General features: G+C 39.0%; 1 protein-coding gene across 1 annotated transcript; it reads left to right on the top strand.

The window, feature by feature from the left end:
* Positions 1 to 86,258: 86,258 nt before the first annotated feature.
* Positions 86,259 to 260,022, top strand: POU2F1 (POU class 2 homeobox 1). Its single transcript, XM_060142215.1, has 16 exons — positions 86,259 to 86,305; positions 179,980 to 180,045; positions 212,695 to 212,795; positions 215,059 to 215,112; positions 217,005 to 217,124; positions 219,281 to 219,469; positions 220,909 to 221,035; positions 222,140 to 222,234; positions 227,578 to 227,754; positions 232,103 to 232,244; positions 233,793 to 233,938; positions 235,234 to 235,413; positions 236,859 to 236,964; positions 255,560 to 255,905; positions 256,674 to 256,762; positions 259,531 to 260,022. Exons 2-16 carry the CDS (start codon positions 179,988 to 179,990, stop codon positions 259,836 to 259,838), a joined length of 2,238 nt encoding a protein of 745 aa, XP_059998198.1. The 5' UTR covers positions 86,259 to 86,305; positions 179,980 to 179,987; the 3' UTR covers positions 259,839 to 260,022.
* Positions 260,023 to 274,503: the final 14,481 nt, after the last annotated feature.

Raw genomic sequence — 274,503 nt, 5'->3', positions numbered from 1 at the left:
CATTGTGTCAGTAAAGATCTCAGTAGATGATACCCAAAGTGGTAACTGACAAGAGTTCAATGGAGGAACTATTTACAGAGGCATGGGCAGGGTTAAGGGATCAAAAAGGAACAGCAAAGCACCCAGGTACTAGAATAGTGAGATATTGATACCACTCTAGGACTGAGGGGGCAAAGTGACGGAGCTGTTTGTAGAGCCCAGCAAGAGCCATAACCATGGGAGGAGGGCCACCTGGCAACCTGGCAGGGGAGTGAGGAGAATGAATACCACGACCTCTCTCTCCTCCTAAATATTGATCTCACGCTAGTAACTTTCATTGGCCAAACCTAACTGGAATCCAGCGGGTGGGAGAGCCCAGTAGTCTGGGGAACAAAAAGTGGATTGGGAGGGGCAAAGAGAGAATTACCAGCACAGAGGTTAATACATTTAAATGGAAAGGCCATCTCAGTAGAGCCTTTCCAATGATGTTTTAAATGACTGGGAACAATGTGCACTGAACACAAGATCCACTCTTAAGAATTAATTAACGACTGGAATGTGGTTTTAGCTATGCAAAACCAACTAATAGAGTCAGTGATTTTGTTTTACAGGAAAGAAAAAGAGGAGACAGATCTGAATCAATGGCCTTCATCTACCTCTGAGTTATATGAAAAGCTCACTAAGAGACTTCCATGATAGGGGCAGAATAGTGTACAGAAAGGGGCCCCACAAGAGTGGAAATCCTGCACAGGATGCGGAGGTAGGTAGTAAGAGAGAGAGAACACATTTTTTTTAACCTCCAAGGTGAGGCCCTAGAGGGGAAATGAAGTCATGGAGTCTGTGAAAAAAAATAAGGTGGATCCAAAGCACCCCCGCAGGAAGCAGGAGACACACCCAGAGTAGGTAATTCAGAAAGGAATCTCGTAAAGGAGCCATTTACAGAGGTGTGGGCAGGATGGAGAGGTATAGTGTGCACCCCAGGGTTAGGGGTTAGATCCCTGGGCCTAAAGAGGCAGGAGCTGTTACTAGACCCCTAGAGACAGAGGGGCCTGTGCAGAGGGGTCAGTCTCACAAAAGCTGAGACCTTTGGTCTAGGGAGCCAGGCTGACAGGACCCCATAGGAAAGGAGCCAGAGAACTTCAGCCTCCAGCCTCCTGCCGCCACCCGGCCGTCCCCAAAAACAACCCAGACGGAAGGGAGCTGGTGCCTGCAATCCATGTAGGTCACAGAGGAGGGTGGGGAAGGATGGACCATGGATCTGACATGGCAGACAGAAGATACACAATAACAGGGGCAACATTTCAAGCCAGGGCACCAGTTATCCTGTGGTATATTGTTGACACTGGGTTACAAAGACTCTGCTTTTAGTGATTGGAGTATTACCAGAAGAGGGCATATGAATTTCTCTGGACTCCCTGAAACCTTTATCCCTGGTGTTATTAACCAATGACAGTGAAATAACTTCTTGCCACAACCTGCCTAAAACATGCCAAACAGAGTTGCCTTTGTGAGAAGAATCTTGAATACACATTTCTACCTACTCTTAGGATCACCTACTCCTATGAGCTTTGGTTCAGGGCGCATGTTTTAAAGCACTATTTTCTGTGTCAGCTCCTGCCGCTATGCAGGATGCCTGCCATCTCTTTCAGGTGCCAACCAGAAATCAACTCCCCATCCCCGCCACACACACACTCACGAGGAAATTTCATGTAAAATCTGTATTTTAAGTCACACCATCCCGCCCAGACACCTGCCAACTTAGTATAAATACATCCATGTGCACGTGAAGGTAATCAGTTTTATTTTTATAGCTTCCAAACACCACCACTGTCATTTTTGGACATCGTGGCCCCGGCTAGCATCTGTGAGCATCTGTGTACGCAGATCAGCTGCTGCAGCAGCTGAGCCTCCCCACCGCCAGCCATTCAGTCACCTGGATCCTGGGTGGATGTGGCGTCTCAGAGCGGGTGGCAGATCCACTTGGTTCAGCTTCACGTGTCTCTAAGTTCCTGGAGGCAGAAGCTGGATTCAGCTTTGGTGGCAACTCTGACAAGTGGCCACAACCAATAATTCAATTCAATTTAGCTCAGTTTGATAAACATTTCTTGAATGCCAGTCTTGTACCAACACTGCCCCAGGGCACTATGCTATTGAGAGCATGCTACCTGAAGTAATGGAAGATAGAGACAATCTCAAGTAAGAGAGGTCCTAAGTCCCTCATGAGAAAGGATTTTTGAAAAATTGCCCAGGTTAGAGAACTATCAAGGCACCTGGGTCCAAGCTTAGTAGGCTGCCAGGTATATCGGAAGAACACCAACCACTGAATCTTGAAAGCTCACAGCCAGCTTTGACACCTCCTTTCCCTCATCCCTCACCTGAGCCAGGTGATTCTGCTTTTTGCATTTGCTTTCTTCATTCTGTTATCACCACCACCTTTCCAAACCGGGACTCTTATTCAGCACCTGGCGATTGCAGCCTCATTTCCTCTCCATCTAGTCTAGAACCCAATTAATCTTCAGGTTCACAGTTCTGGGTCTTTATATTCTTCTGCTTAAAAATTTTAATGGCTCCCTATTGCCTATGAAATGAAGCTAAAATTTCTTCCCTTGGTATTCAAGGGCCGCCTTCCCCTCCACTTCCAGCCCTATCCATCATTCCCTTCATGTACCACACCTTCCACCTCTGTGGGAAGAGCACTCCATTTCGTACATTCCTCTGTGCCCTTTCTCAGGCTTTCCCCTCTGCCTCGGCCTCCCCCACTGCCCTCTCCATGCTTAGACAACCCACCCTCGGAGGTTCTCCTCTATCAAACCTCTTTTAGCCACCCTGGACGCATGAGTTTCTTCCTCCTCTGTAATCACACAGCATTTTGTTTGCAACTGTCTTTGGCACTTACCACAGTCTGCCTTTTATTATAGGAATTTGGTACATAAGGTTAAGAATGTCAGGGCTTCCCCTGGTGGCGCAGTGGTTGAGAGTCCGCCTGCCGATGCAGGGGACACGGGCTCGTGCCCCGGTCCGGGAAGATCCTACATGCCGCGGAGTGGCTGGGCCCATGAGCCATGGCCGCTGAGCCTGCGCGTCCGGAGCCTGTGCTCCGCAACGGGAGAGGCTGCGTCAGTGAGAGGCCCGTGTACCACACCAAAAAAAAAAAAAAAAAAAAGAATGTCTACCTTTTAGGATTATTGTGGAGTTATAATTACATATTATTTTAATATGCCTAGGCAGTTCATGACATCCAGTAGAATTTAATAAGTAAATTGTAATTTGATATATGTAAGTCTACAATAACACGTTATTATTGTTATAGTTATTATTATAACAGACACAATGTGGTAAAATGCTTAAGAACACAGCTTTGGAATCTAATTGAAAAATAACCAACTTATTAAATTTTTACCATATTCCAGGCGCTATGCTAAGAGCTTCAGACATAGATTATCTACTTTATTTTCTTCAAATTTTTAACCTTATTTACTTCATTATTTTAAACATATGATGTGCTAAACACTATGCTAGCCACTGGGAATTCAGCAGAAGTCAAGACAGATGAGAATTTGCCCTCGAGGAGCTAATAATTTTATTGCGGGAGATAGATGGTAAAAAAAGGAATTTAGAATATTTAGAATATTACTTACATATTTATTTTGCTTATATGTCAGTCTCTCCCTACTAGAGTGTAAGCTCCATGGGGTAGTTGTTCCCTGTTGTGTCCCCAGCACTAGAAGCCAAGCCTAGGAGAAAGGGGACTCTCAACAAACATTTATTGTGGCTAAAAACAATAGTGCTCTGAAAGATGGAGGTGGGGAGCGGGGTGTTACTTCAGATGGGGTGATTAGGGAAACATCTTTCTGATGTTTCAAAGAAACTGTTAGGGACACTGAGGCTTAGAGAGGTGAAATAATAAATTAGCCAATGCCACATGGTTACTCTATGCTAAAGACAAAATTCAGATTAAGACAGTCTGATTTCAGAGCCCACACACCTTGAAGGGTGGGTGACATCTGCAAAGTACTCAGGACAGTGCCTAGTGCATAATAATTGCTCAATAAACATCTTTTACATCTTCTACTGGATTGTTAGTCTTGAAATCAATTTTGTTTTAAAAGCATGGAATTAGTGATTGGCTAGTGAATTAATGATTCAGCATGGATCATTTCTGGGACCCAGAGAGTCAGTTTGTTTCTGTTTACTGATACTTTTCCTTTTTCTTTCCTCTTTTTTTCCCCTCTAATGAGTGGGCAAGATGCTTAGCGGGTGATGGGAGAGAGAATGTCACGGGATACTGAGGGTTGGAGGGAATTCCAGGTGTCTGTGGGAAGCACAGCAGTTCAGCCAGCTGCTTGGGAGAGCAACCCCTCTTCACCAACATTGACTGCTGGACCGGAGTTGCTGGAAGCATTTCTCTCCAAGCCGCAGTAACTCTGCAGGTGCTTCAGCAGAGCCCAGTTTTGACAAATGTCCATGCTTTCCAAGGCAGAGCAGGGACTACTGGGGAGGAGGGGCTGGGAGGGGAAACGAAAGCCATCAGAGTAATAACTGCTCCTGGCCTCCGCTCTGTGCCAGCTGCCACCAGCCTGCTCTGTCCCCGTTCACGTGGGGCTGCTAAGAGCTGTTTGGAGAGAAGCAGGCATTCCTCAAAGGAACACAGAACAAGGAAGGCCCCTGTAACAGGCAAAAGGGCAGACAGCAGGCATGACTCACTGCCATTTGCTGGACGTTGAGACCCTGTGGCTTAAATGGATCATTGCCTTATTAGCATATCTCAAACTAGAAGACCGTGCAAACAAGCGCTCCAACAGGAAGCAACGCAATGGCTTCCTGCTCCCACTCCAGTGGTCCTGGAGAGCAGAGACCAAGAGAGGCCCCAGAGTTCTGTTGCTCTTCCTTACGGAATCCCATTTGGAAAGACTGCTGACCACCTCTCAGCCACATTCCATTTAGCCTGCTGGCAGATGTAACAATTCTGCAAAGCCAGTGTTAATATCCCCATTTTACAGATAGGAAAAGTCAGACTGAGAGGGATTAAGTGATGTGCTCAGAATCACAATGTAAGTAGCGAAGCAGGGATTTGAACCTAGATATGTCTGATCTTAAAGCTACTTTTTTCTACCACACCATTTTGCTTTTAAAAAGATCTATGCCCAGGGAGGGATTAAACCCGCAATTGCAGAGAAATCTGACTGCAGGCTGCTGACAGATTGGCCATCCAGAAGATGCAGTCCCTGAACAAAGCCCATGCTCAGGCTGGCCTTCCTCCATCCTGCGTGTTAGCTGTCTCACTAATAATCAGTCCAGTGCGAAAGAGTGCCAGGAAGATGACAAGCCCAGAACCCCCAGGGACCACTCTTAAATAGGAGCTTTACTTAAAGGATGGGATGTTCAAAGAGGCTGAGATTTCCACACGCACTCTCTTCCGACTCCTGGGAGAGAAGCTTTCATTCCAGGGAGTCACAATATCTGTGCGTCTTTCAGACAGCTTTCTCTTTTTAAAGCTGCACAGCACAGGCAGTTGTGGAGCTCTTGATTTATTACAAAGGCTGCTGGGGGAGATGACAGAGAGCTGGAGTGTGTGTGTGTGAGAGGGAGGCAGAGACAGAGGGAAAGAGAGACAGAGGCAGAGAAACAGAGACAGAGATATTAGGCAAATCACTCATCCTCACGGTCCCTCAAACAGAAGAAACATGCTCTCTCTTTGATAGCAGTGGAGTCAAGATGAATAAGGATTTCAGTTATTGAAACTGAGTTCCCCTAAAACCACGTTCCTCGGCTGAGTTTATGATTCCAACACCTGTTCCCCTCCAGATTGAAGATTACCAGAAAAGGGAGGATTGAAACTGAGCAGGACCCTGAGGATACAAAGCCTTTCCGTGTCCCCGGTTTCTTGTTTGTAGGAAAAAGTCTTCAGCCTCCTAGACCTTCTCTGAATTCCAAAGGGCAGATTCAGACAGTTACTAATTAGGAAAGGGAGGGAATGCAGAAACAAAGGAGCATTCAGGAAACAACAGTGCAGCACAGAGCAGGGTCCTGGTTCCTCCTGAAGGGGTATATGTAACAATATATCTCTGAGTTCTTCTACTGGAACTAAGGCTACCCACCCAGGTGGAGGATGGTAACTTCAGGCTGAGCACAAGTACTTGGACCCCCAGATTGGTTGGGGTCAGATGGCTGATGATTGAGATTTGACCCTGTTACCTCACCACCAACCAATCAGAGGAAGGTCACACACCCTGCAGTCTTTCTCCCCCAAATGTTGCCTATAAAAACTCTTCCCTGAAAACCATCAGGAATTTTGGGCTTTTTGAGCAGGGGCTGCCCATTCTTCTTGCTTGACCCTTGCAATAAATCTTTCTCTGCTCCAAACTCCGATGTTTCAGTTTGTTTGGCCTCACTGTGCGTGAGGCACCCAAACTTGGGATCAACAATATGACCAAAATTCAGCCAAAGAGGTTTAATACTAGACCTATTCAGTAGACAAACATTATATTTATTAATCAACAATAATTGGGACCTGCTATAAAAGATCTCCCTTGTTGGTTTCATTCATTCATTCCTTCTTTCATTCAACAAGCATATATGGAGTTCTTACTAGGGGACAAGAATTGTTCTGGGTGCTGGAAATGCAAAGATGCATGAAACACGATGTCTTTCTCTGAAGAGTTTGAATACAGTCTAGCAGATTGTTTAACAAAAGGCACTTAGAGCCCAGAGGCTACTTTGGCTTGAAATCCCAGCATTAGACTCTTTCCTTTGAATTAAAGCACCAGCTACAGTTAAAATGTCTGTGAATTAGGGGTAACTCAGTGGCATGGACTAGCTAGTGTCCCTTTGAAGTGAGACAGACACTAAGAAAGTTTTGATGGAGGAATATCAAAAGGTCCAGGAGCCTATAAATTGTGTCAGTAGAAAAACAAGGGCAACATGAGGCCTTTTGCAAATCAAGAAGAGGACCTCCTTTCTGCCTTTCTTCCCTGTTGTTTTACGCCTCTTAAGATACACACATCTCTGCACACGCTGCAGTGAATTACAAGATGGAGCACAGCTCACTTTCGACCTACTGGCACTCCACTACAAAAACATTTTCCTTTTTTTAAAAGTCTGTGTGTGTCAGCAGTTCAGTCAAGCCGATCAAGGCTTTTTATTTGATGATGAAAATTGTGGAATTTTAGGTCATAATGTTTCCTGGACACAAAAATATTTTTTCCAATATGATTGCAAACTGGATGATTTTTAAAATTGGGTTTACTATTATAAAATATTTTCACCGCCCTGTATCAGTAAACAATATAAACTAGGCACTGTAAACCTGGCCTTGTAGGCCTGACCCTCAATGAAATCTCAGCTTTTTTTTTTTTTTAAGAGTCTACAGTCTTTTTTTTATTGGGGTATATTTGATTTACAATGCTGTGTTAGTTTCAGGTGTACAGCAAAGTGAATCAGTTATACATATACATATATCCACTCTTTTTTTTTTTTTTAGATTCTTTTCCCATTTAGGCCATCATAGAGTATTGAGTAGAGTTCCCTGTGCTATACAGCAGGTTCTTACTAATTATCTTTTTTTTTTTTTTTTTTTTCGGTACGTGGGCCTCTCACTGTTGTGGCCTCTCCCATTGTGGAGCACAGGCTCCGGACGCGCAGGCTCAGCGGCCATGGCTCACGGGCCCAGCCACTCCACGGCATGTGGGATCTTCCCGGACCGGGGCATGAACCCGCGTCCCCTGCATCGGCAGGCGGACTCTCAACCACTGCACCACCAGGGAAGTCCTAATTATCTATTTTATATCTAGTAGTGTGTATATGTCAATCCCAATCTCCCAATTTATCCCTCCCCCCCTTATCCCTTGGTAATCATAGTTTGTTTTCTACATCTGTGACTCCACTTCTGTTTTGTAAATAAGTTCATTTGTACCCTTTTTCTTTTTAGATTCCACATATAAGCGATATCATATGATATTTGTATTTCTGTGTCTGACTTACTTCATTCAGTATGACAATCTCTAGGTCCATCCATGTTGCTGCAAATGGCATTATTTTGTTCTTTTTTATGGCTGAGTAATATTCCATAGTATATATGTACCATGTCCTCTTTATCCATTCCTCTGTTGATGGACATTTAGAGTGCTTCCATGTCCTGGCTATTGTAACTAGTGCTGCAGTGAACACTGTAGTACATGTATGTTTTCGAATTATGGTTTTCTCTGGATATATGCCCAGGAGTGGGATTGCTGGGTCATATGGTAGTTCTGTTTTTAGTTTTTTAAGGAACCTCCATACTGTTCTCCATAGTGGCTGTACCAATTTACATTCCCACCAATAGTGTAGGAGGGTTCGAAATCTCAGCTTTAAGACTGAGTTCTGTCCAACTTTCCTGTCACTTGAAACCAACACAACATTGTAAATTAACTATACAAAAAAAGCTGAGTTCTGTCCAGATGAATGCCATACAACTGTGACTGGGTTGGCCACCAGATTCCCACAATACCCCCAAGTGTGTCCAACATGCCTGGCAAAGCCAGCAGTTCTTACCATGGAAACATGTGAACAGATAAATTTAATTCCATGGAAACATTCAAAATATCCTTCCCTTCAGCCCAGAAAATGCCATTTCATTAACTTGTGCATCTATCTACATAAGATGACTGTCGTGCTGTGTTTATTTCATTATGATGAAGTTAAGAAACGATCAAGAAAATTTTAGAATAAAAATGGCATCAGACATTACACTTTTATCTTTTTTGTTGTTAAATAAACTTATGTTTCCCCAAGTCTGAAGTTTTAAGTCAATTTTCAGAAATTTCCTCCTAGACTTCCCCAAGGACTTAGCTGTATTGGTTGTACCCCAAACTCTCCCCCCATATTACCACAAAATCTCCCAACTCATCTTTGAGATGACTCCATCCAGGTTTTCAGGACTCACTGAGAACTTTATGTAAACTACAGCCAGTATATCTCAGCTTGTGTGACTCCACAGAAGCTCAGTGATGAAGCAACAGCCAAAGTTAGGCATTTTAATCACCATTTTACAGATGGAAAAACAGCTGTAGGAGTTAAATAAATCCCTCAAGGTCAGTCAACTAGGAAAGACAGAGTAGGGGACCTATCTTATAACCCTAACCCTGGATCCCATGGTTTCTCTCCTGTGCACCTTGATAGATTTTTGTTCTAGACCCAAAGCAAGATGTGAAGGCATTTCAAATTTTTGATAAAAAGTAATAATAAAATGTGTCTATTACAACATCATAGACTTTTTTTAATGTTAGGTGTCAGCAATATGACCTTCCACATTTTTTCACTTCCATACCAACTCTCTAGCCACTAGGAACTTTCTAGAAAATTATCAATTTCCTTGGGGTGATTTTTAAAATGTCCTCATTAAATGAAATTCTGGTTTTCCTCAAGAGTATCTTTAAAATTTCTAGACAATACATTTTTTTTCCCCAAGCCTTTTTCTGGGGTGGTGATATCTTTTGGCCACATTCTGAGTGTGTACTTTAATATGGAAGAGTTTAACTCAAGATTCCCATAAACAAGTAAATGTCCATTTGATTAGATATTGCTACAACACATGGTCACTCAGTGGGCTAGCCCCATGATTAGTCTTAAACTAAAGGGTTCTGTTATTTTCTCCAATAAAGAACTGGATGCCTCCTTAAAGCACTTGATCATTTCTGTTTATCGAAGTCTGTTTTGCTTCTCTATATGGTGTTGTACGTTGGTCTCAGAATGTTACCAATAATGTTCAGTGCCACCATTGGTGGAGTGTCTACAGGACCTATACCAGACATTTTTTATAAATTCTTTTACTCATATTCACATCAATCCTATGAGGTAGATAATCTACACCCATTTTACAGATGAAGTAGATTTAGAGAAATTCAGTTACTTGCTTAAGCTCACACATCTAGATTGCCAAAACTGGCCTTAAAACACATTTCTGCTTGACTCTTAAGCCAACACTGTCTCCCACACTTCACTTGACTTCCCAATTACAAAATGCTCTAACAGGTATGGCATAGGATTTTGGAAGCCCAACGGCTGTTCTGATTCTCCTAATTTATTTTATCTATCATTTCCAGACCTCCAAATCAAAGACGGATATCATAACAAACCCTGGGCAGATAATTTTTAATTGAATGGTCTATATATTGATGTTTCCTCAGTTGGATGTCCTGATCATGTCTGGAGTTATTTTCTATGTTTGTTCCTTTTTCCTCTGGGGAGATATATTTGATCTGAGAGCATCTGTTATTTTCTGGAACAATTTTCTCATTTGGCTTTGAGTTTGCTGTAGGTATCCGATGTGCTTCCTCAGATTTGTTGGTTCACACCACAAACATTATTAAGACCTACTGCTTGAGAATATTCGGGTAAAGTGAGAATGGCCTTTGTTAGTAATGCCACTATCAGCTTTCTTAATTAAGTTGCTGATACGTTATGTTCTAGATATTCTGAAAAAGACAGAAGAGAAATGGAGCCCCTGTTAATGCCGTTCTGAAGCAGAAATACCCTCTTCACAGTGCCAATAAAAGAGATCTGCATCTATTACAGACAATCAGTATTTCCACTATGGAATTATGGGGGGCTACAGGACATTGGTGAGTTTAGTGACTTTGGCAGACTTCTGCTGTCACTAGAGTAGAGGCACTGTTTAAAGGGGGGTTAATTGCTCTGGTCTGAAAGAAACATTGAGAATAATAGGAAACTCCTCCATGTCAAAAGTGTTTTCTGTAGGACATACAGTTTCCAGATTGGAAAAGACAAAACTATACTCATTGATCGATTAGAGAATAAATTAAAGCATTAAAAGAGTAGATAATGAAGCGTAAACTTGAGTGACACAGACCTTTATACTTTTTTCAACAACATTATTGAGGTTTTTTCCCTCCATAACCAAAAAAGGAAAAAATAGAAAAGAAAATTTCAGTGAAGCAAATCTGTAACATACAGAAAAACATACATAAAAAATTATACCACCTGGAGATAATCACTCTTTTGATATTTTTCTATACATGTATGAATATGTACTTTATATATTTGAGATCACATTATACAGACTACTTTTAAACTTAATTTTCACTTAATAGTTTTCCCATATAAGACATTTCTAATAACTTTATAGTATTTCTATCTTTGGTCTGGGACTCATTTTACCAATTTCTATCGTTGATTAGTTATGTTTTCTGGCTTTTCCTATTATAAACGACATTGAAATGAATCACCTTATACACACCTGGTTGTGTATCTATCTAGTTGTTTCTTTAGAATAAATTCCTATGAAGTTACTACCTCAATGCATACATACCTAAAAAGCAAAACCCAAAACCTCTTTGTAATATATGGCCAAGTTGCCTTCTAGAAAATTTGTATTAATTCAGTATTAGCAACAGTACCTAGCTCTCACACTCCCACCTATGCTTGGTATTATCAAATACACGCACTTTTGCCAATAAAATAATTTGAACGCTAATTATAGCTAACATTAACAAATGCTTCCTGCTGCCATGTGCTGGGCTAATGCCTTACTAAGAGCTCGTGTGAGTCTGCCATGTTTAGGTCCTCCATCAGCCCAACCAAGTGAGACCAACCTTCTAGTCCCAGGCTATGCTTTATCCACTGCTCTCAAAGAGACTGGAGGGGCTTCCCTGGTGGCGCTAGTGGTTGGGAGTCCGCTTGCCGACGCAGGGGACGCGGGTTCGTGCTCCGGTCCGCGAAGATCGCACATGCCGCGGAGCGGCTGGGCCCGTGAGCCATGGCCGCTGAGCCTGCGCGTCTGGAGCCTGCGCTCCGCAACGGGAGAGACCACAACAGTGAGAGGCCCGCGTACCGCAAAAAAAAAAAAAAAAAAAAAAAAAAAAAAGACTGGAAACTAAAACCCCAACACCTTCGATTCCCTCTTTCATCTGATAATGCTCACGAGTCAGCCACTCTGGCCACCGGTTCTCTGTGCATTATCTCCAGGAAGCTCTGTACTTCCTGGCTACACCTGCACACCCTCCTTTTGCAGGAACAGCTTACAGCTTACACGCCCTTACAGATCCACCCTCTTCTCTGGGTGCTGCCATCCTTGCCTAGCCTTAAAAGAAAGCTTCATTCAGGACACGGCCTCAGTGGCAGCCCTCTCAAGCAGTGACTATTTATTCGTTTACTCATCACATACCTCAGGGCCGCATGTCCTATTTGCTAGAAGAAACAGCTGAGGGTGGTTGCCCAGAGAAGGCAGAAATCCACAGTGAGGAGAGCAGAGGCAGGTGGCTGCTGATTTTTGTTATTATCTTCATTGTTTTATTTAACTTGAAAAATGACATACATGTAAAACAACACACATGCATTAGTCTGATAAAAAATAAAAATTAAATTTCAAAGAATAAAGTACAGAAAGTAGCAGTAACTTACCCAAAATCACATAATAAAATGTTATCTCATTGTTTTGCTTTATTTTTATTATTACTGCTGAATTTGACTTTTTTTCGGTATGTTTTTACCGACTGTTGGTATTGTCATAGTTTATAAATTGCATCACTCATCTTTTTATTTTGAGATGTTTATTTTTTGACTAATTTATATACACTCTTTAGTTATTATGCACTTTGACTCATATGTCTTGTAAATCATTTCCTTTGTTATAGTTTTATTAATGCTATTTTCCAGATATATAGAAGTTTTATGTTTTCATACAAATTTTTCAGTCTTTTTCTTTATAGTTTCTGCTTTGAAAAGTCTTTCTTATTCAATAGTTCATACATACCCGTTTATATTTATACATATAGTTTTTCATAGTATTCCCTCACAACCCTCTGTATTTTTGGAAGGTTGGTAATGATGTCCCCTTTTTCATTCTTGACTTTAGTAATTTCTGTCTTTTTTCTTTTTCTTTTTTTTTTGTCTTGCTCAGTCTAGCTAAAGATTTGTCACTTGTGATGGTTTTCTTCAAAGAACCAACTTTTTATTGATTTTCTCTATTGTTTTTCTATTTCATTTATTTATTTTTAAAATTTTTAAAATTTTATATTGGAGTATAGTTGAGTCACAATATTGTGTTAGTTTCAGGTGTACAGCAAAGTGATTTAGTTATACATATTCATATATTTCTTCTTTTTTAGATTCTTTTCCCACATAGGCTATTACAGAGCATTGAGCATAGTTCCCTGTGCTGTACAGCAGGTCGTTGTTGATTATCTGTTTTACATATACGTCAATCCCAACCTCCCAATTCATCCCTCCCTGCCACCTTTCCCCCTTGGCGTCTACAAGTCTGCCCTCTAAGCCTGCGAGTCAGTTTCTGTTCTGTAAATAAGTTCACTTGCAGCATTTTTTTAGATTCCACATATAAGTGATATCACATGATATTTGTCTTTCTCTGACTTACTTCACTTAGTATGATAACCTCTATGTCCATCCATGTTGCTGCAAATGGTATTATTTCATTCTTTTTTATTGCTGAGTAATATTCCATTGTATATATGTACCACGTCTTCTTTATCCGTTCTTCTGTCGATGGACATTTAGGTTGCTTCCATGTCTTGGCTATTGGAAATAGTGCTGCAATGAACATTGAGGTGCATGTATCTTTTCAAATTATGGTTTTCTTCAAATATATGCCCAGGAGTGGGATTGCTGGATCAAATGGTAGCTCTGTTTTTAGTTTTTTAAGGAACCTCCATACTCTTCTCCATAATGGCTGTACCAATTTACATTCCCACCAACAGTGTAGGAGGGTTCCCTTTTCTCCACACCCTCTCCTTTATTGTTTGTAGACTTTTTGATGATGGCCATCTGACCAGTGTAAGGTGATACCTCATTGTAGTTTTGATTTACATTTCTCTAATTGTTAGCGATGTTGAGAATCTTTTCATGTGCTTTTTGGCCATCTGTATGTCTTCTTTGGAGAAATGTCTATTTAGATCTTCTGCCCAGTTTTTTTTTTAAATTTATTCATTTTATTTATTTATTTTTTGGCTGTTTTGGGTCTTCGCTGCTGTACGCGGGCTTTCTCTAGTTGCAGCGAGTAGGGGCTACTCTTCGTTGCAGTGCGCAGGCTTCTCATTGTGGTGGCTTCTCATTGCGGAGCAGGGGCTCTAGGCGCGCAGGCTTCAGTAGTGGTGGCACGTGGGCTCAGTAGTTGTGGCTCACGGGCTCTAGAGCACAGATTCAGTAGTTGTGGCCCACGGGCTTAGTTATTCCGTGGCATGTGGGATCTTCCAGGACCAGGGATCAAATCCGTGTCCCCTGCATTGGCAGACGGATTCTCAATCACTGCACCACCAGGGAAGCCCCTTCTGCCCAGTTTTTAATTGGGTTTTTTTTTTTTATATTGAGCTGCATGAGCTGTTTGTATATTTTGGAGATTAATCCCTTGTCGGTCACATCATTTACAAGTATTTTCTCCCATTCGGTGGGTTGCCTTTTGGTTTTGTTTATGGTTTCCTTTGTTGTGCAAAAGGTTTTAAGTTTAATTACATCTCATTTGTTTATGTATTTCATTTATTTCTACTCTGATATTTATTTTTTCCTTTCTTCAACTTTTTAAATTTTTAGTTTCTTAAAGTGGAAGGTTAGGTTATTGATTTGAAGTTATTCTTTTTTAATATAGGTGTTTACAGTTATAAATTTTCCTCTAAGTACTACTTTAGCTGCATCCTATGTTTTGGCATGTTGTGTTTTCATTTTCATCCATCTTAAAGTGTTTTCTAATTTCCCTTGTGATTTCTTCTTTGACCTGTGGATTATTTTCTTAAGAATGTGTCATTTAATTTCTTCCTCTGTCCATCTGTTATTGATTTCCAATTCAATACCACTTTGGTCAGAGAGCATATTTTGTATGACTTTGATCTTTTTGAATTTACTGAGTCTTGTTTTATGACTTAGCGTGTGGTCTATCCAGGAGATATCCTATGTGCCCTTGAAAAGAATGTGTATTCTGCTTTTGTTCAGTATAGTGCTCTATAGCTGTCCATTAGTTCTAATGGGCTTATAGTGTTGTTCAAGTTTTCTGTTTCCTTGGTGATCTCCTGCCTACAGATAGTCTGTGTAGTATTGAAACTTCCATGAGTTTTGGCTTGTTACTTTTTACCTTTTTCTGAGGTAATTTTAATTGTTTCTATTTTCTTAGAAAATTATGTAATGCAAATTTTCAAGTTTATTGTATGAAGCATAATTTTGTAAATCTTAACATTTCTTCTATATTTGTGGCTAGGTTTTCTTTCTCATTCCTAATGTTTTATATTTGTTTATTTATTTTTCTTTTCAATTGGATAGTAGATTTTCTACTCTCTTGCATTTTGTCAAAAGTAACAACTGCATTTTTACCATTTGTTTTCTAATTAATAAATGTCTGCTTTTATCTTTATTAATTCCTACTTTCCTTGGGTTTGTTCTATTGTTCATTTGCTAACATCTTCAGGAGAACACTTAGTACATTTAGTTTATATTTCTATTTATTTCAGGATAAACTTCAAGTTCACAAACTTTACTCTGAGTATGGCTTTGGCTACCTCTCATAGGTTTTGCCATTTACTATTCTTACTACCATGATTTTCTAAATATTTTGCATTGTAATTTTGATTTCCTCTTTGACCCAGGAATTACTTAAGAGAGTATTTTAAAATTCCCAATTGTTTGGGTGTTCATTTTTTTTGTTAATTTTTTGTGGCTGAATATGTGGGAAAGTTTTTGTAAACAGTCAATGTCTATAGGTTAGAAGTAGGGATCAGCAAACTAGAGCCAAATCCTACCCACTACCTGTTTTGTAAATAAAATGTTATTGAAACATATCCATACCAAGCCCATTTATTCATTGTTTAGAGCTGCTTTCATGCTACAACTGCAGAGCTGACTAGTTTTGATACAGACTGAATGTCCTGTGAAGCCAAAAATGTTTTCTATTTGGCCCTTCACAGAAAAAGTTTGCCAGTCTCTACAGAGGAACTGAGTATGTATAGTATAAACACTAACAAGATAGCTTTTAACTAAAACATTTTTGTTTCTAAGTGAATATAAATTACAGCTATACGAAATAATTTAATAAATAAATAAAACACAATGAAAGCATCAACTAGCACAGAAGTGAGTATGTTGCTGCAAGAAATCTTGGGAAGCGTCTCAGTCCAATTCAGGCAACAATTATTCCATACTAAAACGTAACCAAAGAAAGCTCAGATTGGATCATGCATACCCTGGAAGTACACAAGTAATATGAAAAGTCACACTTGCCAACTTTCTGGAATATCAATATTACGCAATGATTATTAAGTTAAAAATATTAAATGTAAATACATGTTAAATGTAATAGTAAATGTAATAACATGTAATTAAATGTAAATGTAATAAAATATTAAATGTAAATGTAAATACAGTGATGCCGAGGATTAAAATGTAGAATTTGTACGCATTTCTAAGATAAAACAACTTTATCCTTGATTGTAGTAGTTTAATTAAGCTGCACCCTAGACCCCTAGGAGGATTCCTTTACTCACACTGCCTTGGCAAGTCGCTGCAGAATTGTGGTACAAAAGCAGGATGTTCTTTGTAATAATTATCAGTGTGTGTTTATGTGGATGTGTGAAGTACTCAATTCCTCTCTGTTCAATACCTAAGAGGTTGGCCCAGAAAGCATGAAACTTAAAACATTCTGCAGGTGAAGCAGAAATTGGCAATCTGGATAGAAGCCAAAGAAAATTCGATCTAATACTAAGTAAAAACTTCATGTCAAGGCAGAGTTCAGAGTACTGAAAGGGCAGGTAGAGAACCTCCACAGGACAGGCAGGAATGACAGGACCCCATCCTGGGTGCAGGGTCAAACTGCTGGGACCTATAGCTGTCAATTATATCACACCCACCTCAAGTGAAGGGACAAAAGCTCTGAGCATCTTCCCAATCTCCATCTCGAAGGACCACAGAGAGTGTTCCTTCTGTTAGCTGATCCCAGGAAGCCAGAATTCTCCAGCACCTTCCCTTCTTCTTGGTATTTTTTTCTTCCATTTTCTTCTGTCTCTGAGTTAAATGGTGTAGAGAGAAGAGAGAATAAAACTTCCTCAGAGAGTCACAAGCCTCTGATTTTTTCCTCCCCTTTCCTAGAATGAAATGATTAGCTAGAGAGGAAAAAATTCAACATTGTACTCATAATCATCATGAGTACTTCAGTGGAAATGTTTGAGCAGCAATGCCAGTGTAAGCTGACCAGTCCTACAGGAAGGGGACAGAGCACAACCTTTAAAAGAATGACAGCCTTTGAGGACACGACATAAACTGGTTAGAACCAACTAGGTCCAAGATGGTGGACCACTGACTTCCACTAGATCTTGAACCTCAGTGTATGCTCATTGTAATATATTAGCAAGCTAAATGACACAGCCACAGGAGCCATGACAGTTCTGAGGCTGACCACAAAAGACCAAAAAATGGGCAGTGACCCAATTCCTGGAAATCCCACCCCTCCCTAAAATAGTTGGAATAATCCTTGTATTCATTAGCCTATGAAATTACACACCCTTATAAAAACTGACAACCCCGTACCCTGGTGCCTCTTGCCTTCTGAGATGGCCCACACTCTTTCTATGGAGTGTGTATCTCCCTGAATAAACCTTCTTTCGCTTTACTACGGCTTGCTCTTGAATTCTTTCCTGCACAAAACCAAGAACCCACACTTGGCGGCCATCCCAGGGACTCACCAAGGCTCAGGTGAGTCCCTGGGACGTGACCATCCTCTTGTGCCCCACTTTCTTTCCTGCCACGCTACTGCAGTGTGGTCTGCATGGACAGTATGAGGAGAAGAATGTTATTAAGATTCTATCTGTGTTTATTCAATCCCACAAAAGGGAAATGAGCAGTGCATTCCAGGAACAAATAACCCTGGGTGGGGCTGGGATGCTCATGCACCTTTTCCATAGCCCAGATGAAATATCACTCGAAATTACCTAATTGGCTAATCTTTGATTCTGTAGCTGCTGTGATATAGTCCAATCTTGTTTCCTCAATAATGGCAGAGATTGCTAGCTGTCTGCCCAATATTCATTCTCTCCTCTTTTTCTTTATAACATAATTCTGATTTGGGGAGGAGGGGGAGTGATGAAATGCCCAGCCAAAAACCTGAATTTCCCAGCTTCTCTTACAGAGATTAAGTAACTCTATGACTAAGCTCTAGCTTCTAATACATTGGGCCTTTGGGAAAAGCCCCTTAAAAAGGACTGTTGAATCAGTCGGGAGTCCCCGTTGGCCTTCCCCTTCCTTTCCTTCCTGCCTGAACTGTGGATTCGATGGCTGGACATGCAATGTCCAACTTGTGGCCTTAAAGTGACCTGTGGATGGTAACCACACAACAAGTTTGGCTTCTAGGAGTCAGGAGCATTGATGACTAGACAGAGCCAGCAGATCATCCCAAACTTCATTTACATGAGAGAAAAATAAATTTCTATCTTTTTTAAGTCACTGCTATTCCAGAGCTCTGTTGCTAACAGTGGAACAATTCCTAACACCCTATGTGATAGGCGGGATGTCCCTGGTTAGGTGTATTTCCCTTTGCAAAGGAAAATTGGTGATACAGATTTATACACCAATCTCCTGTAAGTTTGGTTAGTAGGAAACAAACTCCCAGAGACCTCTCTGTTTCCAGTGAACTACAAAGTTGAATTTCTGGATCCCGTGGTGCATGGAATAAATATGAGACAATGTTACCTGAATACCAGGTTCTCCTCTCCGTGGGTGTTGAGCCAAAAGATACAACCAAGCCAAAGAGTGGGAGGAGGAAGGATTTATTACTTGCAGTAAGTAAGGAGAACATCGGGGATCTTTCCCAAAGCAGAGACTCTCCGAATAGCAAAATTGGGGAAGTTCTGAGCTAAGTGTACATGCATATTCATGAAGGGGCTTGGGAGGTCAACAGAGTTCAAGCTTTAGTTGTTTGAAGTTATGAGGGTCAGATAAGGTCGACATCATCATCCCTTAGGTTCCATGAATTCATTCATGGTCCCTAGTTTCAGGAGTTGGTAATGCAGCTGTAAGCAGATAAGGTAAGTGGTCCCTGGAGAGAGAGAAACAGGAATGGCTTGCTTGACAGGAGAGAAGCTATTTTGGCCTAAGCCATTTTGTGATCTAAGCCTGGCCACAATGCTTGCCCTTGGATGGGTCTCAGTAATTAATGATCTTAGGGGAAATGAGGGAGTGCTGGAAAAAAGGAAAAGCAGTCAAGAAATAATAGTTCAGCAATATAACGGAGCCCTAGTTCCTCCTCAAGGAATGTACATAACAATCTGATACTTTGAGTTCTGCAGGAACTAAGGACCCCCACCCAGGTGGAAGAGGGAATGATGCTGTCGACCCTCCAGACTTCAGTCAACTAAAGCTTGGATTCTGCCGACCTTTGCCCCAATTCTATGCTGAATTCTCCTCTGCCCAAGCCCTTTCATGAATATGCATGTATCCTTAGCTTAAAACTTCCCCAATTTTGCTGTTCAGTGGGACACTGCTTTGGGAAAGATTTCCAGTGTTTTCCTTACTTGCTGCAAGTAGTCATAAATCCTTCCTTCTCCTTATCTTTGATTTGGTTGTGTCTTCTTTTTTTTTTTTTTTTTTTGCGGTATGTGGGCCCCTCACTGTTGTGGCCTCTCCCGTTGTGGAGCACAGGCTCCTGACGCGCAGGCTCAGAGGCCATGGCTCACAGGCCCAGCCGCTCCGTGGCATGTGGGATCTTCCTGGACCGGGGCACGAACCCCTGTCCCCTGCATCGGCAGGCGGACTCTCAACCGCTGCGCCACCAGGGAAGCCCTTGGTTGTGTCTTTTGACTTGACATCAACCAAGAGGCAAACCCAGTTTTGGGGTAACACAGCCACCAATGACTTTCCCAATGGGAAGCAAGTTTCCTATCCTGCCACCCAAAACGAGCCTTTGTTGTGCCTAAGGTAACCCTGAGAGCCCACACTGGTCAGTTCTAGGACTTGACTGTTGTCTAGCATGCATAACCCATGCTTGGTAAATATTGGTTGATTAACGGAGGACAAAAAAAAGAATCACCAAAGTGAAAGTGGCTGGAATTTCCAAGCGTGGTTGAAAAGGTTGAGGAAATGTATTTTAAAATAAATGTAGGCAATTTATAGTTGGAATTTGTGTTGGTAGTTGATGGAAGGTAAGGGAAAATCCCATGTAAAGATATTCTGTTGCTCTGGCCCATGATATCATCACTTTGAAAGAAACAAGGAGGGAGGTGGGGTTGAAAGGGAAGTGAGAGCACACTGATGACCAATATCCCTGAGTCACAAGTTTGTCCAAGCCATGGTTTGACCACAGTTGTCATTTCTCTCCTGGATGACCCCTCTCCAGGCCAGCTTTCATTCTGTCCTGCTTTGCTTCTGCCCCCACCTCCTGGACTCTCTTAGTGTGGGTCTGGTCCCTCTTAATATGTTTATTCAGGTCAGCAGTGGACTTGACCAGGATGTCCATGGCACCAAATGCCTGTGGCTCCCTCACGTGGGAGAGTCAGACCCAAGGTGACCCAGGCAGTGACAGTCTCAGAGGCTCTACTCATGGCTGGTCCAGACCAACCCCAGAGAAGCCCACTCTTCCAAAGCATTGGTCACGATAGTTATTTTAGCTACTGAGTACCACAGTTCTCTGTGTGTGTTAGCTAATTAATACCCTGACCTACTCTATGAAGTCAGTTCTGCCATTGTGCCCATTTTGCATTTGAGGAAACAAACTTATACAGGTTAATTCATTTGCCCAGATCACAGTTCCTAAGTGAGCTCTGGAAGTCACACCCAGTGTGACTGAGGAGCCAGACTCCAGCCAGGGTACTATTATTCACTGTTTTCTATGAAATATAGAAACGGAAAAGGAAGAGACTCAAAATCGCCTGTGATTTTAGCCACACAGATAACTATTTGTTTTGCTTCCTACCTGCTACCCTTATTGTAAACCTCACCTTTATGTAGCAGTAATGTTGGCTTTCCAGGCATATTCCTGGGAAACGGTCTCTCTTCCTCCCTGTCAGTGGCATATCTTGAGACTAGCCTTTGAAAATCCCTTGGTAGAATCTGTGCCCTTGCCCTCTCCAGGGAACCCCTGTGAAATAGGAGGGAAGGGGGCAGGACACCACCTCTAAAAGAATGACATAGCTCTTGAGGTTACGACAAAGACTGGTTAGAACAAGTTAGGTCCAAGATGGCAGAAGATTCAACTTCCAGGGGACCTTGAGCCTCATTATACGTTCATTGTAATATATTAGCATATGCTAAGTGACACCCACAGGTGCTATGACAGTTCCAAGGCTGACCATAAAAGGCCAAAAAATGGGGGGTGGCCCATATCCTGGAAATCTCTGCCTCTTCTCCAAAATAGTTGGAATAATCCTCCACTCGTCAGCCTATGAAATTAACCAGCCTGTAAAAACTAACCACCCATATTTCAGGGCCTCTCACCTCTGCGAATGCCCATGCTCTGTCTATGGAATGTGTACTTCTCTCAATAAATCTACTTCTTACCTATCACTTTGTCTCTCACTGAATTCTTTCTGTGACAAGACATAAAGAACCTGAGCTTCATTAAGTCCTGAGACCAGGTGTGTGATTTCAAATAAAAGACAGTGGGTTCAAGTCCCAGTCTGAGTTTTGTCTGGGTTCAAGTCCCGGCCCATGGGTTCAAGTCCCATCTGAGGTGTGCAGTTTCACCTGCAGGGCCCATGCCAGCTACTAACCAGACCCGAGACCTGACCCTCTCTCCCTTCCCACACCAGGGTCCTGTTTCTGCAGAGACCTGCCCTCACTTGCATAATATCTGGCTAACCTAATCTCGGGTAATATGCACTGAAGCTATAGTAGGCTACTCCTGGCAGGTGACATGTTTCTAAGTGGACAGGAATTTTTGAGAGATGCTGTAGATTTTAGCTAAAAGTCCAAAGTAGAGTTACATTAACCTCGTGCAGGCTTTTGGTGTTCTCTTAAAGCATACCATTCCTACTTTGCTGTCTTGTCAGTGAGTGAGAAGTGTTTTCACAGTGGAACCTCTGGCCGCCAGGTTGTGATGGGGAGGTTTGGGGTGGGTGGAGGTAAGACGTTTCATGCTACAACACAGGAAGTCTCAGGAAGTTGATGACCTCAGAGCCCCTGAGGACTCTGTGAGGTCAATTCATCTTGAAGGCTGTTCTTTACTGCCTAAAAGCCAAGGCTGACTACAGAGTGTCTTCCACTCCCAGAGCACAATTAGAGAGACAGAAGGAAGAGCGCCAGGATCTGAAAATGGAGCAGGGCGGGGAGAAAGAAAGTCTCAGACAGCCCTCTCAGACACAGTACTTCCCTTTTATAAGAAATATTTAGTAATATCCCTTTACTGCCTAGAAATGAAAATTTTAGATAATATAACCAATTTACACATATAATTTTTAAAATCAATATAATGTCCTACCTATAATATAAAGAAAAAATAAAAAGAAAAGAATACATAATAAGGTAAAATAATTTAAATATGTGAATACTAATACACAGTTACACTAGAAGACATAGCAAAGAGCCAGATGCTTGCACCTTTACTTAAAATCATTGTGAATGCCACAGCTACAAATACAGATTAATATAGTTGGGGTTAAATTGGTGATTCAATATCATGTGAAGTATTGTTGTCAGAAACATGCGTTTCTGAAATTGTGAACAACTTTTGGTAAAAACAAAATACTATCTTCCCTTGATTCACACAGTTACACTCTAGGCTCAGATAATTATCTGTAGGATTTTCAACTACATAAAGGTTGAGTGTAACTTTCCAAAGTCATATGAGACCCCAAGACAGCTACTGTTATGGGGAATTACTTTGTGCATTTCAGCAAGTATAGCATCCCTAGTCAGCTGTACCTTCCAATCATTGTGACAAACAAAACTGACCCTATAATTTTCCAAAATACTTCCAATGGTATTACCCTCATTGAGAATCAATGTCTGGGGATACCCCCAGGAAATGACTTGCGGGACGATCACACACCCTAACTCTGTGTATGGCATGAATATTTCAGTAGCATAATAGAAAGTGAGAGCTAAATACTGATCAAAAACATGGACATAGGTTACTAACATGTTTTCCAAGAAGTCAAAAATATGCTTGCCTTCAGCGTAAACTATAAAATCAACACACTAGGGTTCAACTGGGGATTTACTAAATCATCTTAGTGAGCTGGGAATGCCTACAACCGGAGATTTAATGCTAAGCTAACTGATGGTGGTAATAGATCCAAAGAACTTTAGGTAAATTTGATGAAAATCAATTGGTCAAAGATGAATTTGCCAAAGGTCAGGTCCCTCACTGACCATTTCACCAAAAGCCAGTGTGTTGAAAATTAATTTGCTGAATGATTAATTCACCCAAAACTGCCAAGTCTGGTACCTTAAAACAGGTCTAGAACAGTTTACTGTCTGAATCCCACCACAAGCTGGTTTGTTATAGTCATGTTACTGAGGCTGGCTAGTTTCTAGGGTATTCGGCACTTTGGGTCTCTGTGATTAAGTAATGAGAGGACCTTGTGTATTTCAAATTTCACACATTGTGCGCAAATCCAGTGTCGAGGGTTTTATAAATAATAAGGTAGGTTTTTCTGTGCAAATACATTTAGCCCACTTCCTTTCCTACTACTCTTAATCACAGCTTCATGAATAAGTTCAATCAAATATTTTGTGCATGTTTCAGACTTCAGACTCCTTTCACTTTAATGTCATATACATGAAAGAATCGTTTGCCCTTTAAACACAATTTTATACCAATTTGCCCTTCCCTATTTTTGCTGACTTTATCAGTCTTTTGAACAAAGATTTTTACCTGCTTGTTAGTTTTACGTATCCACAACAAATGTGGAATCTGGCAAAATTATTCGCATGAAATGAGGTCTATGTATAAATTTAGGCATGTGGCCTATAAAATCCAAGTTAGGCATAAGGACTCAAAACTAGAGAAGGCAATAATCTGTTTGAAAGGTGAGCTCACCCATTAACGTATAAAATGTTGTACATTAGAGAAGTACAGGATCTAAAAGGTGAAAAACATAAAACAGGCATTCAACCGAGCTAGCCTGATAAATTCTCAGTGAAAGAGCTGTGGTGAAGCAGTTCCCATGAGTTGCACCAAACAAAACCAAAAATAAATCTTCAAAGAGTATTGAAGTTTCCACATATAAGCAATATCATATGAATATGTGGAATTTAAAAAAATGGTGCAGATGAACTTATTTACAAAGCAGAAATAGAGTCACAGATGTAGAAAACAAACTACGGTTACCAGGAGGGAAAGGAGGGAGGGATAAATTGGGAGATTGGGATTGACATATACACACTACAGTATATGAAATAGATAATTAACAAGGACCTACTGTATAGCACAGGGAACTCTACTCAATACTCTGTAATGACCTAAATGGGAAAAGAATCTAAAAAAGAGTGAATAAATATATATGTATAACTGATTCACTTTGCTGTACACCTGAAACTAACACAACATTGTAAATCAACTATACTCCAATAAAAAAATTTTTTTAAAGAATATTGAAGCAGTATCATACAATAAATCTGTTATAAGCTCCATAAGTAGTTAACAAAAGCAGCGCTTTGATGAAACAAGAATTTGGTCAGTTGGTAATTCGACATATTGATGACCTAGAACATTTCTTTTGAATAAACAGAAATATTGCCTTTTGGAAAGTTGGTTTGCTTCCCTCAAAACCTGATGTGATAGGCAGAAGGGGAGTTGGAAACAAAAGAGTGACAAAAGCAAGTGTGGGGAGGGCCCACTAATGATCACGTCCTATTCTCCATTCTGGCCTGCACATATATCCCCACTGTGGAGACAGACGCCTCAGGCTAGCTCAGCCTGCTGCCAGGATCCGCTGAATCACATAACCAATTCTTCCTGATTCCACACTCACCTGGAATGTTTCTGATTATAGATGAGCATCCACAGTAGTTTTTCTTCAGAGAGAGAATCTGTAGGCCAAGGGTCAGGAACACCTAGTCACCTTGGTGGATATAAATCTAAATGTGCATTAATAAATGGGCATCTTTGTTTTTACATTTGTATTTTATGAGCTTTGTAAGTGGGGGTCAACGCCACAGAGTCTGATCACTCCCAGGACCTTGGCAAGATTAATTTTTCACAATGTCTGTGAGTAATGGCCAGGTCTATTCTGAATTCATCCACTTGGCTCTGCAGGTTTATTTTATGTTTCTGTAATCTTTAAAACATAGTTCAGGAAGACTCTACATTTTAAGAGTAGACTTAAAATCATTGTAGACAGGAGAAAATATTTTTATTATATATTTTATATAAAAATGCTGAAGTGATAGCCTGTGTATCCAAAGTCCCATCAGCCTAGAGTCAAAGACAGGGTCAAGTTAACAGAAATAAACAGCATTTCTCTGGATCTAGCTTCAACCTACCACTGTGGGCCTTGCATCTCTCCATGCTTCACCCCCCGCACCTCCCACAGCCCCACCAGTTATTTAGGGGGGCTCCCAAGGGGTCCTTGTGTGCTGATGAAGAGGCCCTCTGAGCTATCTCTGCCATTGCCCCGCTCTGCTCTGCTCCGGTCAATTACATCTGCGGCCCCGGTACTTTCCCGTGATGCCCAGGGCCAGCGCCGGCCCTGAAAGGCAGCCTTCTGCTGCTGGGTCTCTTCCTTCTGCTTCCCCATCTGGAGCCAGGGCTGTGGGAATACTCCGGGTCCTCCCGGTGATGAAGCTGGCCTTAACTTGCTGCTATCCTCACCTTGACACCTTCTGCACTGAAGGGTGGGTGACGAGTATCTCTCTCTTCTCCTCTGTGTCACAGTGGACACAGGACCCTGCAGTCCTGCCTCTTGTTTCCAAAGAGTTGTCACAACAGTCCACAGAGATAAGGCCCAGATAAGTCCCATCCTAGGCCCACCTAGAAAAGGGAGTGACCATTGCTATGCAGAACTGGAATGTAAACAAACTCAGGTGCAGCAGAGAATCGGGAAGCGATGCAGAATCACCCAACCAAAGAAGGGGGGGGCGTGGAGTGTTGGCAACAGGGTAGAGATGGGGTCTGTCCTGCCCAATCTGGAGGGAGATGAAAGTAAGAATTACCATCAAAACCACATGGAAGAACATAGGTCACTTTTGTAATCATTTTTTTTTCTTGGTCGCACTGCACGGCTTGCGGGATCTTAGTTCCCAGACCAGGGATGGAGCCCGGGCCACAGCAGTCAAAGTGCAGAGTCCTGGGCTTCCCTGGTGGCGCAGTGGTTGGGAGTCTGCCAGCCCATGCAGGGGACACGGGTTCGTGCCCCGGTCCGGGAAGATCCCACATGCCGCGGAGCGGCTGGGCCCGTGAGCCATGGCCGCAGAGCCTGAGCGTCCGGTGCCTGTGCTCTGCAACGGGAGAGACCACAGCAGTGAGAGGCCCGTGTACCTCAAAAAAAAATAAAAACAAAAAAAAGTGCAGAGTCCTAACCACTGAACCGCCAGGGAATTCCCTATAATCATTTTTTTAAAAGATAACATTTCAAACCATGATTGCAATAAAATAATCCATTCGCTTCCTTAGTGTGATGATGACAGTCATGGATACAATTAAGTATCCATGACTTAAGTACAATTAAGTATCCATACTTAATCCACAGATTAAGTATCGGGACCGTCAGAGGTCCCGATAATGTGGGTACTGTCACTCTCAGTGAATCGTTTTGCTGTCTCTGTAAAGTCACAGGGGAACAAACCCTTCAGGTGGCGTAGAAAGACACCATATCTAACTGGACCCACCTAATTGTTGCATCCATTCCATCCAGGCCAGGTAAAGCTTCCCACATTCCTGTCCCTTTTCCCGCACCTTCAGAATGGGACCTCAGTGGGATTAGTCCTGCCCAGGACTGCCCAGGTTGTATTTCTGGGATCAATGATTTTTCAACCATTCCCTCCCTCATTATGTATTTACAAATGATCAGGTGCACATACACACAAGCATACACACGTACACACATTTTGCTCTCCATCCAGGTGATTTCCAAGGCTGCTGGTCAACCCTGGTGCTGATTTCCTGATTAAAAGTTGCTCACTCCAGGCTTCACCTTGTAAATTAAAGAATTTTCCCTGGTTCTGCTCTGCTGCAGCCTGGAATCTCAGCTTTCCACCATTATTTCCAGACAGGATTCACGGAGGACATCTGTGTCCTATGGGAAGTCTGAATTCTCATTCTGCAGGTACCTCTAATCTATTTCAGCATTCTGTTTTCCCTTTCGTGTGAAATCTTTCCTTTATTCCATGTGTCTTTCTCTCAGTCTCACCCTTCCTTCAAACCAAGTTAAGAGAGGGACTCTGCTATTTATGGTTGACCTTATCCTGTGTTTTGTAAGGTAATGCTAAGGGATTTTCTCCGCATCCTTGCCACTGGGTTTTAATATTAATTTAAAAAGGGAGCACAATTTCTGAGGCTGTCCTTCCTTGAAGGACATTTTTTTATTCCCTCTGCAAAATGTGCACTGGGGATTGTTTGGTCTACAGAAAAAAATTCTTTCAGGGCCTTTGTTTTGTTTTATTCCCTGGGTTGTTTGGGGGATAGGTGACCTGGCAACACAACTAAGCGAAGGGAGTTCTCACTCTCTGAGCTTAATTTACCACATAATCAGGGTGCACAGTGGATATTCTGAAATGCTAAGAACCATGGCTACAAAAAAATCCTTCTCCCTCAGGCCAGGCCTATTTACCTGGCTGGTTCCTCTAGCATCTTGCTCTCAACTGCAGTACTTGGTCCCCCAGTGATTAAAAAGAACACACACATACACACACACACACACACACACACACACACACACACACACACACACACTCTGGGAGAAGTGTGCCTTCTGAAAGTGTTCCTTTCATTGCTGCCCAAACCTGAACCTCTCCCTTGAGAAGAGAAAGACAAAAGTAGGGAGGGTATATAGTGATATGTGAACACACCTCTGAGTGGTACCTGTGTTTCCTCCACCTCTCTGGAGGGGGTCTGGAGTTGGATGGGAGAAGGAAGCAGTCAGAGGAGAGGAGACAGCTATGGAAACACCTGCTGTGGGAGAAGCACTTCACTCTCTCTCTACTCTGTAGAGAGCAGATGCTAAAATTCCTTAGAGAGGTAGGAAGAGGAAAAGAGAGTTCTGCTATTTCCAGGTTTCTGTTGGGGACATTTCCATGCTGAAACCAAAACATAGAATATAAGACCCTATGCTCTGGGTTCATTCTAAAGAAATGGTAGGACAATTTACTCCTGTTAATCTGACAGGGTTAAATGTGAATCATGTTGATGCTGGCTTGAGGTGCACACACTGGAGATGGGTGTGTGCCTGCTCTCTTGCTCTGTTTCCCTCACATCTGTCTCCCATTGTTATCTTCTTAATTTCACATTTGTCAGTCATGGTGGAGGTGGGGGAGAGGTGGGAAAGCAGTCGTTTCCAATCACTACCAACCATAAGCACACAAAACTGATCGCAGACCACGTCAGTCATGGAACACTGCTTCTACCCAACAATCTCGGGCCATTTCAGAATGGGGGTCAAGATACCCATCATTCAAAGTAACCCCCGGAAAGTCGCCACTGTAAATATATGTGAGTATATATGTGAGTGTCAACTATATTCTTTTATCTTTTTTTTTTAATTGAAGTATAGTTGATTTGCAATGTTGTGTTAGTTTCTGGTGTACAGCAAAGTGATTCAGTTATATATATATATATATATTCCATTACAAGATACTGAATATAGTTCCCTGTGCTATACAGTAGGACCTTGTTGTTTAACTATTTTATATATAGTAGTTTATATCTGCTAATCCTAAACTCCCCTTGACTGTATTTTTTAAAAACAAATGAACTTAAAATAAAACACTTCAGTTAGTTGGAATCCAACTAACTAGAACTCTTACTTAGTTAGGATTGTCAACTATAAAGAAAAGAAAGAAGCAAAATGATTTTTTTAAAAGAGTAAAATTATAGCTATTTATTGTGTCGCTTCCATGTGCCAGGAAGTTATTTTCTATAATATGTACACCAACCCTAGGGAAACCTAGGTATTAAAGAGGTTAAGTAGCCTAGCCAAGATCACACCACTGTTTTCAAGCGGCAGAATCAAAATTCAACCCCAGGTTCTATGATCTAATCGCTATGCTGTATTTATCTTGTTTTTTGTTGTTTTTTTCACCTTTGGGTTTTTTTTAAGTCCCAAATCATGTTGTACGTAAGAATTTTACACCTGCTAAGGGAGTCATTAGTGCTGTTCACCAAATATTTCCAGATCCCCACTTTTGGGACACAGAAAAGGAAAATACTTCCTGGGTGCTCCTGGTTCGGTGGGGCGCTGTGACTGACTCAGGCCAGTGAGTTGTGAGAGCGACTAATAGAAGCGATGTGTGTCACCTGTGGACGAGGGCATGTTAATCACTGACAGGAGACCCCACGGCTCTCTTCCCTTCCGTGAATGGCCACGCTCCAGCTCCATTAGCACAGGTCCTGATGTGAGGACCCAGCTGACCCAAGGTAGACGTGTTGTGTGCCTGAAATTTGGAGGCTATTTGATGCTGCAGCATAATCTAGCCTACCCTGACTGATACACTCACAACCTAGAGAGTACAAAATATAGCTTTATTTCCCTTTAACTGAACTTATCAAGCCCGCACTTCTACCAATGTAAAAAAAGTCTAGTCTTGCCCATTCAATCCACTTTTCAATTGAATGCTCAGCCATTTTTTTTTAAAGATTAATTTGTCGCTGTGGACCATTTTTAAAGTCTTTATTGAATTTGTTACAATATTGCTTTTGTTTTATGTTTTGGTTTGGTTTTTTTTTGGCCGCAAGACATGTGGGATCTTAGCTCCCCAACCAGTGATTGAACCTGCACCCCCTGCATTGGAAGGCAAAGTCTTAACTACTGGACCACCAGGGAAGTCCCTCAGCCACGTTTTAAGGAAGGAATACTTGGTCATCTCTAGGTCTGCCCCTTGTCTTCCTTGTCCAGTGGGGGCTGGAAGGAGTACATCTAAGTTTTGCGGAATGCAGAGAGTAAGAGGTGTAGTTAAGGGCCCTACAGCAAGAGGTACAGGATGGGACGTTTGTCCTAAGGCCCTCTTCTCCTCTGCAGGCGATCACGGCCATGTGACTTTCCTCTTGGCCTTTGCAGTAGATGTCCAGTATTGCCATGACCTCTGAACACCAGAGAGACCACTTTGCCCACTCATCCCAACCAAGGCCTCTGTGGTCTACTAGCCATCTCACAACATTTCTTCTCCCTCCACACAGATATTTGGACCTCAAGACCTTTAAGATGCTGTGAAGTAGTCCCCGAGTAATTCATTCATCTACAGTGACCATTGCTGGTACCATGCCACATTTTGGGGGTGGGAGGGTTCTCTCTTTAAGAGTCATGCCATTCCCCTAGGCTACACCTTGGGGAGCAAGGCATAAGGGCCTGCTTATCTCCGGCCCCATTCCCCCCTCAGCTATTTGAGGTTTCTGTCAATCTTGTCCTACACTCAGCTGCGGGAATTAAACCCAAGGAGAGGGGAGTAGGGGTAGTGGTCAGGGCTCTACATCTTCTCACAAGGGAGCTCAACAGTGTTGCCCTCTCTTGCTCTCCTTTCCCAATTCTCTCTTCCCTCCTCCTTCGGGATAGAAAACCATCTGTTTTGTCAGGGCTATTCAGAGTGCTGGTTTGCAACAAGAGAAGAACATTTTGCCAGCACATAAATCAACATGTTGCTTCCTTCATCAAGAAAGGCTGGCTACCCAAAACAAAAGTGCCAACTGAACGAAACAGTGTTCACAGTAATAAAGGTGATTTACATTCTGTTATGAGCTCCTTATCTCAGTAATAAACGGTTCTCAGGAGGTAGTTTATTTGGGTGCATTCCTCCCTATTCTGTGGTTTGTGGATAAATGTTATGCCCAGCTTCCTTCTGGAGTTGGCTTTTGATGTTCAAAGTCAGCTTCTGTAATTTAAAAAACCTTTCCATTTTCTGGTACCTAGTCTTTCAAGACGATTGTTTCAGCTATGAGTTTAAAATAACCCCATTCAACCATCCAATTGACCTCTTAATTCCATCCTGTATCTGCCCTCATCCTGAGAATAGTTTTTAAAAAATCATTGCTAAGAGACTACCGGGGAAAAGCTAGTCTTTCTAACTTGGGCTGTTGAGCTTTTCAACTGTATTTCCTGTTTTCTCCATTAGAACATTGCATGGTTTTTAAGGTAAAGACTTATTCTATAAATGAGAATTCATTCTCTAAGTATTCAGATTAATCAAAATTTGCCTAGCTTTTTGTGTAGGTGATTTTTTGTTAGTCATTTTTTAAAATTTTTATTGAAATATAGTGATTTATTCAGTACAACGTTGTGTTAGTTTCAGGTGTACAGCAAAGTGATTCCATTATACACACACACACACACACACACACACATATTCTTTTTTAGGTTCTTTTCCATTAGGTTATTACAAGATTTTGAGTATAGTTCCCTGTGCTATAGGTCGTTGTTGGTTACCTGTTTTATATACAGTGGTATGTATATTTTGATCCCAAAAACTCCTAAGGTATCCTTCCCCCCCGCCCGCTTCCCCTTTGGATTGTTAGTCATTTTGAATCTGTTCTCTTCTAACAACATACATAGGCAGAAAGTTGTCTGACCTACATGATGTTTATTAAGAACTTATAATGATATGAATAAATACTTCTGATGACATGAACTGAAAAAAGTGGGTTACAATATTGGGTTACAGTGTGAGAATAACTTCAAATATAACCCCAAAAAGGCTAGCTAAAAACAATAGAATAAATACATCTATTCATATTTTTGATTTATATAACATTCTTTAATGGAGAAGATAATTTTGCTTTATTTTTAAAAGGGAATGAATTTCCCAATTGACTTATAACTTGAGCAACACATTACTCTTCGTTATGTTTTTGCCTTACATTGTTCTTTAGGTGATGTATCTCCCCAGCTTCTTTTATAAGTATCTTTTCTGCAATATTTGAATAACTGCAGGAAGTCATCAAACCCTTCGATTTTGGTACATTATTATCATCATCAACCCATTTAAGACCCATCTCCTTATACCTGATCATCATTCCAGCCCAGCTTCCAGGTACCCATATTTGCCACATGTCCGGGAATGTGTATGTATGCCCACACACTGCATACACAGTGCTAATGCGTGTGTAACGTGCTTCCAATTTGCAAAGTGCTGTTCTATGCCATGCAGTCTCTTACTTTTCTCATCCAATGCAGTGTTTTATTTATTTTTTTAATGAAGTATTTAAAAATTTTATTTATTATTATTTTTGGCTGCATTGGGTCTTAGTTGTGGCTCACGGGCTTCTCTCTAGCTGTGGTGTGCAGGTTTTTCCTCTCTCTAGTTGTGGCACACGGGCTTAGTTGCCCCATGGTATGTGGGATCTTCGTTCCCCAAACAGGGATCGAACCCGTGTCCCTTGCATTGGACTCTTTACCACTGGACCACCAGGGAAGTCCTCCCAATGCAGTGTTTTAAAGATTTACCCCATTATTTATCCCATTATTAAACACTTTTTAAAAAAATTTTATTTTATTGAAGTATAGTTGATTTGCAATGTTGTTAGTTTCTGCTGTACAGCAAAATGATTCAGTTATACATGTATACATTCTTTTTTCATATTCTTTTCCATTGTGGTTTATCACAGAATATTGAATATAATTCCCTGTGCTATACAGTAGGACCTTGTTGTTTATCCATTCTATACATAATAGTTTGTATCTGCTAATCCCAAACTCCCAATCCTTCCCTCCCCTACCGCCTCTATTAAACACTTCCTGTTTCCTATCTCAGAGGACAGTTAGACATCTCAAATCACTTACATAGACTGTGAAAGGTCAGGAATTTAATTGTGAGGTGACCCAGACCCTGAGATCACACTCAGTTACCAGGGCTGTAAAAAAATTTTTATAGCTTTATTGAGGTATATTTCCCATAGTACAAAATTCACCTATTTAAAATGCACAGTTGGGCTTCCCTGGTGGCGCAGTGGTTGAGAGTCCACCTGCCGATGCCGGGGACACCGGTTCGTGCCCCGGTCCGGGAAGATCCCACATACCGCGGAGCGGCTGGGCCGGTGAGCCATGGCCGCTGAGCCTGCGCGTCCGGAACCTGTGCTCCGCAATGGGAGAGGCCACAACAGTGAGAGGCCCGCGCACCGCAAAAAAAAAAAAAAAAAAAAAAAAAAAAAAAAGCACAATTGAGTGGTTTTAGAATATTCACAAAGTTGTGCAACTATCACCTCTATCTAATCCCAGAACACCTTCATCACTCCAAAAAGAAACCTCAGACCTACTGTATAGCACAGGGAGCTCAATACTCTGTAATGGCCTATATGGGAAAAGAATCTATAAAAGAGTAGATATATGTATATGTATAACTGATTCACTTTTCTGTACACCTGAAACTAACACAACATTGTAAATCAACTATACGCCAATAAAAATTTCAATAAAAAGAAACCCCATATCCATTAGCAGTTATTCTGTATTCCCCTCTCCCCCCAGACCTTGGCAACCACTAATCTACTCTCTCTCTGTCTCTATGAATTTGCTTATTCTGGACATTTCATGTAAGTGAAATCATATAACGTGTTGTCATTTGTGACTGGCTTTTTTCACTTAGCATAATGTTTTCAAGGTTCACCCGTAATAAAGCATGTATCAGTATTTTATTCCTTTCACTGGCTGAATAATATTCCATTACATGGATATTCAGTATTTTATTTCTCCATTTGACCTCTAGAATTTAAAGTGCATCACTTCTAGTGCCTAAAATACAGTCAATTTGGACCTTGTTTTATTGAATACTTTCTGTCGAGTAATTAGAATAAATTGTCTGTTTTTTAAACAATTTAAGCATCTCAGCAAGAGGAAGGGGAAAAAGGAGGGAAAAGATTCGGGGAAAAATAGGAAATTTCTGTATTTTTCTACTTTTTCAGAAAAATGGAATTCTCTGTCAACCAGAAATGCTTTCCCCTTTTTTTCCTGTTGCTTACACTTCTCTATATACTTTCCTAAGCCCTGAAAGCTCAGAGCACATGGTGCTAAGCCAGCTGGGTGCTGAGCTCCCAGCCAGTGCCGAACAAAAGACGATGAATGAATGAATGCTATCCCCCTGCTCTTTCCCTCTGCTCGCTTGCCCCACTCCTACCTTAGCCATGCTGGTCTTCCTCTCTGCAGTGTAGGTGGCCGAGCAGGCAGCAGTGGGGAGAGCTGCAGAAGAGGCCAGCAGTGAAGCTTAATTACCAGTCAACACCATTTCTCTGGCACTGCTGCGGGAAGGGAGAGCAGATAAGATCAGTGAAAGTGCTTAGAAGGCAGCCCTTCGACAAATATAGGATTGGCTTTTCATTGTCGCTGCTGTTAGTAAAACAGATGTTCTCAAAGCATTCCTCCAACCAGTGACAGAACTTGGAAAATTGCTGTCGTATTATTGGTTGCTGAAACCAAATAAAAATCAAATTAAAGTTTAATTCACCTCATAATTTTCTTCATGGCAGCTCTGCTTGGCCAGCCTTGAGACAGACCCAAGTTCTTCCTCCTCCATGGTGTACATCACCTGTAGCCTGAAGCCACCAGAGGTCAGCTTCTCCTTTTCCCTCTCCCCCAGGCCCAGTGTAGGTGGTGTTTGCAGCTGGAGAAAGGGCCATGGCTCAGGTCAAGAAGAAAGAACATTGGAAGCTGCTGGATGATACTAGAGGGCACCTCCTTCCTCTTCTCTCTGGGGTCTCCATGGCAACTGGGGGAAGCTGCTAGGTATTCCAGCTATGACCTGGGCCATGCATTTCCCCAGGCTCCCCAGGAGTGCTAAACCATAAACACAATGAGGACTACAACCACATATACCATGTTCACTCTCGTATTTTTTATAGCTAGGACTGCCTGGAATAATGGGGGCTCAATTAATAGTTCACACATTTATTCAATAAATTTTCTTATTCAATACATGAATGAGTGAATGAATCAGTGAAGTCATTTTCCAGCTCTTTCCTTTCTAAACAGTCTCCATTCTTTTTTCATTTCTTCCTTCGTCCCTGTCTACCTTCCTCTCCGCACTCCTCCCCCCTTTTTTTCTATGATATACAAATAATCTACGACTCTCAGGGCATCATTCCAACTTGGGCAGATGATTCTGGCACATGCTGGGAGTTAACAGCTTGCCACTGACTACATACACTCAGAGTTGGGTTTTGCCATTTGAAATGCATCAAACCAGTGACCTCTTAATCTAAATCAGACAAAACACAAAGATGAGGACAGGATCATGATGTAGCCAGGAGGTGAATGAACATGAGCACCAAGTGTAGTCTTCAAGGTTCAGAAGAGTCTCAAGAAAAGCCGTTGCAATGGTTCCAATATCAATGTCAGAGTAAAACCCAGGCAGGGCTACAAATTCTCTTCAGAAATTAGCCCCCGCTCACTCACTTGCTCAGCCATTCATACGATATTCCTGGTGCTTGCAAAGTGGCCTGGACCATGCAGAGATGAATGAGACCAGAAGGCTGCCAGAGGGGGGTCTGCAGGCTCATAGAGGAGGCCATGTGGAAATGAACTGTCACCTTACAACGTGGCGAGAACTACAGCAGAGACATAAAGTGCAGATGGTACAGAGGAGGTAGTAGAGAGATTGTAAGCAAGAATGGCATGTGGGGTTTTTTACAATTTATTTTATTGGAGTATAGTTGATTTACAATGTTGTGTTAATTTCTGCTGTACAGCAAAGTGATTCAGTTATACACACACACACACACACACATATATATATATATACATCCTTTTTCATATTCTTTTCCATTGTGGTTTATCACAGGATATTGAATACAGTTCCCAGTGCTATACAGTAGGACCTTGTTGTTTATCCATTCTATATATAATAGTTTGCATCTGTTAATCCCAAACTCCCAATCCATCCTTCCCCTGCCACCATCCTTGGCAACCACAAGTCTGTTCTCTATGTCAGTGAGTCTGTTTCTGTTTTGTAGATAAGTTCACTTGTGTCATATTTTAGATTCCACATATAAGTGATATCATATGGTATCTGTTTTTCTCTGTCTCACTTACTTTGCTTAGTATGATAATCTCTAGGTCCATCTGTGTTGCTGCAAATGGCATTATTTCATTCTTTTTTATGGCTGAGTAGTATTCCATTGTATATATGTACCACATCTTTAATCCATTCGTTTGTTGATGGACATTTAGGTTGCTTCCATGTCTTGGCTATTGTAAATAGTGCAGTGAACATTGGGGTGCATGTGTCTTTTTGAATGACCATTTTCTCTGGATATAAGCCCAGGAGTGGGATTGCAGGATCATAGGGCAACTCTATTTTTAGTTTTTTGAGGCACTTCCATACTGTTTTCCATAGTGGCTGCACCAATTTACATTCCTCAGTGTAGGTTTTGTACAGTGGAGACGAGAGAGAGGAGAGGAACTTAGGAATATGAGAACAGAAAAGAGGACACAAATTAGAGAGAGACTGTTTCTCAATCCATCGTGAGTCTCTGTCTGAGGCAGACACTACCTGCACCAGGCAGTTCTCTCCTTAAGAGTCTTGAAAGACATCCTAAACTTCATATATGTGGCAATGTTGATCTTGGCACATATGAATGGGAATTTTCTTCAGAGGTCAAGAGATTTAGTCATTGCATATCTTTTGGTATAAGGTTAAAGAGAAGAGTTTGTGGAAATCATGTCATTGTTAAGAGAGATTTTTCACTTTGTTTTAAAAAACATAATGCATGTTCTGAAAATTTATACAAGCTGAACAGCTTCTATTTCCTCTATTGCAGAAGTGGCAGCCATGGCTCACGGGCCCAGCCGCTCTGCGGCATGTGGGATCTTCCCGGACTGGGGCACGAACCTGTATCCCCTGCATCGGCAGGCGGACTCTCAACCGCTGCGCCACCAGGGAAGCCCAGCATTCTGATTTTAATTCATGAAACAGGACATCTTTCCTGGCAAATCCTGGTGAGTTTTCAGTTTGGCTGCTGACAGATAGAGAAATGTGTTTTCTACAGTCCCTTCCTCTCCATCCCCTGTCCTGCTGTCCATATTCCTCAGAGCTGGCAGTAGAAACTGACAGAACGTCTTCACCCCAGGGTTTGAAGAGCTGAGGTTTGCTCCACAGGTGGCCCCGAACCAGTGAAGACCTTTCTCAGCAGTGTGCCCTGGTCACATGGCAGCTACATGTAGACTGAGTGTCACTCACTGAGACAGACTTTCTCTTTCTACCCTTCTCCCCCACTTTAAAAAAATAATTTAGCATTTTCTGGACAAGATTGGGCTTACTCCAAGGTAGTGCTAGATAAGGCTGTCAAGAGGGAGAAACTCAGGGACGGAAAGGAAGGAGGAAAAGTTGGAGGAGAGATTGGAGAAAGGGGAGGAGTAAGAGGAAATTGGAAAAGCAAAGAGTTAAAAAAAGGGATAACAATAGTACTGACTTTAAGGGTTGTTGTGAGAATTAAAGACTGCTCCTAAAGGTCTTTGTACTTGTTGCCTCTACCGAAAACTCTCTCCTCAGTGTTCTCACGTTCTCATTTCACTTCAAATGTCACCTTGCAGTGCTTCGTCCTTGATGTCCTTATGTAAAATCCCCTCCCTTACATCACTCTCTAATTGCTTAACCGGTTCTATTTTTCTTCACAGCAATTATTACCATCTGCCATATTATATATTTATCGGTTTGTTTTCCTTCCCTCAAAAGAACTGTAAACTTCACCAGCACAAGGACTTTTTCTTTTCTTCTTCTTTTTTTAAAAATTGCTATCAATTTTTAGTTCAACTTCAAAAAAAGGAAGCTTAAGCATTTCCAAAACTAATTACTGCAAAGTAAGAGCAACATCTTGTGAGAAACAACATTTTTCATAAGATTATTTCACTTAACTAATAGAAACATCTGAAACTCTTTGTCTTATTTTTTGTTAACTTGTCAGTGATTATCTCAGCTCTGTCTAGGGCATTCGTATAACATCTTGGAAATTATTAAAGTATACTGCCTGCTTTTTTTTTCTTGTGGTATAATTGACATACAACATTATATTAGTTTCACGTGTACAACATAATGATTCAATATTATATACATTGTGAAATGATCACCACAAAGTCTAGTTCACATCCCTTACCACACATAGTTACAAAAAATGTTTTTCTTGTGGTGAAACTTTTACTCTCTTAGCGACTTTCAAATATACTTGCTATAGTATTATTAACTATAGTCACCATGCTGTACATTACATTCTCATGACTTATTTATTTTATAACTGGAAGTTTGTACCTTTGACCCCCTTCATCCATTTTGCCCACCCCATTACACCCTGCCTCTGGCCACCACCAATCTATTCTCTGCAGCTCTGATGAGTTCAGTTTTTTTTTGTTGTTTTTTTTTTAAGATTCCACATGTAAGTGAGATCATACAGTATCTGTCTTTCTCTGTCTGACTGATTTCACTTAGCACAATGCCCTCAAGGTCCATCCATGTTGTTGCAAATGGCAAGGTTCTCTTCTTTTCACGGGCTGCATAACATTCTATTGTATATATATTCCACATCTTCTTTATCCATTCGTCCACCTATGGACACAGGTTTTTTCCATATCTTGGCTATTGTAAATAATGCTACAATAAACATGGGGATGCAGATTTTTTTTTTGAGTTAGTGTTTTTATTTTCTTTGGATAAATATCCAGAAGTAGAATTACTGGATTGAATGGTAGTTCTATTTTTTTTTTTTTTGGTGGTACATGGGCCTCTCACTGATGTGACCTCTCCCGTTGCGGAGCACAGGCTCCGGACGCGCAGGCTCAGCGGCCATGGCTCACGGGCCCAGCTGCTCCGCGGCATGTGGGATCCTCCCGGACCGGGGCACAAACCAGTGTCCCCTGCATCGGCAGGCGGACTCTCAACCACTGCGCCACCAGGGAAGCCCATGGTAGTTCTATTTTTAATTTTTTGAAGAACTTCCATACTGTTTTCCATAGTGGCTACACCAACTTACATTCCCACCAAGAGTGCACAAGGGTTCCCTTTTCTCCACGTCCCTGCCAACACTTGTTATTTTTTGTCTTTTTGATAATAGCCATTCTAACAGATGTGAGGTGATATCTCACTGTGGTTTTGATTTGCATTTCCCTGATAATTAGTGATGTTGAGGGCTTTTCATGTACCTGTTGACCGTCTGTATGTCTTCTTTGGAAAAATGTCCATTCAGATCTTCTGCCCATTTTTTAATTGGAGTGTTTGGGTTTTTTTGCTATTGACTTGTCTAAGTTCTTCCTATATTTTGGATATTAACCCCTTATCTGATTTGCAAATGTTTTCTCCCATTCAGTTGGTTGTCTTTTCACTTTGTTGAGATTTTCTTTGCTGTGCAGAAGCCTTTTAGTTTGTTGTAGTCCCACTTATTTATTTTTGCTTGTGGTGTCAGATTCAAAACATCATCGCCAAGATTGACGACATAGAGCTTAATGCCTATGTTTTCTTCTAGGTGTTTTATGCTTTCAGGTCTTACATTCAAGTTTTAATCCATTTTGAGTTAATTTTCATGTATAGTGTAAGATAGTGGTTCAGTTGCATTCTTTTGCATGTGGCTGTCCAGTTTTCTTAACACCATTTATTGAAGAGACTATTTGCATAGGGACTTTTTTCAGTTTCACTCCTTGCTATTGATATATTCCAAGCACCTAGAACAGTACCTGACACATAGTTGATGTTCAATAAATATTTGTTGAATGAATGAATGAGGTGGGGGCTATCTAGGGACTCCTTAAGAAAATTAAAAAATCTTCTTCACCCAATCTCAGTGTCCCTGAGAAGAATGAGAATTCTGATTTAAAATCTTTATCTCCTGGAGCGAAGTTGTTTTATTTGCTTAGAGTTTGATCCTTACCGTCCTTTTCATAATTTTTTCCTACCAGCACCCCAACCCCTATAAAAAGAGAGAGAGAGAGTGTGCCGTCAAGGAATCCTTCTTTCTTTCATGGCCACCCTTTTGGGACAAACCTTAAGTCTGCAAAGCAAGGACAATGATTATTTCCTTCCTACCTCCCCAAAGAGGATGAGGAAGAATCCAGTGACAAAGGGAAGAGCATGATGTGAGGCAGAGCTCACATCACAGAGATCCTAAGGGATGCTATTTCCTCTCTTCTTCCTCTGTAAAAACTCCAGATTTTTGTTTCGGAGTTGTGAGAGCTTTAAAGAATACAAAGTCTGAGATAATATGACTTCCACAGTATTTCACCTCTGGCTACTGGTATGAGACACAGCAGTGGAGCTCCCTGGGTTTACATTTGACTCGCAGCCTTGGGGAGTGGGGCAGTTAGAAAGGAGGGCTATCGGAGGTAATGGTGGTTCCAGTGGGTTTTGGGGCTTTGTACCACAACTTTAAGCAATTCAGACAGGAAAGGTTGAAGAAACTGATGAAAAGAAACTGCAGGAAAAAGAAGTGGAGAGAGATGCAAAACTGAGGAAGAGGGAGAAGAGAAATGAAGATAGCTCATACTATCCTCAGTACAGGCTAAGCTCACCTGCTACCCCATCTACAGGTGCTAAGGGATATCTTCAGCTTAGTTTTTGGTCAGTTTAGGCCAATGATCTTCAAGTCTACACTTGCAGCAACCTTTAATCACTTGATGGAATTTCTCCCCAGCATACCATATGTTGGTGTAAAGAATTCATTTTATAAAGGATTTGTCTGACTCTTTTCCCCAGGTTCCTGGCATGCAGCTTCTAACACACTTGGGATTTCCAGAGTGATAGAAGTGGCTTTGTTATTCATGAGCCCCTTGGATCACTGTGCTATCATTATGTTAATGAGGTGACTCATCGTGGCCCTTAGCTTCTGAATGGGAGCTGGTCACTGGAAAGACCAACTGTGTGACCATAGGGTTATGTCTTTGAGCCAACTTAACCTCCAGGGAGGCAAGGGGGACAGGAGATTGAGTTTAATCATGCAACCAGTGATTTAACCAACTATGCCTATATAATAGAACTCTGGACACCAAAGCTGAGGGGAGCTTCCTGGTCGGTGAACACTTTGATGTGCAGAAAGGGTGTTGTGCCCTCTTTCCATGAGGAGAGGACACGGGATCTTCCCAGACCTCGGCCTGTGTGTCTCTTCATTTGGCTGTTCCCGATCTGAATCCTTTACAGTAAAACTGTACTTGTAATACAGCACTTTCCTGAGTTCTGTCAGTTGTTCTAGCAAATTATGGAACCTGAAGGAGTCATGAGAACCGCTGCGTTTACAGCCAATCAGGTAGAAGTGCACATGGCCTGGGGACCCCTTAAATTTGTGACTGGTGTCTGAAGTACGGGCAGTCTTGTAAGTGACTGTGCCCCTAATTTGTGGGGTCTGTGCTAACTGCAGTGTAACTGAATTGCAGGACACCACTGGGTGTCAGAATACGCTACATATTCAACTTAGCAGAAATGTCAACTTTTTGGTGAAAACTTCCTTGACTTCCCTCCCCCAGGTTAGGTGCTCTGTCTCTGTCCTTTCAGGGCGATCTGCTGAGGCCTCTATCATGGCACACAACCTCCTTTTGCACACACGTAATTTTTCTGTTAAGAAGTCTGCTTCCCCCTCCCATCCAGGCGCCCGAGAGCAGGCCTGTGTGCTGCCCCTCTCTGTATCCCCACCACCTAGCATCATGCCTGGCACACAGAAGGCACTCAGTGAATGTTAGCACAGCAAATGGGTAATGAAAATTAATTTTTGAGAGCCCTCAGCCCAGAATGGATAACTAATGAGAGAGAGTGAATTTCCTGTAACTTCACTTTAAAACAAAAGTTACCCATACCAAGTAAATTTCTCGTTTCTGACCACTAGCCTCACAGCAAAAACATCTCTTCTCCAAAAAAGGGATTGTGCATGGCGGAGTACCCATCGGTGCATGGCATGAATGTAAAGTGGAGGTGTCAGTGCATTTGTTGAGAGAGACAGAAACGCCTCAGGGGCAGGTAGTGGCTATTTCAAATACCTCAGTGTGTATTTGGGTGCCGAGCCAGGTAAGGAGATACAGTGGACAATCCAAGGAAAATTATCCATGCCCTGTCCACAGGACAGTCAGAGCTACTCTTAGAAAATGGCAAATTTGTAGGGAAAATGGACAGACCTTTTTGTTAGTGTTTAATCACCAGCGCCGCAGCTCAGTGTGGTTGTACACAGTTTCACATCCAGCCCAAGCTTTCATAAATCCCTTTGCACATTCCATCCCATCTTAGCCCAGGGCCCTGCCCCATTCTCAGCAGGGCCTCCCACCAGCCGTCTTCTAATTCATCTACTTCCAAGCAGCAGCAGCCGCTAGCTTTCTGTGTCATTAACTGGCAAGGTGGAAGGTGTGACAAGGAGAAAGGTTATATTCTGGAAGCTTTTGCATCTTCAGGTTAAACTAGGATGACTGGTCTCTGGGAAGGGACAAGGTTCCAGAGAGGGTACAGATTGGAAATTTACGGGCAGAGGCTTTTTACAAATTGTGTTCCAGCCCCATGAAAGAGTAAGGGAGAGAGTGCTCAGGGGGTCGACCCCCCAGGGAGGGCTGGATTTGGGGATGACTAATGCAATTACCCACTTGGAAGTTAGCTTAGGAACTGAAAAGAAATAGACCAGAGGTGACAAGCTTAGACATTCTTTTGTCTGTTTCCAATCCCCCACCGTCCCCCAGCCCGGCCGGTCAAGAGTTGGGAAAGCAGCTGGGTGAGGGGAGTGCAGCGAGAGAAGAAGGAACGAGGTATAGAAAGAGATTCTTTTAAAAAGGGAGTATGGGAGGCGTTGAGTGTGGCTAATGTGGTTAACGCTGACCCAGGGGCAAGATGGGGTATTAATTTTGATGTCCCTAGATTTTTGACTGCCATGAAAATACATGATTGTGAGGCAGGGGCTGGATGGCAGGGGAGCACAGGAAGTCAGCTGCTTCTCTCCACTGAGAGTCGGCCAGGTAAGAGCAGGGTAGACCTCACCTGAGAGAATACGGTCCCTGGCGCAGGGAGCCCTCATGTAATGACTGGGAGAAGAAACCACCAGAAAACTGGGCTAATTAGACCACCAGCTAATAAGCAACTGCTGTGTGGGAACTCTAAGCTGTGCTGTGTCCCCCTCCTCCCTCACCCTGGCTTCCCTAACTCTCTCCAAGTGGTTGGACATCACGCTCTTCCACCAACAAGTTCTGTGGCTCTCCCTTAGTCCCCCAAGACTTCATCTGAAAATCCCTTCCAGGGAAAGTGCACCCAACAAGAGCCATGGTGGGGAAGATGACCTGAGCTACACAGTCGACCGGGTATTTTCCAGATCTAAAAAGACTGAGGAATGGCCATAGCCAAGAGGAGCCTGAGGACACATGAGGACTAAACGCAGGCGGAATCCTGGAACAGAAAAAGGACGTTTGAGGAAATCTGAATCAAGCGTGGACTTCAGTTAATAACAGTGTATCGCAATATTGGTTCGTTGATTGAGACAAATGTACCATACAACAAGTAAGATGTCAATAACAGGGGAAACTGGGTGTGCGGTATGTGGGAACTCTCTGGACTATCTTTGCAATTTTTCTGTAAATCTAAAACTATTCTAAAATTAAACAGTTAAAAAATGTGTGAATCACTGACAGTATTGACTCAAAGATGAGGACATTACCTTTGGAAGGATCACATTAAAGATACACGTTATTCTCTTTCTCTGGGTGTAAACATGAGTTTTCTATAATAAACATGATACTTTTGTAATGAAAAAGTCATTTAATACAAATTGCTTTGGAAGAAGAAAGAATGCAGAGTAACTACTTCTATGAACACGTTCACGAGTTCATTTATTTAGCGTTAAGCACGTGTATATTTGAACCAGGCATTCTACGGGAGAAACAAGATAAAGCTCCGTCTTCACAGGCGAGAAGAAGCTGGCGACCTAGTGGAGAGCTGATGCCCAAGCCCACAGCTATGAGACAGTGAGTGGGGTGAGCTGAGCCTGGTGTGAGTACGGTGACAACACAGAGGAGCGAACGTCCAGCTCTGCCAGGGGTTGTTCAAGGCTAATGGTGTGCTATGTCTTGACTTAAGGTTTAAGCTCTGGAGTTGGATAAGTCCCTCAAAACCTCATAAAGCTACTCTGAGAATTAAATTAATAAAGTGACAAGCACAGAATAAGCTGGCTCCTGATACATTGAAGGCTTATTATGTGGCACGGGCTCTTGTAGGTACTTTAAATCTGTTGAGCTCATCTAATCCTCAGATCAACCCATGAGGTAGGTTCAATCATGAGCCTCTGTGTTTGAGATGAGGAAGCTGACGCACTGAGGAGTTAACAATTTATCCCTGGATACCAGCTAGTCAGTGGTGGACCTGAGCAGTCAACTCCAAAGCCTGCACTGAATTGTCCGGCCAGGTGCCTCCTGCTATGACTAATGTAGTGGTTAAGACCAGTAGGCAGGCGAGGTGAGGAAAGCTATTATGGGTCTTACCACTTGACGGCCTAGACCTCAGGAGAGGTTTCACTGTGATGTAGGTTTGAGGTCTTCAGCACATGGTGGAAGGTGATGCCTTAGAGCTGATGAAATGGCCCAGGAAGAGCATCCCCGATTCGGCGCAGGACGTCACGGAGTTCTGACAGAGCGCAGTAGGAACTGTTCATGCTGCTATAGCAAATTACCAGAGACTTGGTGGTGTAAACAACAGACATTTATTTCTCACAGTCTGGAGGCTGGGAAGTCCAGGATCAAGGTGCTGGCAGACTCCGTGTCTGGTTTGCAGACAGCTGTCTTCTCTTGTATCCTCAGGTAACAGAGAGCAGAGAACAAGATCAAGCTTTCGCATAGCTCTTCTTATAGGGGCACTGATCCCATTCATGAGGGCTCCACCCTCCTAACCTAATCGCCTCCCAGAGGTCCTGCCTCCTAACACCACATTGCTGAGCAGCAGTCAATCACTGGTCTCCTACTGCTCTGCAGCTCACTGCTCAGGATTTCTCTTTCCCCACGGCTTGTGCTTCCTCCTAGCTTTCACAGCCTTGGGACACATATGCCTTCATGTTAGCGCCTATGATCGTTCCTTTGTGTCTTGTAACTTCTCCTCCCTACTGAATAATGACTTGCTCTCTGAATCTTTAGTTCAAACTTTGAGTGGGAGGTCTCAGCAATTCAGCTTATATCCACGTCTCTGAGAGGCAATGTCCTCCGTGGCTTGGCTGCCGGGGGGCCTCTGATCTAATCAGTTGTGGCCAAGGAGGCCAGGTCACATAGTACCAGCGGGGCACCCAGTTTAGAAGAACTGTTTTGGAGAAGGGCTGTGGGCATGGGAGGTTTTTTGAGGCTTAGCCTACACAGAAATTCTCAGTGAGGACTTCAAAGTTTCTAGCCTGGGTCACTACACTACAAGAGTGATGTGAGTGAAGAGAAATGAAGAACAAAAGATTAGGAGCAAGTTGGTTTGGTGGATGGAGAAGTTTGAGGTGTGTGTAAAAGAGACATTCACACAGAGGGAGAGATCCAGAGGCAGTTAGAAATTCAGGCCTGGAATTCAGGAGAGGTCAGCCGTGGGGAAGAGGATTTAGGGATGAGCACCAAATGGTCACGGAAGTCTCCAGAATGGGGTGCCCCGGATGGGGAAAGATAAAATGAGTCACCTCTGGGGATAGGAAGGCTAGGGAGGCACTGGCTGATTCTACATCCTTCTTTGTAGGACGCCAGAGAGCTCCTCCCACAATTTCCCAAGAAGTTATTATATCAGTGGGTGAATGGCTTCCCACTTCTCTCTCTCTGACCCTCAGAGCAATATTTTCTGGCCCTTTCTCAAGGTACCAGAACTTTGGGAGGCTGAACATGGCAATGCCAGTTGCACCTCACAAATCGGCTTGAGGCAAATACTGCAGTATGCTCACATATTACAGGTTCCCCTCTCCATGTCTGGTATCTCTTAATTAGGAAATTGACACACATATGGTGTTCTAGGCTAGCGTCTCAGGAGAATTCATAAGTAGTAAATCCTAAACTGGGAAACCTCGTACAACTTTGCAAATGAGTTTGAACTCTTTTCTCCCCCCTTCCTCTAGCTGGTTCCTTTCCTAAGAGGATATAATTATCACTGAAGTCAATAAAATCTGGATTTTTTGCAAACTCATCCATAAACTGTTACCCAACAATGCTGAATGGCTACTAGCACTTATTGAGCAATGCACACTCACAGTTAGGCAGGCACCTTCGTTTTCTCATCTCAGCAGCCCAGGAAGGATGACTGTTGGTAGCCAGTTATGGCCCTAGTTTAAAGGCAGAACCACTGGGCACAAGCCACCTACTCTCATGAGACCACTCAGGCAGCCATTCTCAGATACAGGGGCTTGCTGAAAGCGGGGACAGGGCTGGGATGCTCAGTGATTCTCAATCAGAGAGTCTGGGGCAGGTGTAGAGAGAGAGAGGACAGGACTATAGAATCTCTCTTTCTCTCTTCCCTGCACTTACTGTCCCAAATACACAGCATATCTCTCTTCTACCTCTAGGAAGCTTCCATTAATCTATATCTTTTTAAAAAAGCAGTTTGAATTTAACTTGGAATATGGACAATCTGTAGCTGTATCCGCCAGGTTAGGCTGGATTATGCTGTGATAATAAACAACTCTAAAACCTCAAGGGCTTATAACCACCAAGATTTATTTCTGGCTCGAGCATTAACACATCTATCTTGGATCAGCTGTGGTTGAGCTCTATGCTGCCTTTACTCTAGGATCCAAATTGATGAAGCAGCCTCTATCTGGAACACAGCTGGTGTCATGACAGAGAGAACTTGGCAACCACTAGCTGGCTCTTAATGTTTCCACACTGTGGGAGACAACCCACATTACTTACATTCATTGTATTAGCTACTTATTGCTGCATAACAAATCACTTCAAAACATATGCCTTAAAACAATAATCATTTATTTCCTCACCGTTTCTGTGGGTCAGGAATTCAGGCTGTATGGTTTTCTCAAGGTTTCTCATGAGACTGTAGCTGACACGGCATCATCTGAAGGCTTGTCTGGGGCTGGAGGATTCACTTCCAAGGTGACTCACTCACAAAGATGGCAAGTTGGTGCTGGCTGTTGTCTGGGCCTCAGTCTTCTCCACGTGCATCTCTTCGTGGACTGCTTTAGTGTCCTCACAGTATAGTGGATGACCTTTCACAGACCTAGTGATCCCTTAGAGGAAGGCAGAAGCAACCATGCCTTGTATAACCTAGCCTTTGAAATCATACATCATCGCTTCTGCTTATTCTATTGATCACAAAGGCTGGCCCTGACTCAGTGTAGAAGGGGATTACACAAGGGCATGGATACCAGGAGCGAGGATCACTAGGGGTCATTTGGCTACCTCACTCATATTTCTTTGGCCAAAGTAAGTCTTGTGGCCAAGCCTGATGATGCATAGCCCTCCTATGGGGAGGGAACTGAAATATTTAACAAGCTGAAATACCATCTACCATGGTGACTTGTAGACTGTCTCTCTCTCCCACTCTCTCCCTCCCTCCCTCTCTCTCTCTCTCTCTCTCTCTCTCTAACACATCACTAACTCAAGGAGCTTTTTCCTGCTGCTGATTCTCAAAGTTCTTGCCTCTACCAACAACACAGCCAAATCCTGCTCAATTTTCCTCAGTGGGCTTAGGGACCCCTTCCAGGAGACCCATGGATATGTAAAACAAAAAACTCCTCAGTGGAATGAAGAAGCCTAGAGATCACTGGCATGATGATTCTTAGGTCTCTTCCCGTAAGCCAAAGCTTTGGGAAGGTGTGCTAATGCTAGCTAGCTCTGTGTAGAACCATTGGGAAATGATAGTAGAGCCTCGAGTTAGAGCTTGGGGAGCTAGAAGCAGACCAAGTCAGACTCCCATACAATGTCTAGGAGCAGCAAGGCAGGGCTCTCAGGGTTCAGAGAAGGAAAAAGCAGCAAATCAAACACAAGGTAAACAGAAGAGTGGAACCAGCACTCATGGCCTTGAAGGCCATGGTAAGTGCAATTATCATGTGTCACATCAGGAAGTCAGGAGTCAAGGGGGCCAAGGACCAGATTCACAGCACCAAAGAGACCTTGGTTCAAGGTAACTTCCTGTCTCAGATCTTAGCATAGTATTGCCCTTGACCTTATCTTCTAGACATTCACATTCAGTATGGCCTAATCATATTTAACAAAACCAAGGCTGTGACTTCTACAGTTGTGATTACAATATTTATGTAACTGCTGTCACAATACAAAGCTCTGTCTATCATGGATGCTCCATAAATGCTTATTGACTGTTAACTATTGCCATCAATCTTCAAAACAAAATATATTGGAACATGTAACTGTTCAGCATTATCAGGGGTCTAGGTCCCCTCAGCAACCAATTTTAATGACCTCACCAATGAAAGGAAATTTGCGAGGCAGATTAGAGATGGCTGCAAACTTTTTTCACTCTTTCTGTTGAGAAACGGGGTTTATTTACTCTGCCGTTGGAATCAGGGAAGGCCTAGCTGCTTTGATCAACAGGTATGGTGGAAGGGACACTATGTCAGTTTTGCTCTGGCATAGGACTGACAGCTTCTGCAGTGGTCTTCGAGTGCCCTGAGCTGCCATGTCTGATTACCCTACTGGAGAGACCATGTGGAGAGGCCCGAGAGGACATGGAGAGGAAGAGAGGCCTAGCCGAATCCCCTCTTCCAACAGTCCCCACCAAGCTGCCAGGGGAGTGACAAAGCCGTCCTGGATCCTATAGAACAGCCTAGCTGATACCTGAATCCTACCAGGGGACCTCTTTTAATCACATGGAACAGAAACCCACCTGAGCCCTCCTAGAATTCTTGGCCTACAAAATCATGAGATATAATTAAATGGTGTTACTTATATTTTTTAAATGAAGCGAAACTCACATAACATGAAATCAAGCACTTTAAAGTGTATTATTCAGTGGCATTTATTACACTCACACTATTGTGCAACCATCATCTTTATCCAGTTCCAAAACGTTTTCATCACCCCAAAAGGAAACCCTATGTGTATTAAGCACATACGCCCCGCTCCTCCCTGCTCCCAGCCCCTTTTTATCACTCACCTGCTTTCTCTCTCTTTGGATTTACCTATTCTCGATATTTCATATAAATGGAATCATACGATATATGACCTTTTGTGTCTGGCTTCTTTCACTTAACATGTTTTTGAGGTTCCCCCCATGTTGTAGCATCTATCAGTACTTCAATAGATGTGTTTTTAGTTTTAACTTTGGGGGTTATTTTTAACACAGCAGTAGATTCCCAGAACACTTGGTTTGAGACTGAAAGCTACAGATCTTTTACCAAAGGTTTCCTGATTTGAAGCCCCAGAGCTGAGGCTCCTTATGAAACCTCCTATACATGAGTGCACTTAGCTTATATTTCCATTTCACTCTCTCCTTTCAAAAGTACTATAAAGCAGCAAGGAGAAATATGGGGGTGGGAGGTGGTCTTCCCTGCCTACATAATAATAGCTTCAAAGAAATAAACAGATCTGAAGAAAGAACCCTGCCTTGACTGAACTCATAGACTCCAAGTATGCTTATGAGAAAACACATGCTTATTTATGTACTGGAAATCTTATTAGCATATCAAGCTCTTACCATTTATGAAGCACTATGAGTGCTTTAAATGAGAGGTCTGCAATTACTAAGTATCCTTACTATTATTAGCCCCAAGATCTGAGGGTCCACCCACAGATCTGGCCACTTAGGTCCCCTTATGAAGAAGCTGCACAGAAGGCTGTTTCAGCAGTAATGTTCAACTACTTAGCCCTGTGTAATTGAAGGAAATTAGAGGAGCCAGTCACAGGCTGGGTGAGTGTAATTCCCACATGGGATTTAACCAAGAGGTTCCAGGAGCTCCTCCTCTCAACCTCCTCCCCACCTCAAGAGAGGATGAGAGAGCAAGGTGGAAAACTTTTGCACTATTACGTAAGATAACTTGGAAGCTGGCATCTCCTTGAAATCCTTTTTAAATAGCTAAGCAACTGCTGTCCACCCTGGCACTCTTTATCACTGATGAATTTAACAGAAGCTTAAGAAAAACTGTAGTTTATTATAAGGAAACAAGGGTGTCTTACAGAACCCAATCTTCAGAAGCAATGGACTGGAATAAAAAAAACTAGAAGACTGTCAGGATCCAGGGTATCTTTCTACCACATTTTTAAACTAAAATCTCTGTTTTTGTCATTACCACCCTATTTTCCCTGCCACTTGGCTATCTCCGCTTCTCCGGACACGTGGACTGAACATAGCAGCCTTGACCCCTGCTCTACCACACTTCTCTGTCCTCCTTTCCAACAGTCTGCTAGAACAGGCAGAGGTTGCCAGCTGGTGTTCTATAGCAGATATATTCTGCAAATGGGTGTGCTTTGGACAACACAATTTTTTTAATGCAAAATAATTTCAACTTTCTTAAATTGTGAGATTTCATATAAAAATCGGAATGTTGGACTCCTTCTGTAAACATCAGACAACCTAGCAAACTGGGTTTACATGTGGCAACAGTTGGCTGGAGTTGAATAATAACCATCCTTTTGTATGGAGCATGTGCTCTCCAACCTGTCCCAGTTCTCACCTCTCCCTATTGTATTTGTCTCCAGTAGTTGGAGCTGCTCTAACAAGAACACCATAGACTGGGTGGCTTCAACCACAAACACATTTCTCACAGTTGTAGAGGCTCGAAAGTCCAAGATCAGGGTGCCAGCATGGGTGAGTTCTGGTTAGTCCTCTTCCTGGTTTCCTAACATAAAGAAGAGAGAGAGAGAGAGAGAGAAAGAGAGAGAGAGAGAAAGGTTTCTCTTGTCTCTTCTTATAAGGCCACTAATCCCATTTTTAGGAGCTGCACCCCTGTGATCTAATTACCTCCCAAAGTTCCATCACCAAATGCCATCACATTAGGGATGAGGTTTTCAACATATAAAGTTTAGGGGGACACAAACATTCAATCCATAGCAAGATACCTGACCCCAACATTGTGGGACATGTGCTATCTACCATAGAAATTGTGCTGTTGGTTTCTTTACACCCGACCAGCATCGCTCATTATGTTACCTGCTTGGCCCTTACAGGCCTTTGCATTAGCAACCCCACTGAATTTTCTAAGTGTACATTCTAAGCTGTCAGAGGAAGAATTAGATTGACCCAGCTGTGATCACATATCTGCCCCTGGTCCAAGCAGCTTGGCTACAGCAGGAGTCATGTGGCTCCAAAGTCACTCAGCAGGACCTGTGGGAGCAGAAATTCTGAGAAGGGGTTAAGGGCAAGTTCTCCAAGACAGTATGAGGTGGGAGGAAATGATTGATGGCTCTTGTATGCAGGATTCATGCTCTTATCCTTCCATGTTTTATCTGGCTTCCCTTATGACCGGGGCACAGACACTTGCAAGAGGGTTGACAGAATTTATGTGTGCAGTCGGAGTTGGTAGACAGTGCAGAGGTCTGGGTGGGTTTGTTTTGTTTTAGTAAATGTTACAGTATAAGCTCCACAAGAACAGGGGTTTTGTCTGCTTGGTTTTCTGATTTATTCCAAGCACCTATTACAGTGCCTGACCCACACACGTTATCTGTACACATGTGTGCACACAGGGCTTAATGAGCTGAACCCTGTCACAGGCTGGAGAGCTACGATCCTCTGCTGGGATTGCCCTTGGAATTACTTGGAAAGCCTTTAAAAATATAGACTCCACATCTTAGACCTCCTGAAATGAACTTTCCAGAGATAGGCAGGGCCAAGGAATCTCCGTTTTTTGAAAAAGCATCCCAGTGGATTCTGATGAGCAGGGGGTTATTTAAGAAACCAACCAAAAAAAACCACAAAAAAACAAAAAAACCTTGTAAGATCTTTTCCAAGGTCTCAAATTCTTTTCTAAAATTCTCTAAGATAACTAAAGAAGGATAGGAGGGAGATAAGTGGAGGAGATAGGGATAAACAGAAAAAATGGAAAAAAAGGAAATAGAGAAATAATTTAAGGTTTTTCAAGCAAGCATTTCTATCTAACTCTGTTTAGTTAGCACAAGCTAAATTAGCACAAGTTGGATATTAAATATCTGAGAACAATTCCTACTATTTATATTGTGAAAAATCAAGCAGCCACTCTATAATTTGTAAAAACTCGACTTTCAAGTGAATGTTTTCTTCTAATAGTTGTCTAAGAATGTCTAGCTGGTCAACATTATGTATTGAGTTTTCCCTTGAACAAAATTTGTGTAGAGGGTATAAAACTTTAAATAAGTATGAATAGATATTAAGCTTAAAAATAAATCTGCCCTATGTCAGTCTTCTGAGGTTTGTACAGAAGCCTAGAAGGTTTGCACTGTGTCAGCGGCAGGGTGTTTTCAGATGCTGCTGCCGAATCCACAGTGAAGCACACGCTGATCATATGAGCCTCAGAGCATGACCACAAAAAGTTCACTGGCATTTTCAGGCTGTGATTAAAAAGCGAGTTCTACATTCTCAGCACAGCCCTGAAAGGTGGTCAGGTTTCCCTTCATTACAGCAAATACATAAGGGCAATGGGTGCTGAAAGTTTGGAGGACTTCGCCTCACTTGGGGTAAACTTCCACATCCCAAAATATTGGTGAGCTGGGGCGTGGACAGGAAGCTCAGGAGATACTGAGAACTGGAGTGTGGGTAGCAAGGCCTCCAAGTCAAACCTGGAGGTTTTGAGCAGGAACCTGCCAGCAGAAACAAGCTGGGGAGATGGCAGGGGAGACAGGACTTTCTAAGGGTCAAAAACAGTGATCCAGGACTTTAGGAATTTAACTTACTATCTTCCTTTTTTCTCACATTGTGTGTGTATGAGCTGGCTGGGACCTTATACCCAGAATTTGTGTAAAAAAGCATCAGCATGTGTATATGTACGTGTTTGCTTCCTATGCACAGAGAATCTCCAGAAACACATACAAGCAGATAATAACAGTAGCTTCTGGGCAAGAAAACTGGGCAGCTGGGAGATTTACTTTCCACGCTATCCCATTGCGACCCTGCCTGTTATATCGCACGATTAGTTTATCTATTTGACACATTTTGTGATAGTTTTGCACTGTACTCATGGGGAGAAGGTCCAGGATGTTGATTGGAACTTAAGGTTGGTGCCAAGCACTGAGGACGCTACGTTCTAAAGAAAGCTCCCAATACTGGGGGGCACACACCTTCCTCAGGCTCCCCAGACCGGCCCTAACCTAATGCCAGCATCCCGTTCCCCCAGGTATGGAAGTGGGGGAGAAGGAACGAGAGTCATTGGGAAGACAGGGCAGAGGTTGTCCTGTCCCTTTGGATGGTGTAACCTGGCTGGCTGGCCAACCTCCTGGGCCCAGCTCTGCAACAGGTAGTCTCATCCCCACCTCGACTCTGTTCCTCTCCTCTGGCTCCGCCCACAGGCCACACACTACGGCGGCCTGTGCCACCCCCTCCCCAGAAGGCAGAGACTCTGCCCTGTTCATCATTTGATCCCCGGGCCCCAGCGCACTGCTTAGCTCAAAGTGGGCCTAGGCCTAGGCACGATGTTTGTTGAATGAATGAACAAGTGAATAAATGAATGGATAAATGACATCAAGCTCTTTACTGTCCAAAGTTCCCAAAAGAGAGAGAGATGTTTTACTCCACCCTGACAAGTCTCCCAACACTATCCAGTGTTCGTAGACGGGACCTCACATCTTACCTAGCACCTCTGTGCAAATTAGGAAAACGTATTTTTCTGGGCAGATGCAACCCCACAGGGAACAGCTTGGTGGAGGGGGAGCCTTTGGAGGAAGACAGAGGTGCATCCGCTGGGGAAACACCTGGATTGTTGAGCTCGGATTTGATTTCAAGCCCCACTCACCCCTGGGCTGGCACCTCTGTGCAGCACCCAAATCACATAACCTGTGTGACTACGGAAGTCCTTCCTTTCCCCTACTTCTCTGTCATGTCACCCCAGGCCTCCATTCTCCTTCTCCCTGCTAGCCATTCACCTCCCCCGTCTCCTCCCATCTGCTTTACCCAAGGGGTCCCTGCCCGGCTCCCTCCACTTCATCTCTCCTTATTCACTTCTCAGTCTCTCTCCAAGATGTCTTCTTCCACACCTCTTGGCTACTCAGCCTCTCTTTTCCCAATACATACGATGCGCTAGACACACTTTTCTCATTCTGTCCTTGTGGCAGCCAATGGAGGAAGTTTGTTTACTCCCGTTTAACAGAAAACACACTGAGGCTCGAGCAGTGACTTGACTGACGTCACATGAGTCTTAAGGCATGAAGTCAGCAATTTAACCCAGATTTAGGGGACTTCAAACAAGAAGTTCTGTCTCAGCCTCTGGCTGAGATGGAGTAACAGAGACTGGATTTCATCCTCCTGTCTGAAACAACAACAACAAAAAAGACCAAATATACGAAACAAGAGTTTTAAGACACTGGAGACGAGGTAGCAAAGGACAGTGATTCTGCAACAGAACTGAGAGTCGGGGGAGACCGAAGCAGCCAGAGTGCAGAGGACAGAACATGAGAGAGGAGAGAGTTACCCAGAAAGAGCATCCCAGGGCTCTGCAGGGAGGGAGGATGCGGCTCTGAACACTGGTTACAGGGAAGGAGCCATAGGAAAGCCTCAGAGGGAGCAGTGCCTGCTGCTAACCCAAGACCAGGAATTGTGCCTGAAATGTATTTCTTCAGCCAGACTGAAAACGTCTATAATTCATGGCACATCGCGTAGAGTCCTCCGGAAGGTCTCGTCCCAGGAGTGGGTGCTATTTAGCACTAGACTGAACACGGCTCTGGACCCACCTTACAAATCATAAAAGCAAGACCCAAAAGGATCAAGCTAGTATTTGTAAGTAACTGCAACCCAGAACAAAGCTCAAGGTGATGTATAGTCATACACAAATATCTAACACCCCGCAATGTATAATTCATAACGCCTGGCACCTAGAGACTACTAGGCAGGGAAAGGGGCAGGAAAACGTGATCCAGACTGAGGAGAAGAATTAATCCGTTGAAGCTGACTGGCCCAATCCAGAATGGATACAGATGTTAGAATTAGAGAAGGACACAGAAAACATGCAGTGATAAGTGCTCAAGTGATGTCAGCTATCATTACTACTAATTTCATCCTCAAAAAGATTTACCTCAAGGAGGTATTGCATTTGCATTGACGGAAAGTAAAACTGAGGTTCAGAGAGGTGGAGTGGCATGACTAAGGTCCCAGAGGGAACTACCTGAAAAACAAGGGCTAGAATGAATTCCTTCATTTACATATTGCCTAGGACCAGCCTTGCAAGATGCAGTGCTGCACCCTACCTCACCCCAGCCTCACAAGATGCAGTCCTGCACCCTACTCCACCCCAGCCTCCCTTGTCTGGTAGTCAGAGTCTCTCCTTTCAACTCGGGCTGAACAGGGCAGGGTAAGTGGTACACCAGCTGCTCCAGTCCCCAAAAAGTCATCAGAGCTACCAGGGCACCTCTGGCTACTCCAGGTCAGGCTGTGCTGTGCTAAGATGGCTTCTGTTACCAGTGGTCTGCATCCACCCAGCCTCTGTAAGGGCTAGACACTGATTTTCCCCAGGGTAGAATGAATTTGACATTTAATTGAAGCTCTTACCCTGAAACTAGGTAGGCTGGGGGACTTCCCCGGTGATCTACTGGTTAAGACTCCGCCTTCCAATGCAGGGGCTACAGAGAACTAAGATCCCACATTTTGGGTGTGGCCAAAAATTTAAAAAAAAACGCAGGCTGATAGAGGCCTGCTAGTTTGGGTACCCACTGGCTTAACATAAATTTGTGGTAAAATCTGTAGGCAGGGGCAATTTGGCAACTCAGCACTGTTTCTGCCTCGCTCACCTATGTGTTTTGGTTAAAGGATCTTCACATACGTTGGCACTGCCAGCCTCCAGGGAGTTAGGGAGAAGCAACATCCAGACCTAGTTGCTATCTTAGGCTGGAGGAGACAAGCCAAGCAACCAACCACACAAATAAGCAGAAGAGAGAGAGTATTTAGACGAAAGTACAGATTTGTATGCTCTGTAGGGAGGGGGCGGGTGAGACTCAGTTGATATAACCCGTTACAATCAAACACACCACTGAAGGAATTGTACATAGAGAAGTACATACAGTCGTTAGTTTTAATTTATTTTGACTCTGTGTTTGTTTGGGAGAGTCAGGTATACGGGTAAAAATTCATGCCACTAACTCTTGTTGGGCCACTGGAAATATACTGGATGGATTACACCTTGGCCTTGAAGGTATTACTCCTGTTACTATATCTTGTTACCCTGATTATCTAAAAAAGAATATCTCTTTTCCAGCTTATGGCCCACTAAAACCACGAGGCCTTTTTCTTGGGCCATGTTTGCTTTTTATAAGGGAGAGCTTGCTTCTTTGATAAATAGATTTCCCTCCTTATTTTTAGAAGATAATATTGCCTTATATTGAAACTTTCACAAACAACCCTATTCAACTTATCCTCTGAAAAAATAATGAGCATACTAAAAATCCATCATCTAAATTTTTTTTTAATTTATTTATTTTATTTATTTTTGGCTGCGTTGGGTCTTTGTTGCTGTGCGTGGGCTTTCTGTAGTTGCGGCGAGCGGGGGCTACTCTTCCTTGCGGTGCGCAGGCTTCTCATTGCAGTGGCTTCTCTTGTTGTGGAGCATGGGCTCTAGGCACGCAGGCTTCAGTAGTTGCGGCACACGGGCTCAGTAGTTGTGGCTCACGAGCTCTAGAGTACAGGCTCAGTAGTTGTGGTGCACAGGCTTAGTTGCTCCGTGGCATATGGGATCTTCCCGGACTAGGGCTCGAACCCATGTCCCCTGCATTGGCAGGTGGATTCTCAACCACTGTGCCACCAGAGAAGCCCCCCATCAACTAAATTGTTGATGAAGATCTTAGATGCCTAGAATTAAGTTCTGTGGGACAGTCCTTAATTATATGCTTTCGTTGACAGCTTAAAACCAAATGGATACTGTCTAACACAGTCTCCCCAGTAATTCCAAACTAGTGTGCCATGAATTTTTTGTGTGTGGGGAGGGTACCTGGGCTAGGAGTTATACCTAGGTTTCTGTATATCTCTCATTATTTGTAGATTTTTGTATATAATGTTTCATGCATATGTGTATTTCTATTTTTAAAATGTGTCTTAAAGCTATTAGGAGTCATAAATCACAAATTCATCTAAAATTGTCATTAGATTCTTATGGATTTTGGCCATTATGTATTTTCTCAATCAATAGATAACTTAAATTACATTTGCTATTTTGTAGAAATCCTTGAGCAATAGTGTATATAGCAAAGGTATTCATTACAATTTTGTTCATAATATCCCCAGACTTGGAAATAACCTGGCTATAAGTCAGTTAAGTAAATTACAGTATATAATACAATGGTATAACCTTCAGCTATTAAAATAGTTGTACTTATTTACATGAAAAATGTGTAAAACATTTTTGGGTAGTGAAATATTGCCTTTTGTTTTACTTCTTTAATGTTTGTAGATTTTTTTAATACTTATTTTATGTATTTATTTATTTATTTATTTTGGCTGTGCTGGGTCTTAGTTGTGGCATGCAGGATCTTCCTTGTGGCATGCAGGATCTTTTAGTTGCGGCATGCAGCCTTCTTAGTTGTGGCATGTGGACCCTTAGTTGCAGCATGCAAGTGGGATCTAGTTCCCCCGATCAGGGATTGGACCCAGGCCCCCTGCATTGGGAGTGTGGAGTCTTACCCACTGGACCACCAGGGAAGTCCCTGTAGATGTTTTTTAAATATAAGAATATCATTTTTCAAAAGTAAGAAAACTTTTTATAGGTTTTTACATATTAAAATATTGAGTATGATTTGGATAGACCACATCTTCCTAGTCTGACTATAAGAAAAAAATAAAATTCCCATCGTTATTGTCCTTTGTCTCTATGACCCATCACTCAGTCATGGAAATAACTCAAATTCTTTGGCATAATTTGCTCATTATGACCCTATGTCGGGTGGCTTTCACACAGCTAATATACTATACATTCAGCCTTTCACATGTGGAATTCAAACTCTGTACTCTACTAACAGGAGGATGTTTTGAATTCTCACACAGTCGTGGTGACTGCCAATTTGTTCAGTTTCAAGAGCAGCATTTTCAGTTCTACAATTGTTTGGGTTGTGCAATTATTTAACTTTTTTGTTATTAAAAAATAGAATATTAGAGACTTCTTCTTAAACATGAGTGTTTGAACATCCCTTTCATCTCTGTTTCCTCCGACAACCCAACTAAAATAACAGTAAAGAAATTAAAAGTTATAAACAAAGAGAAAGAAAATGGAAGAGAAGGTAGTTTAGCAATATCAACAAACTTTAGGAAGAGGGACAACGAATGAATGAGTGGTTTCTGATTTAGCAGAGGAGAGAATCTATTTAAAAAGTATACGTATTCGGTGATAGAATTAAGGAATTCAAGACAACGGGTCATTCTAAAGGCTTACATGTGGGATAGAACTCTCGGCTAGAGTATTGATTAAAAGTTTCTGTTAAGAGCACTTAGATCCCCAGGTCTCTTCCTTCAGCCTAAGTAGCTGTGAGGCATCCCTCCCCAACTCCAACAGCAGAGAAGTGCCTACAGGTAGAAGCAGAGAGGCTCTGAACTTAGGGACACCTGGCACTGATAAACGTGGGAGGAAGGCACCAAATTGAAAACAGAGGGATTAATTGAAGGTCAGACTACTGAATGGTAAGAACCCCCATATTCTTTGCTTGAATTCCAGAGTGTTGTCAGCTAAACATACATCTTGGACCTACCCACCACTCCCAGAAGTTTAGAGGAATCTCCTCGGGGGAAACTGACCATCCCCAAAAAACAGACCTACAGACACTAACATTTGGATCTCCTGATGAATAGTAGTTTCCTATGGTTAACTCATTAATTAACAATCTCTGCCCAGGCACATAGAACTTTCAATCAGATTTTTAGTGCCTCATTTTAAATACCAATTGACTAACAGACAGTCAAGTAAATCCTATAACTTGAAAGACAAAAAAAAAAAAAAGGCAGAAAAAAACTAAGAAGAAAGACAATGCAGAGAGCAGAAGTAAATTTCAAAAAAAGTGTAAGTAATATGTTCCACCAAAGAAAAAGATATTGCACCTATTGGGCTTCCCTGGTGGCGCAGTGTTTGAGAGTGACCTGCCGATGCAGGGGACACGGGTTCGTGCCCCGGTCCGGGAAGATCCCACATGCCGCGGAGCGGCTGGGCCCCTGAGCCATGGCCGCTGAGCCTGTGCTCCGCAATGGGAGAGGCCACAACAGTGAGAGACCCGCATACCGCAAAAAAAAAAAAAAAAAAAAAAAAAAGATGTTGCACCTATTAAGGAAGAATATGATGTTATGGAAAAAGAACATTTAGAAAACGGGAAAGATCTCTTAATAATAAAACAGCTGATACATCAAAAATCAAAAGTCCTGTAGAAAGGTTGAAAGATCAAGTTGGGAAAATATTCAGGAAATGGAACAAAAGAGAGAAACAAATAGGAAATAGAAGAAAAAAAGACAAGAATTTAGATTAATCTGCAATGTACAAAAAAATCCAGAAAGAGAAAGAAGGAACAAAGGAGAGGAAATTATCAATAAAATAATAAAATAAAATTTCCTCTACTATAGGGAGAAAGAAAAGATTGAAAGATTTCCAGGGTGGGGGGGTGGGGAGTGAAAGATTCAAAGAATTAGGAATTGGACTTCTCAAAAGCAGTGATGAAAGCTAGAAGACATTGGAATATACCTTTAAAATTCTGAGAGAGCATTATTTCCAACCTGGCTTTCTATTCCCAGCTAAATATTTAATTAAGTTAGAGGGTGGAATTAAGACCGGTTGAGATCTCAAAAACATAAAATAAAAGTACTTCAAATGTACTCTTTCTCAGGAAGCTACTTTTTTGCTCCAAAAGATTGAGGGGATAAGCCAAGGAAGAAGAAAATGTGGTCTTAAGGAGGAAGGGGATACAACACAGGAGTGGAGTGAAGGGGATTCTTGGGCTGCAGGCAAAGACAAATTCAAGGATAAGTGGGCTTCAAGAGCACCCAGTGCAGGTCAGACAGGACGGTGAAAGCCCCGGAAGGATAGCTTCACAAAATTGATAAATTTCTTGATGTTGATCATACTGAGAAGAGTACCATATTCCTCTTAGAAAGTTTAGGGATGAATTAGAAATAATTACATGGACAACTAAGTACTATAAACAAAAAACAAAACAATTATTTACTTTAGGGGGCAAGAAAGTAGTGCCTGGTAATAAACATAATCAAAGTAGACTGAGTGGTTCAACTGTGACCTAAGTCTACCTAGCAACAAAAATATCAATTCTGTTTTTTATATTTTTTAGTATAATTTTGAATGTTGATTTAATAAAAATAATAGTGACATAGTTCTATTTGTAGACAGAACTTGAGGAAGTATGTGTATGGTGATGGTGGGGTGGTATAAGGAAATTAAATCCTCATCTTCTACCATTGGAAGTAAAAAAATAATATCCGAAATAGAAAATTTTGAAAAAATTAGCAGTATAACCATATTTAGAAAGAAAAAAAAGCAGAAGAAACAACTAAAAGGTTTTTTATATGGTTGCCACTAGAAACAGGCATTGGAATGGGAAGAGATGGAGCTAATGGTTATACTTTTAAATTCTAAAAGTTACAATACTATTGAGTATATATGCATGCATATTTTACTTTAATATACATAAAATGTTTTTTTAATTACTGGAGAACAGAATCAAAGTGCTATTATTGGTGATAGGAAGCAAAGTTCTCATTAATTTAATAGACTTGAGACAAGGATGAAAATCATTATGCTGAAATGGTCAGTCTTCGGCCTAAAACAGATGTCAGTTGGATTTATTTAATGTAGTCAAGGTAAATAAAAACGAATTCAATATATTGAATTATAAAGGAAAAGAAAAAAACAGCAAAATAAAATGCTTGAAATAGACCACTGAAGATTCTGTCTAAAAGGGAGGGTGAAATTATAGTCTTTAGGATGTTTTTAACACTGCAAATGTGTGTATAACTCTCATTATACACATAACTCCATTTATTCTCTAATACATGTCTATTTTTCAGGCAGATTTTTAGGAATACACTGTGTGGGAGTGGGAGAAAACATAGATTAAAGTCTAAGAAGTCTGTTTAAAATAACAAGATCATCCTAATTTTCCTCTTCAGTGAGAGACACTTCATTTTTTCTTTTCCAGTTCTCAAAGACTTTTTCCATGAAGGCACTATTTTGGTACATTTTTACTGCATAGAAGTCCTTATAATTATTAGTGACTTTGGGTTTGTACAGCAGAAGACTCTCCTTTTGGTCAGCAGGACTTGTTGCATGCTTCCAGCCTGGAAGAAACTGTCTTTCTCCAAATTTTCAGACTCTCCTTTGCATCTGAGAGCATGGCCAGGTAGTGGACTATTGGGCTATTGCAAACTCCAAATTGTGTTCTAATGACTCCCTCTCCCCCTGCCCCCAACAACACCACCATTAACGCTGTGGGCAGATTATTCTTTCCTTTTGAGAAAAAGTTTAAGAGCAAATAGCAGGTGCGTCAATTGTCTTCTAAGAGAAAACATGCTGTGTGATTTCACAAACTAGTGATTTCCAACCGACCAAGCTCTCCCTTTTAGGTTTGTCTTGACCCCACCAGCAGGTAGTTTTCAGCTCAGCTCAGAGGCCACTCATGGCATCCATTGTGTGGCATGAAAACGGACTATGTTTGGTTTGTGTTCAGGCTCTAAAAATATCCCAGCTAAGAGGTGCAGTGGAGAGAAGGGCAGCAGGGGGTGAAATGGGCTGAGAGGAGACTTGGGCCTCCAGAAGATGGAAGGGGAGGTAAAGGAAATGCGGCCAATCATTTGGCTATTCTTTCTTGAGTTCCTTGCAGCCAGCATTGCATTAGGGAAGCTTTTTAGGAGGCTTTCACAGCAAGGCAGGGATTCATCGTCCTCCTTACAGTGTAAATGAGCACCTGTCAGTGCTGGGTCTACCTTTCCCTCTCAATCATGTCAGTGGGAGTAGATCTGAGAGGCTTTTCAAGATCTTCCATGATCTCAAAAAAGCTGCCTACAAATGTTTCTCTTTTCATCTCGTGAACTCTGAAAGGTCTTCACCCCAAGTGCAGAGATCCAGATCATCTCCCCCAGGGGATCCCCCACTACTTTCTCCTAGATGAGAAGTTCCTCAAGGACAGAAAAAGTCACATACAATGGAGCATCTGACCCAATGCCCAAGTGTCTTGTCCATGGTGGGTGCCCGGTGTACGCATGCTACATGAATAACTGAAGATGCCTGAGAGAGGTCTTCTCCTTTGAATGGTTAAAAGTGATTATTGTCCAGGATACTGGTTTCTTTTGAGAATAAGAAAATAATGATCCTTCTTGTTCATTGCCAGCAAACAAATAACCAAGAAGTGGTTTTTACATAGTTTTAAAACAAACATAATATACCCAATAATAAATTTTCTTCCCAACCGATGCTAACTAGAGAACATTTTAAGCCAAAATTAAAATTCCAGAGATATTTCTGAAGTATGGTAAATATCATTAGGCTAATAGCTCTCTTTTAGGCTCTTGGTTCTGTTATCACTAAAGGATGATCCTAATTTCCTAAACAAGGATACATACAGATTATTCTTCTGCTTGGAATGCCAGGGCTTATCCCCTGAGATACCAGTGAACTCTTATTTATCCTTCAAAACCCAGCCAAAGAATCACCTCTTCTGGGAAGCCTCCCTGCCACTGTCCCACCTCCAGACTATGTTTCCTTGTGATTGGAATATTTTTTGATTGTTATACACAAATCACCAAATTGTAATTTACTGTTTTCTTTGTAAGATCCTTGAGGGCATGGATTATGTCTTATTAACCTCTAGTTCTCCTTGACCTAACTTAGGGACTGGCATAGCGTAGAGTAGTCGGTAAACATTGGTTGAATTGAATTGAATGGTAATAGAGTGTCTTTTCTTACTTGTGAATTTAACTGTATGAAGTCTTACAATTATATAAAATGTCTTTATATTTAGTTACATATTTAACAAATTGTCTTTATTAAAAAGATTAAAATTACATGAAATCAGTGTGTCCTGGAACATCCTAGACATATGGCCATATGGCTTCAAAGTCGCATAATACCAGCAGCTTGGATTTATCTAATTTGACAAAGTGAGGTGTTCACTAGCATTTGAAAGAAATGTCAGGCAAAACCATGGTGGGGGAATGGCGGGTGAATGGGAGTGGAGGAAGTTGTTTAAATTAATTTCAGTTGCCAAAGGGAAGTGATTCACTTCCGAGTGATTAGTTTTGGTTCTGGTATTAATTTCCTAGCATAAATCTGGTAGTTTATCTTCTAATAATTGGTTTAATACCTTTGGGTGTTATTTTGCCCTTTTTCAATGCAATGAACGACTCAGTTTTAAAATATAAGAAAACACTTGTTACAAGTACTTGCTAATTAAAGAACTAGATTCTTCTAGTCTTTAAATTAGATTCTCAGCGAAATTAGGAGGATGATTAGTATAGAATTACCTCAAAAGCAGTGAAAATTATAGGGGTTAAACCAATTTGGATTATGAAAGAATAGGGGATAGTAGTGGGAACTTAATCTTTCTATGCTGGAGAAATAGCACCTGCAGTATTAAAGCATTTCATTAATTCATTTTTTCATTCAACAAACTCATATTAAGGCTTACCAAAGACATTGTGGTGGCTATGGCATGCAGTAGGACCCCCAGAAAGTACTTGATAGGATGTCCCAGCAGGTTGAAAAATTAATGTCCTTCTTTAAGAACTCAGCTGGATGCCATAACTTATTTTGGTTGTTGGCATAAGACAAGTTATAAGTGAGGTCTTAGAAGAATGGTCAACATAAAACATAACTTGATCTCAGGTGAATCAGATTAACACTGATATTCTATCCCTAATTATATATATCACAGCAGAGAGAACTTAATCTACAAAGAAGCCTAGGTATTAACAAGATTTGTGTGTGCAGCATTCAAACCTGACTTACTGTTTATCTGTTTGTCTGTTAATGAGCTATAACCTTTAGTATGAGAAAAGTAGGAATGTAAGTGTCTAGAATCTGGCTCCTTCCAGGCTTCATCCTTTGTGTTCAAGAACCTCAGAAGGAGATAATTGACAGTGGGAGTTGATATGAACCAACAGGCTATCAGTATAAAACCATTAATTTTGTACCTATTAAGTCTTTAAGGCACTAAGGATGACAAAAAGTATAAGCTGTGGGGTCTCTGTCTTCACCGGGCTTATAGACTCTCAAAGGATGGGATGTGTATAAGAAGATAAATAACACTGGAGAAACATGCAAAATGCTAACTATGATATAGACTGTAAGTTCAGGGATGGATTGTCTGGTTGGGGAAATGGAGGAAGAACTTGACAAAGGCCTTGAAAGAGGGGAATGTAGGAGAGGGGTGAGAGAGGGGTGGGAGAATGGGAGGACACAGCTGGGGTAACAGCAGGGAGGAGGGAATAGGGTGGCGTTGAAGAGCAGTGAATAGACCAGTTGTGCCATGGTGCACGGTTAGCTTGGAACGGAATTTACAAACTGGAACCTGACGCCCAGTTTTGCACTATAGTATGTGCATTATTTGGCCTGAATTTAGTTTAAATATTGAAAAACTGGTAGAATCACATCAAAATCTAGATTTCTGATATACTCTTTTTTTAAAATTTTATTGAAGTATAGTTGATTTACAATGTTGTGTTTAATTTCTGCTGTACAGCGAAGTGACTCAGTTATACAGATGTATATTCTTTTTCATATTCTTTTCCATTATGGTTTATCACAGGATACTGAATACAATTCCTTGTGCTATACAGTAGGACCTTGTCGTTTATCCAACCTATATATAACAGTTTGCATCTGCTAATCCCAAACTCCCAATCCTTCCCTCCCCCACCCCCGATTCCTGATACACTCTTAAAAATTGGAAAGTCTGATAGGCCTGTGTTCCTGACAAGGCAATAATCACTTGAAGCTGAATCACTGCTATGCCCTTCAGACCCGAGTGAGCATTCCACTTTGATGCAGTCCCTAATGTGGTCCATTTGCTCGTTTACTTCTTCTGTTTCATGCTTACCGCTGTGTAATTAGTCAGCTTGTGTTAGGTTATGCTGTAGTAGCAAGCACTCCCCAAAATCTCAGTGGCTCACAAATACAAAATTTTATTTCCCACCCTTATTACACGTCGGCTATGGTTGGTTGTGGCAGTACTCTGTGTATCTCCTTCATTCTGGGATCTAGGCTGAAGTAGCAGCCCCTACCTGGGTACCTAATTACCATTCTCACAGCAGAAGGGAAAAAAGAGCAGTGGCAGAGCTATGAGATTGGTCTTAAAACTTTACTCAGACACAGCATATGTCACTTCCTCTGAGAGTACATTTGGCCAAAGAATGTCACTGGCCAAGCCTGTGTCAATGGTTTGGGAAAATGTCATCTCACAGGGAGGTTCAGGGACTAATCGGGAACATGTAATGCCAATCTTCAACAGTATTTGGATGTATTCCTCCCCTGCTAAGAAATTTGGGAATGAAGTAGGAGTGAGAATCAGAGGGCTTTGGATGCCAGCTGCAAGGCTTCATGTGTGACAGCAAAGTTCCACAGGCACTTAAAACAAACAAACACAACAACAACAACTGGGAAGGCCTGATTCTGGGCTTTCACATCCCCCTCATAAGAAGCGTGCTGCTGAACTTGACAGAAGCTAATAGAGGAGGAAGAATGGGTTGGATCCCTTTGCCCCTGTCTTTATTTACAGCAAAGGACAGAACACTTTGTCACCTTGGAAACAGCCAACAAAGGCAGTGTGTAAAGCTATAAGAAATCCCTGTCTGCTCTCTCAGAGCTGGCTGTGGCTAAGTAGCGGGGTGGGGTATTCTGCCACTCGACTGCCCTGGGTCTTGCGTATTGGGTAGTCAGGCAGGTTACTCCAGCTGGAAGGAAAAGCTGTTTGGCCTTTGATGGCCACAGCTGACTACATAATATGTACCTCCTTGTCTTCTGTATTCAGAGATAACACTGCTGACAGAGGAGAGTGCGGCCACAGTGTCCGAACCTGTGACCTACGCTAGGGACAATACACTCTCTCTGTTGTACAGCTGTTCTTTACAAGTCCCATTGCAGTCAATGGTTTCACAGCCTGTGCCACTTTTACTCTGAAAAAGCCACAACAACCTGGGGGATTTTGCTATCATTCCCAAGGGTCACCTATGTGTTCCTGCTTGCATATGTATAATTACTAATCTTCTCTTCCTTTTTTATGCTAAATTGTGTTTAACACTGCATTAGTAAAATTCTTCAAGAAGCTGGATGTGCTTTTGCCATAGGCCAGAGGGAGATGTTAAATTAACTAAAAGATCGGTCACACTTATTGCTGTGTCAGCTTGGAGACTTGGCGTGACATCCAAGGTCATATTGATGCCACTCTGGCACTACCAAAAGGTCCTTGGCCTTTGAAATAGGGTTTTGAGTTTCTTGGACCTTCCAGGTATTATCAGTTAGGTAACAGCACACAGCTGACAATAGCCCAGCACGTCTTTAGCCTCACCTGTGCAGTATGTACTTGCACGCCTGAGGCCACTCCTACATGACTATTCATAAGTGGCATCAATTTTTTTGTTGTATTCTGCTCGAGAAATCATTGATTTTGTTTTAGATTGAACATTACTGAGCTCAAAACTTTATAATAAATTCCAGTCCATTTGAATACTAAACTCCAGACTATTTACATGTCTTCACATACAATGTGGTATAATTGTAACGACGACAGATTGAAGGAAACCTGAGCTTTGGCTTCAGCTCAGCCACTTATTATGTGACCGTAAAGAAGTCATTTATTCCTTTGTAAAAAGACTGGACTAGGGCTTCCCTGGTGACACAGTGGTTGAGAGTCCGCCTGCCAGTGCAGGGGACACGGGTTCGTTCCCCGGTCCGGGAGGATCTCACATGCCACGGAGCGAGCCATGGCCGCTGAGCCCGTGCGCCCGGAGCCTGTGCTCCGCAGTGGGAGAGGCCACGGCAGTGAGAGGCCCACGTACCGCAAAAAAAAAAAAAAAAAAAAAAAAGACTGGACTAGATCAGACAAGAGACAGCAAACATATGACTAATGTGCCATTAATCTAACAGCTTAGACATGGCAGACGTGGCTAATCAATCGTGGCCCTGATTCCTACTGACCCTGGAATGGTCCTCAGGATCTTTTTCAGCACAAAATCCGAGGCAGCTGCTACCAGTCATTGGGATTGAAACTTAAGTTGAAATCTGTGTGAAAGTCTAGGTCTAGACCATCTACAATATACGGAGATAACGTGTGAAAGTGCTTTGCAAACTCTTCTATGTTGTACAAATTTAGGGTGCTATTATTGTTATTACTGTGCATTACTACTGTTACAGAAAATCTGTGCAGATTTTGTTCAGAATATATGAGGTGCTGACGGTGGTTTGTATCTTGCCAACACTGCCTACAGCTGTTATTCTAATAGCATACACTAAATGCTCCTGGAATTTTTAAGGTGAGCATAGACAATGAAATCAGTTTTAAGATGCAGAGCAAGTACCGCCTTGGACTGCCGGGGTTTGACTTGGGTTTGAAGCTTGGCTTCACCATTTGAGCTGTAAATAGTGGATTGCCACTGAAACTCTCTGAGCCTCAGTTTCCACATCTACAAAGTGGGCTCTATCATTTCCTCTCAGGGTTGTTGGAAAATTTAAATGAGTTAACATGTATAAAATAAAAAGCAAAAACCATGATTCATAAGCTGTGCTCTACAAACGTTAGTCCCTGAGGCTGGAAAACTGGTTTATAATGAGCACTCTAGGACTTTTGACTCACTTTCTATTTTAAAAAGAGTTTGGTAAGCTTTAAGAGTCAGAAAACACTTTCAGTCAGAAACAGTATTATTTTAGGGCAAGAGATAAACACCTGCATTTCCTTAGGTCACCATCTTCCTTCAAAATGAACGTAAGAGCTGGAGTACAAACCCTCCCTCTTCAAGATTTGCCTCCTTTACCAATGAGAAGTTGCCATTTCTTTTTATATAAAACAATTAGAAAATTTCAAGGGAATGATAACTCAAAAGCTGCTAATGCTGTGTGGATGACATTCAATAAGAGAAGAATGCTATGACTCAAAATAATATACTGCTAACTCTGTGCTAAGATTTGAAACTGTCATATTATGTATGCACAGTGCTTGATAGTGTAGGTGAGAATAATGCAAATCCCTCTGGGAATGTATATGTGACACTTTTCAGAGTGAACTGTGTCAGAGTTCCAAACACCTCAAAAAGAAGGCTTCTAATGCTCAAAATCTAGGAACTTCTGCTATTTCCACCACAAAGATTAGAATTTCTTTTGAAACTGTAACCTCAGCAGCTTTCTTCTGCCTCCACCACTATTCCTCTTCCTTCCACCTCCGCTCTGCCAAGTTCATTGTCAGTACATATTTTTCCTCACGTTTAGAATGCAAAGGCATTTAATTATCCTAGAAGGAAATCTTGAGGGTACAGGCTGTATACAGCAGGTTAAAATTAATAATATATAACTTAGTTAAAAATCTGTTTGGAGTAGCTCGATTCACAAATCTTGCTTTTGTGATAGCCCATTTTGGGAGCAAAACTTTTTATCTTCTCCAAAAGCAATGGTCTTCTGTGGATTAACATTGATGAAGAGTCTTAAGGTCCAGAAGTATCTGTTCAATCTGTGGGGTTTCCTAAGGATTAAGGGAAAATATTCTTGAGCACTTTCTTGAGTAAATGCATTTTTAAAAATGCAAATGGATATAATTAATCCCTGAGTTCTAAGTCTGTGGTAAGCAATCTTTTTATGGAAGAATCATTATAAAAACATAAAAAGTTCAGCCCCCACTTTCTTATTTCTTTCTACCTGAAAATGTCTTTTTTTCTCTCTCCTCATAAAAATGGCATAAATTCAGAAAAAAATTAGGGCTGTTTTTAGTCAATAAATATGAATATTTAGACCCATTAAAGAAGCAGCAAGCCAAGTGGGGACCTTTTTCAGTCTTTTATGAAATTAAATAAAAATGCAAGGCATGTAGCCATAAGCCACAAAGTGCTCATCACTTTTCTAAGAGTATGTAGTTTTTTCTTCTAATTGTTGCCTCTTCTAAATTATTGTTATGGGCAAATAACATGATTGTATACCTGAAAAACATAGGAGAATCACTTTTAAAATGACCATAACTGAATTCAATATGGAGAATAGTTTAAAAATATATTTAAATGTGTGTATATACACACATTGTATATATATATGTACATGTGTATATACATATATACACACCAATATAAACACATTGATCTATACGTATGTGTTGTGTAAATATGTATATAAAAAGCCATCTACCTCTGAGAGTTGGGATAATTCTAAAATAATTTTTATATATGGGGAAATAATTGACTCCAATTAGTCCCTTCTACTCAGAGAGACTTATGGAAACAGGAGTGGTAAAAGAAAGACAGAAATTTTAAATCCTCACTACTCTTTGTTGCTAAAATGTGAGACAGAATGGATGGCTTTTGTTTTATCAGAGTATCTAAATGTATCTTTGGATGTGTAAAGGTGGGCCAGAGATAGGCAGAGGGTACAGAGTGAGGTTACTCAAAATATATGATAAAGAAAGTGAGTAGGCAAAGGGGTTAACTTCTACCACGGGGCCCATGGATTGTTTACATGGTTGTGAAGAAGAGAAGAAGAGACCCTGGCAGTGGGGGTAAAAGTGAGATCCAGAGGTCAAAGAGAGAAGGGCTCAGTGTCAGAAGTGACCATGAGACCATAAGCTTCCAGGAATTTGCAATACTATAGTGAGGGAAGTAGAATGACAGGCATTGCAGTTAGCACCAAATGTGAGTTAGGAGTCTTAGGGTAATTATATTTATATCTCAAAGGGATAGATACCCATTATTTATATTTGTTTAAACATTGAATCGAGTCTGGAGAATACGTGCCAAACTATTCATAGTCATAACCACAATTCATTCCTAGAGATGCTAATTCATTAGGTTTGGAATGGGGGCCCCAAATGTGTTGATTTAAAACTTATTTAGGAAAGGTACCAAGCACTGATGAGAGAAATAAAGGACTTAAATATATACAGGTATATAATATTTTCACTAACTGAAATACTGAGTTTCGTGACGATGTCAAATCTCCTAAAAGTAATCTAGAGATTTAATGTAACGTCAGTCAAAATCCCAACACATATTTTTTTCAGGAAATCAACAGTCTGGTGCTCAATGTATATGAAAATGCAAAGGACCAAGAACAGCCAAACCAATCTTAATGAAAAAGAAGACAGTCAGAAGACCTTTATGCTATCATATACCATGACTTATCACCAAGCTAAATAAATTACTACAATAATGGCACAGAGAGAGAAAATAGATGAATGGAACACAATAAAGGGTCCAGAAACAAAGCCACACAACTGATTTATGACATGTGACTTACGACAAAGTTATCACTGCACAGCAATGGAGAATGGTGGGTCTTTTCCATAAATAGTGCTGGGTCGGTTGATATGCATCCATTGGGGAAAAAAAAATGAATGTTGACCTCTACCTCACACCACACACAAAAAGTCAATTCTAGATTGACATTGGGTTTAAATGTGAAAGATAAGACAATAAGGCTTCTGGAAGATAACATTAGAAAATATATTTGTGACCTGACAGGATCCCCCCCTCACCCCTCACCCCCCACCAAACAACACGAACCACCTAGCCTAGGGTGACCAACCATTCTGGTTTATCCTGGACTGTTCTTGTTTTAACGTTGACATCCCATGTCCCGGCAAACACTTTAGTTCCAGCCAAACTGGGATGGTTCATCACCCATAAGGGAAAAGATTGACAAAGTGAACTACATCAAAACTTAGAACGTCCCTTCATCAAAGACATCACTGAGAGCGTGAAAATGCCAACACCAGGATGGGAGGAGATATTTACAACACATCTAGCCAACAAAAGGTTCGTATACAATGCCTTCCTACAGATCAATAAGACAATACAGCAGTAAAATGAGCAAAAGTCTTGAAAAGGCATTTCACAAAATAGCCAACAAAGATACTAAAAGTTACTCGAACTTCTACGTCATGGGTTACGTGGTTACTTTTGATACATGCTTTCCAGGAGATCAAACATGGGTCTGTCAGACTATAAGGAGGATCCAGATAGAATCAGGATAAAGATTCTCCTTTCAGTCACATCATGAGGAGGTCCTGAAGAGTTAACAATAGAGTCATTTTATACTAATTCAACATTATTTTTAATCAGTATAAATAAATATGCAGAAGTTATTTAGAAAACTATCTAGAGTTTATGCCATGATGAGAGTTTTGTTACTCTCAATTAATCCATCTGGCTGTCTGCTTCAAGTCCTGATAACGAAAGAACTCAGTGTAGGGGTTTTTAGAGAGACATCCCTGCATAGGATGAATTCTCTAAATATAGAGACAGGATTTCCAGGCCCAGTGAGCCCATGGAGTGTGCAGTTTCCCTCACCAAATGATGTTCAGGCTCTGCGTTCCTGAGTTGCATGCACTCCTGAAGTAGCACGGAGTCCTGTTGGGTGGAGACAAAATTGGGATTGCCAATGATGTTGGGAAAGGTTGGGGGTCAAAGGCGTGCTCTTTTAAAGAATGTAACATTATTTCTAAATAGTGATTTAAAATATTTCTGTGAAATGATGGATAGTGAAATAGTGAAGAATGAATTGAGAATCCACTTGGTGAAGGGAATAATAATGGGGGAGGAGGCAAGGTCAGATTTTACGAAAGCAGGGCCCTCAGCCTGAATAGGCTACTGTGTGGCTTAAAGAAATATGGCAGCTCCCAGGAAAGGGGGAAAGGGGAGAAGGGAGTTGAGTTTCTGAGTAAGATTTGGTTTCAGGGAAAGTTTCAATGATTCAAAAAAATCTTACTGTTTCATTTATTGCCTTTTTAAAAAAAGAATTGAAAAATTTCAAACACATTATGGGGCATGAATCCCAAGGCCACCTTCCAGAGTGTGTCTGTTGAACCCATCAGCTGGCAGCCCCAGGAATCTGTGTTCATTACTATGTGTGTTAGGGAGAAGCATTGGAGGAGGTTTGGGGTAGATACTAGAGAAGACAGAGGAAAGTGAATTAAGAATGGTGCCTGTTCCCCAGCCAGACCTCAGAAGAGAGAAGGGATGATTCAAAGCCCAAGGAGCCGTTTTCTTAAGTCACTTGGTGTGACCTGGGGCCCAAGCAGGGATGCTTCTGGGCTGGTTGACAGATTTCAATACAGCAGTGCAGTGAGATGTCCTGTCTCCACATCAGCTGAACAACCAGCCTTCAAGGTCACAGGGGGGTGCAGAAGCTGTTCGGTGTGCCCATGGCCTTGGGGTTGTGACAGCCCTGGGAGGCTGCCTGCTCCTGCATGAATGGCAGGGGGACTCTGCACAGGGAGGAACGTGAAAGGCCAACTTCGAATGGCGTGTGCTGTTTCACAGTGATGGGGATTGGTGCTGTGAATAGGAATTTGGGGATTATTGTGGATTATTTGACCTCGTTTATACCCATAGGCCAGCTGGGTCTTGAGACATCTAGGGTATATGATATCAACGTGGTCTCTGTGGTTTATTTTTCTAAAACAAACAAAAGGGGATTCAATTATAATACATAATAAGATTGCTCACTTACTTCACATTACTAGGAAACATGATATGCCAAATAAGTCAATTTTCCAAATGATTGAAACAGCCCTTTAACATTTATAACCTTTTACTCTTTCTGATGGAAAGCCTGCCAAAATACACTGTATACTTTGCCACTTCCTTAAGCAGAAGCAAAGATGAGTCTAACCATTCCTTGATGTCTCCGAGTCATGATGAGCACTGATTACTTTTGTATATAGCATGGTAAGAACCTGACGTAGGCAGGGCTATACTGTCCTAAAATAAATTGTGCCTCGACTGCCATGCTTTCTGAATTCTTGTATCACTTTTGGTAGTTTGTCTCTCTTCCACTGATATTAGGCTGTCAATAGACACTTCTTGCTTCTCTCAGGGAGACAGTTTCTAGGAATCTTCTTTACCCCCATCATCATTTTAGTCTGATATTTAATCTGCTTTGGATCTAGAAGTTACCTGACTCTTGTGAAAATTCTGCCTAAAAAAAGCAAAAAGCAAATTGGGTTCTAACTTCTGACAGAGGGTCAGAAAGGTTTGCCTAGAAATGAAGTGCAAGTCTTTAAGAAGTTAGTTTGTTTATTTGGAGGCATTTTAAATGAACTTTGGGTCCTGGCTGTGTTCCCCCAAATTGAAGTTACTGGATGAAGAACTTCCAGAGAAGTGGGTTTTAGCGTACATGTAATTGAGATCCTGAGGAGAGGGGAAGGGATGATTGTAGCCCTCCATCTCACCCCGATCACCATTATTCTATTTATTTTATGGAAATTGTAGTTAATATTCTGAATTAATTAGATTGTACAATCAGTTTCAAAAGCATAATGCAGTGGTGTATAAAATTTAATAATGCATAAAACTTGTTATGGAAATTTAAAATTTTAGGGCCTAGATGAAATTCAAACATGAATTTTGTATGAAGAAATGAAACAAAATAGTTTTGTTCAAATAATTTGCTTTACTACAAGGGAGAACATCCACATCATCATTTAAATACTATACCATTCATCACATGCAATGCTTCCCAGCAAACTAATTTTAGATAGACTCCAGATGCGATAAATATCAAAGGGGTATATCATTGTCCCGCCTCTGCTTGTTTTCCTTTTGAAGGTCAGCAGGCTTAGTAAAAACAGATTTCCTAAAATAAGCATTATCATATGCAGAGAAGACTGGAAATTATAAATGATGTGAGCAACTTCCCTTGATTATGACAGGAAGCCTACATACGTAATCTTTGTAGCGAATAAACATCTTCAATTTCTAGTATTATATCATCCAATTCCAGGAAAACATTATCATAATATGAAATAGATGAGAAAGCAAATAGCAATCAGAACTATCTGGCAATGAGAAACGCTAGGTTTTCTCTCTCGAGTTGGGGAAGCCTGGCTTAGTGAGAAAAGCAGATGTAAGGTGGTCATGGGTTCAACTCTTTCTGCCTAGGTGACTTTGGGCAAGTTACTAAATTTCTCTGATGAAATGAAAATGTTGCTTCGTTCTCAAGGGTGGCATACTATTTAAATGAGATCATGTATATTTAGCACTTTCCTCCATCCTACATGCCCTCTGTTTGGAAACTGTAGTCCTCACCTCCAGCTCCAGCTCCCCTCTTGTGTGTCTTATCTTTTTTTTTTTTGCGGTACACGGGCCTCTCACTGTTGTGGCCTCTCCCATTGCGGAGCACAGGCTCCGGACGCGCAGGCTCAGCGGCCATGGCTCACGGGCCCAACTGCTCCGCGGCATGTAGGATCTTCTCGGACCGGGCCACGAACCCGTGTCCCCTGCATCGGCAGGCGGACTCTCAACCACTGCGTCACCAGGGAAGCCCTGTGTCTTGTCTTTATAGGGCCCTTCCAACCTCCCAGCCAGGAAGCTAGTGGTTGTCGAAGACTCCTCGCTTTCCTTCCTCCCACTGGCTCCTAATTCGCGTCTGAGTTAGGTGTCATATGCGTCAGTTAGGTGTCAGATGCGTCTACTTTGAGATCACCTGATCTATGTGGACTTCATACTGTGCACTTAACCCACACTGGTGAATGCTCAATAACCTAAAATTTTCTTGAGGAAAGGAATTGTACCTTTTATCTCTGGCAATAATATCTATGGACCTGAAGTGAAATAAAAGAGAAGAGCAGTAGCTCAATAAATCCCAGTTTGCTCTCTCCCTGTTCCTGCCTGTGCTCAAGATGCTGACTTGTGTTGCTGGCTCTTGCCCTGTCAACCCATGTAGGACTAGTCCCCGTGGGTATTTCTGGTGGGATTTTGTGGGTGTGTCCCATGATCCTCCCACCACCTGCAACAACAGGGAGCATGGAGAGAGCACTGTGATCCCCATTTCACAGAGGAGACCCTGAAGACAAGGCATTTACGTCTCCTACCTGAGGTTAAACGGTGAGTGACAGGCAGAATGGGATTGACCTCAGATCTAGCTGATGCCAGAAGTCACCTAAGCATCATATTCTATTCCCTCCTCAAACACATCTGATCAGTTACCCAAGGCATCCCCTATTTTATACCCTTTTGTTTACTTAAGCTTCCCTCTCCAAGCACTGCTTCTGCTTTCGGTTGGTGCTGCTGGTCCCTTTCCCAAAGCACTGCAGTCCTTGATTTGCTGAGTGGGGCAGAGTTCTCTCTCTGTTTTGTGCGTTAAACTCTGTCAGAGGAGTATCAAAGCTCCTTATGTCTCAATGTCCTAGAGAAAGTTGCATAAGATGGTCTTTATAGACAGAGCTGAAATTCATCAGGTAAGGCATGGGGCATAGCTGGCATCTACTCTGATGAGTTGGTCGTCTGTTCTAGTTGGTCAATGCTTGTACCATACTAGGTGTTAGATATTTTGAATATCACCTCTGCTTCCAGAGCTTCCTCTCCACAAGAATCCGTAGATGAGTGCTCATGGGAATCTGAGCCAGACATTTAACCTGAGTAATGGATACCATGTTCAAATCATAGTTGCTTATCCCCTTGAAAGACCAAGATGGATTCAGATATATGGTCAAGCTGAAAAGTGCCAGGATAATTTAGGATAGTTTTTTTCCCAGAAGTTTCTTTAGACCTTCGAGCAAACAGACATCGGCTGATCTATGTCACTCTACTAGGTATGTCCAGACACAGTTGAGCATTAATGATATACACAGTTTGGGCTCAGTCTGAGAGGTCTGACTTACTTGATTGTAATGAGAGGGGAATGAATGGGCATCATGATTAGTTTACATTTCTGGATAAGTAATAATAGGGACAGACTTCTGTATTAAAATTTTCTGTGCTTATGATTTTGCTAATCTTTCTTATAATTAAGTCAGTTTTCACTTTACACATGTCAAGGTATGTTTTTCTGATAATAATATTGCTAAGTATCTTTCTTGTAAAGGAATTCATTTATGTTTTCTTCTAGAACTTTTCTTTCTGTTTTTTACATTTAAATCTTTGAACCATTGAGATTTTTTTTTTTTTTTCTCAGCTCTCCTATCCAGGTCTCAATGGAAAGCACTCCTGCTCTCTTGCTTTTGGACCTTGCTATTCAAAAACCTCCCATCCCCATCACCATGGAGTTACATATATTAATATACATGGTGTTTATTTTCCTGTGACTTCTTTTTTTTTCATTCTACAGCCACGGAATGAGTCCCTTCAGAGGAAAAATAGTATTTGTGACCATAGAGCCATTTATTTACCCATGGCCCAGAGAGGGGACCTGGATGGAGAGGTGGAGGCTGTCCTTAAGGGGCAAACCATTGAGAAATGATCCTGGTCTAGGTTTGAGGTATAGACCCAATTTTAAAAATTGGATAAACTGCTTTAATATAAGTTAAATATAATTTTTAAATAAATTAATATAAATTTAATTAATTTAAAATTTTTAAAATATATGTGATATATATTAATACACACATATGTTTTGTTTTTGAAATATATTCAATATATATTTATATGCATACATACATATATACATATTGGTTTCGAAGTCTCTCTCTCTCTCTCTCCCTCTGTCTCTTTCTTTGGCTGTTTAATAGTTTTGTAGTTACCTCCACACCACCTCCCAAACTTCTAGACCATAACTAGGTCTTCTGATGGTGCTTAGAGGCTCCTGCAATGCTAGAACAATCCAGGGAGCAATTCTACTCACTTCCTGGTAGCAAGGCTGTGTCTTGGTCTTCCTACTTGGCTAACTCCTCAACTTCCTATAAAGCCTTAGTCCCAGGCAGTGGTCAAGCAGCAATTTTACTCGGCCTTCATCTATAAAAGTGTGTGGGAGTGTGAAATGCCACAGGTAGAAGGTTGCTTGTGAGTAACAGGAAATGTTTGTAAATAGCCTGCATTCAGCAAGAGAGAATTGGTTGAGTAAATCATGGTTTGTGCACACAATGAAGTACACACAGCCACGAAAAGATGAGCAAAATCTCCAAATCCTGTTTTTCTGAATATACAGTTAAGTGAAAAAAGCAAGGTACAGAACAGTATATAAGGTATCTATATTTTGTGTAAGAAAGGGAGAGAAACAAGAATTTATGTGGTTGCAAGAAGAGATGTTGGAAGGATAAGCAACAAATAAATAAAAATGGCTTCCTAAAGAGGAGGGGAAGTGGAGAATGGAGTAAACATGAGAGTTCCGTGTACCATAAAATGCTGTAGTTTTGATTTTTGATTTATGTCAGATCTATCTATGTAAGATGACTTACAGAAGATAAAATTATAACAAAAACCCACCAATTACAAAAGGGGTGTGTGTGTGTGTGTGTGTGTGTGTGTGTGTGTGTGTGTGTGTGTGCGTGCGCGCACGCACTGGGGGGCAGGGCAAAGATGTTTCAAGTCATGAGCCTAGTTCTGGTTCTTTCTCTTTGTGGCACTAAAATCCTAGGCACCACTGCCTTCTACCTAGCCTGCAGCCCACGAGGCCCCCAGCAGCAGAGCCACTTATGTACTCTTCCAGATTCATGGAAATGATAACTGATTTTGGGTCCACTTCTTTTTGGTTTTTTCTCCTTGTAGTTTATCTATCACTGCCGTATATTTAGAGTAGAGAAATGCTGGGATGTGTGAAACTTCTGTGACCTGGGAAGTCCCTTTCCTTTTGTTTTAACCCTTATTATTGAAAATTCTTTTAAAATACTTCTTTTCCTGCCTCAGGAAGTCTAGTATAGTCAGAATAATTAAATATTTCTTGGATGATTAAACATTAGAGTGAAGTTTCTAAACCTTAATTTTCTATATGAAGTATCATATTTCATAGATTTAATAAGCCATTGATTGTAAGGTGTACCATTATTTTATATACCATTAAAAATGCTGCCAATTAAACTACAATATAGCGCTTTGTTACCGTATCCTTTGTAAGATGCATCTTGATTTCAAAGACATTAAAATGTGAAAAAAAATGTGCATCTTAGAGTAGATAAAACATAGAGTTACAGAGTTAGACTTGGAAGATAAAAAAGTTGAATTAAATTTGTACTCACCCCAAGGTTTCCAAAAAACAAAAGGAAATGTTTTGCCTAGAGTAATGCCAAGTGCATGGTAGGTACTCGATGAATGCTTGGGAGAGGATAAAGGCTTCTTACATGTATTGGATGGCCACTAAAATATAGGGGGAAGTACGCAAAAAAAAATTGTTTTTTAAAAAATTGCTAAGCATATACTATATCTAGGCCTGTGCTGTAACATTAAGCATAAAGAGAAAAGAAAAAATAATGAGGACTATATAGCACAGCCCTTGCATACTTCATAGTCTAGTGAAAGAGACAAATGTTACAAACATAGTCTGACATTGGGGGTGAGGTCAGGACTGAAAGTGTAGATTTGGGGGTTGACTTCAGAGAGATAACAGAAATTGAAATTGTGGGGATAGATAATGACATCAAACAGGCTTGCAGCAGTGAGGGAGTGACAAGGGCAGATCCTTGGAGGGTACTTATACTAAAAGGGAGGAAGAAGGGGATCCAGTGAAGAATACCAAGACATGTTTAGAGAGATAAGAGGAAACACTGGAGAGCAATTTGTCATTGAAGCCTGAGTTAGAGAGATGGTTTTAAGAAGGAAGGAACCATCACTCTTGTCTAATTGCTGAGAGACGGGACAAGATGAGGACTGAAAGTGTTATCAGATTTGGCAGTTGGGTGGTCATCAGTGACTTCTAATAAGGTAATTTCAGGAAAATGATTGGAGCAGATGTCAGACTATAAGAAGTTGATGAGTAAATGCAGGAAGAGTTTATTTAGAAAAGGCTTACGAGGAAGGATGGGAAGAAGCAGGAAAAAACAGGAAGGGCAGAAATGGAATCAATGAATGCAGGGGAAAAAATAGACAACAACACATGGAAACAAAGCAAAGGGCTGAATGTCTAGTTACAGTAGGAGGCAGGTTGGGGAGGCAGATGGCAGCCAAGGCACAGAGCAGATCTGGGGTCCAGGAGAGGGTATGGGATCAGGCAGTCTTTGGTTCAACTCTTAGCTCTGTTCCTTGCTGTATGAACTTGGACAAGTTACTTCACCTCTGCCCTTCAGATACTAAGAAAGTATCCTCAGAAAGGAGACAGACCCTCCAAAAACATTCCTACAGTAAACATGATACATTTCTCAGTTTGTTTCCTCCTTATAAGTTTAATGTAGCCTGATGACATAAGTCCAAAGCATAATTCGAGGAAAGAATCTTACAAGAGGACAAAATGATGTATTTCAAGTGCACAGCACTCTGACAGTTTGGCTTTTAAGAGTATCTAGAGCTGGAATTAGAAGTGGATTTCATCCTGCACACCAACACTGATGAGATGGCAATGACTGCCTGAAGCACTGGTTGGAAAGAATCATGTTTGAACAACAGTCAAGGGTCAGCATAGCAAAGGGTTACAGATTAAAGAAGTTGGCCAGGGGCTTGGAAGGGACGGCTGTAAGAGTAGTGCCATGAATTTGCTAACCCTGAGCCAGAGGGAACAATGGGCTGTATATCCATCAGATAGTTCTCCATCAATGATACTGAGCTTTTTGATAAGCACTGAATTGTAAAGATTTCAGTGTACATTCTCTGAGAAGTACACATATGGTACATTGTACATTAACAGTAGAAACATAAATTGCAGCAGACAGCTACAGTAAGTAGGTTTGACATCCTTTTATGCAAGTTAAGATGTGATTGGGATATTTTCACTAATTTAATAGAGGTCGTCTCCACATGCTCATGGAGGAGGACCATGGAAATATCTGAGGCAAGGTCAAAATCTTCCTTGGAAAAAATTCTGGGTATGTTGTAAGAAATGGAGAAAAAGGAGATCAAGGTCCTAATGCTTCCTATACAATGGTCATGATCATTTTATCTTGAAAGCTTTTTAGAGTCACTGCTGCCAAGCTTGCTCCACTTCAAGGAAGTATTCATAGCATATGTACCTTTAAGCAATGAAACATATTGGTTGAATCTTCCAGGACAGTAAATTTCATATATATATATATATATATGTATATCTATATACATATATATATAATTTTTTTAAAGCAGTGATACCATGTTTTAAAATGAAATCTTACCTTAAATTCTGATATAGATAAAGCAGAGACACCCCAGCTAAAGAGGAGGTAGAGGGGTTGGTCTTCAGCCTAACTTAAGGCCAGCCCTAAGGGCTTGTGAAACATGGCTTGAAAGCCCTGCTATGAGATTAATTAGCTACGAAATACACCCCTAGGTCACTAAAGAAATTAATTTGCTATATTAGAATGATAATCTTTATGAAAAGCTAAAATGTTGGAGATGTCTATAAAAATATGATAATTTTTCATTTATTCACCCAAGGTAATTACAATCATTAAAATACATTTCCCAGAGCCTGGATTCCTCAGTCTTTAACAAAACTATGTAGCAGCACCAAGAGTTAACTTCAGTACAAGGAAGTCTGTACCAGGCCCAGTCCCAGTCCCAGGATTCCCTTCAGCTGTGGAGAAGATCTGATTTGCTTGTTTCTCCTAACACGGTCTGCTCTCTTGAGAACAATGGTACTCCATTGCCCAAGAAAGCTGCAGGAATTTCAGTCTTCACATCTGCATTCCAGGCAGCATGAAGGGAAAAAGGAAGAACAAAGGAACTGCTTCTTTTAGGAGCTCTCCAAGAAAGCCCACCCAACAATTCCTTAAAACTCAAAAGCCAAAATTTAGTCGCATGGCCACACCTGGCTGCAAAGGCTTATGTGTTACCCTTCAGCAGGTTAGATTGATATATTCACAGCCACACATTACCACAGTTACCTAAGGAACATCTAGTAACAGTAACTTCTAGGCAGGCTAGGCAGACTCATCATAACCTTGTATTACTTCTATACCTTGTGTATGTGTGATTTTATATATATATATATATGAAACCATATGCATACATTTGTGTTACCACCAGCACAGTTAGGGTACAGAAAAACTCCACTACCCACAAAAAGCCTCCCATATACCCTTATAGTTATGCCTTCTCCCACCATTACCTCCTGGCAAATACTGATCTATCACTACAGTTTTGTTATTTCAAGGATGTCACATGAATGGAATCATGCAATATGATTCCTTTTGAGATTTTTCTGCTTTCCCTCAGTGTAATGCCTTTGAGATTCACTGAAGTTGTTGCACCTGTCAATAATTCGATTTGTTTTCTTTTTTACAGCTGAATAGTATTACATGTTATGAACGTACCACAGTTTGTTTATCCATTCACTCGTTAAAGGACCTTTGAATTGTTTCTAGTTTTTGGTAATTATAATAGAGTTGCTATTTGTGTATATGTTTTTGTGTGAACATAAGTTTGCATCCATGTCTATATTTTTATTATAATGAGATTACATACAAGGACATTATGTGTTAATATGTTCTCCTCCCACATGAACTATATGCACCTCCAGGATTTTGCCTGATCCAAAGCAAGTGGCATAGTGTTATGAGAGTACAGCCCCTGACCTGTGTGTTTTTTTCTTAATCATGGAATTTTATTTTATTTATTTGTTTTAATTAATTAATTTATTTATTTATTTTTGGCTGTGTTGTGTCTTTGTTGCTGCACACCGGCTTTCTGTAGTTGCGGCGAGCGGGGGGCTACTCTTCATTGCGGTGCGTGGGCTTCTCATTGCGGTGGCTTCTCTTGTTGCGGAGCATGGGCTCTAGGCGTGCAGGCTTCAGTAGTTATGGTGCGTGGGCTCAGTACTTGTGGCTCGTGGGCTTAGTTGCTCCGTGGCATGTCGGATCTTCCTGGACCAGGGATCGAACCCATGTCCCCTGCATTGGCAGGCGGATTCTTAACCACCTGTGCCACCAGGGAAGTCCCCCTGACCTGTGTTTGATTCTCAGCTCTACTGTTTAATAGTGCTGTGACATTGGGCAAGTTACTTACCACCTTTATGCCTCACTTTTCCCCATCCTGGAAAATGGAAGCAGCTGCATAATCTGCACATTTGTTCCTTGACCTGTGGAATGAGGGCTATTACATGGGAGAGTCCAAGTGGAGGCCACTAGACCCACCTCTATCTAGGAAAATAGTAAACCAAAAGGAACACTGCATTACTGGAGAGATTGCACAGATTAGTACCACCATCAAGGATGTGGAAGATGTAGGGGTGGTTATTACCACCGCATCCCCACTTAACTCTCCCATTTGGCCTATACAGAAGACAGATGGATCTTGGAGAATGACAGTGGATTACTGTAAATTTAACTGGGTGGTGACTCCCCTTATAGCTGCTGTAGATGTGGTTTCAGTGCTTGAGCAAATTAACACATCCCCTGGAAACTTGAGATATAGCTATTAATCTGGCAAATGCCTTTTTCTCCATCCCTGTTAATGAGACCCACAAGAAGCAGTTTGCTTTCAGCAAATAAACTTTCACTGTCCCACCTCAGAGGTATGTCAACTCTCCAGCTGTGCATTATAATTTAGTTCCCTGGATCTTGCTCTCCTTTCCCTTCCACAAGCTATTACACTAGTCCATTACACTGATGACATCATGCTGGTTGGACCTAGCGAGCAAGAAGTAGCAACTACTTCAGACTTACTGGTAAGACATTTGCATGTCAGAGGGTGGGAAACAAGTCTGACACAAATTCAGGGGGCTTCTACCTCAGTGAAATTTCTAGGGGTCCACTGGTGTGGGGCACGTCAAGATATCCTACAACTGAAAAAGAGGCACAATGCCTAGTGAGCTTCTTTGGATTTTGGGTGCAACAAAGCCCTCCTTGGGGTGTGTTACTCCAACCTACTTACCAAGTGACTCAAAAAGCTGGTCGTTTTGAATGAGACCCAGAATAAGAGAAAGCTCTGCAGCAGGTCCAGACAGCTGTGCAAGCTGCTCTGCCACTTGGGCCATAGGATCCAGCAGATCCAAAGGTGCTTGAAGTGTCAGTGGTAGGTAGGGATGCTGCTAGGCCCCAACAGCTGAACTGCACCTCAGGCCATTAGAATTTTAGAGCAAAGCCCTGCCATCTTCTATAGATAACTACTCTCATTTGGGGAAATAGTTCTTGGCCTGCTACTGGACTTCAGTAGAGACTGAATGCTTAACCATGGGCCACCAAATTACCACGAGACCTGAGCTGCCCATCATGAACTGGGTATTATTTGATTTATGAGGGAGTGCACAGCACTTCAAAAGAACTCCTTGAGGGGCTTCCCTGGTGGCGCAGTGGTTGAGAATCTGCCTGCCAATGCAGGGGACACGGGTTTGAGCCCTGGTCTGGGAAGATCCCACATGCTGTGGGGCAACTAGGCCCGTGAGCGACAACTACTGAGCCTGCGCATCTGGAGCCTGTGCTCCGCAACAAGAGAGGCTGCGATGAAGAGGGGCGCCCGCTCGCCGCAACTGGAGAAAGCCCTCGCACAGAAACGAAGACCCAACACAGCCCAAAATAAATAAATAAATTAATTAAATTAAAAATAAGGACTCCTTGAGTCTTCTAATTTATACAGAAACAAATCTAGGGAACATGTATGGAAATGGATATTAGGGGATTAGGATAGTAGTAGAAAGAACATAAAGTTGAATCAGGCCTTTGGACTTAGACTGGAACTTACACCACTGGTTCTCAGGCCTTCAGACTGCAGATCTGGGGACTTCTCAGCCTCTGTAATTGTATGAGCCAATTCTTTATTAGAGATCTCTTTCATATATATAAAGTTATATATATCTCCTATTGGTTTTGTTTCTCTGGAGAACCCTAATACAAGCAAGTTATATAACGTCTATATGTCTTAATTTCCCCATCCTGGAAAATGGGGATAAACAGAGTTCCTACTTCCCAGAGTTGTGAGGATTAAAAACAGTTGATACACTGAGTTTGCTGAGGTCAAAGCAGTATCTTACATGTTTTCATATCCTTAGCACCTAGTGAAGTTTATGGCAGAATGCTGATGTTCATAAATATGGTTCAATAAATGACTTGATCAATTTTTAAAATAATCCTAACATATAAAACTGTATTATTCATTATTTTTTATTCAACAAATATTTATGAGTAACTACTATGCTCAGGTATTATGCTAGGCCCTGGGCACACATTTGGGAACATAAATATTATCATCAAGAGGAAAATGAATCATTGATACAGACTATGTAAGCTTTTTTTTTTCTCACAGAGCTATTATTCTTTACATAACAATTCATTCCATAAAAATTTCCTTTTATGGACATAAAATAATAAAAAATGAATAGCACATGCACTGGCTTCAATTACTTTCTGAAAGTCATATTAATTTACTTTTTGAAACAAAGAACAAAACAAAGTTTAAACAGAAGATAAGAATTTAAATAAGGGTATTTGACTTCGTTTCTTTTAGTTAAGATGATTTCAAATTTGTTGCCCGCAGACCAGGGCCATGTACTTAACTCTTGTTTCAAATAGGTTGATGATTCTGAGACTTTCCGTATAGTAATGCTGGTGAATATAACTCAGGCCATATTTACAGATTAATTGTAACATGATTAAATTTTGCATTTCCTTAACCGTGTGTTGGTTGGTGTAGTTTGAAATAATTAGATTATAGGGTAGCCCAATTATTTGGCTTAAACAGTCATGCATACACCCTAGGGCTTAATTGCCATGAATAAATCAATGCCACCTGAAATTCATTGGCTGTCATTGACAATAGCTTTAACTGTATGTACTTGCACAGTGTAAGAAATTCAATTAGCAGGCTAAGACCCATGATTAAAACTTTAGCCATTAAAATAACTGCTGGCTATCTCCTAGAGATCAGTTTTTTTCTCAGTGTAGAATCTGTAATCCTACCCAATTTAAACTTTACAGTCATTTTTCTCAAGACAGACTATCTAGTTTTTTTTTTTTTTTACTTTGGTTAACCATGAAATACAGTACACTTCTCTTTAAAAAACATGGGGAAATCATAGGGCTTAAAAATTCGTAAAATAATTAGACCAGGGTCTTGTCCAGGAAAATCTACCATTAAAGATAAAGAAATCTTAGAACATTATGACTAGTTACAAAAAAAGATATTTACAACGGAAAACGCCTCATATTTACTCTGAGAAGCAGCAAAGTAAAATTCATGATGAAGCTACCGCTGATTTCGACATTTTTATTTACTAGGTCGTCGGTTTCCAGTTTACTGTTAGGTTTTAAAAGATGTTCCTAAGCGAAAGGAAAGGGAGAATGCTTATCCATAGGCCGGGGGGTCGGCTATTTCTTACGATCCGGTGAGCGGCGAGCGAGGCGCGTGAAACAAGGGTAGGGGCGGGAATTAGCGACTTAATAAAACTCCCAGCTAGCGAGGAAGTTAGCTGGGTGTTAGACACAAATAGAGCAGAACAGATTTGGGGCTAATTAAAACCACCACAGGACACTCCCCCTTGCGTTAGCGGGGCCGGGTCTCCAGCATTCGCAGAGCTGGGGGCGGGGTCTAGTTCGGATTCAAATTTAAAGCGGGATGCCCGCGCGTGGCCCAGCAGGTGCCTCCAGCCCTGCTCCCCGCGGAAGGCGTTTCCGCCCCTACCTGCCCAGAGGGCCGGAAATTACCTAGAGGGGAACGGCCCCTCCTTTGTTGTCAGTGTTTCAACAGCACGGAAAGCCTTAAAAAGTGCGCAGCGTAGAAGACGCGCGCTGGTTCGCCCACCGATACTCCACGCTTCTCCACCCTCTTGGCCGCTGTGTCCCCTGCGCTTCTTTTAGAATGCCACTGGGGGAAACCGGAGTAAAACTGGGAGGGGAGTGAGGCGGTAGGAGTAGGGATGATAGTAACAAGGCACAAGTGCTCCCTGTACTACCCTTCACAGATTACGCAACGGGAGGCAGCCAAGGGGAAGTAGCGCATGCGCGGACTGCTTTTCAGGCGCGCGGAGAACGTCGCGCATGTGCAGAGCCCAGAAGGAAAAAAGAAGCGAAGGGGTGACTGGCAGGTTGAGGGCGCTTTAGCTACTGAAGAACCACAGCGGCCAGGGGGCGCGTGCGCAGAGCGCCCGAAGGGGTGGGGCTCTTCCAAGGGGACGGCCTCGCGCGCCCCCTGGCGCGCGCCCGGGGAGAGGAGGGAGCGGGAGGGGGCGGAGAGGAGGGAGGAGGCATGGAGGGCGGGAGGGGGGAGGGGAGCCGGAGCGAGGGAGGGTTTATCGACCGGGCGATTTTGGTTAAAATATTCAAAATGGCGGACGGAGGAGCAGCGAGTCAAGATGAGAGTTCAGCCGCGGCGGCAGCAGCAGCAGGTAATCATTACAGCATTTTACATATTCATATTCATACTCAACCCCGGCTCCCGCTGCCCCCCCCGCGACTTAGCATAATTTATTAGTACTCAGGATTATTATAATTAACGGCGGGGAGATGGGGGGCCGGGGAGCACGGAACCCCCGCCGGGCGCCGAACGGAGGGGGAAAGAGGCTCGGAGAGGCCAGGCGGAGGGGGAAGACAAGGGGCAAAGGGGGCTGCGATCCACCGCGCTCCTCCTGCCCCAGCCCACCCCGCTGCCGGCTCGCCCGCCCGCCGGCACCGGCCCTCCTTCTCAGCCGGCCGCCGCCGCCGCCGCCTCCTCGCCGCCGAGCCCGAACCCGAGCGGGTCCGCGGCGGGGCCGCGGGGCCGCGGGGGCCGGGGCAGAGGGAGAGGACAATAAAGACATTTTACATATTCATAGCTGCTGGGGCGGCGGGGCGCGGGCGGGCGACCCGGGCCGGGCGGGCGCGGGTTGGGGGGGGGCGTGGAGGGGGAATGGAGGTGGCGGTGAGCACAATGCCGGGGAGGCGGCGGGGCCGGAGCGGACCCCGGCGGCCGGACAGCCGCACGCGTCCTCCCCCCGGGAGCGGGCCGGGGCGGGGGGGCGCTTCCCACCGCGGGGGGCGGCCCGGAGGGCGGCCGGGGGTGCGCCTGTGGAGAGCGCTCTGCCGGCGCCCGAGCCCCGCCGCCGCACCGGGGTCCGAGCGGGGCTGAGCCCGGGGGTCACGGACTCGGGCACCTCGGCCGCGCCCCACTTATCTCCAGTGTAGCGGCCTGACCCGAGCCAGGCCTGCGCTGTAGGTGGGTAGGGGTGAGCGGTCGCGGGCGCTGCGAGGTGGCCTCGGGGCGGAGGGGGTGGGGAGCCCGCGCAGGGGTCCGCTTCTCCCCCTTGGGGGCGGACTGGGTTGAAAGCGGCCCTTGGGGAAAGTTGCCCTCCGAGGGGCAGGTCCTGCCGGGCCGCCCCATGTGCTCCGGGCCAGCGGTAAGGGGTCTCAGTGGGTCCTGGTAAAGCCCCCTGTCCCCGGGCGGCCGTGGATTCCCGAGGGAGTTGGGCTGAAGGTGCTTGGCGCGGTCTGATCTCTGTCTCCCCCTGCCCCTTCCCGGCCCCCCTCCGCCTCTGCGCTTGACCCGGACCGACGGGGTCCGGGGCCCTCGAGGGCCTCTCGCTCCCAGGCCCCAGAAGCGCCCGCAGGCCTTCCAGGAACTCGGATGTAAAGCGCTGCCCTCCTGCCCCTGACCCAGAGCCGGCTGGGCTGACAAGTTGATAATATTCTTGGTTTCCCCTCTCCGGCTGGGAGTTGGGTAGGGGCGGGGATCCCCCTCCCTGGTTCTGTACTCCTGTTTTCTTGCTGGGTGCCGGGTCCTCTCGATTCTCTGGTTAGCTGAACCTCTCTCATTTGAATAATGTCTAATTCGGGGAGGTTTATATTATTGAAATGGCCGCCTGGCTTTCCCCGCCTCTCATGTTTAGTAATTCAGACCTTTAATAACAGCCACTCACAGCCCAACGCCGTGTTTATATTTTACATTCGCCCCATGTGCTTTTGTGGTTCGATATGATTCTTTTTTTTTTTCCTTGGCAATCCACAGGGCTCTGAGATCAAACCCAGGCTGTGCTGGGAAGAGAAGGGGGAGAGCTAGGCCTTGGCTCCTCTAGCAGTGGCCTAGGCCTCATGATCTCTGCCGCTTGATTTATTTACTAATAACCAAAATGATTCGCCCCCCCCACCAACTTCCACACACATACCCCTACTCCGCGGGCAAAACAAACCCTCTTGGGGCCTTAGCAGCGTTCAGACAGCTCCGAGCTAAGCATCAGCTCTGTCGTGTTTTGTTTTCTCTTAAAAAGACTTTCTTAGAGTTTGCCGTAATATTGGGCCTAAGAAAAAAAAATCCATGACTTCTCATTTTCAGAGGCGAATGAAACCTATTTTGGTTTAATACAAATAAATCACTTTGTTTTGGGGCTAGTTCACCCCTGCCCCTTGGCTCCTACCCCCAAGTTAAACACTTTCAGGCTTTGTAAAGGTCTGCAGGATTTGTAGAAACCAGTAGTTTTTTCTAGGAGTTGTAGAATAGGTAGGTATTTTAGAAATTCCAATTAACAGCACTTTCAAAATTCCTCAGTGCTGCCTTCCCTTTTCAGCCTCTTCAGTCTAATTTAAAATGGGCTGATATTAATTTTGTGCCATCACTGTCATAGACTTGCTTATTTTAATTGTAGCACTCCTGAAAACAGAAATGGGGTTATGGTTTTTTTTGAGTGTTTGTGTCATGGTTAAATGAGTGAAAATAGAAGAATAAACACAGGCACTGTGTCTACCCTGATCTTGGAACCTACTCCCCTCCCAGCACACCGACCCTGCGTTCTTTAAGTTGCCAGGATTGATTTTATGTTTTATGTAGACTTAGGACATTTGGTCTGTGAAAGGCAGATAAACTTTTGCTATTTAAAGAAATAGTAATTTTGATTTGGTAGCTTTCCCTCGGTAAAGTTTTCTTTCTTTTTAATTTTGTATAGTTCTAATGTGTTTTTATTAAAAACATGGTGTTGCTTCTCATTGGTGGATTTTTAACCCCGGCTAGTAAAGTATCAGAGAAGTGTTGTTTTAACACCAATGTGTTTAATCTTTGAAATTATATTAAGGCAGTTGATGGTCATTTGCGAGATACATATTTTGTGGGACATTAATCTTCAGTTTAATTGACAACAAAATTCTAGATTTAATGGGCTAAAAGCAAGCCAATTTCAAATAACCAGTTCTTACTATTCTTTTACCTCCAGTATGCTGGCCCTGAATGCAGCAGGAAAAAAAAAATCTGTAGCTTTCCTGAGAATGTTCAGGTGAATAACTGCTTCAGAGACCTGAAGCATGAGGTTGGATAGACCAGAAAACAGTAATATGATTTCATGCCTTCAATAGCATATGTGTTTGCACCCGATTCCCAAGATGTGGTCAAACTGATGATGTCATTGAACAGAGGACAAGGTGCAGCTAATTTGATTTATTGTCCCGAGATGAAGTGTAGCAGTGAAACCTTCTCATAGGAAAACCATTTATCTCAGGACAGTTTCCTTTATAGCTGCAATTTAACCACTACCAAGGCTGTAGATATTTTATCCAAGATGATAAAATGTACGTTGCCTTTTACAAACAAAATTTTTTTCTTCAGTTTTTGTGATACAGGAAAGGATGACTATTGTTAACTGGCCTTATATTTTGGTTGGCTTTCCATGCTATTGTAAAAATTCATTTCCTCAAATTCTCATTTGGAGACTATGGTTTTAAATAAGTATAATCACAGAAGTGATCCATGAGCATGCTTTAGATAGGTTCTTTATAATCCCCCAAACTCCGGTAAAAAGCTGTGTTTCTTGATTTAATCAGAGCATAGCCTGGGATAAAGGAGAGATCATATTGGCCTTAGTAGCTATTTCAATGAGTAAAGTGAACTTGATGAGGATGAGGGCTGTATATTCTGTTACGTTGAAATTATAGTGTTTAAGATAAGGTAGAATACTTACAGTAAAGCGTGTGCTTTGCAAACAGATTTTTAAAAAAATAATTCAGAATTCTTTTTGGATTGTCTTAATTTAGTCTAGACAAGTTGTACATTTTATTTTGATTGATTAGTGATTTTTAAAATTGTTCCACTGTGAGATAGTGATTCCACATATGATTTTTGACCTATTAGATTTTCCTGTCAGACATTTTCCATCATATTTTTAACTAGTTTATCTTAAAGTGATGATTAAAATGTCCTGGGAATGTGGTAGAATTGCTGTGACTTATTCCTAACTCTAACTTGTGAGCCAAGCTTGATAGAGTATTTTAGGTTACTTTTGAGCCTTCATAAGTTTATAACCTGCCTGTCTCCTTTTGTATCTGTCAGGTGGCTTCCCACGAGTTTTCAGAAAACCCATTGTTACTTCTTTCTTAACTTGCCCCATCTAGTAATTATAATGGTACTTATGAATTTAGGTCTTGAAAATTTATGTGACAGCTGACCAAATATTTTTAATTTCTAAAAGGACCGTTCTTCCAAGCCATTACTGTTCAAGTAATTTTCAACCTCGGCCCCAAACTAATTTCTAATTCCTTTCATTTTGTCATTGTCAAAAATCCCAGTAGTCAAGGAAAAAACAAATAGCGACTATTATTCAGGTTTAAATGGTGTCGTATTCTGCCATATTTTAAATTCACTATTCTCTGCTTTGATAGGCAGTATAAAGAAGAAGGAATAAAATGTGTTTCATTGCTGCATAGGTTGAAGTAATTGTTAATCTGTTATTCATCTGGTCAGTGGATTTTGGAATAAGTTTAGGACTCAATGTTGAATTGCTCTTATAAAGCCACCAAAGATGTTTAAAGGAGCCTTGAATATCTTAAGCAGGTGGTTCTAAAATGACAGAACTGGAAATTTGAATGTTGCCTTTCATAAGTATTTTCCATTAAAAATGAAACATTTAAAATTTCTTGAATCTGTATTGCTTGATCTTGAGTTTAGGTGTGTGGGTTTGTATGTTTAAGTTGTGTTTTTAAAATTGGTCTCTCACTTTCATGAATGTCTGTTCCTTTGTGCTAGGAGGACTATAATATAATGTAGTAGTGATTGCCTTAATGTTATCAGTTATTTTTGTTTTGTTTTTAATGTTGAAAGCCCACAGCTTTAGTCTTCTTTCAAGCACTATTAAAATTAATTTTCTTTTAAAATGCTGGTGTATGACTGTCATTAATTTGCTTTTATACAGGTGTTGGTTCAGTTACAGTTTTTGTGATTAGTAAAGACTTACTATGAAGCCTAATTTTAAGCAGGAATGTGTTTTCCTAATGGAAATGATTGTATTTAGAACTATTTAAATAATTATTGTTTGCAGAACAAGTCACAGACAAAACATGTCTCTTTTTGGCCACCCATGTTCTTGTTTCTTTTGCCTCCTTTAATGTTAAATGCCTGAGCAAACATGTTTATTACTTATTTCTCAAGGAAATCTAATATTAGGTATTAGAGTGTGGATTTGATTGTTATACATCTGCCTTATTTGAGTTTCTGTATCCCTCCTAAATGAATCCTTTCGTCCTTTTCCTCTTTATAGGGAACTCTTTGGGCCAGAATTTTGCTTAATTCTTATCCTGATTGTGTTGCTTAAAAATATCTTTTTGAGTGAAATCAGGGTTGAAAGAGGTAATAATTATGGTTCACGGATTACTTATCCATCTTCTTTTGCTGAATGTTTTTGCACATTGTTGACATTTTGTAAATAAAGATAGTTGAATAACTTAATAGATTTATATTTCTTCTTAGGAATAAATTGGTTTTATTTTGTACTGAAATATTTTTGACTATGTTCTAAACTGGCAGTGAGCCCTTATAAACTCTTTCGGCGGTAATAGCAATGGAAATAAAAATAGCATGAGTGGAGCCAGTGCTTGACTTACTGATGCATGTACAGTATATTTAGAATTTGGAATATGAGAATTGTCTTGAGTTTCAGAACCTCTGATGTGAAGAAGCTCTGTTTATAGAGTTCTGTGTTTTTACCGCAGGATATTAATTTATTGAGCATTGATAAGATATTTGTACTCAGTGACTGATAAAACGCCTTTGTTTTTGTTTATTTTCCCAGTTAAGCAAATACTCAAGTTTTCAGTGTTGCCTAGATTTTGCAGATAGGCCTAGCAATGAGCAAAAGAAAAATCAGCAAGCCTCTAGATTTATCAGATTCTTTTTAAAAGTACTATCCAGGAAACTAGATATTCATCCAGAAGGGGATACATAATACTAATTTTTAAAATGACAGCGTGAAGCACCAAACTTAGCTCAGTGTGAATGTTGGTAGTAGATTTACTCAGCCTGTGATATTGAAAGTCCTTGCAAGTACAGTTTAATTTGTCACATGATTTATTTCATAATTCTCTGTGTAACTTTATTGGTTTTTTATGTTGGAGTCATAGCTCTAGTATATAAAGTTAAATCATTAAGTTGGTAAAGTAATAAAAATTATGGGTAGGCCTTTTTTTCTTTGGACTGGTGAGCTTTCTCATTGCAACAGAAGGTATAAACAGGAATGGCTAGGAAGTGAACATTTTGTTGTGTATGTTAAACAGCTCAATTGTTTTTGGGACTTCCCTGGCCATCCACTGGTTGAGACTCTGAGCTTCCAAGGCAGGGAGCGAGGGTTTGATCCCTGGTTAGGGAACTAAGATCCCACATGCCAAAAAACAAAACAAAACAGCTCAGTTGTTTTTAACACGTGGTCATCTCCTCCAGAAACGGAGTTGTACTGACTAGCTTTCCAATCTGCAGAGTGAATATATTTTTTAGAGAAAAGTGACTTAGCTATTTTCTTGTTTTAGTATACTTATTTTAATAGTCTGCTTAGTGAAAAAATGCTTTTTTTTTTGCTGATTCATACTGCAGTAGGCAAGTATATTTTAATCAACCTTTTAAAAATAATTATTTAAACATTTCTTAGCTTGCAAAAAAATATCTGCTGCTTTGTACGTGGTCCCTATGCCAGTTGTCTTTGGGGCTAACAAGGGAATATAAGACTTTGCTGTGGAAGACTGCTGTGGCATTTACTTAGCAGGGAAAAATTTTAAAGCAGTGTATATACAGTTGGCCCTCCACATTGGTGAGTTTGGTATCCGTGAATTCAACCAACTGCAGATCGAAAATATTGGAAAGAAATATTCCAGAAAGCTCCAAAAAGCAAAGCTTGAATTTGTTGTACCTGGCAACTATTTACTTAGCATTTACATTGTATTCAGTATTATAACTAATCTAGAGATGATTTAAAGTATGTAAGAGGATAGGCATAAGTTATATGCAAATATAACACCCTCTTATATAAGGAACTTGAGCATCCCTGGGTTTTGGTATCCTTGAAGATTCTGGAACCAATCACCTGTGGTTACCAAGGGATAATTGTAATTACATATTAAAATTTATAATAGATAATAATGATCAGAGTAGAAATCAAAGTGTGTCCAAGTGTGTAAGAACCAAAGCATCCTAGAACTGTTGTAGCTGGAAGGTAATTTAGATACAATCTATCCTAAAACCTTTACAGATGAGGAGGCATTATTCTCAGGCGGTTTAGTGACTTGCCCACAGTCTCTTCACTATTGAGTAATGGACGAGAACACAAGACTTTCTAGTCTCCTCCTCCCCATGCCCCCATCTCTCCCTCTACCACATTGCTGCTAGTCAGAGCAGACTTTTAGTAGAAGGTGAGATTTTTAAGCTGAATTTAAAAGGGTGAAAAGAATTTAGAGGAATGGGAAGACATTGCCAGGGAGGTTGTGTTCAAGATTGTGCTGTATACATAAAAACTGAGGTATTCTATGTGCAGGGAGGCCATTGGAGGTTTTTGAAGTAAGGAATCCTATGACAAAAGCGGTCAGTGTTCTAGGATTAATATGGTGGTGTGCAAGTTGATTTGAAATAGGAAGGGAGACATTGGATCCATGGAAACCAGTATATAAAAATTAAGGTATGTGGTTTGTTGACTAATTGCTTTAAGCTATAGAGATACAAACATAATAAGACAATTACTGGACCTGAAGAGGCTTTCACTCTAACAATGATGTAATGAAAATAGATAATCCATAGTAAGGATGTTGAGAATGTTGTCCAGTTACATCACACAGAATAAGGACCTTTGGGAGAAATTCTTGCCTAGTCCTTACAGTAAGAACTCCCTTATTTCTGACCAATGGTTTTGTTTTTAGTCTTCTGGACACTGAACTAATTGACTTTATTTCCTTTTCAAATCAAACTGCAGTGTTTAGACCAAATTATTAATCTGAAAGTTTAGATAGGCAATTATGGTATCCATAATTTTTCTTAGCCCCATTCCCAGTTCCATTTTAGGTCCTTAATGTTTTGTTTTGCATTTGTTTTATTGCTTCCATCTTTAAACTCCTGTTATTTTGTCTTTTATGTGGGCTACGTTATATCCTTTCTGGAGCAAGGCAGTATAAATACAATAAAATTACTGTAACCATGACATAATGATACTGTGTGTATTTTTATAGTCCCTTGAAATTTATAGCAGCACTCTCATTTTCATTAACTCATTTGCTCCTTTCAGGAAATATTATTATGCCCATTTTATTTTTGAGTAAAATGAAGCCCAGATTAAGTGACTTTCCCAAGGTTATGTGCTTAATGAGCACAGAATGTGTTTGGGGAATAGCAAGACTTCTAGGTTAGCTATTACTGAGGCTGCATATTGGAGAGTGGTGGAAGGCAGGTTGGGACTCTGTTCTGGAGAGCTCTGAATGCTGTGGGTTGGTGATGCAGGAGTTTGGATTTCATTTGCTTGGCAGTAAGGAATCACTGAAGTTTTTTGCTCTGGACCAAGGAGCCATAATCAAAGTCCTTAAAGTGTTTAGCAGCTAATTAGAGTCAAAGAGGATAGCAGGATTTTGAGCTTAGATTATCAAAAGCAGTGCCATGAACAGAAGTAGGGGAGTTGGAAGACGGAACCGTTTGGGGGAATAGGCGATGAATTCAATTGTAGACCTGTCGTTTGAGACATGATTGGGTGGCTCTTATGAGGTTGCAAGTTTATTGTGAAAATCAAGAAAGTTTTACTGGATTAAATGTGTGATAAACATACAAATAATAGGATTGAGATTTATGCTCATGCCACTTTGAGTGTGGACTGAGCATTGAGTCTGAACATTGTAAATTCTAGGCATCTCATTTTGGCTTTGACACTGGCTTCAATAGTTGTTTCAACAATAAGATGGTGATAATACCATTGTTACAGGGATGCTGTGGGGAATAACAAATTGATAGCAGAAGCATTTTTAAAGTACTGTAATAGTTTTTCTTACATGAGCAGAAGAGTAGAATCAGCAGTTTTATTACTTGTGCTGCTGTAGAGAGGGAGAAGCTTTAGCTTTTAGATTGATTCTGTGGGACACCATACTGCAGGTTGTACATTTCCATGTGCAGCCAGCACCTGGGGAGAGGGAGGTACACCCTAATACTCTTGAAAACTACACAATGGAGGTATTGCATTGTGGCAAACATAAACTTGTCCTTGATTTCAGGGCATTCTCTTATCTCACACCCATCCCTGCCTATGCATTCTTATCTTTTACTACTTCCTTAAATAGCATGACTCAACAATTCCACCAGGAAGTCCCCTTATAGGCCCACCACAAACAGTTTCTTTTATCAGGTTTTAAGTTTTTTAAAAATCGCCGTAAAACTTTGTGTTGAAGAGCTGTTCTGGGAGGGTGGCTATATTTATTCTGAAGCGTGGGCTCTCCTCTCCTCTCCCACTTCACAGTTCTGTCATATGACCTGAAAGTAAGCCCACTGTTTTGGTCAGTCTGGTGTTTGGGATGCTCTGTGAGAACCTTTGCTCACAGGCTCACACTGTCCCCTCCCTTGGAATGTCGTGGTATGTGGTGTGGTATAGTGAAAGTGGCACTTGGAGTTGGGAGACCTGGGTTCCCCCAGGTGACTGGGACAAATTACTTCACCACTGATTTTTTTCTTCTTCTTCTTTTACATTTGTAAATACGAGAGTTTTCAAACAAAAGGCCATTGGAGTTCTTTTCAAAATGAATTTTAGGCAGAAGCTTAATGTTAAAAGGTAAGAGTGGAGCTGTTCTGATTGAGATGGGCACAGGGGCAGTGAAAGCATCCTCCCTCTACTCTCCACAGTGGCCCTTAAGACCCTTCCACAGGATCCTTAGGACTCCTGCTGGGTGCACTGTTTGAAAACAGTTATCCTTATTTATCATACGGGACCTATCTGTCCTTTAGTCTATCTCCACAAATAGCTGATCTCTCAAGCCTGTGCTTCTGTCCTACTTTGTCTGAATTTAGCACTTAATTTGTGTTCATTTAGCTAATTCAGCACTTCATTATACACAGTCTTATTTTTTTCTCTAATTGAGTTATATAAGTAAATCTTGTCTCCTCCTAAGAGCCTTGAGAGCAGGAGCACACTGCCAGGGACAGAGTAGACATTTAGCAAATGATGCTTGATTGATTAAATTAGGGGTTCTCAATCTTTGCTGGGATAAGACTTGTCCATGGAACTTTTTCAGCATGCAGAGGCCCAGACCTTACCACCTGAGTTTCTAATAAAAGTAGAGGTGTGGTCATCCATAGTTTTAAAAAGTTTGTAAAAAATGATTCAGTAGCATTGAATGATTGCTTGTTGCATTTCAAAATTATTGCTTACAGTATCTTCAGCTTCTCAATGCACCGTAAAGGCTCCACAGTGGAAAGACAAACAGAGAACTAGGAAACTTGGATCCTTATTCTGTTTGTAGCATTATCTAGCTTTATGATGTTGAACAAATCACTTGACTTTTCTGGCCCATAGGATTCTAAATTGACAAATTATGTTTTATTTTCATACTTTGTTTTTCTTTTTAAGCTGTGGCGTTCTTCAAAACATGTTTTTGGGTGAAAACCAGTAAACACAACAGATACTTTGAGTAGCTTGGCTTCCATCTGAATACCATTTTAATAGACGTATTAAGAATACAGAACATGATAGGCTTGATCCTAACTCAGCAGCAGAGCTAAAACATATGGGGAGTCTGAAAGGTAGTATTTAGATTTTAAACTTGAAACATCTTACTAGAATGTGAATGAGCAAGAACAGTAAGCTAATCAGGAACTGTAATATGTGAGCATGAACTGGATTGTAATTAACCAACCTGACTGGTCCTTCTGCATTCATTTAATTCAATAAATATAGAGCTTTCTTCTATTCCTTGCCATGCACCCAGCACTGGAGAAAGAGTAGTGAATAAGACAGATACTGTCTCTGTCCTCTCAAAGCTTACAGCATTTGGGCAAGTCATACATTAAATAACGCTGTTCACAGTTAATTGAGTAAAATATGGGAGATTCAGAATACTCTGAATAAGATGAGGACATAAGCGTAAGATAGGGACACCTAATCTGGACAAAAGGATTTAGGATGGGCTTCTGAGGAAGCAGTGTTTTCACTGAGACATGAAGGGTGACTGAAAGTTAACAGTTCAAGTCTGGGAGTAGGAAGTGCGGTTGAAAATGTTGCAAAGGGAGCAACATATACATAATTCTTGAAACAGTGAAAATGCGGCACTTTCAAGGAACTGAAGTTCGGCCTGGCTGGTCCAGGAAGAGTAAGATTTAGCTGTAGAGCTGAAGATGATTTCCAAATTATGAGGCTATTTTCATGATCTTTGTCATTTTTTAGTGGCCAAATACACAGGCAAAATTTGTGGAAGAGATTCCATAACTTCTAACAAATGTATTAATTTCTAGTGATAACAGTAATAAATAATGTTTACCACGTCTTTGTGCCAGTTACTAAGCTTTACATGCGTTTTCATATTAATCTTCACAATGACCCCATGAAGTGTGTACAGGTGTCATCCTCTTCATCTTTCAGGTGAGAAAACTATACAGTGTAAAGAGGCTAAGTGGTACACCTAGGTCTCTGACCTATTTGGTATAGCTGTATGCAATTAAGAGCATTACTATGCTCTTAACCATTAACTTCTGCTTCCAGTCAAGTTGAATGATGAACTATTTAGCAACTATTTCTGAGTTTATCCTTAGTGCTCTTATGCAGTTCCCAGTTCCATATTGTGTGGTCTAGAATCAGTGGTGCACTCATCTCCATCTTGCAGTTTGGGGAGATGGACAATTGATTAGCAGATTTAATATTAACCTAGCTTTCAAGCATACCCAGTTGTTGATTATAAAAATATTTTGAAGCTGTTTGTATATAGATTGCTGATTCTGGTAATCCATAAATCCTGAACATTTTGGAATTATATTTTAAACTGAAGCTACTTGCCGATGTTAACATTCAGATAATTTTCATTTGGGGCATCATTTATTTTTTTTGTTGTTGGCTAGATAGGAAATTAGGACGTGTGTAAAATATTTTAATGTTTCTCAAATGAGTTGTGACTTAAAATTGATACGCTGGCAAGTACTGGGGATTTGTTTACTACTCCCCTTCCCCCCACCAAGCTGTAATTAAGCCAGCTTTCAGTTGAAGAAACATGACAGTTGATTATTGTTTCTGATAAGTTAGTCATTTAATGGTATTGGTATTCCCTATCATATACACCCTGCTTAATCCTTCCCCGTATCACCCTGTTTATTGTTACAGTGTTTGTGTCTGAAACATTTTTCTTTACACCACGGTGCAGAGGTACTTCCCTCTGAGTGCTTCTTCATGCAGTCAGCCAAGAAGTCTGTTTTGGCCGACTGTAATATATATTAACCCATATGCCAATCACAGTTAGGAAGGAATTGGTGAAAATCCTCTGATGTTATGAGAGACATTGTAAACATCACAGAAGCCTGAGAAGACAAGTTAACAATTTTATGAGTATTCCTGGAAGAAATCATGGTGTGATTTCAGAGGATTAGACTGTAGTGTCAGAGCCATTGCCAGTTCCATGATGCTGGAATCACATCTTAATAGTTCCATCCTGCTATAAGACCCAGTATGGTGCTGATTCAGTGATTGAACCCCTTTCCTGGAATGCTCCTGTTGGTGTGCAGACCTGTGTACCCTAATTAGATGCACAGTGCATTCACATCCATGCTCATACCCCAGGTGTGCCTGCCCCTCTCATGTATGTGTACATAATTTAAAAAGGAGGGACTTCCCTGGTGGTGCAGTGTTTAGAATCCCCCTGCCAATGCAGGGGACAGGGGTTTGAGCCCTGGCCCAGGAAAATCCCACCTGCCATGGGACAGCTAAGCCCATGCACCAGAACTCCGTGCTCTAGAGCCCACGAACCACAACTACTGAGCCCATGCACCACAACTACTGAAGCCCGCATGCCTAGAGCCCATGCTCTGCAGCAAGAGAAGCCACTGCAATGAGAAGCCTGCGCACTGCAACGAAGAGTAGCCCCCGCTCACCGCAACTAGAGAAAGCCCACGTGCAGCAATGAAGACCCAACACAGCCATAAATAAATTGATTAAAAAAGAAAAAAAAGGAGTCAGTGTACATCCTACTTTTTTTTTTTTTTTTAAACATGGTTCCCTATTCTTTAAGATTTACCCAGGTAAATAAACAGTCCTTTTTATTTGCTAGGCACAACCTCTGGGTAATTTCAAGGCTAATCTTTTTTTTTTTTTTTTAAGATCTTTTAACTTTATTTAGTTGAGTGACTTCTAGTGGCATAAATAACAAGCGATAGCATGATCGTTGAATTATTACTCACAGTGGCTGTAGCTGATCAAGGTTGAGTCGTCTTAGGTTAGTCAAAGAGGCCCAGTGAAGTAAGTCACTGGAGGGGCAGTTTTCACCTTGTCTTATAAAACTGGAAAATATTGACATGTCTGCAGGTTTCAGTTCTTCAAAAACTAACCTAACCTGCCTTTTTACCTAATAATTTTTCACAAATATCCTTCCACACCTTACCTTATCCTTTTTAATGGTTACACATTATTTTATTGTATTGATGGACCAACCTATTTACTTGTTCTTTTTTGGTGTATGTTAGATTTTTTCCATAGTTGTAGATACAGTGTTCTGTTTTGTTTTTTTAAAGATAAATCATTAGGAATAGAATTGTAGCATAAAAAAATTACACACTTAAAAATTTTGTACATGTCAGATTGCCCTTGAGAGAGGTACCATTCTATATTTTTACCTATACTACATATTTTATGTACAATAATTAATAGTATCATTTTCCCTGCAGTGTCTCTTTTAAATTTTTGATATGTTGATAGATGAAACATTGTTTTAATTTTCATAGTTTTGCTCTAAGTCGAACATCTTATTACATTTTTTTCTGTATATTTTTCAAATGTAATGTAAAACTGATTTACTTGTTTTTTATATTATAGGAAATTTTATTATGCATTATCGCTTTTTTTTTAAACATCTTTATTGGAGTATAATTGCTTTACAGTGGTGTGTTAGTTTCTGCTTTATAACAAAGTGAATCAGCTATACATATACATATATCCCCATATCTCCTCCCTCTTGCATCTCCCTGCCTCCCACCCTCCCTATCCCACCCCTCTAGGTGGTCACAAAGCACCGAGCTGATCTCCCTGTGCTATGCGGCTGCTTCCCACTAGCTATCTATTTTACATTTGGTAGTGTATATATGTCCATTCCACTCTCTCACTTCGTCTCAGCTTACCCTTCCCCCTCCCCGTGTCCTCAAGTCCATTCTCTACATCTGTGTCTTTATTCCTGTCCTGCCCCTAGGTTCTCCATAACCTTTTTTTTTAAGATTCCATATATATGTATTAGCATACGATATTTGTTTTTCTCTTTCTGACTTACTTCATTCACTCTGTATGACCGTCTCTTAAGTCCATCTACCTCACTACAAATAACTCAGTTTCGTTTCTTTTTATGGCTAATATTCCATTGTATATGTGTGCCACATATTCTTTATCCATTCATCTGTCGATGGACACTTAGGTTGCTTCCATGTCCTGGCTATTGTAATTAGAGCTGCAGTGAACATTGTGGTACATGACTCTTTCTGAATTATGGTTTTCTCAGGGTATATGCCCTGAGAAAGTAGTGGGATTGCTGGGTTGTATGGTAGTTCGATTTTTAGTTTTTTAAGGAACCTCCATACGGTTCTCCATAGTGGCTGTATCAATATACATTCCCACCAACAGTGCAGGAGGGTTCCCTTTTCTCCACACCCTCTCCAGCATCTGTTGTTTGTAGATTTTTTGATGATGGCCATTCTGACTGGTGTGAGGTGATACCTCATTGTAGTTTTGATTTGCATTTCTCTAATAATTAATGATAAAACAGTGATTTCTCTCACTTGTTGTATTACACTAGTTCTGGCCCTTTCATGAAAATGTATAACTTCTTAAATATTCTCTTTCCATGAGTAGCCCCCCCGTAATTAATTCCCATACCTCTTTTGAATAGCAGTTTAGGGACGAGAATATAGCTGGGGTCTACCCTGGGAACACTTAAACATTCCCTCAGCCTCCACCATGTCCTCCAAACATGCACAATCTGAGTTAGATACCTCTCCTCTGTTTCTGTAGATCCTATTCTGGCATCTAAGTTACTACTTTTAGTTATGGGTTAACTTGTTTCTCTTTTTTATAATAGCTTAATCTCTGTGCCTCAGGGACTACATTTCATCCCTGACATTTAACACATGCTTGCTATGTATTTGATACTCAACAAATATTTATTGAATGATGTTTTTGATTCTCAGATTTTTTTCTAGCAATATACCTTTAATACCAGAGGAGAATGAACTTGTATCCTGAGAGAACCTGGGAAAAACTGTGGTGGCCCATATAATTTAAAATTATTAGCTATGAATTCTTTATTCTTTTTCGTTATATATTGGTGATTGTTTTATATATCAAATATTTTAAATTAGCTTTTCAGTAAAATTTACTTTCCAGGAAGAGAAGCATGTTTATCCTATGGCTTCAAGTACTCTACCAGAGATCCTTGGCAAATCAGTCTCCTGATAGAGGAAGCACATATGAAGCGAAAAGAGCATCAGCTCTGGAAGCAGACAGACTTGGGTTTGAATGCTGGCTTTGCCGCCTACTGGCTGTGGGCCAGTGGGCTAGTTATTTAGCCTCTTTGTAGTACTTTACAGAATAATCTATTTCATTTAACAAGTTTATTCATAGTAGATATTTATTGAATGCCTACAATTTGCAAGGCATTGTGCTGTTTGTCAAGTTTGTGATTGTAACAGTCATACTGCTTGCCTTCATGGAGCATCCAGCGTGCCAAAGTTCTCTTCCATGTGACAATTGCATTTACCCTCCTTCCCCTGGATCTGTTGCTGATTTCCCATCCACTTATCAGTGCTTCAGCAACAACCAGATCTTACTTATCTGGAACCAGCTGGTTTGCAGACTAACCATAGTTTATAAGAAATAGTACATTTTTGAAAGAATGAGAAATGATCAGCAAAAACATCTACATATATTCTGTGTGATCTCTCATTGACCCCTGCCTGGTGCTAGATGTATGTACCCCCTTGATAGTCAGATGCTTTACTGGCAGCTGTCTATTAGCTGTTCGTTCATAGAGAGGGAATAGTTGCAGGTCATCTGTGGTGCTGTGGTCCTGGAGAGCAGAGCTATGCCTTGCCTTTGCACAAAAATGTTTCTTTTAACAGAAGGGAATTTTTTACTCTGCCTGCTCTTAAGACATTTTAATTTTTAATCAGATATTTGGGAGGACAGGGGTGAAGAAGGAATGGAAAGATAATGCAGATTGGGAAGTCTAGGAATTTATTCACTACCTACGAACGTGGAACTTAAAATCATTTCAGTGCTAGATTGAACTGGGGTCTAACCTCCCAGCAAGCTTGGAGTTTTCTGGGGTTTGAGGAACAGGGTATTTCAGGAGGCTGACAATGAGGAGGAAGGTAATTTAACTTCTGAGTGGAGATGGCTCAACAGTGTTATGTGTGAGCCCCAGTTGACATACAGCAGTGACATCATTGTAGAGTCCCTTGGTTGCTAGGAAAGATGACAGTGACCTTGAAGGAAAGAGGCTGTCTAGCAAAAACATGATCTTGGCATGTCGTGGAGTTTAAACACCTGCCTAGATTATGCTAGGTAATTGGAAAGCTGAGAGGTCAGTAGACTCAGATTGTTGCCATGCATAGGGTTTTTCCTAATATTTGGGGGTGGGGAGGAAGAGCTCAGATAAGAAACGGGTTATAACAACAGTCTGTTTGTTTTTCCAGGTGTACCCTTTTGGCCATTATCAAGTAATTTTAATGTTTTCTTTATCAATTTTGACTGTTTTATTTTTACTGTTTTGAGTGATACCTGTGGAATAATAAATATTTCTAAATATTGTATGTAACTTTAACCATACAATAAGTTCAAATTTACACAAAGTCATTTTTAACTACATTGATCTAATTTCTGTAAATAAAAAAATTATTTGGGATGTTCTCTGATCTTTCTTCTGTTTCCCTTCTTAATTTCCCTTTCCAGTTACCCCATGTTAATTGAGAGTTGACTGGTTTTTATTTTTTAAATCTGTGTATCATACTCTCGAAATCCTTTGTCTCCCTTGACTTCTCGTATGATTTTGTTTTCTGATCCATTAAATTTAAAAACATTTTCCTTATGATGCATTAATGCAAACTTTATCCATTTGTTACATTTTGTCCACCCCAAAATTTAATGTGGTTTGTAGAGATTCATAAACTATAGCAAGAAATGCAAAATATAAAATAAAATCAAAATTCTAATATAAAAATGTAATATTTGCTTTCAGTGGGGCACAAATACTTCTCTAAGCTTCATTGTAGATGGCGCAAAAAAAGAAACCCAGGTAATTTATGTTCATAACATTTGAAAGCAAACAAACCTTTGTTTTAAAAAAGCAGAACTCCTGACACTAAGATCAGAAGGAAATGGCTCCTCAGAGACCTTATAAACAGGACCCCATGTAATGGAGTGAACAGTGGCCTTACAGTAGTCCTACTATGCATGCACCAACAAACTTCATAAGGCCCTTCTGTAGGCCAGATGCATCATCATTAATAAAGACACTTAACGTGGTGGGGAGACGAGGAGGATTCAAAACAGAGTGTGGCTTAAAAGGGGAAGAGATTTTGGAATAATTAGAAGGATGGAGATGTTGCATATCCTTTAGGCAATCTTCCATAAATATTCTTTCAACTTTGTATAGATTATAAGCTCTGTGAGGACAGGAAGTTTATCCATTTTGTTCACATTAGTACGGAGTTAAGGGCACAATGTAGGTTATTAAGAAGTCTTTTCAGAATACATATGCACTGGGTTTGAAATTATATTTGTTGGTGCTTATCATTGAAGTTAGATGATCTTGTTCAGGGAGATGGCTACTCAGGCAGCACCTCAAAGGGTAATACCACATGGGCACGCTCATTGGCGGCCTGATTGTCAGTAACTTGATTTCGTTACCATACTTACAGGTAATTGAGTTCAATAGAACTGACTCTTGCTAACCAAATACAGAATAGACAGAAATAGAAACAATGCCTGTTTGTGTTAACCTATAAATCTGTTATGAGAAATATAATTGTGAAGTGGACCAGAATTTTTGGCCATTCAGCAGTACATTATCTCACTTTAAGAGAAGCCAAATTGTAATCAGAAGAGTTGCTTAATAACTCTTTTTTGGTCAAGGCCAAAGAAATTAATTAAATATGCTAATGGTTAGGACGTACCTTCTCTGCCGGTTAGGATGTATTTTGCCCTGAACAGTGCTGGGCACGTCCTGAAAAATTTTTGTTTTCTAGGCTTCCCATTTCTATTTTTAATTGTTTGCCACTGACAGAAAGAGAACACTAGGTTAAATAGACTACTTAAAAACTGTTTTTAAATAAGGGGGAAAGGTTGAAATTTGTATTGTTTGTGGATCTAAACTCCCTGTGGTGTTCTTTTTTTTTTTTTTTTTTTTTGCGGTATGCGGGCCTCTCACTGTTGTGGCCTCTCCCATTGCGGAGCACAGGCTCCGGACGCGCAGGCTCAGCGGCCATGGCTCACGGGCCCAGCCGCTCTGCGGCATGTGGGATCTTCCCGGACCCGGGCACGAACCCATGTCCCCTGCATCGGCAGGTGGACTCTCAACCACTGCGCCACCAGGCAAGCCCCCTGTGGTGTTCTTGTTTGCCATGCTGGTAAGGCATAGTTAACTCCCAGTTATAATAAATGATGCTTATCTTGTATAGTTTTCAAAACTTTGCCAGAGTAAAAGAGCCTATCTAAAAGTGCTGTCCATGGGAAACAATTCAGGTGGTGATTTTAGTGCATACTACAGGTGTACATACACAAAGAAAGCTGTGGTGACTTAACGGTTATATTTTGGCATTGTAGTCACAGTTGAGACTCTCATCCCCTGACCCCTTTTTTATTTTAATTCTAGCAGGTGCTGGGAATGCTCAAAGCAGAATACATAGCTCCTTGAACAACAGCAAGCTTTGAAAAGTGATCACTTTAATGCAGACATGAAAGTTTCCTGTCAGCATTAAACCAGAGTTTAGGAGCCTGGAGTGATGGAAATTGACATTAGGTAGGGCGACCAGGTGGTATTAGGACAGTTGGTTGTCTATTTGGAAAAAAAAAATGTGTGTCAGGGTCATACCTTATACTATACACAAAAATGAATTCTGGAGAGATTAAAGATTTGAATGTTCAAAGAAAAACTCAGAAAAGTACTAAGACAAAAAGTAGGAATTTTTATTTAGTTTTAGGCATGGAAAAGCTTTTTGACATGGCGTACAACTCAGATGCCATACAAGGGAAAGATTGATAGGTTTAACTATGTAAAGTATTTAAGGTTCTTCCTGCCAAAAGCCTCTACAAATATAATTAAGTTATATGGAGAAATATTAGTAGCCTATAAGAATGATAGAGTTAATTTTTCTTAATTTATTAAGTATCATTAGACATCAATAACAAATGACAGGCACCCCAATAGAAAAATGGTCAAAGTATATGAATAGGCTATTCACTGAGAATAAGAATATAAATATATGAACCCTGATTAAGAGCCTCAGCTATAAAGACAACCTCTTCAAGGCGGAAATATAAAAAACTAAAGGATGAATTGGAAAATGTGTGCTTTGGTAGGGTAGTGAGGAAATTAACGTTAGGGAAAAGGATAGAGTTGAATACTGGCCATGATTTAGAGGTAATTTAGGAGTGTTTATATATATACCTGTACACACACACACATATATGTAATATTTGGTAATTTTATTGCTTTAAAGGAGGAAGATATATTTAAAATCATGAAATAGTTAAGTAGAGAAGGGATTCCTGCCATTCCTGATTTAATATGTAGGACAGCAGATAAATGATTTTTGTTTATGCCTTGGGTAAGCTTGTGTATTAATTGTTAATTTGTTCCAAGATAAGTGTCTCATGGATAATTGAAAGTCAGCTATTAACTCACTTTTTCTTGTGCTTTTGTACAAACATCTTTAACGAATGTTCCCAGAGTCCTGATGAAGGTTCTTTTTTTGCAGTGGTTTAAAGTCCTTCCCCAGAGTTCTTCAACATTATGTTTATGGGAATATCCATTCTGATTCAGAACTCAACTTCTGGAACTCTTGCATTAGGGACTCCTTGTTTTGTAATGAAATTGTCACCCAGGAGATAGCAGTTAACCTCTCCTCCTTTCCTGTTTTACTCATCTGCCTCATTGGCCAGTGTAAAGCAATAACCTTAGCAGAATGATATCTTCCATTATAACTCATTTGTCTTCTTACAGGCATGTCTCCAAATGGTCTACAGAATCCTTCTTCTAGTGCCAGGTGAAATAACTAAATATTGTATTTAAAAAGAAGGAATCAGAAACCTCATTGCTTCTAGCTACTGCTGGGTAGTAAACATAGTGAGGTCAGCAAAAAGTTACTTGAGCACATGAAGTGATGCTGTTACAAGAATTTGAAAGCAAAATTTGCTGTGGATAAATAAGTTGACAGCAAGGTTAGTTGTGTGAGCTGAAAAATTAACAGACAACCTCAATTGGCAGTATTAGCTTAAGATAGAATGGTTCTGGGTAGTATAAAATAACAAGTTATCAAATTTGGTTTTGGCCCATGTGCCAGGCACTGTGCTGTGTTTTACATGAATTATCTAATTTAATCCTCACCTCAACTGTGATACTATGATATAGGTATTGTTGAATCTCTGTTTTGTAGATGTGGAAACTAAGGTACAAGAAAGTTACGTAATTTTCCAAAGTTAACATCACTAGAAAGTGGTGGACTTTGTTTAAAATAATTTAAGGGTATTGATTCCAGTTTTTAGCTAACATTAGTTGACTTCTCTGTTTGATTGGTTAAGGAAGGTATTTTTAGCAGAAATTCTTTGTTATTGTCAATCGCTTTTCTTCAAGTTTTTGGAAACAAAGTTACCTGTTGGGTGGCAAAATAATTTTAGAGATAATTATGTGTTTAAGTGTTTCTCGCTCCTTCGCACTTTTTTTTTTTGCTGTATGTGGGCCTCTCACTGTTGTGGCCTCTCCCGTTGCTGAGCACAGGCTCCGGACGTGCAGGCTCAGTGGCCATGGCTCACGGGCCCAGCCACTCCGCGGCATGTGGGATCTTCCTGGACTGGGGCACGAACCCGTGTCCCCTGCATCATCAGGCGGACTCTCAACCACTGCGCCACCAGGGAAGCCCTGCACTTTTATAAAGCATTGTGGACATTAATTTTGTATGAATTAAGAAGCACAGTTTTCATGCTCTTTGGTTTTGGAGTTGAGGTATCAATTCTGAGTTGTTCAGCCTATCTAGTGACAGTCAAAATAAATGCCATGAATGAAACTTTCAGCACTCTGAACAGTGATGTAAAAGTAAAATAGGACGTGGATACCTTTGGAAAGTGTGTGTGTGTGTGTGTGTGTGTACACCAGTTTTCTATTCTGGACCTCATGGAAGAGCTGCTTGCCCTTGTTATGTTGCTGAAAGACTTTTAAAGCTGGTATTTGAAAAATAGATGGAAAGCTGCTGGTGTAAGAACCCAAATCACAGAAGATTCCAAGACCAGCTTTCTCATAGTAAAGGGTACCCTTACTTAGCTACCCTTGATTTTACCCTTGTAAAATCAGCCCAGATCAGGAGCCACAACTTAATTTATATGGACCCAAGGTTTCATGTTTGGAATTGTTACTTGTTTTTACTAGCAAAGTAACAGAAAGTACAAAACCTTTACGAGTTTGTGCTAATTGTAATTGTTTTGTTGTGAAATGATACTTCAGATAAAGTAATATATTTATGATGGCTGCTTTTGCATAGGATAAATATTATATCTGTACAGTATAGACAAAATTCAAAATTAATATATTAATATGCAAACATGTGGGCATATTCTCTTTCTGTCTCTTAGTCCTTAGTCTCTCAAAATGAATTCTATCTTTATTTGACTGAGTCGAATTTTGAGGAGGTGTCACTTAGTTGAGACCAGATCTTTGTTCTTTAGTGCCACTGTGTAACAGATGTTCACCTGCATCTGTTTCCAGCTCTATTTTACATTTTAACTGGGGCTCTATCGCATGGTAGTTAAGAATAGTAGCCCAGGAATCTGACAAATTGGTTTGAATACATGACCAATAACTTTCTTCCTTCAGGAAATTTCATTGCTTACTATATACTAGGCATTATTTTAGGCACTGAAGAAAACCTGGTCTCTGAGAAATGATCTGTAAATATTCTTCCTCACATAGCTGTGTTTAGAATTAAATGAGATAATGTACATAGATTGCTGAGCACTTTGCCTGGAAAATGGAATCCACAATTTTTTTTCCTACCCTGGGATCTGTAAAAATTGTATATGTTATTTCTTATTACTTTTAAATCTTTTGATGACTTGGAACCCTCATAGTAGAAAAGCAAGTATGAACAAGTGCTAACATTTTTAATGTGTCATACAAATTTACAAACATAGCAAATGATTAGCCACATTTGCAAAGGCTCCTTTGATTTTTAAATACTGTCAGTAGATAAGCAGTAAATTTTGGAAGCCTAAATAATTTATTCATATCAAACAAAACAGCAAAATGAACACGATGTTTAATGTTACCTGTAATTTTTATTCTTTGCAAAGTAGATTTTGCTTAATTTTTCTCTTAAGTTCTCCATCTCAAGTAATCATTAGACTTTGGGGTCCTTGAGAGTTTTGAAGAAGCCAAGTTTTGTTGATTTTAGTACCTCATTTTAGCACAGTATTTAGCTCATAGAAGATATTAAGTAAATATTTATTAAACTATTTTCTTGAATTAAATTCATTTCAGGATTGGCAGTCTTCATTTTAACATGTCCCATGTATTATAATTAGCATCATGCTCACTACCACGAGCATACTGATAGGCCTAGTAAAAGATACAGATGTTAGCAGCTCTTAAATAGAACTATTTCTTCTTTTGCTCTCTTATCTGTATCTGCCCTTCATAACTGACCCAGAGTAGAGTCTTCCTGTGTCTTCCCATGTTCTTCTACTCATCCTGGCTCTGAGAATCCTGAGCACTGGACATCTGAGATAGCAAAAGGTCCTCCCTGTATAAGGCTTGCTAAATTGAAGGCTGGAACAATATGAGAATATAAGCTCTGGAGCTTTGAGATTGGGAATACACCTTAGGTTAGAGGGTAGCATGAAAAGGAAAAGGATGAGTTTTTGTGGGTCAGGAATTTGGGCATGTCTTAGCTGGGTCCTCTGCTTCATTCTCTCAAAAGGCCGTAGTCAAGGTGTTGGCCAGAACCATAATCTCATCTGAAGATTCAGCGGGGCAATGACCTGCTTCCCAGGTCACTCACATGGCTGTTGGCTAGGTTCAGTTCCTTACTGGCAGTTGGACTGAGGGCCTTGGCTCCTTCCGGGCAGTTGGCTGGAGGCTGCCCTCAGTTCCTTACCATGTGGGCTTCTCCAGCTTGCTTCATCAGAGCAAGCACACAAGAAGAGCTAGAGAGTGCTGGCAGGAAAAGAGTGTTAGAAATCACAGTAGCAATCGCATCCTTTTTGTAATATTCTATTTCTTACAAGCAGATCACTTGGTTCAGCCCACACTCAAGGGGAGAGGACTACACAGGGCACGAATACCAAGAGTTGGGGATTGTTTTGGGTCATCCTAAAAATTGGCATACCACAGGGCCTTCAATAATTTTTAAGAGTGTAAAAGGGCCCTGAGATTAAAAAAAAAGAAAATTAGAGAACTGCTAATCTAGATATACATTAAATTGGTGGAATATGTGTGGGAAGTAATACTGTCCTTAAAAAAGGTATTCTTTAGATCAATATCTTGGGCCTGGGAAGTGAAAACGAAATGAGGAAAAACCTCTCCTTTTCGTGGACCTCACTTTCTGAAGGGAGGGATCTTAATATTATTTATTACCTAGTTATTTTTTAGCAACATCTTTTAGGAAGTAACACAAACATGATAGGAAGAAATATCAAATGTTAGAAAAACTAAAAAGTCTCTGAAGCATATCATAGCTGTCATGAGAACACAAAGCACAGTTTTGTTCATAGTCATTGAAACTCCATGACATTAGTAGGAAGAAAGAATGCACTGACATCAGATACTTAGGGTACGTGATTGAGAGATGGAAGAGTAGCATCTAACTAATATTTGCATTATTCTGTACGATATAAGAAGCCAGAATGCTTGATTTCTTGTCCAAATTTTGAAGTTTCCACTACCGTTTTTGCCACTGTCTACTTCTGTGATGTTAATCTCTTTGGGCTAAAATTTCTACATCTGTAAAATGGAGCCATGGATTAGATGAAGAAGGTTCTATCTGTTTTCACAATTTTTTAAGGTGGCCTGGGTTGGGGTGGGAAGAAAATGAATGACCAAATCTGTGATAAGTGATGACTTCAGGCAGAATTTCAGAAATAAGTATATGAAGTTTCTTAATGTCATTTTTGCCATCCTTTACCTTTTCCTATTACATCTGTTTCCTTTCATATAGAACCCACTCATGTAAAGATAGTGACGTTATTAACTTTGCTACAATATTTATTTAAGCATTTTATAACATAGGATTATCCGATGTTGATCACAGGTCTTTGTGTCCAGTATTCTTTAGCTTTAATGTCTGTAGTTTAGAGAAATCTGGGAGAGAAGAATAGGAACATATTCTTTTTTTTTATTGGGGTGTAGTTGTTTTACAATATTGTGTTAATTTCTACTGTACAGCGAAGTGAAGTAGAGTTCCCTGTGCTATACAACAGGTTCTTATTAGTTATCTATTTTATACATGTTAATGTATATATGTCAGTCTCAATCTCCCAATTCACCCCCCCCCAACTCCCCACCCCCCGATTTCCCCCCTCGGTGTCCAAACATATTCTTGCAAAGCAAAAACAAAGCAAAACTTTTCTTTGGAGGATCTTTGTATATGTGTTACCCTTTAGGAAGCGCTAGAACTCTACTCTAAAAGTGATGGAGGGCTTCCCTGGTGGCGCAGTGGTTAAGAATCCGCCTGCCAGTGCAGGGGACACAGGTTCGAGCCATGGTCTGGGAAGATCCCACATGCCGCGGAGCAACTAAGCCCGTGCGCCACAGCTACTGAGCTTGAGCTCTAGAGACCGCGAGCCACAATTACTGAGCCCGCGTGCCACAACTACTGAAGCCCGCGTGCCTAGAGCCCGTGCTCCGCAACAGCAGAAGCCACTGCACGAGAAGCCCGCACACTGCAACGAAGAGTAGCCTCCTCTCGCTGCAACCAGAGAAAAGCCTGCGCGCAGCAGCGAAGACCCAATGCAGCCAAAAATAAAATAAATAAATTTAAAAAATAAAAGTGAAGGAATTTGGGGTAATGATTATTTCAAATGGTTGTTAAAATATTTCAGATAAATTCCAGTATGGCTAAAGGCCATTCAGTGACCCAAATATTTTCAAAAAAATGGGATAAGATTTTATTGTAAAATTGTTTATATCAAATCACTCAGTCTGAACTATATTTTTCATACCCATTTATGGCAAGATAATATTTTTTGAGAGTCTAAGTTTATTTCTTCTTGCAAGTATAAAAGCAAGCAAGGTGATTGAGAAGAACGTTGATGTCAGCTAAGCCATATTGTTAATATCCAAGATTCACATATAAAAATAAAGGAATTTGAGAAATTGTAAATAAGCTTGTCTCAATTTGATCAAGCCTTCAATGCTAGAGATTTGTCAAGATAAAAGTGGAAGATTAGAAGAAGCAGTAATTGCAGATAGCAGTATAGTAGTAATTTGGGAAATGACTGTAATACTTGTAATACTAAGTTTCATGTGCCAAAATTATGTTTAGTGAATAATTTTCTTGTATTTTTGAAATGTAAGGTAGAAATGCAATTGCAGCAAATGAGCCCTTCTGTCATTTATTGCTGTTGAGATTGTTGTCCTTAAGTCATTTTGTATCCTTTTTATGAAGATCCAGCTAAGAAATATCTTTTAGATCCTAAATACCCGAAAAAAGTTTTGCTTTTCTTGTGGAATTGAATGCTGCTGTCTCCCGACCTTGACCCTCCCACAGCAGAGTTCAGAACATTTTCTTCTTTGCTTTTAGCTGCTAGGAATTTTAGTGCCAAATTATACTTCAGTTTAATAACTTTACATATTTACATTCTAAATGTACACTTACTTTATTCTTCTGTCCATTCTTAATTTCCTTATTTCTATGTGTTTTATAATTTTTTCTTCTTTACTTATAAAAAACTTTTATTGAATGAGATTGTTCTTATAGCATTTTTAATAATAAACAGAATAAATTCTCAGCCTTACAGTTAATCAAAGAAATGCAAATTACAACAACATTTTAAATCAAATTATAAGAAATGAAAATATGATTTTTGGTGCTGATTGACATGAGTGCAGCGAATTGGGCACTATCATATCTATTGGTGGAAGTATACATCTATACAACCTTTCTTTACAGCCCTAAAACATCCATATCTTTTGACCTAGTGATGTAAGTTCTTGGTACATCCTAAGGAAATTCCCTACATTTGGAAAAAGCTTAATGCACAAAGATGTTTATATCCCCTTTACTTAAAAAAGGTAAAATTTAGAAACAACCCAAATGGGATTAAGTAAACTATTACGTATCTATCCACTTAATGGAAGGAGTAATAGCATTTTTTTTTAATGTCTTTTTGGCTGCGGCATGCAGAACTTCCCCGACCAGGGATCAAACCTGCGCCCCCTTGCAGTGGAAGCGCAGAGCCTTAACTGCTGGAGCACCAGGGAAGTCCAGGAGTAAAACCATTTTTAAAAACCTTCAAAATAAAACAATAATGTAGCTAGCTTTAATTGGCTATCTTACTGTGTGCCAGGACTGTTGTAAGCACTTTCTTTTTAATCTTCACAGCAACCTTATGAGGGTAGATATTTGTATTACCCCTGTTTTATAGACGAGGAAACAGGCTTGGGGAACTGAAATAACTTGCTGGAGATCATCCAGCTCCTAACTAAGTGGGGTTTGTACAAACCCTAGAGTGTTACTTCTGTAACCTGCACTTAGAGCCACTTCCTGTGCTATCTCCCTAAGGAGAAGAGGTGTGGGGGGAATGAAAATGTAAAATGTATTTGATGAAGAATGAAAGAATACATAGAAGGTAATTTCTGTGATTGTGAGATCTGGAAGGCATTTACAATCCTAAGACTCTCCTTCATTTAGAGAGGAGTTAAGTTACTTGACCCAAGGTCTTACAGTTGAAAGGAGATTCCAGATTTTAGATTTCAAGTAAAATGTGTTTGCTTTTGTATAGTGGCTTTTTAAAAATTGTGATTTAGTGATTTCTGTATCTCCTAGCACTATTTGGAAGACAGGAAGACAGTGTCTTTAATTTTTCCTTTGCTTTTATGTTGATAATTTCTTCTGCCAGAGTTTTGTCTGTTTCTCATAGGCTAATAAAAGTGAGGTGTTGTAGATTTAAATTGATCAGTTTATAACTTTAGTTGCCATAAAAATATAAGGAAGTTGATGACTGTGTGATCAGTCATCAGTTTAATGCTAAATGTAATTTATCATTAAATGCCATTCTAAATGTAATTTCGTAAGTAAATCAGGTTATAGACATTATTCAATTTGTATTTCCCCAAATTTTAAAATGAGTTTGGGTTAGTAAAGGACCCTTAAAAAAACAGTGCATATATTTTAATCTTTACCCAGATTTCCTTTTCTCTCCCCCAACTTTCTCTCTTCCAGATCTCTCTTCCTCTTTCTTTTTTGTTTCAAAATTTCTGAAAATTTTACATCCCCAATTGAATTTCATTTTGAGCTATATAGTACTTATTAGGCTTCTACCTTCTTAGCAGTTGGAACATTGAATTATTTATAAGTTCTTTTTTTCTGTCCATAATATAATGATCCATTATACATGCTGTACCACACTGTTAACATTTGGGTAGGAATTCTGTTGTTGGTCAATAATGTAAGTAAAACATATCTTTATGACTTAGAAGAGAAAAAAATAGCTTGGAATGATACATGTTTTACATACATATAATTGAAAAAACATGCTTCAGAAAGTTAGCTTAAACTAAAAGTACATGTAGAATAATCACCAGTGAGGGGGAAGTATCAATTTCTGGTAATCCAATGACCTGTGGTTTGTGAAAAGACATGTGTAGTTGGAAGTTATATATTTTGCTTTACAGAATATATAGCAAACAGTTTTACTTCTTTTAACCCATTATCAGGTTTATTTTGGAAAAAGTTGTGTGAGTAATGTGCATATATACTGAATTTAGAAAACATTGCAAGAAATTTGTGTGTGGTAATTTCTTGGTGTGTGGTAATTCCTCTGTGTGCAGTGCTTTTTAAGAACTCAGGGTAGTTACGTGTTTTAAGTGTTTAACTGCAGCATGTTTATAAATGATAGGCATTAAGTTAGTAGATGAACTTGTATAAAACAATCATCTAAGGCTAGAGTGACTGATTTATTCATTTATTTAACATTTATTGTCTAATACCCATCAGACACCATGTTATATTGATTTACATATATCACTTATTCTTAACCCCTGAACTTTAATCGGAAAGGATAGCCCCCATCCTGCAAGAACTCACAAATCAGTGGCAAGTTGGCGGGGAGGGGTGGGATGGGAACAGATGAGTCAACTGAAAGCTAATACTCTGTGCTAAATGCTGTGAAGGCTGTAAAGCTGGTATGCTATGGAAGAATAGAAGAGATTCACTTAACCCAGTTGTTTAGGGAGAGGGAAAGAGGCAGAGTCAGGGAAGACTTTTCGAAGAAGACCAGAGCTGAAAGATAGTAGGTATTAGGTTGGGTATATGGGGGCAAGGTGGGGGTGGGCAGGGGGAGTCCAGTACATTCTTTCTAGTACTAAGTGAACACAAGAGCATCTAAGTAGCATTTTAAGTTTTTAGCCAGAATAATAGCTAACATCTAATATGGTGCTTGTTATATGCCAGTCACTATTCAAAGCACTTTGTATGTTCTGTGTATTCCTTTAATTCTCACAACAACCCTGTTGTGTAGGTATTATGATTATCCCCATTTCACAGATGAGGCACAGAAAGATGAAATAACTTACTTAGGAAATAACATAACTAGGAAGTGGAAGAGCTGGGATTCAAATCCAGGCTATCTAACTTCAGAGTTTGGGTTTTTACTAATGCAAGAAGTTAAACTCTGGGTTGCTTTGGAGATAAACCCTTTTCATTGTTATTTGTATTACTGAAGCAAATATATTATTTTCATAAAATTTGAATCAATGGATCTTATCCATTTCTCTGCCTCTGTAGGAATGTTCAACATCCTTCATCTTCTCAACCCCTCCAAACTTTCCCTCCTTACCAGCCCTCTTAAACCTCAGCATGCTCTGACTTCTCCTTTGTTTCTGCTCCCTCTACATACCAGCCTTTTCTTTCCTCTTATCCTCAAGCTGCTTTGAACATAATGTAAAATGCTGAACTCCCTTCCTTTGCTACACACCTTTAATTCCCTCCTCAACCCATTGAAATCTGGGTTCTAAAGAGAGATTTATGAGGAAACTTCCTGGGTTGTGGAGGACCAGCCTGTAGGGCTGTGCCTCCTATTGTTTTTATTTTTCCAGTAGTGCTTAGCAGCCCAAGGTGTATGAGTGGAGAAGCCAGTCAGATGTATTTCTCCAGGACTGGGGGCTTTGTTGGGATGTACAGCAGAAGGACAAAGAAACAAGGGAGTGGAACGTATTGACAAGAAAGTCATTAATGGACCCTGTGGTCTCAGTGGAATTAAGAAAGAAGTGAAGACAGGAGCAAATTGATGGCCTAGGGGAAAACGGATGGACAGGAGGTCTGGATGAGTCGGAGAATAAGTCTTTAATGAGAGTAAGGGAATGAGCGATCCAGGAGGAGTGGGGTTGTATTGAGAGAATTTGAAGTATTAGAGGAGGAACAGTTCTGGGTGATGATGGGGTTCCAGATCTGACCATTGGTGTGAGTGATTGAAATAACAGTCATTAGTGTTGAGGAAGCTGATTCACCCAGGGTGAGGATGGACTGTGTGTGCAGTGGAGCGTTGTGATGAGCTGTGAAGGAGTGAAAGCATAATTTGCAAGGTGCTCTTTGTTATCATCTTTGCTCCTCACTTGTTGCCGAATACTCATTTTATTAACGGGGTGTGTTTACCTTTGTAGTTGACATCTTATTCTTGTTTGCATAGAATAATGCAAAGGCTTCAGTGAAAAGGAGCACTGTATGATCAGGTTCTTGTATATGTCCTGTTTTCGGTATAATTCCTAGCATAACTGCTTATGTTAGCAGTATTTTGACCTTATCTATCATTCTGGGCGATCTGTTCTGGCATTTTCTTTTGAGAAAATAAAAAAGAGAAAAGGATAGAAGATGAAGAACAAATGGACATACATTTAATCTTTAGTTAAGGGTGTTTGGATTGTGCCGATAGTTTTGGGAATTGTCCACCATGGATCAGATAGAAAGAAAGCAGTAATCATGGCTTGGGAAATATTGTCTTCTTTTTGTTGTTCCTGTTTGTTTTAATTGTGTATGGTTAGAATGTGTGTAGGTGCTTCTCAGAATTTAAATTATTGTTTAAATGTTAGGTAAGAAGGGAAAAGGATGCTTAATAGTATTTTTATTCTTGAGGATGTCACCATAGAAACATCAGGGAAAAAATGTAATGTAATATTATTTGAGAGAATTAGTTTTTTGTTAGCATTCCCCCAAGAGGATACTACTTTGAGGCTGAACATTGTTGCATATAAGTAACAAGGGTACAGTCTGTTGGTTTTCTATGAGTTTAGGCATAGCTATTCATTTAGTGGACTCTGGAAGCCTTCTTTGTATCAACAGAGTGGATCAAACTGACTCTAAAAAATGGTTTCCAGTAATCTCATCAAAAGGGGAAATCTAAGGGCCTAGAATATATTATAATACATACTTCAATATTCTGGTGTACTAGGGCATTATTTTAAAAGTATATCATAGGGCTTCCCTGGTGGCGCAGTGGTTGAGAGTCCGCCTGCCGCTGCAGGGGACACAGGTTCGTGCCCCGGTCCGGGAAGATCCCACATGCCGTGGAGCGGCTGGGCCCGTGAGCCATGGCCACTGAGCCTGCGCGTCCGGAGTCTGTGCTCCGCAACGGGAGAGGCCACAACAGTGAGAGGCCCGCGTACCGCGCACACACGCACAATATATATATATACCTCATAATATCCCCTTCTCTTCTTTATTGTAAGTTATTTTATTCCTTCAAATTTTCCTGATTATGTTCAGTTTAGGCTAGATTGAAAATGAATACACATATACAAACTTTATTTTGCTAGGGTTCTAAAGCAAATTAATACATTATTTTAGTAATTTCAGAATTGTGTTCCTCAGTAAATCAATAAAGATTTAAATAACAGCATTTCAGGTAATAATAGTGAGATCTGTGTGTGTGCATGTTTTAGAGGTATTACAAGAAAATCTCATGAGCAGACTATGAGGTTTTTAGCTTTAAAACTAATCATGAGTTCATTTGTACCTAAATAAATTAGAGCCAGTATTTATCACTGTTTTGCTAAGTATGGAGAGAAGAGTTTGGAGACATAGTTTTCAATATATTAGTGGAGAGTTTTCATTTTGATTTTCTTTCATGTTTTCTCTATATTGGGTACTAGGAAAATGACATTTTCCCACTAAAAGGTCATACCTCTTGGAAATTCTCCTGATTTGACGGCCAGGGTTTGTTGATCTGATCATAGGGTATGTTTCAGTAGGTTTTTTGCAAGGTGGGTGAAAACACTACATCATTTTTGTCATCAGCAAGTATATCAGTGTTGTAGGCTTCACAGTGGATAATGTAAACTAATTAAATTATCTGTATTTTATTAAGAATTATGAGAAAATAGATATGGTATAAGATAATATTAAATTTTTTCCTATCTCTTCTTTATATATTGGTTATTTGAATCAAATGTTTTTCTTTTCTAAAGGTTGGCAGTTTTCGCCGTGTTTTTTAATGTTTTCTTATCTTTTACCTCATAACATGATGCTTCTACAAATGAAGGCCAGGCTATTAGGATTATCTGAACATACCTCTGTAGAGAGTATATTTAGAACCAACAGTCCAGGTTTCACGTCCTGTGTCTTTGCAAATGAAGAGAAGCACAGATGTTTGCAATTTCTTTGTAGAATATACCTACAAAACAGCAGTCCCCACTAATTCCTCCTTGAGAGACTTGTTTGGGGGATTCAATTGTGCTTTTCCAAAGAGCTGTCCAAACTTATTCCTGCATAGTTTTACATGTTGAAGAAGCCCATGCAAGAATCGCTAATATGAAGTGTTTAAGGGGACCTAAGATTCCCAAGTCTGTTTTCAGTGTTAATTTTTCCTTGCTCTGAAGGGAAACCAGCACCATAATAAAATCCATTGTTGATAATTTGAGAACACAAACCAGATTATTATCTATATTCTGTAAAATTGTGTAATTAAGTTACAGCTTTTATTAAATGTGGATTTTTACTTTTTTGCAAACTCCAAACCAAAGGATGTTCATAACTGAGCCACAAGAGGGAAAATGAATTAAGGTATTTCTGGCTAATAAAAAAGCTTTAAAAAATTCTTTTAAAATGTAACTAAATTTGATACTTTTTTTGCTCATAGCAGAGTCAAGTTAACATGGATGACTAGTTTATGGCACTAGAGAAAAAGCGTGTATCCGTCTAGGATGTCATTTCTAATATTTCTTATGCCAAAGACTGTGCTGGCTGGCATTTTACCAGGATCTTTGGGTATTGACTGATTTATGTATACATTTAATTCACATTTACATAATCTAATTGGGCTTTTGGGGTTTTAAAAAATGGCCTTGTTTAATTGCAGTACAGTGTTCTTTGCAATGCATATTTTAAAATGGGATGGCCCAAGGTGCACGTTATGATGAATTTACTCACGAAGTACTTCTGAAACTTGGACAGACTTGATTATCAAGGGACAAGTTCAGTTAATGAGGCCAAAAGAGTTTTACTTCAAAGAAAAGCCTACAGTACTTTAAACAGTTTGAATTATTATTTTTCTATCTCTCGTCAGCCCAAGAGTTTGTACTTGAAGGTCAGAAGCAAAACTTCTAGCCTGTGTGAATTCTGTAATAACTTACTAACTCTCTTGTACAAGATGTCATTTTTTTTCCATTATCATGTTTCATCCTTTTTTTTTTCTAGTTTTTTTTGGGGAGGGGTGAAACTTGGAACTGTATTTAGTTAAGGATTTTTTTACTTTAAAGAAATAAAATTCTTCCTCTTAGATTTATTTTTCCTTTTTAACTTCATGGTAGGTTTGCCTGTCTCACTGAGGAAAAGAATAGAAAATGTTTGCTGAGGGAAAGTTTTTATGTCTTTGCTGTATTATTTAATTTTTTCCTGTTTGCTCCTTGCTTTTATAATACAACTAGAAAAAAGAAGTCAACTTCAGTAACACTCAGCCTCTAGCTGCATCTAGGAAGTTTTATCAGTTTGAATTTTGACGAGAATGTAGAACAGACTCTCTTCTTGCTTGGTCGGGTCCCTGTGGCAAAATATTTCAGGCTCCTGTATAATATGGTGAATTAAATTGCTTCAATGGGACTTGCAGTTTTTTTAAAAGCCTGTTCACACATTATTTAGGTTTTGAAGAGGAAATCTTTTTGATGATGCTGCTACAAACCAGGAAAACGCCTTAGTATTCTTTTTTAAAAGTTTTATAAGAGTATTAATCTGACTTAAAGGTTATGATGGTATACAAATAAAACATTTGGCAGTCTCAATTTTATTTAATGTGAATTTGAGCAACATTGATAATGTGCTTTAGGTGAGGGCAGCCACTGTGCCCCTTGCTCACCTTACTAGTACAAATAAACTAGCGTGTGGCCTTGAAGGGAGGCAGAAAATATTTATTAAATGGGATTTAATGTAGGGGTAATTCTGTTTCTTTGTATTGCCTAACTTTAATTCTTACCAGAGCTATGTTCCACATATATCTTGATTCTTGCTGCATAGAGAGCTATGCAGAAGGCAGTATTAGTTTTATTCATTGTTAAAAAGCAGCAAGTACTATTTAGAGTCTGACTCATAACCATAGAGTACCTTGAAGTTAAAATCAGAAACACTTATCGTTGGCTTCAGCAATTGAATGTATGGGATAATGTTCCATTCTTGATTATCAGAGAAGATGGTGGTTTGGGTAATTTCTTCCTCTGTCCCTTTCCCCATCCCCCCACCCAATGTATAAAAAAATCATTTAATTGGATTGCCCCAAAATGATATATTATGATTCATTTTCTTCCATTGGGTGATTTTTGGTGACTGATTCACAGCAAAGTGTAAGACTTACTTTCATTCCATAACATTTATTGTTTCCCTACTGCCAAGAACAATTTGAAGAGCTGGATATATTAGTAAGAATTGTTTTCCTTAAGCAGATTGTCATCTGTCAGTGGTTTTTTAACTAGAGAGATAGGGGCAGGTAACATTAATCACCTTGAAGCTTTTTCACAGTGTACATGGCTGGGCCCTAATTTTGGTTTGGTAGGTTCAGGCATCTGTATTTTTACAGAGCTTTTCAAATGATCCTAAGCCATGTTTGCTTTTAAAAACTATAGGAACGAGACAAGTCTGTAAATAGGTAAGTGCAATGAAGTGTTATAGGTGCTGTGAGAGAGAACTATATTGGGTATATTGAGGGCACAAACAAAGAAGTCCTAGTGGGTACCTTAGGAAAGGTTTCATACAAGTAGAAACAGCTGTATCTTGTTTACCCAGGTGTTTTAGAGTAGCGGAAACCCCTTGAATCCATAAAGTAGCACAGGAAAATTCCAGTCTAGAGAGCAATGTGAACAATAGAACAGATGAAAAACAGCTTACTGAATTTTGGAAATTGCAAGTAGTTGGCATGATTATGTGGTGAAGATGGTCAGCAATAAGATGGTTTTTATGCTGCAGGAAACAAGGGGACATTAAAAAGCATGAAGAAAGGAAAATATGATTAGACTTGAACTTTAGAAAGATCACAGGTGATAGTATGGAATATGGATTAGAGTGGTATGAGACTGGAGGCAGGGAGACCAGTTGCACGCAGCTGGCGAGGAAGAGGACTGGAAAAAAGAAACTAAGGAGGTGGAATCTTTGAGAATTGGTGACTGATTGGGTTTAGGAGATGAAGAAGAGAAAGTGATACCTCACTTGTATTAAGAGTTTGAATGATGTACCGAACATCAAGGTGAAGGTTTCAAGGAGATGATTTGCTTTTGGAAGAAGATAACGGGGGCAGAGGACATAGCTGATGGGGGAGGGAAATGGGAATGGGCCTCAATGGGGGGATTTGGCTTGGGTGAGGAGTAAAGAACATCTTTGTTTTTGCTTGGAGGGACTTACTCCTTACCCACTTACAGTCCATGCCTAATGGGTGGTACTAACTGCTCTGGCATTCCCCCAGTCAAGTGATTGGTTCAAGGTGGGCCAATCACAGCTTTTGCCTTTGCTTGAGCTATGGGAGGAAGCCTTCTGCCACTTTACTGTAGGCCAATGAAAGGCAAGAGTGGCTGCACTTCTCTGGCTAACATGCGAAGCCCAAGAATGAAGTCAGAATAATCATAGAGACAGAGAGAGAGAGAGAGAAATCAGGTCTTGAAGATTTTGGTTCAGTGTTTGTAATGTGTTCTACTTCTGGCTATTCCAGTTACTCAAGTCGATTAAACACCCCCCCCATTCTTTTAACTTATCTCAATTTGTGTTAGGTTTCTGTCCCTTGGAATTGATAGGGTCCTAACTGACAGAGAAATATTAATGATTTTTTTTTTTTTTTTTGCTGAGGCAGGAGAATAGATGGAGGTAACATGAATTTTTAGATGAAGAATTGGTGAGGATATTCACACCAAATAACTTTGAGTTCCTAAGTAAGTTGAAAACAACAGAAGTAAAGTGACTTGTTGAAGGTCAAGCATATGATAAGTGATAGCTGAGATTAAAATTCAGATCGTGGACTTCCAGCTCAGTGCTGTTAATACCATATTATCTCACTTATGCAAACAGAAGAGGTAAGAAATGATGGTCTTTGGTTGAGCTGCCTGTGGATAAAAAGACAGATGATTTTTTTCTATCTTTCTATATCTATCTGTCTATCTTTTCTTGTTGTATATGAAGAACTCTTTGGGATAGAGCAGTACAATGACTTTCCTGCTCTGAAGAGCCTCAGTGAATATCTACTGATATATTAGGGTCTGGGTACACTGGTTATAGCTACACAAATCTTTATTTTGAGTCAGTCATAATTTTGAGTTGCTTCAGGGAGAGACATGCTTATAAAGCAGTAAAATCCTGTTTGAATGTGGCAGTCCTTTTCACTGTCTGGATGTGCTTGTGGAAAATGTCTCCCTAGGACCTTTAATTTTGTTCCTAAATTTATAACAGAACTACTTCTCCATGCTGTCTTTTGCTCAAGGTACTTTTGGTGATAAGATTGTTATTAAGTTGGGAAGGTGAGCTGTAGACTGTGTCCTGCGGGGAACCATTTATTGTTTTGTACAAGAATAGGTGGTGCTGAGGAATCATGTCTCATTTTGGGCGTCAAATGGTCTCTTACTTTAAAATCTGACATTGGCACTACTTTTTTTTTGATTTAAACAGAAAACCAGCAAATGCTCATATTAGTATGAGGAAGATAGCTTTAAAACAACTTCTTTTGAGGCCTTGGCTCTATTTTACTCTTTGGAAAATAAAAACGAGGAAGAACGCTATAGTAACATTACATACCTATGTCCAAATGATGAGAAGTGGACTGTGTTTTGGCTTAATGTCAGTTACTGTAATTCTTTCCTCTAGAAAAATATCTTTCTTTTGAGCCCCAGTATTGATTTTCAGTTGAAAATGATGGAAATATACAGGGCTGAAGATATATAGTAGCTACAAATCTAAAGAAATTTGCTGGGAAGTGAAATAAAAGCTTTATTAAAACACTATTTGAGGCGGAAGAGGCAGAGAAAATGGAAAACATAGACTGTAAATGATTGGCCTTTTAGGAAACATTAAGGGATCTATTTAGACAAGACTTTGGCAACTCGTGTAATAATAATGGCCAACATTTATTGAGCACTGATGACGTGCCAGGCACTGTGATTAACTGTTATTAATACTCAGGAGTCTTAGGAGGCAGATGGTGTTTTTAACCCCTGTTTTACAAAAGAGGAATCTTGAGACTTAGGTTCTTAACTTGTCCAGTGTTTCATAGCTAAGCTGTGAGTGTCAGAGCTGAGATTTGAACATAGACAAGCTGATTCTCATGCCCTATTTTTAACCAATATGCTCTGCTGCCTCTAGTTGTACTGTGACTCCAGAAGTGACCACAGATACAACTTAACCTCATTTTCTGCTGTTTCTCATAGCCGAGTTCATCTCCATCTTTTCTGGAGGTGACTTAAGGGGACAAGAATCAGCAACTTCCCCCTTCATATTTCCTTCATATTTTGCTTTCTTTTCTGAATGTCCACACTGTGAGGGATTCTTGGGCACTTTTTGACAACTTGGTTATTATCTATCTCAATCTTTTATTTCCTTCATAGAACTTAGTATAAATTGCAAAGACTTGTATAATTGTATTAATTTCTTTGTTTACTTTTATATGGCATAGTAATTTTAATGTAACCTATGCACATCTTCCTGTATACTTTATTTTTTTATTTTTATTTCTTTTATATTTGGCCATGCCGCGCGGCACATGGGATCTTAGTTCCCCAATCAGGGATCAAACCCTCGCCCCCTGCAGTGGAAGCACAGTCTTAACCACTGGACTGCCAGGGAAGTCCCTTTTTGCTTACTTTTTTGTTTGTTTCTTTTCTTCCTCACTAATAATACTATCCAGTATTTATTGAGCTCTTCTTAATGACCAGGCACACGTGTATATATTACTTATATTATTTCTAACCCCAGCTCTTTCAGGTAGATGAGGAAACTAAAGCACAAAGAGTTTAAGAACTTGCCTAAATTTACACAGGATTTAACATCTAGAGCTGTTGCTCTTAATTAGAGAGGCTGGCAAACCTTTTCTGTAAAGGACCAGATGGTAAATATTTTAAGCTTCATAGGCCAAGAGGCAAAATCAAGGATATGATGTAGATACTTAGGTAACAAGAGAGAAAACAAAGTTCCATACATAAATTGATGAAATTCAAAATATAATAATAAATGGGCACTTTTTTTGTAATACAGGTCTACTAATGAGAAGAACAGAATTATTTTTTTGTGGGGGGGATAACATTTCACTTAATTGGCGTTCAAAGTTAAGTGTTCCTATCAAATCGATTGCACGTGTTCTTCGGTAACAATCATTCTTAGCTTGTGGACCATACAAAGACAGATAGCCGGCCAGATTTTGCCCTCAGGTTGTAGTTTGCCACCTCCTATTCTTAACTGCTACTATGCCACCTTCACTAAAGCAGTGATTATCAATCCAGGGTGTACATTACACTTACCTGGGGAGCTTTAAATCAGAATTTCTGCCAATCACTGTTCTAGAAGCTGGGCAGGCAGTGACAAACACAATACAAATTCCTGCTTTTATGGAATTAGCCGATGTTAAGTGCTAAGTAGAAGAATAAAGCAGGCAAGGTAATATAGGCAGGGTGTGCTGGGAGGGTACAATTTTAGATAGGGTGGCTAGGGAAAGTCTCACATAGGGAGCCCCTGTGTACCTCTCACCAGTGGCATTTTCCTCTCTCCAAACCGTGAGGTAACCACCATTCTCATATGTATGTAGTATATCTTAAACAATGCCATTTTTTTGAAACATCTTTATTGGAGTATTACTGCTTTACACCTGTGTGTTAGTTTCTGCTTTATAACAAAGTAAATCAGCTATATATATACATATATCCCCATATCTCCTCCCTCTTGCATCTCCCTCCCTCCCACCGTCCCTATCCCACCCCTCTAGGCGGTCACAAAGCACTGAGCTGATCTCCCTGTGCTATGCGGCTGCTTCCCACTAGCTATCTATTTTACATTTGGTAGTATATATTAGTCCATGCTACTCTCATGCCACTTCGTCCCAGCTTACCCTTCCCCCTCCGTGTCCTCAAGTCCATTCTCTACGTCTGTCTTTATTCCTGTCCTGTCCCTATGTTCTTCATAAACTTTTTAAATTTTATTTTTAGATTACATATATGTGTTAGCATATGGTATTTGTCTTTCTCTTTCTGACTTACTTCACTCTGTATGACAGACTCTAGGTCCATCCACCTCACTACAAATAACTCAATTTCGTTTCTTTTTATGGCTGAGTAATATTCCATTGTACATATGTGCCACATCTTTATCCATTCATCTGTCAATGGACACTTAGGTTGCTTCTGTGTACTGGCTATTGTAAATAGAGCTGCAATGAACATTGTGGTACATGACTCATGACTCTTTGAATTATGTAAACAATGCTTTTTTTTTTTTTTTTTTTGCGGTACGCGGGCCTCTCACTGTTGTGGCCTCTCCTGTTGCGGAGCACAGGCTCCGGATGCGCAGGCTCAGCGGCCATGGCTCATGGGCCCAGCCGCTCCGCGGCACATGGGATCTTCCCGGGCCGGGGCACGAACCCGTGTCCCCTGCATCAGCAGGTGGACTCTCAACCACTGCGCCACCAGGGAAGCCCCTAAACAATGCTTTTTAAACGTGATATATACAGTACAATAACATTTATATATTTTTGTGCAGCTTACTTTTTACACTCAAAATTATTTGTCAAATTTATTCATATTAATACGTACAGCTTCAAACCATACATGTATCAGTTATCTATTGCTTTGTAGCAAACCCCAAAACTTACTGACTTAAAATAACCACCTTTTATTATTGCTCATGAGACTGTGGGTCAGCTAGATGATTCCACTGATCTTGGCTAGACTTGCTCATGTATCTATGACCTGCTGCTGGGTTGGCTGAAGTTTGGGTAAGTTCAGATGATTGAGGGGAGAAGCTTGTTTCTGCTTCACATATTTCATCCTGCAGGAGGCTAGCCCAGTCTTGTTCACCAGGCTGCAGAGCAGGGTTGTAAGAGCAAGAGGAAGCATGCGAGGCCTCAACACTTAGAACTGGCACAACATTAATTTTCACTGCTTTCTATTGTCAAGGCCATCCCAGATTTGAGGGTTGCAGCTCTTGATGAGAGGAGCAGCAAAGTCACATTGTAAAGTGTCATGGATACAGGACAAAGAGTGATTGTGGACAGTGTAGCAGATAATCTACCACAGTTCATTTTCACTACTGTATAGTATTTTATTGAATGAATATGCCACAGTTGATTTATTCATTCTTCTATTGATGGACATTTCTACTGTTTCCCATTCTATCCATTTACATTCTTCCTGGTACTGTAGTTCTCACTGTTCCACATCTTTGCCAGGATATTTTGATTTTTGCCACTCCCAGTTGGTGTGAAATGGTATCTCATAAGGGTTTTAATTTGTATTTTCTTTATTGTTAATGAGACAAGCACCTTTTCACATGCTTATTGGCCGTTGTGTTTCTTCTGTGAATTGCCAGTTAATATATCTTGCCCATTTAAAAATTGGATTGTTTTGTCTTTTACTGATTTATCGGGATCTTTTGGATTCTAATCCTTTGTTAGTTATGTGTGTTCTAATATCCTTTCTCAATCTGTGCTTCGTCTTTGCATTTTTTACATGGACTCTTGATGGACAAACATTTTTAATTTCAATGCTGTTGGATTTATCAGGTCTTTCTTTTATGGTTTGTACTTTTTATGTCTTACTAAAGAAATCTTTCTCTTTTCCATGTTCACATTCTCTTGTATTTTCTCACAGTTTTAAGGTTTATCTTTTCATATTTGTCCATTAAACTCTCTGGAATCAATTTTTGTGTATGCTGTTAGGACATTTTTTTTTTTTTGGTGTGTGGATTTCTATCTCTCCCAGCACAGTTTGTTGAATTTTCCCCTTTCTTCTGCTTTCTTGCCATGCCAGCTCCATTGTACATTGAGTTTCCATGTGTATATACGTTCTGCATTTCCTTCAATGTTAATTTCATATATAGAAATGTCCAGTTTTCACTTTTGAAGCTGGTACCTTTTGTTTACTACTGTATTATTACCTAAGTAGTGCCCTTAGTTCCTTTGGATAATAATAATAGGTAGCAGTATTTTGGTTGCTTACTGTAGACTAGATTAGAATACTTAGTAATACATTAATTTATTTGGTCCTCATGACAATACTATGAGTTAGCTATTTTTGTTCTCATTTTAAAGATGAATAAACTGAGGCACAGAGGAAGACTGCTCACACTGGGTTATGAACCCAGGCCAGCTGGCTTCAGGGTCTAAACTTTATTTTAAACCATTATGATATACTGTTTCTCATTTAAATGAGTTTATAAGTGACTTTTTAAAAAAAATTGGGGTATAGTTGCTTTACAGTGTTGTGTTTCTGCTATACAACAAAGTGAATCAGCTATATGTATACATATATCCCCTACCTCTTGGACCTCCCTCCCACCCTTGTCCCCCCATCCCATTCATCTAGGTCACCACAGAGCACTGAACTGAGCTCTCTGCATTATACAATAGGTTCCCACTAGCTATGGGTTTTACACATGGCAGTGCACATATGTCAATCCCAATCTCCCAATTCATCTCTCCCTGCCCTCCGTGTCCACGTGTCTGTTCCCTACGTCTGTGTCTCTTCTGTTCCTGCCCTGCAAATAGGTTCTTCTGTACCATTTTTCTAGATTCCACATACATGCATTAATATATGATATTTGTTTTTCTGACTTACTTCACTCTGTATGACAGACTCTAGGTCCATCCACGTCTCTACAAATGACCCAATTTCGTTCCATTTTATGGCTGAGTAATATTCCATTGTATATATGTACCACATCTTCTTTATCCATTCATCTGTTGATGGGCATTTAGGTTGCTTCCATGTCCTGACGACTTTTCTAATTTGAAACATTTGAACAGGAGCAAGAGCAACTTCCAGTCAACTATTCTAAAATGTATCCAGTTGACAGAATGAGTTAGGAAGGGGCCATAAAGATTTATTGCAGTTTGTTTTTAGAATTTAATTTGGTTTTTTAAAATGGTCATCTTTGAGTTTCCCCCCAACTTCCCCCCAACATTGCATGTGAGGAAAATGTAGAAAATGAGTTTGTGTTTTGGAAAACGATGGTTTTGTTTTTGAATTTCTGGATGTTTCACATGGGCACTTGTGCCGAGAATGGAGCCATTGAGCTCACGCTCACATTTATGTGTTAGAGATATGTTTTTTTTTTTTTTAAAGACAAGATATAGGGATGGATATGGCTCTTGGAACAACCTGGGGGAACACATTGTTTTGGATAATCTTGTCTTTTCATGCCCTCTAGCCAAGCCTCTCAGAAGCATTCTTCATCAAGACTAGCCAACTTTGATCTCTCCATTCTAGACTTCCCATGGTACTTATTATCCATACCAGCTTTTTTGAAATTCATAGTTTAGAATTTGATGGTGTCTTATAGCACTTTTATTATTTTTCTAATTTCTTTGGAAATATGTCTTATGTTCCTAACAATACCATAAGCTTCTTAGGATAGGCATAGCATTTTATACTTATTTTTAATCATTCCCATGGTCTCTTAGCACAGTAGCTAACTACAGTACAGGTGCTTAATAAATGCTTCTGTCTTGTAATGTGGCCTCAATGAACAAGACCTGAGCAATAAGGACAAATTTTATATTCAACCTAAAATTTATGAGTATTTTATTCAACAAAATTGTTTAAGCACATACTTTGCTCAAAAAATTACAGGATACAAAAGATGAATCAGAAACAGTTCCTGCCCTCAAAAGGAATAGGCTCTTAGAATAGTTTACAAATTATAAATATAGTTGTCTGTTTTTATGTGCAAATATACCTGTCTTAGCTCCACAGAAGGAGGGGGCTGAAAGCAATTATACCCCAATAAAGATGTTAAAAAAAGAAGGAGGGGGCTGGAAGTTGTTTAAAATTTAAATGGGGCGATCAAACATATAAGGGAAAAGTCACTGAAGATAGAACGCAATGAGTTACAAAGCACTGGGGGTATGGGTGGCTGTAGAAGTGGAGGAAATCATTTTGTACTTGAGGTGGTCTGGAGAAAGAGACTGAGTGGCAGTTACGTGTGAGCTGGATCCTGAATAAGGAAGGTAGGGTGTGACAGGCGGATTAGGAGAGGAGGGTAGGATTGCATTTCAGAAAGACGAACAATGTGAACCAAAATCTGGTGGAGGCAGAAAAAGCTAACAGTGTTTGGAGCAAAAGTAGTTCAGTTTGCCTAGAATACAGAGGAGTAAAAGTAAGTAAGTTGGGACCAGTTTGTGTAGGGTCTTAAATATCAGGCTAAGGTGTTTGGACTTAATTCAGTAGACAGTGGGGAGCCACTAAAGTTTTTTGAGTAATATGATCTGGGCCATGCTTTTGGAAGATTAATCTGGTTGCATTGTGAGTAATGAATGAATGGGAAAATGAAAGTATTTTCCATTGTTGGATCACTTTTTTTTTTTTTTTGCTTTCTGTATAAACATAACTAAAACAAGCATAAGCTTAATTTAGTTATTAAATAATAATGCTAAGAATCTTCATTAATACATGTATTTGTGTTCTCATTAAACTACCTTTTAAAACTAATTGAGGCCCTGTTTACCTGTTGGAGTCTAATTAAATTTTTGCATTTAGACTCTTCTTCAGGTAGTTGTACACCACAGATAGATTAAACTTCCAAATACATGGTTCTGATTGTAGCATTCTCCACTTGGCTGCTGAAGAAAGTCTGAACTTCATAACCCAATAATCAAGGCCCTCCCTTACTTATCTGTCCCACTCCCACCACTCCCTGACTGTTTCAGAAAAAGTGTTCTTAAGACTCCTTGTGATTTCCTATTTCTTTGTCTCATTTACTCTAGTTTCTATGATCTTCTTAGAGTCATAAGATTAAAAAGGGGGAAAGGACGTTGAGGTCCTGAGAACTTAAGTGACTAGATCATATCTGGCAGAGCTGGGATGAAAGCTCTATCATTTGTTCAAAAAGTATTCTTTGTACTTGCCAGGTACCAGGTATTGTGCCATATCCTGAGGATATGATGATAAGTGGAACAGAAATGAGTCCCTGCTCTTTATAGCCTGCAGTCTCAAGAGACAAACATTAACCATTAGGTGTAATTAAACCAAGGTTATAATTACTAATTGGGGTGGTCCTATCAAGGAAAAGTACTTTGGGGTACTTTGAGAGAATATAATGAGGGAAGGCAGTGAAGCTAGTTCACTGCGGCATGTCAGGGAAGGTCTCTTTGAGGAAGTGAATTTTAAGCTGAGAACTGAAATGTGAGAGTGAGAGCGTAGAGTCAAGGCAAAGGGTGAGAAGGGCGTTCATTCCAAGCAGAGAACAGTGTGCACTAAGCCCGCCGCTGCGCCCCTGTCCCCCTGCCCTCCTGAGTGGAGAAGAGTTTGGGGTCGTAGAGGAACTGAAAGATCAGTGTGGCCAGGACATTTCGGTTACTGAGTAGTAAAATGAGGCTGGAGAGTCAGGCAGAGACCAGATTATATAGTGCCTTTTGGGCCATATTTAGGATTTTTCATTTTATGTACAGTACAATGGGAAGAAAGTGGTAATGGAAGGGCGTTTGAATTGAGGAATGACACAATCCAACTTAACGTTTTTACAAATCACTGTAATTAATAATATATCCTAAATCCAACCTCTTCTTTTCTCCACTTACCTGCTTTGGTCTAAATCTCATATGAATTAGCTGGTCTCTGCTTCCACCTTTGCAGTCCTACAGCCTATTCTTGACATAGTTGCCAGTCTTTTCCTTTAAAATGTTACAGCATGGCTCTCCTCTGCTCCAGATCTTCTAGTGGTTTCCTGTTTCATACAGAGTAAAGCGCAGAGGCATGCTCCTACCTGAGGACCTTTATACTTGTTGTTCTCTTTGCTTGGGCTACTTTTCCAGATATATCCGTGTGGTTCACTTCCTAACCTTCAGGTCTTTATACAACTGACAAATCCATCCCTGGCCACTGTATTTAATACTAGACCCCACCCTGCTTATCCTTCCCTGCTTTCTTTTTCTCCAAAGCACTTGACCATCTTCTGATGTGTTTTATACTAGAATTTAAGTTTCTCTAGGTAAAGGATTTTGTAAGAGAGTTTTGTGCATGGTACTCAATACTCTGTACATAGACTGCCTGGCAGATAGCACGTGTTCAGTAAATATATTAGTTGAAGGATGAAAGAATGGATGGAGAATGTATTGGAGGGGTCTAGAATAGAAGCTGAGAGAGCAGTTAAACGCTCTTTGGATGAGAGCTGATATTGGCTAAGACGAAGGTTGTGGAAGATGCAAAGAATGATGTATTCAAGATATATTTTGGAGGTAGAATCAACAGGATAGTTAGTACACGTGATTAAAATAAGTCAAGTTGTTACCTTACAAATTTAGTGTTCTTTCCATTAAGTCACCATGAAACATCATTGTTAGCTAGTAATATGTTAGTAGTTAGGTGAGTGGTTTTTTTTTTTTTTAAATTCTCTGTCTCCTGGTGCTGCCATATTCACAGATCGTTGCAGAGTGTCATGAAGAGTAATAAGAATTTGATGAGTATTTTACGTATTTAAAATATTAGTATTTAATAATTAGTATTCTAAATATTTTTATACTTGAAAATCAAACTGGTGGGACAGTGCACGCAGAAGTGACATATATGTGATAGTTCTTTTAGTTAGCCTAGGGTGGTGGTTCTCAACTGGGGGTGATTGTGCTCCCCAGGGAACGTTTGGCAGTGTCTGGAGACATTTTTGGTCGTCACAGCTTGTAGGATGGTGCTAATGGCACTAGTTATTAGAGGCCAGGTTTTGCTGCTAAACACTCTACAATGCACAGGTCAGCCCTCCTCCCCTAGCAGAATGTGGTTCAGAATGTCAGTTGTGCTGAGGTTGAGAAACCCTGCCTCAGGGATTAAAATTCAGATTTCATCTTATTTTAGTGCTAAACCTACAGTTATTCTGTAACATCCACAGACCTATACAACTTCTTGTCTATACAAGGTGTGACTAGAATGGTTGTGCTTACTTTTAAACAGATACACTATAAGCGACACATACACACGCTCATGTAGATAAATCCAGTTGAAAGCTCTATTTTCAAAGTAGTTCCCTTGAAAAGGTCATTCGTTTGTTTATGTGACCCTACCTTTTTTACAGTTGCCTTTGAGACCTGCAGCAAATTCTTTAAATCTTATTGGTACCACATTTTCTTCTGAGAGCGGATTAGGAAATATCCAGTGTTTTCTGAATGCATTGTGATGAGTAATGAGGTTGGGTAGTAATTCTGTTGTAAGATGAAATTGAGATATGACTTACAAAGTAATAATTGGCTCTGAAGATAGTTTAAAAGTAATGCTGCTTCTGCATATATTTTCATCGTAAATATTGGGAATAAATGTACTGTTTTCTCAATTTGAAGGAGCCTATTTATATGTGAAAGTTCTAAAATGACTTAAAGCAAAAGCAGTGTTTATCAGAGTGTCGAATATTAAAAAGATGGTTGTTGTCCAGGGTCGGGGTCAGGCAGTCTCACATAATTTTGGGAAGATAACTTGGCACAACTTTTGGAGAGCAATTTGGTAATATTAAAATTTTAAATGTTGGAAATTCTGCCTCTGCCCATTAATTTGCAGAAACATTTATACCAGTAAGCAAAGACACATATAAATTGTCTATTTCATAGTCTGTACACATATAAGCTGTTTCTTAAAGCTTTGTTTGTAAAGTGGAAAAAACAGAAACAATCCAAATACCTATCAACAGCATCTTAGTACATCTGTATGGTGGATTATTATACACCACCAAAAAAATTTGATATGTGGACTGACATGAAAGGAGGTATAAAGTATATTAAATGAGTGAGGAAGTTGTACAAAAAAGAAAACCCAAACAAGCACATATGGCATACTGTGGAAAATTATACATGTAAGAGCTGGAAGAAAAAAAATGAAACCTAAGGGGGAATAGGATAGCTTCCTAAATTTCAGACATGTTTGATTGTTTTATAATGAATGTATGTTTTACAATCAGGAAACAAAAAATATTTTAAAGCCATGGGACAGTCATCCTACTTTATAGCCAGGTCTTTTATTGTTTTGAAGCAGCCTTTTGTTTTAATACATAACTTTTAGCAGTTCTGTATTTATATTCATGAATACCTAAAATTGGCCAAAGGTTCCTAGGGTTTTGCTCTTCATCTGAAGTTATTCACTGCTTTTAAAAATTTTTTAAATTCTTGACGTGAAAGTGTCAAAGGTTAGTTGTGGAATGTTTTGTTTTAAAAAATCTTAGGCTTTGAAATATGTTGTAGAATTCTCATCTGTATTTATCCTGCAGGTGGCGCTGATGGTTTTGTGTTCTTTTGCACTGTTATCACTCAAGTATAATTCCCCTAAACTTCAAAATCATTTAATTACTGGTCCTGCTTGAGGAATGCTGTCTTTCATGTAATCGTTGAAAATCAGATGTTTTTTAAACTATTGTTTCAAGAAATACAGTGTAGCAGAAGAAATTTGTGATGAGTTCTTTGGACATAAGTCATTTTGTTCTTTATCTACTTTATCACTCATTACAATCTCTGGGAAAATTAAATTTATTTCAACACTGAATGATACTCTCTAACTCCTTTAAAGTTCCAAAACTTCATCAAAACTGGCAGTAGAACTAATTTTTTCAAATGAATTCTCTTTGAAGTCTTCCCTTTCCCCCTCTCTTTGTGTGTCTGACTCCCCCTCTCTTCTCCCTTTCTTTCTCTCAGTCTGTCAAGTTCAAGAGCAGCTCAGATGCCGTGAATTAAGTGAAGCACAAAAGGGGGAAAGGAGACCCTTTTGAAGAACAAAGGCCTCCCATTAGGCTGCCATGTTCTTTTTTGACAAAACGTGCACCCTACATGGTTTCTATTGTTGTCCACATGCCCTGCACATAAGGTAAATACAGTAGATCCTCATTACCTCACGTTTTCCTCCTCTTCCTCCTATGCCACACGCAACCAGTGAAGCTTTAGGTCTTTGATGTCTTTAAGCATTCTTATACAGTTGCTTTATCTCCTTTTAAAAAACTACATGGGTAGAAAAGGAAGTGGAGAGCAATGCACACCAAGTAAAACCCCACAAGGAGAGAAAATTAGCTGTTAGAGAAGCTGCAACTCAAGAATCCAGGGCAGGTGGAAGGAACCAAAGTCTTCACTGTTATTCTTCTACTCTGTGCCTTTTAATATCCTGCATTTTTAAAATAACTTTGATTTACACTCACTATAGATTGGTGAGTTAGTTTCTCCTCTCTTTGTCAAACATAATAAGACAGGCAAATGGGAATAAATTTAATTGCTGAGAACAGTTCTTGTAATAATGAGAAACTCTTACTAATCTGCTGCTACTTCTCCTTGGTTGTTTGCTTTTTGGTGTTGTGTACATGGCTTACCTCTAGGTTTGTTGTCTTATATTACTTTTCATTGGGATGGAACTGAGAAATGACAACAACAACAAACAGCTTAAAGTGGCAAATAAAAAAGGGAATTACCTATGTAGAAACAAAGTTAAATTTCAGAGAAAAGTTATTGAAATTTCAAATTTTACACACTTGAAATTTAGCTTGCTTATGGTAAAGTTGCTTTACCATTGCTGACAGTTCAGTTGCTTTTGCAGAGGAGTGTGTGATTGATTCAACATATTTGCCTACTGTTAATCATTGAGAAAAACATTATCAGGTTAGCAAGTCTACTGAAATAGCCAGAGACCTCCTTAGTTCACTGAAAAGATGAAATATCTGATGATTGGAGGTTTGGACTATGGTTTTATTTATTTTTATTTTTTCAAAGAAATTGGAAAGTCAGTAAGTGATTTGTGGAGGTGGCAAAAGAGATGGAAGAGGGGAGAGTGATGAAGGGGGGAGAAGGCATATTATTTCTTTTTCTAGTATTTTTAAATTAAAACTTTTAATATAGTGAAGAGTAAGATTTGAACTTCCGACAATATGTTTTCTTTTTATCTGATGTTGAACTAATGGTGGGCAGTTTGTGACTTAACATATAGAGTGGATCTGCCTTTTTACAGAAGTGATTACAGGATTACAGAAGTGATTCATTGGGGTTAAAAACATTTGTAAGAATCAAAGAAATAATTCCTTTGTAGGAGTAGTAGTAACATTTTATTTTGAAAATTCCATGCGAGATTCTGGGTATTTCTCTTTTTCTCCCATACAACATTCAAATAAAACTACATTGTATATTCAACTCACTTTTTTGGTCCTAAGGATTTCTTTTAATATTAAAACCTGGCTAGTGCACTTGAAGTTAAAAAAAAAAAATTAAATGGTTAACTACTTGAAGAAATGTTTTGACCTTTAATGGACCCTGGTTGTTGCTTTTTAGGAACCATATTGCTTGGTTTCTTGTTTTTTTGGGGTTCCAGTAGTTTGCAAGAAATCCTTTGGTTTATATACTTGGTAGCGGAATAAAAGGCAAAGAGCTTCTTGCTTTGTATTGTGTGGGAAATTACCATTTCTGTTGTCTGTGCAGGATGTTCTAAAGATGTAGCCAGGGAGTTTCAGCGGCGGGGTAGGGGTGAGACTTGCAGTTCTAATCTTTTCTTGCTTTTGCCTCTGGTCATACGTTGGATTGTTTTTCTGCTTTTGTTCCTTGGGGTGGCATCTGTCTTCGAGAGAAATCACTTCACAGTCAAACACAAATTGCTGAACTGTGGCATTTTTTGCTCTTACTGTTATGCTGAATTCACTGGGAAGAGTTTTAATATAGGTGCATTTAAACACTTGTTATTTATGGATGGGGAGAGTTGGAGAGTGAAATCTCATTGTTTATTGAATGCTTCATCTCCTGCCCGTCACCTTTCAAGAACACAATTCTGTCCCCACCACATGGCTTTTCACTAACTCCCGAATGATTCTCAATGCTAATCTGAAAGATCCCCGTACCAGAGATTACAGTTTTACACAGTTCCCACACATAGGGTCACTTAAATGAAATTAATGACTTCTTGACACTTTCCAGGCTTATGATTGTACCTTTCCATGTTAGTATTGATTTTAACATACTTCAGATATTACATTGTTAAGAGTTGAATGTATGCTTATATTGTTTTAATTATTTAAATAATTTAGCATTTTAGGACTTCGTGGTTTTAAATGTAAAGAGATTTAAATTTTGTTTTGTTTTGTTTTTTTGCGGTACGCGGGCCTCTCACTGTTGCAGCCTCTCCTGTTGCGGAGCACAGGCTCCGGATGCACAGGCTCAGCGGCCATGGCTCACGGGCCCAGCCGCTCCGCGGCATGTGGGATCTTCCCGGACCGAGGCACGAACCCGTGTCCCCTGCATCGGCAAGCGGACTCTCAACCACTGCGCCACCAGGGAAGCCCGAGATTTTTTTTAAAACATTTGAAACAATGTTCTTATGATATTATAACAATAATAATAGTAATTAGAAAAATAATAAAGTAAATGATAAAGCATTTAAAAAAAAATACCTAACTGGGAAAAGTGGAGAGAGAAACAATATAAAGTAATAGACCAGCTCTTTTCCTGAGTTTCCTTAGAAGCCATTTGAACAGTTACTGGCAAAATTTTAAACATTAAATGTATTTGTGACTAAAACCTGCCTTCTCAATAAGGCAGCCTAACAGCTGTGTGTGACCTCACAGGGACCTCATTGTATAGAATTAGACTTAAATGATGGCTGAAAGAGGAAAGGGTATAATAAGATTGACCAAACCTATATTTATTGAAAGATTGAGCATGAAAAGATTTGGAGCTTTACAGTAGTTCAAGGAAGTAGGATTTATAAAAAATTGCGATGGGTGGCTTTTTTTTTTTTTTCTGACATGGATAGATTTTGATTTAAAAACATCCAAGGGACTAGCAAGCTGTACCCTGGGGAGAGGGATGTGCAAGTAGGGAAGGAATCTGATGAAACGGTGACTTCAGAAAGTTTCTGTAGAAGGTTTGGAACTGGGGATGGAGAAAAGAAATGAATGAAATATCAGGAAAGTATTTTATGTACATTTGTTAATTTTTATTTCTACATTGATGTGATGGAAATAATTCAGAGATAGGCATACAGTTGTCCTCTGGCCAAATCCAGTGTGCTCTCGGTTTTTGTATGGCCCATGAACTAAGAAGAAATTTTATATTTTTAAATGGAAAAAAATGAAAAGCATAATATTTCATGACACATGAAAATTAAATGAAATGGGAATTTCTGTATCCATAAATAAAGTTTTATTGGGACACCACCACACCCATTTGTTTATATATTATCTGTGTAAAATCTGTGGCTACACTTGTGCTACAACAGTCAGTTGAATAGTTGTGACAGGACTGAATGGCTCATAAAAATGAAAATGTTTACCTTCTGGCACTTTATAGAACAGTTTGTTAGAATGAACACTGTAAAGTTTTTCTAAGACTAGGAATGTTTGCCATTAATAAGTTTGTTTTCTGTGTTCTTGTATTTGTTCATCAGGAATAAATGCTTTTTCCAGTTAACTGTTTCCTTTTCTTTTTTCTTTCTTCCTCCCTTTTCTTTCCTTCCTTCCTTCCTTCCTTTTCTTTTTGTCTTTCTTCTCCTGCTTCCTTTTTTTTTTGCTTGATAATGCTTCTTTTTTTGGGTGTGAGGGGGTGCTCATACTCTGGCTCCTTAAGTATATTTCCTACTCATTAAGATTTCAAAAAAAATCCAGCTATATTCAGAACTCAGTCTAACTTCCAAGTCTGCAGAGAGCTTTGTTGCTTTCTCTTCTTTAGATCATGGGAGACTATATTGCTTGAACATCAGGAGAGCTGTATACTCTTGTTTGGGAAAATTTACACACGCAAATTTTGCCCCATTTTAACCAAGCATATTGAAATGGGCAGTTAATCTTTCTTAAAAGCATTAGGCCTTCCAAAATTTGTAAATCAGGCATTTTAAGATGCATTAAGAGGATTGCATTTTAGACTTGTTCTTTAAAACATTGATTTTTCTTTCTCTTGGCCTCAGTGCTGGTAGCTTCTGTCCTTCCCCTATTACCTAGTAGAAGTGTGGCAGTTGTTGGGAAAGTAATTGGGAGCCCTCATAGGCTTCTGTAGGAAGAGCTAGGATGACCCATGTTATGATTTACTCATTTGCCTGGGTGGAGGGAGTAGTGTATAGATAAGAATTTGAACTTGTAGTCCATTTTCTTTGATTCTTCCTGCTTTCCTCTCTCCTATCAGTCACATGCTTAGAACAATAAAATTAGGGATTTAAAAATGTCATCATGAAATAGATTATTGGGTTTGACAAAGGTATAAAAGTCATAGTTAAAAATAAGTATTTAATTTGCTTGTCCTACTAAATTCTCTTAAATAACTGAGCCTGGACCAGAAGCACACTGTTCATGACTTATCTCTATATAAAATAACAAAGGTAGTAATCATAAATCAAACTCCTGATTTATTCTGAATGACCACCAGCTGCAAACTAAGAAAGATTTTTTTCCCCACCTAGGTTTTCTTGTTCCTAATCATAGCCAAGCAATGATAAAGTTGATATTTTCCTTTATTTCATTGTGTTCATTGTGGTTCACATGTTACTTTATGCAGGATTTTTTATATTTTGGGGGGAGCCACACTGTGTGGCTTGTGGGATCTTAGTTCCCCAACTAGACCAAGGATGGAACCTTGACCCCAGCAGTGAAAGCGCCAAGTCCTAACCACTGGACCACCAAGGAATTCCCTATGCAGGGTTTTTAAAATGTGCCTGGGTAGAGAATGAAGCTATCAAAAATCCATGTGGCTGTAGAAATAATGATAATACTCAGTTTGTTTATTTTAGGTAATTTTTTCCCCTAGTTTCTTTCCTTTCCTTCTAGATCTTTGAGTATTGCCTGAAATTTACCTTTTTTGGTAAATTTCTATAGGAGATATGGGAATATTGAAGAAGCAGTTTTGATTTTAAATAAGAAGTTACCTATTCCTATTATTTATTGGCCTTGCTTTTAGATGAGTTGCTATTTGGTGCTCTATACTCTGCCTTAGAAGCCAGATGTCTACCCACTACTTTGAATTTTAACGTAATTTAGTATGTTTGCTAATTAGTAGGCTTATTTCTCTGTAGACTCAACTGTGTTACCAAAATGGTTGGGGAATTAAAGTAGTTTGGTTCTTATTTATTTGTTCATAAGTTCAGTTGTCTGTCTAAACCATGAATTTGGTAAAATTATGCTTTCTTATAAATCCTTTTCTTTCAGGAATGCTTGTCACTTTCCATTAATGCGAACATCTTCATCTAAGAATATTGACAGTCTCGTCATTTTCCTTTACAATCCTTTCTTGTTTTCCATCTTTTTCCTTGTCTTTTAAAAGATACTGTTTTTCTGGAACATGCTGTTTTTAGTCCTGAGATTTGCAACTGATAAATTCCAGGGCTAACTTTAGTCAAATGAGTATAATAGCTATTGATGGTGGAAGAATTATATGATGAGATAAATAGTGTTTTCTTCCCTCCCCTCTTCTTTTTTCTTTTCTTTTGAAAGTACTTGCACATATTCTAAAAGGAAAGTAGTGTAGGTGGAGATAAGGAGCATTATCAATCTGCCTAACAGAGAGGTGAAAGTATTTTTGTAGAGAGCATAGAGGGGTGGTTTAATTTTAATTGCATTTTATTTTGTCATTCTCTCAATGATTGTCTTTCCCCCCACCACCACAAATTAGGGATTACATTTTACTGTTTAGTAACTTTCCTTGATATGTCTGTAATAATTGGACAGATTAAATCACACAAGAAACCCAGTCTCATGTTTAATAGCTTCATTTCCTCTTGTCTAAGTAATTCTTCTCCTTAGTATTTATTTTTATGTGTATTTAAAAACCATTATGGTTTTCCCCACTGGAATGTATGCTCCACAAGGGCACAGGTGTTGGCTTGTTCTCTTTTCTATACCCAGCACCTGAACAGTGAACAGAGCATATAGCAGGTGCTCAGAAAACTTGGTGAATACATGTAGCTGTGTATACACATCAGAAGCCATTGGGGTTAGTTGTGCCTTTGCCTGGGACCTCATTTCAGATAATCACAAAAATCTTCATCCAAAAATAAGTAGAATAGACCCATAAACTCGTTACTCTACTAAAGAATGGGTGTTTTCCGTTGACACACTCTTAACAACAGGTAGACATTATGAAAGAAGCAAAGGGATAGGATAGGATATCAGATAAATTGATTGGGATGAGGAATTATGGTAGAAAACATCATTAAATATTAGCCAGTAAAATCTGAATCTGTGAATGCTGATGCAGAGGGAACTGGCACATAAGGTGCATTAAGCTCAGGAAGGCTGGGATGGGACCCCTGAATGGTGTGTGGGTAGCAAGGAAAGGTCCCTGAAGAAGCTAGCATCACAGAGGGACAGACAGTGGCCTCAGAGTCAGGCCTGTGGGGGAGTTCTGGTCTTGGTACTTCCAGCCACATGACCTTAGTGTCCTAAACCCTCCGTTTGCCCCTGTGAGGACTGAATGAGATACGGGGGCGGGGGTGGGGGTGGGGGGTATTATTATTGTTTTTACCAGCAGCCCCCAGCAACCTCAGCTGAGGCTGTTCTCCCTGGCAAGCAGGGAGCAGCTTGATGAGGAGAGAGCATGCTCCCAACAGTAGTGTTTTCTTACACCAGACACTTATTTTGCAGCTTATTTTACAACTGTATTATAGCAGTAAATGTACATCATTCTGCAGTAATATTACAGTGGGCCACAGTGGCCATGAAATCTCTCTACTCATCCTTTCTAAAACTGGAAGACGGGGCTAGATACTGTTCTGATTCAGCCGTTCAGGTTTTCCATTCCATTTTTAAAAAGTGTTAGTATTTGCTTGAGCCTAACCATGCAGGCAGAGTTACAGAATCTTTACATTTGAAGACTGCCTGGAAGAGTCTAGGTTAAGAAACAAAGACATTTTAAAATATCAGCTTAGGGACTTCCCTGGTGGCGCAGTGGTTAAGAATCTGCCTGCCAATGCAGGGGACACAGGTTCGATCCCTGGTCCAGGAAGATTCCACATGCCGCGGAGCAACTAAGCCATCGTGCACCACGGCTACTGAGCCTGTACTCCAGAGCCCACGTGCCACAACTACTGAAGCCTGCACGCCTAGAGCCCATGCTTGTGCTCCACAACAAGAGAAGCCACCGCAGTGAGAAGCCCGCGCGCCCCAACGAAGAGTAGTCCCCGCTCGCCCAACTAGAGAAAGGCCGCGCAGCAATGAAAACCTAACACAGCCAAAAATAAATAAATTAATTAAAAAAATAAAATACCAGCTTATCAGCATTCTGTCCTAGTAAGGTGAATTTTAAATTCCATTTTTCTTCACCCCCCCATACGCCCCAAAAAAGGATGGCGTAAGTAATGAGGATTGATTAAACAACAAATGAAAAACCCTAATAATGACTGATTGATGGTTCTGTGAAACAGCACTTACGCCTTAACTACTTTCCATTCAGAGCTTCTGTGTAAGAATACCTTTGTGCCCTGGAAATGTTCAGGAGAAACCACTTTAGATGAATCCTACTTAATAATTTGCTTATCTTAAAATTTTTAACAGAGATGGTGGTTTGACTACATTACACCCCAAAATAAGTGATACAGGAGCAAAATATTTAACTTACACGAGAAGACTGTTCTTATATAGGAAGAGTTCCGTTTTTTCAGAAACCCTTTCCTATTGAAACCATTGATGTACCTTGTGAGAGAAATTGTTCTAAAGTTTATAAATAAAAGCAGCTAAGTTTTACCATCAGCCTCCTCACCCCTATGAGTCTGAATTGTGAAATGTTTTTAACAAAGGACAGAAAGACTAGAAAGTATTCAATTAAAAAATGAAATATTTTCAGTTCCATATTGTAATCAAATGAAGGAGGGAACACAGTAAAGTATAGAGAAATAAGAAATCAGTAGATGGAAGAAAAGATGAGAAGGAAAGTTATATTGATGGCAGGGGAGAGAGTGCAAAGCAAGAAAGGATGGTCAGAAATAAGGAAGGGAAAACAAGAGAGGTTTTATTACAGGGGTGAGCAGAATGTCTACTTGTTATGTTCTTCTGATATGAGCCATGGAATAATTCACCATTCTTTTTTTTTTTTTTTTTTTTTTTTTGCTGTACGTGGGCCTCTCACTGTTGTGGCCTCTCCCGTTGCGGAGCACAGGCTCCGGACGCTCAGGCTCAGCGGCCATGGCTCATGGGCCCAGACGTTCCGCGGCACGTGAGATCTTCCCGGACCGGGGCAGGAACCCGTGTCCCCTGCATCGGCAAGCGGACTCTCAACCACTGCGCCACCAGGGAAGCCCAATTCACCATTCTTTGAAATATTCTTATTTGATCATCAGTGATCTTTAGGTCATGAAATCCAGTGGGCATTTTTCCAGACCTTTTCTTAATCGAGCTCTCAACAGCATTTGACTTTCTTGTCCATTATCTCTCTCTTGAAACCTTACCCCTCCGGAAGCTGTGAAATTATGCTCTTTTGGTTTTCCTCTCATTTCTCTAGTAGCTTCTGCTTTGTTACCTTTGTTGTCCTTAGACATTGGAGTTCATGAAGGCTCAGTTCTGGATGCCTATATTCTTTTCACTCTACAACCTACCAAATGTATCCATCCCTATGTTTTCGGTTATCACTAACTGATGCTACATGTCATTCTCTAGTGTCCTGCATTTCAGTGAATAGCATCACCTTACTCATCTAGATGCCCAAGCCAGAGACTTAGGAGTCATTTCCAACACCCACCTTGGACTCACATCCCAAATCCTTACTACCAAGGCCTGTTTTATGTCCTTTAATAACTCCCAAGTCTGCCCATTTCTCAGTCCATATTCTTGGCTACCCTAGTCTTAATAGTCATCATCTCTGTCTTGCAGCATAATAGTAGTCTCCCATAACTTTCCTTTAATTTATTCTCTACACTGAAGCTAGGATGATCTTTTGAAAATAGAAATCCAATCATGTCATTCTGCTTAAAATTGTTTCCCACTGCTCTTAGAATAAAGACTAACATCCCACATGCCTACTTCTCCAGCCTCCCCTCTTTCCTCCCTCTCCTCACTTGAGCCACCCAGGCCCTTTGTTCAGATTCTCACAGGTGCCACGCTCTGACCTTCCACCACTCCCTTTGCCTGGTCAATTCCCACTTCATTCTTCAGACCTCAACACAAAGACAGTTTCCATAGAAAAACTGCTTCCTGATATATGGTCTAATTGTAGTTTGTTCTTTTCCTTTATAGCATTTATCATAATTTGTCATTATATATCTCTGTGATGAGACAGAAAACTCCCAGGAGGGATGGAACCTTGTCTGTTTTACTCACCGTTGAACCCCCAGAATCCCCAGCACCTGGCACATGGCAGGCAATTAATAAATAGTGATTAAATGACTGGAGTCTGTCTTTCCTATAGGCTCAAGGTATATACATCACTGGTCCATAAATATTACTTTCAAAAAATCTTAGGACACTACGTAATCTGTTTAGGACTCAAAGATGACGATAATATTATGTTTATCATTCAACACAGTATAGAAACTAAAGATAAAAATCAGCCATTTTCTAATCTGGAATTGAGTCTCTTCAGATTGTCTGGGAACTCCATTTGTACCTGTCCCTGACATGTTTCCCAAAAGGAGACATGCTGACTTAGGGATTTTGCTTTAGTTCAGCAAACGTTGTAGGGCATATATGCCAGACACTGTGTAGACTTTAATTGGCTACTCCCCCACCTTCATTTATCTTTCTGTGATAATGGAATTTAAAATAATTTTAAACATAGATTTGCTTTTCAAGACCTAGTTCACATGGGTACATATTTGTGTCTTTGAGTCCTACTTTAAACCAAGCACTTTATAAATGAAGTGTTCACTTGAAAGATATTTTTTCACTTGACTGTGATTAAACTCTTTAATTTTTACATAATTATGCATGTTAAGGGTATTCAAATGCCATTGGAACAAGATTTGTGTCCCTAAGTTCTTCTGTTTCTTCCTGACAATAACAGCAGAATACTTACCAGATATTTGGTGGAGGGCTGTGGTATGTAACAAATGTCATTCATGGATGAGACTTAGCAAATATGATTTTAAAAAAGAAATTCAGTCCTTTGTTGTACAAATATAATACAATTAATCTCTGCCCTAGGATGCAGACCAAGAGCTGTTATAGTTTTCAAATGTAGGTTTATGCTGAACCATTTTTTTTTTCCTTAGGGATGTCCTTCCCACCGTGATAGAATATATAACAGAGTTAAGGGAGTAACTTGCGACCTACCCTTGCAAACCAGATTAAATATAGAAATATTGGATTATTTAGTTATAAGAGCTTGAGGAATACTTAAAAGATGAGAAGAGATATGATTTAGAGTAGGGGAGAAATGCGGTTCTTGGTAGAGGTAACTACAGCATAAATGTTCCTAAGGAAACAAATGTTGATGGGAGTTGGATGATGAATGGGACTAAGTGGAAGACTTAGCAAGCAGGTTTACTTGTCTAGAGTGAGGAAAAGGTAGTGATTACTGGAAACTATATGTTTGGAAACAGGCTAAGAATTCTGACTTGATAAAATTTTAAAATATAGTATAAAAGTTTATAATCTAAGAAAAAGTAAAACTTTGTTGGTCTTATGAAAAAAAAGTGGATGCTATAGGTAGCAAAGATGATTGGCGTTTGAGCTTGATTTTTTTTTAAGTGACTTTATTCTGTTACTTGGGGCTGTTTTTAAGTTTTTATAACTAGTCTCTTCATTCAGAGAATGTGGAAAAATAACTGCACACTTCCCATTTAGCAAACATGTTGTTAGGCTCTCAACAAATCAGTTTCTCCTGTCAGTTGTTTTTGTGCCAGTGTCAGCCTAAATTACCTAAAGGTATGGACAGTACTATAGCAGTAACTTTAAAGTATCTTTAAACTTTTAAGTATCTTTAAAAACATAGTTCACATTAGGTTTTTACATGACCCTTACTGTTTTTTAAAGGTGAGGGTCAAGGTGGGTTAACAATTTTGCTTTTCTTTTCTTTGAAATTAATTTAGGCTTTTGTGAATGTTTTGACCGCCCTTCCCTTTTCATTGAAATACTTTCCGTTGCCTGTTCTTTCCAGTCTTAGGCTTTTATTTTTCCCAGTCCTAGCTAAGCATAAAAAGGAAGATCGTCCTTCTTTCTAACCCCTTCCCAGAAATTAATTGTGCTAAATTATCAGCTTCTTAGATTTCAAGCAGTCCTCATGCCAGAGGCATATATTAAGTGTCCATATGCACTTGCTACTATGCTAAGTGTTATAGCAATAAAGTAGGAGCACTTGGGACTGCCGACTATTAAGTGCTTTTAAAGTGCCAGGTAACACTAATGCAAATCATGTTATCAAAGGTATTTATATAAATAGTGTCCCCACCCCCATCCCACCATCCTAAATGCTTTAAGATTACATCCCCAGAGGAGGAGGGTGGAGTGTTTAGTCTTCATTTGGGTCTGGTTTAGATGAAGAAATATAAGTTCTCTAGAGATCCATTTATAGACTGGTCTTATTCAAAATGTACGTAAGGTATTTGGGAGTGTTGTTCCAGTAGCAAAATGCCTAAGACCGCAATTGTCTGAATAAGGAAAAATGGCAAAAGAGCTATAGTGTACAAGTTTAAAATAATGTACTGATATGTGTGGGGGGGAAAATATTCCAGTTTACACTTGTAGGATGGTGGTTTTCAAGCTATTACTAGGAGAGAGAATTTTAGAATTATTGTTGTTTATTATTTGAAGATAGCAGATTGATGTACTGCAGCCGAAAGACTAGTTCTGAATTTTAAGAGAAGGTTGTTAGAAACATAGAAAATATATTGTGCCAAAATAGCTCCATATATTGGATGTAGATTTGGACGCAGTGCTTCAGGAAAGAAGGAAGTTCCAGAAGAGGCATAATTAAAGATCAAAAAGACAAAATAATCAAAGCACTTCAATCTGGATTATTATACGAATTTAGGATGTTTTAGGCATCCATTCAACCAGGTAGTTACTGAAGAACCACTATGTTCTAGGCCATGTGCTGGGCTTACAGGATGCTCTTTGATGCTTCTGTCAGACAGGATACTACTGGTCAATGCAAACTGTACATCCCTCTAGTTTGTTTTTCTTAACACTCTAATAGGAAAAACAAAAGAACATGGAATAAAAAAACAAAACTTTGAGATTGTGTATGATCTGAGATCATAAAATCTTGAATAGGTAGAGTAGATGCAGAGTTCTTGATGAACATTTGGGAGGCAGGGTCGCCTAAGGGTTGACGATGGGGTTGTAGAGCCAGACTTAGAACAGTTATTGAGCCACAGTAAGGGCTCAAAAAATGATGGCTATTAAGTTGAAGAATACTAGAACTTTGTAAAGACTTAGAGAACTAGATATTGGACAAATGAAAAATATTAAAGCACCTCTACAATTAACCAGCATGTTGTTAGACAAATTCCTGGCAAACTGAAGATCAGATCCAGTGGAGAATGCCTTCTAGTAGCATGTAAATATTCATGCTTTTTAGAATTCTGGGACATAATTGTGGTGCTTGAGGCTTATAAAAAGGGGGTTTTAAGAGTTGTTTGAATAACAAAAGATTGGCCTGCTGAATGTGGAAGAGCATTCCAGGAATCAGGATTAGTTCCAGAGGAGAGTTCAGAACTGGAGAGGGAAGCACACAAAAAAAGGGTGTTAAGTAAATTTATGTGGGTCTAAAGCGGTGTTCTGAAATGAGGGCAGTTTTGCCTCTCAGGAGATATTTGACCGTGTCTGGGAGAAGGGTGCTACTGGCATCTTGTTAGAGGCCTGGGACACTGCCTCTAACATCCTTTACTGTGCAGGACAGTCTCCACAACAAATAATTACCCAACCCAAAATGTCAATAGTGCTGAGGTTAAGAAACAATGGTCTAGTACAAGGTGTAATAAAGGCCACTGGGTAATAGAAGCCTGCGATTATAATATCTCCACCCCAGCCCCCAGGAAACAAATATGAATACAAATTTAGCTCAAGTTAATTAGCTCACCATGATGCATACAAACATCTCCTTAAACTGACCGCACTGCTTGTGCAACGTTAACCTTTCACCATGCAATCAGGAACCTAAAATGACGCAATCCTTGCTGTAACCTCCACACTGTATGTCTTCCGTCCCCTATCCTGGAGGGAACAAAGTGTAATGCACATTTGCTTAGATTAGAAATTGCAATTAAAACTATTATCAAGAATCTTCTTTTCTAGGTGTCTTTTTTTGTGGTACTCCTGTCCCTGCGGGTGCTCTTTTGTACACCAGGCAAGGTGATAGGTTAACAAAGCAGCGAATAAGGAAGATTTAGTTTGCTGGTTGAATAAAGAAAAGTTGAAGCTTGAAGATCTAGAGATCCTTAGCATTTGTCTGTAGGACAGTTTTTGACATCACTATGGAGGTTTATAGAATTGTGATATGGTTAGGATGAGGGATAGAGGTGGCAGTTCATAAGTGACATGGAGGATTGCCTGGTGTGTGGAATCATTCTGGAGTGAGGCAGTGTGTTGAGGAATAGTTTGATCAGGAAGAAGTTAGGGGGGACTTCCCTGGTGGTAGTGGTTAAGAATCCACCTTCCAGTGTAGGGGACGCGACTTTGATCCCTGGTCAGGGAACTAGGATCCCACGTGCGGCGGGGCAACTAAGCCTGTGCACCACAACTACTGAGCTCGTGCACCTCAACGAGGGAGCCCGTGTGCCGCAAACTACAGAACGCACGTGCTCTGGAGCCTGTGCGCCACAACTAGAGAGAGAAACCCACACGCCACAGCTAGAGAGGAACCCGTGCGCCGCAACAGAAGAGCTCACACGCCTCAAAGAAGACCCTGTGTGCTGCAACTAAGACCCAACACAGCCAAAAATAAATTAAATAAATAAATAAATAATAAAATAAATCTTTTTTTTTTTTTTTTTTTAAAAAGGAAGAAGGGGCTTCCCTGGTGGCACAGTGGTTGGGAGTCCGCCTGCCGATGCAGGGGACGTGGGTTCGTGTCCCGGTCCGGGAGGATCCCACGTGCCGCGGGGCGGCTGGGCCTGTGGGCCATGGCCACTGGGCCTGCATGTCCGGAGCCTGTGCTCCGCTACGGGAGAGGCCACAGCAGTGAGAGGCCCGCGTACCGCAAAAAAAAAAAAAAAAACAAAGGAAGAAGATAGGGACCTTTCTTCTTCATTTCAGATCTATAAATTCAGCTACTTGCTGAACCTCTGAGAACCCATAGGCATATCAAATTAAACACATCCAAACTCATTCTTTTCCCCCTTCACTCCCACATTTTCCCTTCCTGTACTCATATTTTCCTCCTACTCAGCACCACCACCTACTCAGTCACTCGAGCCAGAGCTGGCAGTCATTCTGCTCATCTCCTTCACCCAACTGAGCATTTAAATTGGTAGCAAGGCTGTCTCCTTAATGCTGTTCATTCTGGTTTCTTCTCCGTTCTCGGACTACTGCCTTAGTTATAGCCCCCACTCTTGCCTTGGGTTCACATGATGGTTCAGTTTTCAGACTTACGCCCTGTTAACTTATAGTCATACAGCTACCAAGTAAACTACCAAAAAAAGTTTAAAAAACAATTATGTTACTCTTGCTTAAAACCCTTAAAGGTTTAAGGTCAAAATTTAAACTTTTAAGTATTTGAAGGTAAGTCGAAACTTAAATATGAGGGACTTGATGACATTGTCCTTGCTCACCTCTCTAACCTCACCTCCCAACACTTCCTCACCTCCTCACGTATACCATTTGCTGCTTCCTGGACTTGTGAATACGTATCACACCTCTTTCCCTTCCCATGTTTTACTTTTTCTGTACTTTTCCATCCCAGTACTCTTTGTTTCACTTGTTTCTGCTTCTCAGCGAACTGTACTCTGAATTTCTTGTCTGATTTAGATGTTATAGCTCTTCTCAGCCCCTTTAGCATCTTAGCTAAGAGTTTAAATACAGGACTTGCTCCAGAGACAGACTAGACAGGTTAAAACTTCAGCTCCACTCTTTGCTGGTTAGGTCTCCTTGGGCAGGTTACTAAATATCTCTGTATCGCTCAGTTTTCTCATACGTAAAATGGGAGTAATAGGAGAACTTACCTTATAGGCTTGTTCCTATGAAAGTAGATTAGTTAGTATATGTCAGATACTTAGAATAGTGCTTGGTACATGTTAACATGTATTGAACATTAACCTGTTATTATCTTACGTGTACCTCATTCATAGCACATGTTATGTGGTACTGAATCACTACTTTACTTGTTCCCTCTTCCACTGCATCGTGAGCTTTTTGAGGAAAGGAACTAAATCTTATTCAACTTAAATTTTATTCAGAAATATTTATTGGGCATCCACTGAATCATAAATATTTGGCCAAATCTAAACTGCTCTGTTTTTGTGAGACCTCTGAGCTATATGAATAGTTTTTACCTTCTTAAAGCGTTGTTTAAAAAAACAGAAGGAAAAAGAAGAGTTTGTGCTGGAAATCATGGGCCCACAGAGCCTAAAGTATTTACTACCTCTAATATTTACTTCACAGAAAACATTTGCTGATCCCTCAGCTAGATGTCAGAGATACACAGGATGGCTGGCATTCAGTGTTTGTTAGGATGAACAGATGATTGGATAGATAGATAAATGAGTAAGGTACAAAGATCAGAATTGTGGGTATTGGTGATTATTTGTAAGAAGAAATGGCAGCAGTATTGTGAAAATGTGAAAGTGGAGAGTCCAGAATAGTTGCTTTTTCTCATTTGGCAATCCGGGGCTAGACTGTTGTTTGTGTGAAGGGACATTTTAAGGTCTTTCATCTTTCTAATGTGTTTGAAAAATTGGACGCAAGAATGCCGTTTAAATGCCCAGGTATCAACATGTGGTAGAAGACAAGAATTTGCTAGCTTCTGTAGTTTGTTAGGATGAAAAGTTTCAAGTAGTCTTCTGTTTTCCATGAGGAAATATCCTTGGCATCCATGCTAGTTAACAAATAGTATATACTAACTTTTGAGTTTAACTAGCTAGCTTCATATTTTGCTTGCATAAATTTGTGAAAAGTGAGAGGTAGAAGCCCAGTGCTCTGGCTTCCACAGTTTTTGCTTTCTGTTAGACCACGTTGCATCTCTGGCTTTCTGTTGTTATTTGACAGAATGATAATGATCAGGACTTAAAATCCATTTCTTGTTTATTTTTCAGTTATTTGAAAATACCATACTATACTTACTTTGCCATTCCCACTGTAATAGTCCAAGAAACTTAAAAAAAAAAACTTTTTGGTGAAACTAAGATTTTATACATTTTAATGTAGGTGATCCTTACCTCTCCATGGTCTGATCTGGAGGCAAAAGTGGGAAACCCTGCTCCTATAGAACACTGCTTGCGAAGAGGAGCTTATGAAATATTAGGTTATATTTCTCTCTTAAAAGAGCCTTTTTAATGAAAAATGGGGCATAACTTGATGTTTCATCTTTAGTGTTAAGCTATAGAATCTTCTTCCATGCCACCGTGAACTCTAATACATACAATGATAGACTCTCTAATGTTATTCTTAGACTATTTCTTTCAGAATTTTGTTAACACCTTTCACAATAAATAAATGCTTGTCGAATTGAAGTGAACCTGCTGAGTAGGTGAGCTGTTTTGCTTTGCTGAAAAAATTTTTTGTTGTTGTAAGTATCAAAGAATAACTTGTTTTATTTATTGTCTCTACTGGATTCATTCATGTCTGTGATATTTTCAATGTATTTTTATTTATTTAAATGTGGAAATTAAATTATTTATTTAAATGTGGAAATTAAATTCTAAATTAAAATCTAAATTAAATGTTGGTTTAAGGGCAGTAGGCTTCAAGTTAAAGTTTGTACCTTTATTCTGCCACTCTTATAGCATTTGTATTAGGACAATCTGCCTGAATCTGCTTTTTCTTATCTGTAAAATAAAGAATAGGGGACTTCCCTGGTGGCGCAGTGGTTAAGAATCCGCCTGCCAATGCAGGGGACACGGGTTCGAGCCCTGGTCCAGGAGGATCCCACATGCCACGGAGTAGCTAAGCCCGTGCACCACAACTACTGAGCCTGCGCTCTAGAGCCCGTGTGCCACAACTACTGAAGGCCGTGTGCCACAACTACTGAAGCCCGTGCACCTAGAGCCCCTGCTCCACAACAAGAGAAGCCACCGCAATGAGAAGCCTGCGCACTGCAATGAAGAGTAGCCTGCCCTCGTTTAACGAAGACCCAACGTAGCCAAAATTAAAAAAAAAAAAAAAAAACACTGCTTAAAAAAAATTTTTTTTTTAAGTTAAAAAGAATAACTGCTTCAGAGAATTTTGTTAGGATTAAATGGGATCTCATTGAAGCCTACCTAATACAGTATCTGGTACAAGAAGACTGTTCAATAGATATTTAACATATTAAAAGCAAATAGTTCTTTAGGTACATCTTAAGACTGTTTGAATAGAGGTGTTATAGAATCATAAAATCTTAAAATTTAGAGGGGAAATCAGAGTTCAAGCTCAGCCTCCCTTCAAGGAATTTAATTTTTTCTCTAGCATCCCCATCAAGTATTCATTTCTCAGTGCCTTCAGAAAAGGCATTGTGGTAGATTTTCAGAAAGCTCCAGAGTTGAATAAGGCACAGAAACTCTTTTCAAGAAGGCTGTTTATGGCAGGCTGCATTGAGGAACTCGCATTGGAACTAGATCTTGAAGGATGGGTAGCATCTGAATACTTAGAGGGGTTTCTGACCGCAGGAACAAGTGGAACAAAGGAGAGAAAATACAGGACAGTCACAGAAAATTGTGAGCGTGAGTAACTCCATTTAACTGAAGTTTAGGGAAGGTAAAGGAATAGTGAAAGGTCAGGTTGGAAGAGAAGGTTATGGCCAGATAGTAGAAGTCCTGGATAATTGCTGCAGTTGACTTCCTGGTGCCCATCAAATGAAATACAATGAAAAAGTTTTAACTGTGAGTGGTATAATCAGAATCATTCCATTTTTTTTTTAGTAAATATGCTAATTTTTAAATAGTTCTCCCTTAATATTAATTTGAAATATGTCCCCTTGTTGTAACTTTCATCTCTTTGTTCTGGTTCATTTTCTGTAGCCTGAGTCAATCCCTTTCTCATCCCTCACATCAAATCAGACACCTGTCAGTTTTACCTCTAAAAAATGTGTAGAATATGTCCCTGTAGCTTCTGTCTCTGAGTTTAAGCTACCACCATCTAGATTACTGTGACACATGGCCCAGAATCAGCCGATAATTGTCCATTCCTGCTGTCCTGTTAAGAGCATTTTTCAAAACCTTTCTTTGGTAGATCTCCATTCTTAAAAAATTTAGAGAGCATCTTGTAAACCATGTCACTATGCTTGACCCTTATCACCAAAGTTATAGTATAGCTAAAGAAACAGTCTGCTGATTCTTATTTTCTTGTTGTAGCCAAGGCAGGAATCACTGAGGTAACGTCATTTTTGACATATTACCTTGGATTACTGAGCACTAGAAATGTCTTTTAAAATCAGGGCAGGGGAGGAGACCTTAAACCACAGTGACAAGAGTGGAGTAAAGGAAGAGCTGTGATAGAGGATACACTGTGCTATGGCAACACAGAGGAGCAAACAACACTTAGAGCTTGCTTTTGAAGATTGAAATTGTTTATTTTATACCTTATTCTCAGAGACCTCTGGCACTGTAATGGATTATTCAGAGAAATTCTACAAGACTCCTACAAATGCCTATAACATCCCTTTACATGTTTTTCGTGCAAGCTCAAGGATATGAGGGATTTCCACAGGGTCCATGAAGAGGAAAATGTATGGTCACCAAAAATTAACACTGGGGCTGCCCTAAGGGCCTTTGTTCAAACCACCCTCCAGAGCCTTGTGTTTTAATGTCTGTTCTAGACAGAAGACTAGACTTTTCAGGGTGGGGAAATGGAGCTGAGATCCCTGCATAAAGCTTGGAATTCTTAAAGACCTACACCCTTAGCTAAAGGGTAGGCCAGGAAAAAAAATCTACCATCAGAGTGCTGCAATGAAGGCTTGTCTCTTAACCTTACATCTATGTACAAGTCTTCCCTGAGAATCTGTAACCTTAGCTCTTTTTAAATACAGATTTGAAGTTTAAATTTATACTATCTGTGTGGTCTGGGAAACCCAAAGCCAAGAAATAAAAGTGATCCCAGGCTAGAAGTGCCCAGGTTGGGCAGAGGCAAATGTATGGCCTTTCTGAAGGAATGTATTTTCAACCTATGCTTCTCAGACTCCTCCAGATTAGTTTTCTAAATATGAGTCTATAACCCCAAATTACAGAACCTAGGAAGGAACAAGCCAACATCAGACTTGCAGCAAAACAACCAACAATAGAAGTAGACTCCCTGCTGCCTCCCACAGACTTTAGATTATTGGAATCAATAAGGTTTACTATTTAATTTTTAAATGTTTTAGTAATAAAAGGGGATTGAAAACATGAGCAAGAAACAAACTGTGAAAATGACTAAGTAGATTTGGCAAAGAGATACTCTCTAGAAAGGAAAAAATTAGTTAATGAAATTTAGAGACTCAGTGAACAAGTTAAAGAGTAGATTAGGTATACTTTTTGAAGAACGAGTTAATGACAGATGTGAGGGAAAGAAGCAGATGAATAGCAATAGTTATAGATGAAAGATATGAAAGAGAAGTTAAGAGGTATGGAGAATAGAATGAACAAGTTTAAACTGAATCTAATTGTAGCAGTAGTTCCAGAGATAATAGAGATGATCCTCAGCTATTAGCAATTCAAATACACACTGGCTAAGAATTTTCTAGAACTGATGAAAGGCATGAATTCTCAGTTTTAGGCAGCAGGATAAAAGCCCAGGCAGGGTAGATAAAAATTCTATACCTAGATATATTATAGTGAAACTGCAGAAAATCAGCTTTAAAGAGAATGTCTTAATAGAGGAAGAATAGATAATTGCCCATAAAAGTGCCACACTTTCACAGTACTCAGCAGCAACAAATGGAAGCCTGAAGACAATGAAAGTGTACAATGCCGAGGGAAAATGACTACCAACCTTAAAATTTTTACCCAGCTAAACTTTTATTCAAGAATGAAGATGAAATAACTTTTGTTGGACAAATAAAAACTGAGTTGGCTACTATCATACCTTCACTAAAGGGACTTTTAAAGGATGTACTTAAGAAGGAGGGACATTGAACTCAGAAGGAAAGACCGAGATGCAAGAGAGAATAGTGAGCGAAGAAATCAGTAACATGGGTAAATCTAAGTAAACTGCACACCTCTTTTAACACCTTGGTGCATAGTAAATGCTTGACTAACAGATAAATGATTCATCCGTTTTCCTGTAATAGTGTGCTTTCTTGTTCAGCCGTAGCAAATAGAGGGATTGACTTCTTATTCAGAATTTTTCAAAGAGAAGCTGGAATCTCAACAGGACTCCCAACATGATTAGTCTTATTTTGCAAAGTTAAAAGGCACAGTCTGTCTCCAAGATGTGATTTGGAATGGCTGAGTTTCTTGCAAGATTTGTGTCTATTTATAGGCTGCTGAGCAAATTTTAATTTAGGTATTAACTAGGCTTACCCCTGTTTACCAAGATCCTGAATGTCAGTCTTGATTTATAGTTTGAATCTGGAATTTCTACTAAGAATGTTCCCAGATTTCACGTTCATTAATTAGAAGACAGTTCTAAATTTATTGTTTCTGAGAACCCCTGCTAATCTAGGGGAAACATAGTAAATAAAATACAACTTGTTACTTTTTAAATGGCCAAGAACACAAACCAGAAGCTAGTCTTTTTCCCCTATGGCCCTGACTTTTAAAAAGAAGTATTTGCTAGACAGAATTTTTTTTAACTTTTGAATTTCAGATTTGCTGTCAGGAGTATACTTATAGTAGGGTTTTGCTAGGAGGGCTGCTCTTATTAAAGATCAGTAGATGAGTTCTCTGAGCACATAGTCCTGTCTTTTTTGGAAATAGTTTCTTTCAAGGAGTTTGTTTTATTGTGGACTTAAGCTGATATCCCTGATCTAATTCTTACTGACTTTATAGGCGCCATTCACTCAACAGATACTTTTGAGCACCTCTCGTGCTCTATCATGCACTAAGGTTGCCACTGTGAATAAGACTGACTAAAAAGATGCCTGCGCCCAGGAAGCCTGCCTTTTAGTGGAGTGAGTAAGTAAGTTTTAAAATTATGAGAACATAGAATAAAATGGGGTGACGTGATAGTGACAGGGCAGTGGGGGCCGGGGGATGTTCTTTACATTGCATGGTGGAAGCCTTCGCTGAGGAGATGACTTTCAGTCAGAGACTGGAATAACAAATAAAAAGAAGCCACCTGGGCAAAAGCATCCTAGACTGAAGGAACAGAAATTGCAAAGGCTGTAAGGCCCATGAGCTTGGTGTACATCCCTGTGGTGGTGTATGCATTTTATGCATTTTCTTTCTTTTTTTTGGCCACTCCGCCTTGTAGGATCTTAGTTCCCCGACTAGGGATCGAACCTGTGCCCTCGGCAGTGAAAGCGAGGAGTCCTAATCATTCAACCACCAGGCATTCCCGGTGTATTTATGTTGGTGGCCTAACATAGCCTAACGTTTTGTGGTAATTAATTTTAATTTTATGTGTAATTTTAGGTGTAAAAATCACACCAGATTGTCATAACTTAAATTCCTATCTTTTACTGACTCGGTTGTTGTAAATTACCCTGATTTTTACCCTATTCTGTATTCAACCAGTGGAACTAAACTTAGTTGAATTATAAATCTAGGTTTTTACGTAGGAGACAAGAGATAATGGCAAAGGATCATAGTGTCTTAGATATGAAACTTGAAAGGCAATATCCCAAACCCCAAATTATGTTACAGAATTTAAGTATTTAATCTACTTTTTTAAAAATAAACTTTATTCTGTAAATATCTAGTTACTTATAGGTTTTCAACATAAGTAAGGAATCCTTAAAATTTCATGAAAACTACATTTTCTCTTTTGTATTAAAATATGCATATGTTTGTTCCCTTTTAACAAAAAGTAAAAACATTTCTCAGCTTTTACTTACATTATAGATTTCTAATGTCTTGTTCTAGCTTTTCAGTCTGATTGCTTTCAGTCTGATAGCTGTTCATGTCTGATTGATCTTTCTGGCCCTGTGGAGCAGAGTACAGAGCCCTATACATAATAATTTCTTAAAGTTATTTGTTGAGTGAATGAATTAATGAATGAATATATAAACACTTATTATAAAGTGACCGTTAGAGAATAATGATCAGTAGTCAGTATACTTAAAAAGGTTGACATGACATTGATCACTTTTTAAAAAGTGACTTTATAAAATTGTTGGAAAATAGTTTTGCATTTCTAAAAGGGAGGTGGTCAATGTGAAGAGCACTTATATGGGCTAAAAATCAGAAAATGGATCTGAATTTCAGCTGTGCCGTCACTCACAGGGTGTTCCAAAATAAATCATGCAAACTTGCACACAATTTCTTAGTTGGTACAATGAAGGGATTGCATCGATTGTTGTTAACATTTCTCTCTGCTCTAAAACTCTAAGATTTTTATCCTTTGCTGTTTGTAAGAACTAGGAGAGATAAAGGTTACCTTTTATGTTAGATTTTATTCTAAATCTAGTGATAGAGGACAATGGTGCTTAAACTATTCTTGTTAAATGATAAGGGAAAACCTTGGAAAATGTCCATTGGTAGTATGCACAAGCTGATTATGTTATGATCAGTTGTGCCACTTTTATTTTCTTTAATGGCCTGTACTCTGCATCTTCCTGTCTAATTTTTCTCTAAGTATTGAGATTATCGTAGTACAAAGGAATGGTATATTTGTAAGAAGGGGCTCAGCCAGAATGGTGAGTTGTCTGGAAGATGATGGTCTCTCTAAGTAGAAGGAGATTGTTAGGGGTGGTCTACAATACAATACTTTTTTTTTTTTAAGGTTTTATTGATATTTTTTCAGGGTGGGAGGAAGTGCTAGGTGCTTCCCTCTTTCACACTAAGCATAACATTCTTCTATAGCATGTTAGCTTATTGTTGGGGAATTTTTCTAAAGTGAAAATAAAATCTGTTTAATAGCAAATTCAAGCTTAGAATAGGTAATTTTAATAGCCTTATTTTGTCTCCCAAATGGTCTGGGGTAGTAGAAGATTATCTGAGTGACATTACTATAGGGGCTCTTGTCCCTTCGTAGTAGGCAAAATGAAGTACGACTACCCTGTAGAAATGCTGCTGGCTTGGAGCTCCTGAGATCTGGCATGCCTGTTTCATTGTCCTACTGGCTTTCTCTGAAATTCACGTTAGAAAATTGTATGTGTGTATACACACATGTGCACACACGCACTCCCAAATATTTGGTTTGACTTGGCTCACAAGATTAAGAGATCAGAAGCTTCAAGCATGGTAGAACTGGGCTCTTTGTGTTTCTGTGCCCTCAGGTTCTTTTCCCTTATGGTTGCAAAACAACTTCCAGCAGCAGCCAGGAAAATATGCTTCCTTGTTCGTGTCCGAAGGAAGGAGAGTCCCTGCTTACTGTCTGTATTCAAAGTGAGAGTAAAAGTTCATGAGCTCTTTCCTGGATTTCATCAGCCAGAATTGAGTAAACTTCTGGGATACAGTTCATTCCTGAACGAGTCACTAACTAGGGGGACTTAAGCATTCAGGTCTTTCCCTTGAGCTGATTATCATTGCCCTTATCCACGTGGGAGAGTTGGAATGGCAACCAGCATGCACCACTAGTATGTAGCGCACAGTCAAACATCAAAGTCAATGAAATTGGCATTATTGGATCAGTTCTGGCCCACTAGTGGCACAAAGACAATACTTTGGCAGTCACTGGTGTAGTGAGCAGTGGACCAAGGGTGGGCCTGAAGGAACACCAATATTTAACAAAGAGAAAGAGGAGCCTGTGAATCAGTTTCCTACTTAAATTTATTCTGTATTGCTGCTCTGATGTAGAATTTTTTTTAATTATATGACAATAGTGATGATCTTAGGATTTGTTTTCTTTATATTTCTTTTTCCAAAAGAATAGAGACTGCTGGAAATACGTTAAGCTTAGAAATTGAGATTTGAATTTATCCCTTAAGTAAAAATGTTCCTTGAATATTTGAGTAAAAATGTTCCTATAATTCAAGTGTTTTCTAATTTAAGAAAAGAAAATAACAAGCAGGAGAAAACAAGTCAAATGTATGTTCATTTCTGCTTCCTGCCTTGTTCTTAAAGTTAAGAATCTGACCTTTGAGTAAGTTTCATCATACTTCTTATCACAAAAGAGATTACAGAATAATCCTGGGAGTAAGTACATAAACACTCTCCTTTGAATTTCCTGTGTTTTTGGGTTTTTTTTGTAAATTGTGACCGGTCTTCATTTTACTTAAAGTATGATTTTTAAAGTACATTCTGCAGGTATAATACTGAAGGTATTTAACAATTTAGTTTAAATTATGACCTTCAGAAAACTATTCAACTGGCTTGAATTCATTGATTCTAATGATATATGGAATATTTGATTTACCCAGTGGTTTTTCTCCATTATATATCTCTCTGATCACTTTAATGTCACTACCTGGGCTGGGTTTTTTTTTGAAGTGCTGCCCATTGTCTTAAAGGAAATAGGGAAGGAATTATAAATGGTTATACAGAAGTTAATAGAAAAATGAAAAGAGTATTTTGTAGTACATGAACTATCTAATATGTTAGATACTAAGGAAGAACTGCATCCATGTATGTTTCTTAAGAAATTTTTTTACAAGTACAGTCATCCCTTGGCACTGGGGGGATTGGTTTCAGGACCCTTGTGGATACCAAAACTCAAGGGTGCTCAAGTCCCTTGTATAAGATGACAAAGTATTTGCATATAGCCTACACACATCCTCTGATAATAGTACTTTAAATCATCTTTTGATTAACTATAATACCTAATACAATGTAAATGCTGCATAAATAGTTGTAAATATAATACAAATGCCCTGTCAGTAGTTGCCAGGTTTTGCTCTTTGGAGCTTTCTGAATTTTTTTTTTTTTTTTAATATTTTCGATCTACATTGGTTGGTTGAATCCGTGGATGCAGAACCCACAGATATGGAGGGCCAACTGTAGTGAGGAAGGTTAAAATTTATGACTCAAACTTCAGGCTCATCCCTACATACATGTTTGATATCTGAAAAAAAGATATCTCTCTTTTATTATAAAGTAATAAATGGTTAGGTTTGCTGCCCCGTGTCTGACGACCTCAGCGATTGGAAATGGGTTGTGATTGGTAATGGGCTGGGAATGGCAGTGGATTGAGTCTTACACGCAAGGATCCTCCTCTCCTTGAGTAATCAGGAACAGACACTTCTGATTTTCCTTTTGTGCTTGGCATGTGTAGGAAAGACAGACATGATGTACCACTGTTAATTTCTGCATATATTTTAGACAGTGAGATACTAGCAAAGAGATTTAATTCAGGAGGCCAGTGAGTTTTCCTTTACATTTGTTACTATGCCTTAGTTCCAAGGGGTCAGCATTGCATTTTCTATTTTATATTTCAGCCTCCTCTGAAATTTGGCACTGTAAATCAGTGGTTCTCAAACTTTAGCGTGTATCAGAATCTTCTAGAGGGTTTGTGAAAACACAGATTGCTAGACCTCCCATGCCCAGAGTTTCTGATTCAGTAGGTCTGGGGTAGGGGACTGAGAATTTACATTTCCAATAATTTTCCTGATGATGCTGATCTAGGTACTGCCCTTTGAGAATCACTGCTGTAAAAACCTTTATTTTTAGTAAAACCAGTGAAGAGTCATACTGAATTTATTTAAGGAAAAGATACACGGTATTTACTACTGTTTAGATTAGACTTTATATTGTTTCTCTCTGGATGTTGGTTATTACATTGAGTGACCTACAGGGAATACTCTCATAAAATATATTTCTTTGGTAAAAGATGGTTGCCATTGGTAATTGTAACTTTTCACAGACACATTAATAGCTGCTGCCAGGCTGAAAGCCACTTTTGGACTAGAAGAAAATACTTTCCATTATTTTGCTTAATGTTTCAAGCAAAGAGGGATTTTTGTTGTTGCTGTTGTTGTATTTGTTCTTTACTAAGATGCCATAATTGTTATTTCATTCAATGAGTATTGAAACTTTTTAAGCTAGTCTGAGGCCAGTACACAACCTCTTTGCCATTGCCAGCTGTGCATGTTTCTATGGCAGCTCAGTAGGGACTAGCAGGATTACTTTTGTAGGGACCACACCTGACTTATTTGCATCCAATTTAAGTTGGGCAAATTTCAAAAGAATAAGAGGTCTGTAGATGTGCCAGTGGACAGCCAGAAAGAGCTTGTCAGTTTGTAGCCATCACATTGGTCTAAAGGAGGAAGGGTAGGTGGGTTTTCCTTATTCATTATAGTTCCTGCTCTGGAGGAGTTTGGTGGATGTGCTGAAGTTTATATTTGTTTTGTGTATTTAGTTGTTCATGTGTTTCTGTTTTGTTTTGCTTTTTGTTTTAGGTATATCCTCTTACAACTTAACAATTTTAAAATTCTTTTAAAGAAGTTAAAGTACATATAGATCAGACTTCTTTTTCAAGAGAGAGAAAAAATTCAGTTTCTTTTCAGTTGTATAACATAATAAAATGTCTTAGTAAATTTTTGACCACTGTTGGGAGAATGGTGGCAGAATTTTAATGTTGATCTCTATTTTCAAGTATTATGAGCTACTATAAGCCCCTTCTCTCACAAAAATAACTCCTTTTTAAGAAGATAGTTTCAACTATTTACATATTTGATTTTGTTTGCACCATTGAACTTAACTAAGCTCTTGGTTCAAAGTTTCATGAAGTAGTTAGGAACATCACAGAATGTATAGAAAAAAATTATATGATCTAGTTAACATGAGTACTGAGTACAGTTATATAAAACTTACATGGTTTTCATTAATGTTATACTACTCGATCAGTTATGCTAATTTATACCAATTACTGATTAGTTGTACTAATTCAAACAAAGCTATGTAGTAGAGGTAGTTGGCAAATAAGAGTCAGTGCACGTACCATCTCCTCTTCATCTGTTAAGGCTGGCTGCTTGAACCTACTGTTAGGGTTCTGAGGCCTCATGGCAAAGAATGTGATGGTCAACCAGTGATGGTAAATTTACACACCTGTGTGTGCCAAGTATTGATCTTTCTCATTTTTCAAAGACAAAATGTAATCTTGCACCTTTTTCCAGAATACAGTGATAGCAATCTATATTCATTTATGTCTATCATCTATGTGTGTGGGTGTAGCCAGTTGAAATAGATACTTGTGAAGTTGGAGGGAGGTTAGTGTTGGATTTGGGGGTCTTTTGTTAAGTTAATGAAATATACCCTTTAAAGAAAATACTAAGTAGGCTTTTTTATCTAGCTTCATGAAAGACCACCCCCTTATAATACATGTTCCAAGAACTTTCTGATTTACCTCCACGTTTCTGAAGTAAGGGCAGGTGCTAGTAACTCCATTTTGTAGATGAGGAAGTAGGCACAAGAGAGCTGCCTGCCTCTAATCACTTTATGTTTAGGCAGCTAACCATACCTTGATGGGTAATCCAGCGTTCTCCACTGTTTGTAATTGTTCCCACTTAAAGTGTTAGATTATTTTATACGACTTACTCAGTCTTGCCTTTTTCTCTTTTTGTATTCATAGACTGGAAAAGTAAGAAGAGCTTTCCTGACTTTTTAATTACCAAACTACTCTCAGTTTTCAATGAATCAATTCAAAGAAAGAATGCAGTCTTTCTATACCTGGTAAATATTTTCTGCTAATAAAAGCTATTAATTTAGTGGCCTCTGATAAATCCAGGTGTTATGATGATTGCCTTTAATTTTGTGGAATGACTATAAAAATGACTTAAATATATATATTTCATTTTTAACTCTGAAATTTGTTTGATATTTATTGATATAATTGAGTTATGCTTAGAATGCCTGTGCCCTAGCCCTCAATGGAAAATAGTTTAGGATTGCCCTAATACTTAGATTAGGCTCTGGTTTCTTTTGAAAAAGTTGTGAAATTAATGCAAATAGGGTCAATGTTAAGTATCATCTTTATCGTGATAATATAACATTAGCAATAATCCCTATGTGGTAGTTTAATAGAAGTTCTTTGTAAATAATAGTTTTATAAAATTAATCTATAATCAAAATATTATAATCTACATTTTACCAATGATGAAGTAACTTGTTTAAGGAAGTTCAGTGCTTCCTTAGCCAGTGTAGAGCTGAGATCAGAATCTAGACTCCTAGTCTCATGCCTTTTAAAAATTCTCATTTTTTTAAGTACCTTAAATATAAATTAACATGCCTAAGGGAATAAACCACAGTGACATTTCATATGGATTTTCCTTTTGTGTAACTGAATATGTTACTGTAGCAACAGCAAAGAAGAAATGGTTTTATTTATTCTACGTAAAATATTTTATCTATTAACAATAATATTAACAATCACTAATTAACTACTGGGGCCATTGAAGCTTTTGGATACATTTTGTTCAAATCTGAGGAGAACCCTTGGGAGTATGGTTGCACCTGTTTTACAGATGAGGAAACTGAGGCTTAGGAAGGGTCATATAGTTTAGAATTTTAGAATTCTAGAACTGGAGTTTAAACACAGTTTTCTCTGATGTCAAAGCCTATTACTAAACTGTGAAGTCTGTTTATTTTTGGAATAAAAAGTTAATCGTAAATCCAGCCTACCCCTTGTTTACTGATACTAATTATGGAATTATTTCCTCTCTTAATTCACCCATTCAAAAATCTGAGCACTTTAGAGACATACTGAGGTAGTGTAGAGAAACCATAAAACCATGTCTTCCTCTGTAATGATTTTACCTATAGAAATCATATTAGCTATTTTATAATGTAATTTCAAGGTGTAAGTTTTATACCTCCTCGAAAAGTATATAATATTTGTATATTATAAATACATGTTTAAACTAAACTACTTTGAGCAAGTCCAGAGGTATATTTAATGAGACTGAACATTTGTCTCTCCAGTGTTTTTACTTATTATAGTTGATCATCAAACAATGATTATTTTCCTAAAATATTTTTAAAACAGACCTTTCAAAATTAGTTGACACCCTTAATGAAAAAATTTTGATGTTATAGCAAAGAGTATTAGTCAGAAATTAGGACATTTCAAGTGTCTGGTTGGCTTTGGGATAAACAAAAGCTGATTATCTTAAATGAAGATGTAATGATGGACGTATAAAGAAAATTCCTCTTCTTTAGTAAAATACCTTGAGTACGTGAGTTTGCCCAAACCAGGAGAATCTTTGCCAAAAACCTGATTTATCCCTTGAAATTCACCTTTCCCCAGGAATCTTTCATTAAATTACCACCACGACCTGCCTGGCCAAAAGAGGGTGGGGGTGCACAGAATGTAGACAGTGAGATATAAAAAAGTACATTTTGTAGTAGCCCATGTCACATAACTGTTTTATTCCTGGTAATGTGGAGATCTTATACCAAAGAATTGTAATTTATTTGCATTTTAATCTCTACTATTCAAAATGAGAAATAATGTAAAGTAGATTTTCTGGTACCTTTCTGTTCTAGATGGTCATGTGTTAGAGCTTTATAAAAGGTGAGATACATTGACAAATTTTATTATTTTTTTTAGTTAAATTCTAACTGGAGCTTGTGAAGGTGGTATGAAATTTATTGATACAGTGACATTATGATGAGATTACAAAGTTATTAACTACCCTAAGTATTACTTGAAACTACTCATCATCCTCTGAGTAGAAGGGAAGGAGGTGAAGTAGGGCTGGGGCAGCAAACATTAATTGAATTCCTACTCTGTTGGGCATATGCTATACACATCTATATGCATGCTTTCATTTTTAATATATGGAAAAGTACAGCGGTACAGGAAGTAGAGCAAAGAGAAGAAAGCATTATGCACAAATCTATGTCTTGCTTTTTGTTTGGATGGTCAACTTGTTAAACCCTTCATATTCTTTTGTCCTCCACTTTTGGCCATCCCAGTGCTGTTGATTGTTTCCAGTGCTCTGAATCACAACTGCTTGGGATTGCTGTATAGTGCTTATGTGGCCAGAGGGGCATTAGTGGGTTTTCTTTCTTGGGGCGGGGGGCGGGTAGTTAGATTTTAAGTTTTCAGAAGACTATAGTTAGCTAACAGTACTGTATTATATATTTTAAAACATGCTAAGAGGGTAGATCTTAGTTACTTGCTCTTGCCCCACACAAAAAAATTTTTAATTAAAAAACGGGGCGGGGGACACAAAGGAAACTTTTAAAGGTGATGAATAAGTTTATGGCTTTAGTTGTAGTTCACAGATGTATATTTATCTCCAAACTTATCTAGTTTGTATACATTAAATATGTATGGCTTTTTGTATGTCAATCATATCGCAAAAAAAAATGTTTTTAAAAAAGTTTTCAAAAAGTTTTCAAAAGAGAAAACTCATACTTCTTAAGAAATGTTATTTGAAGATTAAAACATGAGAAAAAAGAAGAAAAAGGAAACCAAATTCTACTTCAGCCATGTTCAGCTAATTCAGACATTAATAAAACTGTTCTTACCATGTACAGTAAAGATAATTTTCTGGCCTATGGATTAAAAGTCAGTTAAAAAACATGGAAATATTCAAAAGCATCACTTAAAATTTCTTGTTATAACAGGAGAAAAATCTTGAGTAGTATTTATTGAATATTTATCAAGATGTTAGAATAATACAGTTATCATTTTTATAATTCCTGATTATTTTCAAAATAACTAATATTCTCATTTTAATTTTAAGAACAGTCTTGGGAGACAGCATAATCATTCCTATTTTTCAAATGAGAGAATTAAGGTTCAAATGTTGTGTTAAGTTTCCTAGGGATACTAGGAAGTACCACAAACCAGGTGGCTTAAACAACAGCAATTTATTGTTTCATAGTTCTGGAGGCTAAAAATTCAAGATTAAGGTGTTGGCAATGTTGGTTCCTTCTAAAGGTTGTGAAGGAGAATCTGTACCATGCCTCTCTTCTTGTCTGCCCTCTGTATGTATCTGTCTCTGTGTTCAAATTTTCCTTTTTTGTAACGACAGCAATAGTATTGGACTGGGGCTCATCCTAATGACCTCATCTTAACTTGATCATCTCCAAAGACCCTATTTCCAAATAAGGTCACATTCACAGATCCTGGGTATTCGCCTTTAACATTTTGGGCGAGACACAGTTCAACCCATAACAGATGTGACGTCCTTTGCTCAGGGTCTCCTAAGTGGGAAGTTTAGACATAACACATTGTAGTGCCACTAAAATAGTAGTTTTAAAAGAACATGACAATATATCTATGACACCACATTTAAAATTCATTTTCTAATACTTTCTTATGCCTGGGTAGATTTTATTTAAAATTAACTGAGTTTCTAAAATATTTAATAGAGTTTTTGGTTGTAATGGATTTCAAGCTCTTTTTCTTTCTTTGGATAATAAATAAGTGATACGACACCAACTGTGGAAAGTTGTTCAATACTCAGTGCTTAGATCTGAGTATAAATTTTACTGAACTTCCATTAATTCAATGTAGAGCTTTAGAATGTAGACTCCTTCATATTTTGAGATGTCCATCAGAATACTGTTTAATTTGTTTCAAGTGCACTCTCATGCTAGGTTATCTATACGTTTCACAATTCTGTAAGAATTATAGTGTTGCCAGTGTTAATACGCATCTTGTGATCAGAAATTTCTGAGGAGTGGAGAGAGCAAGACTCCACTAGGATAATAAAACAGTGTATGGTAGTTTGTTGATCTCTTTTCGTTTTCCCTTTTTTCTTTGCTAAATCTTTCTTTTTCTTTTAAAATTATTTTAGACTTTTAGAAAAGTTGCAAAATAATACAAGTAACTTTTTCCCTGAACCTTTTGAGAGTATGTCTCAGACTTGATGGTCCATCATTTCCAAATACTTCAGTGTATAATTCCTACAAATAAGGACATTCTTCTACATAGTCATGATACAAACATAAACTCAAGAAATTTACAATAACACATGACTATCAACTAATCCATAGACCATATCCAAATTTTTCTAGTTGTCTCAGAAATGCCCTTCATAGCAAAAGAATCCAATCCAGGATCATGCATTGCATTTAGTTGTCATGTTGTCTCTTTAGGATTCTTCTATCTTAGTCTTTCCTTGATTTTCAGCACTGTGACACTTTGGAAGAATACATTTTGTGGAATGTGTTTGAATTGGGACTTATGTGATACTTCCTCAGGTATGTGTCTGTGGCAGGAATATCACAGAAGTGAAGTTGTGTTCTCATTTTTTGTGGGGGGGGGGTTGCACAATTTTGATTTATCCCCTGACTAGTGATATTAACTTTGATCACTCGATTAAGGTGGTGTTTACCAAGCTTATTTACTGCAAGTTACACTTCTTCCCTTTGTAATTAATATATATTTTGTGGGCAAACTGTAAATTTTTGTCATCAAATTTTTGCCCTCTAGATTTAGTATCGGTTGTTTCTTGACTGCACTTACTGCTATGATGGTTTCCAAATGTTAATTTTCTTGACATTCTACTGTAAGGTAGAACGTTCTCTTCTCCCTGTTTATTTATTTGTATCAGCATGGACTCATGAATTCCTATGAGTAATGGTTATAATTCATTATTATTTTTATTTACTTTGTTCAAATTGTCCAAAAGTCTGTCCATGGGAGACGTTTCAGGCTGGTTTCTGTTTCTTTTTCACATATTCCCATAATTTTTTAAAGCACTTCCACTAGTAATTTCTTCACCAAAACAGTAAGAGGAGAGAAATAAAAAATAAAATATAAAGTCTCAGTGAAAAAGCAGAAAGCCTTATTAAAGAAACAGAAAATATAAAGAACTAAACGGAGGGACTTCCTTGGTGGCACAGTGGTTAAGAATCTGCCTGCCAATGCAGGGGGACATAGGTTTGATCCCTGGTCTGGGAAGATCCCACATGCCACAGAGCAGCTAAGCCCGCACGCCACAACTACTGAGCCTGCGCTCTAGATCCCATGAGCCACAACTACTGAAGCCCATGCATCCTAGAGCCCGCAACAAGAGAAGCTGCCCAATGAGAAGCCCATGCACCACAAGGAAGAGTAGCCACTGCTCGCCTCAACCAGAGAAAGCCCGCGCACAGCAATCAAGACCCAACACAGCCAAAAAATAAATAAATAAATTTATATTTAAAAAAAAAGAACTAAATGGAAATTTTAGAATTGAAAACCATAGTAACTGAAATAAAAAACTCACTGGGTAGGCTTACAGCAGAATGGAGGGGACAGAGTGATCTGTAAGCTAGAACAGTAGAAATTACCCAATCTGAACGAGAAGGAGAAATAGAACAAATAAATGAACAGAGCCTCAAGTATCTATAGGATTATGACAAAAAAAAGACTACAACTAGAGTAAGAGAAGGAGAGGGGAAAGCAGGCAGGGCCAAGAAGTACTTGAAATAATGGATGAAAACTTGCCAAACTTGGCAGAAGACATAAACCTACACATCCAAGAAGCTGAGCAAATTCCAAACAAGATAAACCTGAAGAAATCTGTAAGACACATCATAAAACTTACGTAAACTTAAAGACAAAGGAAAAATCTTGAAAATAGTGAGAGAGAAATAACACCTTATATATGGGGAAAAAACATTCCAATGATAATGGATTTCTTATCAGAAACCATGGAGGCTGGGAGACAGCAGGGTAACATTTTTCAAGTACAGAAAGAGCTCAAAACCTCACATTCTATATCTGGGAAAAATATTCATCAGGAATGAAGGAGAAATCAAGACATTCTTAGATAGCGGAAAACAAAGAGAATTTGTTTCTAGCAGCCTTACCCTAAAAGAATGACTAAAAAAAAAATAATTTTAAATCCAGCAGAACATGTTCAGGACTTTTATGCTGAAAACTACAAAATGCTGATGGGAGAAATCAAGGAAGATATAGGGAAATGGAGAGATGTACTGTGTTTATGGATTAGGAGATTCAACATAGGAAAGATAAATTCTTCCCCAATTGATATACAGGTTTAATGCAGTTCCTCTCAAAATGCCCCTAAGATTCTTTTATTTTTGTTTTTTTGATTGAAATACTGATGTACAATGTTGTTAGTTTTGGGTGTACAGCAAAATGAGATACATATATATATGTATTCTTTTTTAGATTCTTTTCCATTATAGTTTATTACAAGATATTGTCCTTGTTCCTTATCTGTTTTATATATAGTAGCATCTATCTGTTAATTCTGTTAAGATTTTAATAGATAAGATTATTCTCAAATTAATACAGGAATGTAGGCGAATTAGAATAGCTAAGAAAACTTTGAAAAAGAAAAATAAAGTGGGAAGAATCAGTCTTTAATTTTAAGACGTTATATAGCTGTAGGAATCAAACCTCAGGGCTTGATCCGTAGAGGCATTGACACACTGATCAATGGAATAGAATAGAAAACCCAGAAATATCCACACAAGTACAGCCAGTAGATTTGTGACTAAAGTACAAAAGCAATTCAGTGGAGGAAGAATAGTCTTTTTGACAAATGATTTGGGGAGGGGTGGGGGAAGAACCTTTAACCTAAACCTCATACTAGGATAAAAACAGAAGAAAATTTTCAGGATGTAGGGCTTGGTGAAAAGTGCTTAATCATGACACCAGGAGCACAGTCCATAAAAGAAAAAAATTGATAAACTGGACTTTATCCAAATTAAAAAGTTTTTCTGTGTGCAAAACTCTGCTAAAAGGATGAAGAGTCAAGCTCCACAGTGAGGAAAAACATTTGCAAAGCACATATCTGATAAAAGATTATTATCTACAGTGTATGAAGAACTCTCAAAACTGAACCCCCAAAAAAGCAATCCATTAGAAAATAGAGATTTGGGGGGAATTCCCTGGCGGTCCAGTGGTTAGGACTCCATGCTCTCACTGCCGAGGGCCTGGGTTCAATTCCTGGTCTGGGAACTAAAATCCCACAAGCCGCGTGGTGCAGCCCAAAAAAAAAAAGAGAGATTTTTGCATTCTAAAAAAATTCAAGAAAGAATAGACATGTCACTGAAGAGGATATATGAATGGTAAATAAGCATATAAAAAGATGGTCCATAAGCCATTGAGGAAATGCAGATTAAGACCACCATGAGATATCACTGCATACCTATTAAAACAGCTAAAATAAAAGGTTATGACACTACCAAATGCTGGTGTAGATTTAGAAAAACTGGATTTCTCATACATTGTTTTGAGAATGTCAAATGGTACAGCCATTCTGGAAAATATTCGGAATTTTCTTTAAAACTAAATATATACTTGTCATATGACCAAGGAATCTTACTTCTGTGCATTTATCCCAGAGGAAAAAAAATTATGTCCACATAAAAATATGTACGTGAATGTGCTTTGTATATTATAGTTGAGAGTCAGATATGTCTTTTGCAAATACTTCCTCCCAGGGTAGAGCTTGTGATCCTATGTACATGCCGTGTATGAATGTTTATAGCAGGTTTATTTGTAATGACCCCAAACTGGAAGTCCATACCATGCACTACTCTGTTCAGCAATGAAAAGGAATAAACTGTTGATACACAGAATAACTTGGATGGGTCTTAAGGGCATTATGGTGAGTAAAACATGCCAACCTCAAATGGTCATATACTGTATGATTCCATTTGTATAATCCCAAAATGACAAAATTAGAAAAATGGATGGCAGATGAGTGATTGTCAAGGATTAGGAATAGCCAGAGGGAGAGGAGTGGATATGCCTATAGTGGGGTAGCAGCAGGGAATTCTTTGTGAAAAAATAGTTCTGTATTTTGATTGCAGTGGTGGTTACATGAATCTACACACGTGACAGTAAAATAACATAGAACTTTACATATGCTCTATACCAGTTTCCTGGATTTGTACTGTTGTACAGTACTGTTAGTTATATAAGATGTAACCAGTGGGGAAAACTGGATGAAGAGTACATGAGACCTGTCTCTATAAATTCCTGTGAATTTCTAACTATTTCAAAGTAGAAAGTTAAAAACAAAAGAGAGGGATATTATCATTGCTATATGATTTCAGGGAAACAAATAGTTACTTGACAGTGAGGGGAATGAAGATCTGTGGTCATAACTTTTGAGCCTGTCTTTATAGCATAGATAGACTTTTCACTAGTTGATATAGGGAGGGAACGGTATTTCAGACAGTTTGAGAGTTAGTAAATATTTATGGAATGACTGCTACTGTACTGTTAATGGTAAGAGATATTAATAACATCCGATTAGTCTGAAGAACATTTTAATTAGTTTAGTGAAGGAGTATATCTTTAGATTTTGTATCTCATGTAGAACTTTGGGATACTTGTTACCTGTATTTTCACACAAATTTATGAAACCTGGGAGTAAGAGAGAGATAGAAAGAGAGAAGACACAAATTACCAATATCAGAAGTGAAACAAAATAGTTCAAAGGATGAATGACAATAAACAAAGCAGCATGTGGTTTTAAATAAAACAAAGCCTGTTTTTCATGGATTTAGTAAATGGAATCAGAGAAAAAGTCACATTCCATTTCTTGAAGTTAGAGAACTCTAATAGTAGCCAAGTATGTCAAGACAAATAATAGGCCTGTGTTAAAGCCATGTTGTCACCTGATCTTCCATGGAATTTTCACACTTTGTAATTCTATATTTAGAGGATTGCTTAATATTTCTGTCTACTATTGAATTGTAAGCATTCTGTGGCTCAGCGTTGTAGACCCAATTCCTATCCTGGTGTCTGGCAGCACTTAGTAAAATACTTGTTGAATGTGTTCATACATGAAATAAATGACTTTGCAAAACTCTTTACATTAGAACAAATAAAAGACAGTTATAGAAGTAAAGAAACAGGATGATAAGATAGACTAGACAGAAAAATTTAGTGTAATGGTAAAACTTTAGTAAAGCTACACAAGATTTAAGCTTTTACAGCTAAGCAATTCAGGATTGGATTTTGTGATGTTGCTGTGTTTACTGAAAAGATGCCGGAGTGTTGGACTGAGCAGTAAACGAGCTATGGCATGGCTGTAGAAAAATAAGATAGCACAGATTACGGAAGACACCAGAGCATGAGCCACTTAATACTAGCTGCTTTCTAGTGTGGTAGCTTTCTTAACAAACCACCTCTTAAATGACTGATCCAATTAACTGATGCCCTGAGAATTCTTGCTTGAAACATACTGATGATTCCCCTACAGCATGCTGAATGCTTACCCCTTAGTATGTCTGTGCATATCTGCTGCTGCTGCTGAAGTTGTATGGGTATCAGGAGTCATTTACACGTTTGTGCTCTCAAGCCTTTTCATGCTGGTTTATACTTATTTTAATTACACAATTTAAATAATTATTATATAAATCAAAGAAAAGAGAAGTGATGTTTCTGTGAAAACTTAAGTTGAATGCTTTGAAAAGATCTGATAAAGGGTAATAAGTAAAAAAAAATACTGCTGAATTAGATGAGAACAAGGGAGCTGTAAAATATCAGGGATAAATTATTCTTTAAAAAAAAAAAGTAAGTAAGAAGGAAAAAGATTCTGTACTCAGATTGCTTCACGTGTCTTTTAAAGCAGTTTTTCAGTCCATGGGTCATGAAATCAACTTAGTAGGTTTAAATCAATTAAAAAAAAAGAAGAAATGTATTAGAACATATCAGAGTACATTACACCTAGGAAGGAGCATTGTTTCATGAAACTTTTCTTGAGTTTTTAATATTTATTTTATACACATACATAAAATGTGATAAGCTTGAAAAACAAAGCTAAAGAAATTGAAACTGGAAATATTAGAGTGTGTATTTAGGGCATGATTTATCCCAGAAAGAAGAGGAAATTCAAATTAGTGGATCCAAACTTAAAGCAAAGGCTTTAGTCCAACATCAAAAGGTTGGTGAATGAATGTATAGTTTTGTGCTTTGTGTTAAAATGAAATGTTTAAGGTATGTATAAATGTTTTTATATTTAAGTTGACCTTTTTAATTGACCAGCAACTACAGATCTCTGTGTCATGTGGTAAGAGTTTCAGCATATTTTATTGTACTTATTTTCCTCTCATACTTCCGTATTATATACCCCCCACCCCCACTTTCTCTGCTACTTAATAGCTGCGTCACCTAAGAGTCATTCTCTAGGCCTCAGTTTACTTTTTGTGAAATAAGATTATCCTTCAGATCTCTTGTTATTTGGCAGTGCTTAATAGCCAAATTGATAAAGTAAATTCTTTCTTGGTATTTGCCCATCTAAATTTTTAGTAAATGGTAGACATTCCATTTTGGGGTTGTTGTTGTTGTTGTTGTTTTAAGCACTGAAATCCCTGTATTGCAGCCTTAGGGGGCATCATTCACATGCCAGTCAAAATGGCCATCAGTATTAAGTCTACAAATAATAAATGCTGGAGGGGGTATGGAGAAAAAGGAACCCTCCTACACTGTTGGTGGGAGTGTAAATTGGTATAGCCATTATGGGGAAAAGTATGGAGATTCCTTTCAAAACTAAAAATAGGGTTACCGTATGATCCTGCAATCCCATTCCTGGGCATATATCCCAAGAAAACTCTTAACTCAAAAAGGTACATGCACCTCAATGTTCATAGCAGCACTGTTTACAGTAGCCAAGACCTGGAAGCAACCTAAGTGTCCATCAGCAGATGAATAGATAAAGAAGATGTGATATATATACACAGTGGACTATTACTCAGCCATTAAAAAGAATGAAATAATGCCATCTGTTGCAACATGGATGGACCTAGAGATTATCATATTAAGTAAAGTAAATCAGACAGAGAAAGACAAATATCATATATCATTTATATGTGGAAACTTAAAAAATTCTATAGATGAACTTATTTACAAAACAAAAATAGACTCACAGACATAGAAAACAAACTTATGGTTACCAAGGGAGATGGGGGAGGGAGATAAATTGGAAATTTGGGGTTGGCATATACACAGTACTATGTATAAAATAGGTAAAAATCAAGGATGTATATAGCACAGGGAACTATAATCAATATCTTGTAATAACCTTTAATGGGAAAGAATCTGAAAAAGATATATATATATATCTGAATTACTTTGCTGTACATCTGAAACACTGTAAATCAACCATACTTCAAAAAAAAGTAAATTTCTTTTTAAAAAAAGAGTTTATTGGCCTGTTTTCCAATGGAAACAACCATTACCTCACTAATCAACTCCTAAACTAGGTCTTAAAGGAAAGCAATTTAATTGGATTAATTCATGCTGAAGTGTGAATAACAATCCTACAAACTTCCCAGAAATGGTTTTCCTTTTTAAAAAGGGTATTCTTTTTAGGTTAAGTTTTAATCTGATATTTCAGACAGAGGACCAAATGAGGTGAACATTTGAGACTTTGTGGGAAAAGCTCTTTCCCTCTTTCAGATCAGCTGTTCCATGGTTAAGGGACTGTAGAGGAGAAATGGTGGCCATCCCTCTCCCAGTCCAACTGTAGAAGGCCTGGACAACCTTCTAGTATTTAAGCCTGACTTCTAGAATGCACAAAGTACCTAGATCAAGAGTGGCAGGAGGGGAGTTTTCTCACCCCCACCATTGTGACCGAGTCAGCTGCCTGGGTAAGGTGAGGCTTCCTGTCACTCTGGATAGCTGCATCTCAGTGCTGCCTCCTTCTTTTGCCCCTCTCCCTCTTCCTGCAGTGAAGATAGTGAGTTGTGCAGCAGAGGGGAAGGAGGTCCCACTTTGCATAGTAACCTGTGTGAGTTAGTGAGCTATAGGCCTGCTGTGCAGAGACCCTGTGGGACTCTTGGCCTGAGGGGGAGGAGGATTATTATACTACTGAAATCCTGCCCTGCAAGGTACCTTCCAGCAAATACTCCTTCGTTGGCTGTGATTGTCTGGCTGTCGCTATAAGTCATCCTTAACTAATGTATGAAAGACCTAATTGGCATGAGAAAGGTAGTTTAGAGGTTTTAACTGCATGCAGTACAAAAAGGTAGATGGTGAGATGCAGAGAGATTCTATGATAAATACAGGCAATAAATGTAAAATTTTATGAAGGCAAAAGAGGAAGGAAAGAAACATTTATTCACGTTCATCATTTCTTCTCATATTTTCCCACCAAGTAGAAGCTGTATAATCCAATACATTCTACCTTAAAAACTCTTTTGAATTTTGTATTCTGTTCCATAATATATTCTTGATTGTTTTACTAAAAAGTATTACGATTCATTATTGAATAAAATCAATGTTCTTAAAGGATGCACCATGTTTATCGTGTGTCTTGATGTCTTCCCTGGCACAACTACCTCATGCTCCAGTCCAGGGTCTAGTCTGAGAAGCACAAGCACATTTATCCTCACAGCAACCTCATGAAAAAGATAGTATCATTTTACAGATGAGAAAAGGAAGGTTCAAAGAGGGAAAGTCTCATGGGTACTACACGTCATTGTTAAATTTCTCCCCCAAACCCTCTCCTTTTATGGATTTTGTGGTTCTGTAAAACATAGAAAAACTAGCAGTATAAATAGAGTGCTGATCTAAAAGTTAAGAAAGGTTTTTGGTTCTGTTCCTAGCATAGTTATTGACTTGCAGGGAAATCTTTTGAAGGTCCCTTATAGAAATGTTGTCTTTCATTTCCTCATATGCATGTTGAATTTAATTTCATCCTTAATGTTGGGAAAAGGTACATACATATTTTTAAAAATCAGACACTTGGCATCCTTGAAGATTAGTTCTAAATATAAGCAGTTGTTAATGGAATAATACCCTTGAGAACTCTCCTCAAGTCTAGTGCACTCTTCTGTGTATCCATACACCCTTGACTTTTAAACACAAAATTGTTGTCACCAATTATTGGCTTCCTTACTACACTGAAAGTAAGCTATTTTAGTTTGCTGCTTGATTCAAGCCCCCCATGCCTACCAGTTCCTTAAATGTATAACTTGTCCATAGGTATAATAGTAGCCAAGAGCTCAAATTTTAATGTCAGCAAAATCTGGTTTTAAATCCTGACTCCAGATTATTAGTGTGACATTAGATAAACTACTTCAGCTCTCTGTGCCTCAGTTTCCTTATTTTAAAAGGGGGGTAATAATGCCTATTTCATGGGTTTTTACAAATCTCCTGAATTGTCTATGATGATAACATTGGAATGTTGTCATATGGTAATGCCTAAAAAATTTGGGGTTGATGTTTTACCTTGTAAATTCACTTTAAATAAATATATTCTTCTGTAAGTATTCTAAGTCTATAGATTCATATACATTAAGTGAAATTTACTTGAAAATACTAATTCTACAATTTACATGACCTATTTTTTGATGATTGATATTGTAAATAACAGACTGTCGTACACTTTAGATTGATTCTGATGGGGGAAGAATATTGTATGATATGTGGCATTCAACTAATCTATTTGGTTAATTTGGTAGTATAAAAGGATTTGTAGATAATGAATTTTCATACTCTGGAAGATAATTTTATAGATCCTACACTGCTTCCAGATTTATACTGGTGCCTCGTTTTAAAGTAGGACTTTCACCTGACAGTGTATGTTAATATTCGGAAAATTCTCTATCAGTAGGCTAGCACCATCTTGACAGCCCTATGTTCTGCTTCTACCTTGCTAATTGTTTCCTTGGGATTATTTGGATTGTGTAGAAAGCTTTTTGCAAATCCCCTTATTACTGAAGTCATTGTTGCCAGCAGGAATAAGATTAAAGGTGCTTAAGTCTGTAGAGTTGTTTCTAATTTGTACGTGTCATTTCAGTGGCATTTTAACAGAACTCTGTCTCCTGTCCCTCCCTTCTCCCCCGGTACTATCTCAAGTTAGGTCCAAGAAGCCAGGCCATTGGAAGAAATCTCATTTTATCCTCCTAATTATTATGCTGGCACTCAGGAGATAATTTTTCCCTTCATGCACTGCCAATTAATATGCAAATGGACTGATAAATATTTATGCAATGATTTAAATTATGCAGGGAGTGCTTTCAGTGTATTCTGTAAATGAATTGTTCGTGGACTTCAAAGTACTGGCTGCTGTGCTAACGAGGAGAGATTTGCATAAGGCCCTAATCACGCGCATACTGATAAAGCTTCATTATGGAAACTGCCAGCTGCAATCTTTGTTTCTATTTTATTACAAAAAGAGGAACTTTTCATGCTTCAGTTGCCTTGACAATGTCAGTCCTAGCTGGTAGGAGAGGCTAAAACTCCTGTGAGCAACTGAAGTTTCCTTATTCAGTTGAAGATTGCTATGGTGTAACTGAAGTTGTATTTCGCTTCTCCCCCAATCCACTTTCCACCTCCCACCCTTGTTCTTTTAAGGATATAGTGTAGATTTGTTAGAAATAATAGTACCTTCTTTCCCCTACCCCAAACCGCTACCTGTTTCTTCCTTGCTTTGGACTGTCTGAACCTCTAGAAGATTTCACAGCAATGCTGGACTGCAGTGACTATGTTCTAGGTGGGTACCAGCACGGTTCTTTCTTATAAGCTTTAATATGGAAATAGCATGTGTGGAGTTGACTATGCATAAATGCTTAATCGCATATGCAACCAACTCGGGGGAGGGGGGAGAAGTGGATTGAGCTGGGAAGGAGGAAAGCATTTGCAAAGCACAAGCCTGCTTGAATTTGCAGTAGGTCCCTCCCTACCACTAGCTCTTCTGGTTCAGAGGATATTTTCAGTAAATAGTGTGGATTTAGAGTTCAACTGGAATGGAGGACATTTTTGCTTTTTGGAAATTTCTATTGAGAGCATTTCATGTAGTTCTAAAAACAGTCTAAATCTGAAACAAGGTATAAAGTGTACCTAAATAATATGTACATATTAATTTAAAAAGTTTTGCATACCGAATGTGAATGTCTTCTCTAAAAAATGCCTAGTGAAAAATAAGATGGAGCCATAGTGCATAGTTGTTCCCATAAATGCTAATGCAGAAGGTAATTGGAATGGTTACTGCAATAGGACTGTTGATCAATTTCCAGATTTTAGAAACTGTTAACTGTTTTCAAATTTTGGCTAATACTAGCCTTTTTTATTTTTAAAAAATCAACTTCTGTTCTTCAGGAAATAATTTTTAAGTGCTGGAAAGCCTGTTTTTAGAGTTTTTCCTATAGAACAACAAGATTTGGGGAGGGGGATGTGTGGCTTGAATACATAAACTCTCTTTGGTGATTAAGATTTAAAATAGATTGAGGCACTTTGTTTTTTAGACTTATTGTGACCATGGTGGCCATATTTTGTGTTGAGTTTTTTCTGTTTGTATGCAAAATTGTTGAAACCTCTTTGGGTTACTCTAGTCACCTCTCCAGGTGATGATAAGAACTCCAGGTCTCTGATATCTTAGTTTTAAAACCTCTACAAATGATTTTTTTTTCCTGTAGGTAATTTTTCCTGCTTGAAAAATTGAGGCTGCCCCCCATCACCATCACAGTAGTTCCGGATAAAATAAAATGATAGTTCTGAAAATGTTTGAATTTTTAGCTGGAAGGCCTAAACCCAGGGTAGTACTAATACTTGTACAGCATGATAAAAATAACTATTTAAAGGGTGAATGACTAAAATAACAAACTGATGTCAAGAATTCAATCCAAGAGCAACCTGTAGACTGTGTATTAGACTCATACTGTCAGTTCAGTGTGCCCAGAGGGAAAAAACAAACTTCACATATCAAAAAAAGAACTTACTTGTATTTACTCTTTTACATCTACTAAGTTGGGAACTCAAGAAAGGAAAGGAAAGTACCTTTCTGAAATATTTTTAGCATTATATTTTAGAATTAGACATTATATCTGTAATTTTCAGTTCACAGTAAATATCATTTAAACATTCTTCCATTCCATTCCAGTGTACAACATTCATAGTTGTTCAGTTAATCAGGATTTATTTATTTTTGTGTATGTGTATTAAACTCTTGACAGTTTGATAGAAAATGCATAGAAGATTCACATAGAATACCTGTGACATAATTTTTAATTTTTAGATGTGGAAATCAGGATATGAGTTGTGCAGGTCATGACTTGTTGAGAATTATGCCTACAGCTTTGTTTTTATGGTATGTGGAAAACATTGTTACCCTTCTGATGAATGTTAACTGCTTTATCATTTTTTCCCACTTTCTTTTAAAATACACTCTAAAGGAAGCATTGAGCAGCATGTATGCTTAATGGTGTATTCTATTACATTCGTTGCGGTTTTTGTTGACTTTCATAAGATTTTGGTTAAGTCATTCAGAAAGCTGATGTTTACTAAGCTGTACACCTGTTCCTTTCAAACCTTAGTATGCTTTCAGATGATATTTAAATTTTTCTGTAGGGGGAAGGAAGTTATAGAACTACCCTCGTTTATGACCACAGACATACAAATTGGAACCCTTTGAACATGTGAAGAACAAAATAAATATATGATAGAACTGCTTAAGCCCATAAGGCAAGCATTTGTTTCAAAAACTATTTAAAAAGCTATTACACAGCTTCCAGGTTGGAAATGAAATTTATGAGAGAAGGATTCTTGATCTTTCTCATCAGTTATGCATGTGGATAAAGTAAACATGGACAACACGGTTGGGACTACTAATGATTGTTTTGATTTTCTAGTTAAACATTTAAGCAGATGACAAAATGGGCTGTTCAGTCAAAAAATTGAATATAATATATAGTTTAAGTATTATTCTCTGCTAATAATTATAGTTAAATGGTTCTTAACCCATTGAGAGAAAAGGTAGAGCTTGCTTGATGGTAAACTTCTTTGACTATAAATATGCTAAGTTTGAGTTCACAGGAGAAGTAGAATAAGATACATATTAAATGTATAGTTTTTACCCTTTAGGAGAGGTAGAAGAAAAGCAGACTTGTTCTTGTCTTTCCTCTTGCATATCTTCTAGGATACTTAATATTGCTTGATGAAAATGTATTACTATGAAAGCATTCATTTAGGATATCAAGGCAGTATAATTTTTAACTGGGTGTGGTTGTGATTTAATTTTGCAGTTATTAGATGTATCTGTTATGCCTTGTAGGCCAGCTTCTTGTACTGGTTTATGATTGAGGTTTGAATTTGATATATTCTCACTTTGACGCATGTTTAATTTGTTTTGGGGCAGGGGGTGGGGAGTAAATATGGAGATATTTTTCTTAGACATGTTTTCATTTTATTCTGTTAGGTTGAGGTATTGTCCAGTCTGTAATCAAGGTTACCAGTAGATTATTTAGGTTACAATTAATGAATATCTTTACTTATCAAAAAAGAAACTTTATTTGGGAATAACATTTTACTTTGTGAGGTACTTCTCTCCTCCTCCCTGCCCCAACTTTGTTTATTTAATATACTTTATGCTTCATATTATAAAACATTTTTCCTCTTTTTTATATTATACTCTATTATAATTTTTTTTGCAGGTTAGATTTCTGTTATTTCTCTTGGAAGAATCTTAAGGTTCTTTAGAAAGACAGTTTATTTGTGGATCACTTCAGAGTTAAAGGAATCCTGAATTTCTTTCAGATAAAATTTTGTTATAGTTTGCAATGTTTTAATGTTGATACCATCTCTCCTTGAACTGTAGGACTGTAACAATAGTCAATATTCTTGACCTTTTCCTTTGCCACAATTTTGCCTCCCTAACCACATCCCCAATATTTTCAAAACCTATTCTCTTCTGATTTATTGCAGACTCAAGAATGAACAATCCGTCAGAAACCAGTAAACCATCTATGGAGAGTGGAGATGGCAACACAGGTACAAGATCGTTCTCAGATCCAGCTTTTTAATTAGATGTAATAGAGCTAAAAGAAGAAACTTCCCATTTAACTGTGACTTGTATTCGGTGAATAAAGACCAATTTGAGTATTGAGTTGTCAAATATTAGCTAGTATTTGCAGGAACTGGGATTGTATTGACTTAAGATTATCTAACTTCTTCTGCAGATTGTTTCATCTTTTGCTGCCATATATCAGAGAAACTACAGAGTAGTTGAGAGACTAGTCCTTTGGGTCAGTTAGTTCTGGGAATGACTTACTAGCCACTTACTAAGCTGTGTAACTTCAGGCAGTTTCCCCAGTCTTTTTGAAAAAGACTTAATTTGTTCACCTATAAAATGGGCATAATAAATTTCATAAGTCATTGTGAGTATTAAAGGAAATGTGTTAAGCATGGTGCCAGCTACGCAGCCATTCAAAAAAGTTGAATGGCTATAACAAAAAAGTTGCTCTTGTTATAGGTGTTAATCAAAATGGGAAATCTTATCCACATTCAGTATAAATTGTATTGAAGTAATGGTATTGTGAGTAGATAAAAACACACACCTGTTTCTAATACATCCTTTTATTTCGTAATTTTTTAAAAAAAATTTACACTTGATTAAACCCTGTATAAAGAGAAAATTAATACCATAAAAATGAGGAAACTGAGGCCCCCATGGGAGGAAGGTGAGTCTGTAAAGGATAGATTGTCTCCACAGCCCATACTCGACATTTGACTCTGTATCTTTATCAACCATTTAAGAAGGGAATTATGGGCAGGGATACCCAGAAAGTAATAGTTTCACTAGGTTTTTACTAGCAGAGAGTGTTGCCTCTTTGACTCGTGATTTTTAAAATGCCTAACTATGAGAGATAGTAAAAATGAGAGTCACTCTTGGAGACTGTCTTTGTTTTCCACCCCTACTGGCCATAACACCTTTTAATTTGAAGTAAATGAGTTGAACCAATACAGCAACTTCCTGCCTACATATCTTTCGTTTAAAATTTTTTGGTACCTGGAGATATTTGTTAATCTTTAAAGCATACCTGCCTCTTTATGTGAAACTGAGCAGTGGGGCTTCCTGCTGTATTTAACATGTCTCTCAAGTTACTCCAACTGAGGCTAGCCAGGTAGGCTGCTGTAAATACATCCCGCGAAGGGGAGGGGCAGCATTCTGTTCTGTCTGAAGTGTCAGCCAGTCTCCTTTCTGTCCCCTGTTTGGGCTCCGCCTTGCATTTTTTTGTAGCAGCAGTCCCTCTGCCAGTATTGTGGCCATCTAGCTTAGGTGTGGGACTTGTTTGCAGAGAGAAATAGGGTAGCTGATCCCATTAAGACACTAGAAGAGAGTGAGCAGGACATCCATGCCTAAAGAATTCAGATTCAAAGAAGAGGCATGTATTTCTAAGGGAAGAGAAACAGACTCAGAATGATTGGAGAACACTGAAAAAACACTATATCGGATTCCTTGGGAATCCATTACTATAATAGAAGTTTCAGTAGCTACCATTTATTGAGCACCACATTTAATAAAACCCTGATGACATGTTTTTTAAAATCTTAAGCACTGTATGCATTACCTGAGTTTTGAGTTCTTATGGCAGCCCTGCAAGTTAGGTATTATTTCAAGGAATAGGAAATTGAGTCACAAAACCAGCCGGGAAATAAAGGCAGGATTAGGATTTACACCCTGCATATGGTTTACACCCTGCATATGGTTTCTCCCATGAACTGTAATAAAATAAAACTGAAAATTTAAGCAAAGCTTTGTATATATATATTTGGGTCTAAAACCATTTATAGAGCTATGTAAGATAAATTCTAGCTGGAACACTTGCTGAAACAGTCCCATGAATTTCTTGCCCTGTTTTAATGTGGATTGCATGGCAGACTCATTCACCATAGAGCTAAGCAGTATGAATTTAGATATTTTACTTTTTAATGTCTCTAAGACTCTGATTTTGTGGCTGAAAGCTAGTGCTTTCTTAGACTTTTTTATTTCCACCAGCAGCAGTGGTAGTTGATTTTACAAATAGGGAAAATCTTTATTCCTTTTTCACAAGAATTACTGCTAATGAAATAAGAGAAATTGGATCAAACATGAGATGATCAGCCATCCTAACTCTGGAGCGTGGTGACTCACTTTCTGTATGTTGACTGAAGCATTTGTTGCCTTTATAAAATTACACATTACTTCCATATTATGGGCTTTTACATTCACTTGAGGATAACCTTGAATGTCTAGTTTCTCAAATGTTAAGGGTCTGTCACTGTGTTCTTAGCATTTCCCACTGATGTCAGTTGGTTAGCTTAGGAAAGTAAAAATACATTTGAGTTCCAGTTTGCATACTAAGTACCATGTCTGATACATTAGATGTAAAATTACAGTCTACTGGGACTTCCCTGGTGGTCCAGTGGTTAAGACTATGCGCTACCACTGCAGGGGGCGAGGGTTCAATCCCTGGTTGGGGAACTAAGATCCCGCATGCCATTCAGCGCAGTCAAAAAATAATAAAACAAAATAAAATTACAGTTTATTCAGATAATTACTTGCTTATAAATGGATTTTTATTTTAAAATATAACTAACAAACCTGCAAATTGCTTAACTGTAAAGAATATATGGGTTCTTAGTTTTTGTTCGTTTATGAGTAACAAGAAAACTTTTCAATGGAAAGAACACTAGCATTATAATAAAACCAAAGTTTCACATTTTCTGGATTCAGAATACTTTCGTGTACACTACAACAATTTTAAACATTTCAGGAAAAAATAATTTTTGATTTTGTGACATTTTAAGAGAATGGTATTATAAAATTAAGATTGTATTTGATACGTTACTTCTTTGCCTTTCTCCAACCAGAGTGATTTATTTAGGTTGAGCAGCTAAATCTGACAATGCGCTTTTGTCAAACAGCCCTTATATGTTCACAGAAAATCTGTTGCTTAGGTTTATTCATTTATTTAAGTCTGTGCCTGTCCTATATGTAAAATACTATACTTGGTGTTATTAAAAGATGTTATGCAAATAAATGAGATACACTCAGTCTTTGAAGAGTTAGCAATCCATTAGAGATGAGACAGATACGCAGGTGACGGATTCAGGATAATTCAAGAGGAGGTAATTCAAGAAGAGGTATAGGAAAGTACCATAGTGGTATTTCTTTGAGGAAATTTGAGTATGTTCATAGGCCAGGTGGAAGGAACCACCAGAGAGAAAGGAATTAAAGAAAAACAACTGATGGAACTGAGGTAGGGGAAGGAGTTAGGATCAAAAGTACAGAATGGAGGGTTAACTTTGAAAATGGAAAAAGATATACTCTTTTTTTATATTGGGGAGAAGAAGCTAAGATCAAACAATGACAGAAAATTGAGGTGGAAAGGAGAAGGAAAATGAGGAATAATTCATGTCAGATTGTTCCATTTTTCTTATTTCTCTTTTAAGTAGTTGAGTCGGTCATCGGAGGGGAAGGCAAAGATAATAGTAATAATAATAGCAGCAGTTACCATTTGTTGAATTCTTACTATATGTGCACGGCTAGCTGCTTTATTATATACACTTCATAATTGTTAAAATACTCTTATAAGGTAAATAGTATTATGCCTATTTTACAGATAAGGGAAATAAATTCAGAACTATTTAGTAATTTGTGATTGAAAAGACTGTGAGCCTTTCATTACCTTTCTTTCTTTTTTCTTTTTTTTAATTGGAGTATAGTTGCTTTACAATATTGTCTTAGTTTCTGCTGTACAATGAAACGAATCAGCTATATGTATACATATATCCCCTCCCTCTCATTATCTCATACTACCTCAAAGATTTTGAATGAAATGGATTTGGGGGTAGGAGTAGAGTGAATAAGTTTTGACATAGTTACCTTTAAGGAATTGATTAAAATAAATAAAAAGGAGTAATAAGCTTCTTGTGGGTCAGCTCAAATTAAAGAAAACAGATGTGTATCTTATGTCTCTGAATTTGCCTATTCTAGATACTTTATATTAAGTGGAATCATACAATATTTGTTCTTTTGTGTCTGACTTAGTTCGCTTATCATATTTTCAAGTTTATCTATGTTACGCAATCTACAGATGAATAATACTCCATTGTATGTTTGTACCACATTTTGTTTATCCATTCATCTGTTTATAGACACTTGGGTTGTTTCCACCTTTTAGCCATTGTGAATTAATGCTGCATTGAACATTGGCACACAGTTCTTTGGGGTATATAACTAATAGTGAAATTGCTAGGTAAAACAACACAAATTTAGTATCTTACAGCTCTGGAGTTCAGAAGTCCTAAAATTAGGGTTTGGAAGGGCTGCATTCCTTCTGGAGGCTCTGTGGAGAGAATTCATTTCCTTTCCTTTTCTAGCTTCTATAGGCTACCTACATTCCTTGGTTTATGGCCTCTTCCTCCATCTTCAAAGCCAGAAGTAAAGTGTCTTTAAGTCTGTCTGTCTGTCTTCCCCTCTCTGTCTCTCTCTCTTTTCTGTCTCTCTCTCTCTCTCTCTCTCTCTCTGTCTCTCTCTCTCTGACCCCTGCTTCCATCATCACATCTTCTCTGACTCTCCTGCCTCCCTCTTTCTCTTATAAAGACCATTTTGTGATTACACTGGGTCCACCCAGATAATCGAGGATAAATTCCCCCCATCTCAGGACCCTTGACTTGATCTGATCTGCAGAATCTTTTTTACCATGTAAGGTAACTATTCACAGCATCTGAGATTAAGATGTGGACGTCTTTGAGTTGGCTGTTCTGCCTGCCACGGTACTTTATCCTAAATTAAATCTGACCAACTGTATTATAGATGACAATTGGAAAAGTAAAGCCGCTGTATAAAGTTTTATAAACATCGGTAGGAAAAACCACAGCATTTTCTTTAATGTAAAAAATATTAGACAAATTTTAAAGGCTTGCTCACTTTTTAATCAAAGGGCGGACTTCTTTCATCAGTATTCCTGACAGATGGTCATCTACCCTGTGCTTGGACTCATCCATTGTTAGGGAATAGTTAATTTTTAATGCACCGTATTCTGTTGTTGTACAACTCTGTTATCTATACTTTTTTGAATTCTGCCCTTACCAGTAACACAGATTAAAATGATTTTCCTCATCTTTTAAAAATGAAAGCTCTTCTGGAAGTCATTGCCCTATTCTACGTCTTCTTCATTTATTTGACATTTATTATAAAGTGACTTATTATAAAGTAATATATTATAAAATATTACAATTCATTATAAAGTAATAATTTAATATAATAGTGGCTGTCATTCATTAAGTATTTACTAGATGTGTTAAACACTTACATAGATTGTCTCATTTAATCCTTATAACAACCATATGAGGCATTATTTTTTTCTCTTTATAGATCAGGGATTGAGGCTTAGATGTTTTTAGTCCCTTGACAAAAGTCACACATATCTATAAACACATATCTATAAAAGTGAGCAGAGCCATCCTCTTATCCTTTGAGCTATGTTGTTCCTTTTGTTTTGTCTCCACTGTGCAAGACACTGTACTATACTCAGTAGGATCACTAAAGTTGAATAAAATATTAATTTGTTCTCAGGAAATTTATATTACGTGTATGGAAATGTAATAGAATATTCATAAGAATTATAAGAATATTCATAAGAATGTCTCATAGACATGAGTCTATGAGAATTCAGTGTAGGGAGAAATCATTTCTAGCTGGGAGGATGAGGGAAGGCTTTGAAGAAGGTGGGACTTAAACTGGACCTTGAAGCTGGGTAGGATCTAAATGTGATGGTAGTAGACAGCGTATGTTTAGGATGAAGAAGCAGTAAAGCTAACATGGGAGGAATAAAGCTGTACTGAAGGTTTCTAATTCCTTCAGATTTTTCCCATCGTGCCATGTGATTTCTAAATCCTTTATCATTTAGTCATCCTCAGAATTAGTGTTACAGACTTTAGTGCAGCCAGTGCTGTTACCATTGGCTTATTATTGTTATTTTTTAAAACTTACAACTGGCTTATTATAATTATTTTTTTATAATTAATAAAGTTAAAAATGACATCAGATTAAATTTTTAAAATCTAGAATGTTATTTTTTCTGATAATATTTAACTGTTTTGAAATATTAAAAGTTGTTTTATTTTAAAGCAACTGACTCACCTTATAACCAGACAAGGACTCAATTTTCAGAGGACTCAGTTTTAACCTGTTGATTCACTGAGTTCATGGTCAATTAACTGTAAGTCTTTTTTATAACCTGAATTATGGTGGAGCTAAGGCTTCCTATCCTGACCTGGTTCACTAGATTTTTCATTCAAATGATTTTTTTCCCCAGGATAATATCAAGATCTTTTTGGCAACTGAAAAAGTCAAAGAAATTTGTTAATGCAACCTAATATACATTTATGAAGTGGCATTCCAAAAATACTATCAGAAGTTCTTAGCAACAAATGATGCATCTGTTCTGTGAGACTTATTAGTGCCATGGCTAATATTAGGGAGTTATATTCTTAAGAGAGCATGATCAAACATCATTTTTTCCAAGATGAGGACAAAGGATGTTGAAAAGACCAGGGTACCAGTGAATATATCTGCTATTTTTCATAATAATTGAAGAATCTTGATGTCTTGAAGCAGCGCTAGTTTTGGAAAATATTTCCAGATGAAATACCAGCATTTTCAGTCGAAGCCTCAGAAATTCACTGAGGAACAGGCCTCACATAAAGTTCTCATCAAAACAGAGTATAGCAATTGTACATTTCAGACTCCACAGGGCCATTTTCTTTTGAACTTACATTTATCCAGGGGTTATTACTAATATTCTTATTACTGTTATTATTTTTAATGTATTACGTATTTTACTGTGTGGGCTTCATTCTGCACTGGCCCAAGTGCTCTTATAAGCCTCAGGGTGGAAATACCAATACCGACACTGATTTTTCTTGGTCTTCCTTCATAGTGATGTTTTAAATAGTGGGTAGTTCCACAGGTCATTGAAATTGGCTGGAGCACTTCTAGAGCCTCAGGAGCATGATGGAGGATATATTACTCTGTTCTTGGTGGTCTAGAAGCAAAAAGTCAAACACTTATAGGAAAGATGGCTCTCCTCTGGTGTTTGGTTTGGTAGATGTCAGTTAAAGTACATGGCTTCTAAGAGATTCTGACCACTACATAATGAGAAACTTGCCCTGGCCCTGCCCTTTGCTGCATGTGGGGAATTTTTTGTTGTTGTTTTGGGGTATACTGCAGAGCTTATGAAAATACTAAGTGACATTTGAATTAAGATTATACTTTTGTTAACTGAGTGAATGAGCAATTGATCTTTTCACCAAGTGATAACCCAGTAACAAAAATTAAGATTTTAAAGGTAGTATCCGTTTCATTTTTATTCATTACCAATAGAATTTGGAATATTAATAAGATTTGTTTCTAAAAGGATGCTTTAGGCACAGATTGTGAGATAGTAATATTCTCCCTTCTTCCTTACAAAGCAGTTTAGCTTCCTATCATGCCCCTTTTTTGTGTTCTTTTTTTCTAAGTATAAAAGATTTTTCCAGCCATGTTATACTTTAATCTTGCTTGAAGCAAAAAACTAGACTCCATTACTGTTTCAGTTAGATCCATTATATAGCATTCTGGCTTAGAGCAGTGGCAGTGGAAGCCAGGGGTCAGATTTAATAAGCATTTGCGAGAGGAGGAGAGGAGATTGAGAGGGAGTAAAAAAAAAAAAAGCAAGCAAGAAAGGGAGTAATCTAAAATGAATACCTGTATTTGGCTTGGGACTGGGATAGACGTAGCATCATTACCTGAGTAGGGACTGCCTGAGCTAGGAGTAGACTTGACAATGAGGTGATACATTCAGTTTTGAAGATGTTGCATTTGGGTGCCATATGGTACTTGCAGGTGAGGAAGTGAGTAATTGGAGATAGAGATATGTTCCTGAGGAAAGAAATCTGGTTGCTTATATAGATGTGAAAGTACTTAGCAGGGAGATACTGCTGGGAAGAGAGTGGAATAGCTGAGAAGAGGACCAAGGGTAAAACTCTTCTACAACATAGAAAGGGCAGACAGAGGAAGAGAAGTACATGAAGTAGGATGTCCAGTACGATGGCCACAGGCTGCATTTGGCTGTTTAAATTAAAATTAAATTAAAAATTCAGTCAAGTTAGCCACCCTTCTAGTGCTCAGTAGCCACATGTGGTTAGTGGCTACCACATTAGATAGCATATATATAAAACATTTCCATCATCACATAAATTTCCTTTGGACAATGCTTAAGTGGTCTAAGAAAGAGCAACCGTGGAGATCAGAAGTGAACCCAACATGGAATTCCCTGGTGCCACAGTGGTTAAGACTCTGCGCTCCCAATGCAGGGGGCCCGGTTTCCATCCCTGGTCCGGGAACTAGATCCCACATGCATGCCACAACTAAGAGTTCACATGCCAGAACTAAGGAGCCTGCATGCCACAACGAAGGAGCCTGCCTGACGCAACTAAGACCTGGCACAACCAAATAAATAACTAAATATTCTTTTAAAAAAGAAGTGAACCAGACAGCAAAGTTCATGGAGTTAGTATTCATTGTAATCAAGTCTTGCAAAGAGGTGGAGACATAGAAAGCTTAAAATGTGACCTTTGGATTTGACAGTTAGTAGTTACTAGGGACTTTTTAAAAACTTTATCTTACTGAAGTATAGTTGATTTACAATGTTATGTTAATTTCTGCTGTACAACAAAGTGATTTAGTTATGCATATATTTCTTTTTCATATTCTTTTTCATTATGGTTTATTACAGGATATTGAATATAGTTCCCTGTTCTGTACAATAGTACCTTGTTGTTTATCTGTTCTGTATACTAGGGACTTTTTAAAAGGTTTTAGGTAAGTGGCAGGGAAAAAAATTGCTGTCGATAGAGAAGTGAATAGTTGAGGCAAGGAAAGATAAATGTAGGCAACTCTTTTACTAGAAGCTCTATGAGAAGCTGTGTAGCACAGTGATTAAGAGTTTGGCCCTGTAACCAAACCATCTGGATTCAGATCCTGGTTCTTTCACTTACTAGTTATGTTACCTTGGGCACATTATTTCCTTATGTGCCATGGTTTTCTTAGCTATAATATGGAAATAAATAATAATAATACATTGCATAGAATTGATGTTGAAAGCAAGTAGATGTGTAACTCAGTAAGTGCTCAATAATTAGTATTTACTATGAGTATGAGTATGGTGATGATGATGATATATTGAATAAAAGGAAGGAAAGAATGGGAGAGGAGGTCAAGTCTGTTTATAAGGTAGGAGAAAACTACTAGGAGGGGAGTGGTAAAGAAAGGATGGATGATTCAGGAATCAAAGTTCCTGAGGAGAAGGGAGGTGTTGGGTTTCAGAGCACTGGTAAATGAAGTAGCTTAGAGTAGAAGAAACCCTCTCCCCCACCACCACTCTTTTTTTTTTTTTAATTTTTAACACCTTTATTGGAGTATAATTGCTTTACAATGTTGTGTTAGTTTCTGCTGTACAACAAAGTGAATCAGCTATATATCCCCATATCCCCTCCCTCTTGCATCTCCCTCCCACCATCCCTATCCAACCCCTCTAGGTGGTCACAAAGCACAGAGCTGATCTCCCTGTGCTATGTGGCTACTTCTCACTAGCTATCTATTTTACATTTGGTAGTGTATATATGCCCATGCCACTCTCTCACTTCCTCCCATCTTACCCTTCCCCCTCCCCGTGTCCTCAAGTCTATTCTCTATGTCTGCGTCTTTATTCCTGTCCTGCCCCTAGGTTTGCAGAGCCATTTTTTTGTTTGTTTAGATTCCATATATATGTGTTAACATACAGTATTTGTTTTTCTCTTTCTGAGTTACTTCACTCTGTATGACAGACTCTAGGTCCATCCACCTCAATACAAATAACTCAATTTCATTTCTTTTTATGGCTGAGTAATATTCCACTGCATATATGTGCCACATCTTCTTTATACATTGATCTGTCGTTGGGCACTTATGTTGCTTCCATGTCCTGGCTATTGTAAATAGAGCTGCAGTGAAGATTGTGGTACATGACTCTTTGAATTATGGTTTTCCCAGGGTATATGCCCAGTACTGGAACTGCTGGGTCGTATGGTAGTTCTATTTTTAGTTTTTTAAGGAACCTCCATACGATTCTCCGTAGTGGCTGTATCAATTTACATTCCTACCAACAGTGCAAAAGTGTTCCCTTTACTCCACACCCTCTCCAGCATTTACTCTCTGTAGATTTTTTGACGATGGCCATTCTCACCGGTGTGAGGTGATACCTCATTGTCGTTTTGATTTGCATTTCTCTAATGATTAGTGATGTTGAGCATCCTTTCATGTATTTGTTGGCAATCTGTATATCTTCTTTGGAGAAATGTCTATTTAGATCTTCTGCCCATTTTTGAATTGGGTTGTTTGTTTTCTTTTATATTGACCCTGTATGAACTGCTTGTATATTTTGGAGATTAAGCCTTTGTCAGTTGCTTCGTTTGCAAATATTTTCTCCCATTCTGAGGGTTGTCTTTTCGTCTTGTTTATGGTTTCCTTTGCTGTGAAAAAGCTTTGAAGTTTTATTAGGTCCCATTTGTTTATTTTTGTTTTTATTTCCATTTCTCTAGGATGTGGGTCAGGAAGGATCTTGCTGTGATTTACGTCAAAGAGTGTTCTTCCTATGTTTTCCTCTGAGTTTCCTCCTAAGTTTCCTCTAATAGTGTCTGGCCTTACATTTAGGTCTTTAATCCATTTTGAGTTTATTTCTCTGTATGGTGTTAGGAAGTGTTCTAATTTCATTCTTTTCCATGTAGCTGTCCAGTTTTCCCAGCACCGCTTATTGAAGAGACGGTCTTTTCTCCATTGTATATTCTTGCCTCCTTTATCAAAGATAAGGTGACCATATATGCGTTGGTTTATCTCTGGGCTTTCTATCCTGTTCCATTGATCTATATTTTCTGTTTTTGTGCCAGTACCATACTGTCTTGATTACTGTAGCTTTGTAAAATAGTCTGAAGTCAAGGAGTCTGATTCCTCCAGCTCCGTTTTTCTTTCTCAAGATTGCTTTGGCTATTCGGAGTCTTTTGTGTTTCCATACAAATTGTGAAATTTTTTTTTTTTTTTTTTTTTTGCTGTATGTGGGCCTCTCACTGTTGTGGCCTCTCCCGTTACGGAGCATAGGCTCCGGACGTGCAGGCCCAGCGGCCATGGCTCACGGGCCCAGCCGCTCCGCAGCATGTGAGATCTTCCCGGACCGGGGCACGAACCTGTGTCCCCTGCATCGGCAGGCGGACTCTCAACCACTGCGCCACCAGGGAAGCCCCCTAAATTGTGAAATTTTTTGTTCTAGTTCTGTGAAAAATGCCATTGGTAGTTTGATAGGGACTGCACTGAATCTGTAGATTGCTTTGGGTAGTATAGTCAATTTCACAATGTTGATTCTTCCAATCCAAGAATATGGTATATCTCTCCATCGGTTTATATCATCATTAATTTCTTTCATCAGTGTATGATAATTTCTTGCACACAGGTCTTTTGTCTCCTTAGGTAGGTTTATTCCTAGGTATTTTATTCTTTTTGTTGCAGTGGTAAATGGGACTGTTTCCTTAATTTCTCATTCAGACTTTTCATCATTAGTGTATACGAATGCAAGAGATTTCTGTGCATTAATTTTGTATCCAGCTATTTTACCAAATTCTTTGATTAGCTCTAGTAGTTTTCTGGTGGTATTGTTAGGATTCTCCATATATAGTATCATGTCATCTGCAAACAGTGACGGCTTTAATTCTTTTCTGATTTGGACTCATTTTATTTCTTTTTGTTCTCTGATTGCAGTGGCTAAAACTTTCAAAACTATGTTGAATAATAGTGGCAAGAGTGGGCATACTTGTCTTGTTCCTGATTTTAGAGCAAATGGTTTCAGTTTTTCACCATTGAGAATGATGTTGGCTGTGCGTTTGTCATATATGGCCTTTATTATGTTGAGGTCAGTTCCCTCTGTGCCTACTTTCTGGAGAGTTTTTATCATAAATGGGTGTTGAATTTTGTCAAAAGGCTTTTTTTGCATCTATTGAGATGATCATATGGTTTTTCTCCTTCAATTTGTTAATATGGTGTATCACATTGATTGACTTGCGTATATTGAAGAATCCTTGCATTCCTGGGATAAACTCCACTTGATCATGGTGTATGATCCATTTAATGTGCTGTTGGATTCTGTTTCCTAGTTATTTTGTTGAGGATTTTTGCCTCTATGTTCATCAGTGATATTGGCCTGTAGTTTTCTTTTCTTGTGACATCTTTCTCTGGTTTTGGTATCAGGGTGATGGTGGCCTCGTAGAATGAGTTTGGGAGTGTTCTTCCCTCTACTATACTTTGGAAGAGTTTGAGAAGGATAGGTGTTAGCTCTTCTCTAAATGTTTGATAGAATTCACCTGTGAAGCCATCTGGTCCTAGGCTTTTGTTTGCTGGAAAATTTTAAATCACAGTTTCAGTGCTTGTGATTGGCGTGTTTATATTTTCTATTTCTCCGTGGTTCAGTCTTGGAAGATTGTGCTTTTCTAAGAATTTGGCAATTTCTTCCAGGTTGTCCATTTTGTTGGCATATAGTTTCTTGTAGTAATCTCTCATGATCCTTTGTATTTCTGCATTATCGGTTGTTACTTCTCCTTTTTTACTTCTAACTCTATTGATTTGAATCTTCTCCCTTTTTTTGTTGATGAGTGTGGCTAATGGTTTATCAATTTTGTTTATCTTCTCAAATAACCAGCTTTTAGTTTTATTGATCTTTGCTGTCGTTTCCTTCATTTATTTCTGATCTGATCTTTATGATTTCTTTCCCTCTGCTACCTTTGGGGTTTTTTTGTTCTTCTTTCTCTTATTGCTTTAGGTGTAAGGTTAGGTTGTTTATTGGAGATGTTTCCTGTTTCTTGAGGTAGGATTGTATTGCTATAAACTTCCCTCTTAGAACTGCTTTCACTGTATCCCATAAGTTTTGGGTCGTCGTGCTTTCATTGTCATTGGTTTGCAGGTATTTTTTGATTTCCTCTTTGATTTCTTCAGTGATCTCTTGGTTATTTAGTAGTATATTGTTTAGCCTCCATGTGTTTGTATTTTTTACAGATGTTTTCCTGTCATTGATATCTAGTCTCATAGCGTTGTGGACCCAAAAGATACTTGATACAATTTCAATTTTCTTAAATCTTCCAAGGCTTGATTTGTGACCCAAGATATAATCTATCCTGGAGAATGTTCATGAACACTTGAAAAGAAAGTGTGTTCTGTTGTTTTTGGATGGAATGCCCTATAAATATTAATTAAGTCCATCTTGTTTAATGTATCATTTAAAGCTTATATTTCCTTATTTATTTTCATTTTGGATGATCTGTCCGTTGGTGAAAGTGGGGTGTTGAAGTCCCCTACTATGATTGTGTTACTGTCGATTTCCCCTTTTATGGCTGTTAGCATTTGCCTTATGTATTGAGGTGCTCCCATGTTGAGTGCATATTTACAATTGTTATATCTTCTTCTTGGATTGATCCCTTGATCATTATGTAGTGTCCTTCTTTGTCTCTTCTATAGTCTTTATTTTAAAGTCTATTTTGTCTGATATGAGAATTGCTACTCCAGCTTTCTTTTGATTTTCATTTGCATGGAATATCTTTTTTCCATCCCTTCACTTTCAGTGTGTATATGTCCCTAGGTCTGAAGTGGGTCTCTTGTGGACAGCATATATATGGGTCTTGTTTTCGTATCCATTCAGCCAGTCTGTGTCTTTTGGTTGCAGCATTTAATCCATTTACATTTAAGGTAATTATCGATATGTATGTTCCTATTACCATTTTCTTAATTGTTTTGGGTTTGTTTTTGTAGGTCTTTTCCTTTTCTTGTGTTTCCTGCCTAGAGAAGTTCCTTTAGCATTTGTTGTTAAGCTGGTTTGGTGGTGCTGAACTCTGTTAGCTTTTGCTTGTCTCTAAACGTTTTAATTTCTCCATCAAATCTGAATGAGATCCTTGCTGGGTAGAGTAATCTTGGTTGTAGGTTTTTCCCTTTCATCACTGTAAATATGTCTTACCACTCCCTTCTGGCTTGCAGAGTTTCTGCTGAAAGATCAGCTGTTAACCTTATGGGGATTCCCTTGTATATTATTTGTTGCTTTTCCCTTGCTGCCTTTAATATTTTTTCTTTGTATTTAATATTTGGTAGCTTGATTAATATGTGTCTTGGTGTGTTTCTCCTTGGATTTATCCTGTATGGGACTCTCTGTGCTTCCTGGACTTGTTTGACTGTTTCCTTTCCTATATTAGGGAAGTTGTCAACTATAATCTCTTCTAATATTTTTTCAGTCCCTTCCTTTTTCTCTTCTTCTCCTGGGACCCCTATAATTCAAAAGTTGATGTGTTTAATGTTGTCCCAGAGGTCTGTAAGACTGTCCTCAAATTCTTTTCATTCTTTTTTCTTTATTCTGCTCTGCAGTAGTTATTTCCACTATTTTATCTTCCGTGTCAGTTATCCGTTCTGCCTCAGTTATTCTGCTATTGATTCCTTCTAGAGAATTTTTAATTTCATTTATTGTGTTGTTCATCATTGTTTGCTCTTTAGTTCTTTTAGGTCCTTGTTAAACATGTCTTGTATTTTCTCCATTCTATTTCCAAGATTTTGTATCATCTTTCCTATCATTCTTCTGAATTGTTTTCCAGATATACTGCCTATTTCCTCTTCATTTGTTTGGTCTGGTGGGTTTTTACTTTGCTCCTTCATCTGCATATGTCTTTGTCTTCTCATTTAGCTTAACTTCCTGTGTTTGGGATCTCCTTTTCACAGGCTGCAGGTTCGTAGTTCCAGTTATTTTTGGTATCCGCCCCCAGTGGGTAAGGTTGGTTCAGTGGCTTGTGGAGGGGACTGGTGCCTGTGTTCTGGTGGGTGGGGCTGGATCTTTTCTTTCTTGGGTGCAGGGCCACGTTTGGTGGTGTGTTTTGGAGTGTCTGTGAACTTAGTATGATTTTAGGCCACCTCTCTGCTAATGGGTGGGGTTGTGTTCCTGTCTTGCTAGTTGTTTAGTATGAGACGTCCAGCACTGGAGCTTGCTGGCCGTTGGGTGATGCTGGGTCTTAGCGTTGAGACGGAGATCTCTGTAAGAGCTCTTGCTGATTGATATTACGTGGAGCTGGGAGGTCTCTGGTGGTCCAATGTCCTGAACTCGGCTCTCCCACTTCAGAAGCTCAGGCCTAACACCAGGCCGGAGCACCAAGACCCTATCAGCCACACGTCTCAGAGGAAAAGGGAGAAAAAAGAAAGAAAAAATAATAATTAAAAAAATAAAGTAATTTAAAAAATTAAAAAGTAATTAAAAAAAAAAAGAAGAGAACAAGCAAACCAGTAAACAAATCCACAAGTGATAACAAGCACTAAAAGCTATGCTAAGATAAACATAAAAATCAGAAACAAGTCAGTCACAGACAGGAAACCCAAAGTCTACAGTTGCTCCCAAGGAACACCACCTCAATTTTGGGATGATTCATTGTCTATTCAGGTATTCCCCAGATGCAGGGTACATCAAGTTGGTTGTGGGAATGTAACCTGCTGCTCCTGAGGCTGCTGGGAGAAATTTCCCTTTCTCTTCCTTGTTTTCACAGCTCCTGGGGTTCAGCTTTGGTTTTTGCCCCACCTCTGTGTGTAGGTTGCCCTCAGGCTACTTTCCCCACCCAGACAGGACAGGGTTAAAGCAGCGGCTGATTAGGGAGCTCTGGCTCACTCAGGCGGGGTGGGGGGGGTGGGGGGGTGGGGGTGGGGGGGGTGGGGGGTATGGTAGTTATAATTGGAGTGCGGGGTGAGCCTCAGGCAGCAGAGGCCAGCGTGATATTGCAGCAGTCTGAGGCACTCTGTGTGATCTCCCGGGGAGGTTGTCACTAGATCACGGGACCCTGGCAGTGGCGGGCTGCACAGGCTCCCGGGAGGGGGGGTGTGGATAGTGACCTGTGCTCGCACACAGGCTCCTTGGTGGCTGCAGCAGCAGCATTAGCGTTTCATGACCATCTCTGGTGTCCGAGCTGATAGCCGCGGCTCGTGCCCGTATCTGGAGCTCGTTTAGGCGGTGCTCTGCCTTCTGTGGGCAGACAGGAAAGGAATGCCCTCTCCTCGGGCACCCTGAAACAATGGTCTCTTGCCTCTTAGGCAGATCTAGAGTTTTTCCCAGACTCCCTCCCGGCTAGCTGTGGCGCACTAGCCCCCTGCAGGCTGTGTTCATGCAGCCAACCCCAGTCCTCTCCCTGGGATACGACCTCTGAAGCCCGAGCCTCAGCTCCCAGCCCCCACCCGCCCTTTGCTCACCTAGCCGGCGAGCAGACAAGCCTCTCAGGCTGGTGAGCTGGTCGGCACCGATCCTCTGTGGGAATCTCTCTGCTTTGCCCTCTGCGCCCCTGTTGCTGCGCTCTCCTCCGTGGCTCCGAAGCCACCCACCCATCCCCCCATCTCCACCAGTTAATGGGCTTCCTAGTGTGTGGAAACTTTTCCTCCTTCACTGCTCCCTCCCAGAGGTGCAGGTCCTGTCCCTATTCTTTTGTCTCTGTTTTTTCTTTTTTCTTTTGCCCCACCCAGGTACGTGGGGATTTTCTTGCCTTTGAGGAAGGCTGAGTTCTTCTGCCAGCGTTTAGTAGGTGTTCTGTATGAGTTGTTCCACACGTAGATGTATTTTTGATGTATTTATGGGGAGGAAGGTGATCTCCACGTCTTACTCTTCCGCTATCTTGGAGGTCCCCCCACCCTTTTTTTAAGGTAGAGAAATGGGAGAGTGAAGGAGTTAAAGATAAGTTATAGATAATGGATATAGATAATAAATTTTTAGGTAGAAGGGAAGGTAAGAAAGCACTCTAGATAGGGTTAAGAACAGAGGCAATTAAGGATGTCCTTGTGATATTGGGAAAATGAAACCAGGGAATAGAATGCAATAAAGAAGTCTGGGAGTAGATAGTTCATCCATATAAATAAACAATGTAAGAAGGATTGGTAGCAAAGGGTCATAATTCAAACCAGGAACGCTGACATCAGATAAAATCAGGATAATGAGTTTTCCTGCAGCTTTCCAGGGAATTTTTGTGTTTCCAAAGAAGGCAGGAAACTGCCACCATTTACCTGGCTCACATCTTAAAGACGAGTAAGGAACATTTGACTAGATTACGAGGAAGGTGAAAGGTGGAACAGAGCAAATGTTTGCTAGATTTTTGTAAACAACATTGTTACTATGATATTAGAATTTTAGAATAAGGACTTTCCTTCTGGTTTTCTTGGTCCTCAGAGTATTCCTGTTATGTAACATGTTTAAATTATTTGAAAAAGACTTGATCTCAGTAGTTGGTAGATCACAAATCATTTTTCAACAATTAAGAATAAAACTAATAAAAATCTGTTTAAATAGAACCTTTCATCCTGATCAACTTAATTCAACAAACATCAACCATTTATAGAAATCTTATCATGCATCACTCATGTGCAGTCATCTACGTAAAAACAACAGAAAAGTAAAACATATACCATTTGTTTCTTTCTTTTTTTTAAAATTTCTTTGGCTGCATTGGGTCTTAGTTGTGGCACTGGGGTCTTTGTTGAGGCATGCGGGATCTTTCGTTGCGATGCGCAGGCTTCTCTCTAGTTGTGGCCTGTGGGTTTTCTCTCTAGTTGAGGAGCGCAGGCTCTCTAGTTGAGGCACGTGAGCTTAGTAGTTGTGGCACGCAGGCTTAGTTGCCCCGCGGCCTGGGGGATCTTTGTTCCCCGACCAAGAATCAAACCCTCATCGCCTGCATTGGAAGGCGGATTCTTTACCACTGGACCACCAGGGAAGTCCCCAAACATATACCATTTCTTAGGAGATGAAGAATATACAATAGCAGTGGAAGTTTTTAGCAGATATGTAATAATCATCCATCCCATGGATGACCTGTAGCATCAGTTCTGATTATGCATCTTGTTTTGTAGTAACATAGAATTTTTCTATAGCCATAAGTGATGCTCATTCTGGATTTCCATTATCCCAGGTTCTTCCCATTTTATGGTGACTCACTTTGAAGAAACCACCTACACGAACACACACACGCGCGCGCACACACACACACACAAGCTAATTTTTCCTTGAAGATCTTTTAGCTGTGATTTGTGTTAGTTATGCCCAGTGGTTGCCCGACTTTCTGTGAACTTCATTTGGAATTTGTGCTACTTATCAAGGTAATGTAGTGACAGGCACAGATACTGTCCTTATTTCCTATAGGACATCTGTAATTTAACTGTTGTTAAATTTCACTTTGACTGCCTTAAATTTACCGACAAATAAAAATCTGAAAAATATACTTTTTTCTTTATTGTATACGTTTAATTGAAGTAGTAGTATATAATATGATTTTCATTACAGATTATAATATAGTAGATATTATACAAAATACAGCTGCTTAGTGATGAAAAATAGCTTTCACAAACCCCATGTTCCAGAATCTCTCATTCAAGACATTGTTATTCTTATTTTCATAAACAATTCCATTAGAGGTGGTAACTCTCTTGTTACTTGGCCTGTAGCGGAGTGTAAGTGACCAATTAGTTAGATGACACTGGCTGCTATAGGCAAGGGAACTGATACGGCAGTAAGATTTGTACTGTCAGATTTGTCCTACATCTGCAGATTCAGTTTTGGTTTTGTTTAATTGAGGTGAAATACATATAACATAAAATTAACCATTAAAAGTGAACAATTCTGTGACATGCAGTACATTCACAGTGTTGCAACCATCACTTGTATCTAGTTCTAAAATGTTTTCATTGCCCCAAAAGGAAACCATTAAGCAGTTGCTCTCCATTTTCCCCTCCCCCCAGCCCCTGACAACCATCAATCTGTGTTCTGTCTCTGTGGATTTACCTCTTCTGGAGATTTCGTATAAATGGAGTCATACAGTATGTGACTTTCTGTGCCTGGCTTCCATCACTTAGAAAAATGTTTTCGAGGTTCATCCATGTTGTAGCGTGTATCAGTACTTCATTGCTTTTTGTGGTTGAATAATATTCCATTGTATGGATATAGCATGATTTGTTTATCCAGTCATCTATTGATGGACATTTGGGTTGTTTCCACTTTTTGGTTATTGTGAATAGTGCCGCTGTGAACATTCATGTTCAAGGATTTGTTTGAGTACCTGTTTTCAATTCTTTTGGGTATATACCTACAGTGGAATTGATGGATCATATAGTAATTCTGTGTTTATCTTTTTGAAGACCCACCAGACTCTTCCACAGCAGCTGAACCATTTTACATTTCCACAGTCAATGTACAAGGATTCCAGTTTCTCCACATCCTTGTTACACTTGTTATTTTCCTTTTTTTTTTTCCTATTAGAGCCTACTAATGAGTTGAATAGTATACTTTTTACCTGTTCCTTTTTTTTTTTTTTTTTTTTTTTTTTTGTGGTACGCGGGCCTCTCACTGCTGCGGCCTCTCCCACTGTGGAGCACAGGCTCCGGACGCACAGGCTCAGCGGCCATGGCTCACGGGCCCAGCCGCTCCACGGTATGTGGAATCTTCCCGGACGGGGGCACGAACCCGCGGACTCCCAACCACTGCGCCACCAGGGAAGCCCTGAATAATATACTTTGAAAGTAGCAACTCTGCATTCATTTTTCCTCACGAAATAATGTTACAAACGGAATCCTTCCTTTCCCCCACTCTGCCCAACAGTGTCTTTTTGCATCTCCCTCTGTATTATGGTCAGAATGTCTTGTAATAATGAGATGAGTAGAGGGTAGTAATAAGGTGTGTTTACATCTGAACCCTTCGAATTTTACTTTCCTCACTTTGGTGGTTCAGGCCTCACTCTGTAACGCCAGACCCCCTTTAAAACCTGCTCTCTTCCTCTTAGCCACAATAGAACTCTCAAAGCACGTTGTACCTTTCTTAGAGCAAATACCATATCCTGCCTCACTTTGCTTGAGGGCAGTGACAGTACTTTATTCTTATGTGTTCTACCATTCAAATCAATGCATTTAGCAAAAAAAAATCTGAGATCACTGACATTAGAAAAAAAGAGATTTTTATTTCCTTTTTAAAGTATCATGGTTTCCTTCAGATATAACTAGATCCTGAAGAGATAATTAAAGTGTAATATTACTGTAAGTTTTAATTTTGAGGCCTCAAAGGGTTGATCTGTTTGGAAAGTATTAAATGTTATCTCTTAAGTAAGGATTAAATGTACTTACTTAAAAACTAGGTTGTACTCTGTAATGACCTATATGGGAATAGGATCTAAAAAAGAGTGGATATATGTATATGTATAACTGATTCACTTTGCTGTACAACAGAAACTAACACAACATTGTAAATCAACTATACTCCAATAAAAATTAATTTTAAAAATAAAGAAGAAAAGGTACATATATTTTTAAATTGCTTTAAGCATTAAGGACTCAATATATATGGGATTCATATATACAAACTACTATACATAAAATAGATACGCAACAAGGATTTACTATATAGCACAAGGAAGGAATCATACCTAATACCTTGTAATAACCTATAATGGAATATAATCTGCAAAAACTCTGAATCATTATGCTGTACACCTGAAACTAACACAATATTGTAAATCAACTATACTTCAATTTAAAAAAAGGACTCAATTTTATAGTTTGTGATAGTTTAATATTATCTTTAGATAACCAGCCCTTAGTAAACCAGGAGTGGTTTACTAAGCAAATTAAAGCTGTAAACAGTTAAAAAAAAAAACTGGGTTGTATAGGAGTTATAATATGGGAAGGATTATAGTTAGGTTGACCCTTAAAGTCCTCCTAAAGAAAGTAGATTCTGGGCTGGATGTTGAATAATAACTTAGACTTTCAGAGATAAAGAGGATGGTGGAGAGTGTCTGCATTTTGATCCTATTGTGAGGGTATAACCTTAGTTTTCTCTCTGACACCTCCTCTCTTCCTGTCTTTGTCCTTCCTTCACTAGTATGTTGTATTTCATCCCTCATTTATACATTTTAAAATAAGTGTTCATAAGGCATAGATATCCATTCTCATTCGTGGAGAAATGACAACAGGTTTAGGATAATGAGAAGACTGTCCTCCCTCTACCAAAAAAAATAAAGGCACTCCTGGATAGAATTTTGAAAAGCAGAAGTCAGTCTTTTTTTTTAAGTGTTTATTTTTATTTGCTCATTTATTTATTTTGTTTGGTTGGTTTTTACATTCCACATACAAATGAAATCATACAGTATTTGTCTTTCTCTGTCTGACTTATTTCACTTAGCATAGTACCTTCAAGGACCATCCATGTCACAAATGGCAAGATTTCCTCTTTTTAATGGCTGAGTCATATTCCATTTTTTTTGTGGGTATATGTGTGTGTGTGTGTGTATATATATACACACACACGCACACACACACACATATACACACACACATACCACATCTTCTTTACCCATTCATCCATTTTTTCACAACTCACACACACACACTGTATTTTATTTTTACAAGAGATAAATAAACTGATACCAAGCATTGTAAATGGATGACCGCAACAAAAGCAACAATGATTGCAATTACCAAACACGAAACACACTCACACTATGTCATAATATTGACATTCAGTCCAGTAATCCTCCACTGTAACAGCTCCTTTACTTTGCAGTGAAAACTGAATTGTATATTTTTTGCCTCTGAGTCCTTGTGAGATTTTTTTTATTATTACTAAAACAGAAAGTCACAAAAATTATAATCATCCTCATCAGTTCACTCAGTCCCATGTAATTTTTTTTTCATCTTGATCTTTTGTTAGCACTTTTATGAATTCATCAGTTTTCCATTAGAGTTCTGAAAATGCTTATTCATTCAGTTCAGCAGTATAGTCAGTTACCAGAAACCTGTACTTGTCCAAGTCTTTTCCATGAATTCCTTGAAGATGAAACCCTTTTATAGGAACATTTTTGCAAAAGCATCAGAGTACACCCAGAACTGTCTGTAAATGACAAAAGACTTAAAAATGACCACGGTTAAAGATTTGATGAAAGTTCATAATAATGCAATTGACAAGGAAATTTAATTATTTCTGAGATATACATTTTAAAGTAATTACTAGAATTATGACTTATAACATTATACCAGAACATATAAGATTTTTAGAAATTTCATGTAATGTCTGAAACATTTATATTAACATATTTCCATACAAATAACCCAAAGAAAGTTTAGTATTAGTTGTTTCTTTGTTTTTTTATACTGCAGGTTCTTATTAGTCATCAGTTTTATACACATCAGTGTATACACGTCAATCCCAATCACCCAATTCAGCACACCACCATTCCCACCCCACCGTGGTTTTCCCCCTTGGTGTCCATACATTTGTTCTCTACATCTGTGTCTCAACTGCCCTGCAAACCGGTTCATCTATACCATTTTTCTAGGTTCCACATACATGCGTTAATATACGATATTTGTTTTTCTTTTTCTGACTTACTTCACTCTGTATGACAGTCTCTAGATCCATCCACGTCTCAACAAAGGACTCAATTTCATTCCTTTTATGGCTGAGTAATGTTCCATTGTATATATGTACCACAACTTCTTTATCCATTCGTCTGTCGATGGGCATTTAGGTTGCTTCCATGACCTGGCTATTGTAAATAGTGCTGCAATGAACATTGGGGTGCATGTGTCCTTTTGAATTATGGTTTTCTCTGGGTATATGCCCAGTAGTGGGATTGCTGGATCATATAGTAATTCTATTTTTAGTTTTTTAAGGAACCTCCCTACTGTTCTCCCTAGCGGCTGTATCAATTTACATTCCCACCAACAGTGCAAGAGGGTTCCCTTTTCTCCACACTCTCTCCAGCATTTGTTGTTTGTAGATTTTCTGATGATGCCCATTCTAACTGGTGTGAGGTGGTACCTCATTGTAATTTTGATTTGCATTTCTCTAATAATTAGTGATGTTGAGCAGCTTTTCATGTGCCTCTTGGCCATCTGTATGTCTTCTTCGGAGAAATGTCTGTTTAGGTCTTCTGCCCATTTTTGGATTGGGTTGTTTGTTTCTTTAATATTGAGCTGCATGAGCAGTTTTTATATTTTGGAGATTAATCCTTTGTCCATTGATTCGTTGGCAGATATTTTCTCCCATTCTGAGGGTTGTCTTTTCGTCTTGTTTACGGTTTCCTTTGCTGTGCGAAAGCTTTAAACTTTCACTAGGTCCCATTTGTTTATTTTTGTTTTTATTTCCATTACTCTAGGAGGTGGATCAAAAAAGATCGTGCTGTGATTTATGTCAAAGAGTGTTCTTCCTATGTTTTCCTCTAAGAATTTTATAGTGTCCAGTCTTATATTTAGGTCTCGAATCCATTTTGAGTTTATTTTTGTGTATGGTGTTAGGGAGTGTTCTGATTTCATTCTTTTCCATGTAGCTGTCCAGTTTTCCCAGCACCACTTATTGAAGAGACTGTCTTTTCTCCATTATATATCTTTGCCTCCTTTGTCATAGATTAGTTGACCATAGGTGCGTGGGTTTATCTCTGGGCTTTCTATGTTGTTCCATTGATCTATGTTTCTGTTTTTGTGCCAGTACCATACTGTCTTGATTACTGTAGCTTTGTAGTATAGTCTGAAGTCAGGGAGTCTGATTCCTCCAGCTTCGTTTTTTTCCCTCAAGACTGCTTTGGCTATTCGGGGTCTTTTGTGTCTCCATACAAATTTTAAGATGATCTAGTTCCGTAAAAAATGCCATTGGTAATTTGATAGGGATTGCATTGAATCTGTAGATTGCTTTGGGTAGTGTAGTCATTTTCACAATATTAATTCTTCCAATCCAAGACCGTGGTATATCTGTCCATCTGTTGGTATCATCTTTAATTTCTTTCATCAGTGTCTTATAGTTTTCTGCATACAGGGCTTTTGTCTCCCTAGGTAGGTTTATTCCTAGGTATTTTATTCTTTCTGTTGTAATGGTAAATGGGAGTGTTTCCATAATTTCTCCTTCAGATTTTTCATCATTAGTGTATAGGAATGCAGGAGATTTCTGTGCATTAATTTTGTATCCTGCAACTTTACCGAATTCATTGATTAGCTCTAGTAGTTTTCTGGTGGCATTTTTAGGATTCTCTATGTATAGTATCATGTCATCTGCAAACAGTTACAGTTTAGGAAGTCAGTCTTTTTTAAGAGACAGATCACATTAGAGACTGACTGCTTTGGGGACAACACTGAAGGATAAATTGAAAGGAAGCTTATTTTAGGAAAAGTGAAATTGAACAAAAATTTATCACTAATTGTAATACTCATGATAGCGAATTTGAAAAATACAGATTCATGTATCTGTTAACATTTGATGTGTTTTGGAGACATATTTTTCCAAAAGTTGTCTTTATTCAATATAGTATTATTTCTCATGAACTGTAAATTTGATTTGGTACATTTAAAAATTTTTTTATTGTAAAGTTAAACAGCTGGAGTAACAAGCTGTGAGGTGGAAACCAAAGGTTCAAAATTCTTACACCTCATCATCTCCTGTCTCTTTATGAGCCTGACCTTGGTGCAATTACTGGTTAGTCACTTAGTTAATAATCTTCACCAGTCAGGGTTGAGTTGGACTCCTTGGTCATAGATTTTCTCCTATGAGTTGGACTCCTTGGTGTAGTAGAACGAGCAATGGGAAGAGAGGCAAGGAGGTCTGTGTTTCAATCTGGGCCCAGTTACTGTCCAGCTCAGTTATTTCAGTAGAAGTGATTTTGTATATTTTTTATTTTTCTCATTTGTAAATCAGGGAGGTTTATTCATTCTTTTTGATGGTCCCTTTCAGTTTTACCTTTTCTAAAATGTTGTATAAATGAAATCATACAGATGTACCCTTTGAGTCTGATTTCTTTCCCTTAGCATGGTATGTTTGTGTGTATTGTAGCTTAGTTTTATCTCTTTCCTCCTTCCTACAAAATGTTGATGAAGTATCAAATGTGTTGCAGTAGTAAATAGAAGTTATAGATTATTCCTTTTGTGTTTTGAGAGGTGGGAAACATAAAGAAAGGTAGCATATGATCTGAGCACTGAAAGGAGTTGAAAAGCCTGAAACCTCTGCAAATCTGGGAAGTAAGAACTATTTGTCAAGAGAGGACACAGACTTACTAGAGAATGGACTTGAGGTTATGGGGAGGGGGAAGGGTAAACGGTGACAAAGCGATAAAGAGGCATGGACATATATACACTACCAAACGTAAGGTAAATAGCTAGTGGGAAGCAGCCCCATAGCACAGGGAGATCAGCTCGGTGCTTTGTGACCGCCTGGAGGGGTGGGATAGGGAGGGTGGGAGGGAGGGAGACGCAAGCGGGAAGAGATATGGGAATATATGTATGTATATAACTGATTCATTTTGTTGTGAAGCTGAAGCTAACATACCATTGTAAAGCAATTAGACTCCAATAAAGATGTTAAAAATAAATAAATAAATAAATAAATAAAATGTAAAAAAAAAAAAAAAAAAAAAAGAGAGAGGAAACCTTTGCATATTTCATCCTTGACTGCTGACTACCAAGAAAGAAACAGAACTTCCTGGGAGATGAGGACTTGCCAATTCTTAAACTTCATGTAAATTTCACCTATCTCTCAGCTGGGCCTTCACTGTAACTGGTGTCCTTGGATTCACTTCTAATGATTCTCTGTCACATTCCTCATTACGTATTCCCAAATCTTTTCTCTTGTCCAGAACTTCCCTATCTTATTTCTGTTTTGCTGTTTTTGTTTTCTGAAAATGGCTACCTTTTGATTACTTAGAAAGTTTAGCTATCTGATTTAGCCCCACCACCTTCCTCCTCATCACTTTACATTTTTTCTGTTTTCACCACCTCCTCCTTTTCTTTTGCTTCTAAGAAAGAAATGTCAGGAATTCCTTGGCTTTACAGTGGTTAGGACCCCACGCTTCCACTGCCGGGGGCCCGGGTTCAATCCCTGGTTGAGGAACTAAGATCCCACAAGCCACGTGATGTGGCCAAAAAAAAGAAAGAAAGAAAGAAATATCCTTCTTCTTCTTCTCCATTATTATAATCCTCTACATTTTCCTCTTAATTCAGTCTCTTCTCATATCCTTCAGGTTCCTGCCCCTTTTTGTTCTTAACATCTTCAGTGTATCTCTTCCTATAGAATCTTTCCTCTCAATCTTTCAATAGACTCAGGTTTCATCTGTCTATAAACCTTTCCTTCCACCCTGTCTACCCCTTTGAACTACCATCCTCTCTCGCTCCCACCACTGCTAGACTTACTGGAATAAATGAGCCCGGCTTAGCACCTTGACTTCATTACCACCTGCTTTTTTCTTTGCTTCTTGCTATCTGGATGTGACCCCAAAACTTTTTGTAACTCTTTGGTCATTGTTGATGTTTTTCTTTTACTGTTTTAATATAAAAGCAGTAATTGTAAAAGCCTATATGTAAACATGTATGTATGGTTTAAGCACTCATGTGTCTACCACTCTGGCCACAAAACAGTTACCATGTCCCAGAAGGCCGCTGTAGGTCCACTCTGATCATATGCTTCTACCACAGAGGTTACCATCATCCTGAATTTAGTGTTAATGATCACATTGCTTTTCTTTCCATTTTTTTCATCTATGTATTTATTATCCTCAAATAATATATTACTTAGATTTACCTGTTTCCATTTTGTAAGTTGAATCATACTATATATATTCTATGACTGGTTTCTTTTGTTCAACATGATGTTTTGGGGATTCATCCAAGTTGGTATGTATATCTATAATTCATTTTCACTGGATATATAATCCCATTATATGAATGTATCACAATTTTTCTATCCATTCTATTACTGATGGACATTTTCATTGTTTTTAGGCTTTTGCTGTTATAAACATTACTGCTATAAATAACTTTGTACTTATCTCTTGATGCATATGTGTGAAAAAGTCTCTAGAGTATTTACTTAATAGTGTAGTTGCCGAACTTTTTCCAGTGTTATTCAGTACTGCCAGCCACAATCAATTTTCCAAAGCGTTAGTACTGATTTATACTGGTACCAACAACAGACGAGAATTTCACAGTCTCGCCAAAACTTGCTATTAACCAACTTTGTAGTTTTAGCCAATCTAGTGGGTGTAAAATGCTATCTCATTGGGATTTTATTGTATTTCCCTAGTTTCCAAGGATGTTGAATAGCCTTTCTTGCGTTTGTGGGCCATTTATGTTTCTTCTTTTGTGAAATTCTTATTCATTTCTTTTTCCTGTTTTATTTTCCTATTGGGTTTCTTTTTAATTGATTCATAGGAGTTCTTTGTGTGTTCTGATACTAATCCTTTGTTGTTTGTATGTATTGCAAATATTTTCTCTTTTTCATTAATTTTACATAGTCCTTTAATGAACAAAGCTTGTAAGTAGTTAAATTTATGTCTTTTCAAGTTTGCGGTCATGTAAAGAAATCCTCCCCTTTAACAAGGTTATAATGATATTCTCTTACATTGTCTTCTAAAAATGTAATAGTTTTGCACTTCACACTTAGGTCTTTAATCCTCCTGAAATGTTCTTTTTCTTTTAATTTATTTATTTATTTTTGGTATAGTATGCATTGATCTATAATAATTTCATTTTTTCCCCAAACTGATACCTAGTTATCCATTTATTGAAAACTGCATCCTTTCCTCACTGAGTTGCAGTACCACCTCTGTCACGTTTCAAGTGTCCAAAGATATGTGCTTTGTTTCCAGACTCTCTTTTCTGATCTGTTTGTTTATCCCTACACTGATATCACACTCTTCTAATTATTATAGCCTTGTGATGAGTCTTGATATCTTGATAGTGCAAGTCCCTCTACTTTTTGTTTTATAGAACATGTTGGCTTTTTGCCTTTCTATTTAAATTTTAGATTCAGCCTGTCAATTATACACACGCCGCCCTGAGAAAGACAATGAAAGAAAAGAAGAAAGAAAATAACTTGTTGAGATTTTGATATGAAATTGCTTTGAATCCATAGATGAATCTGGGAAGAACTGATTTCTTTACAATGTTGTCTTTCAATAAGTGAGACTTTATTTATTTCTTCTTTATTATTTTAAAATAAAGTTTTATAATTTTCTGCTTATAGGACTTGCTGTAGTTTGAGAGATTTATTCCCAGGACTTTATATTTTCTAAGTGCTATAAATAAAATTGTTTAAATTTTTTTCATTTGGTGTATAACAAAGGCAATTTTTTTATTTTTTATTTTTTTCGGTACATGGGTCTCTCACTGTTGTGGCCTCTCCCGTTGTGGAGCACAGGCTCCGGACACGCAGGCTCAGCGGCCATGGCTCACAGGCCCAGCCGCTCCGCGGCATGTGGGATCTTCCCTGACCGGGGCACGAACTCGTGTCCCCTGCATCGGCAGGCGGACTCTCAACCACTGCACCACCAGGGAAGCCCACAAAGGCAATTTTTAAATAGATTTTGTGTGTTGCAACCTTATTAAACTGTCTTATTCTGATAATAAATTGTTACATTCCTTAGGATATTCTATATTCATAATCAGATTATCTAAGAAGAAAGTTTTATTTCTTTTTCCCAACTTACCTGTTTTCTTGCCTTATTTTGCTGGCTAAGCCTTCCAATAGCTAACACCCTTATCTTGTTCTTAATCTTAAAGGGAGTGCATTTAATGTTCTCTTTGTCAAGTTAGAGAAGCTTCTTTCTGTTCCTACACCTAGAATTTTTATCATAAGTGGATATTGAATTTTATGTAAGCATTTTTCTGCATCCTTTGAGATGATTGTATGATTTTCCCCCTTCAATGAATGTAGGTAATCATATTATGTGAATTTTTTAACCCCAAACCAATCTTGCATTCTTGGAATAAATGCATCTTAGTCACAATATTTTATCTTACTAGATTATTTTTGTTATTATTATTTAGGATATTTCCATATATTTAATGAGTACAGCTGGCTTGTTTTTTGCTTTTTCTTTTTCATACTTATCTTTGTCAGGTTTTGGTATCAAGGTTATGCTGGCCTCATAAAATGTTTGGAAGTGTTTCCTTTTTTTTAACCCCATTCTGGAAAAGGTATATAGGATTGGAATTATTTTTTCCTTGAATTTTTGGAAGCAAGCAGAGTAAAATTGTCTGGGCTTTTCATTTTCTTTTTGGGGTGATTTTTATCTACTAATTCAGTTTCTTCAAATGCTGTGGGACTCTTTGGCTTTTTTTTTTTTTTTTTTTCCTTCTTGAGTCAATCTTGATAAGTTTAGTTTCTAGAGAGTTATCTGTTTCTAAGTTTTAATTTTATTGGTTCACAATATCTTTTTTGGTTTCTGTGACATTTTTTGATTGTGCCCTTTCTGTTATCCTTAAATTATTTGCTCCTTCTCTTTTATTTTATTTTAACTTACCAGATGTTTGTAAGTTACATGATTCTTTTGAAAGAACCGAAGTGATGTTTCTGTTATGTGTTTTTCCCCATTTCATTAATTTTTAGTCTTACCTTTATTAATGCCTTTCTTCTGTTCTCTTTAGATTAATTTCTTTCTTCTTTCTCAGTACTTAATCCTTATCTTTTACCATTTGATCATAGTACTAAACTACCCTGTCCTTGCAACTCTGTCTTCTCTGGCTCCTGAGGCACACTGGTCTTGAGGGGGTTGTTTCCTACTTTTCTAACTGCTTCCTCTGACTCTTTGTCTTTACATCTCCAGTGTAGGTGCCCTCTTATCTTCAACCTTCTTTTCTCTATATGTGGTCTCCAGTCTACCATGATTCGAACTTAGGATTTTTCAACTTTATGGTGGTGCAAAAACCATATGCACTCAGTAGAAACCATACTTCGAATCTTGAATTTTGATCTTTTCCTGGGCTAGATGCTGGGCGGCAGCAGCAGCCACAGCTCCCAGTCAGCCACGTGATCAGGAGGGGAAACAGCCAATATACTTACAACCGTGCTGCACCTATGCAGCCATTCGTTTTTCACTTTCAGTACATTATTCGGTAAGTTACATGAGATAGTCAACATTAAGTGTTCTGAGCACATTTAAGGTGGGTCAGGCTAAGCGATGATGTTCTGTAGATTAGGTGTGTTAAATGCATTTTTGACTCATGATATTTTCAATTTAGGAAGGGCTTATCAGAATGTAACCCCATCGTTAGTTAAGGAAGATCTATACATATATCCATTCTTATTTAATAGACATTTTTACTCTCCTAATATCAACTACCACTTATCTGTGAGTGGATTTAGGTACAATCAGGGACCCATTCCTTGTCTTAGCTCTTCCACTAACTAGCTATGACATCTTGAGCAACTGATTTAATATCCCTTAATCTCTGTTTCTTCACCAAGGAGGTGTTGTATACAAGACCTGTGAAGTTTACCTCAGTAATACTGTTCCAGAGACAACCTTATAAACTCTTCAGCTCTGGCCTCTGTCATTTCTAAATTCCTCTGGATCACCTTTCTTAGATGTTTTATTAGGGTTTCTCAAACTCTATACTATATCTTATGTTAAACTTCTTATGTAATTCACCCTCTCCCCCAACCTTTTAATTTCCCTGGTTACTCCTTTGGATGTTGCTGTCTTCTCAGGCTCGCATTTGGTTTTGGCTCCCAGCATCCCTGTCTCTCCATACTGTCTTCATACTCAAGTCTGATTAGGGTGCATGTGTGTGTGTATCTGTTCCCCTCTTCTTTCTTTAGCCCAGATTATGTCGTTATGTTCTACAAGAATGATTTCTATGTAATGTCTACTTTCTTCTACCTCTCACCTCCCAGTGGAGCCTCAACACCTTAATTTTTTAAAAAATACCTGCCTTAGACCTCTGCTTATCTGAGTTGTTGTCTAAGTATTTTTTTCACCAAACCATGCTTTGGATACCATACCTTTATGCCACCCCTCCCCAACCCCAAGAGGCTGAGCCAGGGCACTTAAATAGTATTACCTGTAGGACACTGGAGTAGGCTTTGTATCAGGGATACCAGAAATGAGTCAGTCTTGCATTATATAGTTCTTTGTGATTTACAAGAAGCTTGTTATCATTTTTATGAGAACTTGAAAATGGAACCAGTGTGTGGAATTTTTATGGTCTCCATGAGAGTGAAATATTTGGTTCTGGAAGACATCTTCATTTGGTGATATGTTAATCTCTAAGTGCTTGTCTCTGTTTTTCAAAATCTTATCTTCTTTTAGCGTTGTTGATTTATTTAATATATCTTGAGCATGTTTCTCTAATGGTGCACAATCTTAAAATCTTGATGTTTAAGTAATGATTTCCTACATCAAGATAGAGACAGCAGCTAATGACAAAATGTGCAACTTTAGAATAGTGAAACTTCTCTATGTGGCTTATGGAAGTGACCCTAGTTACCTTAAATTTTATTTCATACTAGTTTCTCACTACTTGACACAAGCATGTACTCTTTTAATTCCATTAGCTGTATATGTCTAAGTAGTTCTATATTTCCTATCTATGAGAAATTTTAGGAAAAACCATAAGAGAACAATCACTATGGGATTTTTCAAGGAGGTGAAATATATGTACACTTTTTTAATAATTATCTCAAAGAAACCTTAAATAGCTCTGTGAGTCATGTGATCTACCTAATTATTCTATTAAAGTGACACATTTGCTAGCAGTTAGCTAGGATATATAATGGCAGCAGTTAGCACCCTTTTAGAAATACTGCCTGAGGTTTCTAACTTGTACTCTTTTAACTGGTCTGCTCTATGTGTACACACGGGTGAGTATGAGAAGATGAGGTGTTCCAGTGGTAGGAAATGGAAGCTCAGTACCATGTTCACATGACTCAATGATTCTTGCAGGTTTCCATAGTCTGTTATATTTTATTCAGTACAAAGTATTCTGGTTATTTCTAAGTAAGAGCTGGATATAGTAATTTTAAAACAATGAATTATATCACTTAGAAAATATTTCTGGGTATTAGGGTGGTATGTCTTTCCATAGATTAGTCCTATCCTAACATTAGATTGCAGTATATGTGGTTAAAGGCACTGGCATAACATTTAGAAAATTATAATGATAGCAGAGCCCTTGCTAATTAGATGCACGCCACAATCTATACTTTGGGATTGAAGAAATTAGTAAAACCATTTTGTTTATCTTGTAAATGATTGCTTTTACTGTCAGATTGTCATTTATTAAGGCATTTTAAGTTAAGAGTAAATTCATCTCGGTCTTGGCAAAGTCACCTGTGAATTTCTTCTGTCCAAGCCAAGTACTGAGAAGGGAGAGACTAGAAGAGAGCCTTGGTACCCCCCTTAGAACTCTGTCTCTACCAGTCTTCACGACAGTATAATAATGATAATCTCTTCTTCAAGCCACCTTAGGTTTCATGCTTGTTCTGACCCCACTTGCTCTCCAGTCACTGCTTTCCCTTCTGAACTAACACAATCTTATGATTGTAATTCATTATTTATAATTTTGTTTCTGTTTCTTAAGCTTTATCTGTGTTCATGTACTTGTCCTACAGTACTACCTTTAGAAGAAAAATCATTTTACTGTATTTCCTTGTTCTTTTGAATCTCTTCTCCTCCTTGGAGGTACTTAGAAAAATGCTTATACAAAATTGGTGCTTGATAAATGCACCTCTTTAAGAAAAGTGTGGTGCTTATTTCAGTTTTTGTATTTTTAATAGTTATATTATTTTGCTTGCTTTCTAGGCACACAAACCAATGGTCTGGACTTTCAGAAGCAGCCTGTGCCTGTTGGAGGAGCAATCTCAACAGCCCAGGCCCAGGCTTTCCTTGGACATCTCCATCAGGTAGAATGTTCTGCTCAACCATATGTGAGAGTAAAAAACGGAGGCATGGAATGCTAGGGCCTGGGGAAGCGATTTCAGAATGTGGGACTGTTTAAGTTGATTAAAGCCTGGTGCTATCAGCATCTAATCATGTCATTCTGAATGGTTAGTATGGAATCCTATAGCTTAGTTGACTGTATAGCTATTGACCCCACAGCTGTGTGAACAAAAGAGTTCCTTGTTACAAACAGAATATATTTATGACAACTGGGTTACTGTTTTTGTGAGTGTGGTCTGTGGTGGCTGACTGAAGGTAGTAAATGACAAAGTCATCCAAAATGATGTAGCTCCCATTGCCTGAGACCTGCTCTGTAAGGCTGTGAGCTCACAGCTCATAGCCCTTCTTTAAAACAGCTTCAGACCATTTTGATTTGGGCTACTCAGAGCCTTTGCTTGACTGTGAACCCCCTGGTTTGGGGTTCAACTTTATTACCCTTATGTTACATGAATTTCTCCCAAGTCTAAAACAGGCTGTGGATTCTGTTCATCCACATTTTAGCTTTAAGGTATAGGGAAGGAGAATATAAAAACAAACATTGACTCCCCAAGAGTTTTGGGATGTGGGAACTGGTTGAAAATGGAAAGTAAATAAAACAATGAAAACATTTGGGAGATAGATTATCAGAGTGTCTCAACCCCTTGATTTATATTAACATAAATCAAGATTTATTTATGATAAATTTATTTATGACTTATTAGAGCAATACTTTGTGTAACTTGGTGATCTTTACCTCAGATAAACCCTAGAACCAATTTAGTGTTCAAATTGTGTTGGTCAGCAGTGTTGGTGGTAGTGACTTTAGTGATGATAGTGCCTGATGGTATTAGTGGTAGAGGTTCAATGAAAAGCACATATGGACATAAAATAGTAGATATTCAATAATTATTTGTTGAACAAATGAATGAATGAATGAATGGTAAAATATATGGGAATACAGAGGAAGAAATGATTAACTCATCCTGTGTAGTCTCTAAGACATTATCGTAGAGAGGATGATTTTTGAGCCAAGTTTTAAAGGTTGTTGGGAGCTAGCTAAATGGAGTTGTAAAGGGATGCTCTCACTTTTTATTTTCAACTTTCTATTTTGAAAACTTTCAAATCTATAGAAAAGTTATAACCGTAGAACAATTTTCAACCAAAAGCTCTTCATCTGGCATCACTAATTGTTACTTTATTACCATATATTCTTAATCTGTGTGTGTTTGTACACATACATTTTGTGTGTTTATATATATGTCAACTTGTCCCATTATTGTGATACTGAATTTGATCATTTGATTAAGGTAGAGTCTCAGATTTGTGTACTGTAAAGGTAACTTTCTTCCTCATAATTAGTAAATAATGAGGAGATACTTTAAGACTTGTAAATATCTTGTTCCTCAACAGACTTTTACCCAGAAACATCATGATTTAAATAAAATTACAAAGAAACTTTATCTCCTTTAAATCTTTGTACCTGAAACTCTTTCCTCTGGCTCTTTGACTTCTTAGCCTTTAATCTTAAACATACTATCTTTTCATATAATTCTCCCTTGGTTATACTATGTCTAAAGTGTGTTCTCCAGAAATCTCTGGATTTTATTCTGTTTTAGGTGCTTTTTTCTCTTTTCTCTCTCTTTTTTGTTTTTTATTTGGGGGGAGGGTTCTTATTTCAACTCACAGGACTTTCAGTTTAAATAAAGGACACCGCACTCAGTTAATTTTAGTTAGCTCTGAACTCTATACTGATCTCCATACCAACACTTATATTTAAGTTCAGGAAATCTTGATGCTGTGTGATAAATCCAAAATGGAATTCTTATCTTCATGTTAATGACACTACCATTTTCTGAGTCTTCCAAATTTGAACCTGGAATAATACATGACTTTTTTTTTCTTCATCTATATCCAGTCAGTTGCCATGATCCTATGTAGCACCTTGAAATACTGTTCATGTTTCCTACTTCTAATTCCCACTGCTGCCATTCTAGGGTTGGTTTCCATGTATTCTATCCTAGTTTATATAACAGTCCAGTTATTTTGTACAATGTTGCTCAATTTGGATTTGTCTGATGTTTCATCACAGTTAGATCAGGTTATATACTTTGGGAAGGAATACACTATAAATAACGCTTGGTTCTAACTCAGTAAAACATACATTTGTAGAGGCTTGTTGATGACCACCTCTAATGATGGATGTCAACAGTATTAGACTAGAACTTCCCCGATTTCTTTACTTAATAGGTCCAGCTCGCTGGAACAAGTTTACAGGCTGCTGCTCAGTCTTTAAATGTACAGGTAAGCTGGGATATGGGATTATGGATCAATTTTTCTATTCATTTTTACCATATTTTTCTAATTTTCTGCAATGAGTATACAATAATTTTATAATGAAAATACTTAGAATTATTACTTTTTTTCTTACTGAATCTCATAAAGATTTAAATAATGATAATAGTTGCCATTAATGAAAATCCATTTTATATTATTCCACTGTGAATGTCCAAAGGTGAACAAGAAAAGTCTACTTTTAAAGTTTTATATGTAAGTTCGGTAAAAATGTTTCTCAGTTGTACAGCCATAACACATGCCTAAACACAAAGCAAAAGAATACCTTAAATGTCCTTTTGTTTCCAAATATATTTTTATTTATCATTTTTCATATCTTAGGAAAACACTATAGTATAGGAAAGAGCACTGGAATGAAAGACAGAGGTCCTAGGTTTGAATTCTCATTCTGCCACTAACTAGCTGTTTGAACTTTGGCAAGTCACTTAACCTCCTGGGGCGCATTTTTTTCTTATACAGTTGGCCCTCCCCTCCCCAGGTTCCACATCTGCTGGTACAGAGGGCTGGCTGACTGTGAGGGACTTTAGCATCCACAGATTTTGGTGTCCATGGGGGGTCCTGGGACTAATCCTCTGTGGATACCAAGGGGCAACTGCGTGTATTTAAGTGGGGAAATTTAGAAGATTGCCAGAGGTCCTCTCTGCTCTAAAATGTTGTGAGTTTGAGGATTGCAATTAAACATATTTATAAACATTAATGGGCTTCATACAGTCAAAATTTTGAAGATAACACTTAAATCTGGGTGCTTTGTTTCTATGAACCATATGGTAAAACGTGCAAAGTTCAAGTATTATGCATGACTCCATAATATTTCAATCAACCTGCTGCTTCCTTTCATTATAGTGTTTAGGTAACTAACAGTCAAGAGGAAAAAACAGTATTCTGGAAGGTTGATTTCAGTGTTGCTAATGACTAAAGACCTTGGGTTGAGCATTCCATGAAACCGAGTAGAGTATGGACCTAGTACACATGGAGACAAGAAGAGAAAAGAAAAGGAGATAATGTGACCTTCCTTTCTGAGAGAGGAGGCGGAAAATTGCCTTGGTTTCCATGGTAAACTTTCATCCCTTAGAGAGATGTTGGCAAACAGGCTGAATCTCCAGTGCGGAATGTTTACAGTCTTGCACTGTAATTATCTCTCAATGACTGGCAGAATTAATCAGAGCCTTTATGTTAATTAGCCTTGCTGCAGTCCCCAAAACAGGTGGTGGGAAATATGCAAATCTATGCAGAATTTTCATGCTCTGCATAACCAGTTTTAATTACCATAAAATTTTCTCTCAGTGCCCCTTTCCAGGAGTATGTTCTCTTTCCCTCTTGACTGCAGCATTTTCTCTCTAAGTTTGTGTGTTACTTGATGGGGGATGCTAAATTTATAGTTCTTCAAAATATTAGACGAAAAGTTCTGTGGGTCAAGTAATCAATTTATAAGATGGTATATAAGGAAGTTTTAGACTGACCACCAAAGACATGTCAAAATGTTGGAATGGAGGGTCTGTCTAATGTAAACATAGGTTGAAATTGTATTCTTCACGTACTCCTTACTTCCAGAGTTGAGGATTTGGGTTTGTGAAAAATTCTGTTGACTTGTGGAGGACCAAATTATTTTTTCTTCTTAAAAATTATAATTGCAGCTTTGCTGATACTGGAACAAAAAGTCTGAAAACTTAATACATAAAATTAGGAAAATACAAAGGTTTAGAAGAAAGGAAAAGAGTGAAATCAGAAAACTCATGATTAGATAAGTCTGTATTGTAAATAATTCTTAAAACATGGAATTGTGAGTACATTTTTTTAAAATCAACTATTTTAAATCTTTTATTCCCCCCGCCCCACCTCAGTCTAAATCTAATGAAGAATCGGGGGATTCACAGCAGCCAAGCCAGCCTTCCCAGCAGCCTTCAGTGCAGGCAGCCATTCCCCAGACCCAGCTCATGCTGGCTGGAGGACAGATAACTGGGGTAAGTTTTCACTGAGAAATTTGTAACAAACTTTCTCTGTGTCAGAACTGCCATTGGGGGACTTCCCTGACAGTCCAGTGGTTGAGACTTTGCCTTCCAGTGCAGGGGGTGTGGATTTGATCCCTGGTCAGGGAGCTAAGGTCCCACATGCCTCACTGCCAAAAAACCAAAACATAAAACAGAAGCAATATTGTAACAAATTCAATAAAGACTTTAAAAAAATGGTCCACATCCAAAACTTTCAAAAAAAAAACCTGCCATTGGTCAATATCTGATTAGATCTGTTGGCTGTAGCAGACAGTAGTAACATGGCTATGCCTGGCACTGTTATGTCTTTAAAGGAACTTCCTGCACCGTAAGCAGCTCTGAGAAAGGAACTATCTTTGTCACGAGTTTTCAGGGTATTTTTTCTTACTATTGCAGATATGCTCTGGGCAAACTAAGGACTTTTTAAAATTCACGTTTCAACCGTTGCTTCATCATGCAGTGGCGTCACGATCCCATGGTTGAGACAGTTACAGTGATGAAATTGTAGTTGTCAGTTTGGAGTTATAACATCACTGCAGAGTAATGGATTAGTACCTACAAAAGAAAAACATTTTAAGTTACCGTATAGTGTTCTAAAATGAAACTTCTGATCTCATATCCTGGCTCTGTAGTTTACTGTATTGGCTAATTACTTCATCTCTCTGTGCCTCAGTTTTCCTTCAGTTAAATGAAGATGTAATAATACTTATCTAACAGTATTGTTTTAAAGATTAAGAGTAATAACATACATAAAACTCATAGAACAGTGCTTGGCATGTAGTAGCATTCAATAAATGTCATCTGTTTTTATCAATAGTAAATTGGCCTGTGCAAATATATTAAGCTTTTAACTTTTGAGCTGTCTTCGCTCTGAGACATCATTAAAAATATTTTTCCAATGTTGACAATTTGTCTATTAAGTTATCTTTTTGGGGGGGTCAAGAGGAGTGGTAAGTTATTTGTTATTCGATTCACATCACGTCAACCCACAAAATTTTTTATTTCCTTCATTTCAGTTAAGTTTGTTTTGGCAGTGATGGAAGGCTCTTTTAAGAACTGTTGCAAACTTGTTTACGAAATCCCATCAGTAGAGATTAATATATGTTTACATGTTATATAAAATATTTATAAACGTGTATCTCGAAGCGTATTGGGTTTTTGAATGATTCGATTTTGATTCTTATATCTCTAATGCACAAACTGTATCAGACCCTTTTTGAAAGAGGATTGTGCCATTAAGTGACTGTACATGCGCTTCAGAATATTCCTTCTTGGTTTGATCAGAACATGTCACCAAAAAGAAGGTAGAACATACTTATCACTTTAAGTGTGTTTGAAATAAGTTGCACTATGAAAGCAAGTTTAAATCTTCAAATACATTTCCTGTTTTCTTTGGGGTTTGTTTTGAGTGACTAGTGTTTACAATAGTTGGAGACACTTGGGATTCCAGGTTCAGAATGGCTGGAGCTTCTATTAAACTTGGGCATTAGGATTCATTTGCATGTAAAGAGAGCGGCTGTCACCACCTGTTTCACAGAGATAATGTGTTGGAAAGAGGATGTAAAGTTGCAAAGACCCAATGCTTTCAATAACAGAAAAGGCTGTTGGGGAGGAGGCTGTAGGGACTTGGAAAAGAAACAAATGGACCTCATATTCTTTAGTCATATCTTAGGACATAATGAAATGATGGAATATGGCAGGGATTCATGCTAATGGGAAGCAGCTGGGCCTTATCAGTTCTTTCCTGGTCAGATCCAGCATCCTTGTTCCTCATTCATCTGACTAATCACTTGCTGTTCTGTTGGGTGTAAATTTCTTTTCATATCCTGTCAGCATTGATTCTTTTTTTTCTTGCTTACTAGTTAATTACTTTTTTGCCTGAACCCTAGGGCCTTGGACAAGCTTGAATGATTAAGTCCAGAGTGAGGACCACCATTTTAATTTAAATGGTCTGCTAGTCCTGGTAGCTTGATGGCTAATGAACATTTTATTTTAGCCTCATGCTAACCATGTGAAGTTGGGTAGCTAAGATTTAATACCACTTGAGTTGCTTACTTCAAAACAGTGGCCTTGCATTAGAGGCCAGTCTCCTTCAACCCTTTCCGACTGTTTGTCCTGATTTTGTTTAGCTGACTTTGACGCCAGCCCAGCAACAGTTACTACTACAGCAGGCACAGGCACAGGCACAGCTGCTGGCTGCTGCAGTGCAACAGCATTCCGCCAGCCAACAGCACAGTGCTGCTGGGGCCACCATCTCAGCCTCCGCCGCCACGCCCATGACTCAGATCCCCCTGTCTCAGCCCATCCAGATCGCACAGGTGAGTGAGTAACTCTCATAGCTGGGGCAGGAAGGGAGGAATAAAATGGCAGGTTTTCTTTGGTATTAAGCTTACTTTCTGATTGTTAGTGTGAGGTAAGTGGTGTAGCCTTCTTTACCACTGAACTACAAATAATACATTTGTTTGCTTATTTGAGTTGATATTATAAACACATAACTGATTATTTGAATAACTGACTGTTTAAGTGACAATTCTTGAATAATTGGCTGGCATATTTCTGAAGCAGGGGATTACTGTATTTATTTTAATTAGCTAATTACAGCAGGCATGGGTTCTTTCATGTGCTCTGCAGTGAATGTTGCCACCCATGTGTGAGAGAAACTGCACGTCATCTTTCTGCTAGAGTGATTAGCTCTGTGCAGAATTGCATGAGAGTGTTGTTTGGCTTTAATTTTCGCATTTTAGGGCAAAGTATCCAGAGATAATAAAAATTTATTTAAGAGGCATAGACAGTTCTACCAAGGAGGAAAAAAGCTAAATGAAATCCTTTATCTCAAGGAGAGGAAAAAAGTATAAGTAGTCATATCAGTGAAATGTATGAAGAGTTATTATGAGTCTAGTGCAGATAATTATCTTTATCCCCCCAGAGAAGGCTCAGAAATAGACTTAAATTGTAGCTAGGGTTTGACTAAACATTAAAAAAGAACCAATTAACTAAAAGTGTACAGAATAGATGTCAGGCTAATCTTTATGACTGTTATATACAATCTTTATCAAGATCATGTTTTTATTTTGGCCATTTTTTTCATCACCAAATAAATGTTTTTAGTGCCTAAGCTGTGAGACTCTATGTTGACATTATTCTAATAAGATAATATACATGAAAGTATGTTGAAAATTATAAAATACTAGGCCAATATAAGCAAGTTTAATATGTTGTAGATCAGATTTTTATATGGATAGCTATTTTTTTAAAAATTTTTACACTGATCTCTCAGTTGAGTTACATAGGCTGGTGCCACATTTCATGAATCATTATAAATCTTTTAATTTATTGATGCAAGTTCAGACGTAGCACTCTCATTTTTGCTTAACAAGAGAAAACTCTAATCAAACACTTAAAAACTCAACCTATTCTTTTCTCACTTGAGAGAAAAACCCATATTGGTCTCTACATGTTAAAAACACAACCATAAGCATTTGTTCTGAGGGAATTTTAAATAACTGTTGAAAATTAGATACAGCATAAGTCACGACACAATATATGCCCACAGAAATAACAAGTCCTTGTAGCAGCTCCAGGTTTCTTCACATGCTTTGTGAATGCACCCAGAGCACATCCTTGTTGGGAGTTTATAAGAATGTCAAATATTAACTCTTCTTTATTTGGATGACAGAATTCATCATCTGGGAACCTTAAGATTAAGCAAGCTTTTATTTCAGAGTCTCCAATCCATGTTTTAATCCTAATTTTTTAGGATCTGCAACAACTGCAACAACTTCAGCAGCAGAATCTCAACCTGCAACAGTTTGTGTTGGTACATCCAACCACCAACCTGCAACCAGCGCAGTTTATCATCTCACAGACGCCCCAGGGCCAGCAGGGTGAGCGCCTCCTTAGAGCTTATTAGTGGTACGGTACACCAAGGCTGTCCACTTGTGTGACATACATGCTGACTACTGTCATTTTGGCCCAGAAGCTGTCCATTAGAACAGTGTTTTTATTAAATTTTATTTAACTTTAAGCTCAGTATTCATGTTGAGAAAAATATTTTTTTTGTCATGCATACCTAATTATTGAAAGTCATCCTTCACTGCCTTTCATCTGTTTAATCAGTAAGGAGGACCATGGGTTTGGCCAAAATTCTAAATTAAATCCTTCAACATGCTGAACATACATTGGATAAATTGCTTTTATGTTTTTCATGGGAATGTGTTCAAAGAATGGGCTGAGCATTGTAAGTATACGCTTCTAACAATCATTTGTTTTCTTTTAAAGTTTAAGAAGGAGAGAGTGTCATGTTAGAAATTGTGCAAATTTTGTGAATTATAAAAAACATCTTCAAGGCCTTTTAGTGCTGAATATTGTTGTGTTACTGCTGTATAAAGTTCAATCATGTTTGTAATGGAATCAGTATAGACAGTATCAGAGTATCAAGGCTTCAACTCAAGGAACATTAGTGCATCTCTATTGATTCCTCATTATTTCTGGTTTTTAGCCTTTTTTCTTCTTGATCATTCATTCCAAAATCTTTTGTTGTATAAATAACCTATTCCACTTTTAATGGATAGGATAGCCTGCACCTTTAATGAACTAGATAGTTCTCTGTCCCAGCATATACTAACTGTTTCTAATGGCTTCTGGGTTAAGAAGTTGAGCTTTTTTTTTTTTTTGGAGTTTCAAGCTGCTTCCATTTAGAATGCTTCTTCACTTTCATCCATTCCTTGGTAAAATAAAGAATTGGCCAATCAGAGAGGTTATTCAGGTTACGCTAAAGACATCTACCAGTTTTAGTTTGTTCCATATCTTATTGCCCAAATTGTATTTAACAAGTCTGAATTTTAGGCAAATAAGACATTAAGAGTTTTAAGACCAGTAAGCCTATCTGGGGATCAGTTGGAAATTTTCACTTCACTTTCTCATTTTTTCTTTTGCCATTTGTTCAAGGTAATCTTTAATGTTTGACATAACATGTTTGTGTTTTACAGGTCTCCTGCAAGCGCAAAATCTTTTAACGCAACTACCTCAGCAAAGCCAAGCCAACCTCCTACAGTCGCAGCCAAGCATCACCCTCACCTCCCAGGTCGGTTTTCTTCCATGAGGGTTGCTTTCTTTTATCCTGTTGTCTTGAGACTCTGTGGGGATTTGTTTAACTTAAAACCACAACCCCTTAATAAAAATAATTCAAATAGTTTTAAAAAACTCACCAAAATTTCAAAGCTAGGCTTATCAGCTTGATAAAGCAGTGCTACCAAATTGATGTAGTCTTTGAAAATCTTCAAGGAGTCCCTATTTTCTTATATTTTCATAAAGAATAACTGTGTTCTGGCTGTTAATGAGTTCTGGCTGTTTGACCACCCTCCCCACCCTGATATTTGGCAGTAGAGATTACCACTTGAGCTAGACCTAGAGCCTGAGTTAAAACCTATCATTGCCCTTTGCTCCTTCTCAGAAACTGCAAAGAAGCTCTTATCTCTGTGTTTTATTCCATCTCAACTTTTAGATGTTGCTTTAGCTAATTTTTACCAGAGTTTAAGGCATCTAGAGGGTCTAGGCAGGTCTAGGCATCTAGAGGTTTAAGCTTTAGATCTAGTTCTGTTTCTTTCCTAGCTGTGACTTTGAGCATGTCATTTCACCTCTCTGCACCTCTGTTTCCTCATAGGTAAATTAGGTGATTGAACTAGCTGATCCTGAATTCCCCTTCCATCTCTGATTCTCTTTGTCCATAATCGTGGAAGTTATCAGTTAATGCTAACAAATTACTAGATTTGACAAAATGCAACAACTTTATGATAACAACTCTTCTAGGAATTAGGAGGTAACTTTCCCAGCCTGCTAAAAGGCATCTACAAATAAACCATCATAAAGACTGAATACTTTCTCCCTAAGATCAGGAACAAGGATGTCCACTGTTACCACTTTTATTCAGCATTGCACTGAAGGGCCTAGCAAGGCAATAAGACAAGAAAAATAAATAAAGGACATATAGATTAGAAAGGAAGAAGTAAACTGTCTTAATTGGTAGATGACATGATTGTCTATGTAGAAAATCCAAATCCAAGGAATCCAAATCCAAAGAATCTACAAAAAAGTTGCTGGAATTAATAGTTGAGTTTAGCAAGTATGTAGGATACAAAGTCAATATACAAAAATCTATATACTAACAACAGGCATTTGGAAATTTAAATTAAGAAGAAAAATATTTACGGTAATTAGGGATAAATTTAACAGAACATTTGTAAAACCTATATATTGAAAACTACAAAATCTTGCTGAGTGAAATTGAAGAAGACCTAAATAAATGGAGAGATATAATGTGTTCATGAAGACTTTGGTTGTTAAAATGTGAGTTCTCTCCAAACTGATCTATAAATTCAACACAGTCCCAATTAATATCTACAGGCTTTCTTTGTAGAAGTTTGCATGGTGTTTCTAACATTTGTACAGGATTGTAGAGGACATAGAATAGCCAAACAATTTTGAAAATTAAGAAAGTTGATGTCAAGAATTATTATGAAATACAGTAATAAAGACAGTGTGGTAATGGCATATGAATAGAAATGGAACAGAAGTCCAGTACACTCACACACATAGAGCCAACTGATTTCCCACTAAGGTGCCTAAGGATTTCAGTGGGAAAAGGAAAGTCTTGTTTCAGGTGCTGAAACAATTTGCTAGCCATAGGCAAAAAAAAAAAAAAAAAATGAACCTTACTCCTTATTTCACAATGATACACAAAGATTAATTTGAAAAGGGTTGCAGACCTAAATTCTAGAAGAAAACTTAGGGGAAAATCTTTGTATCCTTGTGTAAGATAGTGATTTCTTAAGTGGGACACAAAAAGCGCTAACTGTAAAAGAAAACAAATGATAAATTAAATTTCATAAAAATTAAAAGCTTCTGTTGAAAAAACAAAAAGAAAAGCCACAGACTGGAAGAAAATATTCTTAAAACTTTTATCTAATAAAAGACTTGTATCCAGAATATATAAAGAACTCATACAACTCAATAAGACAACGTGGTTTTTTTTAAAAGGGAGTGTATGCAAAATATTTGAAGATACTTCACCAAAGAAGGCACGTAAATACCCAATAAGCATATGAAAAGATGCTCAAAATTATTAGTCGTCAGGAAAATGCAAAAGAAATATCACTACACACCCATTAGAATGGCAAAATTAAAAAGACTATAATAATACCAAGTGTTGATGAGAAAATAAAGCAACTACAGCTCTTATATATTGCCTGTGGGGTTGCAAATTGGTACAGACACTTTGGAAAACATCTTGGCAGTTTCTTATAAAGTTAAATATACATGTACCTTATGACTCAGCAGTTCTACTCTTAGAAATGAATGCATCTGTCCACACAAAGACCTGTGTATGACTGACTGTTCATAGCAGTTTTATTCGTAATCACCCCAAAGTGGAAACAGCCTAAACATTCATCAGCTGGTGAATAGATAACATGAATTTTGGCATATCTATATGATGGAATGCTACTCAGCCATAGAAGGAAATGTACTTCTGATACATTCAACGTCATGTATGAATTTCAGAAGCATTATGCTAAGTGAAAGAAGCCAAACATAAAAGACTGTATACTCTATGATTCAATTTATATGGCATTTTACAGCAGACAAAACTATAGGGACAGAAATCATGTCAGTGGTTGCCAGGGGATGGGGGCTAGGGGTGGGGATTGACAGCAAAGGACACAATGAAACTTTTGGGGGTGATGGAAATTTTCTGAATCTTAATTGTGGTAGCAGTTATATGACTATATAGTTGTCAAAACACATCAAACTGTACACTTTTAAATGGTGCACTTAACTGTGAATAAGCTGAATTATAAAAATGATGTTGGAAAAAAGCCTATACCAGCAATTCCTTCCTGGCCTACGAGCTTTGTAAACAGTGGCAGGGCTGTTGTAGCTTCATCCAGACTCCTGCTCACTGAATTTTACTCTACTATTTCTAGCTCTGGCCCAGTCCAGCCTGAGCTTTCTGGAGTTGGGGTAACTTATGTGTAACCACCCCACCAAAAGATACCCAAGCTATTTTTAGTCCTATATTATTTGAGAATGGGCCTACTTCAAGCCTAGAAATGAAGCAACCATCTGATAGTTGAGACTCACCTCTACTTATCAACCAGTTTCAGTGGGAAATTACAACCACATAGGACTCTAATATGGTTGGTACAGTTTTGGGCTCCTCCAGATGGTCATATTAAAGTTTTCTCACTGTCAACATGCCAGAGAGATAAATTTTGTTGTCTTCATTGAAGCAGGATGATAGAGAGGAGCTTACCCGAGGTGTAGGCCTGTGTAATTCCTCTTGTGCAGTTTTCAGGGCCAGTTAGTTCAGTTGGAGAAAGCATATTACTAATGGGGTCAGAGTTAGGGGTATATGACCCATTTAAATTACAAGAGAAAAGCACATAGCCATGGACTTCATCTGTAATCTTGTCCTATAATCTCTCACCTGGGCTTCTGTTCACAGGAAGGGTTAACTGAGCAGTTATGATGCAGAGTCAGGGCAGCACGTCCCAGTAGTGAATACTCAGAAGGGTGGGTTCTACTCAGGGGTTGTGAGTAAAACAGTGTAGCCTTGTGTTTGTGTAATAAGGAGATTTAATATTTTCTTTAAAAAAAAATAGATTTTACCCTCATATCTGCAAATAAACTTTAGATGGATTTCAATAATTAAATATTTTAAAAGACATAGAAGAAGCTAGCGGAATATTAAAAGGAATTTTATCCAAGTTAGAAATAAAGCTTTCTCAGATTTGAAGCAACAGAAGATATTAGAAAGGAAAAAAACAAAAGTTCACCCAAATTATAATTTAAGACTTATGTATACTGAAAAATAAAAGGAAAAAAGCAGATTGGGAAAATTACTTGTATTAATACAACAGACAAAGGCTTTATCTATAACATTTGATTGAGCTCTTTAAGGATAAGGGTGAGAGTAAGGATGTCATTACAAATGGGTTACAGATGTGAGTTCAATTCACATGAAACGAAATACAGATAATAATTAACATGTGGGGAAAATTTGGCTTTAAGTAATAAGAGAAATATGAATTAAGGAAACAGCAAAGTACAATTTACTCCCTGAGTTAGCAAAACATTTTTTAAAACTGCTAAAACAAATCATGTGGAGAACATGGTATAGTGAGAACCAGCATTATGTATGATGTATACCAAAAGCCATGAAATTGTTTATGGTGTACTCTTTATCCAGTTATAGAAAATCCTTTGTAAATTTATCTCAAAGAACTAATTACAAAGGTGGAAAACAGAACTGTATGCACAAGAGTTTTTCATTGTGGTGTTGCCTGTTAGTGAAAACAAATGAAAAAGTGCCTAGCAATGAAGAAATTGTTAAATAAATTATGATAATATTGCCTTTCAGTCAGCCTTTGAAAATGATAATTACAATGATTGAAACAACATAGGGAAAAAAATTAAAACATAATGTTAAGTGAGAAAAGCAGAGTATAAAATTATGTTACCATAATTACAGTTAAGGTTAAGAACGTAGATCTGAGGGAGGATGAAAACTTCTAGGGGTAATGGATAAATTTAGGGCATTGTATATGGTGATGGTATATATTCATGGATGTTTATTTAATCTTCAAACTCATCAAGATGTATACATTATACGTGTACAACTTTTTTGTATGTCAGTCATACCTCAATTAAATAAAAAAAGTTCACTCTTCGATTTTATGCCCTATGGTCCATTCCAATGTATTAATCATATTTTAAAAATTACTCCGATCTGTGGGATGTATGCCTTGTTAGTAGAGATTTGAAAATTGTAATTTGTGAGAAACATTTACACATTAAATTTAGTGCAACAAATTAAAAACAGCATAAAAAATGTAGCTCTATGGATGAAAACTTGAACAAGTAGACTGAAGTGAAGCTATTGTTATTTAAACTGTAGGTGATTTACTTTTCCCCCTTAAAATAGTTTTAATAATCTTATATGTTTTTTATAATATTGTGTTACAAGTTGGAGATATGATAGTGATAAGACGGGTATGGTCTCTGCTGTTTTGAAACTTTAAGTGGCATGTTTATTATGATATAGATTCTTAAAAATAAAGACTGATTTATTAAATGGCATGAGATGCATGTATTCAAGCCATTTGAAAACCCAAAGACAATGGATTTCATTTTTGTGTATTCAAGTCTTTTCCATAGACTTACATGTTTAACCTTAACTGTAACTGTAGTGTATATAGCATCACACTCTGCTTTTCTCACTGGGTATTATGTTGTACCTTCTACAGTGACACATGGTCTTCATAGTTCTTGAATACAGCCATTTCCTTAAATTGTTTACTTGCAGCCATTCCGGATATAAACTTAAATATCTTGGTGTATGTTTGTTCTTATTCTTTTGTTCCTTCTCTAGCAGCCAGCCACCCCAACACGCACAATAGCAGCAACCCCAATTCAGACACTTCCACAGAGCCAGTCAACACCAAAGCGAATTGATACTCCCAGCTTGGAGGAGCCCAGTGACCTTGAGGAGCTTGAGCAATTTGCCAAGACCTTCAAACAAAGACGAATCAAACTTGGATTCACTCAGGTAAGATGAACCCACCTTTAACTTAGATTTCCCTCCTTGGCTGGGTCCAAATATTTGCTTTCCATGTCCAAAGAGACTTCTAAGGAGCAATATATTTCTCAGCCTTCTTTTTCAGTTTTAGACTGTAACTTGTTGTTAGCCATTTTCTGCATTTATAAGTTTAGACTTTCATCGTATGTATTCATTTATAAATTTATAATTTATTGTTAGGTTAAAATCGTTAAGATTTCTCTCAGAACACAGGCCTCTGAAATTAGAATAATACCAATACATGGTGAGAATTTAAAAGATTATGTTGGAGGATGATATAACTATACTGAGGGCTTTGTTATTTGAAAAACATCTGGTTCTAGACCTTCGTGCTACATATGTGTAAGATTGAGAGGAGTAAAGATTACAAGGTCTTTTATAGTAGCTGAAAGGGGAAATGTTTGAAAGACTTGTTTAAAACCATTTTTTGGAAGACAGAAAGGGGTGGTGGAACACACACACACACACACACACACACACACGCGCGCGCGCGCACGCACACACACACACAATAAGCCCGAACTGAGACTGATTAATCAAATGGGAATCTGTTGAAGATGAAAATTCCAAATTAATTTTTTAAAATGTCACCTAGCAGACGGCTTTTAAAGTATAATAAGCTTAATGGTTTAAACAGGTGTTGGGGTATATGGGTTTTGCCCAAGCACTCCTACTGACTCACTCTTTAATTAACCTGTCACAAGTAATACTTTTTAAAGCAGGAAAAGAATTAAACTGAATGACATTTATGTAAAATGATATAGGATCATTAGGTGAAATAAAATTACTGAAGTATAGATTGGATTGGGCATTTTAATGGAATCAGGAGAAACATGATGGTTTTTTCCCAGAGAATATAATTACTGTTTGAAATTTAAGCCACCACTTAAATACTATCCAAATTATTTTATGTTGAAAGTACAGTAGTGTGCCACCTACTCACTAGTGAGCCTAGTGCGGTCACTGGGCTCCTCCAAAATGACATCCCTGTGTTTTTAAGAACAGGCTTTTATTCCTTATATTTCTTTGGTAATTTATTTTTGCTCAAAGAAACTATTTATTGAGAACATAAAATGTTTTTTTTTAATAGATGTAATTTTAGAGAAAATGCACTTATATTTGTGAGGAGTCTCAGTTGTGAAGGAACAAATTACAATTCAGAAAGATTTTAGTACTTTTTAAACATCTAAACCATGTGGCTTGTTTTCAAAAAAGAAAGCTAAAAGATACAACTAGATCAATAGGGGTAAATTAATAAGCTTAAATAAGTATAAGGTTGGCATGTTTAGCAATGCTTCAGCTCTTAGGCTATTAGCACAGCATACTCTTACGTTTCCTAGGAGATTGTTGCCTGAGTGATATGCCAGGGATGTTAAGGCCTTTAAAAATCTTTAACTTTTACCCAGATAGTGGTTTGCCTTTTTGTGGCATTTGACCCAACATACTGCCAGGATTGTTGCTCTTTCTCTCTCTCTCTCTCTCCTTTTTCTATAAAAGAGCTTCCCTATGGTCTGGTGTTCTGCTGTATGGTTTTATTCTATTATTTGGCACAGCTCTTCCTTATTTTTCAAAATGACTTTGACTTTAGCAGTGGCAACATTTCACAGACCTTGACTGTGTGGACTAAGGCACATAATTACTGGTGCAGAATGGGAAGATCAACGTTTTTTTTTAAGTCAGATACCTCAACTATAGTTTTTTAAACATTGCTTTGTATCTAATTTATTTATACACACACACAGAGGGTAAGTTAGACATTCCAGTCATTAGTTGAAACAAACAAACAAACAAATCTCTATTCTCTGAGTAAATATACATGTTATTAGGTGTTTTAAACAGTAGTTGTTTTCTAACTTTATAATTGGTTATTAAGGATTACTGTAGATGTCATTACATAATTAGAAGGCATGCCATAGTCTAACACCATCCATCACATGTCATACATTAATTATATCCTAATCCCAGTCTTTGTTTCTTTTTTCCTTTGCTTTTTAAAATATATACATGTAATATAGTTCAGATACAGTATAGTTCAGATTAGGGATATAATATAGTTCAGATTAGGTATGAGTCAACTGCTTCAAACATTTACTTTTGTGAGGGGGAGAACCTAAGATGGTTGTGAGTTATAAAAGCACTAAACCAAGCTTATATCAAATTAGTGAAAATTAGTATATTAACTGAGGTACCTGTTGATTTTTAGTCAATGAAATCCTTTAAATGTGAAGTACAATTGTATTATAAATCTCAGTTAAGTGGATTTGTCATTTATTGCCATAGTTTGCGTTAGTTGATGGCCTAGCTTTATTTCCAGCCACCAACTGAAGGCATTGTTTCTTATTTTGATGTGATTTTTGAATAGGTATTTCATTTTTTTATATTGTCATTATTGTTACTTTTCATAGAAAGGTATTACAGAAGTTTGTGAACAATTTTTAGTGAATTATGCAATTATAATGTCAGAAAACATTTATTACCATCTGACTTCTACAGCAGGTCTTACATTCAAAGAGTTACAGGGTTTAGTTGGCCTTAGTTTTCTAGAAAGCTGTAATCTAAACAAAGTGACCAAGACATGAATATATGTGACACACAAAGCATAGTTCAATGCCTGACGTGTAGTAGGCACCTAGTGAATATTTGTTCACTAAATGAAGTCAGCTTTAATAAATGTATAGAGATAACACTGTAGATAAAATCTATAAATATATTTATAGATATATTTGTATATAGAGAAAATGGATAACACTTATGCTCTACTCACACTGTCCTGGTTCTTTGGGTTTTACTACAATTGGAAGGAAATCAATAAGCAGTCTACTTTTGCTCTACTTCTGTGAGATAGTATATTTAGAGGTGTCAGTAAAACTTTCTGTGATGATGGAAATGTTCTGTATTTGTGCCATCCAGTACAATAGCCACTATCCACATGTGGCTGTTGAGTACTTGAAAGGTGGCTAGTAGTGCTAAGGAACTAAATTTTTAATTTATCTGATTTTGAATTAATTTAAATTTAAATAACCACATGTGGCTGGTGGTTATTTAAATGCCCATCTATCCTATGGGAAAGATTAGAATATAGATCAGTTGGAGTTCAGGTATTCTCAATGTCTCATTTTATCGTACAGTTCTAACATTTCTCCTCTATTAAACTTTTTATCAGAAGTTGCTCCCCAGTAAGAAATTGGAGTTTAAAAAGAAATGTTTTCTTTTCCCTGACTAACCCCTAATGCAGGTGCTAATAAACAATGTACTATCCAAAAGATGGATTGTAGGGGAGAGAAATCAAATGACTGGGATAATCCTAATTCAAAATGAGTGTTGTCAGGATAGTTGGGAGTTGGCTGTCTCTAGTGGAATTAGCTATGTCGTATTTTGGACCAGAAATGTTGCTTTTCTGCCCTGTCACTGAACTAACTGAAATGAGAGCGTGAATTATTTCCACCCCATGAGCTTCTATTATCTATATATACAATAACTATTCAGATATGCCTTTTTCAGCTTTAACAAGAGAGATTCAGCTGGAGGAAAAGCACTCTATACATTTCAAAGGTTATAGGCTTATAGAGAAAGATATTTTTTGTAATATATTCAGGGGATCATTGTTCTATTGCTGTAAGGTTACCAAGTTTCCAGTGCCCATAAAGGTTTGACTAAATGGGTCAAACCTCTCTACTGTGAATTTCTATCTCTATAATGGTTACAAAAGTAGTCTTTTTAGAATACCTGGTTTTTGTAACAAACTTTGAAATCCAAACTAAGGGTGGAAAGGAGATTTTTTTCACTGCTTCCAGAAATGCTTTACAGGAAAAAAATAAAAGAATGAGGCATTATTTCTAAATTTTAAAGTGATTTATGGGAAGTTTGGTTAGTTCAGAAATACCTAAGGTTATCCAGACAGTTACATCTATTAACCCTGTAGGTGATACAGGTTAACTGATTTTTAAAGATTACTTAGATCACTTTGGTTGCATCAATTAAGGGACTTGGTAGAATTTCAGCACTACCTTTTGAGAGTTAGTAGAAACACTTGATATCTCAATTATTACATAAGGTAGCAAGAAGAGATTCAAGATGGAGGGAATATGGAACAGTTTTGAATGTTGTCACAGTCAAGACCTAACTAACAGAGTCCTCACTGGAATACTGTGCTCAGCTTAGGAATGGATGTTTTTGTAGGACCCAGTAAATGGAATGATTGTTGGTTCTTTGTCTGGAACAGTTATTGGAGCAGCACCCTCGAGTGAAGACCATAACATTAGATGAATCTTTTCTCCCTCTCTTTCTCTCCCCTCTCTTCTTCTGTATTACTCTGCAGGGCGATGTTGGGCTCGCTATGGGTAAACTGTATGGAAATGACTTCAGCCAAACTACCATCTCTCGTTTTGAAGCCTTGAACCTCAGCTTTAAGAACATGTGCAAGTTAAAGCCACTTTTGGAGAAGTGGCTAAATGATGCAGGTGGGTGAATGTATAAAACATTTCCTCATTGTTCATTGAAATTGTATAGGAGGGATTGTTGTATTAATTGGGGTTTATATTTCTTATTACATTATTGGTACTACAGAACCTTGAAGCTCACAATCTTTGGAGGAGCAATATAAATTATGACTACATAAATCAGAGAGCTAATTCATTTAAGTAGGCTAGTAATTACAAGGTACATAATCAGCAATAATTTTTAGCTTTCGAATATTTCTTGTATTTGAGCCCAGGGTGAGAGACAGTTGAAGGAAGTTGAAGAGGGGACCTAGAGAATATTAAATTTAGTAAGTCAAAGACATATACTATATGATATCACTTATATGTGGAATCTAAAAGATAATACAAATGAGTCTATATACATTTAGAAACAGACTCAGACATAGAAACAAACTTACGGTTACCAAAATGGGAGAGGGAGGGAGGGACATATTAGGAGTATGAGTTTAATAAATGCAAACTAGTAGTATACATAAAATAGATAAGCAACAAGGATCTGCTGTATTGCACAGGAAATTATATTCAGTATCTTATAATAGCCTATAATGGAATATAATCTGAAAAAATATATGTAACTGAATCACTTTGCTGTATACGTGAAACTAACACAATATTGTAAATCAACTATACTTCAATTTTAAAAAAATGACCACCAATTTTATACACAAATTGAGCTGTTAGTTTTAACTTAATGTGTTTTGTGCTGAAGTTTCCCTTTGGAAATTTTGAATTTTGAGTCACGGAATCATAGACTATGAGAGCCATAAGAAACCCTAGAGATCCCCTAGACTATGGTTCTCATTGTAGATATGAACAAAATTCAGGTCTTTGGAAAAGGCAAACCTGTAACTCCCAACCTTGGACAGTCTGATTTCGTAGTTCTGGGTATGGCCTCAGCATCTGGAATCTTTCTGAGTTCCACAGGTGAGAACCACTGGTCTGCCCCCTCCATCTCATTTTATATAGAGAGTGGAAAGAAACTCAGAGATGTCCGTAACATGCTCAGGGTCATTAAACTGTTAAATAACAGAACCTTGTTTAAAGTTTAAATAGTTTAGAAATGTTTCATTATTTGTTTGGTTTGGGGGGAAGGGGAGGAATACCAGTGAAATAAAATGAGAGGTCATTTGCAAGATAAATGTTAAACATTTGATAATTTCCAAAAAGCTTTCTTTATTTTATCCCTAGAGCTAATAAATAAATAAGCAAACAAAACCAAAACATAAGAGCACAACTCAGAAGAGGTAGAGCTGAGAGTAAGGATAGGAATAGTAAACTTCTGCTTTCTCAGAAACGAATCAAAGAATAGCAATGACAGTATTGTCAACCATCCTGAGACAATGCCAATAAGAACAGCAGAAAGATCCATGGTAGTGAACAATATTTTAATGTAGGTTATGAAAACCTTTCATACTTGCTTTTAGCCTAAAATACTTTGGTCAGTTTTATTGTTGTTGTTAATACATGTATTGTGTGCATGAATCATGCTCAGCTGATTTGATTTATGTGTTTTCTTCTTTCTTACAGAGAACCTCTCATCTGATTCGGCTCTCTCCAGCCCAAGTGCCCTGAATTCTCCAGGGATGGGAATTGAGGGCTTGAACCGTAGGAGGAAGAAACGCACCAGCATAGAGACCAACATCCGTGTGGCCTTAGAGAAGAGTTTCTTGGAGGTTAGTGAGGTTTTTACTTTTCATATACATGGGATTGTCTGTATAATACTATTGTTAAGTGCCGTAGACCAGGCGTCCCCAGAGGTCCCTGGTTCCCTGTTAGGAACTGGGCCGCACAGCAGGATGTGAGTGGCAGTCGAGTGAGCAAAGCTTCACCTGCCGCTCCCCATCGTTTGCATCACCACCTGAGCCATCCACACACACACACACACACACACACACACACACACACACACCCTCCACCCCTGTCCGTGGAGAGATTGTCTTCCATGAAGCTGGTCCCTGGTGCCATAAAGGTTGGGAACCGCTGCCGTAGACCATAAAATATGGACTTATAAGCTTCAGCCCTAATGGATGCTTATAAACGTATTGGAGACAATGAGAACAAGTAAGTTACTGAACATAAGGAAACAAAACCAGAGTGCTTCAGGGTTCAGGAGAGACCAGGCTTCGATCCATGTGAGCACTCCAAGTGAGAGAGGCAGGCAGCAGCTGTAGGATACATAGGAATTCCACAGGTAGGGAGAGGTGGGGGGAAAGCGCTTCAAGCAGAGGCATCCAGAGAGAAAAGCCATGACATGCATCAGGGGAAACACAAGTAGTTTGGTTTGGCTAAACTGTAGTGTTTGGAACCAGAACTCTGAAGGCCTTGATGAGCTATAGAGTTCAAGTTATTTCAACAGGTCTTTGGTGTGGTTTTTTTTGTTTGTTTGTTTGTTTTTCTGGTACCAGAGAATATCACAATCAAAGCTTCCAACAAAATTTTGACTTCTCTAATTCAGAAAAGCCTTGAGCACCATGGAAGGAGCGTTGAAACAGGAGTCTTTATCTGCTCTGCCACTTACGAACTGTGTGATTGGTCAAGTTACGTGGTTTCCTAAGCTGAAGTCCCTTTATCTGTAAAATAACTGCCTTTCGTGCCCCGCAGGCTTATGACCTGCCTCACGTTGTCCAAGTGAGATTCTGTGCATGAAGCACTGGGGAAGTTGTTAAATTCCCACTAATAAATAAGGTATTGGTTTCATTCACGATTAATTGCCCTTAAAATAAAAAATATATAAATATTCAATAATAACTTATTCTAAGTTAATAATGACTGCATTTAATGAATACATGTTCATTAGAATGTCTGTCTGTAGAAGTTCTTTGTTGAAAGTGGAATAATATGGCCTTGTATATCCCAATTTCATTCTCTTATTGTTCCTCCTCCCCATTTGTTCATTCATTTAATGACATGGTTATGTCAGTAGTTCAAAAAGTTTTTCCAAAAGGTGATTTATTTTTTCCTTCTTCAGAATCAAAAGCCTACCTCGGAAGAGATCACCATGATTGCTGATCAACTTAATATGGAAAAGGAGGTGATACGTGTTTGGTTTTGTAACCGCCGCCAGAAAGAAAAAAGAATCAACCCACCGAGCAGTGGTGGGACCAGCAGCTCACCTATCAAAGCAATTTTCCCCAGCCCGACCTCACTGGTAAGGATGAAAAATAGGGAGGCATGCTCAAGGGTTAATTTTTACAATTTTACAAATACCCTATCAAATGAATTTATTTCATTATAGGAATTTATTGTGTATATTCATGTTGAATAAAGATATATACATTTATATTTTAAATGTTACAAAAGTAATTAAATGTCATTATTAACCCAAGAACTTACTGATCTTTCTTTTTTAAAGGAAACAGTTTTAATCCTTTCCTGTTTCTCTGCAGTTCTATTATTCTCTTCTCTGATGTAGTTTATTAGGTTACTCTCTAACTGGGAGTAAATTTGTGGCTAATTCCAGTTATCTAAAAAAATCTTTAGTTGCACTTTATTCATGTTGGGTTCTGAAGCTCAATTTATTAAACTTACACATACATGATTAAGTGACAGTAAATTCCCAGATAACCTTTAGCTCTGAACTTGTATTAAAACGATTGTCTCAGATTTTCACAAACATGTGGGCCTTTTATTTATAACCTCACTGAGTAAAGTATTCCTAGACTGAAGGGACATATAGTGGTCATGTGACTCCCTTGATCTTTAGGACAACTGTAAATATGATGCCACATTTCCAACCAGGATTCCAAAGATGGGAATATTGTTGAGTTTGCATTTCTGATACTTTCTTGTTAATTGATTTTTAATTTATTTGAATATTATTCTATACTGGCAGGCTTTTCAAACTAAGGTCATCATTAATAGCACTTGCTAGTTTATCAAGTGAAGCCTATGGTTGTTAAATGGTGAGGCTTTAATCATAAAGTTCATGAGATAGTAGTTATGAAAAAGATAGTCATTAGGTACAGTTTTGTTTTATGGAGGTGACTATTTTATGTTTTGGATTTATTCTAGAAGGAGGGAAGGATAGAAGGAAGGCAGTGTTTCTTACAAAAATGTAGAAATATTTATCTTATTTCAAAAACAAACTTGTCAGTTTTTAAAAATCTGTTTTACATTCTTTCCTTAGTATCATTTCATTAAAAACAAAACCAAGACAGTCTTGTCCCCACATAGTTGAAAATAGAAGCAATACAAGAACCCCAGATCCCATGATCTCCTTGAATAGTTTTCTTGTTTAGATTAAGTTTATAACTGGTGTAATATTTCTGTCTTGCTAAACACTATTGAAATATGGAAATTTGTTTTTATTAATTTCTTGGGCAAAGAAATTAGTATTAATTTCTTGGGCAAAGCCATTAGTAACATCAGTGAAAAACCATCTATTCAAAAGGAACCTTTCAACATAAGCCAGTTTTCTCAATTCCAAGATCAAAGAGTAATTAATAAAATCACTTCTTTTTAGGCCCTTTTATTTTATTCTATTGTATCTGGAATTTTTAAAATTTTATAGGAAAAATAAATCTACAATATGGACTTAAATTTTTTAATTTTGATTTTTAAATGCTTCTGCATATTTTCACTTCTGACCTCTAGGTGGCAACCACGCCAAGCCTTGTGACAAGCAGCGCAGCAACTACCCTCACAGTCAATCCAGTCCTTCCTTTAACCAGTGCTGCGGTAACTAATCTCTCTGTTACAGGTAAGCAGGAGCCAGGCGGTGCAGCTGTTAGGCAAATGATAGGCCCATGCTAAGTTTCTATGAGAATCTGCCATTAAATTGTAAATTAAGGTTTTAACTAAAAATATGTATTGCTTTTTTAAAAAAAGTTATATATGAAAACCTGAACTCTAAAAAGAAATCAGGCATAATACATTTTTCCAGAAAGAATACTTTCACATAAAGATTTTATCTTTTTTCTTTCCCACATTAGTCTGTCTTCTACGTTGCTTCCTGAGTTACTTTTTTTTTTTTTTTGGCCGCACTGCATGACATGCAGGATCTTAGTTCCCCATCCAGGGATCGAACTCACACCCCCTGCAGTAGAAGCATGGAGTCTTAACCACTGGATCACCAGGGAAGTCCCAGAGTTACTTTTTTTCAATTAACTCCTCCTCTCCTTAAAAACATTTAATAGCTGCAGCTTTTTGCAATCAGGAAAACGTCCAAATGTATCATGAATTCATAGACTGTATCCAGCCTGGACCTTATCTTTCACTAGTCTTTTCTCCATCCCATCCTCAACACAAAAGAGGATTCCTACTACCTTTGTAAACATGCCCATAGCGTAAAATGTTGTCCATCCCAGCCTCCACTTCTTTCTGTTAGTGATGAAACTACTCCAGCTTAGATATCAATTCTTCTTGGATATACTCTTCAGCTTCTTCAGGAAACTATTTGTTTCTACCTGCCTATATTATAAACAATTATATTTTATACTTCTCTCTTTTCCAGTAGACCTTGTACTTCTCAAAAGATCTGAATATTCCTTTTGAAATATCAGTGCTTGGCACATTCACAATAAAATGAATAAATAAATGTTTTCCCTTTACGTGGCACATTTTCCAGATACATCTAAAATAAATTAGTGTTGTCATCAGAAGTTATCTAGTGATACATAAAGCAGAAGACATTCTGTAATTATTCACCAGGTTGATATATGCTAGTAAATCATTGGATAGATTTTTGATCTTTCATATTCAAGCTTAAATTTAACCTAGAGTTGGGGAATTTGGTTTTTTTCACTCATATTTTAAGTGACCTAACCATGATATAAAAATTGAATAAATGGCTTTAGGTAGTTACTAAAATTCTAAGTCATTAGAAAATTTCATAATATTGCTTGTTTATTCAGAACAGTACTTTTGACCTCTTTTGGGTCTTTGACCTCTTTGAAACTTTGGTGACAGCTATAAACTTTTCCCCTCACAAAGTAGACATACCCACAATTTTTAGTAAGATTACAAGGAGGTTTATAAATCACAAACCTCATCAGTCCCCACCTTACCAAGCCTTGCCATTTCTGGATGCCTTAGAGGCAAATTAAAAACCTCTGTTCAAGAGTGTATAGTATTCAGCACCTCAGCTTAAAAAGCAAACTGTTGGTGATCGGTTGCCGCTGTGTTGGGCACCAGGAACATGAAATTCCTGTCTTTGAGGAACTTACTGTCTACCCTGACTGCCACTGGCTGGTAAATTGTGTACTTTACCTTCCAAACAAATCATAAGTCATATTACATTAGGTTTAAAGATACCCATCTTTTGCCAAAAAAAAATTCCTAATGGTTCAGGCATTAAGAGCAATAGCTTTGCAGATTTCTTAAAAAATGGCACAAATCTGAGGCAGAAGGTAATTTTAAGAAGATATACATGCTCAAAACTAGCTAAAATTTTTTTTTTTTTTTGGTGATCTTAACTGCCTAGTCAGATTTTCTTAAACTCAATTACTTGGCCCATTTATTTAGATTTAATTATGACAGTTTTCTGAAATGTTAGTAACTTTTGGAATGAAATTTTTCTTTAATCATTAAAATATTTAACATAGGAAATTCAAATAGGAAAGACACAATCACCGTGAGTACTATTTTTGTCTTTATATCTGTTTTTATGTGTATATAGATGTACAATTCTAATAGTATTTATACTGTATCCTTTATTTTTAGCTTAACATCTAATAATAAGTATCTTCCTCTGTTATTATAGTTTTTAATTTTCTACTCTTGCCCTTATATCAAATGGTTGTACTGTAATTTCATAACCATTTCCATATGTTACCATCATGGTTAAGTTCAACCGAGGGTGACCAACTCTTCCAGTTTGAGCCCTGCAAATATTACATCCCAGGAAACCTCTCAATCTCTAAGCCACGTAACTGGTCTTGCTTGTTCGCTATTGTATTCCTCGTGTCCAGCACACTACGTAGAGTGTAAGATACCCAGTAATTATTAAATGAATGAAGTTTTCACTGTTATAAATAATGCTATAATGAACACCTTCGTACCTATAGCTTTTTCTTAAATTTTTTATTGTAACATAATTTCAGACTTACAGAAAAGTTATAAGAATAGTTCAGAGAAATCCTAAATCTCTTCCTCACATTCTCCAAATATTAAAATCTTACTATGTTTGCTTTCTCCTTTTTCTCTTTATGTTTCTGTATGTGATTTTTTTCTGAATTGTTGTAAGAGCAAGTTACAGATAAGCCCTTTTCCCCTGAATACTTTACTGTCTATGTTTTAATAAACAAGAAATATAGGGGAAAAGGAAAAGTTCATCCTTACAGTTGAAAGCCAACTAATAAATGTGGAAGAAATGATGGAATTATATGAGTAATAACAGTTCCAGGCTATCTGTATCAATATGGACTCAGAAATCATTCTGTATTCAGTAGGTTAGAATCCTACTATCACTTTTTATTGTAGTATTCAGATTGTCCCAGATTTAGCCAATGGGAACTACTTCAAGGTGGCTCCTGTGCCCTTTTGACATGTCCCTAGCATTCTTTGAGTGCTTCCTTATTTTTTTAGCACACAAGATGTTCATCTTAAAGTTTCTCTGCCTCTGGCCTAGAATCAGCCTCCTTAAAATCCATGAGTTCATACTGATATCTCCAATTCCAATCCAGTATCCTGTAGTTCGTTCTTTTCTATCCTAACCTCTTTCCATATTTTAACTCCCTTCTCAGTGACAATGTGTAACCTGGCTCCCATTATCAACAATAACAAGTTACTTAACTGTTCAATCCTATAGTGAAAAGAAAGTGGTTTCAAAATTGCTAACCCATGCCTCTGAAAAGGAAAGACCTACTAATTCAGTTCAATTTAGAGTTCTCGTCTTAAGCCTAAAGGCATAAAGCCCAAATACTGTGTTCAAAAGTTATTTTGGTTAGTTCTTTTTATATCCTCTTCAGCGTAGTAACATTATTCATTTGAAATTCAGGTCAGTTTATTTGTTTTGTTTGTATTCAGTGTTAGTGTTTCTCCTCCTATCCTTGTGATTTTTTTAAGAATATGAGATATTAACATGGTTTTAAAAGGTAAGACCATACCAAAAGTTCTCCTCAGAAAAATGTCGTTCCCTTCTATCATAATTCTCTGTATCCTTTCCATCCCATTCCTATCTATGCCCTTCCTGTGTTTCTTTTGGACTATCGAGTAGAGATTTTTTTCTTTTTTAATTTACCCTTGTTTGTTACTTTAAAGGTATCATATTTAGGTGATCATCTGCACTTCAGTTTTTTCACTTAACAAAATATCCTGACAATCACTCCACATTAGTTCATAGAAATCTTAATTATTCTGTTACATTGTTGTAGACTATTATGTGGATGTACTACAATTTATTTAACCCCATTCCTGTTGTATGGACATTGAGTTTGTTTCTAGTATTTTGTAATTATAGACTATGCTTTAGGAATAACCTTGTGGATATGTATTTTTGTACTGTTGGAAATGTGTCTTGAGGGTAAATTTCGAGAAGTAGAATTGCTGGGTCAAAAGGTACACACCTATGTGTTGTTGATTACTGTTGTTTTGTTGGATACTATCGAATTGCCTTCCAAAAAGATAGTACTTATTTTCATTCCCACTAACAATACATGAGAGGGCCAGTTTCCCCATAGCCTCCGCAACAGAATGTTACACTTTTTAATTTTTACCAACCTGGTATGTTAGAAATTGTATCTCAATGTACTTTAAATTTCAATTTTCTAATCGTGTGAAGTTGAACATCATTTCATATACTTCAGGGCTATTTTTCATCGTTTATAACAGTGAAATAGGTTTTGTTTCACCTTGATTGATAAATATTGCATAGACTAGAAATTCCAGCTGAGGGAAGTGGTAAGAGCAGACACTGCTGTCTTCTTTCCAAGCATATTAGTTTTCTGTTGGTGTGTAACAAATTACCACAAACTTAGTGGCCTAAACCAATATTCATTTACTATCCCACAGTTCTGTAGGCTGGAAGTTTAGGCATGGGTTAGAGCTGGGTTCTCTACTCAGGGACTTACCAGGCTGAAATCAAGATGTTGGCTGGGGCTGTGACCTCATATGACACCCAAGATCTTTCAAGTTCATTAGTTGGCAGAATTCTGTTCCTTGTGGTTATAGGACTGAAGTCCCCATTTTTTTCTGCTGGCTGTCAGCTAGATCACTCTCAGCTCCTACAGGCTAACCCCAAGTCCTAGCCTCATGACCTTCTCACGACATGGCAGCTTCTTCAAAGGCAACATGAGACTCTCTCCAGTCGGCTGCTATGGAGGGTCTTATGCAATATAAGGTAGTCAGTCCTCTCACCTTTGTCTATGATATAACCCAATTAAAGGAGTGGCTACCACATCTCCCGTCATATTCACAGATCTGCCTATACTCAAGAGAAGGGGATTATACATCTGGATTTTGATGTCTTCCTTTAAAGAGTTTTTGAGTTTGCTTTGGCAGACAGACAGGTTACTACAGATCAGCTTGATCCTTTCAAGGCTTATTTTTTAAGCTTTATTAGATTGGCCCTAGAGTAGCCTTCACTGGTTTAAGGTGTGACTCTTCTGGGGTCTCTAATAAATGCCCAGATATTCAATAGTCTCTACTGTCTGTGTAGTTGGAACTGGACTATCTCCCTGTCCTGCATGAATTCCAAGGATCATTCAGTTTACAGCCTCCCTGCCTGGACTCATGGGGTTTCTCTGTGCGTGTGCAATTTAGTATTCAACCAAAGATTCTAGGAAACCCCTATGCACATTTCTAGAGTTCTTTCTCTATTAGTTTCTTCCTTTCCAGTACTCTCTCCTGCAAATTCCAGCCATTTCAGCATCCAGCGGCGGTCTTTGTCTCCTCAAATGATTGAAATTGCTGCGTTCTACTTAGTTTCCTCTTCTGGTGCAGCAGTTTAGAAAGTGCTTCCAAATAAAGTCCAGGTGATTATAGGGCTCACATCATTTGTTTCCTTTTCTTCAGGGATCACAGCCTTGTGCTGCCTATTTTCTCATATCTAAAACATTTTCTCATGTATTTCTCTATTCTTATTATAGTGTAAGGGTAAGTTTGCTATCACTTACTCTTATGGTCAAAGGCAGAAGTCTCTAAAAATGTTAAATTAATGATCAGCACTTATAGGTATAGATGATCTTGTTTGCAAAGCAGAAACAGAGACACAGACGTAGAGAACAAATGTATGGATACCAAGGGGGAAGGAAGGGGGCAATATGAATTGGGAGAGTGGGATTGACATATATACACTACTGATACTATGTATAAAATAGGTAACTAACGAGAACCTATGTGTGTATAGCACAGAGAACTCTCCTCCCTGCTCTATGGTGACCTAAATGAGAAGGAAATCCGAAAAGGATGGGATATGTGTATACGTATAGCTGATTCACTTTGTTGTACAGTGGAAACTAACACAACATTGTAAAGCAACTATACTCCAATAAAATTTTTTAAAATAAATTAAAAAAAATAAAATAATTTATATACACACGAAAAGTAAGTTGCAAAATGAAAAATGTTTAGATCAGAAGCAAATAAGTTTCAACACTTGAAAAATCTAAATTAAGAGAAAAAAATAATCAGCCTTTATAATTGTAGCAGACAAAGTCTAAGGTGACCCTCCCCCACCATGGTGTCTACCTCCTAGTGTTCAAGCCTTTGTGTAATCCTTTCCCCTTGAGTGTGGGCTGAGCCTTTGGTTTGCTTCTCATCAATAAAATGTGGCAAAGGTGATAGGATGTCACTCCATGATTATATTACATTTTGTAAGACTCCGTCTTGTTCCCAGACTTACTCTAGAGACCCTCCTCACCAGTTTGATGAAGTAAGAAATAAACAACCATGTTAGGAAGCTCACAAATCAGGGTACTGAGGATGACCTCTAGGCGCTGAGGGTGGCCTTCAGCCAACAGCCAAAAAGAAGCTGGGCACTTAGTCTAGAGCAGCAAGCAGATTCTGCCGAATGATTTCTGCCGGCATCCCAAGAGCCTGGCAACATATTCTTCCCCAGTCATGCTTCCAGACTGGAACTGTCTGGCTGACCCCTTGATTGTGGCCTTGCAGAGGACCAGCTAGACTGTGCCTGCACACCTGACCCACAGAAACTGTGAGATAGTAAATGTGTGGGGTTTTTTTTTTATTTTTATTTATTTTTTAAATAGATCTTTATTGGAGTGTAATTGCTTCACAATACTGTTAGTTTCTGTTGTACAACAAAGTTGAATCAATTGTTTTATGCTGCTAAATTTGTAGTACTTTGTTAAATAGCGATAGAAAATGAATACAATAATATTACATTTGTATAAATATCGTTCAGGGACAGCTCATATGATTAGGGTGAAAAATGTAATCTTATGACACTTAAACCTTGCTCCTTGAAAGAGAAGGTTAAAGAGTCAGTGTCAAATGGATTTTCTTTTCTTCCTCTTGTCAGCAGTTGCTGAAAATCATGCCTCATTTTAATTTTTTTCCTATTTGGACATAAGTTTCTTATTATAGACTCTTTTCCTCTGACACTTCTATGTTGCTTTTTTTTTTTTCAGTTGACAGAAGTAGCATATTCTTTCACTCATATTATTTATGAAAGACATCCAGTATCTTAATCATACAGCTTATCTAATGCAATCTGCTTTCTTCCTGAAGACTTTCTCCTTGGAATCCCTATAATTGCTTATTTTAACTTCTTTTCACTGTGTTCCTGAGTTAGATCCAATATTTCTGAGAGCCCATGTCTCCCTCTACCTTTTTCTCTTTTTTTTTTCCCTCTACCTTTGATTCCTTTTTGTTTTGCCTGGTGCACACTCTCAAGTAATTTTTTTCTTTATTTGGAAAGATTATGTGGGAGGGAAAATTTCCAAGTACATGCATATCTGAAAAGTATTTTGCCCTCACAGTATTTGTAGTTTGTACAGTAATAGAATTTTAGGTACAAAATTACTTTTCCTTTGAACTTAGAAGGTATTGCTCTGTTGTATTTTAGCATCCAGTGTTGCCAGTGAAAAGTCTGATTTCAGTCTAACTCCGATTTGTTGATCATTTGTTTTTCCCTCTGTAAACTTTAAGGATCTTGTTATCCTTTGAGTTCTGAAATTTCACTAGAAGGTATCAAGGCATGGGCCTTTTAAATTTCTCCTCCTTGGCCTTCAGTGGGCATTTTCAATTTGAATTAATGTCTTTCTTTAACTCTGGTAATTTGTCTTTCTTCCTTATTTCTGGAACATATTTTAAACAGACTTTAAACTCTCTAAATTGGCCCTATATATCTCTAACTTTTCTCTTGTGTTTTTCATTTTTTAACTTTTTATACTTCATTCTTGGAAATATATCCTGAATTTTATCTAACTGTTCCTGTGTTCTCATTTTTTATTGTTGTCATTTGTATGTTTTTCCAAAATCATATTTTTAATTTCTAAGAATGTTTCTTTGTTCTGATTCCACCTTTTTATAGCAATCTATTTTTAATTTGTAGATACAGTACAAATTAGAATTTTATTTAAGTTGCTTCTTCTGGCCTCAATTCTGCTTATTTATTTTGTTCCATTTCTTTTGTGCTGTGGATTTTTTCATTGTCTGTTAATTTTTCATTATTTAGTCATACCGATGAATGCAAGGCCTTAGTACTTAATATCAGTAGCTTGTAAGATTTTTTTCTGCCCTTGTGTAGCTTCTGTTACTCAGCATCCTTTCCCCTGATTGGAAGGGAGCTGGGAGCTGTGAATGTGGGGAGAGAACTGCCAGACTTTGCTCAGGGCCTGTGGGTGGAAAGCAGACAGGCAGACCAGGCTCTACCCTACACCTTCCTCAAATGAGAGGGATGCCAGTGCTTACACTAAAGTTCATAACCTTCCATACTCAGATTTTTATTTTCTTTGAAGAGTAGTAGGTGACATTAGTTAATGCTTAGGTGATAAGTCTGGTGGGGGGAGGAAAAGTCCCACTGACAGAGCTGGTGTGTGAACAGTCTGGTCACCCTGTTCTCTGCCCTTGTTTCCTACTCCTGCCTTAGTACTGACAAGGCGGAGCTTGAAATCCCCTCAGGGCTCCACTGGGGTAAATAATTCCCACCTCTATCGTAGTCTTCTACTGTGCCCTTCTGGACCATGGTTGGTTTCTCTACCACTCAATTTTAACCTCTTTCTCATTTCTGCAAATATATCAAATTCTCAAGTTCTCTGAAATCTCACTCCCAGAGCTCTCACTCCCTTTTTTATTACTTTACCATCTTTTGGGATAGCATTTTAGAAATGAAGGAATAAACATACCCTTAGTCTGCCCTCTTCTAAGAGAAATGTTGTGTGATTGCCATGGTCATTTTTATTTTCCCAGTATCTATCATAGTGCTTGGTACATAATAGGTCCTTGGTAAAACTTTTCCCTTTTTTAATTTTTTTAAATCTTTTTTTATTATAGTATAGTTGATTTACAATGTTGTGCCAATCTGCTGTACAGCAAAGTGACTCAGTTATACACATAGAGACATGCTTTTTTTTTTTTTTTTTTTTTTGCGGTACGCGGGCCTCTCACTGTTGTGGCCTCTCCCGTTGCGGAGCACAGGCTCCAGATGCGCAGGCCCAGTGGCCATGGCTCACGGGCCCAGCCGCTCCATGGCATGTGGGATCTTCCCGGACCGGAGCACGAACCCGTGTCCCCTGCATCGGCAGGTGGACTCTCAACCACTGCGCCACCAGGGAAGCCCGAGACATGCTTTTTTTATATTCTTTTTCATTATGGTTTATCACAGGATATTCAGTATAGTTCCCTGTGCTCTACATTAGGACCTTGTTGTTTATCCATCCTAAATGTAATAGTTTGCATCTACCAACCCCAAACTCCCAGGCCATCCCTCTCCCTCCTCCCCTCCCCCTCAGCAACCACAAGTCTGTTCTCTGTGTCTATGAGTCAGTTTCTGTTTTGTAGATAGGTTCATTTGTGCCAAATTTTAGATTCCACATGTAAGTGATATCATATGGTATTTGTCTTTCTCTTTCTGACTTACTTCACTTAGTATGGTAATTTCTGGTTACATCTATGTTGCTGCAAATGGCGTTATTTCATTCTTTTTTATGGCTGAGTAGTATTCTATTGTGTATATGTACCACATCTTCTTTATCCAGTAATCTGTCAATGGACATTTAGGTTGTTTCCATGTTTTAGCTATTGTGAACAGTGCTGCTATCTATGAACATGGGGTGCATGTATCTTTTTTTTTTTTTTTGGCTGCGTTGGATCCTTGTTGCTACACACGGGCTCTCTAGTTGCAGTGAGCAGGGGCCACTCCTCATTGCGGTGCGCAGGCTTCTCATTGCGGTGGCCTCTCTTGTTGTGGATCATGGGCTCTAGGTGTGTGGGCCTCAAGTTGTGGAACGCGGGCTCAGTAGTTGTGGCTCATGGGCTCTAGAGTGCAGGCTCAGCAGCCATGGTGCACAGGCTTAGTTGCTTCGCGGCATGCAGGATCCTCCCTGACCTGGGCTCGAACCCGTGTCCCCGCATTGGCAGGCAGACTCCCAACCACTGCGCCACCAGGGAAGCCTATGTATCTTTTTGAATTATAGTTTTCTCTAGGTATATTCCCAGGAGTGGATTGCTGGATCATATGGTATTTTAGTTTTCTGAGGAACCTCCATACTGTTTTCCATAGTGGCTGTACCTGGTAAACTTTTCTACGATAGAAAATGAATGATCAAGACTGTACTGCTCCAGAAAGATATGTATTCTTCTGTGTCTTAAGAACTTGTAAAAATTCCACAGCCCTTAATAATCTCAACTAGGGCTTCCCTGGTGACGCAGTGGTTGAGAGTCCGCCTGCCAGTGCAGGGGACGCGGGTTCGTGCCCCGGTCCGAGAAGATCCCACATGCCGTGGAGCGGCTGGGCCCGTGAGCCATGGCCGCTGAGCCTGCGCGTCCGGAGCCTATGCTCCGTAAGGGGAGAGGCCACAACAGTGAGAGGCCCGCGTACCGCAAAAAAAAAAAAAAAAAAAAAAAAACCTCAACTAAACAAGCTCTGCCTCCAATTCTTTTTCCAAAGTAGTGTTTCACAATGAACTGTATGCAATCCCATAACCATTATCAGTCTCTCCCCATTCACTTCTCCCCTTACTTACTCTGTCTCTATGAATTTACCTGTCTCAGACATTTCATATAAATGGAATCATGTAATATATGACCCTCTGTGTCTGGCTTCTTCCATTTAGCATATTTCCAAGGTTTATCCATGTTGCAGAGTATATTGGAACTTCATTCCTTTTAATAGTTGAGTGATATTTCATTCCATGGATATACCATACTTTGTTTATTATTCCGGAGTTGATGGACATGTGAGTTGCTTCCAGTTTGAGGCCATTTTGAATACTGTTGCTATGAGTATGCATGTATCAATACAAGTTTGTTTTTTTGTATCTTCATTGGAGTATAATTGCTTTACAGTGTTGTGTTAGTTTCTGCTGTACAACAAAGTGAATCAGCTATACATATACATATATCCCCATATCCCCTCCCTCTGGAGCCTCCCTCCCACCCTCCCTATCCCACCCTCTAGGTCATCACAAAGCTCAATACAGGTTTTTATGTGGTTATTTGTTTTCAGTTCTCTTGGGTATATATTTAAGAATGGAATTGCTACCTCATGCAGCATCATTCTGGAATATTATGAACAAGTTTTTGCCCCCCAAAATTAGGCAACTTAGGTGAAATGGACAAATTCTGAGACTCAAATTACCAAAACTGACTCAGAAAGAAATAGAAAACCTTTAAAAGACCTAAAACAAGTAAAGTAAGTGAATCAAAAAGAAATGCTTGGACTCAGAGGGCTTTAGCAGTGAACTCTTATCAGATATTTCACAAAGAAATAAGAATTAACCTTAGCAGTCTCTTCCAGAAGATAGAGGAGGAGGAACAACTCATTGTATGAAGTCAATATTACCTTGATTCTAAAGCCAGACAAAGTTATCACAAGAAAAAGATTATGAACCCATATCCCTCATGAAAATGTACACAAAAATCCTCAACAAAATCTTAGCAAATCAAATCCAGCAACATATAAAAAAGATTATACATTATGACCAAGGGGTTATCCCAGGAATGTAAAGTTGATTTAATAACTGAACATAAATTAATGTAGTACACCATAGTAATAGAAGAAAGGACCCAAACCTCATGATCATCTCACTAGATATAGAAAAAGCATTTGACAAAATCCAACACCCATTCATGATAAAAACCTGGAATAGAAGGGGACTTCCTAACCTGATAAAGAGCATCTACTAAAAAGCCTCCAGGTAACGGCATACTAAATGGAGAAAGACTGAATGCTTTCCCCCCAGCTAAGATTGGGAATAAAGCAAGAATGTTTGCTCTAGCAGACTTCTAATTAGCATTGTAGTAGAGGTTATAGTCAACTTAATAATGGAAAAAAATTTTAAACATCCAGTTTGGAAGGGGAGAAGTTAAAACTGTCTTTGTTTTCATTATCCTATATGTATAAAATTCTCAAGGAATTCACACACCCAAAAACCTACTAGAACTAGTAATGAATTCAGTGTTGTTGCAAGATACAAAATAAATATACTCTCTCAAACTCTCCAGAAAAATGAATGGAGAGATATTCCATTTGTAAATCATATATCTGATAAAGGAATTATATCTAGAACATATAAAGAATTCTTAAAATTCAATAGTAAGAATACAGGCAACTTAGTATTGTAAAGGGGCAAAAGATTTTAATATACATATACCAAAGAAGATATAGGAATGACTAATAAGCACATGAAAAGATGTTCAACATTATTGCTCAGCAGAGTGCTGTCACTGTATAGCTACAGAGATGACTACTGCAGAATCTTGTTTTAATCCTAAAGAACAATCATTACATTGTTCAAACAGACAGAAGCTTATACTATAAAATGTTGTACATTCATAGTAATTTTAAATTACCTTTATGTTCTAAGAAGCTGTCCTACATAGGAGCTTTGTAGGTTTTTCATGTGTAACATATTATATAAATTTATCTTTTGAATATAATAAATGTTTTCATATAAAAAAATAAAATCATAATGAGATACTACTTCATACTCAATAGAATGGCTATAATCAAGAAGACCAAAAATAATAAGTCTTGGCAAGGATGTGGAGAAACTGAAACCTTCGTGCTTCGCTGGTGGGAATGTAAAATGATACAGCCACTTTGGAAGACACTTTGGCATTGTCTTTAAACTTTAAACATAAAATTACCATCCCACCCGACATTTCCCCCAAGAGAAATGAAAACATTTCCACAAAAACTTTAACACAAATTATCATAACAGCATTATTCATAATAATCAAAAACTGGAGAGACTTCCCTGGTGGGGCAGTGGTTAAGAATCCACCTGCCAATGCAGGGGACACCGGTTCGAGCCCTGGTCCAGGAAGATCCCACATGCCGTGGAACAACTAAGCCCGTGCACCACAACTACTGAGCCTGTGCTCTGGAGCCCGTGAGCCACAGCTACTGAGCCCGTGTACCGCAACTACTGAAGCCCACACACCTAGAGCCTGTGCTCCACAATAAGAGAAGCCACTGCAATGAGAAGCCCGTGCACCGCAACGAAGAGTAGCCCCCACTCGCCGCAACTAGAGAAAGCCTGAGCAATGAAGACCCAATACAGGCAAAAATTAATTAATTATTTAATCAACTAATTAAAAAAAAAAAACCACAAAACTGGAAACAAGCCATTGCCCATCGATTGATGAATGAATTAAACACCATGTGGTCTATCCATGTAGTGTAACACTTTTCAGCCGGAAGGAAGTATTGGTTCATGCTACAACATGGATAAACCTTGAAAGCAGTATGCTAACTGAAGAAAGCTAGATGCAAAAGACTGCAAATTGTATGATTCCATTTATGTGACATGTCTGGGAAAGGTAAATCTACAGATACAAAAAGCAGGTGACTGGAGGCTGTAGGTGGGAACAGGTGTGACTGCAAATAGGCACAAGGGATCTTTTTTAGTCATACACTAGATTGGGGTGGTGGGTGTACCACTCTGTCAATATATTAAAAATCATTGAATTTTACACTTAAATTGGGTGAATTTTATGGCATACAGATTGTACCTCACTAAATCTATTTTTTAAAAAGGGTGAGGTGGGTGCTCACTTTGGCAGCACATATACTAAAATTGGAACGATACAGAGAAGAGGATTGGCAGATACAAGCCAATGTAGGATAGATAAACAACAACAATTTACTGTCTAGCCCAGGGAACTATGTTCAATATCTTGTAATAAACTATAATGGAAAAGAATCTGGAAAAGAATATATATATATATACACACATACAACTAAGTCACTTTGCTGTACACCTGAAACTAACACAGTACTGTAAATCAACTATACTTCAATAATTAAAAAAATTTTTTTTCAATTAAAAAGGATGAGGTGGGAAACAGGAGGTTGTGCCACACACTATATTCTTGCACGTAACTTCCTACTAACCTTGTGAGGTGGTGATGGCGTCTAATTCTGTTGCTGAGGACGCGAAAGCTCAGCAGGCATCACTTCCCTGATCAAAGTTGCCCAAGTAATTAAGTTGCCAAGAATATAGATAAAAGATATATATTGATTAAGAGGTGATTCACTGGGAGAATTCATTTGAAAATCCCATTATTATACTCTAGTGCTCATATGACATTCATATTGAAGACACCTAGAATGTGGTTGGAGGATAACAACCAGAAAGAGCTACTTTGAATGGTTTCTGGAGTCATCATCTCTTAGCCCAGGTTAAATTCACTGATGAAATTAATGGGATTTTCTTTGTATATATGCGGGATTTTAAGAAAGTGATACCGAATGGTCTGAAAATGGCAGTGGAGAGTGAAGAAAAGGCTACTTTAAGCCTTTGACCTCAAGTTCATTTCAGAAGTTTGAAAAGAAAGTAGTGCCCGTAAGTGAAATCAGGTTAGATAAGCTGAAAAATTGGTCAAGAAAAGATTGAAATTATATTGAAATTTACTAGCAGTAGAAGAGAAATGAGAGAAGATATATACCTTTCTATAGAACAGGGGGCAGGCCTTAGGAAAAGAGTGTCAAAGTGAAAAAGTATGTATGAATCTGCCAAACATATAGGACCCAACACAGCATCAATAGCTCAGTGATATAAATTGGTCTGATAGATTTAGAACTGAATAATGAAACTATGATTAATAATATCCACAAAGATGTAATTGTACTTTGGAACAGCAGCAGTAAAGAGGGAATCATCTTATTTATATTTTTGAGAGGGACAGAAAAAGGAGTAAATCCTCCCTTTTCACTTAACAGTAAGAAAGATATGTTTACCTGATTAATTCAGAGACCACATAACCCTTTTGTGTAGCATGATAGGAGGTGGGAAAAGTAGAGTCAGTACTGAAATAGATGGTGTCTAATTTTCTCCCAGCTCTGCAATATGTGAAAGAAACATTTCCTTAACAGTTAAAATGAGAGATGAATTCTAGGTATTCTTAGTATAGACCAGAAGAAGGCTTCAAAATAGATTTTAAAAGAACAAAACTGCCTGAATTTTTAATACAGCTATTATGAGAGAAGAGAATCTTCTACGGCTTAGCGTTAGATTTTATCACAAAGAAAGTTCTTTTACATAGATCTTTTTTCCAATATGCTTATAGGTTTGAAATACTTATTTTGATTGGTCTAGTTCTTCTTTCATCTCTGAAGTCTTTTATACCTCATAGAAGTATTATATTGAAAATTTATAGATGTTTTTGGTCTTTTTCAGTTCTCTAGAGAAAATACCACTTAGGTTCTGCTCTACACATATATGTGGTTGATTATATCCTAGAACATAGTGACTTTTGCTAAATGAAGTTCCAGCTAGTTTAGGCAACCGGTTTTTTTGTATGTAGCATTTACTGATTACTGAAGTAAGAGGGCCTGTTCTGTACTTTGATGATGTTAGACAGCATCAAAATTACATCTCATTGGGAATAATTGGCATCTTCTTTATCTATCCTATGCCTTATCAGTTATTTCTGCTTTAGGCAAAGGGACTTGATATTCTTTTTTTTTTTTTTTTTTTTTTTTTGCGGTACGCGGGCCTCTCACCGTTGTGACCTCTCCCATTGCGGAGCACAGGTTCTGCGGCCATGGCTCACGGGCCCAGCCACTTCGCGGCATGTGGGATCTTCCTGGACCGGGGCACGAACCCCTGTCCCCTGAATTGGCAGGCGGACTCTCAACCACTGCGCCACCAGGGAAGCCCGACTTGATATTCTTTAAGTAGCACTAGGCCTAACTTCTAGAGATATTTTAGACCTGTGCCATACAATATGGTAAGCACTAGCCTCATGGCTTTTATACATATAAGATGTGGCTAGTTCAAATTGAGATTTGCTTTTCAAAGCTTAGTATGAGAAAAACTCATTAAATTTTTAAAATATTGATTTTATGTTGAAATATATTTGGAATACACTGGGTTAAATAGAGCATAATATTAAAACTAATTTCACCTGTTTCTTTTTACTATTTTCAATGGGACTACTAGAAAATTTAATTACATATGTACTGTATTTCTGTTGGACAATATTCATCTATAATAGTAAACCATTTCAGTGAATGTGTTTTAGCTGTCAGTGATATTTTTAATGTCAGTTAGTTATTTGTATTCAAATGTTTGTTCTCCTTACAACAAAAAGAAATTTTGGCATTTTGATTTTTTTTTAGGCCTCTCAAAGAACAATTTTCTAGATCTTCATTTTTCATACTAAATTTTATGAGAATCATAATATCATTGTATGTTTTTGTTTCCTCAAATAAGAAAATGTTGGGAATTCTCTGGTGGTCCAGTGGTTAGGACTTGGTGCTTTCACTGCTGGGGCCCCGGATTCAATCCCTGATTGGGGAACTAAGATCCCGCAAGGTGTGTGGCACGGCCAAAAAAAAAAGAAGAAGAAAATGTTTACCACAATAGACTTTTTGAGAGCTGATTTTCATTACCCAATAGCCACTTAAATTTTTTAATGCAAAGAAGGCATCTGACCCTTAGAATGGGAGAAAGTATTTGCAAACGAATCAACGGACAAAGGATTAATCTCCAAAATATATAAACAGTTCATGCAGCTCAATATTAAAAAAACAAATAACCCAATCCAAAAATGGGCAGAAGACCTAAACAGACATTTCTCCAAAGGAGACATACAGATGGCCAAGAGGCACATGAAAAGCTGCTCAACATCACTAATTATTAGAGAAATGCAAATCAAAATTACAATGAGGTACCACCTCACACCAGTTAGAATGGGCATCATCAGAAAATCTACAAACAACAAATGCTGGAGAGGGTGTGGAGAAAAGGGAACCCTCTTGCACTGTTGGTGGGAATGTAAATTGATACAGCCGCTAGGGAGAACAGTATGGAGGTTCCTTAAAAAACTAAAAATAGAATTACCATATGATCCAGCAGTCCCACTACTGGGCATATACCCAGAGAAAACCACAATTCAAAAAGACACATGCACCCCAATGTTCATTGCAGCACTATTTATGATAGCCAGGTCATGGAAGCAACCTAAATGCCCATTGACAGATGAATGGGTAAAGAAGATGTGGTACATATATGCAATGGAATATTACTCAGCCATAAAAAGGAATGAAATTGGGTCATTTGTTGAGACGTAGATGGATCTAGAGACTGTCATACAGAGTGAAGTAAGTCAGAAAGAGAAAAACAAATATCGTATATTAATGCATATATGTGGAACCTAGAAAAATGGTAGAGATGAACCGGTTTGCAGGGCAGAAATTGAGACACAGATGTAGAGAACAAACGTAGGAACACCAAGGGGGGAAAGCAGCGGCGGGGGTGGGGTGGGGTGTGATGAATTGGGCGATTGGGATTGACATGTACACAATGATGTGTATAAAATTGATGACTAATAAGAACCTGCTGTATAAAAAAATTTAGAGAAAACCTATTTATTAGGTTTATAGACATGTGTGCAATTAAAAAAAAAACACTACTGTTACCTTGGAAAAAAAAAAAGACTATACATTTTCCTGTAAGCACAGGTTTAGTCACATCCAAGTTTTGGTATGTAATAGTTTTATTATCATTCAGTTCAAATTATTTTCTAACTCCAATTGTGATTTGTTTTTTGGGGGGTTACTTAGAAGTAGTGTATTTCATAACTTCTAGTTACTTTTTTGTTACTGATTTGTAGCTTAACTGCAAGTCAAGAAACACACTTTGTATAATTTTAATACTTTGAAATTTGTTAAAATTTGCCTTATAGCACAGTATGGTCAGTTTTAAAAATGTTCCAAGCGTGCTTGAAAATCATTTGTAATTTAAAGTTTTGGAGTATAGTGACTGTATATCTGCGTGTTGAATCAAATTTGCTGCTCACGTTATTTAAGTTTTTTATATCCTTACTAATTTTTTTTGGGGGGTCTACTGGTTCTGAAAGAGTTATCCTCTATCAGTGAATGACAGCAGTATGTTAAATCTCCTATTATGATAGTGAATTTGTCTATTTTTTCCTTGTAGCTCTGTTGCTCTATATAATTTGAAGTTAAGTACATACAAATTTAAAAATTCCTGGTAAATTGGTCTTGTTGATATGAAGTGCCCTTGTTTATTTCTAGTAATGCTTTTGCTTTCAAGTCTACTGTATCTATTATTATATAATTTCCTTTTAGTTTATATTTGCACAGTATATCTTTTCCAGTTCTTTTACTTTCAACCTTTTGTACCATTATGTTTTGTTTTTTAATAAACTTTTAAAAATTAAAAAAAAAAGGCATCTGGACATATGCCTTTAGTTATTTTCGTACTGTTTCTGTACATGTTATTGACACTTATTTGAGAAAAATGTGTAACTTTTAGTTTTTCTTGATTTCATTGCTTTGTTTTGATTTTTCTGTAGAGACTACTAAGGAGATTTCTGAATGAAAATGCTTTTCAGAAGCTTGGATTTTTTTGCTTGTACATTTCTTCCCCAGAGCAGTTGTGTTCTGTAGTTAGAGCTTCTGTGTTTTTTTAATTTTTAATAGGAAATTGGAAATGGAAAGCTGTGTTCCCTGTTTGTTTTATGGTTACTTTATTGCTCTTGCCTCTTAAAGTAGGTTCATGGCTTTGGTTCTTAAAATGTTTGTTTTTGTGGTTAATTTCCCTAGAAACACTAAACTCGGTTAATAAAAAAGGACATGTTTAGAGGTTACTGGATGGTAAATTAATTATTCAGTTGATTCTAGATTATGGTTGAATAAAGCAGCCATTCTTCCAAAAACATTTACAGAAGGTCACTTTCTAATATGATTCCCTTTTCAGGCACTACAGACACCACCTCCAACAACACCGCAGCCGTGATTTCCACAGCGCCTCCAGCTTCCTCAGCAGTCACTTCCCCTTCTCTGAGTCCCTCCCCCTCTGCCTCAGCCTCCACCTCTGAGGCATCCAGTGCCAGTGAGACCAGCACAACACACACCACCTCCACTCCTTTGTCCTCTCCTCTTGGGACCAGCCAGGTGATGGTGACAGCATCAGGGTTGCAGACAGCAGCAGCTGCTGCCCTCCAAGGAGCTGCACAGTTGCCAGCAAATGCCAGTCTTGCTGCCATGGCTGCGGCTGCAGGACTAAACCCAGGCCTAATGGCACCCTCACAGTTTGCAGCTGGGTAAGGTGCTTTCTCATCTTGTTTACATCTGAGAAACAGCTAGGAGGTCATCCCTGAAGTAACTTATAGGGAATACTTTTTCATCACTATCTTAAATGCAAAAAAAGACAAAAAACAAAAACAAAAAATCCTTTAAAGCCATAATCTCTTTGAAATGGGTTGCTCTATAGTAGTAGCACAAGGATTTTGATTATGGTTGGAATTAAGTTTCTTAACACTCTGGAAGGACAGTAGTCATACCTTTATTTCTACATGAAGATACAGAACACCAGGCCACTGATTATACCTGAGTGATGGGGCCAGGAAGAAAGCCCAGGATTCCTGACTCTTATTCTTATGCTTTCTCCATTAAGCTCTGAACTGTCTGCTTTCTAATTCTCAAACATAAATAAGAGATACAGTAATAGGATTCCTAATTTTATATTACCATGAAACAAATAAGAATTACTTCGTAAATATATTCCTTTCTCTGGCATTTTTTTCCCTTTTGTTTTGAAGAAAGGAGAATGAAGTAATTCAAAGAGTCAAAATGACTGCAAGTTTTACATTTTGTGTGAACCATAACCTCGTTTTGCTTTGTACAAGTGAGCGTCAAGGAAAGCAGTAACTTGGAAGTACTAACCACACCATGTAAGAGTGTAAAGAGAGTAACATATTTCCATATACTTCCCCAGTTGTATTTTCCTTTTTCTTATCCATTTGGGTATGTTGTCAAACTGAGACAGGCATCTACATTGTAATAAAGTGACTGTTCTTCTGTACTTTCAGAGGTGCCTTACTCAGTCTCAATCCAGGGACCCTGGGTGGTGCTCTCAGCCCAGCTCTGATGAGCAACAGTACACTGGCAACTATTCAAGGTCAGTAGAATTTTTTTCCTTACTTAGCATTTTTTTTTTTTTTTTTAATGGTGGAAGTCTGTTTTGCTAGAGGTGAAAGTGATGGGAAGAGATAGTTGAATTGATAATGCTCGCTAACCTGAGGACCAAGAATGTGTCCTTGTAAACAGCTTTGTAAGAGAAATATAGGTGTCGGTCTGTAAGAACAGGAAATATACTTAGTTTGGTGTATTAAAGCAGGACTGAGACTTCCCTGGCAGGCCAGCGGTTACGACTCCGAGCTTCCACTATAGGGGGCGCGGGGGGTCCTATCCCTGGTCAGGGAACTAAGATCCCACATGCTGCATGGTGTGGCCAAAAAAAAAGAAAGAAAGAAAGAAACAAGGACTTTAATGCTGATATTTATCTTCTTATGTAAATAGACTTGGAGGCAGAATTTCCTCCTACATTTATCTAAATAGTCATCCAAGACCCATCCCCAGGCAAACTTGACCAAGAAAAATTCTCCAGTCCCCACCCCCGCCCCTAAGAGAGCCTTATACAAGAAGGCCCTATAACGAATTAACATTGGAGCACATCGTGCAGACTTCAGGAGTACTTTTAATTCTTGTTAGGTTCTTCCCTTTGTATATCCCCATCATTATAGAGCATATATTCTCTTGGATTTTAATGTCTCTTTTCCAAGCCCAGATGGGTCCCTTTTGGCCTTAGCATGCTATCCAGTCTAAAATGAGTCTAAATCCACTCATTCTATATATTGAAGGGTTTGATTTGTTTAACGTCTGAGCTTTGTGTTTGAAGATGCTTGCTGTTACGTGATTCAAGGAAACACTTTGAGATATCACTATATTGATCTGAGAAATTTTTCTTAAAATAATTTGGGCTTAAATGAGAGTTCTTGGGGCCAAAAATAAGCTGTTAGTGAACTTCAATTAAGATTAGTGTTTCGATGAAAAATAAATAAAAGAAGAAATAAATTAAGAAATGAAAAAAAATAAAGAAATAAATTAAGAAATGAAAAAAAAAAGATTAGTGTTTCGGGCTTCCCTGGTGGCGCAGTGGCTGAGAGTCCGCCTGCCGATGCAGGGGTCACGGGTTCGTGCCCCGGTCCGGGAAGATCCCACATGCCGCGGAGCAGCTGGGCCTGTGAGCCATGGCCGCTGAGTCTGCACGTCCGGAGCCTGTGCTTCGCAACAGGAGAGGCCACACAGTGAGAGGCCTGCGTACCGCAAAAAAAAAAAAAAAAAAAATTAGTGTTTCATGGATGATATCTCTACAGTATACTGTAGACAATATTAGTTCCAGACAAATCTAAAACATGACCTAGATTACCTTACATTATATTGACTTTCTCATTGACTAAATCATGTGAAATTGATGGTTAGATCTGTAAAGCTTTTATTATAAAAGGATTTCTTTTTGGAGTAAGATTTGTGATAAATCACGTTTTCTCTTGCATTTCGGTGTACCTCTGGTGTACCTCTGTAGTGATACTAAAAAGGCAAGATGCCTTCCATAGGGCGTAACTGAGTACAGAACAGGTACTCTCTGGGAAGATCTAGAACTGGACTGTGACCCTAAGCCTGGAATCTCAGAAAACGTCAAGCTGCACCAAGACTCACTGTTCTGTACTCTTTGTGTCATCATGTTCAAAGTCAAGGACATTCCCTCAGCTCCTCTCTCTTTCTTTATATATTATGTAAGAAATCAATCATTTTTAATGCCACCAGGAAATACATGTGCCTCAAATATACATGTGAGGATGTGGTTATGTGAGTGAGGGGATTGTGGGGGGTTGTCAGATACAGGAAAAGATATTAGAGTACCCAATTATTTTAATGAAAATTTTGATGATGAAGGAGAAGCAACAGCATCACAGGAAAATTCTTACGTATTAAAGCAAGTCCTAAGCTTAGAACCCACCTGCATCAGTATAGCTCTGCTTTCCTCCTACAGAGACTCATCATTCTCCTTTGTGCAGGTCATAGAAATTAAATGTTTTGAAGTAAGAAACGAATCACACCTTCTACTTTATTTGTTAATATATAACTTATTTTAGAACTAAAGTCTTTTCGAAAGACAGTTTTTATCTTGTATATCACACTATAAAGTACTCAAATTTATCAGTAATGCCAGTTGGTTTGATAAAAGCTAACTATATTTTAACGCCTTAATCACTGTAGCTAGTTTGTTTTTTGAATGGAGGTAATCTAAAGGCAGTGATCTTCATTAAAAACAAAATTATTGGATTTAACAAATATTTCTAGGTAGATGGAATAAAGTTGAGATTTCAAGATAGAAACATGACTCTTTGATTCTCCTCTCACCTATCCTGATCATGCTCATTAAATTAGAGTTTTCAGGGGGCTTCCCTGGTGGCGCAGTGGTTGGGGGTCCGCCTGCCGATGCGGGGGGCGCGGGTTCATGCCCCGGTCCGGGAGGATCCCGCGTGCCGCGGAGCGGCTGGGCCCGTGGGCCACGGCTGCTGGGCCTGCGCATCCAGAGCGTGTGCTCCACGGCGGGAGGGGCCGCAGCCGTGAGGGGCCCCCGTACCACAGGAAAAAAAAAAAAATTAGAGTTTTCAGCCCTTTAGGCTCTTTCAAAATTATAAATAAACTTTAGTTGGTGACAATATAGTGCTGTAATTAAGGGTAAAAAATTCAGTTAAGGGATGTGCTTTCTCCATCTGGGTTGTGGGAAAACTCAGTACATTTGATGTGTTGTTTGGCTTCTCTGGGATGATGCTAACATTCTCCTTCCTGCCTGTTTTGCGGGGGGTTTGTCTGTAGCTCTTGCTTCTGGTGGCTCTCTTCCAATAACGTCACTGGATGCAACTGGGAACCTGGTATTTGCCAATGCGGGAGGAGCCCCCAACATCGTGACTGCCCCTCTGTTCCTGAACCCTCAGAACCTCTCTCTGCTCACCAGCAACCCAGTTAGCTTGGTCTCTGCCGCTGCAGCCTCTGCAGGGAATACTGGACCTGTAGCCAGCCTCCATGCCACCTCCACCTCAGCTGAGCCCCTCCAGACCTCTCTCTTCACAGCGGCCTCTGCCAGCGGGGCTGCCTCCACCACCACCGCCTCCAAGGCACAGTGAGCTGGGCTGAGCGACGCCGCCAGCCCCCTTCTTCACTCCGAGTGCAACTGGCTGCCAGCCTGGCTGAGACTGAAACACGTGATGGGCTTCCTCTTGCCGTGTTGCAAGGGCAAGGGAGAGGAGGGAGAGAAGAAAAAACACATGCCGGAAAAAAAGGATGGAAATGGGACAACATTTGCCTAATTTTGTAATAAAACACTGTCTTTTCAGGATTGCTTCATGGATTGGAGAACTTTCTAACCAAAAATTTTAAAAAAACAAAAAAAAAGGCAGAAACAAAAAATCAAAAACAAACAAACAAAAAAATAAGTGAAAGGACTACTTATCATTTCCAGCAGTCATGATGACGAGTTAAGGTGGGTTACCAATTCCAATATAGGAAGGGGATTTCTTGTTTGTCTAAATTTCTTTTTTTCTTAAAAAAAAAAATCATTTTTATGGGTCTGTTGTACAGGCCATTAAGTCATAACAAGGTGTTTATAATCGTATCAATTGTGTTGGGGGTTCCTTTCTTAACTGGTACAATTTAGGCAGGCCTGTATTACTGTATCTCTATTGTTATTGTTGTTGTTGTTGTTATTGTTTTTTATATATATATATAGTTTGGACATGTTTATCTCTTGCTCCTGGATCCTATTTCAGTGAGCTCCCACACTGTGGGGCGGGAGGGTTTTAGGGTAAGGGGGACTTAACGTTCTTAATTGCGGGGAATGTTCTTGCTGGTTTCCTTATCCTTGATGACTCTTACAGAGGTGCTAGAAAATTATTTTCTTTTGCCACTTATGCAAGAGGCTTGGTGCAGAAGCTGAAGGCAGTGTGTGCAAACACTCCCACTCCACACACGCCCCCTCCCCCCCATCAGGTGGTGCCTTTGGAGCACTTTTGCGTAGGAAGGAATTCCTGCTGAACTGTAGCTCTCACTCACCCCAAATCATTGAATGACCTGAGGCCCAGATCCTGTGGTGCAACAGTGCTGCTTTCTGCTACTTTCAACAGGAATGGCTGTACATGTTGCAGGGCAGGATTTGGTTCCGAAGAGCAAAGACTACTGCAGACACCTAACTTGGTGGTTCTCCTGACTTCTTATCTCCTGAAATGCTCTACTGTTGGTGTGTTTGTTTGTTTTTTCCATTTTGTGGAAGTTTTTCATCCAAACTTCCTTTAACTTACTTGGCAAAGAACAAAATAACTTACTGAAATTGGGAAACTTTTCCCTTCTTTTGTTTTCTGAAGGAACTCTACTAGACTGTTTTCCATTGGTTATAGATCACCGAAAGAGGTGTGATGAGAAGAGTCTGAGGTTAGCTACAGACTTTCACCAGATGGCTTATCAATTCCTCTAACCCTGATGCTCTCCTTGGTTCTCTGACTAGAAAAGGCACTCATTAGCCGGGCATGGGATCTGTAGAACCTCTGAAAAGACTTTGAGCAGGAACTTTGCACACACCTCAAGTGTCTCCTTGGTTTGTTAGTGATGCTCCTGCTAGGTAGGTCTAAATGGCAATACACGTCTCTGTTCATTGTAGAAGGCGATTAGCTTCCGTAATTGTTTTCAGGGTATTTCTAGACGATGTAAATGAGCCCATGAAAAGGAAGTGTTTATGGAAGTAGATGAAGAGGAATGAGGGTAACTTGGAAATTAGATTTCCCTTTTTGTCAGTGTTCTGTTATTATAGTATCTGTATCCAAAAAGTTCCCAAAAGACTGGATCACTGCAGTGCAGCTCATCTGAGCTCCCTTCTTATTGGAGTGAAAGGTTCCCATCTGGTGTTTGTGGGTGCTTGCTTACATCTCCAGTGGTCCTATGACTGCACTTTTTCCCCGTTTCGAGCTGGGGGCTGAGAGAGAGCTTACAGGTAATTTTTCTTCTGCATGCTCTGCTTATATCCACAAGGGAGCTTGGATTCTGTGTATTTGTCTCTTCACAATGTTGGGAAAGGCAGTGATTCAGACACAATGTGCATTTTTGTTTGTGATCATCCAAGTGGGAGACAGGCATATTAATATTAAAAGACCAGAAATGTTTTAGTTCCCTTGTTAATTTTTCTTCTATTCCTTCTGTCTTCCCATTTTATTTCACAAAGTATTTAATTAACTACCCTTCACCTTCCTAAAATCCCTCCAAAATCAATGAACTGCAAGCAGGGAAACTAACAAATGTCCATCCACCGTTTTTGTGTGTGGTATGTTTTTTTTAATGTTGTTTTTTTGACTAAGCTTGAACCAAAGTCAATTTTTAGCAAGCTGCTGTACTAATGGACTAGTTTATATCGTGCAGTTCAGACACATTGAGGAGATAGATGCTACTGACAATTTCTTTTTTCATTTGTCTTTATTAATTTTATATAAAAGTTGCTGCTTGTTTTAACCTTTTGTGTTGGTAAGTTGTAATATCCTCTGGGCAGACATTAACTTGATTTTTTAAGTAGTTTATTTAGTTTGGTGTGTAAATAGAATGGCAGTGTCAGTTACTAATTTTTCTCCTCTTCATCCCACTATTTCTCTGATGTAGTTGAATTTAATCTTTTATCCTGATTTGACATCTCTAATTTTAGTCTGTGCAAATGATTTTAGGGCTGTCAGTAATACTGTAGCTGCCCGTAATGATGAGTCCCTCCCTTGGGAGTGGTAAGTTAGGAGGAAGGATTCAGGGAGGGAAGTGCTGATACCCACCATACTGGATTAGAGGTTGTAGCATTAATTTCCCAAAATCACTACCAAAGGAAGTGTTGAAACCCAAGGGACTCAAGCCCAATGGATTAAGAGGAAGAGCAAGGAAAGGCTGTGTTTGTTTGTTCTCCTGTGTGGTTCACAAATGCTCCCTCTCCCAAATAAGATTCACCAAGAGACTTCGATATTAAAAAAGAAGATACTAAGCTTTAAATGTCAGTACGATGGTCTTCTCTTCCCTGCCCTGTCTATATTCTCGAGTTAATTCGGGATAGGGGGATTCTGCCTCTGTGTATGTGGGGTTGTGGATCACTTTATGAAGATAAAATTTAAACCAGCATAAAAACCTGTGTTTAAAAGAAGAAATAAATCCTTAGACAAAGGTAACTTTTAGAATTTTTCTGTTTTTTTCTCTTATATAAAAACAAGTTGTGAAATGAAAGGTACATTTACACATGTACACATGAAACACTAAAACAGCTTGTTGATGGGTGTTTAACTTAAAATTGACTCCCCATCGTCATCATCCCTAGATAGTCTACTGATCATATTGTGTCATGACTCAGCCTTTAGTCCTTTTTTACTTTATATCATCTTTTTTATCATCTCAAGAAATGCTTTTTGAATTGAATGAATCTCCTAAGCTAAGGTACTCAGACTTAACTTTTAGTCACCTTATATGGGAGAGTCTGGAAATTAAGAGGGACCATTTGACCAGAAAGAGATGTTAGAGATGTTTGGTAGCATTTCTGCATTTCTAAGAGGGAGGGCCAGATAGGTCATCACAGTTAATTGTGTCATTCTTCTTTTTTTCCCCTTTATGTTTATGCAAGTTTTATTTTATCCCTGAATTTGGTTAACACATATTAAGCCAAAGACTAATTCTAAATGCATTTATAGCGATACTATATTTGCCCATGGTAATGGGCCCTCCCTAGGGAGTGGTGAATGTAATTGTTTGAATCCTGCTTATCACAGCGGGGCAATTTGGTTGTGAACTTTATTTGTACCCTGTATAAATCTAAAGGACAGCAGAAAGACCTGGAAAAGGGCTTCTCAGAGGAACAGTATTATTGTTCCTGATTTAAGAAATATGTTGAGTGCTATGTTAGTTTAAATGTTTCTGAAGTTACATAGGCAGCTTTTTAGAATTAAAAAAATTGTTCCTATCCATTCATTACCTGATATAAAACACACTTGCTTTTATTTATTTGGTAAGAAAGATCAATACCATCCTAATTTACTCAGCTTATTATTGAGGAATGGAACCAAAGGAATCCAACTTTCATTTTGTGTAGGACCATACTGATTTGTACTTCATGGTAGCATTATTAGAAATTAGCGTTTTTTTACAAGGGCAAATAATATTAATTAAAAGATTTTTAGTGAGATTATCTTGCCAGTTTGTTCTACAGTTTATTCATTGTTGGGGAGAAAAGCACAATTGTACCTCTTTTTTACACTATTTTGTTCTATTATCCCTCATTTATTTGGGAAGGTGGGAGGAAACCTTGTCTATTTCAGAAGCACAGATACTTGCTTGACACAATATTTAAGTTCAGCCCAATCTTTATCATTAAATTTTCTATTTAAAAATTGCTGGGAGAGCTGGATACCTTTGAAAATGTAGGAAATTAATGTAGATTTTTAAAGTTGTAAATCCTGTTAGTCAACATTGCAGTTAGTGTATAATAAACACTTGGCTTACAAAAGAAGCTCTTTGTTGTTCATAGTCTAAAGTTGTTCCCAAACCATGTCATCCTCACAAAACTTTCTTTACCAAGAAAAAAGTGAAATCGTTACGGTAGGAAGAAAAGAGAGAGAGTGGACACAGGGAGCAGTCAGCAAGCCCTGAGCGTCAGGGCTGCCCGTGAGCGCACGGGGCGGGGCGGCGCCTGGTTCACACTTCCTGCCGGCAGTCTGCTGTGGCCTTGGACCCGCAGGGGCCCCCAAAAGTCAGTCTGCGATCTGAGAACCCTCCGTTAAGGGGCCTCAACAATTAATTATGAGAGTTGGTCCAATACTTTCTCCTTAATCGGCATGTAAAATTGATGAATTTAAAGTTTATTCGTTCAGACCGTGTTTATTGGAGCTGAAAATGTTAAAAAGACCATCAATACTAATGGAGAAAAAGACTCAAAACTTGACATTTAAAATTACTCAAACGGGCAAGAATTGATGGATTCATTTGATCATAACCATTATGAGTTCATTTTTGTATGTGTGTGTGAAAAGCATTTAGTGAAAAGCATTTAGTTTAATCACAGCCCTGGCCATCTGTTTGCATAGATGGTGCACACAGTACAGATGTGAACTTGGGCAGAAATAGGATAAGTAAACTGCTTTCATCATTAAAGGCTGATACTGATCCTGTTCTGCCTCATTCTTTTCTTCATCTAAAGAGATTCAATGGGACACGCCTGAAATTTTCAGTAAGGTATTTGAAAGGATTCCATCCAAAGGGCAGGGAATATGTCTTTTGTCAGAGTTGTCAGGTCTACACCCAGATTTCCATATGATTTGTGAAGTTGCTTTCTTCTGACCATCCTTACTCATGAAGCAGTTCCATGTGTGGGCTCTTCTACTCTCAGCCTTTGCTCCAAGCAGCAAACCTTAGCAGCTCTTACGTTGATTCTGTAATCTGGATCTCCTTTCCTCTCTTCCTTCTCTTCCTTTTCTCTTTCAATAGTGATACCTTAATCTGGGAGGTAATGCTCGTGGGTAACAGCTAGCTTCTGGCCCCTCCATAAAATACCTCAGCATAGTTTAGCGTTGTTACAGAACTGGTTTTAAACTAAAAACCAAATAAATAAGTAAAAAGAAAAAACTTTATAAATAGTGGAAATAATTCTAGCTGTAGCATTTAGTTGAACTGATGTTTATTATGATTGATAAACATGATTGATGCTGTATGTATTGGGGATCCTGTTTATAGGTTACAGTTTATAGGGTTAGGGAGGGTGGGTGGGGAGAGAAGAAGGTGATTATGTTAGAAGGAAAATGTTGCATTGCTCGTGTGTGTGTTCGCTTTTCCTTATCTCTGTCTTGCCAAAGGAAACTTGATCATCCCTGTGTTTGGGTTTGGGATTCGTCAGCCTCTCTGCGGTCTGGCCTGCAGTGCAGTGTGTGGTGGCGTGCAGGTTACACGTGGGTTGTCCAGTTCAGGGTCCTCGAAGGCATTTACATCCCTTCCTGTGGCTGCCCAGGCCCCCCATACCCCGCCAGCCTCTCCTGATGATTCATTACCTCTGTACGTAGCAAGAGCTTAGGAGAAGGATGAATGTGTGAATGTCGGGGTGTGTGGTTGAGCAATAGAGGCAGAAGTAGAGAAGCACCATTTAATTTGGAGAGGAAAGGAGAAATGAATGATTGATGCATCTTAATCTAAGAAAATTAAGCAGGTTTTTTGTTTTTTTGTCGCCCTCTGTCATGTTACTGAATGTTGTGCTAGTAGCATAACAGTTTCAAACCTCACTTCCTTTTCTCATACGAAGGCTAATTTTGTCTCGACCAAAAATGCGAACAGAAGGAAACCAGATCAAGAAGTTGAAAGCCAACCTGCTCGCCTCTTACCTGTGATATGGTGTGACCTTTAGGGATGGGTTAGTTAGTGAGATTGAGAAGAGTATTGTTCTTAGTGGGGATGTGAATGAGAAATGATGCTGGTTTAGGAACAGTGAAGAGTCCTTTCTGGCCATACTCTGGGACAAACTTTCTTGGCTCCCTGAGTTCAGATATAGACTCTATGTCCAGAAAGGCTATTTTTTAATAAGTGATCCATCTCACAGAACCTAAGTGGGGTTCGGTTTGGATACCAAAGACACTGCATTGTTTATCCTTACGTTTTCAACACAGGCAGAGGGAATAGGAACAAAAAGCTGAAATTTGGAAAAGCTTTACCTTTGTCTCTTTCCTTTTCCTCTCCCCTCCCCATCCCCACTTTTTGAAGGAAGTCTTATTGGTCATCCTGGCTTTGGAAAAGAGATTTATTTAGTTTCACTCTGCTGGCTCTGTAAAAATGGATAGAGTTGCTAAGTGTGGCAGTGATATTCTTGGAACTGCTGGGAAATTTAGGGGGGGTGGCAAAAGATGGGGGTAGAATTCTTTTCTTATTTCCCTTTATCTAACACTTATAAAGAGAACCAGTACAGCCTGTTTGAGTTCAGACGATATTTAGTTGTTCTGTCACTTGTGAAGGATAAGCATTTTCAAGAGCAAGATTACATGGAAATCCAAAAGGCCTTCCTTTATTCTTCCACAGAGCTGTATTGTTCCGGAATGTTTTCACATATGGGCTCTGGGGAATTGAGTAGTTCACTGTTTTGGTGTACTATTGACGAGACACGGAAAAGAGGGGAGGGATAAGAAATTTATTGCTCTCGACAGAAAACGATCAGGTTGCAGAACTTCATGACAGCTTTACTAATAATCTTATTGTTCTGATGTTATATAAAAGTGGTATTAATATTGTGTGACTTTTCAAAGCACTAGGTAGGTCAGGAAGCAGGTATCAAGGCTATTGAAGATAAGAGCACTTGAAACAACAGTTGAGGGAAGACAAGGCATACATGATGGACCGCCACTGCACCCGGAAGTGAAGCTCCCACGGTGGGCAGGGCAGGGCCAGTGCCCTTTATGATTCTTTCTGCATCCCTGAATCAGCCCACTCCTCACAGGGCCGTGCCACCCAGTGCCACCTTCCGGTTCAAACCCAGGACACTGTCAGAAAGTTCAGACCCCAAAACTAATTTACTGTAAAAAAAAAAAAAATATTGAGGTCTGCTGCAAAGTTCCCCCGAATTTTCTTTGTTTACTTGTTCATCGTTGTTTTCATGGAGTCAGCCACAACCTCACAAAAGCAGCTTAAGGCTTCTTTCGTAACTTGGCAGTGGCATTGAGCTCTCTCACATGATGTCCCAAAGTCTGCAGGCAGACAGTTGGGTACAGTGCTGTTTCCAAAATGAGACATCCAAACACTTCTTTAAAATTGGGATCTCCTTCGAATGAAAAAGGACAGAGCCAAGGAGAGAGAAGACTCTGTACTCCTACCCAGTCCCTCAGCGTCTCTAAGTCTGAGCAATAGAGCAGGAAAGGGAAAGCACTTTCAGAAGCTGGAAAGACAGTCCTGTTAGGAAAGGCTGTAGTTGTAGGCAGGTGGGGTGCCTCGTCTTTGGTTCTGATCCTGCGTGGGTCTGCGGAAGGCACGTACTGTATGAGAGTAGAGTGGACTAGCCTGGTTGCGTGTAAAAGTGCAAACAGTTGGGAGGGGGGAAAGGAGAGAACCAAAGACGTTGCAACTGTATTATAACATTGGCTTTTGACAGCGTAAATGGTGTGTCATGTCTCCCCTGAGTGCGGGCAAAGTGGAGATGCAGACTTCTTCCGGCTTCTTACCTCTGCTCGCGGGGCCTGTGTGCATTACTCAGTCCACAGGAGGTGTCACTCCGAGGAAATGCCCTCCCCCACGTTAGACCGTAGTTCAGTCCCTGCAGCTGTGGTGGTGGTGGCAGAGGCGAGGTGAATAAGCGTGGGGTTTTCCGCCCACCACGAGTCCAGGAGCTGTTGTATACCTCATTTCTAACTCGTGACTGAGTAACTTGCTTTAAAACTTTCTCTAAACCCTACAGAGTTGCCAAGTCTGCCCTCCCTCCTCTGAGTAATGTTGAACTCTGGCCTATAGCATCACGGGACCTGTAGCCTAGGGTGGGACCTCCCAAAGCCTCTGAATGTCGCTGCTTTAAAAGCTACTGCAAACTGAGGGCAAATTGCAATCTTCTCCTTCTTTTTGTTGCAGGGGGTCTTCCCAGGTCTCTTAACATCTGTTCCTTGCCACCCTGCTCTTAGGGGCTGGCCAGCCGGCCACACCCCGACCCCACCCCCCATCTCTGACTGCTGGCCACACCTCCCCTCCAGTACTTGCCTTCTCCCTGGTGCGGGGAGGCCATCCCCTTCCCCTGTGAGGCCTCAGGGTTCTGCTTATTTTCAGGACTTTGGGTGGAAGGGAAGACACCAAAGGCTCCTTTAAGCTGACTGCTGCATACACATTTCACTTTTTTTCCTTTGACATGACCAAAAAAAAAATCCAAATATTTAAGTTTTTATTGTTATTAATATTATTATTATTTGACAATCTTATATCCAATGGGCTGTCTAGAAGCTGCATCCCCAGCCCTTCATCTTTTCTTTGAATGTAGTTCCCAACCTTCAATTCCCACCCCCAATGTCGAAAAAAAGAGCTTTGCCAGGTCTTACTACTGCTGCTATAAGCCAGGGGAGGGTGGTTTCTTTGTTTTGTTTTGTTTTGTTTTTTAAATTTCCAGCCAAAACCAAAGATTTTTTAATGATTGTATAAACTCAAAACAAACAAAAAAACCAAAGAAAAGGGAAGTCTTCAGCGTCAATCCAGTCTGTGGCGTCCTGGTGTTTAGAGGAGCGAGGCCCGGGGCAGGGAAGGGGGGGGCCCCTGGCTGCACTGAAAGGGCAGGGAGTCTGTTTCCGGTGTTCCAGGGTGTGCAGAGGCACATGCTTGGTAGCTTTGGCTCCTGCCAACCTGTGAACGTGCCATGGAACGAACTGGCATTTCAGATTTTCCAAAACGGTAGGCAGAAGCCCATCACCACGATAGTCCTCCCTACGACAGCCATGGTCACTGCAGGGGCTTAGCGCAGGGACGGGGAGCCCGGGGCTGCTGCTGGGCGCCTTGGACTCCACAGAGTGGGGGAAGTTGAAGACACTGGTGCAGGATTGGCTGCTCTGCCGGGTGCTTTAACCTCTGGGGCCGTGCCCGTTAATACTCGCCAAGGTGCCCTTCTGAGCCTTTTCTCTCTTTTCCTTTACTGGAACTGCTTGGAAGTGGCTGTCCTGTTTGTGAGAAAACACGCAGAAGGATTATCAAGCTTTTTCATTTCTTCTTACAGTAGTTTGTTTCCTTTTTGCAGCACCACTGTGCAACTATGCATTGTATTTCACAACCTTTTGTGCTAGGTAGATGCCTGTGACTTTTTAACTTGGGGGGTGGTGGGTGCAAATGAAGGAACTTTTTACACGGATCTTTTTAATCTCAGTTGATTAGGGGAGGGGGGGATTTGGTTCTAGGGTCATACAAGCTCTATCCCAAAGCAAAATCCAAATGTTAATAATATTAGCCTGATGCAGATACCAAAGATAATTTCTTTCCTGCAGAACCTTAGACTTGTGTATTAAGTACGATTACCCAGCACTTGCATTAGTCTAACCTCAGTAATTCCAAAGCTTAGATGTATATTTTGGTATATTTCTGGGATATTAAAAAAAAAATGTCGTTTAACTTCTTGTTTGTTTCAGTGTAATGCTCTTAAAGTCATAGCATGAAGATAACTGAACTGTCCTATTCTTAGTAGTTTGAAATAATAGTATTTTTGTATGTTTTGGGTGTGTCTATGTATGTAGTAACATAACAGTTTTCACTGCCTAGGTGTTCATAATAAAAAAGAAAACAAAAAAGTTCTGAGTGTACATAATATTCAGTAATAAACTTCCACCGGGGTCAATTTGGATTGAATATTTGCTGATTATCGGTCCCAACTGGGATTTTGTTTTGTTTTAAAGAGACAGTGGTTGTTTTGGGTTTTTTTTCTAAAGCTGTTTTCTTTCTCTCTGTCTTTAAATATCTTAACTCCCCCCACCTTTTTCTTTTCTTCCTTTTTTTTTTTTTTTTTAAATATTGATTCAGGGGTGTTTTTCCACTGTTGTCAAGGGAGGGACACAAGGGGGAATTGACCCCTTGGCCTCCCAAAACTCTTTGTTTTATGTACTTAACTTTAAAATGTGAGTTTGAGTTCTCTTTTGTGGAAACTTAAGATGTGGTGTAAATGATTCTTTCCAAAATTGTCCAGCAGCTTTAATGAGGCAGTGACAATTCCTAAGTAGTTTATTGGGAGTCCTTTTACATTTCTCCTTAGATAACTCTGCAATCTGGGTGGCTATTGTATAGCCTCACTGTCCCAGACGCCTGGTTAGCCATTTCCCCTCGGATAGGAACATGCTACAAGAATCAACCCATAACTTGGGAGTCTGGGGCCTCGTTATCTGGGCCCCCGGGAGACACACGTTTTCTTGGTTTTGAAAACCCGAAACACAAGCAATTTACATTTGGGGGAATTAGCTGATACCTCCTGAGGCCTGAGGAGGTGGTGGGGAATATGAGTGGTGCTGTCTCTTTAAAAGTGCCCTTTATATGATTCCCCCTCCTGGGGCTGCCTGCAGGGGGCTGTAGGCTTGGGAGAGGTTGTGTAGGTGACAGTGAATCAGAATGAAAATGGTAGATTTTGTGTAGATGCATTTGTCTGCTGTAATTTTTTATATATATTAAACTTACTGTAACTGTACAGTTCATTTCTGTTGTAAAACATCATTAAACCATTTTCCAAGTGTTTTCACATTGTTTGAGTTTCTCTGAAGTTGTTGCGTTGGTATTCGGGATGCTTCACACATTCCCATACAGACTTCTCAACTAAGCCTTCCAACTTATTTTTTCCAGCAGGTGCTCTCAGGCAGCCCGGGATCACTGTAAGCACACTGGTTCCTCCGCCACCCGTGCCCTGGCCTCGGCACGCTTCTCCCTGTGCTCCGTGCGGCGCTGGGGCCACCACACTGCTCTCTGCCCAGGCCCCAGTGGCTTCCTGGGCCCCCGAGTCTGGTAGCAGTGGTTTCCTTCAGACCCCGAGGGCTTTGTGTGATCGATTGATTCATCTGTGAGAGAACTCTTCAGAGGTCCCCTCTCACTGTGTATCTGACTGCAGAACTGTCATTGAAATTGACTTTTCCAAACCACCGTGCCCCTCTAGCATTTCCTGCCAGGTCCTGAACAGTCATTCTCTGGGGTCCTCTGAAGGAAGCTAATCCTGAACTTGGCCCTCTGGTTCTCCTGTCTGAGGGTACACAACTTAGCTCCGTCTATCTAGCTTCTTGTAGCCAACGTTTAGTGTCTTAATGCAATTAGTTGACTGCCTAAAAGGGAAAGTTTGAATCTTAAAATGAATTTCCCACAGAGAGAAAACTTCAGCTTGTTGAAGAGCTCTGGGAGGCATCCTGTTTAACTAGTGTGTATGAACTGAGTCTGTGCGTCCCCCTTGAATTGGCAGACGGAGAGAGGCTGAAAGAGAAAGCTTGCGCTGTGGTCTCAAGGTATGGCTGCTGTCTTGAAAGGGGCCCAGAATGGGAAGACAATTGCTGGGCCCTTTTCTCCTCTGCTCCTACGTCAAAGAATGCCTCGCTCTTTTCCATTCCACCCTGTCTTGTATTTATAACTTGCTTTTCAGTTCGTAAAGTTACTCTTAAAACAATTTCAAGTTTTAACAGGAATTGGCTGTTTGGTAGAGGCAGCAGCGGGCTCACAAGCACGAGGACTTCAGGAGGCAAAACCCATTTGTCACGGGCTCAGGCATGAGGATAAAAGCACTGATTCCATTCTGTTACCCTGTAGTCCTTTGTAAAAAGGTGGTTGTTGTGTTCTAACCCACTCCAGTGGTGTCTTCCAAGAGGAACTACCCATGAGAGGGTATGGATTCTCCAACTGCAGCCTTTTCTCTCTGCGAAGACCAGGGCCATTCTCAGCTTGATTTGGGGCCTCGTCGTGCCAGCGCGTCCCCCGAGTCCTCTCCCGGCGGCCTTCTCTGGGTGGTTGTCTTGCACGGAGTCCAGTAAGTCCTCTGCCCCACCCACCCTGGGCCAGCTCCCACACCCATAGCTTACAGCCAGCTTTCCTCCTACCTCTTGAGTCAAAATCTTGATCGAATTGGGTCAAACTCTTATCTTCAGGCCAGCCGTGTGGGTCACACAGCCCGTGTGAAACTCAGCTGACCTTAAAACTAGGTATGAGGTTGAGGCTTAACGTTGACTAATAGAGGAAGCCAACTTCTTGTGTTGTAAGCTGCCCAGTGAGTAGCAGATAAAGCGGCAGCAGCCACAGTGAGGCTCCCACTTGTCATTGTGAACTTCAGTCAGCGGAAGGGCAGCTAAAACAACATGGTGTAATTTTCCCATTCCTTTGCCCCATGACCAGGTTACAGAATTAGGGCCGATAGTTTTCAGCCCTTCTCTCCCTCCTCAGAGCCCTGTTCCTTCCATGAAACCTTCCACAGCTCCCCCCACGCCTTGCCGAGCTCTGTCCGCACCCCTTCGTTGGCAGCTACTCACCCTGCCCTCACTCGGCTTCCACCTGCCTGTCCTGTGTGTGTCACGACAGTGCACTGTGATGCCGAGTTCTTTACACGGTGTGGATGAAATACAATGACAAAATTTTAAGTCCCTAACTAACTACGATGATACTTCTCTAGCTTCCCTGGTAGCTTGCCAAGCGCTGGGCACAGAATAGGAAGGTGCCGGGTCAATACTTGGTGAATGGAATTGAATTCCCCTCTGGGGCCAGGGTGTGAATCGAATGCCTTCTCTCCTGGCAGAGATGCACATCACTCCTGTTGGAATCCCAAATGCTCAGGGGCTTTTAATAGCCATGGCCTTCGATTTCAAAGTCTTTTCTGATTTCAAAGTCTTTACCCAATATTAATTGGTGGCTTGATGAGTTAGGGCCTTATAAACAGCCACTGCAGTTAGAGGAAATACTGCTGGGGACAGGGTCACTTTTTGTGGGAGAACCTGACCTAAAAGACCTCTGTTGTCCCCTCTCCTTCCCCAAACCCTACGGACTGAGGTTTCTGTTTTTGTTTTCTTGGCCACGTGCCGTGTCTTGCAGCTTGGGGGGGGGGGGGTGTCTTACTTCACCGACCAGGCATCGAACCCAGGCCCCCTGCAGGGAAAGCACAGAGCCCTAACCACTAGACCGCCAGGGAATTCCCCAGACTCAGGTTTTTGTGCTGTGGCATCAGCAGCTGTTCATAACCCCCAGACACCCTCTGACAACGATGCTCCCTCTTCCTGATGCACTAATGCTCAGCTGGCCTCTCTCCTGCTCTTTCCGGCACGTCCCAAGCTAGCTCAGTGCTGTGAGCCCTGCACCCAGGGAGCTCCCCATCACCTTCTCCTGGTTCCTGCATAAGGACTCCTGGCGTAGCCGGACACCATGTTGCCCCAAGCACAGCCCGTTTGGGCCACTGTATGCACCTGGCTCTCCTGCATTGTCCAAGGAGCCATCCTGTTCTCGCCCAGCAGCAGGCTGATCGCCTGATGACTAAATGACCATTACAGGCTTGACTGCCGAAATAAAGCTTACGGTAAAGCAGCATTTTCACTGAAGCATTTATTATGCAAAAAAGTAAGGCTCTAGCAAACCAGTATAAATTAAGACCGAGCAGAGCAAAGAGGGTTTTCCATCCATAGCCGCCTGCCCTTTTATCACACAGCCCTGTTCCAGGTAAGTCAGCTGGGGCTTTTCCCACCGTGCCATTGTCCTCTGGGATCTTTCTAGGTCTGAGTGGAGCGGAGTCTTCTTTTGAGGCCTTTCCCAATACGGCTGTGTCTTTTCACTCAGTGTGAGGTGCCCAAGTGCCTGCAAAGAATGTGGTCTCGCTGCCCCCTCACCTTGTTCGTAGTCAGCCATGACACTGCTGTGTTCTTGCACACCGGACTCTTCACAGCTCGCTTCCCTGTGAGAGTGTGGGCTCCGGGAGGGCAAGGCTGGGCTTCTTCATTTTTTGGTCCCCACAGGCCCTGGCACTCAAGTTCTATCACGGGGAACGTATGCTTGATTGCAGGAGGGCCCCTTCCTGCGCCCCCAGGCCTCTGGCTCCCCTGCTCCCGTCCCTGATCCACCAGCTGCTACCTACCCCCCCCCTTCCCCTGTGCCCTCACCCTTCACAGGGAGGCACCACAGCCTCCCTGGCCCATCACCAGTTACCGTGGAATGATGGGCTACGCTGACAACAGAAGCGAAGTTTACAGCAGGAGCGAAGCCACTCAAATGCTGACAGAACAATGCAGACCATCAGGACACGCACTAACATCTGTGGTTTCTCTGGCGACTGTACAGAACACAGCCTGAACTCCTCAGCTGTGCTGG

This window comes from Lagenorhynchus albirostris, chromosome 2, assembly GCF_949774975.1.
Source record: "Lagenorhynchus albirostris chromosome 2, mLagAlb1.1, whole genome shotgun sequence".
NCBI lineage: Eukaryota > Metazoa > Chordata > Mammalia > Artiodactyla > Delphinidae > Lagenorhynchus > Lagenorhynchus albirostris.
This window is presented reverse-complemented; position numbering and strand designations above follow the sequence as displayed.

Bases quoted from the DNA above. Each gene is read 5' to 3' on its own strand.
- POU2F1 (XM_060142215.1), top strand. From the start codon at position 179,988: ATGAACAATCCGTCAGAAACCAGTAAACCATCTATGGAGAGTGGAGAT. The intron at 221,036-222,139 runs GTGAGCGCCTCC...TGTGTTTTACAG, and splicing joins GACGCCCCAGGGCCAGCAGG to GTCTCCTGCAAGCGCAAAAT. The intron at 222,235-227,577 runs GTCGGTTTTCTT...TTCCTTCTCTAG, and splicing joins GCATCACCCTCACCTCCCAG to CAGCCAGCCACCCCAACACG.